Source organism: Anolis sagrei, chromosome 1 (assembly GCF_037176765.1).
Source record: "Anolis sagrei isolate rAnoSag1 chromosome 1, rAnoSag1.mat, whole genome shotgun sequence".
Lineage (NCBI taxonomy): Eukaryota > Metazoa > Chordata > Lepidosauria > Squamata > Dactyloidae > Anolis > Anolis sagrei.
Window position 1 is genome coordinate 260,784,356 of NC_090021.1, and position 288,358 is coordinate 261,072,713.

Genomic DNA, 288,358 nt, shown 5'->3' on the forward strand with positions numbered 1-288,358 from the left:
GAAAGTACTTGTTGCACCCCAGAAACTTCATTTTTCTGCCACAAACTTCATTAAACAGGTGAAGGACAAAGTTCCTCTTCCCAGAACAAAGTTTTTGCCTTCTACGCAAGTGTCACCTTTTTAGGAACTGACCAATCAGGAACAAGCACCAAAAACCCTGGAACAAACCAAGATAAAAAAAATCCCCTGATATCCAATTGCAGGGACATACAAACATGCAAAGATCCGGATATTCGGCTAGAAACCCTGATATTCCCGCACCTGGAAATCATGGGGTTTTTTGCCTTTTGTTGCAATTACTTCTGGGTTTACAGAGAATGGCATCTGGTCACCCTCCTCATTTCTGCAGGAGCTCCTGGGATAAAGGTAGTCTGGATGGGACCACAGTTTTATAAAACAACAATAGGCAGAGATATCAAGATTTAGAGAAATTTTGAAGTGTGTATTTACAAATCGAGAGGAAATCAGGAATGAGTTTCTCAAATTGGAAGTGCAACTTAAAGAAAATGCTCTGGAAACCAATGATCAAAAACATTGCTATGAACAAATTGAAATTCTAAGCTCTCCAGAGAAATTGGAAAAGGCAACAGGGAAACATGATCACAGGATTGTATTACTCAAAACCTGTCACTTACGGAGAAGAAAAAAGATGTAGAGATTAAATGCTTCGAGGACAACACTTGTTGGTTGCACTGAGTGGAAAAGGAAATGCGCCTCCTGGATCACGATGGCCATTTTCCTCAGGAGCTTTCAAAATATCTGCATTACCACCATTTGAAGTTAGAAGTTAAAGACTTGAAAACTCAGATTGACTACCTGAGAACTCTAGCATAGATGCAAGAAAAGCGATATAAACAGACAGAAAAAATGCTAAGTACTGCACTGCCAATTTTAAGAAAGCAGTATGTTGCTTTGAGAAATACAGTATTAGCAAATGGTGTCATTGAGGATGACTTCAGGGCATGCAAACAGCTAATTCACAGAGAGAAAGCTGTAGTTTGGGTTGAGGAAGAATTAAAACAAAATGACCAGCCAATTATGACTGCTGTCATGACATTTCCAGAACTTGTGAGCTATCGGAATACTCCTTGCCATACACCATTGGCAACTTCATCAGACAAAATCATGTCACATATGCAATGTGGGGTGGAAAATGGAGTGCCTCCTAACAAAAGAATAAGGTGGAAACTAATAGAGTCTCCCCTGATAGCACCAAGTCTGAGCCGTTGCAGTCAGTTGAACTCTAATCACTTGAGGGATTCTGTCAGCAAAGCATTCCAGTTCATTGTGCATATGCCAGAGGCCTGCAAGAAGCCCATGAAGAGTGTGTGTTCGGAAACTGTGGTAAAGTCTGACCTGCTTACAGCAAGCCCTCAAGAGACAAACAGCTGTAGTGCACAGGCACAAGACAGTCTTCCGGTTCCGGGTATGGCACAAGAAGACTTCCGGTTCCGGGTATGGCTGGCTGGCAGCAAAAACGCTGAGCTGCTCAGCAAGATTTCTCAATCAGGAGAAATCCTGGGCCTCCCCCTCGCTTACCACCCTTAAAACGAGGGGTGAGAGGAACCCCAAGCTCAGGCCCCCGACAAGGGCGGGAAGCCGGGAAAGAGCCACGAAGAGCCAAAAAAGCGAGCGAGAAGCGGAGAGGGAGAAGGAACCACCCGCCGCCATCTGCCGCAGCCTACCTCGCAGCCTATTCAACATTGCAGCCCGTTCGACATCGCCGCCGGGACCCTGGGCCTGGCTGGCCGGACTACTGCTGTCGCTGCCGCTGGCCCCATCACCGGGCCGCCGCCGCCGGACCGACGGAACGCCTCCAGCGGCCGGAAGGTGAGACCGGGGGCTGACGAACTAGGCCGCCGCCCAACCAGGCCATCCAACTAGGCCGCCGCCCAACCAGCCCGGGAACCGGGGGGTGGGCCTGGCCGCCGCCAGACCGCCGCCGCCGCCGCCAAACCAACGCCACTGCAGGCGGCTGTGGGAAGGAGGCCTGGCGCTGCCGGAGACGCTGCCGAGAGGCCTAGCGAGGCCTAGCGCGGGCCTAGCGCTTAGCGCTGGCCTAGCGAGGCCTAGCGGGGCCTAGCGCGGCCTAGCGCGGCCTAGCCGCCGCCGGACTACCGCTGCTGCCAAATCATCATTATCGCTGGCAGCCGGGGGGAGAGGCCTGGCGCCGGCCGCCGCCGGACCGCCGCCAAACCAACGCTACCGCAGGCGGCTGTGGGAAGAGGCCAGCGCTGCCTAAGTCGCTGCCTGAGAGTCCTAGGGAGAACGAGCGCTGCCTGGCCGTCGCTGGTCCGTTGCTGCTGCCAAGCCATCGCTACCGCCTCTGCCAGCAGCCTGTGAGGCTTAGCGCTGCCTAGCCGTCGCCGGGCCGCCGCTGCCGCCATACCATCAACGCCGCTGGCAGCCGGGAAGAGAGTCCTGGCGCTACCTGGCCGCCGCCAGATCGCCGCCGCCGCCAAACCAACCATCTTCACCGCCGGCAGCCGGGGGGAGAGCCCTGGCGCTGTCGCCAGACCGCCGCCACCGCTGATTCACTACCATCATCGGCAGTTGGTGGGGGAGGCCTAGCGTGGTCTGGCCGCCGCCGGACCGCCGCCGCCGGGGGGCCGGGCGCTACTTGACTGTGGAGGGTTGGGTATGACCTTTTTGTGCAGACCGCGTTATAGATCTTAAGCTGACTTTATATTGACATATACTGAGCAAGTGTGATTGACCATCTGTGCTGCCCCACCCCCGAGCTACCATCTCCGGAAGCCCATCTGCTGGCATACCAACCGTCCAGAGACTTACTGGGGTCATAGTGATATTTTAGCCAACCACAACTAGGCCCACTCCCATAAGGGGGTGACCGCATATATTATCAGTTAGTTCATTCCTGGTTTCCATCTGTGAGTGTCGCCAATGTTATAAGAGCGAATTAGAGCACTTAGGCGCCCGTCATCTGCTGCTAGATTGCACCAGCACTTTGCCCCCTCCCCGCCCCTCTGTGCCGCACTTTAAGACTGCTAAATAGAGCACTTTAGATCTAGCACTTTACTAATGTGCCGTTAAGTGTGTGTTGCTGCTGATTGAATACTTCCACTGATAGGGTGCTTTCAAAATCTTTGCACTTTAAGAATTACAATTGCACTTTAAGAACTAGCTCATCAGAGCAATCCGGAACATCGACTACCACCGCGCCTCTGTTATCCATGTGGTCCCCCGCCCCTCTCTGTGTACTGTCTCTATTGCTCTTGTGTAGCGGAAGGGGCAGAGGAGGAAGTGGGCTGAAACCTGTGAATGAAGGTGTGGTGGGGAGGAGGGAGGAGGGAGAGAGGAGATGCTGGCAAGAACCAAAAAACCTAACCACGAGCGCAGTAGAACGTAATCGCTTGACTCTGGACAGCGGCATGGAGGGGGGGAGGTGTTCCACTAGCCGAGGGGCCCCCATAGAGGTCGTGGTGGGAAGGAGGAGATGCGGGAGAAGGAGACCTCGAATTCGGCTTAATTCGGACCATTTATCTAAATTGACTATTCCCAACCGGTCTCCTAAGGTAAATTGGTGTAACCAGGTGAGCGGGCCCTCTGGCTTGAAGGTGGTGTTGTTGAACGCCAGGTCTGTCAACGGAAAAACAACTTGGATCCAGGATTTAATCCTGGAGGAGCGGGCAGACCTGGCGTGCATCACGGAGACCTGGCTGGATGAAGCGGGGGGCGTAAACCTCTCCCAGCTCTGTCCTCCAGGTTTCTCCGTGCAACACCAACCAAGAGCCGGAGGACGGGGAGGCGGTGTCGCAGTGGTCTATAGAGATTCCATCCATCTAACCAGGAGCCCCATCCCGCAGACCACAAATTTTGAATGCGTCCACCTGAGGGTGGGTGACCGGGACAGAATAGGGATTCTGTTAGTGTACCGTCCACCTCGCTGCACTACAGTCTCCCTACCTGAGCTAGCGGGGGTGGTCTCGAGCCTGGCGGTGGAGTCCCAACGGCTTCTTGTGCTGGGGGACTTCAACATCCACGCCGAGGCAACCCTCACAGGTGCGGCTCAGGACTTCATGTCCGCCATGGCAACCATGGGGCTGTCCCAACGAATAACTGGCCCCACCCACTGTGCTGGACACACATTGGACTTGGTTTTCTGCCAGGGATGGGAGCAGGGTGGCGGTGTGGAGGAGTTGTCTATCTCTCCGTTGCCGTGGACCGACCACTTCCTGATTAGATTTGGGCTCACTGCGCCCCCTAACCTCCGCAAGGGTGGAGGACCCATTAGGATGGTCCGCCCCAGGAGGCTAATGGATCCGAGTGGATTCCTGACGGCTCTTGGGGAGTTTCCCGCCACCGCGGTAGGTGATCATGTCGAGGCCTTGGTCGCTCTCTGGAATGGGGAGATGACCAGGGCTATTGACACGATCGCTCCGGAACGTCCCCTCTCGAGTAACCGAGCTAAACCAGCCCCTTGGTTCACTGAGGAGCTGGCAGCGATGAAGCGAAAGAAGAGGGTTCTAGAGAGCGTGTGGCGCTCAGACCCAAGCGAGTCAAACCGAACACGGTTTGTGTCCTTTTTGAGGGCATATGCCGCGGCAATAAAAGCCGCAAAGAAAATTTTCTTTGCGGCCACTATTGCGTCTGCAAAAAACCGTCCGGCGGAGCTGTTCCGGGTTGTCAGAGGTCTTTTAACTCCCCCTATTCCAGGTGGGAGCCCTGACAATTCGGCAGCGCGCTGTGAAGCATTTGCTCGGTTCTTTGCAGACAAAGTCGCTTTGATCCGCGCTGGGCTGGACACCACATTGGATGCAGTCTCTGTGGATGTGACACAAGCACCTGCTTGTCCGATTTTGTTGGATTCTTTTCAGTTTGTGAAACCCGAGGATGTGGACAAGGTACTTGGAGGAATGAGACCCACCACGTCCATCCTAGACCCCTGCCCATCCTGGCTTCTGAAGGAGGCCAGAGGGGGATTGGCCGAGTGGGTAACGGTGGTGGTTAATGCCTCCCTTCGGGAAGGCAAGATTCCAGCGAGCCTCAAACAGGCTGTTATAAAGCCGCTGTTGAAGAAACCATCACTTGACCCCACTAAATTGGACAACTTTCGGCCTGTTTCCAATCTTCCCTTCTTGGGCAAAGTCATGGAAAGCGTGGTGGCCTCACAACTCCAGGTATTCTTGAGAGACACGGATTATCTGGATCCGGCACAGTCTGGTTTCAGACCGGGACATGGTACCGAGACGGTCTTGGTCGCCTTAGTGGATGATCTGCGCCGGGAGCTAGACAGGGGGAGTGTGTCCCTGTTGGTGCTCCTGGACCTCTCAGCGGCCTTCGATACCGTCGACCACGGTATTCTTCTGGGGCGCCTTGCAGAGATGGGTCTTGGGGGCACTGCTCTGCAGTGGCTCCGGTCATTTCTGGAGGGTCGTACTCAGAAGGTGTTGCTGGGGGACTCCTGTTCAACGCCACAGCCGTTGACCTGTGGCGTTCCTCAGGGTTCCATCTTGTCCCCCTTGCTGTTTAACATCTACATGAAGCCGCTGGGTGAGATCATCCGGAGTTTCGGGGTGCGGTGTCATCTGTACGCAGATGACGTCCAACTCTGTCACTCCTTCCCACCTGCTACTAAGGAGGCTGTCGAAGTCCTGAACCGGTGCCTGGCCGCTGTAACGGTCTGGATGAGGGCGAACAAACTGAAACTAAATCCAGACAAGACAGAGGTACTCCTGGTCAGTCGCAAGGCCGAACAGGGTATAGGGTTACAGCCTGTGCTGGACGGGGTCGCACTCCCCTTGAAGGCGCAGGTTCGCAGCTTGGGTGTGACCCTGGATTCATCGCTGAGCCTGGAACCTCAGGTTTCAGCGGTGACCAGGGGAGCATTTGCACAGCTCCGGCTCGTGCGCCAGCTGCGCCCGTATCTTGGGAAGTCTGACTTGGCCACGGTGGTACACGCTTTGGTCACATCCCGCCTCGACTACTGCAACGCTCTCTACGTGGGGCTGCCCTTGAAGACGGCCCGGAAGCTCCAGCTAGTCCAACGCGCGGCAGCCATGTTGTTAACGGGAGCTGGACGCAGAGAGCATACAACGCCCCTGCTGTCCCAGCTCCACTGGCTGCCGATCCGCTACCGGGCCCAATTTAAGGTGCTGGTGTTATCCTACAAAGCCCTAAACGGTTCCGGCCCAAAATACCTTGCAGACCGCATCTCGGCCTATGAGCCCACGAGGGCCTTGAGATCATCCGGGGAGGCCCTTCTCTCGGTCCCGCCTGCCTCACAGGCACGTCTGGCGGGGACGAGAGAACGGGCCTTCTCGGTGGTGGCTCCTCGGCTGTGGAACACTCTCCCTGTTGAAGTGAGACAGGCGCCCTCCTTGATGGCCTTTCGTAGGGGCCTAAAAACATGGCTCTTCGAGCAGGCCTTCAACTGAGTGTATCTTGGAACGACACTGGAATGAACTAGGACTATGAATTTTGGCTATGACCCCAGGACTTGGCGAAGCAGATTTTTAGTATAAGTATATGTTATGTCGTATTGTCTGGTTTGTATTGTCCTGATTTATTGTACACTGTCTTTTCTGTTGTTGTTCACCGCCCCGAGTCGCCCCCGGGCTGAGAGGGGCGGTCAATAAATGCAAAAAATAAATAAATAAATAAATAAATTGGGGATACTGAACACCACGTGAATCACGACACCCACTTGAATACAACAGTTACTTTTCATGAAAACAATCCTGATGGCACAGATCACCCTTCACACGTATCCAGTAATCAGCCTGATGTTCAACAGCCCTTGGGACATATATTTTTGCAAGACCTAGCAGCAGGTCCTCTGGATAGCACTCATGCTTTTATACAGCATGACTACACCAGAAAACATACAAACGTTGGCAATGGCCCCATCCTCTTCTGCCCAGCATGGCCAGACTTGCTTCACTGAAAGCCTGATTTTTGCCTCTTCTAATGGCCCCCGGTGGTGCAGTGGGTTAAAGCACTGAGCTGCTGAGCTTGTTGATCGAAAGGTCGCAGGTTCGATTCCGGGGAGCGGCGTGAGCTTCCGCTGTCAGCCCTAGCTTCTGCCAACCTAGCAGTTCGAAAACATGCAAATGTGAGTAGATCAATAGGTACCGCTCCGGCGGGAAGGTAACGGCGCTCCATGCAGTCATGCCGGCCACATGACCTTGGAGGTGTCTATGGACAACGCTGGCTCTTCGGCTTAGAAATGGAGATGAGCACCACACCCCAGAGTCAGACATGACTGGACTTAATGTCAGGGGACTACCTTTACCTTAATGGCCAGCAGGTGTTCCAGCACTGTTTACATATCTTACTTACTTACTTACTTACTTACTTAGGCAATCCCTCGCTTTCCGAGGATGATTGTCTTCCAATATTCTTGTGGGTCTGTATGTGGCTGTGGAGCCCTATTCTTGCTCTGCATCTTCTTCCGCAGTGAGGGCATTGGTTTCCAGGTGGAAGGCGGTCTCAGCCACGGTTGGCTTGACGCGCCTTCCTCTTGGCACGTTTCTCTTTTTCACCCTCCACTCATGCCTCCTCAAATTCTGCAGCACTGCTGGTCACAGCTGACCTCCTGTGACCTGACCTCAAGGGCCAGGGCTTCCCAGTTCTCAGTGTCTATGCCAGAGTTTTTAAGGTTGGCTTTGAGCCCATCTTTAAATCTCTTTTCCTGTCCTCCAAAATTCCGTTTTCCGTTCTTGAGTTCGGAGTAGAGCAATTGCTTTGGGAGACGGTGGTCGGGCATCCGGACAACATGGCCAGTCCAGCGGAGTTGGTGGCGGAGGACCATCGCTTCAATGCTGGTGGTCTTTGCTTCTTCCAGCACGCTGACGTTTGTCCGCTTGTCTTCCCAAGAGATTTGCAGGATTTTCCGGAGGCAGCGCTGATGGAATCGTTCCAGGAGTTGCATGTGACGTCTGTAGACAGTCCACGTCTCTCAGGCATAGAGCAGGGTTGGGAGGACAATAGCTTTATAAACAAGCACCTTGGTATCCCTACGGATGTCCCGGTCCTCAAACACTCTCTGCTTCATTCGGAAAAATGCTGCGCTTGCAGAGCTCAGGCGGTGTTGTATTTCGGTGTCGATGTTGACTTTGGTGGAGAGGTGACTGCCAAGGTAGCGGAAATGATCAACATTTTCTAATGTTACACCATTAAGCTGTATCACTGGCATTGGAGAGGGGTTGGCTGGTGCCTGCTGGAAAAGCACTTTGGTTTTTTCAATGTTCAATGACAAGCTGAGCTTCTTGTATGCTTCTGCAAAGGTGTTTAGAGTGGCTTGTAGATCTTCTTCTGAATGCGCACAGATGACGTTGTCATCAGCATACTGGAGTTCTATAACAGATGTTGTTGTAACCTTTGGCTGAAAGCCAAAACCAAGGTTACAACAACATATCTATAGAACACAACTTACTGGATCTCCTCACAGTGGTGTGGAAAACTCTAAGCAGGAGTTTGTGTTGATTAAAATCCTCACTCAGAATGACTAAAACTTAGCCACATATTTATATCAGTGATGGGAATCATGCAGGCCTCCAAATAGTATGTGTATATATGCCTTCTAGGCACCTGTCGACTCATGGCGATCTCATGAATGCCATAGAGTTGCTTAGGCAAGGAATACTCAGAGGTGGTTTGTCATTTATTTCCTCTGATAGATAAACTACAGCACCTGGTATTCATTGGCAGTCTCCCATTCAAGTAGAAATAAGAACTGCTCCTGTGTAGCTTCCAAGATCAATCTTTAAGTATCAGATCATGAGGGAGGAATACCAATAATAATTTAATATCATTCTGGAAATGGCCTATTGGATACAGAGTTGTTCCAAAAGAACCTATGGGGGTGGGTGAGTCTAACATGCACCCCTTTGAATCTGAGCCAGCTGCTCTCACTGCTGGAAGGGTGTTACTTTTCTCCTCTACACAAATGACCGGGATAGACTGTTTTGTGGAGTAACTTCTAATAACAACTGAAAAACTACTCCTTATTTAGGAATGGTTGGGAGCTGTTGCTATTCCTTGGTAGGAAACTGCATATGCGCTTGAGCAGGGTGGCATGTGAAGTCTGGAAGTACAAAGACTTGGAAGGCACACCCACCCGTAAACAAGGACTACTCCTGAGAGGTAGAATTGAGCTGCTCATGATCAGAGAGCAGCTCACAGTTGCTCACAGCTCACAGTTGCTCATAGAGGATAACTGGGGTTATCCTCTATGGGGGGGGGGATCCAGAACCCCAGTTTCTCTTAGTATTCCAGGCATTGCCTCATTCAAGTCTCCAATGTTGCTGGACAACAACTCTCAACATTCCACATCATAGTCTATGGCAGTTAGGGTTGCTAGGACTTAGAATAATGGAGTTGAACAAGACCACAAGGGCCATCCAATCCAACCCCCTGCCATGTAGGCAGTGGCACAGCTACAGTCAAACAACATTAAACAAGTCCCATGCCTAATTTAAGTGTTCTACTTGATTGTGGCTAATACTTGGTTGTGCCACTTAGTTAGGTTATTGTTCTGTAAGGCCTTGACATATCCAGCAAAAATTATCATTACTTCATCCTTCTATAAATGGTGATCATGAAAATCAGTCAGGAATTAATTTATTTGAATGTTATTATCATGACGTTTTCAGTCACCTGCCTAATAAAAAGAAAACATTTTAACCAATTTATGATCAACAACATAAAAAGGTGAGTATATTAGTTGGTGGCTGAAATTGCTTCTTTGTGATTAGCCATGAGATGTGAGGCTTTGTCATTACCAGACTGTCAGCTCCAACTCCCAATGCAGGGACATGAGAGAAGCCTCCCACAAGGATGGTAAAACATCCAGGTGTCCTCTGGGCAACGTCCTTGCAGATGGCCAATTCTCTCACACCAGAAGCAACTTGAAGTTTCTCAAGTTGCTCCTGACACGAAAAAAATTACCAGACACTATTGCAGACTATGAGCAAGATCCAGACTACTTTCTCCCTTTTTTAAAAACAGCAGTGGCAACCATGTCAGTGAAAGATGGTAAGTCCATTCTGGTTTTTAGTCTGAACATCAAATGAACAATTCTAGGTGGTACATACACTGTAGCATTAAAAAAGTTTCAGCATCCTGGGTAAATCTTCACCAAAAGAAAACTCATGGCAAATTCACTGTCTCACTTAGATGGAAGCATCAACTGCCACTGTTTCATGATGACCACTGTAAAAAAAGGCCACCTCCTAGCAGTATGTTGTTAGTATGCTATCTTCTTACAAAAGCAAATGTATGGCTAGCTTAGCTAGTTACCATCTGAAAAAGGTTTAATAATTTCCAGACTAAGCACCACTGGTGTACAAGGCCACCTGCCATTGCCACTTTCAAAGACATTGCAAGGTTGTATAAATATGCTCATAATTTGCGGGGTGAGCATGGTATCCATGCCCATTAGTTTTCTATCAAGTTATACAACCTCTCTTTAAAAGCTGAGAGCTAAAACAACAACATTTTCCCATTTTCCCATTTTTAAAGATGAATCACCACATTTGAGTGTTCAAAGAAAGTAACTTATTTCCCCTCTTCTAAAAATGAATATCCTAGAGGCACGGGTTGCAAAAACAGCCTTGGGAACTGAACACAGTTATCAGAACTGCTCTTTTTTTCCCCTTTCTCTTTCAGCAGTCTCAAAACCAGCCAAAAGTAATGTTTTCTAGTGGGATGGCTTTTTATTTTTGTTTTTTAAAGATCCATTTTCAAAAAGTGCTTTATATAACCCAACAAACATGCCAGGCACCTGAAACCAAGTCTGCCTGAAGAATGAGGAAAGAGGCAAAATCGTCATAGAATCAAATCCAAATCTATAAGTCTGAGGTAAAATGAGGTCAATGGAAAGCAGAAGTTATCTTGAGACAGAGAAACAACAACAACCCCACTCTGCTTCTTTCAGTTGGCTATATCTGTACACACCCAAATAGTTGTTTGTTAACAGATATAGGAATATAACCAGCCTGCTTAAAATGGATGCATTGATTCCACAGTGTTATGAATCATACGAATGTACAATAGAGAAAAAAGAACTGTATAATCTGAAGCATAAAAGGAGTGAACAGTCAAGACTCTTCACAGCTAGTAATGCAGTTGAATCAAATAGAGTTGTTCTTTGCAGGCAGAAAAGTTGGAGCTTTCCTAGGACTTCTATACAGAATTTACTTGTGTTTTGTCTGTTTGTGAGAAAATGGCCAAATTAGTCAGACAGACCCCTGGCCTTTCCCACTTTGCTGTAGATCAGTGATTCCCAACCTGTGGTCCATGGATCACCAGTGGTCCGCAAGAAATAAAATATGGTCCACGGCTTCACCATTACTACACCATTGCAACAAGAGCGACTGGTTTTATAGTGCTGAGGCTTATTAAATATGATTTTCTGTTGGCAAGCAGATAGCGACTACTGGATGGCCTATGTTCTGTATCTATCCATTGCAGTTTTCTGAATCAGCCCCCCCAAATAACCAAACCAAATCGAAAGTTGACCAAAAACTGATCCGTAACCCTTTTGGTACTAATGTTGGAGCATTGTCCCTGGTCAAAGTGGTCTCTGGTCAAAAAAATGTTGGGAACTACTTCTGTAGATCCATCTAACCTGCACTGGAAACTGACCCATACTCTTAGGCCTACTCACTACATAGGTAGTGAAAGAGGTAATCATCTCTCTCTCCTTTAACTGGAGGGGGGTGCCCTTGCTCTCCCTCCTCCCTATTTTATTCCCATGAGTGGTTGTGAAGGCAGTGCTTTGCCTAGGGGCCTACATTGCTGTTAAGATAGCCCTGACCATCTTAACAGCACATAGTTCACATTCACTCCAGTTTTGAGTGAATGTGAACTACATTTTCTTAGACATGCCTGGCAAATTTCTCACAGCATGCAGCCAAGGTTTCCACTGCTATTTCCTCTGAGCTTGATCCTAACAAGGTCCTCACCGCTTACAACAATTCTGGTGGGTGACATGTTGAGAATATAATAGTGAAGACATAGTATGACATCTTTGTCAATTCACTGCCACATAATAGACATGTTGAAGAAATTCTTTGATCTTTAATAGTACATACTTGCCTCATGACCTAGGCCAGCTGCGGTATAACCATTGTGCAGCCTGTTTAATTTGTCATAGGTCTTCTCTACACCAAGGTAAATGATAGATTGGGTGCTTTTATATCTGAAAACAGAGGATAAGCCTGTGAAGAAGAACTACCTCATTGCTGATATTTACAAGTCACTCTAGAAGCCTTTTGAGGCGAAAAGCTGTGTAAAAAGTCTTTAAATAGATGTCAATGTTGCTATGTTTTCATTTGTAATTGTTTTTCATTTGCTTACATCTGTCCCCATGGAAGAGTTTCATGCCATTCCACCATCCAGAGGAATTCTGCTGTGATCTAGCAACTCAAATTTTGTAAAGCTTATTTTAATTAACACAGAGAACCTATCTGCAGTTTGAGCATAGTATACAAGTTTGTTCTCTCTATCTTGCCATGGTTTTTGTTAAACCAATTTGTCTGGTGATAATAGCCATACAGATTACTGACTGTGACAAATAACCAGTCGCCTTCCCTCTCCCTCATCCATTTCCAGAGGCAGTTTCAGAACTCTTTAAAACCTACAATAATAACAAGTACAAGTAGCTAGGGGGCCTTTCACACCTAACAGTTATAGTGCTGTGACTCCACTTTGAGGTTGTCTAAACCATTAATAAATATATCCATACCCACCCTTATTCTGACAATGCAGGAGCAAAAAACGTGTTCGTTTTAGTAGTGAAAGCACTTCTTATAGGTTTTAATGCATTTTTAAAAAAAGAAATTGCTCCTTACTCCTTAGTTTCTAGAAAAACACATTATTAATCTACTCCTAAAGACAAAACTGTCCATCTTTGGTATGTGATCAATGTCTTCTTGGACTTCATCATACAATCTTTCAATTTATTTATTTTTTTGCCTCTGAAATTAGAACAAAGATTTGGATTAAAGATGTAGTGATGGGCTTTCCCCAGAGTCTTATTGACATGATTCTGTCAAATTCTGCATTATATCCTTTGACTGCTTTTGCGGCATTTCTTTTCACAATAAATGGCAGAGTTTTTTAGATTTCAATTTCCTGAGTAAAATTACATATTACCTGTGTCATTCCTGTCCACTTAAACTCAAGTATTGCCATGTTTATTCTGTGTTGTTGAAGGCTTCCATGGCCAGAATCACTGGGTTGCTGTGAGTTTTCTGGGCTGTATGGCCATGTCCCAGAAACATTATCTCCTGACGTTTTACCCACATCTATGGCAGGCATCCCCAGAGCTTGAGGGATCTGTTGGAAACTGGACAAGTGAGGTTTATATATTTGTGGAATGTCCAGGGTGGGAGAAAGATCTCTTGTCTGCTTGACATTCACACCTGCCTAGTTTCCAACAGATCCCTCAACCTCTAAGGATGCCTGCCATAGATATGAGCAAAACATCAGGAGAGAACGCTTCTGGAACATGGCCATACAGCCCGGAAAACTCACAGCAACCCATTGCATTTTTTGTTTGATTATATCTAGCTTCCTGTGATTCATGCATCTCACATGTTCCAACAATATGTATTGTGCAGCTTCAGACTTCCCTTTAGTTTCTGAACACTTCAATAGCTGAATGTCCTTTTGGCTTTAGTCCAGTTGTGTCATTCTGCTATTCATAGGTGCCTTCTGCTATATCCCAATAGTCCATTAAGCACTATCCAATCTGGAAATTTTATCTTCTAAACTACTTGTTGTTTCATTTCAGATTGTCTAATAATAGGGTTTTGTAAGAAAAGACTTCCAAAAGGAGGTTTACTATGCTTCTGTCTGCTCAGAACTAACAAGCATTAGATATAGTGTCATTACCACTGTTTTTGAGAGATCCTTTGCCTGTGTCACCCTCGCTAATGCTGCTGCCAAGTAGCCATTTGGCACATTTAGTCTGGATCTTCAGAAAAGCCAATCTGACATGGGAGACCCTGCCAGCAGTTCATCAGCCAGGAATTAAATTGTCATGGTCCAGAAGTCAAAGCCGGGACAGGGTCCAAAGCAAGAGTAAAGGAAACAAATTCATCCAAGCAGTAGTAAAGCCAAGATTTAGTACAAGGATAGAAACAAAATTATCAGCTCCCCGTGAGCTACTCTGCAGAGGCTTCTTTCTTTAGAGGTCTCAACTGAAGCTCATCTAATCCAGTCTCAGCATCTAATTACTGGATCCTGTGAACCTTTCCTTGTTCCAAAGGCTGATTAACTCTTTGCAAGCTTTTTGGAAATATTGGGAAGAGCACTCTTCTGTTGGAGACCTGCCTCCAGTGGTGTTGAGCCAGGCCAGACAAACTGCCGGCCATGGTGGTGCAATCCCACCACCATGGAAAGATAATACCATTGATGAACATTTAACAAAAATGGAAAGAGAAGGTGCCTGTCCTAAGTGAAAACTACTGCAATAGACAGAAGGTAGATCTGATACTGTTAGTTGATGTCTCGATGATTACATTTCAAGTAATTAAGCAAAGAGCTCTAAACTTCACTTGTTTTTTCTGCCTTGGATGCTACTGATGGCAGGAAGGCTAGATATAAATCCAACAAATACATTCAAACATTTGCAAAAAAAACTGCTTTTTCTTCCATGCTGATCCAAATTGTACAGCTGAAATTAGGAAAATACAGTAATTTGGGTAGATTTTAGTGTGGAAGGATTGTGTACTTATTTTTGCACTTAGAACAAATGCTTGAAATTTATGAAATTAATTCAGAAATCATGAAAACTTACTCTTCAAACACATTAGCAGGTGTGTGAGCATGCTCCATCTATGCATAACCTTTCATCCTGGTGGCTGAATGTATAGCACAAAAGGGCCTGCAGTGAAGAAATCATATAATACTTGGATGCACAGTTTCTAAAACCTTAATAGAACATAAGTGTCCACATTTAAGTAATGTAGATATCAAGGAGCCTCCGGTGGTGCAGCAGGTTAAACTGCTGAGCTGCTGAACTTGTTGACCAAAAGGTTGGTGGTTCGAATCCGAGGAGTAGGGTGAGCTCCCCCTGTTAGTCCCATCTTCTGCCAACCTAGCAGTTCAAAAACATGCAAATATGAGTAGATCAATAGGCACCAATCTGGCAGGAAGGTAACAGCATCCAGTCATGCCTTGACTCCAGTTGGATCCATTAGTTATGCAACAATTATCCTTAATTCCAACAGATTGAAACTATTACTAATCCAAGAGTCTAGAAATTTTATTTTTACATCTATGATCCTCAAAAGAGCCACGCTATCTGAAGAATTCAGGGAATTATAGTCCAAAAGTAACTTTCCCTACATCTGACTAATACTATCCAAGACACAGTCAAAAATGCTTGAACTCCATTAAATGATGCTCCTTCTCCCCACCTTTTCAGGCAACAACCTTTTGAAAGGGGGAAGAAGGAAAGAGAAAATGATCTCATCCCTGATTATATAAGCAAGACATACTTTTCAGTTAAAAGTAAGAGTAGGCTTCCTCTCAATCATTGAGTTGTAAAAGTTAAAAATTCCCTACATAGACATAACTTCATGGGGAAGCCATTTTACAAGATTACCTTATTTTTGGCGACCAATGCTTTTTAATATGAAAAAATTGGGAGGGGATCTTAAAGATAGCTATTCCTTTGAAATTCCCAGTTTTGAGGATAGAGGAATGAGAGAGCTGTTGTCTTCCAAGTAGGTTTAGTTATTGGACCTTGAATTTCCATTCCTTCGGGAAAGGGATTTGTCAGTACATTCTCCCTTGGCTTAAACAAAGCTAGAAGCAGGGCCAGCACTCCAATTAGGTAGAATGAGGCACATGCCACAAGCAACGAATGACAGGTGTGTGTCAGTGAATGAAAGTGAAATACATAACTGCATGTGTGTTACACAGCCAGCCCAAAAGTCCCCTAACCTATCCTGTGCCCTTGAGATCCAGGACAACGGGAAGTCCAATCAGTATTTAAAATAATACAGTACAACTTTCATATCTGTGGGAAATATGTTCCTGGATACTCGAAACCATGGGTAATAACAAGTGCTACTAAAATAAAGGACTTCTGGCCCAAGAATATCATAAAGTCACACTGGAGGATTAGAAGTGCATACTTTATCAGACATGGCTAAAAGAAATGGCAGATGCCAGTACTGTGGACAAAAAAAGTCAAATTGTAAAAGATTCAACTGCCAGTCTGTTTGGCTTCCATATGTAGTTCTGCAAAAGAAGCGACAACATCTTGTTCTTTGCCCCAAGCAACAAAATGCATCACAAGAACTTTCACTTATGAGAAGCCGCATCCACAATAGAGGATGAGGCTTCTCATAAGTGCAGTAAGGCAAAAGAACAAGAGGCATTGCAACATTGCAGTTATCTCTTAGGAATAATAATAATAATAATAATAATAATAATAATAATAATAATCTTATTCATCTCCCAGTTTTCACATATGTGTATGTAACTCAGAAATATGATGTATTCTTATGTTATCATTTACTTATATTGAGTTGTGAGTCTGCTCTTATTTCCTGCATGGAAATTTGTACTGATATTTCAAAATGTGTTGATTTGCGCACATACCAAATATATATTTGTGGTAAATATTTTCCTCATCAACAAAAGTCTTTAGATTATTTGAGTATTCCCATTTTGAGCCATTTGTATTGCACACATGATTTTTGTCTATCCCAAATGTACTCCAAGCCTCACAAATCTGCATATCTCGGAAGGAAAATGTGCTTTCTTTCACTATAAGTTCCAAGAGATGTGAAATGGAAAATTGCAATAAAAATGTGCAACTCAACCTCCCGCCCCATGCCCAGAAAGGAATTAAAGTTGAAGCTTGCTTTATCCAAAAGAATCACAAAACTACTGAACTATTTCCAAAAATAGTGTTAAATCTATGGAGGTGTTTTTACTTCTATCACTTCATACTATATGAATGTTTGCTACTACTACTACTACTACTACCTCCACCTCCTCCTCCTCCCCTTCTTCTTCTTCTTCTTCTTCTCTCTCACTCTCTCTCTCTTTGGCCACCACTCTTCCATGTCTGCTGCTTATCACTTGACATAAAATTCCACAATCACAAGATGATAAAACATTTCCAAACCCATGATCAACATCCAGAACGGAATCTGAACTTGGATAACTCACCCGTCCTAAATCCTGTTTAGACTCTCTGGCAAACAACTATAGCCTTGAAAATTTAGGGTACCTTGGATGCATTACACTATAGAATTAATGCTGTTTGAAATCACTTTCACTGTCGTGACTCAATGCTATGGAATAATGGGAATTGTAGCTTGGTGAGGCACCTGCGCTATTTGGTTTGTTGTTGTTGTTGTTTTTGTTGTTGTTGATTCGTTCAGTCGTTTCCGACTCTTTGTGCCCTCATTGGTAGAGAAGGCTAAACTATAGCTCCCAGGATTCCAAAGTATTAAACTATGCCAAATCTGAATTCTCACTAAAAGTCATATCAAGCTGCATTGGTTCTACAGTGTAGCTGCACTCAGAGTGGGCTTGATGGTTCCCTTTAAGTCCGAGGATATTAAAAACCCTTGAAAAATGAATAATCTAAATCAGGGCTAGGAAAAATGTGGGCTGTGGGCCATTTGTGGCAGCAGTATTTCCTTTCTAGCAATTCATTTTAACACAGTATTAAGAAAATATGACAAATAAAAATGGAATTTTCCAAACAAGCAGAAGACAGGGGTAACAAACAGTTACAAAACACTTTTATAACAAAAACATGTTTTCCAAATTGAACCTTATTGCAATGGCTTAAATATGCTGCTGTTTCTTTTCCAAAAATGTAATACAGTCACATACTCCCCCAGTGGTTAAATGTCATAAGCACTTGATAGAGATCCCATTAGTGCAAACTTCTGCAAAAGCAGGTGCCAGGAGTGATTCCACTTTAACTGCCATGGTTTTGGCCTAAGGAAATCTAGGATTTGCAGTATTCACATGCTTTCTAGGTTTGAAGGATGCAGCTACACTGTAGAAAGAATGCAGTTTGATACTATGCTAACTCATGACTCAATGTTATGAAATCATGAGAGTTGCAGTTTGATAAACCAGCAGCATCCTTGGCAGAGAAGGCTAGAGCAAATTCAAAGTGCTGGCTTTGGCCTATAAAGCTCTCAACAGTTCTGGCCTAGTTTACCTGTCCGAACGTATCTCCTGCTATGAGCCACCTAGGATCTTAAGATTATCAGGGGGGCTGCTCTCAGTCCCCCCACCATCACAATCGCACTTGGTAGGAACGAGAGAAAAAGTCTTCTCCGTGGTGGATCCTCGGCTATGGAATTCCCTCAAACGAAATCAGATCTGCTCCATCTCTCCTGTCCTTCCAAAAAAAAGTGAAATCCTGGGTCTGGGATCAGGTCTTTGTGGATTAGACTGATTTGCTGGCAAAGCTATTGTTTTAATGGACTATGATGAACTGCTTTTAGGATGACTGAATTCAGCAATGTGTTTTAATATTTTTATATTGTTTTTATACTGTAATAAAGTCCCTGCTAAACTACAACTCCCATATTTCCGTAGCATTGAAACATAACCGTTAAAGTGGTGTCAAATTGCAGTCTGCTAAAGTTAACTTTTGAAGCCTCTAATAGCATTACAGAAACATGGAAAATTGAGATGAAAGAAGCACAGCTGGCAAGCTCAATTTTAGGAACCAATATCCCCAAGCTACCCCTCAAGTTCAAAAATTAAATATAAATAAATAAATGTGGATTTTTTTGGAACTATATCACCCTAACCCATATGGGGATGAGGGGCAATTTTACTACGTTTCAGAGCTACATGACTCTTTGAAATCCAAGAGTGGCCAAGAAGTTGAGAAGATATCAGCTGGGGACATAAGGGACATTCTTGGGGGGGGGGGGGAGGTAAAACAAAAATGGGAGTTAAGTGTATGGTGTGGCATGGGGGAGCAATATTCCAAGGTCCCATGGAGAGCCAATGATGTTCCCCTCAACAACCTCTGGCAGTTACTCACCTCATGGACAAATCTAGCGTTTAAGAGGTCAAAATACCATAAAGTATCAAATATAATGTACAATTTTGAAGGTGTACATCACAAAAAGAGGATTTGCTGTCAAGTGTAATACATGGTGGAGGTGGCTGTGAAAAGGCTGGTGGGAAGTCATGCTCCTCCATCAGGCCTGGTGGGAAGCCTGCATTGGCCACAAGAAGGTGGTGAGAAGCCCTGTTCCTACATCTGGCCTTTCCACTAGCCTTGCAGCCACCAACTTCCCACCAGCCTTTTCATGGCCACTGCTGCCTCTCCTTCCTCTGTCCCCAGCTGGGATCTCTTGCCCAACAGCGTGATTCTAATGCACCATCAAATCTAATGCACACCTCAATTTTGGCAATGTAATTTAGTATAAAAAAGCAGGAGTTAAAACTCAATATGGTTTATGGCTCATGGGCCCTATTTGTTTTGTGATACCACATGCTATATAGATCTCCTTTAAATTGTAAATATAGCCTTGAATAACAATACCATAGGAGATGGCTAGCTAATTTTTAAAAATATTCTTTATGTGTGTGTTCATAGGTTTTTTCTTAGGCAATGAATATTTAGAAGTGGTTTTGCTACTTCCTTCAGCACCTGTTATTTATTGGCATTCAAGTAACCAATAAATAACAAAAACTTTATTTATATTCCGCCCTATCTTCCCAAGGGGGACTCAGAGCGGATTCCAACATACAACAGCAAATATTCAATGGCTCCATAAATAGACACATATCAATATAATAATTCCAGAGGAACCACACATATCAAAACAACATATCATAGTAATAAGAGCCTAACATCTATAAATTAAACCCATAAATAAATAATTTATTTATATATATATTTACTAACCAGGGCCGACCCTGCTTAGTTTCCAAGATAAGTCAGGATCTGGTGCCTTTCGGGTATATATGTACCCAGAAGTGTTTTTGAAAAAAGAACTGAAAACCTTGAGATTTTAGTTCTTTTGTTCATATTTAGGTGCCTCTCTTCAGCCTAGGATAAAATGCCACAATTCCCTCCCTCTTGCCCCAGCAAAAACAGAAAGTATTCTTCCTCAATTAAGAATGAATTTGAAACTAAATCCGTTTTTTAAATGAAAGTATAAATGAAAGCAAAATTGAATGAAGATATTCTTACTTCATTAGTGAAGTACAGTCTGGAAAGAAATTAGACGTGGAAGTGCTAATTGCTTTTGGCATTCTGAATGAGAAAACAGATAAAATGTCATAGTGGTCACAGCACTTGGTAGTGACTACTGTTACAGTTCTGCCATCAATATTAATATTGCAATCCTATACCCATTTCTGTGACTACTTCTGAGTAAATATATATATGATTGAACTAATGGGATGGGAACTGTATACTCTGTCAAGTAAGTGGAAGAAAAGCCAAATCAGAAATACTGGAGTAGAATAGGTGACACAAATGCAGCATTATTTTTTGCAGAAGGTGGGACAAGGGACTAATGCATTTCCATTCCTAAGGTCCGATTTATTTCCATTTATCTTCTGGTGCAGAGGCTAGCTTATTTGCCCAATGTAGAGTGCTGAAGGGCATTGCTGATAGAAGATGGCATATACTGTATTAGAGAATGAGCAAGTAAATGTACCTCTGATATTGCTGGCAACATGATCAGGCTGTGATGACATTTGCTAAGTAGATGTGTGGGCAGAGATGGCATATGGGTTTATGGCAAGGTCTTGTGCCCAATTCTTCTTCAAATATAAAGACCCTAATTTCTACTTGTGGTTCTATAGCTTTGGGCCCTTTTGACATTTTGCCCTGATTTTTCCACATTGATAAATCTCACTTTGCTCTCCTTGCCAACATGGCTGGTGTGTTCTGGGGTGGAAGAAAAAAAGCCCAAGACGTTATATGTTCACAGGTTCCTTAACTGCATCCTTCACTTATTTTTCTGGATCTCAGAAAAGATAAACACAATATGGCTACTTGACTACATGGAGAAAGAATTGGGAGGATGAGGTGAGTGGACCTGTGTGAAAGGATTTCTGAACCTGGTTCTGATATCTGCCACAGATTCATAGCCTCAATATTGTTCCTTAACTAGAAAATTCTGTCTACCTGAGACACTATTTGTACTTGGCTCCAAGCTTGAAGTCTTTGGACAGCTACTTTAATGAAATCATTACTCTAAAATGTTGCCATTAATGACAGATATGGTGCATTTTTGGAATATTCTGAGGAGTAATTCCAGATAATCATTTGTTTATTATACCTTCTTAATAACTGAACTTTACACAACACAATCCTAAGCATATTTACTTGGACATCATTCTGATTGTGTTAATTGGAGTGTATTCCTGAGGTAGGTATGCAAAGAATTGCATATATATGTAGACACAAGCAGGTCAAAATATACTTGAATAGAAATTTGGTGGGCCTTTCAGAAGCAGAGGTCAAATATAATTGCTTCTGGAGAGAACAGGTCTGGTCTACAGGCCAACCGTTAGTCATACTTGTTTCATCAAAATTACCTGAATAAACTGGAGAGCTGTTCATACAGTAATAAGGGACCTGGAAAGAACACCATCCTACAAGAATAAACAGCAGTGCTTTAGAAAAAGACCAGAGGTATTTACACAGTGGATAACAAGTTGCGTATGAATCAACAGTGAAAGGATAGTTCAAAAGGCCAATAATACCACTGTCTGGTTGTGTCAGGAAGTCCATCATTCTGGAAGCTCGGGAAATAATAACATCACCCTATTCAGAAAGACCTCTCTTGAAATGTTGTATTTAGTTCTTGGCCTGTAGTTCGTGACGGATGTCAACTCACTGGAAAAGATTCGGCGTATAACATTAAAGTTCTAGAAGGTGCTAGAGCAGTCGGAAGCCATCAGGTGCCCAAAGGCTAGGGGAAAAAAAAGATTAATAGATTGTGTGTTGCAGAATGAAAAATATATCCACTCTGTGTTAAAAAGGACAAGACAAAGCAAATGTTGCATGTGCTTACATACCCGTACAAAGGGAAGTGTGTGGGAGCCAGTTCATAGTAATACTGTTTCTTGAATTTATGGCACTTACATGCATATAGATCAATCTTCCATAACTTGGTGCCTTTTAAAATGATAGATTACCATTCCACTTACCCCAGGCAGAATAACTGGTAGTATAAAACTCTGCTACTAGCTGCCAGTTGGTTAGCAAAGGTTTGAGATGCTTATAGTCATCCCTTCACATTTGCGATTTTGACTGCTGTGAATGTGATGGTTCACAGATTTTATTAAAATGTTATTTCTAGGAATCTCTAGGTCCTCCAGTGTGATTCTATCGTCAATTTCCTTTAGTCTTCCTGGGGGAGCTAGCAATTTCTAGGGAGAATACTAGCAAAACCTAGATATGGGTTCCAGTCGAATTCAATCACATTGTCATGGCAAAAGACCTAGAATCATTTAGATAAAAAAAGTGATTTCTTTATTTGTAGTATTTCACTTCCATGAGGGTTCTGTAATGGTAGAAGAGGTCAGAATCGCTTTTGATAGAATGGTGGTCAAGCAGCAATTGTTGTGTACATAGGGGAAGATAGACACAAAATTGCCAATAGTCAGAACTCCATAACAGCAGTTCAGCGTTGGAACAATGCATGATCTCGACAATGAAAATTTCCCTGGTGGAAAGATTTGACGAAAAATTGGGCTCTAAATATGATGATTTAGATTTTCATCATCCTGGCACAGTGTCGATATGTAGCAGCATTGGCTAAGAGTATCCAATGGCAGACTTTCAATGCTAAGATACTATAAATAAAAGTTAACAAACTGCACAGTTGAAAGTGAAAGTTAATTGGCTTTACCACCCAAATGCTCTTGGAACCTACTCCAAGGGAAAAAGCAAGATCTTCTGTGTGAGTATTATCATACTAGTCACATTTATCATATCAATCACATTTTTCATGTGCACAGAAGGGAGAAGAGCATCATAATGACATAAATTCCAACAGCAGAAGCACAAAAAGGTCCTTCCATATGTTCGCTGTGCACTCCCACACTTGCCAGAAGTGAATGTGAAAACTCTTTAAATGAGCTTGCGCCAGTCAATCTTTGCAAAATTAATCAAGAGAAGCATTCTGTGACATATAGCAAAATGCTGGGTTTTTCTTACATGCAAATCAATTGGCGCATGAAATGAATCATAAGGCATTTTCTGTGATGCATACTTGTGTAGAAATCTGCCATGTGACGTGAGGCCAGGTGTCCTCATAAAACATGCATGACAAATCCTAGAACACTTCCCAAAGCATGCACAAAGCCGGGGTCTCTACCAAAGAGGTGCCAGCAATTCATCAGTGAGAAAGTACAATCCAAATGTTGAAACTTATCCTAGATTCAGCCAACAGATAAGGGTTAAAACAAAAGGCCAAATTCCTGCAACCCATGAATTTGGATATGCTGTTGTAATCACAAGTTGCTTTCTTTCCCAGTGGATGAACTGGGCTTGAAAGTGTGTTCCATATGGAGAGGGGAAAAATATCTATTCTGCCCATAACAAAAAGAGCTGAGCCAGAACAATAGGGAGTTGCAATCTGGTAACACACTGAGCCACAGACAGGTTTATTTAAAAAGTAAAAATGGTATCAACATGCAGACATAGTTAATTAAATATTTCCCAATCTGTTTCCAATGATATTCACCTTCCTGAATGAGTTAGATTATATTTTGGCAGAAATGAATACAACAGTAATATTTTTATCTAATTAATTCATATATTTATCACCTTTTGACTTCACATATTAAAGAATTCAAACTAATACGTTTATCAGTATCACAAACAACACATTACAGAAATTAAAGCAAGAGGGGAAAATACCTAAAGAATTGGAACAAAACAGTACTTAAAATCATACACATTTTAAAATATGTTTTAGCAACCTGCCTAAAACTATATTGAAGCAGTCAATATAACCTTCCTCAAGAAGAATCACCACAATCAGACTGCTGTTACAGATAAGGCCTTCTTTAATACCTTAATGAAGGGTCACCAAACAAGAAGTTTAAGTATTTGACTATGGCTCTAGAGACCTGGGTTCTATTTCCTGTTCAGCCATGGAAACAGGTTGGATGATCTTGAGCAAGTCACACACTCTCAGCCCCATGTAACAGGTTCACCTCAAAATCACTATAAATCAGAAATGACTTGAAGGCACACAACATCAACTACAACAACAAAAGCTTCCAAACTCTCAACAGTTCATCTATGTGGAACACACAGCAGTAGTCTAATGGGGAGAAATTAAGGAACTGATAACTATGGTCATATCTGCAGTTTCCAGGATGGTGTACAACCAGCAGATGAGCTGAAGCCATGAAAGGCACTCCCAGTCATAGCCACTATCTGAGCCTAGTTCAAGATCCCAACCCATAAATGTGAATACTATCCGCAATATTTAAATCAGTATGTACTTTTTGGGTATATGAAAAGTCCTCTTGTTCTGGGGATTGCAAATGATACTGTTTTAGTAGGGCCTGTTAGTAACACTGCAAGTGGTAGTATGGGTGTCAGAAGGGGGGAAAGGAGTACTCGTGAGCAAGAGCTAGATGAAGAACAGCAAAGGAAAAGGATCCGGGATATACTTATGTCACCTACCGACGAAGACTCCTTCGAAGGGTTTTCTGAGAGCGAAGGGTCAATGACTGAGGAGGAGGAGGAAGGAGATACAGTGGATGTGAATAGGGGAACTAAGAGGGTTACTGGGGAGCAGGAATTTGATGAGGAGCAACAAAGGAAGAAGACCCGGGATATACTTACTGCTCCCACAGATGAAGTCTTTCATGGGTTTCTCTCAGAGTGATGGGTCTGGGAGCGATGGGGATGACACACTGGATTGGACCAAGGTTCAAGAGGTTCGAGATGTATGTACTCAGCCAACGTCTAGTGACCCGTTTGTGGGGTTTTCTGGTGGTGGGGATTGGCAATCAGGAGATACTGCTGAATCTTGGAGAGATCTAAGTCTTGACAAAAGGTGGAAGAGTTGGAGGGCTGGGTGCCAGTGTGCAGGTGTGGAGGCAAGGACAGCTCTAAGGGATGACAGCGGGGCGGAGGTCAACTCATCATCGGATGATGAGGTGTAAGATAAAAGTAGGCACTGAAATAGAGAAGGCAAAGTGTTGGTTTCGTGCCTTGGGTGTTGTTGCTGCCGCTTTCGTGTTGGGCTTGGGTCCTGGATCTGCAGGTTGCAGCTTCCGTTCATGTTACAACTCGGCTTGGATTCTCATGATTGTGGATTTCCCCTTCTCTGACTTTGGACTGGTTTTTTTACTACGATGCTGCCTACGTGGACTTTGGAACCTCGCAACTTTGGACTTGACTTACTTTGACCTCAGACTTCGTTTGACTACATTTCCTGTTTTGCGGCTCTTTGTTTGTTCATCCTTTACTTGCTGTGTTACTTTGCATGACTTTTGAAGCAGTTTAGTTTAATCTGGATCTTTTCTCTGGATAATCCGGATTATTGTCTTACTTTGTTTTGGGAACTGGAACTTGCTGCTACTTTTAAGTTTTGACCAGGGACACTGAAGTAAGTGTCTCTGAGTCCCTGTTGCTTTGTGTTAATAAACTCTACTTTTGGACATACTCCTGAGTCTGGCTCTTTAAGGCGTCTGGGTTCCGACAGATACTGAAGATAAACCTATGGAGAAAATGAAATGAAGAGGCATCATTCTCTCCTCACAGTACTGGTTTGGAGTACTTTAGGCAAGAGCTCATACCAGATTTAGGTGTAACCAAGCAAGTGCCTACATTTCTTTACTCACACTATATGCTAGTTTACCGCTCAAACCCACATCCCTTATTCCACCCAAAAGTTGGCCCAGACAGTCTGAGACAATACATTAACTTCACTTGGAAGCTAAGATTGTGATAATGCAGCATAACTATAGTACTGCTACATCCTGTGTTCAGTTCTACATAGAAAAACTGTACACACTTTGTTCGTGGATTTCTTAAGTCATCAATTAGTTCTGCAATAGACTGCCACCTGTGGGAAAGTATTTTGATTTTGGTAGTTTGTGGCCCACATCTGAGGATGAACCTTTTCAGAGCTTCATTGTCAGCTAACTGTGTGTTCAAGCGTAGATTCCAGAAAATGATGTAGCAAGCCAAAATAGTAGTTATTTCATGCAACTTTTTTTTAAAAAAAGAGCAAAACACCTGAATTACATTATAGAGACATGTTATTTTATGTTTTCAAGCTATAGCATTTAATGACTCGGGATATGTTTGTGATTTGACTTCATTCACTGGCATACATTCTGGCACATTCTGGACATCTTATTAAGCCGAATCCCTCCTCATACAACTAAGGGAGCAACACGTTTAAAATGAATCCCAGAAGCAAGGAATTCTACTGTGTACAAGGCCTGGTAGTGGGCATCTTGGTCATGTCATTAAGCTGGATGATTTGCTTTAAAACAGAGTTCAAATACTCTGAGATGAAATTAAAAACATACAAGTATATGCCCTGCAGCTACCCCTATTCCACATCCTTTTCTACAAAAAGCAATGGCACGTAATGGGCTCATCTTGCTTGTACCCCACACTTGGATTGCTTTCACAACACAGAATGGACTCACCCCACACTTACATTAAATGGATGACAGATGACTTGAACACAAAAGAGCATATCACGCATAGAGCCAGCAGGCACATGGGGACAGGCTGCATGTACTAACAACATAGACATAATGTGCATTACAAAGGGATTGTTCTAGTACCAGAAGAAGACATCCCTTCCATGGACGAGCTGATCTTCATAAAATCCTATGCTTCTTTACTCAGAAGCATGTCCAACTGATTTTGACAGGCCTTACCCCTTTGTAAGCACATATAGGGTGGCTGTTTTAATTGTCTTTTCCCAAAAGAAAACTATGCTATGGTAGCTTTGGCTGCCTGGTTTATTGTGAACAGATGGGAGAAGAAGGCCGCAGGTGATTGCTATAACTGTGAGTCTGTTGGACTGTCTACAAGAACCCACCTATCCAGAGAATCAGAATATTTGATATACAGAACACTAGATATTCTGCTTGTATATAGTCTTCTTTCCTCAGTAGTTTCATTGTACAGAGGAATGCTTTTGGGTTTTTTAAAGTTTCCTCTACTTATACATGAGAGGGACTAGGAGTGCTCTACATGGATATTTTACCCTGAAGTCTATTATTATTATTATTATTATTATTATTATTATTATTATGTGTATTCTGCCCTATCTCCCTGAGGGGACTCAGGGCAGATTCCAGCATATGCAGACACAAGCCAAGCATTCGATGCCTAGAACAGTGGTTCTCAATCTGTGGGTCCCCAGATGTTTTCAACTCCCAGAAATTATAACAGCTGGTAAAGTGGCTGGGATTTCTGGGAGTTGTAGGCCAAAACACCTGGAGACACACAGATTGAGAACCATTAGCCTGGACTTGCTTCTAGATTGGCCCTGGGATGGTTATGACTGACAGTCTCCTTGCTACTGTGGAGCCAGGAAGTAGCCCTGACCATTTGCGGTGCCAACCCCAGTTCGACACCACTGGATGTTCATCCTTACCATGACCACCACCACTAGCTTGTCATAGTGGCAGCTAGTGGGCGTGACATGTCCATTGCTTGTCAAATGACGTGACCGGCTAGGGCATCAGAGCAACACAGGAGAGGATGAATGGCCCTTTCCTTTCCTCCTTCTTCAATCACTCTTACAATGTAACTCCAGATGAGCAATGGCTACCAGCTACATTGCACCTGCTGGCCACCGCTATGACTCAAATAGAAGGGAGATGGTGAGTGGATATATCTATAATTACAGGCATTTTCTCACCTGTCTTCACATCAGCTAAATATTCAGAATAGGCAATATCCTTATTTAAAAGGTTGGGGAAATTAGATTCAGAAATAAAAACTTACCCAAGGCCACTCAGGATACAGCCACATAGGTCACTTCTTAGGCCTCTGCAACAGTTTTAGAAAATAGGCTCAACAGAACAAATAATCAACACTCCACGAGATATGCGTGCTATGCATAATGCCCAGAAGTCCATGCATCTGAGACAAGAACAGCAAGAAAATCCAAGCAGACGATGGTTATGATTTGTGGCAAGAATAAGGAAAAAGCAATCGCAATTTAAGAAAGAACCAATTTGGGGGGGGGGGGGGGCTTTGAAACCCAGTCCAATGAGCAAAAGCTGAAGAAATTGCATATGGCTCATTTTTACCCAAATATATACAGATCCCTCACAGAGATAATGGAACAAGTTAGTTCTTTGGTGCTGCTAAGGGTAGGCCAAAACCAACAGGCCCAAATTCAAATAAAGCAGTAGTTGTCAACTTTTCTAATGTCGCAACCCCTTAATACAGTGCCTCATGTTGTGGTGACCCCCAACCTTAAAATTATTTTCATTGCTAATTCATAACTGTAATTTTGCTACTGTTACGGATCGTAATGTAAATATCTGATATGCAGGATGTATTTTCATTCGCTGGACGAAATTTGGCACAAAGACCCGATATGCTCAAATTTTAATACTGGTGGGGTTGAGGATTGAGTTTGTAATTTGGGAATTGTAGTTCTCAACCTTCCTAATGCTGCGACCCCTTAGTACAGTTCCTCACATCGTGGTGATCCCGAACCATAAAATTATTTTTGTTGCTCCTAGAATACTGGTGGAGATGGGGGTGATGGTGTTGATTTGTCATTTGGGAGTTGTAGTTGCTGGGATTTAAAGTACACCTACAATCAAAGAGCATTCTGAACTCCACCAATGATGGAATTGAACCAAACACACAGAAGTCCCATGACCAACAGAAAATACTGGAAGGGTTTGGTAGGCATTGACCTTAAGTTTTGGAGTTGTAGTTCACCTACATCCAGAGAGCACTGTGGACTCAAACAATGATAAATTAGGACTAAATTTGGTGTGGATATGCAATATGTCCAATTGTGAACACTGGTGGAGTCTGGGGTAAACAGACCTTGGCATTTGGGAGTTGTAGTTGCTGGGATTTATAGTTCGCCCACAATCAAAGAGCATTCTGAACTCCACCAATTATAGATTGGGCCAAACTTTCCACACAGAACCCCATGACCAACAGAAAATACTGTGTTTTCTGATGGTCTTTGGTGACCCCTCTGACACCCCCCTCACAATCCCCCAGGGGTCCCGACCCCCAGGTTGAGAAACGCTGCAATAAAGGCATTTCAATGAAATACTATTAGAATCTTACTGATGTACAAACTGTTAAAAAGTAGAACAGAAATCCCTTTAAGGTGGTTGATTCAGCTGCATCTGCATGGCCATGTATCAGGGAGGCATCTACTGAGGATTTTATGCATCAGGAGAAGTTAAGATTAAACTCTGAGTCTATGATCTCATACATTTTAATTATTTATCTACTGAAATTTTAATTCTCCATTCTTTATCCACGGCTCTCAGGATGACACATAGTAAAATCCATGTTGACAGTTTACAACATTTGAAAATAATAAAAGCAATTCGAATAGACCTAAAACACATTAAAGGATCTGACAAGTTAACACAAGTTTAAAACCAGTCAAAGCAGTTTAAGACCATTTAAACCATGCAAGTGCACAGGTATATCCATTTAATAAACTAGCCCCAAAGGCTCTGGCACAAATGTTTTCTCTTCGTATGGGAGTGCCACCACCACCAGTGCCAAATGGCTTCTAAGAAGGAGAGTACAATTAGCCCTTCACATCCACGCACATTAGGGATCCTTGCAAAAATGGAAAACCACTGCTAAGACTGCTAAACTCTTCCACAAACATGCATCCTTATGGAGCCACCAAGACACTGCTGCCAGATTTTTAATGCCCTTTCTCCAGTCTCCAGTGACTTTCTCTCTTTACTCCTCTTCCTCCCAGTTCTCCTCCCTGGATCACATGTCCTTCCAAAAGCACTGTCAGGTTTTAAACCCCTTGCAACCCCGCAACCCATTCAAGTATCAAGGTTTGTTTTATTACTAGCAACTTGAATTCAGAAAAAAACATACTGGCAGGCAATGCAATTCCTTTAGAAACAGTGTGAGCTGCAAGGCCATGCAAAGCTAATCTGGCATGGGCAAATCTTTTCAGGTGTTGTGGAATTCGGAACTAAAATTGGAAGTTTCCCACTTCCGACTTGGGTTCTGATGTACAATGGTGAGTTGGAAGACCCCTATAGATCCGAAGTGACCCGGGCTATTGATTTCAATGGTTCGGAAGTCAATTCGGATGTCTGACTAAGTTAGCCTGCTGGGAGGTGCAGCCTAAAGTGCTTGCCTCCTAGCCAATCAGGGATTACGTTTGAAAATAAGAGGGGTTATCAACATATGGCTTACTGGCTCATTGCAGGGCAGGGATGAGAGTGGTTGTTGGGTGTTTTTGCTGCTGCTGTTGACTGGGTGGATGGAAGGGGAGGCAAGGCGATAGGCACTGCAGCCCACACTTTGAAGGTTTGAACAAGAGAAGAAGGGAGAAGGGGGGAAGGAAGAAAAGTTTTGGAGAGAGAAAGAGGGAGAAAGAAGATTGAAGAAAACATTTGGGAAGGAGGGAGAAAAAATTAATCAAGCATGAGAAGACTTTGAGTGCTGGGTTTTTTCTTGGGGTTCAAACAGCCTGCCTTTTGCCTTTGCTTGTTGCTTGTGTTGGATAATATATCCCATTAGTCCTACTGCACCCTCGTGGTCTGCCTTCCTCATGCCTGAGGGAATGCATCCAAGTTATTTCTTTTGGGGGGTCCACCAGCCTGCCTTTCGCCTTTGCTTGTTGTGATCCCCTATTACCTTATGTCTTTTCTGAGAAAATTCAAGGAGGCAGCTCTTTTTTAAAAAAAGAAAATATTTTTGCAATTCTTTAAAAAAAACTCTTAAAAATCAGTGGATCATGTGAACATGTTCAAATTTGGTATGCTAACAGAGGAGGATGTGTTCTACCAGTATATCAATAGAATTGGTCTAAAAATGAGGGAGAGAGAAGCCCCTGAAGTTTCCCCAGTGCCAGTGCTGTTTTTCCCTCATTGCGCAATCATGTCCGCCATTAATGAATCAATTTGGAAGTTTCGGAAAGTTTCATTTTTTTAAAAAAAAAAAATTCAGAAGTGACTTTAGATTCAAACCACTAGTGTCCCCTACTTTTGAACACAGTTTAGAACCTTTTATTTTATTTTTTTTAGATGGCCCATGCCTATCAGGGTTGCTAATTGCAACATTCACATTTGCCTCAAACAGAGAGTTCTTTCTTGCACCCTGGACATTCCATCTATCTGTCTATACACATAATAAAAGTAAAAGTGAAAATGTGTCTGTGTGTATGTGGCAAAGATATCCACCTAAAAAAGATAACATCCTGCCTCCTGCAGTGCTAAGGAGCCACCAGAGCTCCTTAGCACTCCCTCCAGGGACATTGCAATGAGCACCATGAACGTGTCCAAAAGCCCTGCCAATGACCTCCACAAACACCATACTGCCCCCCGCTCAAGTGAAGGCTTTCATATTGGAACAATTTCATCCTGGATTTCATGTTTTTCCACCAGAATGGACATCCTAGGATTCCTTTCTCCCTCCATTGCTGTGTAATTTGCATGACCCCACCCACTGCCTCTCCCTTAACCCTTTCCTACCCTTTCGTATGGTTTGGAGAGTAGTTCACCCTGCACCCAGAACACTGAAACCCACCAATGACAGAGCTGGACCAAACATGGCATACAGTACCCTGGTGACCAACTGAATATATTGAAAGGGTTTGGTGGAGGACTATCCCACCTGCGTGGGAGCTGTAGTTCACCCTGCACCCAGAAAGCATCCTGAAGCCCCAATGGGAGATCTAGAACAGTCGCCTTCGGGCTGAGAGTGGCGGTTAACAAGTGCAAATAATAAATAATAAATAATAAATAAATAGAACAAACGTGGCACACAGAACCGTGATGAGCAACAGAACATACTGGAAGGGTTGGAGGGGGAATTACCCACCTGTGTGGGAATTGTAGTTAATCCTACATCCAGAACCCCATCTATGTCAGATCTTGACCAAACTTGGCACACAGATCCAACATGCCCAACGGTGAATAAAGGCAGAGGTTGTTTTTTGGGGGGGAGGGGATTGCCCTGGGAATCTGGGAGTTGTAGTTAACCCTACATCTAGAACCCCATCAATGACAGATCTTGACCAAGCTTGGCACACAGATCCAACATGCCCAACTGTGAATACAGGCGGAATTTGGGGGGGGGGGGGTGATTGCCCTGGGAATCTGGGAATTGTAGTACACCTGCATCCAAAGAAACGGTGACCCTTACTGACAATAAAGCGGAATCAAACTTGGCACAGAGAAGCCCAATGAGCAACCGAACATACTGCAGGCTTTGTGGGAATTGGCCTTGATTGTGGGAGTTGTAGTTCACCTACACCCAGAGAACTCTGTACCCAGCCTGGTGTAGATATACGCCTTGTAACACTTCTCCAGCTCCCAGGACTCCCTAGCATTGAAGCAGGACAGCTACAGTAGCGACAGTAATGTCAGACTGTGTCAATTGCACAGCGTAGCTGCCCCAGGTCCTCTCTTTGCGCGCAGCACGAGACTGAACAGGGGGGAAGCCCTTGGTCAGTTTGCAAAAGGCGCTAAGGCCGTGCAAAGGGCGTTTTGCAAAAGGAAGGGAGGCGGGCCGAGCCCATCCTCTTCCTCGCAGCAGCTCCGCCTCGCCCGGGCGTCACTTCCCCGGGAGGAGAGAGGAAGAGGAGGAGAAGATGGCGGCGCTGGGGGAGCCTGTACGCTTGGAGAGAGGTGAAAACCGAGGGGGGCGGGGGTTGGTGGGGTTTCCCAGCCAGATACTCAGTCAGTCAGTCCGGGGAGGATCCGCAGAGCAAGAGGGGCGCGCGCGCAGGGCGCAGAGCCAGAGCTCTTGTTTACAAGGCAGTCGTTTAAAGGACGGTCGCAGCGCGTGGGGCTGATCAGGAAGCAGCTCTTAGGACCCTTGTCTCCCAGCTAAAGACCCAGTGAAAGTGCAGCCAGTATAGCCCTGATCCTGGATGTTTGGGACCAGCAGTGTTTTGGATGTCTGATAGATAATTCCCCCTCCCCCGCCAGATTTTGGAATATTTGTTGTTAGAGGCAATGCCACTCTGGGTTTTTGTGAGTTTTCCAGGCCATGTTCCAGAAGCAGTCTCTCCTGACGTTTCGCCTGCATCTATGACAGGCATCCTCAGAGGTTGGGGAAGTCTGTTGGAAACTAGGAAAATGGGGTTTATATATCTGTGGAATGTCCAGGGTGAGAGAAAGAACTCTTGTCTGTTGGAGGCAGGTGAGACTGTTGCAATTGACAACCTTGATTAGCATTTAATAGCAGATAGGTAAACCCCAATTGCCTAGTTTCCAACAAACTTCACAACCACGGAGGATGCTTGCCACAGATGCAGGCAAAATGTCAGGAGACAATGCTTCTAGAACGTGGCCATACAGCCCAAAAAACCTACAACAACCCAGACCTCACAACCTCTGAGGATGTTTGCCAAAGATTGAGGTGAAACGTCAGGACAGAATGCTTCTGGAACATGGCCATACAGCCCAGAAAACTCACAACAATCCAGTGCCACTCTGTAAGTAGTTTATAGGCTTACCAGGAAAGGGGGGGGGGAGACTGTTGCCCTAAATTCCTCTATTCCAAGACCACCAGATTTCTGAGAACTCCTTGATTCATATTATTTAATAGTTGAAAACATGACTTCTCTCTGATTCTCTCCCTCGTCATAGTAAGTGCTACAGGTTGAGTATTATCCGAAATACTTGCCTTCAGCATTGGGTGCCTTTTTTTTCACTCTCCAGATTTTGCCATACCTGTTAGTAGCAGTGTCAATGGGGGCATCTACACCAGGAATCTACACTTGGGACCTTCAGGCGTTTTGGACTTCAACTCCCACAACTGGCTGTTTGGAATTGTGGGAGTTGAAATCCAAAACACCTGGAGGGCCCAAGTTTGCCCGTGTCTGATCTACACCATAGAATGTATGCAGTTTGGCACCAGTTTAACTGCTACAGCTCAATTCTATTGGAAGCATGGCAGATGTAGTTTTACAAGTTCTGTAGCCTTCTCTGCCAAAGTGCTGGTGACTCACCAAAATGCAAATCCCATGATTCCACAGCATACAGCCATAGCAGTTAAAAGTGGTATCAGACTGCATTAATTCTACAGTGTAAAAGCACCCGATATCACTCTGTCAGCAGTTTATAAGCTTATATATTAGGAAAGGAGCAGAAACAGACCATCAGATTTCTAAGAACTCATTCATAGAATCATAGAATCAAAGAGTTGGAAGAGACCTCCAGTCCAACCCCCTGCCAAGAAGCAGGAATATTGCATTCAAATCACCCCTGACAGATGGCCATCCAGCCTCTGTTTAAAAGCTTCCAAAGAAGGAGCCTCCACCACACTCCGGGGCAGAGAGTTCCACTGAGAGTTCATTGATTAGTATTATTTAATAGCGCAAACATTTCCACTCTCATATCTTCACTTTCATTGTGTGTATACTATTACAGTAAAAGTAAAGGTTTCCCCTAACATTAAATCCACTTGTGTCTGACTCAGGGGAGTGGTGCACATCTCCATTTCTAAGCCAAAGAGCCGACGTTGTTCATAGAGGCCTCCAAGGTCATGTGGCTAGCATGACTGCATGGAGTGCTGTTACCTTCCTGCCGAAGCGGTACCCATTGATCTACTCACATTTGCATGTTTTCAAACTGCTAGTTGGCAGAAGCTGGGGCTAATAACGGGAGCTCACCCCACTACCCAGATTTGAACCACTGACCTTTCAGTCAGCAAGTTCAGCATCTCGGCATTTAACCTGCTGCACCACTGTGGGTTTCATGTATACTACTACACATTGAGTATTCCTATTCACACATGTTCAAGATCAGAAATGTTTGGGATTTTGGAATAGTTGCATTTGCATGTACATACGTAAGAGGATATCCTGGAGATGGGACCCGTCTAAACATGAAAATCATGTTTAGACTTTACACATAGCTTGAGGATATTTTTTAATAATTTTATATATGAAACCCAATTTGTGTAGACTGAAACATCAATGTTTTTAATCATTTTATGCATGAAACAAATATTGTCCAGATTGATTGAATCGTCCGGAAGCAAAGGTCTCACTATCTCAACCAGATTATTCCAGAGATAAGTGAGGTCCAACCTGTCCTGTATTGGTTTAAGTTGAAGTAGCAAAGTGCTCTTCTATGAAATTAAAATCCATACATTACATGAAATACACAATAGCCCATATACAAATATAGGCCACCCCCCCCCCCCCAATGTATGTACTCTTTAACAGTTAATTGTAGCTATGGTGATTATGAGCTTCCAAATTGATCAAAGGTCTAGAAACGTAGCCCTATGAGGAGTGATTTAGGGAGTTAGGTATGTTTAGCTTGGAGAAAAGGCTGGCAGGGGACATGATAGCCATGTTTAAATATTAGAAAGAGTGTCACATGGAGGAGGGGGCAAGCTTTTTTTTCCTGCTGCTCTGGAGACTATACTATACTGATCACTTAAGTCAGTTTCAAATTGGTATTGAAGAAAATAGTTTTGCTGTGCAGATGATTACATAGGAATTCCTGTCTGAAGCCTAGATGGTGATGACACAAACCACAGAGCACTGATGTACATTAAGGACTTTCTTTTGCACAGTTTCGTGGGTGTTCATTTTCTAGCCACTGCTAGTTTGAAACTAGCTTTGAACTGCGTTAAATGGTCAGTGAAGTTGGGGCCTAGGAATGGAATAGTGGGTTCAACCCGCAGGAAAAGGGATTTCACCTAAACATTAGGAAGAACTTCCTTGCAATAAGAGATGGAATATGATGGTGGAGTCTCTTTCTCTGAAGGTTTTTAAACAGGCTGCTGGATGGCCATCTGCCAGAAGTATTTAGATCGCGTGTTTCTGCATGGCAGGGGGTTGGACTGGATGGCCCTTGGGGTATTTTCCAGCTCTCTGATTCTCCTTGCCTTGCACTCCACTTCTGACTCTCTGCCTGTCAAAACAAGCTGTTTGTGTTTCTTTGCTTTGCCAGAGGCCCCAAGCCAGCTGCTGATATAGCTGTGGTTCTTTCACTCCAGTTCCCCTGAATTTTCAAGGCAAGGTTAAAGCAAACTGGAATTCTTGATTAGTTAAGTCTACAGCCCCCATAGTCCCTGGCCATGCCGGATAGATGAATTTGAATTATAGTCCAAAACATTTGGTGAGCACCACTTTGACCACCAATCTCTGTCTCAGTGAGTGTTTGTGCAAGAGTGGGCTAAAGAGCAGACTTAAAGGCTTAGGAGGAAGAGCATAAATACTCTTGATGGGGCCAGGTGCCATCTGATCTTGGAAGCTAAGTGGGGTCAGCACTGTGAAGATTAGTACTTGGAAGGGAAGCTACCAAGGAATACCAGGTGTTGTAGGCTATATTCAGGGGAAGGCAGTGGCAAACACTAAATGCAGTCAGATGCAGTTTATATCAATGTATCTTTCTTATGCTTCATGGGGAGCCTAAATACCCTAAAGGCACCAGATCCCATCTGGTCTTGGGCACTAAGCAGGGTTAGACCTTGTTAGTACTTGGATGGAAGACGGCCAGAGAATACCAGATGCTGTAGGCTATATTTTAGGGGAAGGGACTAAAAAAACAAAAAACTTCTGAGTATTCCTTACCTAAAGAAACCCTATGAAGTTAATGGGGTCACCACAAGTCCAAATGCAACCTGAAGGCATATACACTCCCACGATTTATGAGGTATTATCTTGATCTTGGAAGAATGCAGAAGTTCTTTTGGAACCAAACTTCCCTTTAGATATCTCGATCACATAAACACACACACACACACACACACAAAGCTGCTACACAGATAAATAGGACTTACAGAATAGTGGAGAAAGAGAAGACTAAGCTTTGCCAGTTTTGATACTAGCAGGAGTCTTTTTTTTTTTTTTTGCCGTGTTATTTTTTCTCATGGCAACACATTGTAATATAGTCCCTATAAAAGCATTTCTCAACCTGGGGGTCAGGACCCCTGAGGGGGTCGCAAGGGGGTGTCAGAAGGGCTGCCAAAGACCATCAGAAAACACAGTATTTTCTGTTGGTCATAGGGGTTCTGTGTGAAATGTTTGGCCCAATTCTATCATTGATGGGGTTCAGAATGGTCTTTGATTGTAGATGAACTATAAATCCCAGCAACTACAACTCCCAAATGTCAAGGTCTATTTTTCCCAAACTCCACCAGTGTTCACATTTGGGCATTCATGCCAAGTTTGGTCTACATCCATCATGGTTTGAGTCTACAGTGCTCTCTTGATGTAGGTGAACTACAACTCAAAAACTCAAGGTCAGTGCTCGCCAAACCCTTCCAGTATTTTCAGAGACAAATCCACACCACCACCTCCCATCTCCACCAGTATTCCAGGAGCAACAAAAATAATTTTATGGTTCGGTGTCACCACAATATGAGGAACTGTATTAAGGGGTCAGAGCATTAGGAAGGTTGAGAACCTTCCCTATATTATTGGGGCTTTTTTCCGTGTCAGGAACAACTTGAGAAACTGCAAGTCACTTCTGGTGTGAGAGAATTAGCTTTCTGCAAGGACGTTGCCCAGGAGATGCCTGGAAGTTTTGATGTTTTACCATCCTTGTGGGAGGCTTCTCTCATGTCCCTGCAATGGGGAGCTGGAGCTTACAGAGGAAATTCATCTGTGCTCTCCCTGAATTCGAACCTCTGACCTGTTGGTCTTCAGTCTTGCCGGCACAAGTGTTTAACCCATTGCACCACCGGGGGCTCCTATTATTGGGGCTAATATTGAAGAATATACAAATAGTGTATAACAAAGCAACCAATCATAAATGTTTTGAAGGTATCTGTAAGATAAAGGAAATACATTTTTTGAAATACAATCATTGTATCACATTAAAATGTTGTTTCTGAAAGCCATTTTGTCTGGAAATGCATAGTCAATAGTATACATTTCTTAAAGCATATGCCAGTTGTCTACAAATGAAATTGTTGCATTGGAACAGCAGTGAAATATTAGAAATCGAAATACAGTTCTCTCTGTCGAGAATAACAACTTCAGTGAATGGTCAAGTAATATTACTTTCATGTACATAAGCTGGCCAACAGAGTAGTTAAGCTAAAGTACTTGGGTTTAAGACTTCTTAATTCTGCTGAAGTCACTGGAAGAAAATTGGCTTAAATTGAAGTCCTTACTGTGTGGCGATCCAGTAAGACACGCATTAAAATGAACTGCTGAGTTCACATTAGGCAAAGGCATTGGTGATTTTGCTTTAACCTTATTTTTTCCCCCTTGTTTTTGAATCATTCCTCAGTTGGCACGGTTGTCCCCATTCACAGTCTGGAAAGCGTATGCTGGTAACAGCCTCATTTCTTTGTTGTTAGATTTACATCTTGCCTTTCCTCCCAAGAGTCTATGATTCTCTGCACCCGTTTATCTTCACAACAGCTCTGCGAGGTAGGTTGAGCCAAGAGATCATACTGAGATCTTCAAGGCTAAGCAGGAATTTTAGCTCTGAAGCTCCCTTATAACAATTTCCACAAGTAAGAAATTTTCAGTGAGATACAATCTTCCTAAATAGAAACTTGTACCAAACAAAGCCTCCATCCTTTCTCTTTGTGCAATCCTCTCCACTGTGTGTTTTTTTTTTAATGAATTAGCCAGTGACACAGTGGGTTAAAGCGCTGAGCTGTTGAGCTTGTTGACCGAAAGGTCGCAGGTTTGAATCCGGGGAGCGGCGTAAGCTTCCGCTGTCAGCCCCAGCTTCTGCCAACCTAGCAGATCGAAAACATGCAAATGTGAGTAGATCAGTAGGTACCACTCCGGGGGGAAGGTAATGTGCTCCATGCAGTCATGCCAGCCACATGACCTTGGAGGTGTCTACGAACAACGCTGGCTCTTCAGCTTAGAAATGGAGATGAACACCACACCCCAGAGTTGGACATGACTGAACTTAATGTCAGGGGAAAACCCTTACCTATACTGCATAAGGTTCCATGGTCAGCAAGCACTTTAACATAACACTGCATGCATCACTCTCTTTACACTTCTTAGGGGAAACCAGACCTGTCCAGAATAATTCAGGTATGAGGGACTAAACAATTTCTGTCTGTTGCTTTCTTTATAGCTGAAAGATGAATCTATTTTTAGACAGGGAAACTTTAGCAGGGTTTTGATTCCATTCTGAACAGTTGAATGAGTTGTAACATTGACCAGGTTCAACAATAACAACAATGATTATGCATTTATTACCTCTTTCTCTTCATGGATAAAGGTAGGGAAGAGCAACATATTAAAGTACAACACATACCATCAGTTAAAAACACATAAGCCAGATAAAACACAATAATAATAATAATAATAATAATAATAATAATAATAATAGCTTTATTTTTACATCCTGCCACCATCTCCCTAAAGGGACTCGGGGCAATTTACTAGCGGGACCAAGCCCAGCAACAGAGTTAATCAAACTAAAAATATATTTAAAAACATAACAAACCTATAACAAGCTAATTAAACAATTAAAAACAGTCGAGTATAAAAACATCATTAAAATGAATAAAAGCAAACCTCAATAACCAGAACCAGGAATATGGTGGGCAGATCAGGAATTAGAGAGGGCTAAGCATGGGCCTGTGCAAAAAGCAAATTATAGGGCCAGGACTTGGGGTAAATTAAATCTAACGGTCAGTTAGAGCTGACATCAGTTTGAAATAACATATAACATCAATACATATTAAAACAATCAGTGTATAGTTTAAAATCTTTAATTGAGAGTTCACAATTTAAAAATCATCTGTATCCGTCTGCCAAAAGGGACTGCACTGTTTTAATACTGTTTTAAATTCAGACAGCATATTCAGCTATCACAGCTCTTCTGGCAGGTAATTCCATATTCTATGGGCAGCTGAAGAAAAAGTTGGTTGATCATTGCAAACCTAGTTCTGGTTGAGTGGAGTAGATGTCCCCTTGAAGGACCTGCATGTATGGGGAGGCTTAATGGGTTGGTGGGGAAAACAACCCTTCTATTCTGGTGGATGCTAGTATGTATTGAGATTTATGCCATTGTTACAAGTATTTTTCTTCAGTAGTCAAATATTTATTTGTTTATTTGCTTGGAATATTTCTACCTTGCCCTTCAAACAGAGAGGCCTCTAGAGAGGGTTCTGTTTTACAGATTGTTAATTTACCTGTTCTCTGCCTAAGACTTCCAGGAAAAACAAGGAAAGGGGGATGTTGGCACAGAAGGGGATTAAGTCTGCAGATGCTTGCTGCTCTTCTTCTCTTCCCTTGGAGACCAGAGTAGCGGCAGTTTTCACCATAGCCGTTCCCTTGCTGTCAAACAGTATTTTATTCATGGGTGATCAATGTAAAATCCATGCTTTCTTTTTCTTCCTTGGTCTTTAAAAGAAATCATTTGTAATTCCATTAATCAGTTACAAATGGTCAGCTTTCAAGAATCATAGAATCATAGAATTGTTCAATATTTCAACCTGCTTTTCATTTAATAGCTATAAATAATTCAGAGAATTAAAATGAATTGTTTTTATTGAACCATAAATATGATGATGTTTGGAAAACAGAGCTGCTATTTTGTAATAGCAAATTATTGTAACATGACATTTTAACAAGCTCTGGACGGAAAACATGCAGTAGTTCAAGCAGGCTATTCTGGGTCTCAATTTTCATAGGAAAGGCGTCTCAGCTCCTGAGAAATTCCATGTGTTTTACTAAAAAACAAACATACAAACCAGTTCCAGTAATAAACAGACAAGTTATTGATTGATATCTGATGGGTATTAAGCTGTGGCAGAGGATGAGATTTAGTAGCACTGATTGCTGACCTCTTTATTTGTTATGGAATGAGGTCAACAGCATCATTTTTGCTGTGTATCTGCATTCTTAATGCTGAAACTGCAGGAGATTGCTGGCTTGAGAGATGTCTAGAGAGAAAGGACTGTTGTAAAACATGCCATTCAAGCACACTCCAAAGTAGTGGTAGGCCACTGCTATTTATATTTATTCTCTAAATTTCTTGTGCAATATCTTAGGCATCTTTTTATAAAGGGTTTGTGGTTAGCAATACTGCTATGTAGCTTCATAAATTCCCACTGAATTCACAATCTCCAATTGAATTCTGGAGAAACTCAGCTAACCTTATTGAATGTTTAGTTTGATCTGCTTTGACAGAAAGAGAATAGTAACATAGGTTGTAGTATAGAGCAGAACTTCTTAAACTTTTTCCGATATGACCCCGGGTGTATAAAATAGTTGTACAAATGAAACATTTACTAAAAATAAATCAGCATTTGGAAAGGCTTGCTAAAAAGGCTGCTTTTTCTTTTTGTGGAGTACATCTGAAACAGTTTCTGCAGAGTCTACTGCAAACACAACATGTTATTGCCAACAGTTATGCGTAAATGGGTGGTGTTCAGAAACCTTTTACTGTTGCCCAATTTTTCGTGACCCCAACATTGAACTAAGGGGATCCCATTTGGACCCATGGTTTAGTAAACAGTGGTGTAGAGGATAATGGGGGGCTTAGAGGTTATCACAAGTCTAAACTCAATAGCAAGTAAGAACAACACAGAGTACACTAACTGTCACGTTCTAGTTTTACAAAACCACTACATTGTTGTTGTTTTTCATTTTGAACTTTTTGTAGTTGGGGTTTTTTTTCATTCTGAACTTGTAGTAATTGTTATAGTTGCTTATTTTAGCCTTTGTGTTTGTACTGGATGATGTTTCATCATTTGCTCTTAAGTCGCATGCAAAATTAAACAATATTTTTAAGAATATGATGCTTGGATTCAGCCTCTGGCTCTGCCTTTTGTCATGGAAAGCTTCTGTGTTTTTATTTCTCATCTTCAAAGACTGAGCTTTGAAAAAATATTATTCTTGCTCATTTGTTTTGATGGATAAAAGAAGCAGCACCAGAGGACTTAATGATTTCCATGCCTAGTGGAAAAGTTTTTGCATTGGCTTGCATAGTCATTTTGGTTCCTATCCTGACTCTGTGCATGACAGAAGGAAAGATAGAGCTCTAGTATAAAATTGGTTTTGCCCAATCCATTTTCAGTCTATAAACCAATGCATAGTTCTGGAAAATGGAAGCCATGACAATGAAAATGTGACCTTAATCTAAATGGCAAGAAGCCAGATAGTATTGTGTAAATTATTATTATTATTTACAAATATGCTGTTCTGTAACATGAAAAGGATGGCAAATTGTCTTATGCTGAAGAAATGAATTAAATGTTTAATACATTGCTGGGTGTCTGTATAAGCAAGAGCTTTATGGTTGAAGCAAATACTTGAGCTAATATGGAAGATGTTAGAACAAATGTTTCCCTACGTCTTTTCTCCATGGAAGTTTCCAAATTGGCCCCAATAATAATAATAATAATAATTATTATTATTATTATTATTATATTTCTTATCCACCTCTCCTCATGGGAGGTTACAACATAGTTAAACACATAATCATTGTAAACATTCTATATATAAAATGTATTCCTATAAAATACAAATAACAAAACGTATTTCTATACATATTAAAATACATAGAACAAAGATTAAAACACAGGATGTGAGTTTAAAATTCATGAGTAGAATTAACTGGGTAGGTCTGCCGGAAGACATAGATCTTTGGATGGGTTTGGGGTTTATGCTACAGTTTAGTAGGTGTGACAGTAATTTGTAGAGGAAAAAAATCTGTTAATTGTATCTCACTTGTCAAGAGGTCTTTCTTTGTACCTATATTGTATTAGATGTCAGGAGAGATTGATGCTGTTCTGTTTTTTTCAGAAACTCATTGGATAAGGACAGTTTTCAGATTTCCAGTAAGCTAAAATTCATGGAGGAAAAGTAAAAATCTAAACAGACTCTTACAGAGTTTATGAACCTTGATTAAATTAAAAGGTGCTATCCTCTGCCCTTCAAACCTTCATAAGAAAATCCAAAGGAACCTTAGGTTTTTTGTATTGTCGAAGGCTTTCATGGCCAGATTCACTGGGTTGTTGTAAGTTTTTTGGGCTGTATGGCCATGTTCCAGAAGCATTCTCTCCTGACATTTTGCCTGCATCTATGGCAGGCATCTTCAGAGGTTGTGAGGTCTGAAACCTTAAGTTTCTTATGTACTGGTACTCCAGCATATTATCCTTGGGATTTAGTTGGCAGGTTTCTTAGCGACATGCTCATCAGCTGTGAAACAAATTGTGAAGAACTAAAGTATGTATACTCTGCTCTTTAGCCACAAAAGCACCCAAAGAAGCTTGCAAAGTGTGAATTGAACAGTTCTCTACCCTCAGATTTATGATCTAAATAAGACAGAACACATAAGGAAAATGAAATGACAGTGTAGGAGGGGATTAAGACTAGCAGATATAGTCAGTTCCTCTCTCTCCAAGACCAAGGCAGTGACAGTTGGGATGGAAGGAAAGCCTTTCAACTGCTTCTGGGTCACAGCCTCTGATGGAGTTGTGTCAGATAAGTGTGTGTGTTCATACATACATACATACATTTTCCTTTGCCTGATAACTTGACAGCCCCATATCTCTTAACCCAGTTGTTTGGGAACCACATTACCAAGTTAAAGTATATGGTTGGTCTTTGATGCTTTGTTTTTGTGTTCAGAACCCACGTGACTAGCCCCACCCATTTAGAATATTTCAACATTACCTATGTTGTGTGGATGTGTATTTAGAAGAAGCAAGAAAGGCAAGTTTTTTAAAACACTGGGGAAGCTGGAGTCTGTGACAGAACAGTAATGAAAAATGTTGGAAAACAATATCCCTTTCTTGTGATAATATCTTCATTAGAATGTCTTACAAAGCAGTGCATTACTTGGAAACAGTTGTCACTGGTGTTCATTGGATTGCAATTTAAGTCTTACAAATCATCAGCACTTTTCAAATGTACACAAAAAATTAGCAAACTAATGGGCCTCATGCTGGAACTTATAAGAGCTGAATAAAGAAGTGAATGATAGGTGTGGTGTATCCACATCATGTAAGACAGTGGTTCTCAACCTGTGGGTCCCCTGGTGTTTTGGCTTATGGCTCCCAGAAATCCCAGTCAGTTTACCAGCTGTTAGGATTTCTGGGAGTTGAAGGCCAACACATCTGGGAACCCACAGGTTGAGAACCACTGATGAAAGAAAAACACCAGGAAAAAATGGCTGTGGGTTGTGTTAGTCACTTTGGTATGAAAGGGAAAGTACTGATGTGTCCTCAGTGGGGTAGTTCCAATTCTCAAGAGTAGTTCCAACTCTTGTGAATTGTGAGACTTGTCCTTCATTGCCATCTCAGTGTTAATAATTTCCTCTGTGTTGAATTGAATTATTCACACAATTTCCTTTAATGTCTTTCTCCAGACATCTGTCGGGCTATTGAGTTGCTAGAAAAGTTGCAGAGGACTGGAGAGGTTCCCCCACAAAAACTGCAGGCTTTGCAAAGAGTCCTTCAAAGTGAGTTCTGTAATGCAGTACGGGAGGTAAGTTTTGTTTTGGAATCCATATTGTGCATGACACAAAGGCATATTGCTAAAGTCAACTATACCATAAGCATGTTAGTTAGGTTTTCCTAAGCAGAGGAAATAGCAGCACTGCAAAATTTCAGTGCTGATTAGGATTCAGTTTGAAATACAAAATATTGGTCAATAAAGAATGTATTTGGAAATCATGTTCTTGTATAATTCACCTGATCAACCATGTATCTGAACAATGTTGTCTTCTTAAGGTATATGAGCATGTATATGAGACTGTGGACATCAGCAGTAGCCCAGAAGTGAGAGCTAATGCTACAGCCAAGGTAAGGGTCTCATTAGCATTACTTGGTAATAAAAAAGGACAATGTGGCAACAAAATGCACCCAAATATCCCAATTTATAAAATTGAGCTATTAAGATAATTAAAATATCACCATGAGTAGTGGTGTCTCTGTAGGGGTGCTGCTAGTCTTGAGCTTTGCTTCTTAATGGTATCACGGCCCATCTGTGTCAGTAGTGTTTTGTGAATATATCTCAGAGCTGTTAATGGAAGGTTTGGGGACTGATATAAACATTTTTGGGAGAATTAGAAATTTAATAGCCTGGGGAGAAAAGCAGGAAGGATTCCTAACCAAAAAAAGATTGTCTCCCAAAGCACACTCCTTTTACTTGCACTTTCAAATTAGTATTATAAAAATAAACTTAATAATAAACTTTATTTATATCCCGCCATCATCTCCCCAAAGGGACTCAGGGCAGCTTACAAACGCACTCCAGGGTGCATATATAACACACAACAGGTAAAATCAGTACAAAATATAAAACAAGTCACATAAACCATAACAACTGAGGTAGCTAAGGTTTATGAGTGCATCACATGTATATTGACCATTTTCTTATCTGTACATGTGAATGCTAAAACAATTTTTGCTTGTCACTGTTGATGTATTCGATTAACGTCTGGTGTTCCCACAGTGCAGGAATATAGAGCAAATGAGCTCTCGGCATGTGGCTTATATGAGAGTCTATTCCCAGGAGTTTCTTGGTGATCTTGAAAGAGATGTGGGTCAGGATATGCTTGTAGCATTTTGTTGTGCAGCGGGATCCTCATTTGAGGCAGTGGCTTCTTATGAAACACGTTATACATGGTTCCTGGAAACAAATTAAAAAGACATGGTAAAGTGTCTGCTGTAGGAACAGATTGCTCCATTATAACAAGAAAATTCACATTTGATAAGTTTGTTTGCTTTGTCTTAACATTCTTTAGTTTTCTTCAAGGTAGAGGCAGCCCCGAGACTGAGAATACTTTGAAAGTTATCTGAAGGAATTTTAACTAGGTTTCTGCTAGTGTTTAGCAGGATGTTATGAAATACTTGCTAGTAAGCTAGGAGAACTCCAAAACCTTACATTATATTGGGGAAAAATTGGTTTCTCTGTGTTTTACAGGCCACTGTTGCTGCCTTTGCTGCCAGTGAAGGCCATTCCCATCCCAGAGTTGTTGAACTACCAAAAACAGAAGAAGGGCTTGGATTCAACATCATGGGCGGCAAAGAGCAAAACTCTCCAATCTATATATCCCGAATTATCCCAGGTGGTATTGCTGATAGACACGGGGGATTGAAGCGTGGAGACCAGCTTCTTTCTGTAAACGGAGTGGTAGGGATGGAATTTAACTTCCACTTGTAGTAGCTACTTGTGACCGCTTGAGGGCCATGAGGGACACTGATTGTTTGATCTTTGTATGCTTTGGGAAGTATAGTTTCCCATGTATTTTTACCAGTGATTGTTAAGACTAAGGCATTATTATGGAGTCAGTTATCATTTCTAAATACTCTATTGTATGTGGGAACATATGATTAAATAATGAACTAGACACATCTAAAGGATCTCCCATTAATGCCATAGAGTCGAAGCATCAATTAGTGTCCTGTGCTATAGAATTTTAAATGAACATACTGAAGATTATTGTTTCTGTGTTTTACTTTCCCATTGTTATAATTGTCTGACTTATCCCCTAGGACTGTTATGAGCACAGAATAATACAATCTACTTATGCCAGCCAATCTAAGCTTGAAATCTAGGCAAGATGGAACTGTGATATTAAATAAATAATAAAGAGTTAAAACATAATTATTATTAAATAATAATTATTAATATATAAATAAATAATAAAGGGCTTAAAGGTTACAGTTGAGCTGTGAGGGGCACTTGAACAATTTGATCTTCACAGATCCAGATAAGAACTTAGCTTTAGTTGAGTGTAAACTCACTTAAAATGAACTTACTGTACTTGATGCACAGTTTCTAAACTAATCTGTAGATTTGAATTAGTTATTGGCTGACTTTCATATTTTTTGAGAGAAAATACATTTAATAATGCTTATTTGTGTACAGTGATTAGAGACAAGAATCCTTGCCATCAAATCAGAGTGAAAATTAAATATATTTGAATTTAAATGAATAATTAGTTCATTCAAATTTTCCCTGCTTTATTACTATGTCAAGTAACCCTAGAATACAGTAGGTTCATGTATTTTTGAGGGAGCCATCCATGTACCTTTTGTGTAAACCACATTGAGTCGCCTGCAGGCTGAGAAAGGCAGTATACAAATACATTAAATAAATAAATAAATACATACATACATACATAAATAACATGATTTTTGCACATAATCTGGAATTCCATTACATTATGTAACAAAATTTGAAAAAAAGTGTTCCTGGTTTGAAAGTTATTTCCTGTTTAATTGTGAGTACTTACTTTGAAAGTAGTTATTATACTCCAGCAATTTTGTTTTTGTAGCTGCCACGAACTGTGTTGAATTGGTTGAGACTCTTAGCAAATTGTGCAGCATGATGTCCTGCAAAACAAAGTTTTTGCAGTTTAATAAACTTTGTCCATGTTTTTATGATAGAACCTATTAGGAAATGATGTTTATAACCCAGGAACAAAAATTATGTTATAATAGTGTTATTCTTACTAGAAATTATTGCTAACTTGGATTTCCAGTTGAAGCATAGCAAATAATTGTATAGGAGGACCTAAAAATGGTTAGGGAAGGGTTCTCTCTAGGCCTCCAAGTACAATTTTGTGTTTAACCTCTGGTGGAACATCTGGAGGAAAATAACACAGAATTATTCTAGATGCCTATAGAGCAATGGTTCTCTATCTGTGGGTCCCCAGATGTTTTGGCCTTCAACTCCCAGAAATCCTAACAGCTGGTAAACTGGCTGGGATTTTTGGGAGTTGTAGGCCAAAACAACTGGGGACCCACAGGTTGAGAACCACTGCTGTAGAGAATACTTCTCTGGGCATCATTAGGTCATCCAGCACGATTCTATGGTATTCAGAACTTTTCACATATAACTGAACTACATTAAGTGATTTTACATAATAATTAAGTCTGCTGTACTTAGCTGAACCAGTTAATCCCACACTGTAGCACTTTACATGTATCTCTGTTTCAGTATAATTGTCCCTTCTGACTAAAGTACTCTTTAACATTAAGGTTCAACTGATTAGTGTCCACCCAACCTTCCAGGTGATAGGGAGACCTTTGAAACCCCTTGCAAATCTGCATTTTGAACACTTGTTTTTATCAAGAAAGCTCCCTGTGTATTGATGAAGCAGGGACATGTGCTCACATAGACACCAATCAAAAAGAGACCAGAAACAAAAAGTCAGGAAGTAGGAAGTCTGGAAATTTTAAGAGATAAGACACTAACTTATGAAGGATCCAGGCAAGGACCACAATCTAGTTTAATAATTACTGCATTAAATGAAATATACAGTTATTTATCTTAATTGTGTGCTTAATGTTAGAAACCATTAGTTTCTACTGATAATATCTTATAAAAACAAGCCAAAAAATCTACCAGTGATATCTTGAGCATAATCTCAGTTTTTAACTATAACCTTAAATTCACTCTTACATATATATTTTTCATGTCAGAAGCGACTTGGGAAACTGCATGTCTCTTCTAGTGTGAGAGTATTGGCTGTATGCAAGGGGGTTGCCCAGATGATTCTGTGGGAGGCTTTTCTCATGTCCCTACATGGGAAACTCGAGCTTGGCAGGCGGGAGCTTACCCCACTCCCCAGATTCGAACCGCCAACCTTTCGGTTGACTAGTCCTGCCAGCACAAGGGTCTCTAACCCATTGCGCCACCGGGGGCTCCTTCTTACATATTAATCTGCTGGAATCCTGGAGTAGATTTTCATGTTTACTAATGAGATGGTTGATATTCTTATTTGTTTCAGAGTGTTGAAGGGGAACATCATGAAAAAGCTGTAGAACTGCTGAAAGCAGCTCAAGGGAGAGTTAAGCTGGTTGTACGATACACACCCAAAGTCCTGGAAGAGATGGAGTCCCGATTTGAAAAAATGAGATCAGCAAAGCGCAGACAACAGAATTAATACTGTACATATAACTTATGGATAAGCATGACTTTGGTCTGCCCCAACCATGGAAGATGATCTTGTACTTTAAAAGGTGTTAATTTTGTTAATTCTTAAATCTTTTACAAATCTGTGTTGGACATCCTAATGCTTCCTCAGAAGAAACGTTTACATGGGCATTTTAAACTGTCGTTTTACAGATCTTTCTTTAAAGTTCAAACCTGTAATCATCAAAACCAATTTGTACACAGTTTTTTAAATACACACTTTAATACGCTGTTTTCAGCATTTGTAACATCTGTTTTTCTAGTACTTTTTCCCATTTGGTATTGTTTAAAACTGGAAATCTTTATTTTGAATACAGATATAAAGCAAGTCTTAATCTTCTTGGCTATTAAGCATGTGTCATCTCCTTGCAAGTAGCCATAATTGTATGGCTAAGTACAATTTGTACTTTTGATGAACAAGTTTCTATGCATATTCTAGATCATAACTTTATATTGTTAATGGCATCTTGAACACTTTCTTACCTCTTTTGTGAATAATTTGTAGCAGGCCTTTATTTAATGTTTCAATGACTGACATCTGAGCAGCTATCATTCCTGTTATTTATACATACTTTTATAGTAATCTTTCAACAATTGGAGAAACAACAAAGCTGTATATTTATATCTAGCAAGCTAAAGGTTGCATGCTGTGTAGGGAAACAAAACATATTCTTAACTTTCTCTTGTCTTGTAACTTACTTTAACCATGTCAACCTGTACTGTTCTCGGAGGATAAGGCCACCAAGAGCTAGTAATACATAGTAGAGGAGTTTGGGGAACATCAATCAAAGGATGATATTGTACTTAATGTCTTGTTTCTGGGTTTCCCTTGACTTCTTTGGGAACCGAATGCTGGAACAGGTGTTCTTTTGGTGAGATCCAGGGCTGCTCTCATTATGTTCCCAGTGATGGTGGATGACTTTTGTGGGTAACTTGTCCATTTCTTGTCAGAGCATAAGTTCTATGAATGTCTCCTTTTTGCTATGTTCATAACATAGAAACACTAACTGGTTTTAGGATTTCTTTTGTAAAAGTTCTAGGCAAGCAAATGAGGATATTCCTACGTAGTACACTTTAGCATGGATAGTTTTGGCCCCAAATTCTGGAAGACAGATTTTCCTCCAGACTGCTTCTCTTAGTTCTGTAAAGTATTTGGAGATTGGCTATAAATGTCCAGTAGACGCGGCTGTTCTTGGTAAGACATTGGCAGAAGGCAATGTCTTACACAATTGCTATCCAGTTTACTTCAAAAGACTTTTTGGGGGATTTTAAGATCCAGTGGACCTCTGAAGTATTTTTGCCTAATTATGGTATGGGTTTTGCTTTGTATCTTTAAACCCAAAAGATTTGTGTTTACTGACAGCTCAAATTCTTCGAATTACCCATATTGCTGTGGCTATTGAGAGCAGTATAGAAACAAGGGGCAGGACTATTTTGAACCGTGTAGACCAGGTAGACTGTTAGGAATTGTGGGGGTTGAAGTTCAAAATACCTGGAGGGCCGAAGTTTGTCCATGCCTGGTGTACTTACTTATTACTTTACTACTTTAAGTAAGTAACCTCTGGATTCTGTGTGAGCTTGCTTCTGCTTTTGTAGCTCATACTGCCAAGTGAAAGTTTTTGTATCATAGTTTGCAGCTGAGCCCTGGCCTATAGAAACACATTTGTGGATTATTAGAGCATCTGTCAGCAGCAGACAAAGTTCTATCTCCTGGCTGTTGCTACTAATCAGGTTACTACAATCTCAGCAAGTTTCTGCATGTTTTCTGCAGAATTCTGGATATGAGCTATCAGAAAAGTGTGGTGATACTGGTGAAGGCTAGAGTTAGGCAATCCCTCGTTGTCCGAGTAGGATAGTCTTCCAGATCAGTGTACTGGCGGTGTGTCCATAGGTGACTGTGGAGCCCTATTCTTGATCTGCATTGTTTCCCGCAGTGAGGGCATTGGTTTCCAGGTGGAAGGTGATCCCAGTCAGAGTTGGCTTGACGCGCCTTCCTCTTGGCATGTTTCTCTCTTTCGCCTTCCATTCGTGCCTCTTCAAATTCTGAAGCACTGCTGGTCACAGCTGACCTCCAACTGGAGCGCTCAAGGACCAGAGCTTCCCAGTTCTCTATCCATGCCAGAGTTTTTAAGGTTGGCTTTGAGCCCTTCTTTAAATCTTTTCCTGAAGGCTAGAGTCTTATGTCCCATTCTGAGCTGTATTACTGAAGTTCTCCTGTTTAAACATTTGGACATCATTTAAGCTGAATTTATTAAAACTTTTCCTTTCCTCAAAACCCATGTAAACAAGATTTCTATGATACAATAGAGTCCTGCTTCTGTCCTTTTCTAAAATATTCTGCCACTTGTGTCCCCCTGATGAAAGCTAAAGATATTTTAATCTAAAAACATGAGAATCCAAGCCTTACATCGCATTAACTTGATTGTCCACTGGGTGTCAGTATTCAGCCAGAAATTCATCCAGGATGGCGTGAGCTGGTTTCCTGGACTATACTTTCGAATGCTTAGAACTACAAGGCAGCACTCTTAAATCTGAGAAGATGTTAGTATGGGGAGATATTAGTAGATTTTTGCTGTCTAATGTCAGCATAAAATGTATTAGTCAGCATGATAATGTTTAAAAGAGAAGACAAGATCTAATAGCATTGGTACAAATCTTTTCTGAACATTTAGCCATTGTGAGCCTTCCTGTAACAACAGAATGTTAGTTTGGAATGTTAGTAACTCGACAACTGTGTGACTTTCTTTAGTCTTTGAAATAAGACTGAGCACTGAATTGCATGGGTTAATTATGTAGCCTGCTGTGGAAGAACCATGTAGTTGAACTGTATATTTTTATGGAGCAATTAATATTTAAAGTATTGAGACCAAAATAAATAGTTGGGCCAATCATGAAGTATTTTAATTGTATGATATTAGATTTCTGTTTGAGCTTCCTCTATTTTATATTTTTTTAAAAGAAAAAATAGGATCCATTAAATATTACTATAGAATTTGTTCACCTAATATTTACTGAATATAGCAATGTTTTTTATGGGTTGTTGTGAGTTTTCCAGGCTGTATGGCCATGTTCCCGAAGCATTATCTTTTGGTGTTTCACCTGCATCTATGGCAGTCATCATCAGAGGTTGTGAAGTCTGTTGTAAACTAGAAAAATTGGGTTTATATTTCTGTGGAACATCCAGGGTGGGAGAAAGAACTCTTGTCTATTTGAGGCAAGTGTGAATGTTTCAGTTGGCCACCTTTATTAGTATTTTATGGCCTAGCAGTTTCAAGGTCCGGTTTCTTACTGCCTGGGGGAATCCTTTGTTGGGAAGTTATTATCAAGCCCTGATTGTTTCTTGTCTGGAATTCTCCTGTTTTTGAGTGTTGTTCACCCCACAGCCTCTGAGGGCTCCCTGCCATAGATGTGGGCGAAACGTCAGGAGAGAATGCTTCTGGTACATGTCCATATAGCCCGGAAAACTCACAACAACCCTGTTCCCTTACTCTTTAAAGGTAATTGGGATAGCCGGGGCTGCTGTAGAAAAGTAATTTATGTAAAGTCTTAGAAAGAGTTACTTGGAGGAAAGGCCCACTGTATGCAGTGGGATTTTTTTTTTTCATCCAGGTACTTGTGCTTAGAATTGCAACCTGGAGGAAATCCCACTCAACTCCCCCATTCAGAACTGTACTTCTCAGTAGAAAAGTACAGATTTTTCAATTAGGGGTTTTCATTCTTACATTCACCTTTTGTGGTTTTATATTCTGTAAGTTCTGCCTCTAGAATGTATTGAATTAAAAGATATGATGAGGAGAAAAACAGATAGTGGGAAAGTATTTCTTGCCTCTGGTCTTACAAAACACTCAGAACCATTGTTTAGAGCTTGAGTGAGTTGGGGCTGAATTAATTGTGTTGCCATTAGATCACTAGAAACTCAAAATATTTTTAATCCATTTTTTTCTCAGTTGCTTCAATCCATAAAGTTTAAATGGATCTTGAGACCAAGTTGAAAACAAAATTTAAAATATTAGATTTATTCAAGAGTCAAGAAAATAAAGTAAAGAATACTACTGAGCGCGTGCAGTCACTACATTGTATTGGCATATGCACATATGCAATAACTTAATAACCAGCACAGATTAAAAATAAAGAATATTATGTAAGAAGTCTCTATGTACTTATTGCTGCTTCAGGGCCCTGTGATGATTTTTTTTTCTTTTTTGGAACATGAAAATAAAAAAAATGAATCTTCATAGTTCTTGGTGTTTCGAGTGTTATGTGTGTTGTAGTATCATTAACATTTTATCAGCAAATTTCCACATTGGAGTGTTTGGCAGACATCTCGATTGTTTGCATAGATATACTGTTTTCCCCACTATATGCAGTTTGGGCCTTGGGTGGGTTTTTATTTGTTTCTGAAACTTCTGTTGGGCTGTTAGTAGATCCATAATCCACTAAGATGTTCTCCAGTTGGAATTAATGTTCATACTCATATTCATTATGGTGCTTAAGTCTGGCAAAGACTGTAACAAAAAATTCACATATGAAGTCTTCATAACCACAAAGAATACACAAACACGGGGCTGGAAAGACCTGTACAATTACTAAAGGTGTGACCATGCTGCTCATTTGACAGCAATTCATGTTTTCTAAAAGTAATGCATGAGTAGGGCTACACAAATTACTGCACATGAACAATGGAGAGAAACCTGGAGGCATCTGCATCTGGGTAGGTTGAGAGATACAGATACTCAGATGGGTTATTTCTGATTAGAAATTGCTAGCATAAGACCATTAGAAGTTGACTAGTCTATGAAAGCTTATGCTAGTCACAGAGGTGCTACTTGATTCCTGTATAACCTTTTACAGAACTAGGAAAACAGGAAACTTCATATATCAAGGCATGCTATTGACAAGTATTGTTTACATATATTTATAAAACGTATTTAATTTATATCCCACTTGGGTTTGACGCGAATGTGTGGGACTGGGTCCCCCTGTTATGATCTGGTCATTGACCATAATAAAGTTTACTTACTAATATCCTGCTTTTCTCCCCAATATGGGGGGCAAGGGAGCTCAATACAAGTTGGAAACAAAATTCAGTAGAATGATTTAATTTGAAACTTGTGATGGGCACCTGAGGCCGTGATACCCAGAAAGGTTTTTATCTGCCAGTGAAGATTCTTAGAAACAGTTGGAGGAGGCCACAAGGGCCATCTGGTAGAATACACAACCAAAGCATCCTAATTAATGGCCATCCAGCCTCTGTGTATAAACCTCCAAGGAAGGAGACCACCACGGAGCCAACCCAGTCTACTATGGGAACAAATTCCACAAAACGGAGTAGCCACTGAGAAGTATGTGTTGAAAAGATCTTTGAGTCCCCATGGACAACAAGTTAAACAAGAGCCAACAATGTGATGGCAGCTAAAAAAGCCAATGGGATTTTGGCTTGCATAAATAGGAGTATAGTGTCTAGATCCAGGAAAGTCATGTTACCCCTCTATTCCACACCTGGAATACTGTGTCCAATTCTGGGCACCACAATTGAAGAGAGATATTGGCAAGCTGGAATGTGTCTAGAGAAGGGCGACTAAAATGATCAAGGGTCTGGAGAACAAGGCCTATGAGGAGTGGCTCAAAGAGCTGGGCATGTTTAGCATGTAGAAGAGAAGGCTGAGAGGAACATGATGGCCATGTATAAATATGTGAGGAGACGTCATGTGGAGGAGGGAGCAAGCCCTGGAGACTACGACACAATGGAACAATGGCTTCGAATTACAAGAAAAGAGATTTCACTTGAACATTAGGAAGAACTTCCTGATTGTGAGAGCTGTTCAGCAGTGGAACTCTCTGCCCCGGAGTGTGGTGGAGGTGCCTTCTTTGGAGGTTTTTAAGCAGAGGCTGGATGGGTGCTTTGAATGTGATTTCCCTGCTTCTTGGCAGGGGGTTGGACTGGATGGCCCACGAGGTCTCTTCTAAGTCTGTCTCCCATGCTCTCATCAAACATACCTATGGAGGTGATAAAATTGAGATAAAGCCTAGAAATTGACATTTTGGGAAATTGATATTTTGAACAAATTTGACTCTAGAATAACATAGAGCCTCGTGTTTTTGTATATACACATAACTCTATGAATGCAGACAAACACTACTTTCTGGGGTACTGTTTGAGGGACGGGGGCAGGTGCTTTTACTTATCTAATCACGACTCTGTTTCACTTTGGATGTGGAGACTGCATGTCTGAGGATTGGTAATAAATCACTTATTTGTTTTCCTGCCTTAATGTAGACTTAAAAGGTGCAGCTAATCATTTATCCGAATGGGGCCAAAATAGGTGAAGTTGCTTTTGTGCAGGTCATTATCTACCTATTTTGATGTGGCACTGGAAGCTGACTAGAATCCTGCTCTTTCCTTTCCTGATACTGTGCCGCTTCTTAAGAATACATTTCATTTAAGTGTGATCTCCAACACATGCCTGAGTGTTACTCTGTTTTATGACCCTCACTTTTACAGGCCTGTGTAATGCTTGCCAAAGTAGGAGGCAGCAGAGAATGAGGAAGAATGTATTTGAAGGGGCTAGATTCAACTGAAGAAGCCACACTCATGAATCTCCAGGACCTGAACATGTTGATGACAGAAGACCTTGGAGTGTATTATGCTAGAATGAATGCAGTTTGACATCACTTTAACTGCTATGGCTCAGTGTTATGGAATCATGGAAGTTGTAGTTTGTTGAGGCAGGTCTATTCAACCTTATTCTTCTTGGCCATTGGACAAGCTGGGTAGGGCTTCTGGGAGTTGGAGGCACAAATATCTGGAGGACCACAGGTTGTGCAGGCCTGATCTATATGATTATATAGATCTATATGGTTATATGATTCTAAATTCTGCTCAAGCTCAGTCACAGGACAAATATAAAGAAGTTTCTTTACTATCAAAAAACTAGCTAAACCTGACCACGCTTCACTGTGGCTCAGTCTGATATGGTATGAATGAGATAGTAAATAAAAGTATTGTTGAGAATATAGATTCACCAAGAAAACATATCTCTCAATTCAGTACCCTGCCTTGTGTTGCTGTGTCTATGTGGAATAATAGGAAAAGAAAGAAAAATACATTTTTAAAAGAAATCAGATTTTTAACAGAACTAGCAAACACAAGGGGTATTGGAAATTGAAGTCTTTAGTACTCGTGCACCATGTCGGCTGGTATGAGTGGTATCCTACGCATCTCCCTCTATGAACCGGTGCGAACTTTAAGATCTTCCGAGGAGATCCTCCTTTTGCTCCCACCACCGTCACAAGCACGGTTGGTGGGGATGAGAGAGAGGGCCTTCTCGGTGGTGGCCCCCTGCCCCTGGAACACCCTTTCTGGAGAAATAAGACAGGCCCCATCCCTCTCCTTTCATAAGAGCTTGAAGGCCTGATGGTTTAAACAAACCTTTGAGAACAACTAGTTCTAGCTTAGCCCCAGATAGTACTGTTGAAATTGGCCATATCTTTTTCTACCAATTACCCAGGTTACTTTCTTCTTTTAGACCCTGGAAATTTACAGCCATAAACTCTACCTAATTTCCCAGGCCCTCTAAAATCGCACTAGCCTCAGCCCAGCCTTTTAAATTGCCTTGAACAGGCAGGATTATTTTAAATATATATGTGCTATATGGTTTTTAATGCTTATATTGTCTTGTTAAGTTTATGTTTATGCTGTTTTCTTTGTATGTACTGATTATGTTACTAGGAAACCGCTCTGAGTCCCCTTGGGGAGATAGAGCGGTATATAAATAAAGTTTTGTTGTTGTTGTTGTTGTTGTTGTTGTTGTATGCCAAAAGCAACCAATCACAGCTCGGATTTCATTTCTTTTACTGCTGAGGTGAAATGACAGCTGCTCTGTGATTGCTTGGTTTTTCTTATACTGCTGAGGTAAAAGGAAAGCTGTGCTGTGATTGGTTGTTATTTCTTTTGCTGTGTTAAAGTGAAAGCTGCTCTGTAATTGGTTGTCATTTCTTTTACTGCTGAGGTAATAGAAAAGTGGTACGACAATTGGTTGCTTGAATTCAGTTTTCATTTCTTATACTGCTGAGGTAAAATGAAAGCTAGGCTGTGAGGGGTTGCTTTGGGCATCACAGATTCCACTTTGTCTATTCCAGGACTGCTTGTTTACTCTAAATACACGTGTGTATTTGTGTGCAACATTGTGTTAAAATTTCATTTTACTCTAAAAACACATGTGTATTGGAATGCAACATTGTGTTGAAATGTCAAGTCAATTGACTGACTATTTTTGAGTTTTGCAAGCAGAGACATAGGCAGACTGAGATTTTGTATATAAAGATTCGGGATCATGCCTACATAGTGCTGAACTGCTGCTGGAAAAAAGTTGATAGTATTTTGGAACTACCTAGGTGCCTCATGACCTTATGAAAAGAATATGTGGGTACAGTATATGCCATAAAGAATCCTCAAATGTAAAAGGTTTTCAGTGATTTGCTGTACTTCATGCAGGCTGAACAAGTTGTGCCACTCCTAATGCATCTTAATTGTTTTTCAAAATTGTTCAAAAATTATATTAGTCATAAAGGTATGCTGTTGTTTAAGCATGGTTTCTCATTCCATGGTTATTAAAAAGTCTCTATTTCCAAACCACCCATCCTTGAAGAAACCCAGGGCAGTTTCTTCATTTTCTCATCATTTCATTTCCCCATCGTTTTATCTTTACTGCAGCCTGTCAGAATAATTTGGATTGAAGAGTGAAAAGACACCTGACTGGACCAGCCCAAGTCATTTTGCTATCTGAGTCAGAGAAATAAATGTCTCATATTCGTCTCTCTTAAAGTGCATAACACCCAAAGCCAGCCAAGTTGCTTTGGCACACAAAGAAGAAAATTACACAAGCACCTCTTCCTGGCAGTAAAAATACAGGAGGAAATTAAATAAGTAACAATTGGTTACCTTTTTAGGACACCCATAGTTGCCTCAGTCTGTCTAATGGCAGGGCTGGCTGGGGCATCTAGTGAACTTAATACCTGAGAAGGAATCTAAACTTGGGTTTTCTTATTGTGGGAGTGGAAGTCCAAAACAACTGGAGGGCCCAGAGAAATGTAAAATGTAGCACTCTAGAAGTAGTTTCACTGTAATGTCTGCATTTCTCCTGGAGCGAAAAGAATGTATAACTCAACAATATACGTGTTAGTTTCCAGCAACATAATATATTGCGTTCCATAAGACTTATTTGTAAGTATGTGTAGGATGCAGCCAGCCAACTGATTGGGTTTAAGAAATTAAGTAAATTTGTATTTTTTCCTGCCAACACTCTGCAAATGCATTTTAGCTTGTACACCACTAGGTGCTGCTAAAGTGATTCTATTGCATTTTCAAATTTCATCCTCAACTAATATTTCTAACGTAGTGTACAAATCTGCAGCATTTCATTCCTCTGTACATGTGAATCTATGGCCTCCACTGAACTTCCTAAAGTACCACCAAATCTTGCTCCTGGTTTAATTTGTTGTTTCACTTCTTCCTCTGTGGATTGTTTTTCAGAACTTATGAGTCCGACTGCTGGGCCATCTAGTTCAGTAATGTTCTTCAAGAGGTCACTAAAGCTTCAGAGATTATTATTTTCCAGCCTTACTTGGAATTTCTATAACACCCAACACTCCAACAGATGAAACCCTGAGATATGTGTAGTTAAGTAATCTCAGAGTGGGGGCAAGATGGCAAAAGTTATTAAAAAGGGAGATCAGACAAGCAAGGAGAGGCTGCAGCAGTTTGCCTTTGCCTAAGCCTTCTTGGAAGGGTAACATTCTGCCTCCTTCCTTCCTTTCCCCCTCCCCCGGCCGCTCAGTTTATTGAGTGCAAAAAAGAGTGAAAGTGGGACTCTTTAAAGTAGCGGAAAAGTGAGATGACAGGGAATAAACCACAATTTGCACCTGCTAAATTGTGCTCTTATACATAAGGTGTACACTACCAAGCTATACAGATGTTCCAGATGTTCAGACATAGTATTTCCTTCTTGCATTTAAAAAAAATCTGTGCAGCTAAAGCATACTTTGCATATTACAGCAAAGGCAAAAAAAGGTGTGAAATGCTCATGTGGCTATTTGCGGGGGATAATTATGGATAACACATAGGATAATTATGGATATGGCATCCAGAAAATACAGGCTGGTGTATATATGTTTTTCCAAAGCAAGTCAATCCTGGTCAGTCATAGTAATAAAACAATTACAATGTATATAAATAAATTATCATTAGGAGAACCCACATAACTGGAAAGGCGTGAAATAATTGCATGTAAAGTGCTTCCATTCATTGAGCAACTATGTGCTAATGAGTGGGAGTAATAAATCAAAATGTTTTCTGTGAAAATTGCACTACTGCTGTGCTCTATGGGTCATTCCACTTTAACTTTCAAAACTACCTCCCTGGAAATGGTGGGATTTGTAGTTCAGTGAGGCACTTAAAGGAGATCACTAGCTGAGAATTCTAAATGAACTTCCCAAAACTACAAATTCTGGAATCCCATGGGATGTTTTCTTGGCAGTTAAAGTGTAAACATGATGCTATAGTTTTGTACTGTGAAAGCATTCTAAGTGACCATAGACAACCCAATCTCATCTCAGCCCCAGTCTTCCAAAAGAGGCACCACTCACTTTGCTTTTGATGTTCAAAAGTGAAAATTGTTCTTCAAGTAGCACACACAAGCAGAGAGGAATCAGTAGCTTTTTGAAAGCATTCCTATTTATTTATTTATTTATTTATTTATTTAGTCCTATGAGAACTAAACCTGCTCAGTAGCTACAAAATTATTGGAATCAAATAGACTTTGCTGGAGGATGTAATTGAAAACTGTGAAGAGCAATGAATGGAAGCACTCTATATTTTAATATGTTGTTGTATCTTCCATGTATCAGAGACATGAGTGAAATCATGAAACCTTCAAATATTGTCAGACTTGAAATCCTGGCAGCTCTAGCCAACATAGTCAAGGGTGAGAAATGTTGGGAATTGCAGACCAACAATATCTGGAGAGCTATACCATTTGCACACTTGCTTTAAGGACTGTTTAAGGCAGAAGTCCTCAAAATAAGGCCCGGGGGCTTGATACGTCCCTCCAAGGTCATTTACCAGGCCCTCGTTCAGGGTCAACCTAAGTCTGAAATGTCTTGTAAGCACACAACAACAACAACAACAACAATCCTATCTCATCAGCCAAAAGTAGGCCCACACTTTCCATTGAAATACCAAGTTTATATTTGTCTCAAATTGTTCTTAATTTTAATTATTGTATTGTTTTTAAGTGGGGTTTTTTTTTTTGCACTACAAATAAGATATGTGCAATGTGCATAGGAATTCATGTTTTTTTTAAAAAAATATATAATCTGGAACTCGAACAGCTTGAGGGACTGTGACCTGGCCCTCTGTTTAAAAAGTTTGAGGACCCCTGGTTTAAGGATTACTGAGATGATACATGTGATATGCTTTGAATACATTAAGTGTGGTACTTGAATGGGCACACTTCCTCTACATAAAGTATATTTCCTCCTTGCAGAGTGGAAGAACATAATGAATCAACCTTAATTACATTCCAATTTGGCAAATAGTATGGACTCCGTAGGACATCTCTGGGTTGAGTAACTTGTGTGCTTCCTCGTTCCAGTAATTCAGATTGATTTTACAGATCTGCATCGAATTGGTAGCTCCAATAAGAGAAGACAGGTTGAATCAATGGAATTTACACAATTAAATGATTCTGTTCTGGTTGTGACATGGGGTAGGATTGAGGCCAGTCTCTTTTTAAACCAGTCCAGCCACACTCTGTGTCTGCTGAGCGTAGGAAGTGAAAGGTGGGAGCTGCTGTGGAATGTTAGGGAGGCAAAGACAAGCTGAGTGATGAAATGCCAAGAAAAGGGTTTTCAGTAGAGGAAGAAATTTCCTGTGGATCACCTAAAAGCAAGATAGAAATCATGAGAGGGCTTACCCAGATGGAAACTTTTAGGAATGGGACAAAGTCCAGAAGCTAGACATGGTAGTCCGCTGTGACAAAATCACTACAGACACACAGTTTTGTGGTACCTAGAAGACTAAAAGAAGGAAAAATGTAGAATGAATGGAGTGGTGGAAAGAAAACCGGACTAGAGAGAGAGACAATGAAAGCAGTTATTTGCTTTCACTTTTAATTTCTCCCTGCTTATTTTACGTGCTGTGGGAGTAAATTGAACACTCCTACTTTCCAACTGTTCCCATGTTCAGCATTCTTTTAGATTTTTACAATAATACAGGTTAAAATACAGGTATTAAAGTAAAATCTTGCATTTAGAATTAAGGCCATTGCAGTGCTGGAACACAAATTTCACAAGATACTGTAAATGATGGGACTCTTTTCAGATTCTGAAGCAGAGTACTGTGTGAACATGTCTGGACTTTAAGGGTGCGGCTACATTGTAGAATTAATGCTGTTTGATACTACTTTAACTGCCATGGCTTAATGCTATGGAATCCTGGGAGTTGTACTTTGGTAAAGCAGAGGATATTCTAGACATTGTAAAACAACTCCCACGATTCCATCTAATTGAACCATGAGTTCAAAGTGGTGTCAACGTGAATTAATTCTACATTGCAGATATACCCTAAGATGACCTGAGGAGATCCTACCTTAGCTGCCCGTGTGAAGCTCAGTTAGGAGGTGACCAGACTGGACTTTTAAAGTTATGCATTTCTCCTTTTGCAATACTCTCTTTCATTTTGTAGACTTTGAGTTTTAGCTGACAGATAAAAGTGCTTTTATCTACCTAGAACTACACTGCAATTTGAGGTAGTGGTTAGAGTACTGGACCAGAAGTGATTAAGGTGTCTGTGTTGGTTCAACTCCCTGCTGTTTTAATTCTCCAAATTTCACAAAAATGCTTCCAAGTTATACAAACCTTTTTGCAAATCAATTCAATATATCAAAAATAGATGTTAAAATGTGTAGATATCCATGCACCAGAGCAACACAATGCAGATTTATATAACAACCAAAGCTGTGGAATTGTCAACTGTTCTTTACTGAACAAGCAATGGGAAGCCTCTGGTTTAACTTATCCACTCTATTTTTTGTACAATATTAGTAATGTAACACAATTCCAGAAAGAAATCTGGAAAGGCACAGGGCAATATTCTGTTTTTCCAGCAGCGATATTGTATACAGTATATGCTTTTGCAGACTGAAGTGCTTGAGTAAGGAATACATGTTCAAAGCAGCATTTTGCACTTTAAATTTGTACACCTAGGAAAACATTAAAAAGAGGTGACATTATCTCCAGTTTCTCACTTTACCTTCTTTTCTCCCACTGGAGTTGGTAGACTGCCTGTTTCCATTTCATAGATTTTGGGGACAGTGTTTCTCCTCATTCGGTAGATTTTAGGGAAATTATTGCTCCTTGAGCTATTATTCAGAAAAGAATAGCTTCACAACAATTTATTTGAAAATGCCTTGCAGTGGGCATGCACTTTTCGTGTAAACCGACTTCCACGCGACCACTAGGAATAAGCCACACAATCTGCAAAGGGTTTTCCGCAGTTCCTGCCTCTGGAATCGAACACTCTGTCCAGAAAGTATAGACTGTCTCTGTGACCTTCCTCCCTCTGCTACCATTTAAAGCCTTTTTAAAATTCAGTCAGATCTGACAATGGAGTGGTTGTTGAGGATGTGTTACCTGCTCTGTGCTATGCTTTTTAAAATTGTGTTTTCAATTGTTCTTTAAATGTTGTCAATATCTTCTCTTCTTTTGTATTTTAATTGGAACATCCTTTTTGAAACATTACTGCAAAGTGCTTTGAGGTTCATTTGGGGTGGCATATAAATCCATAACTGGAAAATAGAGGGAGAAAACGTGGAGGCCGTGACAGACTTTGTATTTCTAGGTGCAAAGATTACTGCAGATGCAGACTGTGGCCAGGAAATCAGAAGACCCTTACTTCTTGGGAGGAGAGCAATGTCCAGTCTCGATAAAATAGTAAAGAGTAGAGACATCACACTGGCAACGAAGATCCGCCTAGTCAAAGCCATGTTTTCCCTGTAGTAACCTACGGATGTGAGAGCTGGACCTTAGGGAAGGCTGAGCGAAGGAAGATCGATGCTTTTGAGCTGTGGTGTTGGAGGAAAGTGCTGAGAGTGCCTTGGACTGCAAGAAGATCCAACCAGTCCATCCTCCAGGAAATAAAGCCCGGCTGCTCACTGGAGGGAAGGATACTAGAGACAAAGTTGAAGTACTTTGGCCACATCATGAGGAGACAGCAAAGCCTAGAGAAGACAATTATGCTGGGGAAAGTGGAAGGCAAAAGGAAGAGGGGCCGACCAAGGGCAAGATGGATGGATGGCATCCTTGAAGCAACTGGACTGACCTTGAAGGAGCTGGGGGTGGTGACGGCCGACAGGGAGCTCTGGCGTGGGCTGGTCCATGAGGTCACGAAGAGTCGGAGACGACTGAACGAATGAACAACAATAAATCCATAATGTCTCTTCCAACTCTATGATTCTATGAATCCAGTTTGCAGAAATTGAAGCCAACTAGAACGAATGGGAAAATTGGGAGGGACACATTTTAAAAGCAGCTGAAAAAGTGAGACAAGAAACAATGAATTGAGACTGTCCCTACCAAACTGGGACAGTTGGAAAAAATATATAAATTAGGTATACTACGTTTCATTTACAACAACTAGTTTGGCCTCACCCTGCTGCCATCTGTGCTCCCCCTTTTTCAGATGCCACATTTCTGTTTCACATTGTTGGAAGGAACCCCAAATGCATCTGTTCCGACCCATTGCCATACAAGAAGAAATGGCTAAAGCGCTCCTGAGAGATGGCCATCCAACCTCTATTTAATGATTTCTAGTGAAGGAGTGTTTTTGTTTTCCTTCTGATAACAGAATCTAGGACTGGTTCCTCCAGTTCTTAGGCCACTGGCACAAGAACTATACATAGTGAATCTAATTGGGGGGGGGGGGGGAGGCTGAATTCGGGTAGGCTGAGGCCCTAAACTACATTAAGAGGTATCTTCGTATTATAAAAATGTATATCATGCTAATAATAATGTAAAAAATTCAATAACCTTCTGATATTTAGAATCTATGTGAAGCCCTAGATGAACTAATTCATTCATTTGGTATATAAAATATGGCTCTGTATATGCCACAAATAGCTGATGTGTTGAATACTTGGCCACTGTGTGAAACAGCCCACAAGGGGTTATGCTGTACTCCATTAAAAAGTAACTAGAATGAAGGTCAGAAGTTGAAGCCCGCATAACTAACAGATGTCGGGCAAGGAGAATTCCTGGTTTGTTCGTATTCTGGCTACTAACATCTCCACACCCATATAGGGTTCTGGAAGGAAGTGCTTGGTTACTTAAATGCGTGGTCTAGGAATAATATGTTTCTAGTTCTAACGGTGGGGTGCCCTGACACCGTTTCCTTCTTCCTGCCTTGTTCGTGCTCCAGGCATCACCTCTGAATTTGGCTCGGGCCTTTGGACTGTTGACATGACTTCCTGACCTGGTTTCTGGCTCATTTCTCTCCGTGATGATGCTCTCTCCCAACTCTTGCTGTGCTGTGACGCTAAAGGCATGGACCTCCGCCCGCCCGTGGCTCTCAGGCTGATCCAGATCTCCTGTTTACTAGCTTGGCGTCACCCCAACTTTGGCTGCAGACCTAGTTCAGGACCTTATTTTTAAATCCCTGTAATGTAATATGCTTCAGTACTGGACTCTCTGAACTTTCCTCTTTAGCCATGTTTGCACTTCCAGTAAGGTTAAATGGTTTTTAATCTTTTACTACCATTCAAATTAAATATTGATACTGCAATTTAATTTATGCCAAATGTTACTTTTTAAAAAATCTAAAATTCCAGGTTTGTCATTCTGTGTTCTCAGAATTAAGTTCTCTTTTAATAGATGCTGGGCATTTGCCATAGCTAGCAATGAAATCTATCTTATGCTGAACATGATACCGGGATAGGGTGCTTGGGTTTTTTTTACATAGCTAAAACAGCCAGGGAAGATTGTAGGGTATTCTGCATGGTAATCTAACCACTTACTTTCTTTTGGATTTTCAGAAGATGGCAACACCAAATAAAACAAATATTAGCATTACAAAGTCAGGACCATCCCAGGAACCTAAGAACAAACTAAGGCATTTGGAGATGTCATGGGGAAGGTGAGGCTTGGTAATGTCATTAGCATGATATATTATGCATCAACCACAGTTGCTCAGAGCCATGCCATTCAAATCATTAAAAAAATAGCCTAACTAACTTAATTTTTTTTTTTAAAAAAAAACAAAACTGGAAATTGGGTTTTTCAAGCTCTACATGGAATTTTAAACGGTTCCGGCCCAGTTTACCTGTCCGAACGCATCTCTCCCTATGAACCATCTAGGCCCGTGATGGTGAACCTATGACATGCGTGTCAGCACTGACACACATGGCTATTTTTGATGACACACAGGCACATGTGGCCGCATACAGAGAAGTACACCTTATGAGAGCCAATCTAACTCCATCCTTAAATTTGTAAAAGGCTCTACAAATTTAACATCTGCACATTTGAGCATTGTTCACTCCATAACTCAGCATGGAATATACATTTTTCTTATTTAAACTATAAATATTGCAAAATTATGTTTTTCTCTCTCGAAGTGACACCCCACCCAAGTTATGCTCAGGTTTTTGGCAAATTTTGACACACCAAGCTCAAAAGGTTGCGCTTAAGATCATCTGGTGAGGCCCTGCTCTCGGTCCCGCCCCCTTCACAGATGCGATTGGCGGAAACGAGAAGGGCCTTCTCAGCGGTGGCCCATTGGCTATGGAACGCCCTTCCTAGGGATATTAGATTGGCCCGCTCCCTCCTAACATTTCAAAAGAAAGTCAAAATCTGGCTGTTTGAGCAGGCATTTGCAGACGCAGTGTAACAGACTAACTGAGATCCACAGAACAATTGGACAATGTGATGGAAAAATAATTTTAGTGATGAGACGCTGAGGACTTATGTTTTATGGTTTTTATTGTTTTATTGCTTTTATATGGTTTATATTATATGTAATGTTTTTAACTGTATTTATGTTGTTTGGGGGCATTGACTGCCGACTGTCAACCACCTCAAGTCACATTTTTCTTATTTAAACTATTGGATATTAGCATTACATCCAAGGGGGGCAGTTGAGGGGGCAGTATATAAATAAGGTAAATAAATAAATAAATAAATTTACCTAGCTCTGTTTTTAACAATGTTGAAAGCACTGTTTGTAAGAACACATAGGAGATATAGCTGAACCAAAAAAAAAAATCTGAGCTCTGCTTTGAATAGAAAAATAAACTTTTTCCAGACCCGCTTTTAGCATTTTCCCAAGCACTGTTTTGAGTACATGGGTTTCATGTAACTTGAGAAACATTTTAAAGCAAAAAAAAAACCCAAAAAACGTTTTCTCCCCAATTCTAGTTGTAATTGATTTTTTCAATTAACTGGTCTTGATGACTCAACAATCTCTGTTTCAGTTCAGTGCTGGTATTTTTTCTCATTTACAATGTAGTAAAAAAAAAAATCTATTAATTTTGACCATATATTTTGAGAAGGGGAAGATGAGGGCAACAATGACAAAGAATAAATGAGATGCTGAGGTGGGAAGAGAAAGACAATTTTTGCATTTACATAAATACTGGTAACGTAAAACACATCTTATTTCACTTCCTTATCCCTTTCTGCTCAACCTCTCTTCCTCCACCTGTTGCCAGGATGTAGCATATAAGCAATATTCCTGTCTCTCTCTTGCCATCTTTCTCATCCTCACTCTCCAGTTCTCTTGGCTAAATTTGTCTCATTCACTTCTTTTTGATCAAGGAAGGAACCAGAGCTACCAGAGATTACCTCTTACCATTCCATGAGCCTGTGCATGTACATTAAACTGCAAATCCAATAGAGTTGAACTGGATATATTTTAAGAAAGTGTTTTTAGGATGAGAGGGAGAACCAAGTTCTATTTTGTTATGCCCATTGCTTAAATCCATTTTTGTTGTTTATTCGTTCAGTTGTTTCTGACTCTTCATCACCTCATGGACCAGCCCATGCCAGAGCTCCCTGTTGGCCATCACCACCACTCCCAGCTCCTTCAGAGTAAAGCCAGTCACTTCAAGGATACCAACCATCCATCCATCTTGCCCTTGGTCGGCCCCTCTTCCTTTTACCTTCTACTTTCCCCAGCATAATTGTCTTCTCTAGGCTTTGCTGTCTCCTCATGATGTGGCCAAAGTACTTCAACTTTGTCTCTAGTATCCTTCCCTCCAATGAGCAGTCGGGCTTTATTTCCCGGAGGATGGACTGGTTGGATCTTCTCGCGCTCCAAGGCACTCTCAGAATTTTCCTCCAGCAGCACAGTTCAAAAGCATCTATGCTTGAATCCATAGTACCCTGAATATGCCTAAAGCATGCTGTTAAAACAAATCTTTACATTAGGTCCTGAATGTAAAACCATTTATTTATTTATTTATTTATTTATTTATACTGTAAATAAATTTTACAGTATATATATTCTTTCCTTCTCACCCCACAGGGACTCAGGGTGGATTACAATGCACATATACATGGCAAACATTCAATGTCATTTAGACATACAACATATATAGACAGACACAGAGGCAATTTAACATTCTAGTGTTTCTGGCTTCATGAGAGTATGCTTGGTTCCGGCCACGGGGGGGGGGGGGGGGGGGAGGAGCTGCCGCTTGTGACACTGGGTCCTTTGATGGAGTACTTCCTCATTCTTCTGCATGCTGCTGTAAGGTTTTATGGCATTGTAAATTAGATAAATTAGCCTCCCCGCATAAAACAGTGCCTAAATTTCCTACTTGACAGATGCAACTGTCTTTCAGGCTGCAAGGGTCAACAGAAAGCTAGACTATTATAACAGTTGGGAGCATATTCCAACCCGGGCTGGTTTAGTACTCCAATCCGGGCTTGCTTAGAACTCATGGCCTCTCGGTCAGTAGTGATTTAATGCAGATAGCTACTAACTAGCTGTGCCACAGCATCCCTTATCTGGATTTTCAAAATCAGAAATTGTGCTTATGGATGGCTGAGATAGCGACAACTTTGCTTCTTGACAGTTCAATGCACACAAATTTGGTTTCATGTACAAAATTATTTCAAAAACTGGGTATAAAATTATCTTCAAACTTTAAGGTGCATATGAAACATAAATTAGTTTCATGTTTAGACCTAGGTTCCCATTTCTGTGATATCTTATTATGCATGTATATCCTAATACAGGTATTCCAAATGTCCCCAAAATCCAAAGCACTTGTGGTTCTAATCATTTCAGAAAAGAGATATTCAACCTCTAGTAATATGCACCCTACAAAGCCAAAGGAGAGCTACAAGAAGAAATTATGCTTTGAAACATTAATTGATGTTAATCCACCAGCATAACCAATCTCTTCTACTTTTATCAATGAGTTCTCAGAAATCTGGTGGTCGTTGATTTTGGTCCTTTTTGGATAAGCCTATAAACTGCTTACAGAGTGGCATTTGCGCCGCCACTAAATCCCATTGAATGAACTGTTTAAGTTAAGCTTTTACTTAGTCCAGGAAGTGGTTTGTTGCTGCAGAGTTTGTGGTAGTGGAGGATGACTCCCAGTTGCAGATTTTTCTAATGTTTTCCTTTATATTTTTCCTTTCCATGGTTTCCAAACTCAGCAAACTTTTAGTCTTCCCTTTTTTAAAAAAAGGTCTCCCTGTGCTGTGCTTAACATGCAATATTCAAAATCAAAGAAATGCCTTCTTTTGACAGGGACAATACTGTTTTTCAAATTTCAGAGAGTTATTAGGTAATATTCAAACATGCTCAGACATTTTTGATCCTGACAAATAATAACATGTAGTTGGCAGGCTTTTTCATCCTCTTACCTTATCGTCCTTTTGTTTCCTTGTGTGCTGCAGAAATGCACAATGGAATCTTTTAGGGAATAATGCAAGTAATAGCATTCTTTTCAGTGTCAATCATCCAGTCAAGTTCAGCTATTTCAGGTCAATAAGGCTTATTACGGAATTTATGTTAAGAGTCCAATTTCAACAGATTGGCTCAGCCTTCTATGAGAAAGGTGGAAAAAGCCAAAACATCACATCTTAGCCTGCTTTCTAATGGATAAAACCCAACCCTTCAAGCCAATGGTGATGATACAACCCAGGCAAAGTTAAGCAGGTCTGTCTTCCACCTGATTTAAATGGGAAGAAATGAAACATGAGTTGTTGGATGGTGTCTGTTTTTAAGAACATTTGGTAAAGTTACAGATAAATCATTAATAGGTGTCAGTCATTAAAATGAGGATTCAAATCCATACTCAGCCACAGAAACCCACTAAGCAACCTTGAGCAAGTGACACTCTCTCGGCCTTAGAGAGAAAAAAGAATAAATTATGCCAAGAAAACTGTGATAAGTTCAAAAACATGCAAATGTGAGTAGATCAATACGTACCTGTTTGGCGGGAAGGTAAAGGTGCCCCATGCAGTCATGCCGGCCACATGACCTTGGAGGTGTCTATGGACAACACTGGCTCTTTGGCTTAGAAATGGAGATGAGCACCACCCTCCAGAGTTGGAGATGACTAGACTTAATGTCAGGGGAAACATTTACCTTTACTTTTGTGCCTTTAAGTTGTTTCCAATGTTATTGCAACTGTATCATGGGGTTTTCTTGGCAAGTATTGTTCCAATTAAGTTTGACTTTGCCTTCCTCTAAGGCTGAGAGGATGTGACTCATTAACCTTTCTATAGTACTGCAAGTGATAGCTTCCAGGCAACTGGATCTAGGATACTTCCATTTGCTTTTGTCAAACTTTGGAGTGAATGTTTTGGCTGAAACCATGACCATCAGGGAAAAAGGTGTGGGGGCAGAAAACAACATCTGGAATGAGAAGCACAGATCCATAATACAGGTCATGTATCCCTTACTCCAAATTCTTAGGATCAGAAGTATTTTGGAATATTTTTCTTTCATATACATAATAATGTATTTTGGAGACGGGACCAAAATCTAAACATGAAATTAATTTATGTTTCATATACACCTTATTCACATGGTCTGATGATACTTTTATATCCAATATTTTAAATTTGTCCCTCAAAGTTTGCGCCAACTGTGCCCATTCCTTGAGAAGCCAGATCTGGCCACGATGGTCCATGCTTTAGTTACATCCTATCTGGATTACTGTAATGTCCTCTACATGGGGCTGCCTCTGAAGAGTGCTTTGAAGCTTCAGCTGGTCCAAAGAGTGGCAACCTTACTTACTGTCTTGATTTTAGTTTTAAACCCAGCCTTCGACAAAACACTCAAAAAGTAGGGAATTCCAGACATTAAACAATCAGGGCCAGCTAACACCTCCCAACAAAGATTCCCCAAGCAGGAATCAGCCAGGCCTTGAAGCTGTAAGGCTTTGCAATGCTAATCAAGGTGATTGATTGCAACATCCACACTTGCCTCCAACAGACAAGAGTTCTTTCTCCCACCCTGGACATACCACAGATATATAAACCTCCCTTGCTTAGTTTCCAACAGACCTCACAACCTCTGAGGATGCTTGTCATAAATGTGGCTGAAATGTTAAGAAGGAAATGCTTCTGGAACATGGCCATACAGACTGGAAAACTCAGAGCAAAACATTAATAATGCTTCTGACTTTATATTTCTTGTTTAAAGCGGAAAGTGTAGAAATAAGAATGGAAGTGATGAAAAGAAAAAAAGGGCTTTCTTCTGGAGAAACGGGAAGTTGGCTTTTAAAGTGGGGTATATATATGTGTGTATTTGTGTATGTATGGGTTAAAAGTGGAGAGGGGGGTTGGGTTTGGGCTACATACCACTATTTATTTATTTTTCTTATTTGTGTGTTGCTGTGCTTTGTCGTGTTGTTAGATGCTATCCATATTATTAGTGTGTGGTTATGTGTATATGTACTCAAAATATAAAAACAAAACAGAAAAAGCGAAAATCCACCAACAGCAGCATTTATTTATTTACGATATTTATATGCTGCCCTTCTCACCGCGAAGGGGACTCAGAGCGGCTTACAAGATATAGATACATACAATATATTATATTATTAGCATAGTACAATATCAATATTAAATATTACTATATTATACTATACCATTATATTGTAATATTATTAGTAATATTACATGTAATATAAATATATAATTATATCATATTATTATTATATTGCATTACATTATAAATATTATATGTCTATACAATATATTATATTACATTATATGATATTACTAGCATAGCACATAAATAATATAAATAAATAAATAAGAAAGGTGGGTTCAAGCATCTTTAACCCAGCTTGCAGCCCTTTTGGCCGAGAGGCTTATTGACACGTGCTGAGCTTTCTTCGCCCCAGATCTCCTGCTGGCGCTTTTAGTTGTGCTCCCCTTCACAGGAACAGCAGCAGGCCTCGTAAGCTGGATGAGCGCAAATCTTCTCGGTGGAAAACCCAGCAAGGAAAGAAGAAGAAAAAAAAGACTCGTCCAACAAAAGGCTCCATTTTCGAAAATGCATTTCCCCCTCCCACTCCCTAAATCCATCCTGTCATTCATCCCTTTAGCCCCGCCCACCCGCCGTCCCGTCTGCCAATGAGGGCCCGCTTTCTCTGCTCCTGCCGAGCTGCGTTGTGGCTTCTTTCACTCGCCGCCCTCTCTCTCTCTCTCTCTAGTGGACGTAATATTTGCATATTTATCAGGCTGAGATTCCTGACGGACCAATGCGAGCGGGCGGCACGGCCCCCTTCATTTGCATACACACCTCGTTTTTTCGCATAGCTCCGCACCCAGCCAAAGGGCGGGGGAGTGAGTGAGAGAGAGAGAGAGAGTGGGAGAGAGAGAGCGAGCGAGCGAGCGAGAGAGGCCTGAAAAAAAGAAGAAGGGAGGGGGTGAGTTCGGCGAGGCGGCGCAAAGGCAGCGCAGAGCCCTCGCGCGCCTTGCCTTGCGCGCGTGCGTGTGTTTGCGCGCGGAGGAAGGCGGTTGGTAGGGCAAGAGGGCCGCGCGCTGAAGCAGGGTGAACTTCCTCGAGGGACTGCGCTTCACGCGCTCACGTTACCTGCTCGCCTCAGAAGAGAGGACTTTTCCGCGAAGCGCTGCTGAAGGAGGGAGGCGGGGGCGCCGGCCTTTCGCTGAGGGGACCGGGAAGCGAGCTCGAGAGGAGAAGGGGGCCCCGAGGAGCGAGCCGGGCGGGCGGAGGGCTTTGTCCCGGACGGAGGCGCGGGACCCGGCCATGCGCTGCCCGCCGCCGCCGCCTCCTGCTCTCCTGGCCGCGCTGGCCTGGGGCTTGCTGAGCGCGGCTGGGCCCAGCGGGGGTGCCTCCTCGGGCCCGTGCCCGGCGCCCTGCAGCTGCGACGGGGACGGCGGGGCGGACTGCTCCGGGAGAGGCCTCACCGCCCTGCCCCACGGCCTCAGCGCCTTCACCCACTCCCTGTAAGTACAGGCCGCCTGGCCGCGCCTCCACCTTGGCAAACAGGTTGTGTGTGCGTGTGTGTGTTTGAGTGCGTGTTTCCCCGTCCTCCTCGTGGGATCCTGGAGCCAGGAAAGGACCCCAGCCGAACCCCATTCTGCCACGCAGAGTGGATTTTAACTCCTTGAGGTTTAATTCCTTTCCCAGGTGAATTTTAACTCCTAAAGCTGGAAGAGACCCCCCCCCCCGGGGTATCCAGCCCAACTCTGTTCTGCCCCGATCCAAACACTCCTGACAGATGGATATCCAGACAAGGAGACTCCACCGCACTCTGAGGCAGCGCATTTCACTGCACAACAGCTCTGACATTGGGTTGCTGTGAGTTTTCTGGGCAGTATGGCCATGTTCCATAACAGGCATGGGCAAACTTCGGCCCTCTAGGTGTTTTGGACTTAAACTCCCACCATTCCTGAGGCCTGAGGCTGTTAGGAATGGTGGGAGTTGAAGTCCCAAACTGGTTTGCCGTGCCAGTTTCAGAAGCATTCTCTCCTGACGTTTCGCCCACATCTATGGCAGGTATTCTCAAAGATTGTGAGGTCTGTTAGAAACTATGCAAGTGAGGTTTATATATCTGTGAAATGTCCACGGTGGGAGAAATAACTGTAGTCTGCTTGATGCAAGTGTGAATGTTGCCTTGGCCACCTTGATTAGCATTTATTAGATCTGACATTGGTTAGCTCTGATATTGGCACTTATAGCTCATGTTGAGGCCCACACCTAGCCTCTTCCCTCATCCAGAGAGCTGCCCTTACCTGACTGGAGGTGACCTCTCCCATCACCCCCCAAATCATCCTGTGTCCCCAGGGAAAGGCCCACACTTGACTCGAGCATGTTTCCCTGGCTGGAGGGTTTCATGCCTGCTTGCTTTCCTGTCCACCTGCTGGGTCCCTTTGAATCCTATTATTTGCTGGGGATTGACATGCATAAAGTCCCCCCCCCCCAAAAAAAAAAAAAATAAATCTGGGCACTTGTGCAAGCTGGTGTACTTCCATAAGACTATACAACACTTCTGTTCATGATCCTGATTCACTGTTTGGAACCACACATTTTAGAATCAAAAGTTTCTCATGGTTCCCTAATAAATGTTTATATATAATATAATATATTTTATATTTCATATAATGTGTATTATATATCGTGCAGTGGGTTAAACCACTGAGCTGCTGAATTTGCTGACTGAAAGGTTGGCGGTTCAAATCCGGGGAGCAGGGTGAGCTCCTGCTGTTAGCCCCAGTTTCTGCCAACCTAGTAGTTTGAAAACATGCAAATGTGAGTAGATCAATAGGTTTCACTCCACCAGGAAGGTAATGGCGTTCCATGCAGTCATGCCTGCCACATGACCTTGGAGGTGTCCATGGACAACGCCTGCTCTTTAGCTTAGAAACAGAGTTGAGCACCACCCCCAAGAGTCAGACACAAGTAAACTTAATGTCAGAGGAAACCTTTACCTTTACTTTATACACATTTTAACTGAGAAAGGTCAGACTGGATAGCCTTTGTGGTTTCTTCCAGCTCTATGATTCTATAAATTGAGGTACAGTGCTAATTTCTTGGTCCAGAAATTTGTCCATATGTTGGAATAGTGACACCTTTCAGAAGTTTCAGTGTATACATGCTGGGTGTATAAGGTATTAATGAAACAAAAGGGGAAATTCTTGTTCAGACTTGGGTCCCATCTTAAAGGTATCTCACTATGCACAAATCCCAAAAACTTCTGATCCCAAGCATTTGGGATAAGGCATAGCTTACCTGTAGAGCATCAAGCAGACATTTGGGATTTCAAATAGCTTGTGTGTCTGATGTTATGTATAGACTGTAACCCCATGCATTCTTACATGAAACCAAGCCCCAGTGAACTTAAATGATAATGCCCATAAGATTGGGCTGTTAAGTTCTTTTGCTTCACTGGTTCCCAAACCAAAAGGTACTTTAGTTCTTAATTGTATGGAATCTTGTCAGTTAACCTACATTTTCTGTTTTGAGTCATTGGTGCTTCTGGTCTCAGATTTTTTATGTTTCTTAATTAGTAGAGGTATCCCTTTTCGCTTTTCTTGTCAGCTTTACAGATACGATACATCATGCTACTGTGTGTTCACTAAATTGCCAACTTTCTCACCCACAAGTTTGTTGGAAGATCCAGTCTAAAGAGATTTATGAAGAGAGGCAAAAAGCAGGGCTTGAGTACTTGCTAGGCTCTGTATCTGGTGGACAAACCACAGTATGCTAAATGTACAGATTTCCTCCAAAGTTTGATGGAGTCGGTTAAAATATTTAGGTGCTTCAGTATGGGAACAAGTTGCATTCTTGTATACTCCTGCATTTTAGTATAAATCAGTTGATCCAGGCAGTATTGCTGGTACATGGTTGGAAAGAAATATATCTGAAAGCAGATTGAGAAAACTGGGATCCGGAAGAAGTAACCTCAGCCGTTCTGTCTAACAAAGCTATTATAATTAGGATAAAATACCACAGAAAACAATGTTAGGTGTGTGCTGCAACTAGGATTTCAAGGGTGTGGTGTTTTAATGTGTATGTGTGTTTGTGGTTTAATCATGCCTGGACTTAATGGGCAGACTTTATTAAAGCTCTGAGGAATTTCCAAAAAAACTGTGCTGTGTTCAGCACAAATAATGTCATGGGGGTTGGGTTGGATGTTCCTTGTCGTCTCTTCCAACTCCATGGTTTTATGATTCTATGCTTACATGAGGGTTCAAGATATTTAAAATAAACACTTAAGATATTTGAGGAACAGTGTTCTTTGGTGTAGTAGTTAGTTGAAAGATAAATGAGGAACATGTTAGCTGAGGAAATTTTGAAAAAGATTATGGATCAGACCTAGAAAAGGCAGAGAAAGATGTTGAAATAGTTAGGTGTGTGAAACCAAAGAAAAAGTGATAGGAGTGCATAAAAAACTTACTATGATTTTTAAAATAATAAACTTATTATAAAATACATTAATGTCTACATTACAGAATAAACACATTTTCTACCAGAAATGGGCAGGAAGTCAGGATAAAATGTATTGTATTGGGCATTTGCAATAGAAAGAAAAAACTTATTTTTGTTTACTGTTTAATGTGGATTTTTCCTTCTTTGACAGTGTCCACCAAAACACAATACTTATATTATACTAATATATCATATATTATGGTAATATTTTAATAATAAATGCATCTTTCATATGAATATTTAATTGATATAAATATCAGAACCTCATCAGTGGCATAACAAGTTAGCAGTATGCTGAAAAATAAATTTGTTAAAAGCCAACTAAATGGTTGGTTTTCAAGCCCATTTTTAATATTTCAGCTATCCAACTATATGTCAATACCATAAGTTGGGTCAATAATTGAGAAGTCCAAGTGCTTGTAAATCTGATAGATCGTAAAGGAGGACCAGTATGCTGGGACCAGGGTTTCTGATGCTCTCTTAATCTAGGGATAGGTTTGTAGACAAGACACCTTGAATTCACTTTTCAGTTCTACAGAGAATTCTTAAAGCATATAAGGATCTCATAATACGATATATCCCATTTAGAGGGATAGTGTCTTGAAAAGTTTGCATTCAAGAAATGACATGCCAAGCAAGACTTCCCACAAACCTTATTTTTTATAACAGTGCACGATGGGTGTGCCCATCTTCCAGCCAGCGTTTAATACTAAAAAAAACCCTATAATGAGACTTTATTTTGAGTTGCAACCAGATTTAAAGTCCTTATTATTCGTTGAAGCTTTTTATATACATTAGTACATTGATATTTGAATATTATATTTATTCCTGAAATAGTCACAATAAGTGCGATACCATGTTTTGAAATACTGTCTGCTTGGATGCATTTAGAATCTGTAGAATTCCAAACCAATACACTAAATTAATATTTTACTTTGTAACACTCTTTGTGCTGTGTTAGAACTGGAGCACAATTGTAACCACTCTGGCATCGAATTGTTGCCTATTGTTAACCGCTCCAAGTTGCCCTTGGGTTGAGAGGGGCAGTATATAAATGTAGTAAATAAATAAATAGTAGTCAACCCTCCATACCCATGGATTCTGCATCCATAGATTCAGTCATCTGTGGCTGAAAAATACCCTCTTCCCAATTCTCTCCCCCTCCCCCCAACCACCCAAATCAAATACTGATTTTTCTATTTTATAAGGAATACCATTTTACTATGTCATTGTATATAATGGGACCTGAACTTGGATTTTGGTATCCACTGCGGTCCTGGAATCAAAGCCCAGTGAATATCCGGGGTTCACTTTATAATAAAAATGTAAAGTATATTGTGTAGCAAACCTCATCACAGAATGGCAGTATCAAATATGTGAAGAGATTTGCTTATTAACAGGCAAGTGTCAATTTCCTAGGAGTAACAAGAAACAATATTCAGCTATTCCTGTTTACTAGTAGTGTTCCTTTGGTTGAGGAAGACTTGTTTCTAAACATTTTGTAAGTCCAATGCCTTAAGTTTATTAGTGGTTTCAATAAGATGGGCCTAAATACCCTTAAGATAGCATATCCTATCTGATGTTGGAAGCTAAGTCAGGTCAGCCCTGGTGATTACTAAGATGGGAGGCCACTATCAAATGCCAGGTGTTGTAAGCTATTTTTCAAGCAGGAACTGGCAAAGACCATCTCTGAGTATTACTTGCCTCAGAAAATCAAATTATAGTCATGGAGTTGAATTTCAAGGCGACTTGAGGACACATATACACATGTACAAGTATTTGTAAGGTCTGCAGTGTGACTTCTGAGGTGAGTATTCTAAAGCAAACCCCAGAAAATATGCATAGTATCAAGCTGTGAATCAAGGAGTGTACTTCTGCAGCAGGAACGTGCAAGTCCTTGCAGCACATTTGTTGTATTTCTGCTGCAAGCTAATTTGTTAGTGTGCTTCATCATGGATAAATTGTTATTTAGGAGTCTGGGCTGTAAGAGTGATATTTTTTAAAAAATCTTTCTTGTGTCTAAAACAACTTGGTAAAAGACTTGGGTATTTTTTCCCTACCTTCACACATTCTGGGAGAAATGCTTTAGTGTTGCTAATTGGCCTGATTAGTTTTGTGCCCACTTGCATTTATTTAATTAGGCTAATAGAAATGTTTTAAGTTCAAGCTTAATTTGATGGTTTGAAGACTCTGGAATGTGCTGAAGTACTGTCCTTTTTGTGTGTTGGTTCTCTCTTTCATTCTCTGTTTTTCCTACATACTGCTCCTTCTACCTCCTATGTCTTAGCCAACTGTTTTGTTTACCAGCTTGCCAGTAAAGTGTAGTTTGAGGTGGACTTGCAAAACATGGACCAAGGTCCTGCATTATGCTCATGCAGTGTAAATCTACAACTGCATAGCTACCCTACCCCTGCACACTACCTTTTCACTGAATGCCAATGTTGTGTAGCAGATTGTATGTCTTTCAATCTTCTTGCCCCACTGTACAGTAAGTAGGGAATGCTCTGCAGCAGTTTCTCAATTCCCAGGTGTAAAGAAGATTAAAGCCACCAAAATGAGACCACCAAAAACTGTAAGGAACCTCCGACAATGCTAATTAAACTGCCACCATAATGTATAGAGACGCTGGTATTAAAGTCTCTGTTAGTCTCTGTTTGCGTTGTGAGGTAATTTTGGTAGAGTGGAATGCACCGAACGTAAAATCAATGGAGATGAGGCAGTTTTTAAAATAACAAAGAGAACAAGTTTATTGTTGAACAAAGCTTGTGGTTGCAATATAAAGATGTTCAGCTTGGCATATACTTGATGGTTACAATATGGAGAGGTTATGCTTGGCATATACTTGATGGTTACAATATGACTTGGTAGAGATACAACTCAGCCTTTGATGTTACAACTTTTAAACTCTTGCTCTAGTGAAGGTGTCTATTATTCAGTGTTCCCTGCTGTGAATATTCTCACTGTTTGATCTATACTGGATCAAATAATAGAACTCCAGTCTTCCACCGACTGGCAATCGTACAAAGCCTCTGTTAGTTCTTTTTAACTAAAGAAATCTAACAAAGTTTTACCCTTCAGCTCCCTAGCTGAAGAAATATTCACGAACACTAACTAACACTACACTTCTTCACTCCTCAGAGTCTCTTCCCTGACTCTGCTACTCTCTCAGAGTCCTTATCTGACTCTACTACTCTCTCTCAGGGTCTCTTCCTCCTGACTGAAACTTAACTGTCACTTTCAAACCTTTTTCTCTCTAAGCTCCTCCCACCTCCTCTTCTGCCTTGTTTCCATGGCAACATATCTCTCACAGCTGGGCCGCTCCAGCCATAGGCAACCAATGTAAAACACAAATACAGATTTAAACACATTATAATAAACACTTCTGTACACCAGGAAATAAATTTGTATGGAAGACATTTACAAAAAGCTATGCACCATTTAAGAATGTGCAACTACATGGATTGCAGTTGTAGCTTAGTCCCAAATAAAGCAGACCCATTTATTCAGTTGCTGAATACTTTTCAACATACAGTACATGATTCCAGATCTGTTGGTATTTGATCTACAATACGAACAGTTTTTGAAAGTGAGCCAGTTCATACCATATGTATTTGTGTATTAGTATAAAATGTTTGACAAAAATCTGTTGGGAAATAGTTTCCAAGGATGTTTGTAGCCCTTCTTGGGAAAAATAAGAAAGCTAACACTGTTAGAAGTCAGGTTTCTTTTTAGCAGATTAGCAGTCAGGGATGCTTCAATTTTATTTTGCTTCTCTGAAATGATAGTGACTCAAAATGAACAAAGAAGGAAGCTTCAGGATACAAATTCAGAAAAGTTTACTAATGGTTTTTACATTTGTTTGGAGGGTATATGTCTTAGCCAACCAATGAAAAGATTAAGTAAAAGGTAATAGTCCAATTCTTAACTCATCATCTTGTTGATGGAGAAGCAAAGCATGGCTGAAAGAAGAAGAGAGAGCTGAAAATGGTGATGAAGGAGTAATGAGAATCAAAGACTGAGAAGCAGGAGCCTTTACAGAACTGATGACCCTAAGAACTTTCTCAAGTCACATGTCTAGTTACTTGGATAAATAAAATATATTTGACACTTCCCTTCTGCAGCAAAGAGAGTAGAGAGGGACAGTGTATCTTTTAGATTCTCCTATGATAGACAAAGCTTTTTCCATTGTTGGCTGTACAGACTAGGGAGGAAGTTTATTTACAAATAAGCAAGTGGAAGGTCACATTTCCCCCTTTTTTAGGCTGCTTTTTGTCTCAGCCATTGCTGCTTCCACAATCCCCAACTCTTGGGCTGGTGAGGCCCTGCGCTCTTGGCCTGCTCCTTCTCTATAGGGTTGCTCTGGAAATGCCACCAGCTCTGGGCTTGCTGTCACTATCCTGGGAGTCTGAGTAAAGGAGTGCACCACCACCCTCAGAGCTGAAGAAAGAGTACATGTGTAAAAGCCTTTCCATCAAAGGAGCAGACAGTAGCAGCACCCACAGCAGGAACAACAGCTGAAATAGGAGGTGACATGGGTGAAAGGGAGAGGAAAAGTGATCTTCCATTTGCTTATTTGTGTATGTGAACTGCCCCATCTGTGCTCTGAGCAGCCCAGAAGGGAAGAAGTGTAGTCCACTGGAGGCGGGGGGATAGCAGTGATGACAAATGTTAAAACAACAGAAGAAATCAAGCATTATACCTGGCCTTTTTGAATGCCTTGGTGGGAAAATGGTAGCAGCCTGGGGAAAAAGGCATCACTGTCACTGTACCTTCCTCGGTTTATCTGTGGATCATATCAAAATCCATAATTTTGGCCCCAAACCTGCTCTTTACTCAAACACAAGGTTGAATTGTACATGTGTATATATGGTTGTTAAATCCTATTGATTCAGCCAGTTAATAGAATATCTCATGTAATTAGTTTTCCAGTTCCACCATATATGGACTTCCCATTGTTGTAAAGTAGCTGAGGTCAAATAAGCTGACTATGTGAACATAATAGTTCTATGTTGCACTTCTCTCCATTTGAACTCATGATGATGATCGTGATAGGTTGAATAAAATCTTTCTCCCAGTATTCCAGCATACTTTCTAAGATTGAAATTCTGCTGGACTCATTCACTATATTTTTCCTGGGCTATGTTTAGAATTTTGATTCATATGGAATGTCACAGTGTTTTGGAAGTTTTGTATGGGAATGAAGTTGCCCACTGCCTGAAATGTTTGCTTTTATAGGTGTGAATCCCATCACACCACTCCTTTGAGGCCCCCTTAATTATAAGATAGTTGTAGTGCATGTTTAGCCTTTATAATCTTTATCATAGGTACGTAACTTTAATTGTCCTGTTTTCTTTTGTTTTTAACAACCATGTCAAATAAATAATTCAATATGATATGTGTACAGGGTTTATCTGTGTTTATTTGTATTGGTTTACAGTCCCTCCCTCCATTCTTTTCTCCCTCTTTATCCTATCCATAGTAAAACCACAATTACTATTTGCTTTGCCTCTTTTGTAACATTGTCTTCATTTAGCTTTCCTAACTATTGAGTCCATAGTTTTCTTACCAAAAACTGTATAAGAAATTTATCTTCTAGTACAAGGAAATCCAAAGTTCAATTAAACTGGTTAAATGACAATTGGAAATCTTTGCTGCTGTTTAATGCAAAATTTAGCAACCAAGCAACAAAACTTATGTGGAAAGAAAAATCAATGACTTAAGATTAACTATTTAAAAAGCACTGATCTTAAACTGAGACAGAAGTGAAGCTGCAGTTAGTTCTATTTCTACTTAAATTGGTTTCATAATGTATAGCTTATTTGTCTTATATGTATACTGGGTATATGGTAATCCAGAAAAGTTAGATGCCCCTTTATTGTGCAGTCATCAGCATGTCTAATCAGAAGAAAGTCCTGTTGAATTTAATGGAACTTAATTCTACATATGTGGAGATAGGACTGCAATTTTAGAGATGTATTTTTATATACACTTGTAAGATTATAAGATGTGTAGGTGTAGAAGAGGACTGCAAATATTTTAAACATATGCTGTGTAAAATTGTAAAACTACATCATGCTGCACAAAAACATAATTAAAATGTCTGGTAAGGTATACACTAAGATGATAATAGTAGTAGTAGCAATAATAATAATAATAATAATAATAATAATAATAATAGGTCATACCCGCCTCTCTTTGTGGTTCAAGGTGTGTTACAATATTACTAAAACATATAATCATCTTATCTAAAACATTTTATAAAATACACATATTAAAACATGTTTCTGCAAAATCATATCAAAATACACAGAACAAATATTAAAAAACAGGATATTAGTTTAAATTTCATGATTAAAACTGGCTGGGTAGGCCTGCTGGAGGAGGTAGATCTTTAGATGGGTTTTTAATTCTATCAGCTCATTTAGCTGTTGGAGCTCTTCTGGCAGGTCGTTCCACAGTTTTGGTGCGGCCAATGAAAAGGTCCTCTGAGTGATGGTCACAAGTTAGGTTCTGCCTGATTAGAGTAGCTGCCCCGCAGAGGGCTTAAGTGTTCAGGGCGGATTGTACAGGAGAAGGTAATCCTATAGGTAATCTAGACCCAAACCAAGATCTTCTAGTAGGGGTAATATATTGCAGTATAAAACTATCCTACTCTAGCCTTGATTTCTGGAATAGGCAGAATAATTATAGTCATTTTCTGTACTCACTATAAACTTTGCATGTTTTTTAAATAAATACTTTTTTAAGTACTGGGAAATTTGGAGATAAATTGTAAGTAGGAGAAAAATATGCCATCAGTGAGAACTTTCCAGGTAAGGATGACAACCTGGAATTTGTTGGAGTATAACCAGTAAATACACATGACATTGTTTTATTTCATTATAGCTTAAAATGCATGGTTTTGTGTACATTAAAATACTGCTTGTAATGTAATGTGCAAAGGGTTTTGAGCCACTTTCTGGTGTTTATTTGATATATATCCTGTTTTTCTCAGTACATAATATTGTCTCCATCCAGTGTAATGAAGTGTTGAATTGTGGAATTCTATAGGCATGTCCCCTGGCTTTTTATCAGATGTACATCTTTGGAGATATAGTTACTGATTTGGTGCAATTAAATCTTGTCACCATAGCAACATATTCCTGAAGGTTCTTTTCTGCATCATATATATTATATATATTATCTTTAATTCTTCCAGATGGTTTTCTTTAGGTATTTAGAGCCTGCTTTTCTACTACCAAACATGGAATAACTTGGGGTGGCTTACATGAGGAACTAATAAAAACAATAAAACAATGATGTTTGTTAGCTTGAAACAAATCTACAAAAGCAGCAATTTAGAAAGCAAAGAGCAAGTTTTCTTGTACTGGGCAATAGTTAATTGAGTTGAATAGTTAGACTTTCCTGTCATTTGCTTTTAAGATGCTTCCAACTTAGGGTGACTCTAAGGCAGGGTTGGGGAACCGAGATAATTTGGTCTAGACCTTGGTATCCCACCTAACTGCTAACCAAGTACAGACTTGGCTCTGGTGCTTTTAATAATCCTCACAAAAATTGAATCTCAGATGAAGATTGTGGAAATTACAGTACACAGAAGAGACCTCAAGAGTCAATGATATGAATGTTGGATATGTTGCAAATCCAAGATGCAGTATTAGAACATCAGTCAAAGCAAAATAATTTGCATCCAAGTCTGCATAGCTACTGTGGACAAGGGAGCACTTTTGATGGCCTCCCTGGATAGATACTAGAATTAAACTGCCTCATATGTGTGTCTGTTGAGGCTGGTCACATGGAGAGGGTGGGGATGCCAGGGCCAGAGGTTTGTAATGCTCTGGCTGCCCTCCCCTGGCCCTCTTTCCACTCTTTTTACAGCTGGATTGGCAAGAGTGCTGCAACGCACCACAGGATCCTTGATCATGATTTGTGTGGTTGCTTTTTGCCTGGCTTGTTGTCGTTGCAGGGTTGGCATAGGGATGAAGGTGGACTGTTGAATTGGCAGCCCTCTAGGAGGTGGGAGGTTGCTTGCTATTTTTAAACCAGGCCCCCTTGCTCCTTCTCTTTCCCTGTCTCAGTGGATAATAGGGTTCTAAATACTATGTCTTTGTCTCTCAGGCATTTACCCTACAATGTAAACTGTTTCTGCTTGTGACAAGTTTGGTATGAATTTCCCAGCAGGGCATAATGCATGGGTGGGAAATATCTGTCCTGCAAAATCATTTTGTCTGGCCCGGTGCAAGAAAGGATGCCTGCCCCAGTCCATCCACTTAACGCAGCTCCTGTTGCTTCTTCAAGTCGCCATGCTGAGTCTTTTGTGGGCCGGGTGCCACTTAGTGTTCAGACCGGAGCCACTTCCAAGATCCTCTCCTTGCGCAGGGGTATTATGCTTCTTCAGCTCTTGTTTTGCTGGGCAAGTTGAAGTCAGTAAGCATGTGTGCATACAGTCAGCTGCCTATGCTGCATGGCCTTTTGGAACTTTCATTTAATTTTTAATATGTAATGTTATAATTTATAATAATAATATAATATAATAATTATTTATAATATCTAAATAAAACAAATAAATAAGGATATGGCCCATGAACAAAGTTATATATATCCATATAGCCCTTGGCAGAAAAAAGGTGTCCCACCCAAGTCCTAAGGTTAACTTTATTCTGAGGCTGATAGTGTATGACTTGCACAAAGTGGGCTTTCACAGCCAGGTGGGGATTTGAATCCAGAGTTGTAATTCAATGCTTAAACCTCTAGTGGTTCTCAACCTGTGGTTCTCAACCTGTGGGTCACCAGATGTTTTGGCCTTCAACTCCCAGAAATCCTAACAGTTGGTAAACTGGCTGGGATTTCTGGGAGTTGTAGGCCAAAACCCTTGGGGACCACTGCTCTATACCATGTTGACTCAAGTCTTGTATTCTTTATGAAAATCTTCATCCCAATAGCAGGGGTTGGACTTGGTATTTTAGGTTTAAATAGCGAAATATCTTAAATTCTCAGGATGTTTTAGGTCACAAAGAATCATAGAATCATAGAATCAAAGAGTTGGAAGAGACCTCATGGGCCATCCAGTCCAACCCCCTGCCAAGAAGCAGGAATATTGCATTCAAATCACCCCTGACAGATGGCCATCCAGCCTCTGCTTAAAAGCTTCCAAAGAAGGAGCCTCCACCACACTCCGGGGCAGAGAGTTCCACTGCTGAACGGCTCTCACAGTCAGGAAGTTCTTCCTAATGTTCAGATGGAATCTCCTCTCTTGTAGTTTGAAGCCATTGTTCCGCGTCCTAGTCTCCAAGGAAGCAGAAAACAAGCTTGCTCCCTCCTCCCTGTGGCTTCCTCTCACATATTTATACATGGCTATCATATCTCCTCTCAGCCTTTTTACAAGACAGATTTGCTGTCTTGTAAAAACTAATTATTTTTATACACAAAGTAGCTATGTAATAATAAGAATCTGTTTAGGGATTTCCAATTCAAAATTATCTCATGATGATCATTGCACTTATTGCAGTCCAATTTATATTGACCAGTATTTTAGGTAGTTAAGACTAACAAGTCAAGATGACGTCTGTGTTACAGCTAAAATACATAGACACATACTTTAATTGCTTCAATTGCATGCAAATGGAAGTATTCCTGGTAGGCTGCCTTGGTATTTTTTACTGATTTGTCATGTTGGTGGAGGTAATGATTTTTGACTTGCTCAATATTTAGTATTCATTGACATGCATAATTCAGATTAACTCTTGCCTTTGTGCAAAAGGGGTAGTCATGAATAACAAATCACAGGATCACAGTGTTCAGGATGAATAAAAGTTGGTGGTGTCTTGTAAATGAGATAAAGAAGAGATCTGTTTTTGAAACAGCTAGGCGAAGGTAGTAGTGAATAAAGGGCAGAGGTTGATGGTCCATGACAAGCCCCCCCTTACTAAAATTGTTCTCATTATGAAAATGTGTCAAACTGCCTGTTTGCAGAGCCTGGTGCATTTCTTATTGGGGTCATTGACCAAACATCTGAATCATCCCTATGTGGCTTATGTTACGGTTCATTAAGTGTATTACTGTCTGTCTGGAATAATTAAGACATGCTGTGATAGCCTGTGGTGTACATGGTAAATCAGCTGATGTGATATTTCACTTGTTCTTAGATCCTGTAACGGATGATAATCTTGGTGAAAGTGACACATAACTTAGTACTTATGTCCAAAAAAAGAATGACGCTATTTACCAACACAAGATTAATTGTACTAGCATATTCATACTTTTTTAAATGGAGTGTTCTTTGCTTTTCTTGTTATGTAATGGCTGATTGATTAGCGGAAAACACCTTTGAGAATGTGCTGCACTCCCCCCTTTTTTAATGGTCTCAATGTTAACTGCTTTTATTTGTGTTGTTCGCTTAAATATATTTGTACATTTTTGTATGACATGAATTTTAAGTTGTGCCTATTTTAACCTTTCTAAACTGTCTTGAGTTCTACCCAGCCAGGAAAATTAAGAGGAGGAGAAAGTGGGTTGTATAAACTTAGCAGAATGATCCACACAATTTGTATTATAGACAAAGTACAAACTGAGTAACCCTTATCTGAAATTCCAAAATCTCAACTATTCCAAATTGTTCACATGGGTTGTTGAGATAGTAACACTTTTGCATTCTGATGGTTCAGTGTACATATACTTGATTTCAGGCACAAAATTATTAAAAATATTGTATAAAGTTACCTTCAGGCTGTATGTATACGAAACATAAACAGATTTCATATTTGTTTTATCTATGAATTAGTTAGAAGCCAATCTTTCCATTGCTTCTTCAAAGGTGTTTAAAGTGGCTTGTAGGTCTTCCTCTGAATAAGCATAGACTACATTATCATCAGCGTATTGGAGTTCTGTAACAAAACTTTTTGTGACCTTAATTTTGGCTTTCAGCCTGCTGATGTAAAAGAGCTTAACATCTGTCCAATATGTAATTTCCACATTGGTGGGAAGCTTCACATCAACAATGTGTAGAATCATAGCAATGAAGATAGAAAATAATGTTGGGGCAATAATGCATCCCTGTTTGACACCTGATCTTATCTTAAATGGGTAACCTTAGGAGCCACAGCTGTCCAAGACTATTGCCATCATGTCATCATGGAGGAGCCACAGGACGTATACAAATTTATTAGGACATCCAATTTTCAATAGGATGGTCCAGAGAACATTATGATTCACTGTGTTCAAGGCCTTTGCAAGGTTGATCAATGCCATGTACAAAGGTTCCCTGCATTTTTCTTGTAGCTGTCATACAGTGAAGATCATATCCACTGTTCCTCTCGATGGGTGGAAGGAATTCTGGGTTTCAGGGAGGATGTTGTCTGAAATAGGTAGAAGGCAGTTTGTGAGGATTTTTCTGGCAGATGTTAAAAGAGAGATACCTTGATCATTTCTTCTTTTGTTCTTTTTTTTTGTAATATATTTTAGTAAAGTTTTCGGATAACAATAAAAAGTGGGGGAACATTACTAAGGTATAGGAAAGTAGGAAATTTTTGATAGTATAGGGAAAGTGAAGAAGGTATGTGGGATTGGGTAAGGAAGAGGTAGGGAAGTGTGGATAGTAGGGGGGGGGGGAAGAGGCGTATGATAAAGTAGAATATATATGTTGACTTCCAATAATCTTCACTCCAGGTGTATCTTTCTTTCTTCTTAATGCCTCTCACGGTGGTTAGGCTAGCTTCTTTTTGTTGTCTCGCATTAGAGTATTTTATGTTGTTTTATATCTATTAACCATTTCAGGTTTTCTTGTATTATAAAGTTTTTATTAATGTCCAGTCTGTTTATGGTGGTGTCAAGTTCTGTTTTATACTTATCAGTTGAGTTAATTTATCCATGTTCATAATGTCCACAATTTTCATTAACCATTGTTCTTGATTCGGAATCTCTTTCGTTCTTCACAATCTTGCGTAATTTATTTTTGCTGCTGTCACCAAGTAATTGAAAAGTTTATCTTTGTTTAATTCCACTTAAAAATCAATTATTCCTAAAAGGAGGTATTCTGGTTTTAATTCTATCTTTATATCTAATATCTTTTCTATTTTTTCGTGAATATTCTTCCAGTATGATTTGGCAATTTTACATGTCCACCAAATGTGGTAAAATGAACCAGTTTGTTCTTCACACTTCCAATATTTGTCATTGGTATTTACATAACATTTAGCCAATTTCTGGGGTGTGATGTACCACCTGTACATCATTTTTAGTTTCTTCATTTTTTTCTTTTTCCTTTTTTGAAAAGAGTGGTGATAATGGAGTTCTAGAAATCTGGAGGGATTTTCTCGGTTGCCCACATTTTTCAGTAAGCTTGTGGCAGTTGTGTCAGCTTGGGCCCACATCCTTTGAAGATTTCAACAGGGATCCCATCTGATCTGTTGGCTTTGTCATTTTTAGTTGTTTGATGGCTTTACTCACTTCCTCCAAACTAGACAGTGCTGTAAACCCATCCCTGGTTGGTTGAGAGATTTGCAAGAAAACCTCTTCAGTTACATTGGAACTGCAGTTAAGGAGGTTATGACCATGCTCTTTCCAACACAATGCAGTGGAGTTTGGTACCATTTGATGAACGCAGTGGGTGTATGCCAGGATTTGTTGGGCTGTAAATGACATTTCTGGCTTTAAAAATCCCACTGTGTTGTGGACATCTGCAAGGTGTTGGATTTCTTGAATCTTTTTTGTCCACCAGATTATGATATTATAATGAAGTTTATTTATACCCTGCTTTTTTCTACACAAAGGAGATACAGAGCATCAAATTATCTTGAGTTCTCTGGTATTTCTTTGGGCTTCAGTTTCTGCACTAGCATACTTTTTTTTTCTTGGCGGCATAGGCGATGTCTCTTTGCCATATTTGGAAGGCTTTTCTTTTCTTACATATTGTATTTGGATCTTGTTATCATGCTCATCAAACCAGTCTTGATGTTTCTTTGTTTGATATCAAATGGTTTGTTCACAGGCTGTAATGATAGAGGTCTTAAGTTTACTCCATTGTTCCTCAACTTTTTCAGGGTGTTCCATGGGTAGAAGATCCTAAAGTGTTGTTTGGAGAATGGCCCATTTAGAGGACTCTTGAAGAGCTTGAGTGTTCATTTTACAATTTATCTTTCTTCCTTGGAATCTATATTTGGGAGAGATCTTGATAACATCCTGAATCAAATGGCCATATAGGTGTGTAGGCGCTACTAGCTGGAGTGTATGTTTTCTGACATTAAAGATCCCCTTATTTTTGCACCTTTCTTTATGTATCTCCAGCTCTTACAAAAGCCTGTCAGAATAAAAATGTCTTTGCCATATGGCAGAAAAATAGCAAGTGGTAAGGTGTTATAACTCCTATAGCAAGAACCTGTCTTGATTCTCTACAAAGGAAGTTGGTGAGTCTGAGAGATGACTCTCACAGGGATCTTGGAGCCTAGGCAGATTCATATAGGGCAGTGGCTCTCAACCTGTGGGTCCCCATATATTTTGGCCTTCAATTCCCAGAAATCTGAACAGCTGCTAAACTGGCTGGGATTTCTGGGAGTTGTAGGATAAAACACTTGGGTAGCCACAGGTTGGGAACCACTGATACAGAGGAATACAATATGTCAGATAGTCTGAGCCTAAGCCACATATGTCATAGCCAGCACTTTGAAAAGTGCCTGGAGACAAACTAGCAGCTGCTGGACTTGTAGGTAGAGTGTTGAATATTCTTGGTAACTAGCTTTGGTTAATTATATGTTAAGAAAGCAGATATGAGGAAAACAAATAAAGCAGCAAATAAAATACTACCGTTGCTCTTGTTACTATGTGCCTTCAACTTGACTTTGACTTCTGGAATCCTTGGCGTACTTAAAACTGTTTTTAAAATTCATGCAGATTTTTAAAAAGCAGACCACTAATCAATGGTTTTCTTTTATAAAGGGTTTTCATGACTTCATTTATAAAGCTAGTCATAACTTCCAAAAAACTTCTCTCCCTAAGAGTTTGTGTAGTGTTGCTGAGACACGCAAGAGGATCTGCAAAGATTATCTCAGTAGATGTGGTCATACGTCATTGAGAGCTTTTAAAGTTGACAACCAGAACTTTTAATTATTCAGAAACTAATTGAAAATCAGTATCTTTTCCCCAAAACGCTCAGCATCTCTAATGTATGTGGTCACTGTTAACAACAGAACTGCCAAATTTTGAAACACTGAGAGTTTTTAAATTTGTTTCAGAGTTGGGTATATGTAACGTACATAGTAATAATCCCCATATAATGAAAATAAAGCCATGATAATTTCTCCATTTTTGGGAATAGTTATAAGTTGTTGCCTCCCATGACCACAGCCAAACCTTGGTATTCAAAAGCAAAGCAAAGATTTCTGAAGAAATCTTGAATCATTCACACATCTCTGTGTTATTGTAGACAAAGAAGAATGACTGTATATGTCATGTCTTTGCAAACAGAAAATAGAAGTATAATAGCATAGGATTGTAGGCTTCCTGTTTGACTGTATTGACAAAACCTTTCCAAAGCTGTTCATTCAAGTTATCTTTCTCCTCCCCCAGTTGTCACTGTTAATACTAGTGAATATGATTGCTAAAACTTGATTAGGCTCAGTTACAACAAGCAATGCATGCTTCCAGCTGTCAGTCTTTTTCAGTTATTTGGCCACTATTCTTATCAATCATTTAAAATATGATATTTACTTTGCAGATAAAGAAGTTTACTAACAAGTGAAAAAAATCCACTGAAGCACAGCATGAAACAATTGAAATAGGAATGTGTTAATGCACTAATTTTAAAATCTTTTAAAATTTATGAGATCCTAATTGCTTCTTCATATTTGGCAATTTCATCATGGTGAATTTTTGCACTTGCCAATAAATTATGTAACTCAGTTTCATCCTCCAACCGAACCATCTTTCAGAAATGTTGTTTAACAGTGAACTTCTGTGGTCATATTATGATGGCTATGGTTTAAAAGAATAAATGCAACCTCAGATAGCCAAATGAAGACTCACCCACTAGTGATAGAATGTCTGTTGTTGGTGGGTGGATATAAAACCTGGGAGGAGGAAATTGAAGTAAGTACCCACTGGCTGGAAAACTGGAGGAGAGTATTGTGTGACCCAACATTTTGGGAAGAAACCAAGACGCAAATTAGTTTTTTAAAATTTGACAGATGAGCCGGGCCAGTGGTAGATGGCTTTAGAGTGTTTGTGCGAACTAATTGAAAAAAATATGAACAAATTCCTGTGCACAGTACACACATCTTGTTTGTAACTTAGGGACTGCCTGTACACTGAGCAAAAATAAAAAGGATTTTGGTTAGATCATCATCTCATCTTCAGATATTATAACTTACAATTGTGAACATGATTGTGGCAGGAAATGGTGACAGCTGATAGTTTATAAGGAAAAACCACTTTTCTCTCTCTACTTGCTCATTCCTGTTGGTGTTAACAAGTTTGCTCTCTCTCGCTCTTTTTTTGACAATTGAACAGTATGTTAATATTTTACAAAACTAGAGTTACAAGAGTCATGTTTGTACTCAGATTTAACTGCTGATGTAACAGTGTTGAATGTTCAGTGGAATTGGGGATACTGTGTATGTACAAATATTTGGTCCACAAAAGTCACTCAAAATGGCTTTCAAAATTTAAATTTTGCATCTTTTGTATCTGTGAATCTGAAATGATAGCTGTCTGCCACATCTAAAAGTGCTGCTGGTTTGTTGTGACAGATGAAATGCACCCCCTTCTCACTGCTATTCTGTTTTTCCCTTCTTCCTGTTAACTGCAATAAGAAGAGTGTTTGGTGAGTCCTAGGTATCCACTGGAATTTTGTTTTTTGGCTTTAATTTTTTTCATGAATGAAATGTTGAATCCATGAATACAGAATCTGTAGGAGTGTTTCTGTTAGCAGTCACATGTATGTAGTGTATTTCTTAATTTCAGCAACATTAAAGCATTGTGCTTTTTCTTGTATTGCCAAACAGTTATGGCAATACAAGAAATATACAAAGATTTTAAAGTAAAACGTATTTCTACCCCTTTTGAGTGCAAGTCATATTTACCTACAGAAGGGAGCTATTTATTATTATATGCTTTTGGTGACCCTTGTTCCACTTGCCTTCTCAGAATTATTATAAAGATACATTATCTGCTGGTAGTTTTTGAAAGCTAACATGTAACAGCATTGGAGTTGTAAAGACACAGAAATCACCTTCAAAAACCTACCTCTTTCTCCCCCTTTTAAATACAAGAAACAGGCATGTAATGCCTCATTGAAAAGATCTAGGGTAGGGTGTAGAGGGGGGTGTTTTGTAGGTCTTAATTGAGGGCTTTGAACGTTTGAACAAAGAAAAAAGAAAATGCTGAAGGTTTTTGTTGTTCCACCCAGTTGGCTTAGCTAGCTGAGTATCCATTGGTGTGTTTTGTGTATTTTTAAACCGAATAACACTTTTGCTCAAGTTTGACAGAGGTGAAAAAAGCCAATTATTGGCAGTGTTTTCCAAAGAGTAACTGCAGACTGATTTAACCAAAGGCAAGTATGAATTTTTCTATCATAACATTGGCTTTTTGTCACTGTAAGAACAAAGTTTTCCCTTATTTTCAGAGGAGTCAGATAGAATTGTTTTTGTATTTCTGGTAGGCAATCAAGCATATGAACAGAAGTTATTTCATTATAGCCTATTTCAGTTGTTTGAATGACCTGTAGCTGATTTTTCACCTTCACATAAATACAAGACATTTAAAAAACTATGGAATTGTAGAATTGGAATATATCTAAGGATTATCGGATTTAACCCACAGTTGGTGATGAAAAAAAAACTTTGTCAGTGCAGGAAGTTCTGGCCTGTAAATTCCACTGCTTCATACTGTCCTGATGAGTTACAGCTGGCCTTGAGAGGTTGACATGAGTACAGTGCGTATACCTGTTTTGGGAGGTAGAGTTTATGTTAATCATCTTGTTTGATCTTTAATGAAGATAGCTACCTGAATATCTATCAGTCTTGGTAACTACTACCCAATGTCAGATGTACAATTTTTAGTGAGATGAACAGATTAATTAAGATGTAGAGTTACGATCCAGTTTGGAATAACCTTCGATGATGATTTATACTGGGCAAGAGCCAAGGAATATTACCTTCTTGATGTGTTCAGACTATGGGATTGTTCGCTATGGTGTCTCTCAGAATTGTCTTTCTTGGTTGGGAGTACAATGCCACCATTTTGTAAAGAGTTTGTAAAGGAGCCACCACTTTGTAAAGGTTTATTAATTTGATAGCGTAGCTAATAGCTAGTGATATTGACTTGGTCTTTCTTTAATGTGCAGCGTGACTTAACTTGGAAAGGAATTGTAACAGAGACAGAGCTTTAGGAAAAACAGTAATAAGTTTATTGAAATGTAGAAGGAGCGTGATGGTTTCAATGTTTCTTACTCTTAGAGGCACATATCTACATAGGTTACATTTATAACGTTTCTTAAACAACTCTGAAAAGGACTCTTCCTTCCACTAAACAGGTTTCAAACTTATTTTTCTTCAAACTGTGTTTATTTCCTTAATAGATTACTTCAGTTACAAGCTTATTCTTTCTTTGTGATGTTTCTGTTGCAATAGAGATCATCACTGTGTTTCTCTCACCCTTTCTGTCATACACTAACTTAATATAAATAAGCCAAAACCTTCCTGATTCTCACTGCTATAGAATTCAGCCACTCCTACAGTTCACAGACTGTAGACTAACCCACTGGTTCTCAACACCCAATAGAACCAGCCTCTCCTGTAGTTCGCTGACTACAGACTGACTGTTTTAAAATGGCTGCCCTGCCAAGTGGCAGTTGGCTCCGCCCCTGTTTCCATGGTAACCCAACTCAACATGAGCTGAGCTGGCCACCATTCCCTTTAGTTATGCAACTTTAAATACTTACCCTTTAAAACATCTATTTATAATTATACATAACTCCCAAGTTAAAAATTTACACTTCACCACACTTTCTAATACAGGATAGGAAGCTACTAGAGGTGTGTGAAATGGCAGAAATGAGTTTTGGTTTTGTTTAGAATTCAGGTGCCCTGGCCATTTTATTTTGGGAAGATTCAGGAAGATTAAAAAGTGGGGGCGTTTCGATTCGTAATTCAAAATCCGGAGTTTGTTATTGTTTCAGTAAGATTTGGTCCATTAGTGCCGATGGGAAAATTTGCAAGACTCATCTTTATGTCATTTTTATGGCTATCAGGATGAAACTTGCCCTACTTGTACAATACATTTATGACACTAAGCCTGCCAAGTTTCAGAACATTTCAGTTACCCACTGATGTCTAGGAATTTTTTAAGTTTCTACAAATAAAATTTCTTTTTTAAAAACCAAAAGAGATATCCCTTTGAATTTCTCCACAGCAACAGAACATGAATAGGGCATCATTCCTGCCAAGTTTCAGAATGTTTCATTCATTGACTGATTTTTAAAAGGATTTTTTTTCAGCTGTAACAGGTTGCTCTAGCTACATTCCCGACAGGGTGTTGCCTTTTCATATACCAAAAGCATGTATGAAATTCTGTGGATTAAAATCCATTTTGATATTAGTATGTTCAGTAGCTTGTACTTATTGTGTGTTTCTTTTATCGCCACTGAAGCAGCACCTTATTCAATAATACATTACCAATTTTTCCAAAAATTAATTAGCACACAGAAGTACATGAGCTATTTTTATCTGGAAGTAAGCAGCTTTAAACATGTTATTCTTGTTGGCTCAGTTACAACTAAGGCTATATTTATATTCCAGTTTTCCTGTGCTTTTATTGCACTTTTTAAATATTAGCTTTCCAAATGTCAGGCTTACTCTGACTTGTAAGGCTCATGTTGCTTTCTAAATATTGGGTGTGGCTAAAAAGAGGACCAAAATGAGTTGGAAGAAGCTGAAGGAAATCTAAAATACTTGCAGTTACTAAAATAGCCAATAAATGGAATTGAAATGTAGTTTTTAAGAAACCCTCCAGCCTTTCCTGTCCTTTGGAACAGAATGAAAACATCAAAAAAGATAATACACACATTTGTATAATGGGCCCATTGCAAAATTTAAGCTTCATTTCTGTATATACTTACTTAGGAGTAAGCCCCATTGAATGTAATAAGACGTTGATGCAGCTGTTGATGAATATGATTTGCCCATGAATTTAATGACCCCGATATGAAATTCTTTCACTTCCCTTATATGTTCTCTTGATGCTGGTGAGTCTGAAAGAAGGGCCTCTACAATATGTGAAAACTTAAATGAACTCAAAACGGAGAATACCATATTTATAACTACTGTCTAGAATCGCTGAATAGTCATCAGTGCTGACCCTTCTTTTCTGCATTTCATTTGAGGATCATTTGAAGAAGCTTTAATAGGTCTGTGTGTATATTCAAGCAGCACTGTAAGTCTCAAAATGCAAAGTTAGCATGAGAAGAAAGACTGCTTTCGTTGCAGAATTTTCATAGAAATATTGGCACAGATTCCAAACCTCAAATATATAAATACTACTGATTTCCATCCCTAATAATGTGGCTTAATTTAAAGATTTTTCCATCCATTATCAGTGGAGAAATATTTCTTTTAGTTTTGGCGCTTTTTGAGAGAGAAAAAACATAGTTATTTACGGATATAAGTGATAATAGATATAATGGCACACAAATATGCTATCAGTTAATAATTTGCTAGAACCGTCTCAAATTTTCAGCACTTCTCTTAGGGAGCTGGTGTCTTAGCCAATATTTTGTTACCTTTAGGCCATAGGCATTAGGCTAAAAGAAGAATTGTGTTCAGATATATGGTTTAATCATAATGTGATGCAAGTTAGGTAGGTAAAGGTAAAGTTTTCCCCCTGACATTAAGTCCAGTCGTGTCCATAGATACCTCCAAAGTCATGTGGCCGGCATGACTGCATGGATTGCCATTACCTTCCTGCCGGAGCAGTATCTATTGATCAACTCACATTTGCATGTTTTGGAACTGCTAGTTTGGCAGAAGCTGGGGCTAACAGCGGGAGCTCACGCTGCTCCCCAGATTTGAACCTGCGACCTTTCAGTTAGCAAGTTCGGCAGCTCAGTGGTTTAACCCACTGCACCACCGGGAGCAAAGTTACAGTGGAGTAAATATAAGGTCTGCAGCCTAAATTTTTCTGCAGCAGACTCCAGTTGAAGCAGTCACAGTGATTTCAGGATGCATGCATCAAAATCCCTTAGTGGATTTGTGAAGATTTTTGATGTTATGGCTTGATTATATTAAAATTCAGTGGCAGATACTTAGATGGGGCATAATAAATATCCAGGTGAAACAAAAAATTAATTACCAATGAAAGAGGAAAATTCTAAGTTCGAGGCTTTTGTAATTATTCTCCCTGTGTGTGTTTGAAGGAGTTTCCTTAACCACTGTATAATAACTAAATAATCTTGAGGTCAAATGAGGCCTTTGTGTCTATGTGTTTTCCCAAAAATGTCAGTAAACATCTGGTACGAATTGTTTGGAACTGTGGGGTGGGTGGTGTTATCCTGTGCAACTTGATGTGATGGATGGGATCATGTATCTATGCCAGACCTCCATACATATTCACACACATTAAAAATATATATAAAATAATTTTTAAAAACCCATTTGGCTCTTTTATGGGTTTAAAGAGTGCAAAATGGCCAGGGATGAGATTGTTATTGTTATTATATTTATTTATATCCCATCTTTTCTCTCCATATGGAGATTCTAAGTGGCTCACAACTTAAAAGCATTATATTACAACTTAAAATGTACAAATATTCAAGTATTAAAACAATATAAAACATGATTAAAAGCATACAAAATCACAGCAGCCCTGATGATCTTAAAAACCTTATTCTTTAAAAGAATGCATTATATCAGTTGAGAATATCTTATTGAGTGAAGTTACAGAAAGTGTAGCCTTAATTTCCTCCTTATTTTATTGGATGTTACCATGATGCTGGTGTTCATTTCATGATACTATGGCATATCTGTCTAATACAGAAAAAGGGGAGCCATCAGTCTTATTTGGCAATCAACACATCATTTAAAGAGATCTTTTTAGAAAGTTTTGAATTCTGATAGCTTTTAGTTTTGAGGAAATGTGATTTCAGTGGTAACAAATAAATGTTACTAAAAGCAAATGAACTTGTTTTCCAAAATGCTAGTTGTGAATATTAATGCAATTTGAGTACCTCACAGAGATGCTGTCAAATTTTATCAAAGTTCTGAATTGACTAGATTCAGAGCAGTCAGGATGTGTGTATGAGGCTCTCTGTATCCAGAGAGCCTTTATGGGGCTTTAGTTTGTATGGGGCTTTAGTTTGAGGATCCACTACAGATATGAAAGAACGCTAATTATCACACCTAATATTGTTAAATGGTGGCAATAAGGATGTGCATGCTTCAGTGTGTCTGTGTTTACTTCACCACCATTTATTAATATGAGCGTGACTATCTGTGATGACTGTAAATTGTGAGTCTGGGAGACTGTAATGATTTGGCAGACAGTATTTGATTATTTGTATCGTTAGAGCTTTGTAGTCAGAGCTTTGATTCACTTACGACTGGTGCAAGACAATAAAAGATTTAGCTCATTGCACAGTAGTGGAGTTGGGTAAGACTCCCAAGTCTCTCATTTTGTATGAGATGACTCTAGGTCATCTGTAGAAAGTGTATTCACTAGTAGGTTTTTTGCATTTTAAAAACCTTTTCTGTGATTTCACTTCAAAATGCCTTTGTTTTCATTTTTAAAAATTATTTCATGCTTCAAAATGCTATATTTTCAGGTATAGCTCTGGAAATCTAAACAGAAATAGTACTATCGTATATCACCTTGCCATGTATATAAATGGGTGCATTGATTTCTGAGGTTATACAAATGATCTTTCTCTCCTGTGCCATTCCAACCATGTTATGTATGCTATGCCAAGTGTCAGTGGAACATTAACAGTAAATGGGATTGCTTAATGGTAGGCAATGCATGCAGTAATACAAATACTGATGCCAAATAAAACCTTTCACTAAAGTATTGTTTCTGAAAGCTTGGTGACGTTTTGACTGACACATGAATAGGGTACATTAAAGCTAGTTACTGTGTCCAAAAGCAAGCTAAGACATTATGCTAGGGAGTAAAGAAGAATGACTTGACATGTAAGCGAAGCAAGGCTGACAAGTACTGAGGAATTTACTTCCCTTTGCAGGAACAGACCTGAATTAACCCCCACCCTGTGCACTCATGTGGACCTGATCCAATAGAATTTGAAAAGAAGGATTTAATAGCTTTGAAGTAATTATAAATCTACAAAGTGCGTGATTCAGGACCTTGCTGAAATATTTTAATATACAAAGACATTTGTCTTGTTTGTTCAATAACACATTTTACACTGGTTTGGCCTATGTTTGCTCCTCTGAGATCATGGCCACAATCCAATTAGCAAGTGCAAATGAGGATTCTCCCATTGTTTGTTTGTAGACCACCAACTTATTTGCACAGCTGTTTGCCTTAATTGTTGGCAGTGGGCTCTGGTTTCTCCCATAATCAGTGAAGGAACAATTTGTTTTCTATTTCTATTGCATTCATTTATCTTTCCTCAATCTGAATGATAGACATAGATGATGGTAGTTTTCACACCAAACAAAATTTGCACACTAAAATAAAAACCTGTTTATTGCAAAGAAACCTGATTAAAACGGTTTGGAAGTATTCCCAAGACATCCCAGTGCATAATAGCATCTCTTCTGGCTCAGCATATAGTCTGTTTGTCCAAGAGAGAATTCTGTTGTCGGGATCTTTAAATATTACATTTAATTAATCTCATGGCTTACTTGGGGAATCAATAAAGCCAAGCATCTGAATATTAAGCTAGCTTTCAATTTACAGAGTGGTAAGAACTGAAAATGGCTAATATGAGTGCAGTTGTACCACTAGACATGCCCCTTGGACAAGCCAGTATATGTATCACATCCCAAACCAGTTGCAAAATCTCAGGCACATTAAAACTAAAGCGGAATTTATAAGGTATAATGTAAAAGAAAAAGAAATATCAGAAACAAGGCTGTAGATACTCTCAAGTACCCTAGTGTCTGTAAAACAAAATAGGAATGCGTTCTCATGTTTAAAAATTAATCTGGTTAACCCCCACCACCACCACCTTTACTATTTTGGATTTGCCCTAGATTCTAATTTGTGATTAGGGTTGGCGTCCTTCTGTTGGAACACACCCTGTGTTTTTTTGTAATATAAGTTGCTTCATAGCCAGGACAATTATGGCATAAAACAGTAGCTTTAGAAATGAAGTAATGTGTCTCTTAAAGGATAATGACTTTGTATTATCCAAAACACAGTTTATAACTTCTGCCACTCCTTTTTCTTTTTTGTTGTTAGCTTTGTTAGCAATATGCATTGCAAACTAGAAGTTTGCTGGGAAAACTTGGTTGAAATGTCACAAAATACGTTTTGGGATGGTAAGCCTTGAAATAGAGATTTTGTAGTGAGTAGGCTAAGGAAACTGTGTATTATAAGCATCTTTTAACCAAATAATTTTAATATTTATTTAAGCAATGATTTTATTTACATGACACAATCTTTTAAAAATAAAATGATAAAATGCAATAGTGTGGCTAGCTTTAGAATTGTTTTTTTTTTAACCCAAAATAACTACTCTCCAGGAATTTCTAGGTCTTCCAGCATGGCTCTACAGTCAACTTCCATTGGAAGCTAAACATAGAATCATAGTTGACATTCTAGAGATTCCTAGAGAGGTGTTCTCTAGAAATGTCAAGGTTGTTTGGCATGGAGGAAGTTGACTTATACAGCCACACTGAAATAGAGTTTCTCAAACTGCTCCTTTAGATGTTTTGAACTTCATTTCCCACAATTCCTAACAGCTGGAAAGCTGGTTGGGATTTCTGGGAGCTGAAGTCCAAAACACCTGGAGGAGATTAGTTTGAGAAACATTGATCTAGAGATTACTAGAAAGAATTTAAAAAATCAAATCCATGAATAATAAAACGAAATGTAGAGGGATAACTGTAATCTGACTATATTCAATTTTTCCCATTCTGGTTGGTTGGTAGAAAAATAAACCAGTGAGGGGAAAGTGTCTATATTCAAATGATAGACATCATAAATAACGTGAACTATTTAACTGATCCCATCTTGCCCAATAATCCATGACTGTATTACAGTTACATTCAGGTAAGTACCAGGTTTTGTTTCTGGCTTACTATGTCATGTGACTGTAGACATTGTGTATGCTTCATGGGTAGAACAGAGCTCCACAGGTGAGACATTGGTGTTCTTGCATCATTGATATCATTACTTGCAGAGCAAGGGCAGGCAGTTCAAATTGAATCCCCCCCCCAAAAAAATTGGTGAACTGGGATGACCAGTACTTTGTCTTAACCTGATACTTAACTTCATTATATAGCATATTCTCTTGGGCTTCTCCTCAAAAGCTCTGGACAGTTATTTACTCCTTTAGTGCTATAATTGGTTATATCAGCACTCCAACCTAGACACCTGGTTGTGGTTGTGAAGATAAAAGGATATTTAGCTGGTAACCTTTCTTCTTCTGTAGCTATTAGAATAGTCCACAACTAGACCAAAGCTTTTTAAGCTGTGGGTCACAATCCTGCCTAGTGGCTGTTTTATGTCATCACTTGCATTTAGATGTTCTTCATAAAATGATTCAGATGTTCTTCATAAAAATGGAAAATCAGTCTTCCTTGTGTAGCAAGACTTGCAAATGCTGATTTTGCTTGGTAGCTATCTTTTTAGTTTAAGAAATGTTTCCTTTCAAATTTTGATTCAAATTTTGATTCAAATAAAAGACTAAGTTGAGTTCATAACTATACTCAATTGAAATTAAAACTGTCAATCATCTGCCATTAAAAGTTCAAGAAGAATTTGCCTGCAACCTATGCAGGGAGGGAAAAGTTAACACCACCTATTTGTTTTTGGAAGGGGGAAAGGATATGGATTGCATGTATTTGAACAAATCTTAATGGGAACAAGTTGGAGGTGGGTATGTGTCCGTTTCAGGCACATGACCCATTCTGCAACCTGGGACCTTTAAAGCTGGAGGTATGGACCCCTAAAACGCCTCATTGTGTTCCTCTAATTCAGGAGGAAAAAGGAGAGCTAACAGAGTATATTATGCCATTTGAGGATGCAAACTTGAGACTGCACTCCAATATGCAAGCACAGCATGAAATATTCTGAAAATGTTTTACATCCTGTAGTATCAAATATTCAGCCAAGATTTAATTCTTTATGTAAAAATAAGCAAGCACATTCATCTCATTAGTATGCAGATTTGCTTTAATCTTTAATAATAAAATTACATGTATATTAAATAATTGTTTTAAAATCAATTCCATTATGATTTATTACCAGTAAATGCTTGACATGTATATCTATTTTATAGACTGATATACCCGGGATCACATAAACATTTATCAGATGAAAAAAGTCATAGTTCGAAAAGTTTAAGAAGCCCTGCTCTAGACAATACTAAAGTGGCATAGAATTAAGCTTTGCTGTAGTGTGTTTATTCAGAAAAACTTCACTACTATCTTTCATTTGATCTCTATCTTATTGCCATTAACCAGTCTAGACAGAAAAGGCATAGAAAAAGATTGCCTTTGAGATGATACTGGAATGGCTAATGTGGTTAACAGTGTTACTTGAAAGTCCTGTATTTCTTTCAAAAAGCAATGGGCTAACACTCATTAAGATCTGGTGTCCATACACAGAAATATCATGATTTGTCAAATTAAGTGAAATGTATCATATGCCACTCAGAAAGCACCTTGGATGGATCTCTTCCATTCAGCTCTGTTGCATGCTACCATCTGTTAACTTAACTAAAATAATAATCGCTTATATCCAGACTTGTTCTTGGTATTCAAGGGATGTTGCTTGTCCAGTGTTCTTTAGTAATATTAGAGAATGCCATTTAAATGTGGACAAGTCCATTTTGTAAAAAGTTACAATGAAATAATTTGATGGCAGAGACCTTAGATATTGAATGAGAGCTCCCAGGATTACATTCAACTCTCAGGTCGTAAACAGGTCAAGCTTGCTTAATAAAACATTTAACAGGTTTTTTAAGGCAAGTTTTTGAAACACCTTTTTCTTCTTTAAAAAATCAGATAAGCAGGAAAGAAAGGAAAGGAAACATGTAGTGATTTTAAAACTTAAATCTGCTTACATAGGCTTCTTGTTAATATCACTTTTACCATCATGTGCACATAATGTTTGGAAGCACCTGACTTTCTTGTTTTGAAAGCTTACAAATTAGTCTTGAGGGGGTTTTAAGTAGAATTTAGCATAGTTATTTAATAACTAGTGTTCTTTCCCCACTGTTTTTCAGTCTGGATGTTATTTGTTTTCAATCTAGAGTGTGGCATCTTTAGGTATAGGAATAATCCATATGTCTACACACATTTATCCAGAAATGTGTTCAGAAATTGGACACTTTCTTCTCTCACTTTCTTCAAATTTAATTATGGCTATTCGTGGAAAAGACAAACATGTCTAGGAAGTGAAACAGCTGGCAATGAGGTATCAAGAAGATGGGAGGAAATAGACTATTGTTCCACTTCCATTAACAACCTACCCTAATGCCTCCACCTTCAAAACTATCTGAGAAAAATGTAAGGGCCTTTTTTGGATAGCCGATGTTGTTCTTAACAATAAGAATTAACAATAACAGTAGTCAGTCAACAAGATAAACATTCTTGATTTAGCCTGCAGTTTAAATACATTCTTGTCATTGTTTTCATTGTAAGTATATACACTAGTAAAAATAAGATGTTTTTAAAAGTTTAGATTATGCTGTTAGCATCCTTCACTACAACCTAGTTTTCACTTTGAAAAACTGCAGTTAATACTTGATTCTCACCTCCAGTTCTTCTACATTTCAGTTCCTGAAATAAATTGTTTCATTTTTAAATTTCCTGCAAATGGAAAAAAGTGATGGCATTTATTAGATTATTTTAGCTTAAATATACAACATTTTTGTGAAAGTACAGGCAGTCCCCAAGTTACAAGCAAATATAAGTTATCTAGGTTTGTTTTTAAGTTGAATTTATATGTAAGTCAGAAAAAGAAACATTTTAAAGTGTAACTCCAGCCCAAAAATATAATTTTTAGCTTTGGATAACCTAGGGAAGGGTTAACACCCTGTGTGTGTGTGGGAGGGTGTGTGTGTGTTTATTTTTTATTTTTGTTTTTTTGCTGTTTGTGCCCCTGTTCAGAAGATTTCACCTCACTTTCTGTCCCTGTGATAATTGCAATTTGGAAAGTTTGGCTTGTAGAAACAAGAATTGGTGATACAGCTTCAGTGAAGACCTATTTTCCCCATGATAACCCTTCCAGGAATGAAGTTACTTCCCAAGGGGTAGATTTCTCTCATTTCCTGTTGTCTCATCCCTGTTCTTAACTACGAGTCACTTGTAGGTTGGATGCTTGTAACTCGGGGACTGCCTTTACACACTTTTTGAAGTCCCTCACCATTGAAAGTTAATTACAATGACTCTCGTTCCATTTCATAATCTAATTGATTTGTGTGTGTGTGTCACCTGTTGACTCCATTAATTTCATAGGATTTTCTTAGGCAAAAAATCTTCAGAAATGTTTTTCCAGTTTCTTTCTCATTGCTCCATTTAAATTGGGGGGTTTAATACTTGCATGTACTTTAGTTACTGAATACACCAGAGATCTTGGAAGCCTCAATGTGGAGGTTTGTTACTAATTTATTGTATCCATTTATTGCTGATGTGCCCTCACTAAGAGAGTGAAGGGTGAAAATTGGCTTCTTCCTTCACTGCAGTTGTCAATCCCCGATTCAGGTTGTAAGCTGCCCTGAGTCCTGCAATGGAATACGAGAATATAAACTAACTAAGTAAATAAATAAATTCTTATGTTCAATTTGGTTTACTCTAAGGAAATAATTCATTTTGCTTGTTATGTTGTGTTTCTATTCACAGGATGACAGATAATAATATAAAACGTATTAATAAATAATAATTAGAACACTTGTGTCAAAATAATTTGAAAGTGTTTACTGATTTTTCAGAGCTGCTATAGAATATGAAGTATTTATTTGTTGTGTCAGATCAACTAGTCAATTATATTACATTTCTAACAGAACAAAGCAAACAAACAGACAAAATACAACATTTGTGAGTTTGTTAGTTGATTAAATGTCCTTTGACCAGTATCTGGCCACTTGGAGTGCTTCTGGTGTTGCTGCAAGAAGGTCCTCCATTGTGCATGTGGCAGGGCTCAGGTTGCATTGCAGCAGGTGGTCAGTGGTTTGCTCCTCTCCACATTCGCATATCGAGGATTCCACTTTGTAGCCCCATTTCTTACGGTTGGCTCTGCATCTTGTGGTGCCAGAACGCAGTCTGTTCAGCGCCTTCCAAGTTGCCCAGTCCTCTGTGTGCCCAGGGAGGAGTCTCTCATTTGGTATCAACCATTGGTTGAGGTTCTGGGTTTGAGCCTGCCACTTTTAGACTCTCGCTTGCTGAGGTGTTCCAGCGAGTGTCTCTGTAGATCTTAGAAAACTATTTCTAGATTTAAGTCGTTGACGTGCTGGCTGATACTCAGAGGATGAGCTGGAGATGTCTCTGTCTTGGTCCTTTCACTATTGGCTGCTACTTCCCGGCGGATGTCAGGTGGTGCAATACCGGCTAAGCAGTGTAATTTCTCCAGTGGTGTAGGGCACAGACACCCCGTGATAATGCGGCATGTCTCATTAAGAGCCACATCCACTATTTTAGTGTGGTGAGATGTGTTCCACACTGGGCATGCATACTCAGCAGCAGAGTAGCACAGCGCAAGTGCGGATGTCTTCACTGTATCTGGTTGTGATCCCCAGGTTGTGCCAGTCAGCTTTCGTATGATATTGTTTCTAGCACCCACTTTTTGCTTGATGTTCAGGCAGTGCTTCTTGTAGGTAAGAGCACGATCCAGAGTGACTCCCAGGTATTTGGGTGCACTGCAATGCTCTAGTGGGATTCCTTCCCAGGTGATCTTCAGAGCTCGGGATGCTTCTCTGTTCTTGAGATGAAAGGCACATGTCTGTGTTTTAGATGGGTTGGGGATCAGCTGGTTTTCCCTGTAATAGGCAGTAAGAGCACCTAGAGCTTCGGAAAGCTTCTGTTCTACCATCTCAAAGCTCCCTGCTCTCAAATAAAATGCTGTGTCCAGGTTGGTTCATCAGGTGCTCTGCTATGGCTGATTTCTCTGGTTGGAGTAGTCTGTATTTTATTTGAGACAGCATTTTATTTGAGAACACAAAAATGCTGGACCACTCTCACAACCACCATGTCAGACTACACAGAGAAGCCATTGAAATCCACAAACATGTGGACAATTTCAACAGAAAGGAAGAAACCATGAAAATGAACAAAATCTGGCTACCAGTATTAAAAAAATTCTAAAATTAAAACAGCAGAGAGAAAAACAGGCAGGGACATTTAATCACCTTTCAAGAAGAGTCTGCTCCAGGCACAGTCAGCCCATTGTATGCTAATCAGGGTGGTCAGCTGAAAAGATTCACACCTAGCCCACTTACAAAAGCCTTTTGTCTCACCCTGGTCATTCCACAGATATATAAACCCCCTTTTTTTCCCAGCTCCAGCAGACCTCACCTCTGAGGAAGCTTGCCATAGATGCAGGCGAAACGTCAGGAGAAACGCCTCTAGAACATGGCCATATAGCCCGAAAAAACCCACAAGAACTGAGTGTAAATACTTTGATTCGAAAGCTTTGAAAAGGCAGAGCTATGATGTATTATACAGAATGCTGTGAATTGGTAGTATTTAATTCTACACAATGACACATGGGCTAGTTATTACATTCAGTGGGCATCTGCTGCCTTTATAGTAAATCACAGGAAGTAAATCGATCTGACTTCATCCCTGGCAAAATGCAAATTGCCATTAATTACTCACATATGAACACTGCATATATAGGTTTCTGTCCTACTTTTAGTAACAAGCCAAAGTGGAACACCTCATACTTGCAGTATAAAATAGGCCAAGCATTATTATTATTATTATTATTATTATTATTATATTTTATTTTATTTGTTTATATCCTGTCTTTCTCCCCATGGGTACTCAAGGCTGCTAACATCTCTCCGCACTAAACAGTTTAAAAAGAGCAATACAAAAATTAAAACCAAAAACAAATAATAACAGTGTGGTACCATTAGAAAGTACCATCAGCTCTATGGCTTGTACCATTTTAGGAAAGATACACACATGGTATTTTCACCTCCCATGCACAAAAGAAAGCAGTCAGTGCCCTTCTCTAACCTTTTTTTTAGAATAACTTTTTGAAATACTGAGAAGGAGGCACACCATCTGTTGGGATCCTGTAGACCAGTTTGTTCTAGGGATGGATTCTGAGTCATACACAAAACACATACTTGTAGAAAGTTACTGCTTACCGAACATTGTTTTCAAAACTATATCGATACTATGCCGCAAATGAAACTCTTCCTGCCCCATAGAAACACTCTCGACTAGGTTACCACTCTTCAAATTAGAAGAGTCCTGTTAGATTGATATGAATGGTGAGGCAAATGGAGAATTTATTTTAGTTGTATTTTTTCATTTGGGCAGTAGTCTATAGAGTTTATAGTTGCTGTTGTGTGCCTTCGAGTTGTTTCCAATTTATGGCAACTCTAAGGCAAATTTGTTGCTAATTTTCTTGGTAATATTTGTTCAGAGGGGGTTGCCTTTGATTTCCTCTGAGGCTGAACATGGATGATTTGCTTAAGGAAATTCAAACCCTAGTCTACAGAGTCTTAGTCCAATTTCAAACCTTTATTCCATACAGGCTTCAAGTTCTGAACTCGTGTAACTTGATGTTATTCCTCCAAAACAACCACACAAAGGACATACAGTGAAATCAGGAGGGAATGATTTGTGCAAGCCTAAATATGTTATTCATAAATCCATCCTGGTGATAGTTCTGTTTCAGTTTAGGCTCCTGTGTTGGATGGACACCAATGTCTGTAAGCTAGTTTTGAATAAACATAATTCACTATCTGAGGCTGCTTCTCTCTGCTCATAATAATGTTAGCTCTAAAAGTCACGTGTCTTTGGAAATGTAGAGTGCCTTGGCTGTATCTGGACTACTCATAGACATAGCCTTCTTTTCAAGAAAAGTGTTTATAGTTGGTTTGAATCTCTACGTATTATTTTTACACATCAGTCTTTGCTTTTTCTCATGCTACGGTGTTAATATGAGAGCTTCTTTTTCTAGTTGTTGTCTATACTCTTCCTTCCGGGGAGCCTTTAGTTCACGTCTAAATTAATTTTGAGACCATTCTCTTAACATTTTGCTTTAGATAGCTGATGATATCGTTAATTGTTCTTGGTTTAATAAAAGCAACAAGTAATTTAGGAGATAAGATTTTTATGCTTTTGGTGTGCCTAGTTCAGCAAGTAGTTTATATCAAAGCTTCTTCCTTGTGGTCTCTGTGACAGGTCAAGTACTTTGAACTGCATTATAAGAATTTGCACTGCCATATAATCCAGTTCAGTGCAGTGAATCTGCATTCAGAACTGAATTATATAGCAGTGTAGATGGGACTTTTGACTCACACAAGTGGGTTATTCCTGCTCCTTCTGCAGCTGGTATTTGTAAACTCTGTAGCAGTGTTACCCTCCCCCCAGTGCACATGCTGGGAACCTCTTCGATATACCCCTTGGAGCACTTCAGCTGTTCTAATATCTCTCAAAAATCCAAACCTATAAGGTAGATTCTATAAGGTAGAGGACAACCAGCTCAGAAGAGAGGGGTACCAGATTTCAAGATTTCTTAGGTAAATCCTCCAATTTGGAAACTGTGTCCTAATTGTTCATCCACATTAGAGTAGTTCCATGGAATTAGGTGTTGAATAGTCAATAAATAAAGTTCAGTGATCCAACTTATCTACTTTATTTGGGACTGCCAGCAGAATTCCATCCTTTGCTTCCAAATTTCATCTTGAGAGGCACCTGCTGAACTTAAAGTGAAAAAAATGCACTTGGATGTTCCCAGGGAGTAGCTTTTTCTCTCTCTCTCTCATCCAGTCAAGGCTGTTTTAGGGCATGTGCCAAGTTCCATTCTAGCACTGGATAGGATAATGGATTGTCTTTATGTAAGTGGTTTAACTATCTGGTGACATTGATAGGTTCTGGAAGCATAGACTGTGGTTATTTATTTATGATGCAATGTGCATTGTCATTAGTGCCAGTTCTTATGGGCGCTACAGTGGCAGTTTTGTACTTATAGACACTGTTCATGTTTATACCAGGTGGGACACATTCAGGTTTCTCTGATCTCTCCTACATAATGCATCATCCCTGTGCCAATTGTCAATTCTGTTTTGAAGGATACTCAAACATCCAGACATAAATGTGGGCTCTTTGAATTCATGGCAGATTTTAGAGTGTTTGGAGGAAGATTTATTTAAAAATAGTTTCACTGTGCAGTAGAAGTACATATCAATAATGGAAAACCCTCTTTAGATAAAACCTATTGCTACCTTTGGAAGAGATGTTAGTTCTGGATCTCTCCACATTCACCCCCAAAATGTTGTTGGTGTAGGGTGTGATGCCATCTACGTACTCATTTAACATATGATTAGCTGCTTTGTAAAGTTTGTTAAAATGAGACAGTGCTTCCACTTAAAATCACTTTCAGCTATTGGTGGTATTACTTGAACGCGGATAAATGATCAGGACTGTTTGCTTGTGGATGACTGATACATAGCAAGATAAATAATGCCTTAGCAGAAAAGTGATATGTGTGTGTGTGTGTGTGTGTGTGTGTGTGTGTATGAACAAAAATAAATAAAATATTGATGTGCATATGAGCATAGGTGCATGCTAATGGAAAGCTAATGTGATAGATTGCCCTGACTGAACACTATTTCCTCATTCACCCTTGATGTTCCTTTGCAGCCTTCAGCATAATTCCTCTTGTGTGTATTCTTACACACATATACTCCCCAATATGTTTCAGAGCTCATTCCATAATTCCCACACATGGCAAAGCAGTTCCTGTCTATTCAACCAATCTAAATATTCCTGTCAATTGTTCAGTTTCACTTAATACAGTAGATTCTTTGTGGTATTTGAGATACATGCATATACATACATACATATTGATTGGAACTTTAATAGTGGCAACACTGCTGTAAAGACATCACACAACGAAACCAAAGAATGTCGCATATACCACATGTTAGTTACATATCTACCTTACCTCTGAGCAAAAAGACTCGTCCTTCCTACCTTACAGAACAGTGGCATGGTGGGAAAAAGCCTTCAACGTAGGACGCCAAAATGTAGCAGAAGGGCATCAGCCAGGCCGTCCTAGTGTCAGCAAAGTGGAAGTTGCTGTTGTAGACAGTGATGGACGTCATACGATTTGTGAGCTGGCCACTGTTCTGTAAGGCAATGCAGATTCCCTGCAAGCCTCTTGAAGACCTTGTTGACACTGTCGTGCTGTACGACCTCTAGCACTTTTAATCTTTATCCACCACTGTTCTTGTTTTGAAAACATCGTGACAACACTTACTTTAGACAGTAAGCTAATATGAGGCTCAGTTCTTCACGTCACTCTGCATGTGTGTGATGTAGGAAGGATGAGTCTTTTCGCTCAGAGATAAGGTAGGTATGTAACTAATGTGTGTGTGGTATACGCGACATTCTTTGGTTTCGTTGTGTGGCGTCTTTACAGCAGTGTTGCCACTATTATAGTTCCAACCCTCGTGCATGTGTGTGTGTGTGTGTGTGTAGATATATGTGTGTGTGTTTTCTGTTCTCTTGAAGGGTTTTTAATTAGTTCTCTCCTCCTTGTGCTGTGTGTCGACCTAATATGTATTGACTTAAATCAATATAGGAGTATAACAGCTTCTAAGTTTATTACTGAATTTTCATGGTGTGCTGGCTGTGTGGTATATATTGACAAAAATACCTTTTTACAATAATACTCCCAAACAGTTCTGTTACTGTGAAAGAACGGTTTCTTTTGCATTCAAACAGATGCTGCATTCCAGTCATGAATGAAGTGATTCCTGTGTGAGACATAAAATACTGTGGGTATTTTAAAGTGCTCTTTTGAGATGTATGTAAAATGTTTTTCTTAGAGCTCAGTTCATAAAATGGTGTTTCAAACTGTTTGTGTTTGGGTGTGTGTTTCTGAGAGAGTGGGAGCATGCGTCTACTGAAATATGGGTTTCTCACACACCTATTTCTTTGTGATTGTTAAAGTACCTCCATATTTTCTTTTGCCCAGTTGAATGACTGCATATGCTCTCCAAAACTGGAAGGGGCTTATAGAGCCATCTATTTGAGGGAACAATATGACTTGGTTAAATTAAGGTGGACATTTATGACAAATTAAAAAATGTGGAAGTCAAAGAAGGAAATGAGTTGTGAACCCACATTTTTTCTGTCTGATACCTTATCCTGCATTGTGGTGTGAATCATATAATGGAATATGTTGGATGATAACCAGGCATTGATTATGCTGCCCAAGGTTGCTAGGGGTTGCAGTTTAACAACATCTGTAGGATCACAGTTTCTACAATAAGGCATTTTCTTTTCTCTCCCTTTGCCGTTATTGTCAAGAATGCTTGTGTTTGGGCTGTTTCAGACAGAAATAACCCAAACAATCAATTTTTCAAAACTCTACTGTACATGCCAGCTGTTCATTCTTGTATTAAAATAGTGCCAAATCAGCAACTTTCACAGTAGCTGTTTTCTAGTGTTTTGCTAAAATATCTTCCATTCATTTCAGTCCTTGAAGCTCACTCATCTCAGCAACAGCAACAAAAATCTGTTTAGCACAAACAAATCGTTGGCAGAGGAGTTGTCATACAACTTCATTGCCTTTATATTTAATTGGATGAAATCGTAAACCAGGACATTGATAATAAACTTCTAGCTATGAACTACACTTCATTTATGGTATTTCATCCAGACAGCTTGATTATTGTGTTCCCTGTATGTAATTAGAAATTTACTTTCTAAATTTATAATTTGTATTAACAAGTTCTGTTTAAGTGACAGAATTTTACAGCAAAATTGATACCTGCAAGACCAGTACAAACTCAATTTCTCATGGTAGCAGTTATGTTTTCTACCATTTGTAAATATATCTGTTAATCTTAACAGGGTTTAAGTTGATGATGAATGTTTTATATCTATCATTGTCTTGGGGAAGGGCAAGAGTAATATGATGCATTAAGAGCTAAGAAACTGATGTGTTAGTTTCTTAAAATAATAATGAATACCAGATACTCAGAAGAGTTAAACTTAAATTGTGGTGTGGTGGAGTTTGATTCCCAAAAACTTGTGTTCTTATTTTTTAACATTAAAGCTAAGCAAGGCTGCGATTTTATTTTTATTTTGGAGAAGCACTTCACCCTAACAAATAAATATTTCAGTAGTATTCTAACCTCTTGTGCTCCCCTTAGTAAGCCTCTGGTACAATTAGCAATGGTTCACATAAGGAAAAATATTATCCAAAGTTTGGCATGCTGTAAGAGGAAACAAACAAATTGCTTTGCATACCTATCAAGTAAGCACTTGTCCAAGTTTGTTAATGCACTAAAATTGAAATCTGCTTAAAACTGTTACCTTGGGGACTTTCACATACATTCTGTAGAAAAGTATGAATGTGGTAGAGCTGAGGCATGTTCCTGCTATTCTTGTCAGCTATCCCAGAAGCTTCACTTGCCTCAGGGGTTTTATTTTATCAGGTCTGAATGCATTCATTTATATACCTTTGCTTAAAAAAACAGGCTACATTATGAGTGGCTGAATGCTGGGTGGTCGCGTTTCTTTTAAGTTATTTAACTACTATTACTACACTTACTTACTTACTTAGGCGATCCCTCGTTGGACGAGTAAGATGGTCTTCCATTATGGATTTCCTTGTGGGTCCGTAGGTGGCTGTGGAGCCCTATTCTTGCTCTGCATCTTCTTCCGCAGTGAGGGCATTGGTTTCCAGGTGGAAGGCGTTCCCGGTCGGGGTTGGCTTGACGCGCCTTCCTCCTGGCACGTTTCTCTCTTTCACCCTCCACTCGTGCCTCCTCGAATTCTGCAGCACTGCTGGTCACAGCTGTCCTCCAGCTGGAGCGCTCAAGGGCCAGGGCTTCCCAGTTCTCGGTGTCTATGCCAGAGTTTTTAAGGTTGGCTTTCAGCCCATCTTTAAATCTCTTTTCCTGTCCACCAACGTTCCGTTTTCCGTTCTTAAGTTCGGAGTAGAGCAACTGCTTTGGGAGACGGTGGTCAGGCATCCGGACAACGTGGCCGGCCCAGCGGAGTTGATGTTGGAGGACCATCGCTTCAATGCTGGTGGTCTTTGCTTCTTCCAGCACGCTGACGTTTGTCCGCTTGTCTTCCCAGGAGATTTGCAGGATTTTCCGGAGGCAGCGCTGATGGAATCGTTCCAGGAGTTGCATATGACGTCTGTAGACTGTCCACGTCTCACAGGCATATAGCAGGGTTGGGAGGACAATGGCTTTATAGACAAGCACCTTGGTCTCCCTACGGATGTCCCGGTCCTCAAACACTCTTTGCTTCATTCTGGAAAATGCTGCACTTGCAGAGCTCAGGCGGTGTTGTATTTCGGCGTCGATGTTGACTTTGGTGGAGAGGTGGCTGCCAAGGTAGCGGAAATGGTCCACATTTTCTAATGTGACACCATTAAGCTGTATTACTGGCATTGGAGAGGGATTGGCTGGCGACTGCTGGAACAGCACCTTGGTTTTCTCAATGTTCAGTGACAGGCCGAGCTTCTTGTATGCTTCTGCGAAGGTGTTTAGAGTGGCTTGTAGATCTTCTTCTGAATGCGCACAGACGACATTGTCATCAGCATACTGGAGTTCTATAACAGATGTTGTTGTAACCTTGGTTTTGGCTTTCAGTCTGCTGAGGTTGAATAGCTTGCCATCTGTCCGATAGATTATTTCCACTCCGGTGGGAAGCATCCCATCAACAAGGTGAAGTATCATAGCGATGAAGATGGAGAATAGAGTTGGGGCGATAACACATCCCTGTTTGACACCGGATTCCACTTTAAATGGGTCACTTTGGGAGCCACTGCTGTCCAAGACTGTTGCCATCATGTCATCATGGAGGAGCCGCAGGATGTTCACAAATTTGTTAGGGCACCCGATTTTGTGGAGGATGGTCCAGAGAGCGCTGCGATTCACTGTGTCAAATGCCTTTGCAAGGTCGATGAATGCCATGTACAGGGGTTGGTTTTGTTCCCTGCATTTTTCTTGGAGTTGTCGTGCAGTGAAGATCATGTCCACGGTTCCTCTGGAGGGGCGGAAGCCGTTCTGGGATTCTGGGAGGGTGTCTTCTGAGAGGGGCAGAAGGCGGTTTGCAAGGATTCTTGCGAGGATTTTCCCAGCGGAGGTTAGAAGGGAGATACCTCGATAGTTTCCGCAGTCTGTTCTTTCCCCTTTTTTGAAGAGGGTGATGATGGTGGCGTCCTTGAAATCTGCTGGGATTTTCTCGGTCACCCACACTTTTTCTATGAGCTGGTGGAGTTGGTGTGTTAGCTCAGGTCCTCCCTCTTTAAAGATTTCAGCAGGGATCCCATCTGGTCCACTGGCTTTGTTATTCTTCTGTTGGCTGATGGCATTGCTGACTTCTTCCAAACTAGGCAGTGCTGCAAGCTCATCCCTGGTTTGTTGTTGTGGGATTTGTGAGAGGACCTCGTCGGCCACATTGGAGCTGCGGTTCAGGAGGCTTTGGTAGTGTTCTTTCCAACGTAGTGCAATTGAGTTTTGGTCCTTCAGGAGTTTGGTTCCATCTGATGAGCGTAGAGGCTGTATGCCATGGTTTCTTGGTCCATAGATGACCTTTGTGGCTTTGAAGAATCCCTGAGCATTATGGGTATCTGCCAGGTGTTGGATTTCTTCGGCCTTCTTTGTCCACCAGATGTTCTTGAGTTCTCTTGTCCTTCTTTGGACCTCAGCTTTTGCACTGGCATAGATCTTTTTCTTAGCAGCACAGTTGATGTCTCTCTGCCATGCTTGGAAGGCTTTCCTTTTCTTGTCAATTAGCTGTTGGATCTCGATGTCATTTTCGTCAAACCAGTCTTGATGTTTCTTGGCTTGGTATCCAATAGTTTCTTCGCAGGCTTGGATGATGGAGGTCTTCAGTTTGTTCCAATGTTCCTCAACATTTTCGGGGTGTTCTGTGGGTAGATGGTCCTTGAGTGCTGTTTGGAGATGGGCTCGCCTGGAGGGCTCCTGAAGGGCTTGGGTGTTCATTTTGCGCCTTGTCTTCCTTCCTTGGAGTCTGCGCTTGGGGGCGATCTTGATAGCCATCGAGGATCGAATTAGCCTGTGGTCAGTCCAGCAGTCGTCAGCACCTATCATGGCTCTTGTGAGGAGCACGTCACGGCAGTCTCTGGCGCGTGTGATTACATAGTCTAAGAGGTGCCAATGCTTTGACCGGGGGTGCTTCCATGATGTCTTGAACTTGTTTTTCTGGCGGAAGAGCGTGTTGGTGATGACAAGGTTGTGCTCCGCACATTTGGTGAGAAGCAGGATGCCATTTGAGTTGCTGTTTCCAACCCCGTCTTTTCCTATGGTGCCTGGCCACAGGTCGAAGTCTCGCCCGACCCTTGCATTGAAGTCCCCCAGGAGAATGATTTTGTCCTCCTTAGGTATCCCCGATAGGACGGTGTCCAGCTGACAGTAGAATTTCTCCTTGATGTCTTCATCAGCGTCTAGTGTTGGTGCATAGGCACTTATGATGGTTGCCCGTTGGTTTTTGGCAAGATCAACTCGGAGGGTGGAGAGACGTTCGTTGATACCAGTGGGTGCTTCGGACAGATGTTTCATCAGATCATTTCTTATAGCGAAGCCAACTCCGTGCATTCTTTGGTCTTCTTTGGGCAGTCCCTTCCAGAAGAAGGTGTAGCCTCCTTTTTCTTCTTTCAGCTGTCCCTCTCCTGCTCTCCGGGTCTCCTGAAGGGCTGCTATGTCGATGTTGAAGCGTCCCAGCTCCCTTGCGATGATGGCAGTTCTGCGTTCGGGGCGTTCACTGCCACTGTTGTCCATCAGAGTCCGTACGTTCCACGTACCGAAGTTCATTTTTCTTTTTTGGCCGCAGGGTGGTGACCCCACTGGACGCGGCAGTCCAGTCAGGGATGAGTGAGGCAGACTATGTTTGGGGCACCTTTTCTAGCCCCCTCCCCATGTGGGGTGAGCAGAGTGGGTCCTCAATAGGGCTGCTCAGTCGTGGATACAGCTGCCGAACTACTCAACTGCCTCGGACCTTGAGGTAGAACGACTGAGTCCGTACCCACCGCCCATGTGCCAGTCTGTGACTAGGGGCTTCCAGATTTCACAGTCCTGCCCCCGTCGCCACTCGCTGATCGCCATGGGACTTTGGTTGGTTGGTTTTTATTTTCTTTGGAAGACGCCTGTGCGTGGATTTTTTTAATGTGTGGAGGTCAGTGCACAACTGATCAACACACAGACTTCACAGAGTGAGGTTCCACTGGTGATGTAGTTTAACACAATGACCGTGGCTTCTCAGTCTGTTGCAGCCTTCTTCCGCCTTCGCAGCCGTTGTAACATGTGCCATGTTATCCTCCGCCTGCTCCGCCGTTGAGGTCTTTGGGTCTTCGGACTGTGCTTGGTCTGGGACCTCCCCCGCGGCCACTCCTGGGAGTGCACGACTCCAGTTGTTGACTATTACTACAGGAGTGGCTTTAGGGGTATGCTAGAGTTTGTGTGCACATCTCTCATGTTTATTGACCAAAGAACACAGAGATGCTGTAACTCTATGAAAACATAGAAAGCCCACTTAGGCAACCATCTTGGGAGATTTGGCTGAGAATTAAGTTACACATTCAGGAAGCCTGAAAATTATTTAATCACACGTTATATTTTGCGTCTCATATGTGCAAACACTTTCTCACAATTTGATAGAATGACACAGAAAAGCAACTCAATCGATAAAGAGGCTTGGCTCAAGCCCATTGAGATCCTCAGTACCTCTGTTATGTTCAGCTCTTAATTTTATATTTCTGTATCATGTTTTAAAGCATCTTATACAAAGCGTGCCATATAAAAATTTAGCTTGCTTTTTTATTCCTGTTTAATATGGTGCCCAATTTTCCAAGAAAGAGTAAATGAAATGAGCCTTAAGGGACAATGTTTCAGGATGGAATGCTCCTTGCAAAATTTCAGCCGTAAATATTCTTTTTCTAGGATAATTGTATGGTACATGGCCAATGCTATTTTAATTGTACAAGGAATGGCCTTCTGAAAATGAGTTCACTTTTTACCCTAATTGGAACTCCAAATAAAGTAGACCCAGTGAATCAGTAGAATTTAGATAAGTGTTGACTTTAATCATTCAAGATTTGATCCAGAGGACCTGCTGTAGCTAGGTTTGGAAGCTATATTGACTGCTTTATGTGTGTGTGTGTGTGTACACACTTTTATGGGCAGTATCTGGTGCCTTTATGGTCATTACAGATATCGCTTATAACAAAAAATATCAGTTTAAATATTCGTTTTGTGTCATCAGAATTGTGGAAATAGCCTATTAGAAATTGTTTTTGCCAGAGTGCATTTTCCATTATCACATTTGCCATTATTACAGAACTAGCTGTTTGGATAGAAGGCAGCCAATAAATATCTGGTGCTGTAGGTTATATTGCAGAGGAAGAAACTGGCAGAACCACTTTTCTGTATTTCTAGTCTAAGAAAACACTGTGAAATTCATGGAGTCAGCATATGTTAAGAAGTAACTTGAAAACACACAGCTACTTCAGATTTGTCTTCAGATGTAACAGCAAGTTTGCTTGATCAATACATTTTAACTATACAACTGTGTTTTTATTTCTTTCTGACTTTTTAGGGATATCAGTATGAACAATATAACAAGATTACCTGAGGATGCATTCAAGAACTTTCCTTATCTTGAAGAGCTGTAAGTATTACATCTTAAGATCTTTTAATAGTGAGAAGTCTGAATGAAGGTTGACTGAAAAATGCATATAAAATAAAAAAAATGGTTGAGAATTTACTGCGAACAAAGAAGGCATTGTACTTACTGGTTAAAAAAATCTTTTCACTTCAAAGCCAAATTGCCAGCTACATAGGATCATTTTAATAGTAATTATTTTAATTGTGATTGTGTAGTGATGACATAGTCTAATTATGGTGTTATCCAAAGATAACAGAGATCCCATGCAATTACAACTGTTTTAAATGGAGCAGTGTAGACTGATTTTATAGCTTCTATAAAATGTATTGCAGCACTGTGCTTCCCATCAGCCAAATTTAGGACAGATATAGCTGTTCTGTCGCCACTGGGTCCAAACAAAATGTCTTTATTCTATAGAACGCACACTTTAAACCCAGTGGGAAGCTGGGGTGCCCGAAGAGAGATTGTTAGAGACTTCCAAAAGTAATGGGCCTTAGAGTCTTTAAAAGTACAACAAAGTCTTTATTAAGGAACAAATCTTCAAACAAAACTTCACGGCTTTACTATTCAAGTCTTTAAGAGACTGGCACTAACTTGGTTTGACTGTACTATCTCATAAGGAAGAACTCTTTATAATCCCTCCCAGGCCGTCCATCACCTAGGCCTTGCTGGTCTGGGTAATACTGCCGATCCCCAAATGCATCTGGAAACCGAGTAACCCACCAGACGAAGCTAGAAGATGTTTAGCTGGTATTCTGTGGTTCTGCAGTGATGTCCTGTGGAAACTTCAGGGCTGTTTTCCCCTCTGGTGCTGTGAGGCTGAGAGGCTGTGAGCTCTCAGCCAGAGCGTTTGGGACCTTTTCCTTCTGTTTCCCTGGAACTGGATGGTCACTGGATGACCCCTGGATGGTCACTGGATGGACCCAGGATCACCTTTGGATGATCCCCGGATGGCTATTTCTATTTCCCCGGAAGGTTTTGAGGAATGAAGCCTTTCCTACGGGACTAGCTGATCTGCGTCCTATAGACTGGCTTCCTTGTGTGACTGAAAATAGGCCCCTTCCCTCCAAAAGGCAAAAAGGGGGCGGGACCAGGGATCCTAACTATAACTGGCAGGTGGCTTACCCTATAAATGCAAATTATAACAGGAAACCCCCTGCTGCAAAATCCCAAGCATGGGTTTGCACACAAACATGTACACGCAGTAAATAAATCTGGAGCTCCTGGAACAGCTGTTCCAGAACAATAGCTGTTGTGAATAGGTGGAAGAGAAAGGTCAGGATGTTTTGAGACAGAAGGTAAGGCTTTATGGGAAAATGCATTACCTTTCTCCTCCTCTCACCATGTGAGCATTAGGCCTTGTTTAGAGAAGGTCATGTAAGAGGATGAGGAAGAAAAATTTATACTATCTCATTGTGTTTTCCACTTCTTGACATAAAGCTTCCCATCTGTTTTTTGATGCAGAAAATGAAATATTTTACAATATCAGCCAATTTCTCTCTGTGTTACATCTTTCCTAACCCAGACCCACCCACCTGTTTTTTTTAAAAACATACAGACAGACAGACAGACAATTTTTATTTTTACATTCTTAAGCTTTGATCTAAACAGTAATATTGGAATGAAGTCTCTGTCTTTGAATAGCAGTGCTTTGACTGATGTTAGACTTCATCTCCCATTAGCCTTAGCCTTCATAACCTATAGTGAAAAATGATCAAAACTGCAGTACAGCAATTTCAGGGTCACATTTTCTCTCATCCTTCAACTAAGATGTTATTTCCAAATGGTGTGTAATTACTCAGAACAGAGAAAAGGTACTTTTTTGGAATGCAATTCTCATTGTACCCTGGATAGCATAGTCAGGGGCCATGCGTTCTAGAGAATTCCGTGGGTTATAGTCTACAAAACAGTAGATGGAATCAGCCAAATTTTTGCTAGTTTGCCTTCTGTCACATACCTATGTCAATAATTTTGTGTTTTATTGGCCTTAAAGGAGAGGGTGTAGTGGAAATGTTTTACAAAGGTTTGCCATTCTGGTCACCCAAAAGTGTTTCCTATTCATCACATATGATTATGCAAATGTCAGGATCCTGTTCAAAGTTAGTACTAACTAATGCACTAATGATAATATTAAGTTGAAAACAAAGGGACAAAGAATAATGCAAACTGTTATTCTTTTAAAATATTTGTTCAAACATAACATTCCAGTAAGGCAGATGTGAGATGTGGATATATTTATAGAAGTCTTTTGTAAATAGCACAACAAGGTGGTTCAGAATAATGAACAATACCGTAGTATATCATTTCAATACAAACATCATAAATTTGGGTTGCAGCTGCTTCTGATTAATTGTCAGAATCTTCAAAAAGACATACAAGGAACTGAATTTTTAAAAATGTATTGTATTTTATGGCATTGAAAGTTTGCCTTTTATGTTGTGAGCCGCCCTGCGTCCCCTCAGGGAGACAGGACAGATAGAAGTAAAGTTTTATTTACTTACTTATTGAATTGGGTATAGTCTGTATGAGAATATAAGCTGTAGGGCTTTTGATTCAAATGTTACTTTTGTTTGGTTGTTTTTATCCTGTCCAAGATGACATACAGCATGGGTTCAAACACAACACAGCTCAAGCCATTTATTGAAGAACAAACAAAAAAATAAGTCATCACATAAAAACGAAAAAATGAATTTAAAAGCTTTTGAAGCATAATGTAAGAGGTAGAATGCCACCTAGACTACAATACTTTTTTGCAATAATCAATTTACGACCAAAAGCCTGTCCAACTAAAAAAAAAGTTTTGCTACCAGCAGAAGGAAAATGGAAAGAGTGCAGTTGTTCCTTTTGGGGAAAGTAGTTCCATAGCCTTGAAGAAGCCACAAAGAAGGTTGTCTCTCATATCCTTATTTAATATTGCTGTGAGAGTGGTGGGAAAAAGAGAAAGTCTCCCCGCAAAGATTTCAGAGCTTGCCAGTCCTCATATTGGGAGATCACAGAATCATAGGATTGGAATAGACCAGATAATCTCCTATATAGAGTTTTGTAGGTCATAACTAGTATTTTTAATTGGACCCAGAAACAGAGTGTAACCAGTCAAGAGATTGTAACATGTTTCTGAGAACAATTTCTATTAGATATGATTATATACAGTTTCTTTCTGGCTGGAAGAATTGTTGTGGTATGATTTTTTTTTTTCGTGTCAGGAGCGACTTGAGAAACTGCAAGTCACTTCTGCTGTGAGAGAATTGTCGGTCAGCAGTCCTACCTGCACAAGGGTTTAACCCATTGCGCCACCAGGGGCTCTATTTCTTGTGATATAATGGCAATATTTGCAAATATTGAAAGTGTTTTTGCAAAGATAATATATGATAATGTTTTTAATATGATGAAAATAATATAAGAAACAACTCTAATAAGCTCTTTCATAAGTGAAAAGGATGCTTACAGCAGGTATATAGCGAGTACAGCTACAGTTGTGTTATCGGCATCATTGTTACCTTATTTATTTGCTTTTATTTTTATCCCACCTTTTTCTATAGCAAATTCAGGCAGCTTAATTACTAGGAAGCACTGGACAGTGTTCTTGTCTAAGTGGAATCAGAGGAGATCTTACTGAGGAGATACAAAAATCTTGCTTGACGTGATTTGCACTCTGATCTTTCTGTGACAATATTTTATTTTATTTCCAGTAAGCTATGTTTTTCTGGGATGGGAATTGTGGAGGGAGTAATCTGAAATCCCCAGAAACACAGAAACGTTAAAAAAGCTTCACCAACCTGCTTAGGCCAAACTGCATCTGATACAAAATGGCTCCACCGAAGGACATTAGCCTCAACCAAAGCAACACAAATAGCCTCAAGCCTGTAGCCAAAGGGGTGTGTTAGGGGTTCAATCCCCCCCCCACTAAATTTTTCAGTTTTTACAAAAAACTGGTTTACTTATTAATTTTAACTGGTTAACAAAATCCCCATGCTAAGTCTATGAGAAGCAAAAATTAAGAGTGCCACCACAACTGCGAGCACTATCTTAATCAAATTTCGACAATTTATTCACATTGTCATTACCTACCTTTCCACCAGTTTACATAGCATTAGCAGCAATAGCCGATATAGTGGAAGCAACCAAGTTGGCCCACTCACAACTTACAGGTAAAGCCTAAGGTGCAGGGGAGAATTTGAAGACCCTCATGAAGGAGCGGGCTATTAAAGGCTGCTCCGCTCCTCTCCTGTGCTCTTTGCTTCAGCTTGGGGTAGGAGGCATGGTCCTAATGGGGAATTAGGCCTTTTCTTACTTGCTCCCCTCCCCTTTTCCAGAGGAAAAGGCACATCTGTAGCAGAGTCCCCCCCCCCCCTCTTTAGAATATACACTTAATAAATAGTTGCCTGGATGAGTTACACTCTCTCAGCCTCAAGTCATGATTGCTAGGCCACAGAAGAAGGTTGCAAAGAATTCCTTCCTTCAAAATAATGCTTAATGAATTGTTGTCTGGCGGGAGTCACACTTTCAGCCCCAGGAAGGCACAGGCAATTCTGTCATTAACTGTATCATTGCATAGTGAGGCGTACATTTTATTGTATGCTCCATGTTAGGAGTTAAGCTTTGGCCTCATGTTAGCCTTAGTTCTTGCGATTATATTAGAAGGAGGGGTCTCTTTTGTTTCAGGCCTTAAATTTTGCCATTATATTGGGAATCTCCATCTTGTTCTAGGCCACGTGTTCAGCTTTACAGCCTTTGCCAATATATTAGGTAACCTTCATTTTGAGGTCTCTAGTTCAGACCTCATGTCGGGCTTCATGCCTTTGTGCTGTTGTTCCTTAGGCTGGGGCCATTTTGCAGGAGGCCATGTGGTCTTCCCCTGTATCTAAAAGGCACTCCAGTTTCTGCCTGGTCAGGCGAATGACCTAACAAACTAGAAGGCATCAGATCTGGTCTGTTCTGGAATCTGTGCAGTCATACTCTCTTGGCCTCAGAGCAAGTCACGGACACACTATTGCAGTGTTTCTCAACCTTCGTAATACCACGACCCCTTAATACAGCTCCTCATGTTGTGGTGACTCCCAACCATAAAATTATTTTCGTTGCTACTTCATAACTGTAATACCCAGGAGGTATTCCATACCCCTTCTTTATACAAGTATTTCCAGAAAGTGTCTTTGGAGCTTAAGATGGAATGCTGCCATGTATTGGTCATGGTTTCTTTACCCATATCTTTTCTAGATAGGGGACAAACTTCTAGCGATTTGAATCATAAGAACTGTACCTAGCAAATATAACTACAGCTGAGGTTTATAAGATGGAAATATAATTTATGTTTTCAAACATAATCAAAAATTCTAACCACAAAGGCTTGAAGACAGTCACTTGACTATGAGAAGCTCTGTAATTTTCAGTTTCTTGACAGTCCTTGTTTAAAATCATCCTAGTGTTAATATTTGTTGTTCCTTGGAATCATTTCCCACTCCTCCGATAATATTTTTTTTAAGTTCATGAATGAAGGTATAAAAAATTAAGGGTTTTTTTTTTTTGCTGTTCAGTGACACATTTTAATTTGTGTGTGTTCTGGGAATTGTTTGCTGTTTATAGTATTTTCCACCACCATTTAGGTATCCCTTCAGCATATTTTGTAGTTAAAACAGTTTTTTCAAGTTTCTGTAAATTGGCATTGTAATGTTAAATGCAATTCTAGTTTCTTAAAATCTTAGGTCTCTTATCCGATTGTTAGTCCTAACTAAGGTAGACTCATTAAAATCAATTGAATTTACACATACATTGATGTATCAAGCACACAATACTTCAGTGGGTCTGCTCTAGTTGGGACTAATAAATAATTAGTCTTAGAATGGTTTGAGCTTAAGTTCCAAACTTAGACATTGATGAAGTGAGGGCCCCAACAATCACAAATGAATCTGGTTTGCAAACCTAGGTGAAGAGACGTATTGCAAAGAGAAACTGTATGCTCCAATGTATTTAGACGCTTCATACTTCTCTGACTAGTGTCACATCCATTTGTCTTCTCCTGAATTCCACAGAGAACTTATTCAATCCTGGATATTATAATAAACAGTGTTTGTGTTCACCATTTTAGTTTATATTTAGAAGCTCCCATTGTCCTGAGTCCAGAAATGCAATTAGTTTAATGGTTAATCTAGAGTGTAGTGGAGTGTGGTGGAGGCTCCTTCTTTGGAGGCTTTTAAACAGAGGCTGGATGGCCATCTGTCAGGGGTGCTTTGTTGTGATTTACCTGCTGCTTGGCAGGAGGTTGGACTGGATGGCCTATGAAGTCTCTTCCAACTCTGTGATTCTCCATGCCACATTTGTATAATCAGCTTGTTTTCTCCTCTCCTCTCTGTTCATGGCTCTTTGAAGAGGTGGTTGTTTACTTAATGTAACTGCTAATTACTGGAAGGGTGGGCATAAATAGAGTCATAGTTTTAACACAGATGAAAATCAGGAAAGGTATAAGCATTATTTACATCTGTTTTATGGTTAGTAAGTTAAAACTATCTGTAACATATCCCCAGGAACCTTGTAATATTTATGAATATAGTGGAAGTCTTCTCTCTGTCAGTAACAGAAACTCGTCTGGAAGTAATTAAGAAATGACTGAAATGGCATTGGTCAAAGTCTGTTAGAAACAGCAGACCACCAAGGACTTCGTCATAGTATTTAATGAAGTGTGTTCTCTTCAGAATGTTCACATGGATATGAAAGATCTGGAATATGATATGGAAATTAGAAATGCAGGGAGGGTTTGGCTTCAATTTCCTGACCTCTTTTACAAAGTCTTTATAGCCCTGTACAGGTTACTCTATTTGTTTTTTGGGTTTTTTTTAATTGATCCAGGTTTGTTGATATAAATGGCTTAAGTTGCCAAGAGTCTGAATTTTGTAAGTTCCATACATTTTATTTACATATGGTAGCTCCAAAATGATAGCACCACTTATAAACAAGACACACAATCATTTGTGTTTTTTAAAATTGCAAATGGATGAATTTGTCTTTTGAAACACGGTATTTTGGTAAGTTCTAAAATGAGTACTTTATCCATTTTCAATATGATTTCATTAGAGGCGGGAAATTTGTGGCCCTCCCCTTCATTGGCTATATGTATACTCAGTGTGATTGAAGTTACAGATCAACATGATCAGAGGTATCACATTTTCCCTATTTGGATATGAAATTGAAGTGACAATTGCAGCTTCATTTAGTTGTAAATAAGGTATATGTCACACAAATGTGTGTGTCTCTGTCTTTCCTCTTTCTATGAGCCATTGTTCGTGGTATAAAAATGGGAAGCTTATAAAGAATCTGACACCAATTTCTTATATTTGGTTTTGATTAAAGAAACTATTTGTGCTGAGTCATTAGACTTTTATGTGGTTATAGCTGGCCCTTCAAATCCATTCCTATATTTATGTGTTCAACCACCACTGGCATTAAAATATCACCGTCGGAATCACTGGGATGCTGTGAGTTTTCTGGGCTGTATGGCCATGTTCCAGAGACATTCTTTCCTGGCGTTTTGCCCACATCTATGGCAGGTAACCTCAGAGGTTGAGGGGTCTGTTGGAAACTAGGCAAGTGAGGTTTATATATCTGTGGAATGTCCAGGGTGGAAGAAAGAACTTGAGGCAAATGTGAATGTTGCAAATGCTTGAGGGAAGTGTGAATGTTGCAAATGGCCACCATGATTAGCATTTAATGGCCTTTCAGCTTCAAAGTCTGGCTGGTTGCTGCATGGGGGATCCTTTGTTAGGAGGTATTAGTTGGCCCTGTTTTAATCTTGTCTGGCATTCTCCTGCTTTTTGAGTGTTGCTCTTTATGTACTGTCCTGATTTTAGAGGTTTTTAAAAATATTTGTAGCCAGATTTTGTTCATTTTCATGGTTTCCGCCTTTCTGTTGAAATTGTCCACATGCTTGTGGATTTCAATGGCTTCTCTGCAGTGGTCCAGCATTTCTGTGTTTTCAAATAATATGCTGTGTCCAGGTTGGTTCATCAGGTGCCTGCTATGCCTGACTTCAGGAAACGTGAGGAGAGAATGCTTCAGGAACATGGCCATACAGACTGGAAAACTCCCAGCAACCCTATGCTCTTCTTGTTTGAGCACACTGGAAGACTGTGACTCCTTTGTTACAATAGCTCCTCTGGATAGTGTTTTGTTTCTGGGCACAATTCAAAATGGTGTTTGAACTTATGGCTTGTTGAAGGCCCCTATGAGCATGGCTGGATTTATTTTTATATTGGGAAGAGTTCTCCATCTCACTATATAGACATGCCTGGTGGGAATGTCCTGGAGTCCTAGTGCTCTAGGACTCTCCACTTGGGGAAGTTAGATTGCCTGTCTCCTTGTCATTCTGCCAGCATGTGAATATATTTTTATTCAAGTAGGCTTTTGGAACTTGCTGTTTTATAAGGAATGACTTTTGTTAGTATTCTGTACTGCTTATTTGTTTTGCAGATAGCATATAAATGTTTTTGGTCAAATAGATAGCAGAAACCGAGTCGAAACCTCCAAGATGCTGAAGATGGGAAAGCCTATATATCCCTATGTACAGTTGTCTGTCTTGTCAGTGTATAACGACATTTAATGTTTGCCGTATATGTGTTCTGTGATCCGCCCCGAGTCCCCTTTGTGGTGAGAAGGGTGAAATATAAATAATGTAAACAAACAAACAAATATTCATGTTCTGTAAGTTTCAGACTTGGATTACAATCCTGATTACATGTGGTACACATCAGTCCAAACATTACCAATGCATCAATTATAAGTGCTTTAGTTAGGAATCAACTGTTAATTGTAACTGGGTAGTTGGCTGCTTTGTCAGCTGTTCTGGTTTCCATACTGTTTCTTAGGTTGATTTCAGCATGTTCATCTTAACTTTTTAAATCCTTTAATGGCTTGTGACCATATTATCCAATGGGTCCCCTTTAAAATATTAAACCAGAGAATTTTTCTACTTGTTTGTCCAGTAGAAATCATACTACTGGAGAAACCACACAAAATCAATTTATGAGTTGGCGTTAATATAAGGCATCCTATGCAGAGGATCTCCCCAAATTAAGCTCAGTCAGTGGGCAGTTTGACATGTGCAGGATGAAAATCAACATTTACGTTTGCCTTGCTCTTAAAATATTTTGTAAGTATTCACTGTAGTTTTAAATATGTGGTAGCCTTTCGAGAAGGTATTTTCAGTGGATATGCATCTTTGTATTGTTTTCACATGGTTGAGCAATTTTGTCCATAAAATGCACAATATATAAGCTTATGAGACAATTCCAGGTCAGCAGTTCTGCCTCTGTTTTTTGATGGACACTAAAAGGATTGAGAACTTCTTCTAACAAATTGATAATAATGTGTCAAAGATTCCCCTCTTGCTTTAATTTCTTCTTTAAGATTGGCCAATCACTGTACTCTGAAATGAATAATATTATTTTGCTGTGGAAAATGCACAGTGAACCCACTTAAATATCAGCTGCAGTAAACGTTTTTGCAAACTTTCCTTGAACTTAATGTGATGTTTGTACAGCTGCATAGCTGATGCGTGCTTATAATAGATATGGAAGAAGGCCATTTTATCCATATGGTAGAGTAAGGGGTCACCATACTATCTGGAACAGAGAAAGGGGCTTTTAGGGATTTCACAAAGGGGTGAAATGGAGGAATGAAAAGAAGGGAGTCTTTTGTGTAGAGCCAAAGATTTTCACCAGTGTTTCTATGTCATTTCCTTTTCTCTGTTGTGCAGTAATCGCAGCAAGTGAAACATCTGAATGTTGAGTATTATAAATCAACTAAAACTAAATCAAACATTTCACTGATAATGTGTGTTCCAAAACAGTAATATTTTAATAAAGCAATGTTAAAAACAACTTGAGAACATATCCTGGTGTGTCCGGGAAACTCTTTTAAATACTAAAACATGTTAATCTTCCTTGTCCGAAGACTCCATGCCACTGTCATTGCTGGCATTATCTGATGCACTGTCCTCAGCACTTCTCACAGAAGATGTTTGTATTTTTTTTTGAAATGGCATTTAAAAATATTTAACATGGTTGAAAATATTTAGCCCTAGGACCTGCTGCAATAGTCTACTCTAATTTTTGCTCTACCGCCTCCTTCTTTTTCATCTTTAGGATATGTTTCAAAATATGTCAGAACTAAAAGCAATTTAAACCTTTCTGGAACAGCCATCATACTCTGATGAGTCACTTCTTCCCCATTTATTAACTCTTGATTAATTAAATTTGGTTTCATCTTCTCCATTTTGTGATTTTTTTTTATCCTCATCTGTTATATTTGCCTAATTGCAATGCCACTAAGCTGCTTCCTTCCTTCCAAAGAATAATGATTGCCTAAGTTTCTATACACAACACCGAGTTTGTTCTCACCTTCACCAAATGTTTTTGAATCAATAGTTTGATCAACTTCAGACTTGATTGGTGATCTGTAGAGAAAGAAAATTGGGTTCTTATTTGATCATAGAAGTATTGGCCTTAACATAGTTCAGATTTGAGGTTAACATAGAGCAAAACTTATTGTAAATTAATACAACAGAAATTCTGTAAGCTGTTAAACTATTTACTGTCTCCTCCCGCCCACCTTTGAAATGTGCATGGTGTGTTCTGTTGATGTATCAATTCATATGTCTCTGAAATATGATTCGAGTGTATTGTTTACAGTGTATGTGTGAAATAAAACTTCTTGTACAAACACTCCCATTGTATTTTCCTGAGTTTCATAACACTAAGTAACATGGTTTTTGTTCTTGGGTTATAAAACTCATTTCCTAATTAGTTATATCATAAAAACATAGAAAAAAGTTTAAGTAAACTGGAAAAACTTTGTTTTTGTGTGAAACTCTGCAGCACATTTTGCTATAATTTTTTCATTGAATAACTCGTAGAGTCTCAACCAATTCATCATAGTTTGTGGCAGCCACAAAAACAAAGTTTCTGGAGTATGACAACTACTTTCAAAGTAAGTGCCGTACAATTAAACAAGAAATAAGACTTTCAAACCAGAAACAAAAATTACTTCAAATTTTGTTACATGAGTTACAGTGTAATCTGTACCGGCATCTTCAGATCTCAGCCGAGACATAAAAACAAACAAGGAAACAATTAATTTGCCTGAAAATGATCTCTTATTTTGGCTGGCAACAAGGCAGTAGCAGATGTTCAGCTTGCTCTTATCTCTTGCCTAAATAGTGCCATAAGTATTTCCAGTTGAAGAAATTGAACCATATAACAACAAAGACTTACTACAGAATAAATATTTAAAGAGAGTACACAGAAAAAGATAAATGAGTTATTTCATTTCAAAGCTGTTTCTCAGCTGATGCTGAGGGCTTCAGTATTTTGGAGGGTATTTTCCTTCTATCAGGAATACAATGAAGAAATGTTACTTTTACGTAACCCATTTTAATGTGCTTCGTGAACAAGGTCTAGTGAACCTTATGCCCGAAGTTTCCCTCTACCCTTTTTCATGGCTGTAAGGAGGAAATCAGATGTTTCTACTTAAGTTCTAAACTAACCACCATTCCCCGTGATTCTGAAATGTGGATAATTTGACTTGTGACTAAGATTCTGGATTGTTCTGAAACTATTAAATCAGGGGTTGGGAAAATTTCGACCTCCAAGTATAGTTGGGCTGTAGCTTTGAACAACTTACACTATTGGATGTCCTGACTTTGGATAAACTATTGGCTAAATTAACATCCAGAGGGCCAAACATTGTACACTGTTGGTTTCAAGACACTACTGTACCCTGAGTGTAGATTTCAGCCCTCATTGTATCACAGGATATCATGGTTTCTCATGATGGCTCAGTTGATCCATGACATTAATCATAAGTGGTGTCTTTAAAAAAAAATGTGTTGGGAATTCAAGTACTGTAATGTGAAGCAGAAACACTTTATATAGAGAGAGGGTGGGGAAGGGAGAGAGAGGGCACGAGCTACATCTACTGATGACAAAGAAAAAGTATGAAACAGTAGGGCTAAACTGCAGTGAGAGCTGAGATGTGTACTATATAATTTTGGGAAAGTCAGTAGAATATCACATTCTGCTATGGCTATTTTTACAGCAGTCTTGGTAGACTTTTTTTTTTAAGAGGTGACATTTTTGGGCACAAAATGCCTTTACGTTATGCAGAAATAAACATGATCGTCTTGGCTTGAGAGGTTTATCTTACTACTCAGATTCCTTGTGTAGGCTACCTTGTGTAATGTGGGATTATTGTAGCAGAATGTCATTCACAAGGTGGTGGTTGTGGCTTGATGCTTGTGGTTTAAATATGGCTTGCATATACAGATTGTGATAATCCCATTAATTAAGGTTTCTTAAAACACATAAATTGGGTGAATTCTAGTGAATACAAAGCCAAAGCAAAAATGTGCCATCATTTAATTTGGCGCACATCAGCTGCTGGAACATTTTGATGCACTGATAATTTAATCTGTTAGGCAAATATAAGTATGCTGCATTTTCATCCTCTGTTATTATTACTACAATCTTTTCCAGACGACTGGCTGGCAATGACCTTGCTTTTATTCATCCAAAGGCCTTGTCTGGGTTGAAGGAACTCAAAGTTCTGTAAGTAATCAAATTTCAGAGGTTCATGGGGAAGTTCTCTACTTTTTTCTTGTCCTCTCAGCAGATTTGCTGATAGAATTAACAGAATTGAGTGTCTTGCTGTAGCTTTCAGAACTGCAGAGTCCCAATAATGTGAAAAACTGTTTATTTAGTCACTTCATAATTTGAATGCAGAATTAACCTTTCAGGTGCTGGGGAAATAAAAGATGTTTGTAGATTTAATTAAATGTGCTCATTGTTATTTTAATTGCAGGTTGCATATTTGATTTGAAGGGCAGTGTGCATCTTGAATTAGAAGTGCATGGAAGCTGCTCTGTAAGCTAGCAGGAAGCTAGTGTGACCTTTTAAAAAACAACACCAGAATTAAAACACATCCAAAGATTTGTGATAGCAAGTTTTTAAAAACTTGCTATATAAGTTAACCTATACCTGATTGTACCCTGGGTGATCACCATGTATTAAACCAGAATTCTGTTTATGATGTAAAGTTCTTCTTGCATGCCTCATAATTTCTGATTATGTGGCAGAGAAAAATGTTTTAAGTTGTAGGTATAATTACTAAACTACAAAAGACATCTCTCACCCCAGCAGTCTTTTTTTTTTTATTGCTTTCTGCAAAAAGAGAACTGGAACTATAAGACCTTGTATGATTCAAGAAAAACCAGCGTGTTGTAGTGGTTTAACTTTGGATTATGACTCTGGAGATTAGGGTACACATTTCCAGTCAGCCTTGGAAACCCAGTGGGTGACCCAAACAAGTCAGACTTAGAGGAAGGCAAACCCAATTCACTTCTGAACAAATTTTGCCAAGAAAACCCTCTAATAAGGTCAATTTAGGGTTGTCATAAGTAGGAAATGTCTTGAGGGCACATAGCAGCAATAGTCATTTAAGAAGGATATGAAAACTTCCCTTACTCTCACACAGGGCACAAGTTATATTAGTGCCCTGTGTGGGCACTAACTCAGAACTAATGGGATAGAAGACATACAGATTAGCATAGGAAGGATCAATGAAAGTTGGTGAAAATGCTTATTCAAATCTATTTATATTATTAATGCTCATTTTTGCAGCACTCTGCAGAACAATCAGTTGAAAACCGTTCCCAATGGGGCCATCAGAGGACTCGGTGGGCTGCAATCCTTGTAAGTTTTCAAGTGAATGATTGTCTGTTTCTGTATCAAGTTTTATTTCTTTTCAGTTTTATTTTTCTTTGAACATCTTTTGCATTCTAGATATCACTGAAATCGTAATTTTAAGACTGTACATGTGGTGCTGTTGATTATTTTAATACATTGATTTTAAATATATCTGGAAATTGCCTGCATGGGTTTGCAAATGACAGACTTCCCTAAACTGAAATATACAGGTTGAGAATCCCTTGTATAAATGTTTTGAACTGGAAGTATTTTGAAATTCAGAGTTTTTTTATTTTAGAATAATTTGCATATATAATGTGGTATCTTGGAGATGAGACCCAAGTGTAAATATGAAATTTATTTATGTTTACACCTTAAACACACAGCCTTAACGTAATTTATACAAAATTAGCATATATACCCGGTGTTGCCTAGGGATCAGAGGGACTGCTGCCTCCCTGCTTTCATCCCTTGTCTTTTATAGAATCGTAGAATAATAGAGTTGGACAAGACCATTAGGGCCATCTAGTCCAACCCCCTGCCACGCAGGAATAACACAAAGTACCCCTGACAGATGGCTATCCAGCTTCTGTTTAAAAGCTTCCAAGGAAGGAGCTTCTACCATACTCCAAGACAGAGAGTTCCACTGCTGAACAGTTCTTACAGCCAGGAAGTTCTTCCTAATGTTCAGTTGGAATCTCCTTTCCTGTAGTTTGAACCCATTGTTCTGAGTCCTAGTTTCCAGGGCAGCAGAAAACAAGCCTGCTTCTTTTTCCTTTGACATCCTTTCACATATTCATACATGGCTATCATGTCTCCTCTCAGCCTTCTCTTCTGCAGGCTAAACATACCCAGCTCTTTAAGACACTTCTCATAGGGCATGGTCTCCAGACCTTTGGTCATGTACTTGCCCTCTTGTAGATGCCTTCCAGTTTGTCAATATCGCTTTTAAACTGTAGTGCCTAGAATTGGACACAGTATTCTAGGTGAGAGCTAACCAAAGCAGAATAGAAAGGCACCATGACTTCCCTCGATCTAGAAATTATACCCCTTTTGATGCAGCCCAAAATTCCATTGGCATTTTAGCTGTTGTATCATACTGTTGGCTCACGTTCAGCTTGTTGTCCACAGACTCCCAAAATCTTTTTCACATGTACTGTTGTTGAGTTATGCATCACCCATTCTATTCTGTATCTTTGCATTTCATTTCTTTCTTCCTAAGTGTAGTATCTTGCATTTGTCCTTGTTGAAATTCATGTTGTTAGTTTTGGCCCATCTCTCTAATTTTTTAAGGTCATTTTGAATTCTGGTCCTGTCCTCGGGATCAGAATTGCTCCTGATTTGGTGTCATCTGCAAACTTGATAAGCATGCCCTCTAAACCCTCGCTTCTTCTTTCCTTTCTTACTCTTTTTTCTCTTTTTTCCCTCTCTCCCTCCCTCTCATCCCATCTCCATGCTTCAGAGGGAGATGGGTAATACTACTACTACTACTAATAATAATAATGATGATAAATAATAAACCTCTCCTTATGGCAGGAAACAATATATCGTATATACTTGGGTATAAGCTGACTGAATATAAGCTGAGGCAACTAATTTTATCACAAAAAACAGGGAAAAATTATTGACTTGAGTATAAGCCGAGGGTGGGAAGTGCAGCAGCTACCAGTAAATTTCAGAAATAAAAAAAGATACCAATAAAATCACATTAATTGAGGAATTGGTAGGTTAAATGTTTTTGAATATTTACCATATTTCAAAGAAAAACAGTAAACTAGATCTGTAAGTGGAAAAGGAGCATCAACAAAAACAATATGGTATCAACAACAATAACAACAACAACAATTTATTTGTACCTCTCTCTGTCTCCCCATGAGGACTCAGAGTGGCTTCCACAGGCAAACATTCAATGCCTATATAAACAGAAAACCATAACAATGTTAATCAAAAGACAATACTAAATATTGTACAATAAGTTAAACAGTTGCATTAAATAATTATCATTAAAAGCAATTTAAAAACCAGCCGAGGTCAAGTGCCGTATCAGTTCCCTTTCGCCTTTTCTTAGATGTCTCTTATTGATGCAGCCTAGAACAGAATTGGCCTTTTCAGCTGCAGCATCACACTGTTGGTTTGGGTTCAGCTAAGACTCCTTTCATAGAATCCTAGAGTTGGAAGGGACCTCTAAAGCCAATCTAGTCCAACCCCCTTCATTCTGCCTTCATGCAGGGAAAGCATAATCAAAGCACCCCCAACAGATGGCCACCATGCCTTAATAACAATAATTGTATTAGACAATTTTTTCTAAATTAGTTTATTTATTTCTTACTGTAAATTTGTTTTTATAGGTTATTGTTTTACACTTGCATATTGTTTTGTATGGTCTTTTATATAATGTTGTAAGCTGCTTTGGGTCCCGTTTAGGGAGAAAAGCAGGATATAAATAAATTATTATTATTATTATTATTATTATTATTATTACTATTACTATTATTATTGATAATTCAGGCAGGCAAATCAATTGTCTCCCTACCCTGCAAAACATCACTTTCTCTTTTGTGTGGCACCAAAGTGAAGGGATGCAGAAATTAAAGCAGAAGTTCTAAAAGATTTTCTTTAAATTCAGTAACCTGAATTTTACTGCAGCACGTGTTTTCTGTCTCTTTTCTCCCTCCCCCCTTTTTTCTAGTGGTCCTCATTAGCTGAACAATATCCCACTAACTAACAGCACAAGACAGCCATCCATGGGAGCCTTCCTTCTCCCCTTTCTATTGCTCACGCAGAGCCAAAACACACCTAATAATGAGTAACTGGCAGAAACTCCATTATGCTCTACTGAAAAGTAGTTAATTGTCTGTTATAGGCAAAAGAGCAGCACCATTTCAGGTCATTACTGCAAAACTAGCTGTGAAGCTAAGTAAATGTACTATTTCCTAGCTCTGTTTAAATGTAGACATCGGCTTTTCAACAGAGGCCTTGGAAACCTGCTTTGGCATGTTGAACCCAAAGAGACGAGGCCTGAAAATAATTCCCTGTATGTGTTCCTGTTGCTATTCAATCTTGGCACATCATTAATAAAGATTAGGGACTTTTGCTATGGCTCTGAAATAACAAGATAGTGAAAGCAAAGGAGTCAGTTTTTGTTTAGCTGGACAACAGACGTTTAAAAAATAAATGTAGCATGACAACTAGCAACAGAAAATGATGATACAGTATTGATCCTACAGTTAGAGTGGGGTTTTTTTCTGTACTGGTCGAAACTGATTAACCAAAAAGGGTAATTTCATGTGGAGCATATAAATAGCTGTTGAACCTCAACCACAAATTCAGAAAGCCATGAGTAGTTTCCATTAGAAAACTAATGTTATCTGCACTTTGTTCCTATTTGTTTTCTGTTTAAAGAACATGTCAAGATTGGCCAGTGTCGGGACTATAGGACTAACCTAATAAAAAACCAACACAAAAGTAGTTTTATGTCACTGTACTTTGGCATGAATAGAACTTGACCTTTTCTGTATAGATTCGTTTTCAAGAAAAATGCTTTGAAAGGCTTTGAGGTGTGTAATCTTAAAGCAAATAACACTTGGTATGCAAAATACTAGAAAATTGCTGTGTGCGTCTCACCCCTTCCTCACTCTTGCTCCAAAAAGATTTATGCAGTTGTTATCTCAATTCAAAACTTTCAAGTTTTAACACCACTTAGCTGGTTCTTTGGCACTATTCCCAATTATATTGGAAGTGTGCTTTAGGGAGATTTTTTTCTTGGTGACAAAACATTTTTCTTGTACTCAGTGCTTTGTTGCCATTTTACTAGCTCATGATAATTTATTGATATACATTGATGAACAGACAGTCCCCAAGTTACAAATAACAGGTTATGTCGTTTTTTTCTTAAGGTGAATTTATTTGTAAGCTGGAACATGTACATTTTTAAGCCCCAATAAGATAGTTAACAAAAGCATTAGATGTGTTGTCGAAGGCTTTAATGGCCAGAATCGTTGGGTTGCTTTAAGTTTTTTGGGCTGTATGGCCATGTTCCAGATAAGCATTCTCTCCTGCTGTTTCATCTGCATCTATGGCAGGCATCCTCAGAGGTTGCGAGTATGTCTACCATAGATGCAGGTGAAATGTCAGGAGAGAGTACTTCTAGAACATGGACATACAGCCAGAAAAACTTACATCCAACCCCAAAGCATTAGCGATCTCAGTACTAATACCATTTCTAGTCAGTAATTCATTGTATGTGTGGCATGTCAGTTTTTTTCTTGCAAACCAATGTATCAATGAACCATCATTGTAATTGTAACACACTATTTTCCCCCATAACTGTTTTCAAAACTGAAAAAAACCCACCAAAGCAAGATAGAGAAACTGAAGCAGACTTGGAAGAATTATGAGTTAAAGAAATACAAACTGCGTAATTGTAACTGGGGGTCTTTGCACTCACAGATGTGGATAGTCTGTTGGTCTACCACCAAAAATCATTTAAAGCGATGGATCATTCCTGAAAAATCTCTGTGTAAGCACAGACCACCAATGTATGCGAGCCACAGATATTGCAAATAAGTACAACACTTGGGGAATTATGTCAGTTATTAACAATGTTGCATGTGGTCTAAATTTGATGTGATTAATTTGATGTGATGGGATTTTTAATAAAGTATTAATATACAAAGTGATCAATTTATTTATATACAAAGTGATCACAGAGTGTTAAATCTACATCAGATAGATCTTTCTTACTTTCTTTAGAAAGTGTAAACTAAGTACCTTCCCTTTGCATAGCCTTTCTGAATTAAGTGACAAATGAATAATCAACCTTCGTCCTAAATACTTAATTTGCCATTATAGCAAAATTAAATATTTAATATTAGTCATTATACAAATATCATAGTCACTAAATTAGAAGTATTTACAGAAGTAATTATTGCAGGCATATCTTCTTTGGTGCAAAACATATCTCAAATGCCAAATGGACTACAGGTACAGATGTGTCTTCTCTCATGTTTGTGATCCACTGCTAGAAACCGTAGTGTTTGCATTTATGAAATTAAATAAGTTTTACTCTGAAATGGCAAGGCATGCAGTACTACAAGTAGCATACAAGTTGGGAAAGTGCTTGTTCACTCATAATGGATTGGCTGCTCTTGTCATAATGTGATTTCTGTTGTATCCAACCTTATCAGTGTTTCCCTCTCACATCTAATAGCTACTTCACAGTTATTGGAGTGATTTTCTTGTGGTTTCTGAAGTAGCACTTAAAAAGAACAAAGTTCATGCCAGACATCAGTTGTCTTAAAGCAGTTTATCTCCACTGTACACTCTGAGGTGACTGCTTGTGTCAATACCAGGGTTTTTACCTCTATAATGATGTGCTTGAGTTTTATGAGTCATGTAGATACAGTGGTGGTGAAGCTACAGAAGAGAATATGAAGAGTCATGTAAAAATATAGACCCAGATAAAACATACTAACTTTAAAGAGTATAAAATAGATTGCACTGAAGCTCCATCAGACCAGGTTTAACAAAACTCAGTGACCAGGATTACTAACATGGGCATGACCAAACTATAAAGGACCGGGCAGGGGATAGTGCAGAGTATGTAAGACATACCTGTTTTGATGGGCCTTTGATCTCTTATATTGCTGTTTTTAAATTGTTTTAAATTGTTTTTAAATTGTGTTCGATTTTAGCCTGTTCTTGTAAGCCGCTCCGAGCCCCAGGGGAGTGGCGGCATATAAGTTCAAATAAATAAATAAATAAATAAATAAATAGTGCAAACAGCATACATAGGGCCAGGGGTTGAAGTGCAAAACAGTACTATCTGGCGACCTAGGGATTGGGCTGAAATCACTAGGGACTAATCATTCCCGAATGATCACTGGAACATCCAGGTTTTCAGATCCCTGCAAAATAAGGACAGTGTGGGGACTTGCCTAATCTCCCTGGGGAGGGTGTTCCAAAATCAGAGGGCCACCACCAAGAAGGCCCTCTCTCTTGTCCCTACCAGCTGTGCTTGCGACAGTGGTAAAAGTGAGAGGAGGACCTCCCCAGGAAGATGTGATCATGAAGCTAGACAGGGCCTGAACCATTTAGGGCTTTGTAGGTTGTAATCTGCATATTGAATTGGGACCAGAAACCTATCAGCAACCAGTGGAGCTGCTTTAATAGGGGCATCATACTCTCCTTATAATTATCATTCTTAACTATCTTTTATTGCAACATGGTAAAGAGGCTCAGAACCCTTACTAGGCAGTGATTCCATTGTCCTCTAACTCTCAATTAAACCACTTCTTATTATTTAAAGTTTTGGGGATTTCAATTTAATATTACTTTCATAATTTGTGCATTCAGATTATATGTACTCGTATAATATGGTCCATTGTCTTTCTCATTTTTGTATGAATTGCTTTCCTTCCATATATTCTTTTTTCAAAATTAGGTTGTACATATTTGACAGGGTGATTTGTTTTACTATTTTATTTTTATAAAGTACCATATGCATTAATGGTGCTGTATAAATTATGATGGTGTTGATGAAAGTAGCAAGGTGGGTAAAGAGTAAATACTTAACAATACTACCATTTCTCTTTTGCCTCACCCTGCTGCTTTGGAGTTCCAGGTTAACAGACCCAGGTGTGTTGTTTACTGAACATGTGTCAGAATTAGGTAAAAGTAACATACTGGTAACTGCTTAGATGCTTAATAATATTTTCTTGAACATTTGAATAATATCCCACACTAAGGTTCTCTCTCTCTCTCTCTCTCTCTCTATATATATATATATATATCATGTCAGAAGCGACTTGAGAAACTGCATGTTGCTTCTGGTGTGAGAGAATTGGCCGTCTGCAAGTACAGTGCCCAGGGGACACCCAGATGTTTTGATGTTTTACCATCCTTGTGGGAATCTTCTCTCATGTCCCCCCATGGGGAGCTATCTGTGAGAATGAGATACAGATATAGAAAAAGTGTATGCAGTTGTTTGATATTGATTTCATAATAATTCATTAGTGTGGCTTGATGATTAGAATGTGTAGTGAGAATATTTTAGGTGAGAAAACCGGTATATAAAAGTTCTAAATAAATAAATAAATAAATAATAGGGTAACAATGTACAGCATGAAGAGAGAAGGTTCTCATTATTTTGGTTAAAAATGAATATATACAGTTTACTTGGAATATTACATGGAAGATTGCTATTTAAAAAATTACTAACCATATTCACCCATGCATAAGTTGATCTCATGTATAAGCTGAGGGCAGGTTTGGAGGCCAAACTTAATGGATTTTTCTATGACCTGTTGAGGGTAAAAATTTGGGCCATATAACAACCCAATCTTTTCTTCCCTTTTCAAAAATGCATACAAGAGTGAACATATTTAGGAAACTTGAACAAGAAAGAGAGGTTTATTTAAGTGGTTGCAATTTGGGGTAGAATGTAAGTTGGATTGCTGATCTTAAAATGTCTATACAAATAAATATAAGGAAATGAATATAAATGAGGAAAAAGAATGAGAATGCAACCTGGAAAAAAAGGAGAGAAGAACAAAGAAAGCAGCCTTCCTCTGTGAAGGACCCAGCACAAAGTCAATGACAAGAGGTGGAGACGGGAAGCCCCGTTTGGCTGGGTAGGCATGGAAGCAGTGCTCCTGCCATATTACCTTTTTTTTGGCCAAACTGGAGTAAGAAAGGCAGTCCTTCTTCCTTCCTCACTATTTATTCCGCCTGAGCAGCATTCCGCAGCAGCGTAGGAAAGCTTGAAAAATGCAGCACATAAGCCTCATCTGTCAAGCTGCCTTATTAAAAATGTCTGCCATGATTCTACCTCAAGCATCCCAATTGGTGGGGAGCACAGTATTATTGTCATCTGTTTCTAGCATTGACCTGTGGATAAGTCAACCCATGTGTTTTAAGTAGACTTCTCAATTTTTTCCAACTTATATATAAATATATACAGTAATTAAAAGATAACAGTAAACTCTTAACCTTATAAACATATTTTACAACTATGTCTTTTCATAGGAGATAGTTCAAATCCTTGTTAATTAAATATATTTTCAGCTTAAATTTAGAGAGTACCTATATTGAGGTTTCTGGTCAGTTTTATATGCATTGAGGATATTATTACTTGTGGTGGGCTTGCAGCTGCATATATACATTCTTCAGTTCTCAGTGGTCGAGTACATGAACTGATATTTAACATCTGCTGTGTGCATAATCTATTGCTTTTCGTCTGCATGGTGATGGAGTGCATGTGTGTTTCAGCTCATCATGAGGTATATTTAGTTTTAGTTTTAAAACTCATGTTGTTCCAGTCTTCGGAGCTTTTTGTTTAAAGTCTGTTTCTCATACTTTTGTATGATCTGTTATATATTCATATCATTTCTCTGCAGGCGTTTAGATGCTAACCACATTACTGCAGTGCCAGAAGATAGTTTTGAAGGCCTGGTTCAACTGCGTCACCTGTGGTTGGATGATAACAACTTGACTGAAGTCCCTGTTATTCCACTCAGCAATCTTCCCTCCCTACAAGCCTTAACCTTGGCACTCAATAAAATAACTGACATCCCTGACTTTGCATTTACAAATCTATCAAGCCTTGTTGTTCTGTAAGTGTTTAGTTTGTCATCAGAGTAGGAATCTACTCTGTATGTAATACAAATGTATGTAAAATGTAATACAAATGTCTGGTTTTTCCTGACACGATAAATAAATAAATAGAGTAGGAATCTGATTTATATGGAAATTCAATTAATCTGTTGCTTAACACTAACTTGTATATAAAAGTACTGTATTGTCAAATAAAAGGTGCGATTCTGCTAGCCTAAAGCAATCACTTAGTGAACCTTACTGTATATGAGAATAATCTTGCCTAATGAAGGACTCATGGGAATTGGCTTTGAAAATTTGGTTACCTGTTGAAAAGAGAGGATGCACTTTTAAATATTTGTTTGCATCCTTTTCCTACAGTTGATAATTTGCCCATGTTTGCAGTTGACAAATAATACTTCTAAATAATATATTTGAAGCAGTAGTCCTCTATAACAGTCACTGGGGAATATAATGTGAGTAGGAGGGTGTTATTGCTGTCATGTTCTGATTCAAAGAACACAATGTTGGCCAGTGTGTGAAAAGAGTGTTGGGACTAGAAAGGCCATTCATGTGAGATATCAGCACTCTTTGGCAGACAAGGATCACAATCTTGTAAAACTACAACTTCCATGATTCCACAGCGTTGTTATGGTAGTTACTTTGTCCCTCTACTCCTTTACTGGCACAATGTAATTTCCATATTTTTAACTTCCATGGGATCTCTAGATTTTGATATTTGAGATTGCTCATCTGATCATCCAAACCTTGTTTATGTCACACCTCAATTATTGTAGTATCCTACTGGTAGGTTTGTCGTCTGGTTCTCATCTACTTCTGGTTTTAATCTAGAACAGTGCTATCTGGGGTTTAAATCCCCCTAAATATTCACCATTTCTTCTCCTTCTACAGTCCTTCGCTGGCTACCAAGTTCAGATCAGGGCCTGTTTTGGATTTTTGGTTCTGATATTTAAGGCTCTGCCCTTTAATCTTCCCTAATATTTGGCAACTTGGCTTGCATGGTATGGAACACCTAGGAATTTCAGATTCACAGCCAAAACATTATTGTCTGATGTACACAGCTCTGTGAAGGTTGCAAGCCTTTCAAGACCTGGTTCTGCACCTATGGAATTATCTTCCTTTGGATCTCCAGCTGGAGAAGGATCTCACTTGTCAATCTTCCTCTTGGATTCACCAATTAGCTGCTGACCTGTGTTTGAAATTGCTGAGATGGGTAGTGATAGGTGCTGGGGATTTTATTTCATGTATATTTATGAAATGTTTTATTCTTGTTCCTTATTTTACATGTTGATTTTCTACCCTATGGTAAAACAGGTGTTATAAATGATGATAACAATTGGCTTATTATTATTAGCATTAGTATAAGAAATCCACCTACTCCTTTTTTTGCAGGGGAGTTAGCCTGTGCATTTTGTTATGAATGAAAATTATTATTAAAAGCGTAATTTGTGTGACATGCCTCACTGAGTCAATAGATTTCTCCTTTTCCTTTGTTTTCCTTTAGGCATCTCCATAACAATAAAATAAAAACATTGGGACATCACTGTTTTGATGGATTAAACAATCTAGAAACTTTGTAAGTATTGTTCCTGCCCGTGGGTTTTGTAATTGAATAAAACACATTACAAAGACTAATGCTGTCAAACTTTGAGACAATCCTTTAAAGTTGTTGGCTTAGTTTTATAATTACGTTGTGGTAGTTGTATTATAGAAATATTTATATTGCTTTGTTGCAAAACACTGAACTGGTCACAGCATAGCTTATTTTTCTTTCCTAAGTTATTCAGCATGGGCAGAACGTTTGGCAGCAGAGGTAGAAGAAGTTTCTGTGTCCACTTGACAGGCCTATTGGCTAGTAGCCATGGCCATGATGACTAGGAATTCGTGAAAGTTTTGTTTTAAAGAAATCCCATAACTATTCCAACTTCCAAGTGTGATGACTGCAGAACCTTAGTAGCAGTTAAAACTACTCACGAGGAAGGCTTGGAAATTTCTTTAATGTCTTCAACACACCAGATATGAGTCCATGACACCAAGATTGGTTTTGGTTCACTTTAGCCCATTTTCTTCTACTACAAAAGAGAATGATAGGTGGAAATATTAGGTCAGAAAATTCAGAGAAATAAGGCAAAAATGAAGCAGAGGTATAGAAGGGGCAAGAACACTGCCCCCCTTGTAGTGGAAGAGCAGAATCTACTGAGAGATTTGTTTATGCAATACTTTGGAATCCCATAGGTGGGGTCTAGCTCACTGAACAAATAATGCAAAAAAAAGAAGGGCGTAAGGTCACTAGAGAAAGATAAAAATGGAATGTTAAGACTGCAGGAAAAGTGGGGCTTACTTAAATGTTTTCATTTGGTCCAGAAGCTTGTTGGTTAAGCATTGCCACCTGAGAAGCACTGTCGTTGCGATCACTCCAGTTCCTAGAAAATAACTTGTACCTCCACCTTCTTCCAGCTTTTGCACATATCCATTTTAGCCATTTTCCTTCGGCCAATCTAGCTTCTTCGGGTGGCCATAATGGCAAGGGCCCAGCCGTCACGGTTTCCCATCCGTAACAGGCAGCCAATCACAGCTCCTTCTCCCCTTTTCGGGAGCATGTGGTGTGCAAAGAGACTGCCCTGTGCTGCTCATATGGGGTTTCTCTGTGAGCCCTGCCTGTTGGGTCAATTGGAATAGAAGAACGCTGTGATGTGTCTTACGCAAGCTGTGTCTGCTTCCATAACCCCGTTGCTTCAGGCTCCCTTGAAGAGAAAACAGAAAAGGGTCCCAGGAAGGGTGCTGCCTTAACCCCATTGCTGAAACCCATTCTCCCTTGAAGGGAAGAATGGAAAGGGTCTCAGGAACAGAAAGGGGAGCCTCGTAAGTTCCCTATTGCCGCCAGTGGGACAGATTTAGCTGTATATTTCAGCTGGAAACCCAAAACAGCTATCTGGCTTCCTACCCATTTTTGGGAGGTGCACAAAAACAGATTTGAGGGTATCGGAATCTGGTCAGTCAAAGCTGGTTGAGATTCAGCCAAAATGCGCAAGCCTATTTTTTTTTAACTCAACACCAAGTAACAGCTATTGAAATTTATACATCAGATTGGTCAGTGAACAAAGAGGCATGATCATTAAGTTTGCAGATGACACCAAATTGGGAGGGATAGCCAATACTCCAAAAGACAGGAGCAGAATTCAAAATGATCTTAACAGATTAGAGAGATGGGCCAAAACTAACAAAATGAAGTTCAACAGTGACAAACGCAAGATATACCACTTAGGCAGAAAAAAGGAAATGCAGAGATACAGAATGAGTGACAACTGTCTCGAGAGCAGTACGTGGGAAAAAGATCTTGGAGTCCTCATGGACAACAAGTTAAACATGAACCAACAGGAGTCTTGGGGTGTTGACAGCCATAGGGAGTTCTGAAGTGTCAACAACGTGATGCGGCAGAAAAAAAAGCCAATGGGATTTTGGCCAGTATCATTAGGAGTATAGTGTCTAGATTCAGAAAAGTCATGCTACCCCTCTATTCTGCCTTGCTTAGACCACATCTGGAATACTGTGTCCAATTCTGGGCACCACGATTGAAGGGAGATGTTGAAAAGCTGGAATGTGTCCAGAGGAGAGCAACTAAAACGATCAAAGTTCTGGAGAACAAGCCCTATGAGTAGCGGCTTAAAGAGCTGGGCATGTTTAGCTTGAAGAAGTGAAGGCTGAGAGGAGACATTATAGCCATGTATAAGTATGTGAGAGGTAGCCACAGGGAGGAGGGAGCAAGCTTGTTCTTCTGCCCTAGAGACTAGAACGTGGAACAATGGCTTCAAACTACAGGAAAGGAGATTCCATCTAAAAATTAGAAAGAACTTCCTGACTGTGAGAGCTGTTCAGCAGTGAAATTCTCTGCTCTGGAGTGTGGTCGAGGCTTCTTTGGAGGCTTTTAAACAGAGGCTGGATAGCCATCTGTCAGGGGTGCTTTGAATGCAATTTTCCTGCTTCTTAGCAGGGAGTTGGACTGGATGGCCCATGAGGCCTCTTCCAACTCTATGATTCTATGAAACATGCGGGTAAATTGAGGACAGTGGCTAGTGCTTACGTGTAATCATGAAATTAGGGTACTACATGACTTGAAGATCTATGATATCTGTGGCTTTTTATCAGCTATGTGTCTTTTCATGTGTGTAGTTCTGACTTAAATTTTGGATTTTGGAAGACCATATTGCATAATGCTACCAATGTTTTTTTTTTCCAGGGATTTAAATTATAACAACATGGTTGAATTCCCTGAAGCAGTTAAAATGCTTCCAAGTCTGAAGGAATTGTGAGTGCTACTGAAATTATTATTACTTTTACTGACACAAAAACATAGTATGTCACAGCAAACAAGATTTATATGCTGGATTTCATATCACAAGTCGAACACTGAAATTATTATTATTATTATTATTATTATTATTACTATTATTGTTTTGTCAGTCAAACTAAAAATCAAAGTGGAACTGGATTTTGGATTATAATAATTGTATCATAATAGTTTTTTATTGCCCCCCCCCCCCCCCCCCCCGGGTAGCTAAACCAACTAGCTGGAACACTTTTCGTTATTTCCTTCCCTTTTCGTTAATCTTGACTAGGTTGCCGAGAAAGTTCTTGAGAAACAGATTTTGCAATTGCTTTTTGTAAAAGTCCATTTACATTCTATAGCTTGACAGATTTACCTATAAATGGAATACACATAGATTTTAGCTTTGGTGCTTTTTTTCTTCAATAGAATGTAAATCTACTCTTTCAAAAATCAAATCTCAGCTTGTTTAATAGTGTTTGTAGGTTATCACCTGTCTTAATTTATACTATAATATTTTAATGTAAAGAGTGTAAAACAATATTTGTTCAGAGCTATATCTATTGACAGGGGAGATGGAAAGTAGCACATTCAGGGGTATTCTAGGACACTGATGCACAACCTGTGACCCACCAGGTGTTTGGGACTTCAACTTCCAGAAGCCCTAGGCAGCTTGTCCAGTGGTGAGAAATTCTGGGCTATGAAGTCTAAAACACCCAGAAGGTCACAGTTTGTGCACCACTGCTCTAGGAATTCCCTGAATAATCAGATTACATTTTAAAATCAATACAGTGTTCCCTCGCTACTTCGCAGTTCGTTTTCCACGGACTCGCTGTTTTGCGGGTTTTTGCCTCCTGACAACGATGGAATGTGGAAGGGGTTTCACTCTCCCCCTCGGGAGAGAGGCAGCCAGTCATAAAAAAGAGAGAGGAGATACAAAGTAGTATGTACATCATGGCCTTATAGCCCCTTCCTTATAGCTAGCAAAAAAAGAAGTGCGTGTTGCCTTTAAATCTCTCCTAGCTTCTGCCTCACCCTCGGAACACGATATACATATATAGCGTCCCCACTTCGTGGATTTTCACTTTTCACGGGTGGTCCTGGAACATAATACCTGCGATAAGTGAGGGAACACTGTACCTCTAGTTTACTTACACATTGAGATTTGTTGAAAAATATCCTGGTACTATTCTGTTCAGTAAGAAATTATAATTCAGTATCTTGGTCTGTTCAGTCTCTGCCATAATGAGGTCAATCTTTGGACCTCCTGATACTATGAATTGTAGTTTCCATTGGACTTAGCTTGCACGACCAATGATGAGGAATGATGGAATTTGCAGTTCATAATTAACACGAGCACACACAAACACATTCACATATAAACTCTACATGCATTTTCTACATGAAAGAAAGTTATTTTATTGACCTGTAGTTCCTCTGGTTATTCTAGTATGGGAAATTTGGGAGTTCTAATCCCCACCCCCCAAAAAAGTTATTTCTAGGTTTTGACCATGAAGAACGTACAGGGTCCCACCACGCTTGTGTGGAAGATACTTTTTGTTTGAGCTGTCATCCCTATGTGCTTAGTAGGTGATTTAACCCTAGGTTTGTTTTGACATGTTGCAACTTGTTATCAGATTTTGATTGTTTGTGTATGTGTTTCCCCTCTCTAATATTTGTTTTTCAGGGGGTTTCACAGTAATTCCATTTCCATGATTCCTGATAGTGCATTTATAGGGAATCCACTTCTAAGAACGATGTAAGTTTTTATCACAAATAACTATATTTTCCCTTTAATGGATAAAAAACAACTCTTTGGATTAACACACATATGTATATATTTCTTTTTAACCCAGACACCTGTATGATAACCCATTATCCTTTGTTGGGAACTCAGCTTTTCAAAACTTGTCAGATTTGCATTCCTTGTAAGTACTCTTTCGGTTGATTCTACAATATTCTTACCTCTTTTATTTATCTATGAAAAATTAAAGACCTATTTTTCAGACTCCAGTCCTAAATGCATATGCAGGGTGCCCTGGGTTACGAACAGGATATGTTCTGTAGGAGTATTCTTATGTTGAATTTGTATGTAAGTTAGAACAAGTACATTTTAAGTGTAACTCCAGTCAGATTTTTGTTTGTTTGTTTTGGATAGCACAGAGAAGGGTTTACGCTCCCATATCATTTGTTTTGCTGTCTCTGTCACTGTTTAGAAGATTTCACCTTACTTCCTTTTCTTGTGACAATTGAATTTTGAAAATTTTGGGTTGTTGTGGAAACAAGGACTGATGATAAAGTTTCACTGAAGGCACCTTTTTCCTGTGATAACACTCACAGGAGTGAATTTCCTTTCCTAGAGGTAGATTCCCCTACATTTCCTGTTATCTCTGGGACCAGAAGTGAGATTAAATCTTTCTAATGAGTATACAGACAGCAGTAAGAATCTCACGGTAGAGCTCTAACTCCCACACCATACTAACCAAAACAAACAAACAAAATTGCATGGTGTTTTACTTTAAATGCTGTTTGGACAGATACTTGTCCTAATGTAGTATTTATTTTTACCTGTGCATGTAAATGTTTAAAGATTTTCAAATACTCCAAAAGGCCTGGCACACACTGCTGGCTGGCACGCCTGCTCTTACACCCACCTAATGCCACTATTCCCCTCCATGTTTGTAACTAGAAGTCATGCATAAGTTGGATATTTGTAAATCAGGGGCTGCCTACATTTTAAAAAAATCCTGTTGATTTTATTGGAATTGCTGGCATTTCATCTTTTGGAATATTCTATCACTGTGGCTAGTTATTTCTTGAAAATAATAAACCTACAGCAAGATTACAATAAGCATAATTCATATTGTTATAGCTGGCTGTCATTCTGTTGGCCTAGTTAGTAGTCATAATGAAGCTATTATGGGAATGTTGGTAATGGCTTTGCTTAATATTGCAAAACCAGAAACAACAGGAGCACTCTCAACCTCATAATTATAATAGATGTGGCTGATAAAATCTGTTCCACAGGCATGATTGTAATGATGCCTTAACAATGGAATTATGATTGTGACGTTATGCAGTAAAGTGAATACCATTACAAACAAATGGTGTTGCACCTTGGTAATTATGAAAGATCAGTGAAGTAACTCTGTCCTCTATTTTGCCCAATATAAATTAGACAGTCAACTTGTTCTCTGAAGACCAAGTATTGATATATACATGGTTTGAAAGGACTCTGCTGTATAGTGACTATAGAAGCAGTTATATTGTTTCCTCAGTAGATCCTGTATGCCAAGAATGGGCAGCTTAATTTTCATAGACTACTGTTTGTATCATGTCTTTCCATTGGCTATGCTTGCTGTTCGTTGCTACAACATCTAGAAAACTCCAGTTTGCTCACCTCTGAGATTGTTAATATGTTTTGCCTTCCATGTCCCATATTATCCTTGTTGTCTTTCTCTGAATATATTCAAACTTCTCTTTCTCTCTATCCTTCTTAAAGTAAGAGGCCCAGAATGGAACACAGTGCTTCAGATGAGTTTTGACCAGCATAGAATATAGAGGAACTATTACTTTTATTGACATGGAAACTTTGTATATCAAGACTCTGTTAAGACTTCTTAGATTCATGACTAAGTCTTAATCAAGCAGAACATGTAGTTTACCTTTCCTTGAACCTTGTATTGTATAGCCGGGTTACAGAACTGTTATTCACAGATCCCTTGTAATTACATATATTTTTCCATTTTGTGTCTCATTATGTACAGATGCTATTCCTGTTAGGTTACATTATAGTATTCTTACCATACTGCCTTTGACGCATGCATTCACTGCTCCATTGTTAATTCATACCATTATAACTTTGGTGTGCTAACTTTTACTGACCTTTACTTACTCTTATGAATTTAGATGGATAAATTATTTGTTGTTTTACTGTGCCTCCTTGCGAGCATTCCTTCCTCTCTTATTGTTTTTCCTTTTCTTTTTAACATTTTAACATTTTGTAGAGGATGGTAGATCATATATTTTGGCATGTTTGCATAAGCTCATTTGAGTACCCACACCCTTTAAAAATGTACACCCTTTAATAACATGAAGCTGACAAGCTTGATCAAGCAAACTGAAACTGAAAAGTGTGTTTGAAAAGGGTTTTTTTGGTACTACCACCTCCAGCTTGAAGTAAAATAAGGATTTGGTTTAGATCATTTCATCTTGAAGTAAAACAGGGATGTTGTTTAGATTACTCTTTTATCTTCACTTTAGAACTAAGATCTAATTCGTTTTAGCATGCCCTTGACAACCAATATTATTGAAATGTGATGGATCTTTTTTAGAAGCACCATACTTCCTTCATATTTTTCTCCCTGCCACATACATTTATGAGTAGGTAATAAGATTGTGTTCTTTATTCCACTCTGAACTTTCCAGAAGGGCTGCAGGAGGACCTATGGAAAATTAAATTAATGGTTCAACAGCTTTGCATTTTGGAATACTTAATGCTTGTAACAATATTTTACAAACCAGACCATCTCATAGAATAATAGAGTTGGAAGAGACCATGTGCACCATCCAGTCCAACCTCCTGCCATACAGGAAAATGATAATCAAAGTACCCCTGATATATGGATATTTTTATAATATTATTCATTAAAATATGTGTTCATCAGGCTGTGGTCCAAATGTCTGTGTTCTTGTGACACTAGCTGTCTTTCAAGCTAGTGATTCAGCCATGAGTAATGTATAATGTTTCTGCTTCTTCTTCAGAGTAATCCGTGGAGCCAGCATGGTACAATCATTTCCTAACTTGACAGGAACAAGCAATCTGGAGAGTCTGTAAGTGCTTTACACGAGAGTCTAATGAAATTAAACTAAACTAAAACATGTTTCCTCTTTGGAATGTCTTAAGAAAAGTATTACTGACTAGAAAACCTTATTTCTTATCAACAGCTTACGGCTTCTTTTGATTTTAAGGAGTTCAGTAATGTGAACATAAAGCTGAGGAAGTGTAGGTTTTTTCCCTAATGCTAAAAGTTGTGCAAATCAGAATTTCTAAATTTATTTTGCTGGTAAAGAGTAAGCATGCTGGGGCTTATTGCCTCATTGTTCCCACTTGGTTTCCCTTGAAAATGGAATTTACTTTGATAATTAGAAATGCATCACTCATGTTGGTGAGTAAACTGAGGCTTAATCTAGGTAAGACAGACATGGTGTTGGTCAGAAGGAAAGTTTATCTGCGATTGCAGCCTGTTCCTGATGGAATTGCACACACTTTGAAAGAACAAGTTCCTGGTTTGTGGGTTCTCTTATGATTGCTTCTGATGGGTCAGACAGCACTGATTTCAACAGGTTTGTCAACTGTAGCCTTTGCGGCAAAGAATTGATCTGCTAGTGTTAGTCATGGATGTAATCTTTTTCTATGGAGCTGCCTTTGAAAAAAATATCCAGAAGTTGCAAATAATAACAAGGACAACAAGTAGACTGGTATTTAGTATGCATTTTAGAGACTATTATACCAGTTACAGGAGAACTGCACTGCCTTCCAATTTGGTTCCAAGGTCAATTCAAGATTGCTGATTTTAGGCTTAGAATATCCTGAATGTCTTAAGAGTCAGAATTTCCCAAAGATCACCTCCTTTTTTATGGGCCTATCCAAAATTTGAGGTCTTCAACAGAGGCCTTGTTGTGTGTATGAGTAACTCACAAGCCTTGGCCAGCATGCACACTGTTTTTGGGAATCTGTGACCAAAGAAGTTAAGATGGCTCCATCTGTTTTGAGTCTCTGGCAGGCAGCAGAAACAATGTTGTACTTTGTGGCCTTTGGTGTTTGAAACCACACCGTCTGTTTTATTTCCAATTATTTAAAAAAACATGTTTAGTTTAGTTTAAAACGTTTTTCTGTTCTTTCTAAAATGTTTATTTCTAAAATGTTTATTTCTAAAATGTTTATGTTTATTAATTATTTTTATCTTTCGTACATCAACTGGTGGGCTGGGAGACAATATATATTAATTGCCAGGTCCAGGAATGTGGGTTTGTTTCTCCAACAAAATTGAGTTTTAAAGCAGAGTTTGCCATTACCTTTGGGAGCATGACTTAGCAAAGAGAAAAGCCAGGACAAAGCATTGAGTTTTCTGTGCCTGGCTTGTTCCAGGTTACAGTGAACACTCCAACTTTCAGAAATACCCAAGAGTAGGCACCAGCATTGTTGCTCACTGCCAACAAGACATAATTTTCAGCAGTTCTAGTATGCATGTGACTACTGTTATGCCTAATAATATTTTTAATTTTTTAAACTGAGCTTTTAAGAAATTGATATGGAAGATGTGTTTAGACTGGTCAGTTTTTGATTAACCAAATCAGTTCTACAAAAGCATTTGTTCAAAGGCACACTTAGATTAGAAATATTTTATAGTGTTTAGATATCCTTAATCTTCTCAAAAGGTTGCTGCTTTTAAAATAGCACTAATATAGACCTTTCAAAGTTTACTCAAATGTTTGTGCTTTATTAAACAGGACTTTTACAGGCACTAAAATAAGCACTATTCCCATTGATTTGTGTCAAGACCAAAAGATACTACGAACTTTGTAAGTAGATGCTTACTCATTTTTATTTCAGAGGAAAATCAATTTACATGAAGTGAATTTGCCTCTCATTATGAATGCAATCCAATACATTAATTCTTGCCATAACCCTAGACGTTGGTCATCTTTTATGTTGTAGATTTCAGTTGGAATATAAACAGCACCGTGTGCTAAGGAAAAATGAATTGTTGGCAAAAATAAAAGATATGTCAGGCCAAATTTTGGTATTAGGAGCGTTTTATTGCACAAGTCTTCTTGAAATGTTGTACGATTGCAAGAAATTCCATTCTATTCCATTAGCTTAAGCATTAAATGGGATAACCTGATTAATCAATATTTAGGGAAGCATGTGGTTTATCCATTGTGCACCCATTTATTTCCTTGGTTTCTGAAAAAAATATAAAATGTATAGAACTTTGCAAACACGGATGTTTTGGAAAACAACCAGTAGTATAATGTTTTCTCTTTCTTTTAACCTCTTCATTTAGCAGATGAAGCTGCTATTTTTAAGCTGTCTCTTTTTAATTTATAGTACATATTTTAATTTTACAATTCAACCTCATTTTAATCAAATTCGTACATATGTTTATTTAGAAATAGCCCCATTGTGCTTTACTGTAAGGTTAATATGAAAAAGAATCCAGTCTAGGTGGCTAATTTAAATTGTGCACTTCGTGATATTGAATCCCTTTGGAGTGGCAAGAGATGACTAAGGATTTTTTTTTATAACAATAGATTGGTTTTTATTAGTTGTATTGTATAACTGGATTGTTTTAATTATTTTATAATTGTTATTGCTTTGTATTTTATCTTACTGTTGCTGGCATCAAATTGTGCCTTTTGTAAGCGGCCCTGAGTCCCCCTTCGAGGGTTGAGAAGGGCAGGGTAGAAATAAAATAAAATAAAATAAAATAAAATAAAATAAATAAATAAATAAATAAATACTATGAAGTGGGATGGTGCTCTGTCTTAGAAACTGGAATCTTCCCATTAAATCTTAAAATTAAGTATGTTCTTTCTTTCTTTCTTTCCCCCCCCCTTGTCAAGGGATTTGTCCTATAACAATATAAAACAAATTCCAAGTTTTAAAGGCTGCACTTCCCTGGAAGAAATGTAAGTAACACCCACAACAGAATAAATCTCATTCCACCCTGGTATATGTGCCACAAATCATGAATAATCAAGTCAGGATAACTTTTGTTGCAAGAAGATAGCATTTTAAAATGTTTTGTGATTGTAATGGAAAACTGACAGTAAACACTAAATGGCAATATGTTGAATCTTTCACTATCTTTTCCCCAGAGTTCGGATTCTAATTTAAACTTTGTCTAGCCTTCTTTGTTATCTCCTTTTGCTTCCTCATGTCATTTTCTTTCTTTCTTCTGGTATAGAAGAGATGTCAACTGTGCACTTGTCTCAGAAATTTAATAGCATATGATATAGTACAATTATCCATGGTTTCCAATGGTTCTAATATGAATCACGAATCCTATGGACTAAAAGCATCAGACCCTAGACAGAACCATGTATTCCTCACCACACACACACACACACACACACACACACATCCTTCCAGTAGTTTTGTTGATTTGTAGCTTTGACATCTGTTTTCCAACAAATTCTAAATCCACTGATGGTGTTATCATCTGCACCACAATATAACATAAAACAGTGCTGTCTCACTCCTGTTTTGACTTATATTTTCTTCCTTGAACATGGTCTCTCATCCCCTACCTCTTCTACAATGGAAGAATTTTCTTGAGTCTTCATTCAAAAGCTGAATTTTTATTTCTAATTGAATGAAATTGGATATAATTCATTGTGCCTTCTCTTAATGAGACTCCTCCTTGATTAAGATAATTTCTGAATTTCAGATATTTACAGCATAATCAGATAGAGGAAATCAGAGAAGATACTTTCCAGGGACTAGCGTCTCTACGTACCCTGTAAGTATATTCACCTTAAAAGAAATGACATGAGCTAAAAGATATGCTTAGTCTTAGTAAATCTTGGCATGCTTAAGTAAAAGAATTATCTGTAAAATATGTATCCGTCTACAACTGTGTCCAGACCAGCACTCTTCAAAATGTTTCATTTTATTTTATCATTTTGTGTCCAGTTTGTCCATATTTCATTCATATGCACTTCTCTATTCCTCCAGTTTAAAACAATACCACATAAAAAAGCAGAAATTATAATACTAGAGGAGCTTTCTAAGATGTATAAGGGAATCTCTAATAGTTGTAGTAGTAGTAGTAATAATAATAACAATAACAGCATTCTTATTTGAAACACCAAGATAAAACAAAACCATTAAAATACATATATCAATATACATAATACAAAGATTAAAACACAATATTAAACACAATGCAAATTTAAAATCCATAGTTTAAAATTGACTGGCATGTGTGCCAGAAAAGATAGATCTTCAGTTCTATCTTAAGTTCCGATAACTTAAGTGTCTTAAGTTCTGATAACTCAGTTAGCTGTCGGATCTCTTCTGGCAAACAACTATGGAAAATATGAGCACAGTGTTTACAACATGTGATAGTCTTGTGGAAAAGCCCAGAAAATTTGGGAGAATGTTACAATATATATGTAACTACAACAACACTTGATTATATATGAAAGGAATTAGGTATCCCAACACAGGAAGAGTGTCTGATGAAGATCTGTTAAATAGCAGAAATTGACAAATTTACTATATTTATTACCATTCTAACCTTTAGAAGTTTAATTTCTGACTAGCATTAAGAAGGACTGGGAACTGTCCATTTCCCTTTCACAACAACGATAGAGGTAATTAGTAATTTTGGGTTTCATTAATTAGTAAGGTTTGGTTTTTAAGTAGATGTGTAATTAAATTATTATTGAAAAGAAATAATAAGGCTTAAAAACCATCAGATACAGAGGGAGAAGTTTGTGGTTTTTTATATACAGGAATTTCCCAAGTTAAGAACAAGATAGGTTCTATAGGTTTGTTCTTAAGTTAAATTTTTATGTAAGTCAGAACAGGTACATTATTAAGTGTAGCTCCAGCCATACACACACACACACTCATACATATACATAGCACTTTGGATAGCATAGGGAAGAGGTAACACCTCTATGGTATTTGTTTTGCTGTCTGTGCCCTTGTTCAGAAGATTTCACTTCACTTTCTGTCCCTATGGTAATTGTATTTTGAAAAAATTGGGCTTGTTGTGGAAACAAGTATTGGTGATAACTCTTCCGGGAGTGAATTTCCCTTCTAAGGGACAGATATCTCTCATTTCCCATTATTTTACCCCGTTCCTAACTAAACGTCATTTGTAAGTCGGATGTTTGTAAAATTGGGGACTGCCTGTAATTGTTTAGTTGTAGTGTTCAGTAAGTAGTTGTGTAATCTTGGTAGTGTTATATATCTAAAATAGTTTGGGTTTTTCTTGTTAAAAAATTAAAATTAAGGCAGAAATCAAGAAATTCAGTACAGTTAGGAAGTGTTATCATAAGAGAGAACCATAAGGTAGAATTTAGGATTTATTAGTTTCTGGGGCGATGTAATGTCATGGTTTAGTTTCTATTTTAAATATTATGAAGAAAATTTTATTTTGTGAGTCACGTTCATCACTTACTAGCTATGTGTAAGTATAGTATAATAATGGATGAATTAGTAGGTTGATTGATAAAAAAAAAGTACCAGCTTCCTCTCTCGTAGCTAAATTTGGAGAAAAGTAATGCAGATGAGCTGATGCTCTTTTTTTAAAAAAAAGGAATAAATTGACCTTTCTATTTTCAAACAAGATAACTTTAGAGCTATGTCAATAGCCCCAAACCAGAGGCATTGTTTCTCAGTTTTCTAGTATATGAGAGGTACTTGAATTGTATAGAAAAAAAGTCACAATGACCTTGTAAAATACAGTTGAGCTGCAGTTACTTATTTGCTAGAAACCTACTGTGACATGAACATAATATAATCTTGGAAGTCCAAAAATAGACATTTGGATGTGTCAATGTAAAGCACCAATACAACTGTATTCTTTCAAATTGCAGTGATCTCAGCAGAAATTTGATCCACCAGGTTCATAAAGAAGCTTTTACTACACTTGGTGCTCTTACCAACCTGTAAGTATGTCATATAGCATAGTCCAAGTTGCAATCATAAAACAGTATAATTTCTTTATTGTCAAAGGTTTTCATGGCCAGCATCACTGGATTGTTGTGTGTTTTCCGGACTGTATGGCCAAGTTCCAGAAACATTTTTGGAACATGGCCATACTGCCCAGAAAACAGTATAATTTCTCTTTCTCAAAAAAACATGCTCCTATTTTAATAGCACCATTAGACTGCCATTCAGGCTGTATGTAGCAAAATTAAAAATGATAGATTCTTTTCACACACAAGAAAACTAATGCATGTCACTAAAAATAATGTTGTTCAGAAAGTTTGTAAAAGCCTGGGAAAGCTATAGAAGTAAATCGTCACCTCCATATCATGTTACAGCAGTTTTGTATATTAATTATGTGCTGTGAATTGTCATTTCTTTTTATCTTTTTAATACAAGCATTTTAATTAGATTACCCAATGTCTAGCATCGTCATAGTACACCCCTATAACTTATATCATACTCTTTTTCATAATTCTATTAACTAAGTGTCTCCTACAACTAGTTTACCAGATGCATTCAGCAGCTGGTTTTCCAGACAGGCTACTTGCTTTGAGATGAAACCACTGTGATCTTTGGAAAAATCAGCAATTGATAGCAAAGGAAAACCAAGGACAGTCAAAGCCATTTTCTAGATTTAACAGTCAGAGGAGATGGTTGGTCCTAAAATTGGCCATCTCCCAAAACAGCAAGAGAACCTAAAACCCCAATGTAGAAAAGTGAATCTGGAGCCAAGGATATCCTTTCTGAATTGCACAGCTCACTAGATAACTTTGGGAAATCATCATGTCTCAGAGTTCCTGCTTCTGGGAAAAAAGAGATGTTATGAACAATAAAAGTTGTTTGTCCAGTGTTGCCTTCAGGATTATTCACAAAGCCTTACACTCAGTCAACCTTGCTATATAATTAAAGTTTGTTTATTCAGATATTTTGGATCTTGTCTTTTTCCTCACATTTGATTTTTGCCAATATCTTTTTAGGGATTTAAGTTTCAATGCATTGACTTCTTTTCCAACTGGAAGCTTGAGTGGGCTAAACCAGCTTAAACTAGTAGGTAATACTGAACTGAAAGACGCACTCTCTGCTAAGGACTTCATGAAACTCAGGTGGGTCCATCACTGAATCTAGGATCATGAATGTGTTGTACAGTTGTTAATGAGCTAACTTGCTATGTTGGATCTATTATCTGTGATAATGTGTTTAGTGGTGGCGTTTAATGCAAGCTTTTATGGTCATTCAACATTGTTACAGTTGTACGCCAGAAGCAGGCAATAGGAAATACAGAAGTGGCCCACTCACTCAATTTTGCATTTCTCATGTTGATGAAATTTGGCTGTGTCAGAAAAATTGCAGTTTTTTTAAAAATCAAGGAGTGTAGAGAGTACGATCTTATTTTAAAGCAGACTCATGTTTCCAGAAGACATGGGGAAGTGTGATTTTACTTTAAAACAAGATTTGTATTGTCTGTATGACTTGTTTTTTAAAAAATAGTTTTTTCCTGCTTTCACATACAGCTGGAATCCAGTGACACATCAAAATGGGGGTATAGTCTCCTGGGAAAGTTGCTCTCACTGGCTGTAAGCCATATGATGGAATATAAATAAAATAATAACTAGCCTTTTTCTGTGGATGTGTGTGAGAGAGAGGGGTGGGGTGGGGGATTGGCATTTGTCAAGAAAAGGATACAGAAAAGGAACCTCACAGGCGTGCGTTGAAGGATTTTGTACAAATAAAAACTGTGAGAATGACAGATACGTGCTTCGATCTATGCTCACCTGGAAATTCAGTTACACAACAGTACATGCAGGTTATATCACTTTCCTTAAAATGATGGTATTTTCCAGAATCACAGAATTGTAGAGTTTCAAAACTAGATTTGTAATAATGTCAGAACTTTCAGTTTGTCTTTTTCTTTCACTTATAAATTCACTTCTTTGGGCAATTCTATAATTATATTAAATCTAAAGCTTGCTTTCATTGAGAGGGATTTGGAGAAAATAATAATTTGAATTGCTGCTGGTTTAAAAATAAAGAAAAGCTGTCTATCATTCTTGTTTAACTGTCTAGATCCCTATCCGTTCCATATGCTTATCAGTGCTGTGCCTTCTGGTCTTGTGAGTCTTACCTGGATTCTAACACTGAAGGTTCCAGCCATCAGAGTCGGTCAGTTGCTCACGACCAAGGTAAGTGATCTGGTTTAGTAACAGTATGTTTAAGTGCTTGGAAATTTAGAGTGATCAGCTTGTTTGGAATCTGTAACAATGCTTAGTTCATTAGAATGAATGGGGAAAAATAGATGAGAGCTAGGAATTCTTAGTCAAAGAATAGTTCTTTTTTGAGTTGAAATTGACAAATTCATTATACCCTTCTATGTGCAACTGTTCAGCTGTCAAATTTCTGTGTGGCTAGTTTATTCATATGGAATAGATTAAAATAGTTTGCGGAGAGGAAATTTGTCAATCCTTTTTTTCTGAGGCTGCTAATGTGTATTGGAAGATTCAGACTCCCTCTTCCCCACTCTAAACCTGGAATTTGAGGTCATGTTTATTACTGCTCTGCTGTGATATGATTTATGATCTCTCATTCATTAAACTTGGGTAGGAGTTACATAGCATTACTTCACTTATTTGTAGCCTTGTACAGAAAATGGACTAGAAATTAAAAGTTTTGCCTAAGAGAACTTTGCAGACTTGCAATATCTTCAAGAATATAATCCCCTTAAAAGATTTTAATTTATTATGAAGAAAAAAACATCACATACTAAGCTTCAATTTTGGTTTTAAAATTTTAAAACTATCAAGTAGTTCCATATTTTAACATTTATCTGATTAATCTTCTTTAATTTAGGAACATCAGATACAGATGTTTTATTAAACAGTGATGAAAATGAAGAACTTGGACAAACCATAATTCACTGCACACCCACAACAGGTAAAGTACTGCTTCCTTTCTTACATTTATGCCTAGACATTTTGCTTTAATTAACAGATGTTTGATTGAACAAGTGAGGGAGGGTCTGCCAACTGCCAAAACAGTTGAACAGACCTGAAATCTGATCATCTTCAATTCACTTGTTGGATCTAGACATGCCTTCTGCAACCATAGAGGGCAGGCCTTCCATTATTTGAAAGTGTTCGCATTGTGGTTTCTTAATCTTTGCTTTTCTGGGCCAAACAAACTTTTCTCTTTTATCCACTCTTCATGAGACTTAGCGGTTCAGATCATGCATCTTTCTGGTTGCCCTTCTGTAGAAGTGCTCCAATTTGTCAGTTTTCTTCTTTTAAAATGTGGTTCCAGAATTATATACAGTAATAGGGTAAAATAGAACTTTACTTCTGTTGATGTTTGAATTCACTTTTTAAAAAGTCTTCTTTAGACAATTGTCTCAGATTTAATTTTACAACAAAGCTGAACATCTCACCTGCAGAAGGATCAAAGACTGAGCCCCTCCCCCTCTCCCTGAGGGCAGCGTTGGCATTGTCACCTGAAAATTGTCATATCACAATTTGTTTTGTTTTGCACCAATTTGTCAGGGAAAGTTAGTGGACTAAGCACTGTTGTGGACTTGTGGAGACAAGACATCCATTTTTCCAGCTATTTTGAGCCACTTTTGGTTGATAGCTATATATGTTCATTTCAGTGGGGCTTTGTGAGGCTTTCAGAGCCATGTAGCCTCAGGTTGCACTTTCCCCATCTCTGGTTTACAATTAACTAGGACTTCAGTATCATCTCTATACATACTCCTGTGAAGCCAGATCTTCTTCATGCTATATGTATGCCTTCATATTTCAATATAGTACTTTACTTGTATCTCTATTGAACTTCATCTTGTTGGTTCAGTCCATTAGTCTATCAAGATCATTTTGGATTTTGTTTTATTTTTACCAGTTTGTTATCTTTATAAGCAGCTTGGTAAGCAAGGCCTTTACTCCTTTTCAAAGTATTTTACAAAATGTTTGACCCCACAAGAGACCTGAGGAATTCCACTTGGCCCTCCTGGTACAAACAAAGCTATTAATGGTTTTGGTTCTTCAACCAGTAATTGAGCCCCCCCCCCTCCCCAACAGATGGTAGCATTCAGCCCACAATTGGACAAAGATATTATGGCACTTGGTGAAATGATTTGCTGAAATTAATATATATTATTTGCATGATCCACAAAACTTGGTAGTTCTGTTACAGAAAGTTGTGAAATTGGTCAGGCATGATTTGTGTTTGATTAACACATCTTGATTCCTGATTTTCAACACTTTCAAGATCTAGGAATCATGTCTTTTCTAACATCCATTTGAAGTAGCTAGGCTTCTTTAAAAAGTGCCTCACCTATCCTCAACTGTAAATTCTTTCTAATATTTTTAATGGGCTGAACACCGTTCTCTTTGTCACTATCCACTTAACTGCAGTTTCTTTTCATTTTCTCTCAAACATTTAGTGCAAGTTCTACATTACCAGCTGTACACAGGGACTGATTACATCACATCTAACTATTGTACTTTCAACCATATTAGCAGCTGCTTGCATGCTTTTCCCTCAAGCCATGCAGTTAATCTTTCACATTGCTGTCAAGTGTAAACATCCCCATTATTTCTCCCTCTGTAAATTCCAGCTGAAGGCCATGGCCTCATCTTAGTAAAAGGTGCAAGGTGCAAAGTGGCTTATCTGAGCTATATCACCCTGATATATCTACAAAGTGAAGAATTAAACATTTAGGTGCTAAGATTTAGCAAGTAAATTATCTTTTGATTTCCAAACTGAGCTGCCATTTCCAAGGAAAGAAGGAAGGAAGGAAGAATAGCTCATCCTAGTAGATTCAAAACTGTTGCCCTTATTTTTTCACCAAATCCTTGCTGTGTTTAATCACAGTGTCTAATTTTTGGACAGCTTCTCATAGCCATAACATCAACTAGCTAAATTATTGGAATTTGATCACTGGAAATGAATTTTCAGCCAAAGGCACACAGTAATAGAATGAGTGAATCTTCTAACACAGCCTAGTTCTTTGGACCTCTGGAAATGTAAGCTTTGCCTTACATTTTAATTTACAGTGACAAGCTTCCCCTAAAGTAAATTGTGTGTGTTTTCCAATAATGTCCTTTCTGGTAGTAATAAAACTTATGTGATTCTGTAAAATAACACTTCTTTGTATTGTAACCTTCCTTGAAAATTATTTTATAACTGTTAAGACAGTCTGTGGGGTTTTAAAAAATAAAATGTACATAATAAACCCTTGAGACTTCTCCAAAATAGTTATAGTGAAGGTTTTGTAATGCTTTTACTACTCTTTAGTATTTTTATGAGGAATATTTTAATTATAACCCTATATGTTTTAATGATGTTTATACTATCATGCACTAACCTTGATTTCAGTGGAAGAAGGATTATTTAGGAATATAAATAATAAATGATGTCTTAAAAGTAAAATCTAGAGCATGGACTCCTTTTTTAAAAGGGAGGTGGGAGAAATAGTGATAGAGAGCCTCATGGGTTCAGTTATGCCTATGCTCTGTAAATGTACAATTAGCAGAAGCCTCACTGAAATCTGAAACATCCCTGTCTTGCTTGAGAGATATTTTCAAATGGTTCTTCTTCATTTCAATTATTATAACTTCAAGGGCATTTTATTAATAGTGATATATCTGCATTTCTTTAGGGTCATCTAACTCTACGTAGGGTTTTAAATGCTGTTTCCAGAAGTTATGCATGGCCCTAACAGTGTTGAGAAAGCATATAGATAACTGGCTTGTTGTTTGTTTGTTTTTTTTACTTTGTTAAATTATTCCTTTATTTTTCTTTTCTTTTTTAAGGTGCTTTCAAACCCTGTGAATATTTACTTGGAAGCTGGATGATTCGTCTTACCGTCTGGTTTATTTTTCTGGTTGCTTTGTTCTTCAACATGCTTGTCATATTGACCATATTTGCTTCTTGTACTTCACTGCCTTCATCCAAACTATTCATAGGCTTGATTTCTGTATCTAACTTGCTTATGGGGATCTACACTGGTATATTAACTTTCCTGGATGCAGTCTCCTGGGGGAGGTTTGCGGAATATGGTATCTGGTGGGAGACAGGAAGTGGTTGTAAAGTTGCTGGTTTTCTGGCGATCTTCTCTTCAGAAAGTGCCATTTTGTTTCTAATGCTAGCTGCTATTGAGCGGAGCTTATCTGCAAAGGTTATCCTTAAAAAAGGTAAAAGCAATCATCAGAAGCAGTTTAGAATTGCAGCCACTCTTGCTTTCCTCTGTGCATTGGTAGCAGGTTGTTTGCCACTTTTCCATAAGGGCGAGTATTCTGCATCACCTCTTTGCCTGCCCTTTCCCACTGGAGAAACACCTTCCTTGGGCTTTACAGTGACTTTAGTGCTCCTAAATTCCTTAGCCTTTTTGCTAATGGCTATTATTTATACCAAACTTTATTGCAACTTGGAAAAAGAAGACTTGTCTGAGAACACACAAGCCAGCATGATTAAACATGTTGCTTGGCTAATCTTCACCAACTGCATATTTTTTTGCCCTGTGGCATTTTTCTCCTTCGCACCACTCATCACTGCAATCTCTATTAGCCCTGAAATCATGAAATCCGTTACTCTGATCTTTTTCCCATTGCCCGCTTGTTTGAATCCAGTCTTATATGTGTTCTTCAACCCTAAATTCAAAGAAGATTGGAAGTTGTTAATATGGCACATCACCAAGAAGAATGGTACCGGAACAGTTGCTGTCAATACACAAGGTGGCTGTGGGACACAGGATTTCTATTACGATTGTGGCATGTACACGCACCTGCAGGGCAACCTTACCGTGTGTGAGTGCTGTGAGTCATTGCTTATATCCAAGCCTGTACCATGTAAACACTTAATAAAATCTCACAGTTGTCCTGCTCTGACAGTAGTCCCTTGTCAAAGGCCAGATGGCTACTGGTCAGATTGTGGTACCCAGTCTGCCCATTCGGATTATGCTGATGAAGAGGACTCTTTTGTCTCAGACAGTTCAGATCAAGTACAGGCCTGTGGGCGTGCCTGTTTTTATCAAACCAGAGGTTTCCCGTTGGTTCGTTATGCCTACAACATCCCAAGGATTAAAGACTGAAAGACTTTACTGCATACCATGTGCTAAAAAGGACATGATGGCTCATATAGACATTGGCTTTTTTCAACTTTTTTTTTTTACCTAGAAGCACTTTTAAAAAATAATTGTTTGATGCTAGATATAAAAAAGGGATATAAAGCAGTAAATGTGTTGGGCTATCACTTAAAAAAAAGAGCTGTTGCTCTTAGTGTAAATAATTGGAAAACCAAAATTTATATAATCTTTTTAACTCCCTTTTCCCCTTGACAACCAGTTATATATTGTGTTTATGTTCTTACAATATCCTTTAAGATGAGTATGCAATTGTAACTTACTGCTTCTGTTGTAATGTGAATTCTGTCATGTTTTACTATCAAACAAAATACAACAAAGCTGTAAATGAGGGAGGTGGGTGGGGGAAGGAGAACTGTTGCTAACTTTTGTATAGCATTTCTGACTCAATCTCAGGACAATTTACTGCAGGGCCAAAATCTGGGAGTGTTCTTCCCATGTGCAACTGTGAGACAAATACAGAAAAAACCTATTTTTATTCAATCAACGGCTTAACTGGTCTGGAATATGGTTTTATTTCAATATGTTGTACAGAATTTACCAAATTATTATTATAGAAAATTCCAGCCCTTGTGATGAATTCTGGATACAGTATGCTCTATCTTCAGAATTCTAGCAATTGACAAGTTGGGGATTTCACTTGCTAGCCAAGTATCAAAACATGTTTGCCAAATTCATGTGTTACTCTGTGCCCTCAGTTTGCTTTTTCTCTTGCTCTCCAAATCTGTGTTTGGTTTCTGTTATTATGGTGATTTCCCCAGCCACCACTGTGCATATGGAGCAGTCCACAAATGGGAGCATGTCGTTACCTGCACATTGAGAAAAATACAGGGGACATGGATCCCCAGAGCATTTTAACTTAGAGGAGAATAGGCTACATCCTGGTCACCAAGATGGAACTGCATGTGTGTAGTGGAAGGCCTGTGAATATTTGGGTTGTGCTGTTTGTCTTGGGAAAATGGAATGGGCCATGGAAATCTACACTGAGTAACATCATAAACAGCTGTCATGGGGCAAAATGTTATTTAGCAATGGAAATACATTTTATATACTCCTGTATAAGTCAACCTCGTGTACAAGTCAAAGGCAGGTTTGGTGGCCAAAGTTATGGATTTTGCTATGACCCATGGATAGAGAGTAATTATTAGGAATATGTAACAAACAATGTTTTCCCTCTTTTTTCAAAAATGCATATTGCCACCAAGCCTAAGAGCTAAAGAGAAGAATAATATTTTGTTTATTTGAGGAGCCACATGGGGAATAGTGGTAAATTGCATTACTGATCTGAAAATGTCTACATCTATACAAATACGGATAAGGAAAGGAATATAAACGATGAAAAGGCTGAAAATGCGGCCTGAAAAAGTGAAGGGGGTAGAGAGAGGAAAAGAGAAAAGTAAGCAACCTGACTCTATTAAAGACAAGAGGCAGAAGCAAGAAGCTCCTATCCCATAAGCACCCCTCTTACCCAAACTAGAGAAAAAACATCAGCCTTCCCTCCCTTCTCCTTCAACCTGAGCACAGTAGCAAGTGAGGGAGCCATTTTAGGTGCTTGATAGAGGTTGTCCCTATTAAAAATAGCGACCACAGTGTCTCTGCATAGAAGCTTGTACAAAAAGCCCCTACTAAAAATGGCTATGGCTACTATGCTCCACCTTTGGTGCCCCAAATGGCCCCCCACGGTGCTACCAAATTCTGCTGAGGTCGAAGTGAGGAAGGAGAAAAGGCCTATTATACCGAGTGCAACGTACTATGTGCTGCAGTTATAATTCATATTACACATTTACTCATGTATAAATCTTTCTTTCTCTGGTTTGGGCCCATTATAGGGCTGGGAACGTTTCACCTCTGCCTCTTCTCACTGCTTTCACACTGGAACCCTATTTTTGTCTGCAAAAAATAGATTTATGCATGAGTATATGTGTAATTTGAGTTACAACTGCAGTACATAGCATTTTGCACTCAGTATAACAGTCCTGAACATTGCACCTTTATTTGGAATACAAAGCATTGGAATCCTTCTAAACCTAGAAGTAAAACATGTAAGCTGCCCTCCCACATAGAAATATTTTGCTGCTACATTACAGTAGTGTGTAAATGGGCTTCAATTAAAATCAAAGCTTGGATAAAGTTAATTCTTGCATTTTAAGGCCTTCTTGATTTATATTTACCAAGTCTGATCCTTGTTCTTCTTACTTTGAAGTTTGCATAGCATAAAATTTAGAATTCATGATCAAACTAAATCATAGCATTTTCAAAACAAATGTTAACATTTTTTGTAATTCCACTGCCATACCAGAAATTCTGGCTCAATTTTTTGCAAAATGATTTAATATAGCTTGCTTTCAGGAGAACTAAATTGTATATAGTGTGTATAAAAAGATTTTTTTCCTCTGTATTGTAAATTATTGGATAAAATACATGACAGGAAATGTGGCTTCAGTGCATTTTGTTAATTAAAGCTACCTCCTGAAATGAGCAGCTGCCAGTAGCAGAATGTTTAAATTGTGGTTTATATACTTTTTGCAATGTAAATAAACATTGGTTGTACATTGTTGTTATAATAAAACCAGAAGCTTTGTATATCAAAAATTATTTAGCTTGTACAAAATATGGGATGCTATCATTCTTGTATACTGTAATTTTTGTAAGCTTGAATCATTCATAGTAAAATCTACAGAAACTGAGAACAAGGGTAGATGTGAAGTGTTGTGTTTGTATACTTCTGTCGCTGAAATGGGCTTATAGATTCAATATAAATTTTTCTGCTGGTATAGAATAGAATCATAGAATCAAAGAGTTGGAAGAGACCTCATGGGCCATCCAGTCCAACCCCCTGCCAAGAAGCAGGAATATTGCATTCAAATCACCCCTGACAAATGGCCATCCAGCCTCTAGGTTGTAAGGTGACTTTTTACTGTATATATACTGTACTATTCAAAACAAAACTTGCCCATATGAAATGTGCTTTCAGAGCTAAAAGCTGCAAGTGTCATAATACTCATAACTATTCACTTAAATCCAGAATGCTACCTTTTCTCAGATGTGCACACTCAGCATTTTTTCTTTTTTGTTCATTACTATGTAGCAGGCAGTAGGCGGCTAGTGTGCCCTTCTCTGTGTGCATGCTTCTGAGTGAGAAAGTGTGACTTACCCAATGTTACCCAGTTAGTTTCCATGTCAAATCGGTGATTCGAACCCTAGTCTTCCAGAGGCTTATTCCAACGCCCAGACCGCTTCACCGCACTGGCTGCCATAATTATTCTGACAATAAAATTAAATGTAGAACTCAGTAATGTTTACAGAAGGCTGAAATTTAGTCTGTGTGTATATATGTGTGTGTGTTCCAGCCTCACTCTGAGAGATGGACAGTGCTTGTGTGTAATTTACCAAGTGAAGTTTTGCACTCATTCCTGTGTTTGACTTTGATGCAAAATGAAAACAATTTCTTCAGCTTTATTTGTAAACTATTTTTGGAATTTAGGTGATATTGGATTCTTGGGGAAAAAAATATCAAGTTGTTACAGATGTGTAGAAACTGCCATGTAAAACAAGAATTTCTGGAAATGTTAATCATTAGTAGACTGTTGAAAAAAACTATTGTTCAAAATAGAATTCTCTTAGCTGATAACTGAATTTTAAAAGAAGGCCTGCAACCTATATATAGCTAATATTACAGTGAGAAAAATGTATGTATGTATGTATCTTATTCAAATTCTCTTACTCCCCACTTGAGTTCTTAGGATTTCAAAATCTTCTTTTGCTTGCACACAGAGGATTTCGTTGACTACTGTTGAAAAGCTAAGACTGCAAGTTTGTCTCGTGCAGTTGAAGCATTAAGGCAAGCCAGTCATTTACTGCTTTATTCTCCCCTTCCTGCACTGCTGCACTAGGAGCCCTCAGTGGTGCAATGGGTTAAACCCTTGTGCCGGCAGGACTGCTGAACAAAATGTCAGCAGTTTGAATCCAGAGAGTGGAGTGAGCTCCCATCTTTCAGCTCCAGCTTCTCATGTGGGGACATAAAAGAAGCCTCCCACAGGATGGTAAAACATCTGGGCGTCCCTGGGCAACGTCCTTCTCTCTCACCAGAAGTGTCTTGCAGTTTCTCAAGTTGCTCCTCACACACACACACACAAACCTGTTGCACTTAACCTAGTGGGTTATAATATTAGTGCATGATGAATGACTAAATGATTTGTAAGTTAAATCTTTAACGACAGCCTTCTTAATGCGTTGAAGCATTTCAATTATTGTGCTGATAAGCTGTAATTTATATGGACTAAAATGTAGCAGTACTCCAACACTCCAGTAACAGAAGTGTTGGATAGCTATAGTCTAACCAGAAACACCTATTACAAACATCTGATTTCAATTTTAATTAGGAAGTTATGTGTCTTGGTAATATAGCCCATTTGCTTTATAGATCTTAAAGTCAAATATAGTTTAAAAGCACATTAAATTCTACTTATCATTACAATAGAATGGGAAGGTCATCAAGAAAGTACACTTGTAGAAGATAAGATGCTTCATGTTACTGTGCCATAAATTAAAATTGTAATCTCAGATATCAACTCCAGTTTTTAAATGCATTAGTTCTTTTCAGATTACCCTTATATTGCCATATGATCTGTCTCTTCAAATATATTTTAAATATAATGTGAACAGTATAAGAAAAGTTTGCTGATGGACATTCTAAACAGATAACATCTATAAGATCACCTCCTCCAGGCAATTGTAGCCTAGACAGGTGTCATCTTATGCAAATAATGTTAAAGCCATGGTATCTGAGGATACCCTAGATTAACAAGATCCTGCAGAAGAGGTTTTCTTCTACCATATGTCTATTTTCAATTGAATCCACTAAAAATATATTGCTTGCACTAGCTCTAAAGTGAGTAGCACTCTGGGCATTAGAGTCTCATTGTAAGTGCACATTAAGATGAGGTGGTACAAATAAGTCCCTAAAGTGAGAAAATTACATATTCTTGTTTTAAAACACAAAGTCTGCTTATTGATGTCAGGGCTACTGTATGAAATATAACAACAATCTTTAATTCCCCAGGTGGTTTGGATTCCAGTCCCCAGAAACTAGCCAGCATGCCCACCAATGATAAAAGATTCAGAGAACTGGGACAACTGGAGAGCCAGAGGTTGAGAATCATTGAAAAAGAATTAGGAACTTTGAAGGCACTTCATTTTCATAGCCTAAAGAAAATACTCATTTTAGATCCATATGGCATTGCCAATTGACCAAACATGACGCAGTTCTGCTGTAAAATACATTTAGACACAATGATCTAAAAGCCTCCATCTCCACACTATTAATTTTACAAAAACAACAAATTCTGCCCCTGTGGATCTTTAAGATTATTTCCTTCTCTATAAAATTCAAAGTATGCATATATATTTGTTTGTCTGTTTGTTGGTGGGTGAAGTGGTCCTCTGTTGTCACTGGATTGCCTGTTGGTGGGTGAAGTGGCCCTCTGTGATGTCACTGAGGAAGAAAAGGGACAGGGGAAGGGGGAAAGGAAAGAACTGCAAAGAGAGGCATGTTGCCATTGTGAGACCCTCTCGGAGCTGGAAAGAGGAAAAGGGAGAGGGGTGAGGGAGAAGCGGGGAAAGGTGGAAGAAAGAAAAAAGGGATAAGATATGAGGGGATAGAAAGAGAAAGAATGGATAAATGAAGGGGGCAGCAGTCCCAATGACACCTGGTTATTACCAGGTGTATATTCTAGTAGGTTATATAGGCTAATTCCATCCCAATAATTCTTTCCATGTTTGAGTGGAAGAATAGTGTTTGCTTCTGCTTCCCTGATACATGTTTATGGTTAGATACGGCTTTTGTTTTAGAAACGTGATACGAATTTTTAAAAAAATGCACCTATAAATGTATATATTCCCTCAATTGCCCAATTTTTTAAAGAAAGGAAAAGTACATTGTGACAAGCAATGCCATTCCATTTAAGTAAAGGTACACCTGTGCGAAGATGGGTCCAGTTTGTTCATTTCAGGCTTGCAGGACCATTGGTGAAGCACTGGGGAGGAGTTTAAGTTTCTCCACCAGACTGGTCAAGAAAGTCAGGAATTCTATGTATCTCACCAAACTGCACATCCCAGCATCCCATCAGAGGGAATCAAGGCAGTTAAAGAGGTGTCAAATGACTTTAATTACATAGTGCGTACCCACTGCCTCAGCAATTTGCACCAACTCTTTCTTACTCGTCTTCCAAAGAGCATTGGGGTGACAATTAGTTCATCAGTAGTCGTGTGCGACTCTGTAGATGTATTTGAATTGGAGCCGCAGGAAAAGGCAGGTATAAATTTCTCCTCCTCCTCCTTATATTAATTTCACTTGAATCAACCTAAGGGTGCATCTGTTCTACGCTTTAGAATGAATGCCGTGACACCAGTTTACGTGCCATGGCTCAATTCTGTGGAATCCTGGCATTTATATATAGTTTGTTGAGGCACCAGAAGTCTTTGGCTGAGCTAGCTTATTTATTTATCATGTCGGAAGAGAATTGAGAATACAGTTATAATGTATTTAAAAAACCTGTTGCACTTACGTAATGGGTTGTTACATATTGGTGCTAGTCAGTCAGTCAGTAGCCTTTATTTCGGTCAACCAGCCATTGGCTAAGTCAAGTGAAAGTAGAATGATGGAATACAACATTTAAGTAATAACATCACATTTGGCTTATGATTAATGAAAACAAGTATCACCATTCACTATCGGTTGAATGGCTGTTTTTATAATCTAAAGCAGGAACTAATTGCCAATTAATAATAAAAAAATATTTTTTTTAAATGGCAATATTGATGCATGATGAATGACTGAATTATTTGTAAGTTAAATCTTTAACGACAGTCTTAATGCATTGAAGCATTTCAATTGTGTTGATAATCTGTAACTTAAAATGTAGCACATCCTTCCAACATTTGAATAACAAAAATGTTGGATATATAGTCTAACCAAAAACACCTATTACAAACAACTGATTTCCTGAAGTCACAGGTCTGCAGCTTGGGGGTCCTCCTGGACTCAGCGCTGACGCTTGATGCGCAGGTGTTGGCGGTGGCCGGGGAGGGCCTTTGCACAATTAAAACTTGTGCGCCAGCTGCGACCATACCTTGTGAAGTCTGACTTGACCATGATGGTCCACGCCTTAGTTACCTCTAAACTGGACTGCTGCAATGCACTCTACGTGGGGCTACCCTTGAAGACGGCCCGGAAATTACAACTTGTCCAAGGTTCAGCAGACAGATTAATAACGGGCTAGTTATAGGGAGCGGCCAACTCCCATGTTTAAGGAGCTCCACTGGCTGCCGTTTATTTTCCGGTCTCAATTCAAGGTACAGGTTATCGCCTACAAAGCCCCAAATGGTTTGAAACCTGCCTACCTTCGTGACCGTATCTCTACGGGCCCTTAGATCTTCGGGGGAGGCCCTCCTTTCACCCCTACCAATCTCACAAGCTCCTCTTGTGGGCACAAGGGAGAGAGGCTTCTCCTCTGTGGCTCCTCGACTTTGGAACTCATTACCTGGAGAGATCAGGAAAGCCCCTTCTCTAGAAACGTTCAAAAAGAACCTGAAAACCTGGCTCTTCCGCTGTGCCTTTGGCGAGTAGGTGCACAGTATGACACCATTGCACCCCTCAATGCTCTTCCCACTAGAATACACGCCCTCCAAATGGGAAGTTTAGCTTCACAACTATTTGTGTTTTTATGAGTTCCCTGCAGATAACTTGCTCCTATTTTTATCTCATTAGAGTCTTTGAATCATTTTATCCTGTACATGTAGCCTGCCCATTGTTATTGGGATTGTGCTTATTGGAATGTTATTTTATGACTGTGGTTATATATTTTTTCTTGATGTAATTTGATGATGTTGTTTATTGTTTATGCTCTGGTTTTATCTTCTTGTAATATGTTGTCCGGGCTTGGTCCCATGTAAGCCTCTCCGAGTCCCCATTGAGGAGATGGTGGCGGGGTATAAATAAAGTTTATTTATATATTTATTTATAAGTTATATGTCTTGATAACACAAAGTTAAAAACCTGGCATTATACTAATTTTCCTTTGACCAGAAGCTGGCCACTTGAAGTGCCTCTGGTGTTGCTGTAAGGAGGTCCATTGTGCATGTGGCGGGGCTCAGACTGCATTGCAGTAAGTAGTCTGTGGTTTGCTCTTATCCACACTCACATGCTGTGGACTCTATTTCTTAAAGTTAGATCTGTATCTCGTGGTAGCCTAGTTAGCTGAAAATCTTATGAAACTACAACTCCTACGATTCCTATGACCAAGCCTATGCGGTCAGTGGTTCCCTTGATGTATGGCAAGAACACTTTTCCTCTGGGTGGATCTTCATCTTTACTCTCGTAGCTTGTTCTCGGTCTTGCAGCTCTTTTGATGTCTGAGGTGGAGTATCCATTGGCCTGTAGAGCCCAGTTTAGGTGGTTCCTCAGAGGAAAACTGATGAGGAAACACAACATACAAAGCACTTACAGACCCACCAAGAAAATCCAACAAATGCTACATTCAGCAAAGGACAAGAGGGATCTTCTCACCTCTGCAGGAGTCTACCGTATACCATGCAGCTGTGGACAAGTCTACATAGGGACCACCAAACGCAGCGCCCAGACACGCATCAAGGAACATGAAAGGCACTGCAGACTACTCCAACTAGAGAAATCAGCCATAGCAGAGCGCCTGATGAACCAACCTGGACACAGCATATTATTTGAGAACACAGACGTGCTGGACCACTCTCACAGCCACCATGTCAGGCTACACAGAGAAGCCATTGAAATCCACAAGCATGTGGACAATTTCAACAGAAAGGAGGAAACCATGAAAATGAACAAAATCTGGCTACCAGTATTAAAGGACTCAAAAATCACAACAACAAAATAACAGAGGGGAAACAATCAGGCACATAAAATCACTCTCAACAAGGGATTCTCCCCCGGGCACTTCCAAGCCATTGAATGCTAATCAAGGTGATCAGTTGAAACATTCACACCTAGCTCCAGCAGAGAAAAGCTCTTTGCCCCACCCCAGCCATTCCACAGATATATAAACCCATTTTTCCTAGTTCCAACAGACCTCACTACCTCTGAGGATGCTTGCCATAGATGCAGGCGAAACGTCAGGAGAAAAATTGCCTCCAGACCATGGCCATATAGCCCGGAAAAACTTACAACAACCCAGTATTATTATTATTATCCTGATGGAAGAAAGACGTGGCTGTAGGGAGTGACGGAAACAGAGGCATTGTTGAGGTAATCCACTCAAGAGATGAGGCGAAAGCGGCGGGGGCGACTCCAAACGTAAGGATATTGTTTTATTATTATTATGTTATTATCTTGAGGAGGAACGCAAGGCAGGAACGAGTTTAGGCCCGAAAGGGAGGGGCGGGGGCGGGAGGGTGGAAGGCCTCGAGGCGGGCAAAAAGGCGCCGAAAGGGAGGGAGGGAGAGCGGGGCGAGCAGGCCGCAAGCGTCCCCCGCGTTGCCATGGCGCCCGCGGCTTTGTGGCGATTGGCGGAGCCGCCTGCGCCGCGGGGGCCGCTGGGAGGGCTTCAAAGCGCCGGCGTGGGGTCGAACGGCTTCCCCCCGCAGCTGAGGCGGAGGCGGCGGCGAGGGAGGTTGAGGTAACCCCTCAAGGGGGCGGGGCAGGGGCAGGGTCAGGGTCACGGGAAGCCGGGCAGGGGCTGACTGTGCCGCCGTCTCCCCCGCAGGTCCCTCACACCACCACCACCACCACCATGCCCACTTCCACGCCTCCGAGGCCCACGCGGGGGGCAGCCCACTCCACCCCGCCCTCGAGCTCCGACGCCGACCTCGAGGGGGGCCGCCCTCGGCCTTCACTCTTCGCCCTGGCCTCGCCAAGCTTCCAGGGCTGCAGCCGCAAGGAGCAGGAGGAGGGGGCCGGCAGCAGGACAGGCTGCATCCCTCAGAGGATGAGGCACCATAGGTAAGGCCCCGCCAGGGTTGGCCACGGTCACAATGGGGATATTGTTCTTCTTACAGTAAGCCAGGCATGGGCAAACTTGGGCCCTCCCGCCCTCCAGGTGTTTTGGATTTCGACTCCCATAATTCCTAACAGCCTCAGGCCCCTTCCGACTCTTCCTGACCTCATGGACCAGCACACATAAAATCATAGAGTTGGAAGAGACCTCATGGGCCATCCAGTCCAACCCCCTGCCAAGAAGCAGGAAACTTACATTCAAAGCACCCTTGACAGATGGCCATCTAGCCTCTGGGTTGTAGGTTTTTTCGGGCTATATGGCCATGTTCTATAGAGGCATTCTCTCCTGACGTTTCGCCTGCATCTATGGCAAGCGGAGTATTCATTAGTAGATGGCTAGCTAAACAGCCACCAGACGGGCAATAGCTAATCAGAGTGTAAGTATACTGTTTTAATCTTTATTTATTAATGTTCATATTAATTGTTATATTTGTTATTCTGTATTCTGTATTTTATGATGCGTCATTGAATTATTGCCAATTGTAAGCCACCCTGAGTCCCCCCCAGGGGTTGAGAAGGGCGGGGTAGAAATGCTCGAAATAAATAAATAAATAAATAAGCATCCGCAGAGGTAGTGAGGTCTGAGGAAAAGTGTTCTTGCCATACATCAAGGGAACCACTGACCACATAGGGAAGCTGATGAGGAAACACAACATACAAACTATCTACAGACCCACCAAGAAAATCCAACAAATGCTACGTTCAGCAAAGGACAAGAGGGATCCTCTCACCCCTGCAGGAGTCTACCGTATACCGTGCAGCTGTGGACAAGTCTACATAGGGACCACCAAACGCAGCATTGCCCAAACATGAATCAAGGAACATGAAAGGCACTGCAGACTACTTCAACCAGAGAAGTCAGCTATAGTAGAGCACCTGATGAACCAACCTGGACACAGCATATTATTTGAGAACACAGAAATGCTGGACCACTCGCACAACCACCATGTCAGACTACACAGAGAAGCCATTGAAATCCACTTTCAGCAGAAAGGAGGAAACCATGAAAATGAACAAAATCTGGCTACCAGTATTAAAGGACTCAAAAATCACAACAGCAAAACAACAGAGAGGAAATAATCAAGGACATCTAATCACCTCTCAACAAAAGATTGCTTCAGGCACTGCCAGGCCATCAAATGCTTATCAAGGTGGTCAGTTGAAACATTCACACCTAGCTCCAACAGACAAGAGTTCTTTGTCCCATCCTGGTCATTCCACAGATATATAAACCCATTTTCCTAGTTCCAACAGACCTCACTACCTCTGAGGATGCTTGCCATAGATGCAGGCGAAACGTCAGGAGAGAATGCCTCTAGAACATGGCCATATAGCCCAAAAAAAAAAACATACAACAACCCAGTGATTCCGGCCATGAAAGCCTTAGACAATACATTTAGCCTCCTTCCAAAGAAGGAGCCTCCACTACACTCCAGGGCAGAGAGTTCCACTGCTGAATGGCTCTCACAGTCAGTAAGTTCTTCCTAATGCTCAGGTGGAATCTCCTTTCTTGTAGTTTGAAGTCATTGTTCCGTGTCCTAGTCTCCAGGGCATCAGAACACAAGCTTGCTCCCTCCTCCCTATGACTTCTTTTCACATATTTATACACGGCTATCATGTCTCCTCTCAACCCTCTCTTCAGGCTAAACATGCCCAGCTCTTTAAGCCGCTCCTCATAGGGCTTGTTCTCCAGATCCTTGATCATTTTAGTCACCCTCCTCTGGACACATTCCAGCTTATCAATATCTCTTCTGTTGTAGTGTCCAGAATTGGACACAATATTCCAGGTGTGGTCTAACCAAGGCAGAAAAGGGGGTAGCATGACTTCCCTGGATCTAGACACTATACTCCTATTGATGCAGGCCAAAATCCCATTGGCTATTTTTGCTGCCGCATCACGTTGTTGACACTTCAGAACTCCCTGTGGCTGTCAACACCCCCAGACTCCTTCAGAGTCAAGCCAGTCACTTCAAGGATGCCATCCATCCATCTTGCCCTTGGTCGGCCCCTCTTCCTTTTTTCCTTCCATTTCCCCCAGCATCATTGTCTTCTCTAAGCTTTCCTGTCCTCTCATGATGTGGCCAAAGTACTTCAACTTGGTCTCTAATATACTTCCCTCCAATGAGCAGTCGGGCTTTCTTTCCTGAAGTATGGACTGGTTGGATCTTCTTGCGGTCCAAGGAATTATGAGAGTCAAAGTCCAAAACATCTGGAGGGAGGGCCCAAGTGTGCCCATGCCTGCAGTAGACTCAACTAAAGCAAAGTCGTGGGAATTTGTTAAGGTTAATGATAGTTTATGGTTGCTTAATGTTTGCAATTAAAAAGAGGCAAACTCCTATACCTCATCCAATCCCATACCCCCTGTATTGACTTGATATTGGAGATATTTCTTTATAGCAAAATAATATGGTTGCACTCTTGACAAGAATAACATTTCCATGACACAAATAAAGTTCAACCTTCACACTGGAACGTCACACATGACACCTTCGTATACTAAGGCTTACCTAACAGACTAAGGCCTAACTCACACAGAGGCTTCTCTCACAGCCTAAAGCCTACCTTACACTATGAGGCTTTTCTCACAGACTACGACCTTTCTCTCACTGAGACAAACTAACACAGAGGCCTACTAAGCTACAGGCACACCTGCTTATATCGAACTACAGCTTTTGCCAACTTATTGCATCCATTTAATCCTTTCGGTGTTTGAGTCACATTTTTCTAATTAAAAATACCTAGTTAATTAATATTTCTGACATAATGTTCAGGTGGAATCTCCTTTCCTGTAATCCAGTGGTTCACAACCTGTGGTCCATGGACCACTAGTAGTCCCCCAAAATTAAAATATGGTCCGTGGCCTCACCATTTCTACATCGTTGCCTCGAAATCACACAGCAATGAGAGTGACTGGTCTCGCGAAACACACTTATAGTGCCAAGACAACAGGGATGTCAGGAGGGGAGAGGCTGACTACCCACGAAAGATTACTACTACCGCATCAGTTCTTGATTATTAAATATGGTTTTCTGTGGGCAAGCAGATGGTGACTACTGGATGGAATATGTGCGGTATAAGAAACTATAGCTGATGTGGTCTATCCAATGCAATTTTCTGAATCAGCATCCCAAACCAAATCTAAAGATGACCACAAACTGATCATAACCCTTTTGGTACTGATGTTGGAGAGTGGTCAAAAAAAGGTTGGGAACCACGACTGTAGTCTGAACCTGGTGCTCCGAGTCCTAGTTTCAAGGGCAGCAGAAAACAAGCCTGCTCCTTACAACATCCTTTCACATATTTATACATGGCTGTCGTGTCTCCTCTCAGCCTTCTTTTTGGCAGGCTAAACACACCCAGTTCTTCAAGACACTCCTCATAGGGCCCTTCCACACAGCCATATAACCCAGAATATCTGCTTTGAACTGCGTTATCTGAATCCACACTGCCATATATCCAGTTCAAAGCAGATATTGTGGGATTTTATTCAGCTGTGTGTGGAAGGGCCCATAGAGCATGGTCTCCAGACCTTTGATAATTTTAGTTGCTCTCCTCTGGATACCTTCCAGCTTGTCAATATCTCTTTTAAACTGTTGTACTCAGAATTGGACACAGTAATCCAGGTGAGGCCCATGACTTTCCTCAATCTAAATGCTCTACTCCTTTTGATGCAGCCCAAAATCCCATAGGCCTTTTTAGCTGCGGCATCACATTGTTTGTTTGCTGATGTTCAACTTGTTGTCCACAAAGACTCCCAAGATCTTTTTCACATGGACTGTTGTCGAGCCAGGCATTACCCATTCTGTGTCGGGGACTGCCTGTATACTGTTTCAGAGCAGTATACATGCGGTCCCCGAGTTACAAACATCTGACTTACAGACGTCTCACAGTTAAGAATGGGGCTGAGACAACAGGAAGTGTGAGAAATCTACCCCTAGGAAGGGAAATTTACTCCTGGAAGAGTCATCATGGGGAAAAGGTGTATTGTGATATTTTCTGAAAACACAAGTTATGGGTATTGCCCTTCCACACAGCCATATAACCTAGATTGTGGAAGCTTCTTTTGCCAGAAAAACGGTGTCACAAGGATTTGCAAGTAGTTAGAGCTGATTTTAAAGCAATTCATTTTACTATTTCATGTGGTTTAAAACTATTTAATAAAAGATTTAATGTAATGCTAACAAGTGATTTTTTCAAAATCTGACTTTATTTTTCAGTTTTGGTCAGGAAAGAGAAGGAAGTTGTTCAGGATAATGGGCAATACAATGTTAGTGTCAAAAAAGATGGGTTCTGTAACCTGTATAAACTGGGAAATAGGTTCCATTTTAAATGAGGGTATTTATTGGCATTATGTACTTTAAACTAAAGAGTTCATTCATCATCATGTGAATGCATTTACATTAATGCGATATGGCTCCCAAATCTTCTTAGATGGGGGATGATACAGCAAAAAGTATTTTTTACCAGTGATTTCTACTTCCCTTGTGGATAAGTACATTGTTTATAATGTCATATGATATCAGTGTCATAAAGATGCTAGAAGTGTCTCTGTTGTGGGAACTCCTTAGCTTGAAGAAGCCATTCCTGGGCTCATGTAAAACAGCTTTCTCCTGCATTTCTCTCATTTTGTGCTCTGAATTCATAGCTAAGGGGCTTTTAATATGGTATTAAGACACAGGGTTTTTTTGACCTCTTGACATGAGAAGAGGGGTGAAGAGTGGTCCAGATCTTTCAAGATGCATTTTATTTATTTATTTTAGTATAGTCTAGCTTTCTCCCACTGTAATCCAATGTTACAATGTTTCCATAATGATGTTCACCTAAGTTATTGCATCTGACTTATAAAGTATTGCTTCACAGTGCTGAACACAGTAATGATACAGACACGGACGATCTGTCATCTTTGGAAAATTCCCTCTCAGCATGGGAAGAGTGGTTCATTTGCAAAGAAAAAGAGCTGCGTGCTCGTTTTCAAGCACAAGCTTTGGAGGTAAATATTTTGAATATGTTCTTTACATCTGGCACTGACTGTAAAACACATTCCCCCATTAAAAATTACTTTGTTCATGGTATCGTAATGACTCTATAGATGCTTTTTCACTTGCCCATTCTTTGATGAGTCCTGTATTATTTGCAAGTGTATGTCTTGTACTATATGTTCTGCTTCATTGGTAACTACATTTTTCTTACCTAGCTGTAATAATTACTTAAACATGAACATTCTTTGATTGAAACCTTTATTTTTTTCATGGTGTATGTATGTCTGCATTTAAGGATTTAGGACACAATGGTTTCTGCTGTGCCCAGGTAAGCCAAGGTATGTGATAAGTCATAAAACATCTGAGCACAGTACAGTGTATTTGATTTATTGTGCTTTGACAGGAGTAGACAAAGTGTGGCCCTGGAGCAAGATGTTTTTATGGCAGTTGACCCCTCCCTAACTGCTAGAGTGATCTTTTTGTGGTCCTCCAAAAATATGAATTGATTTATTAGAAATGTCCAAGAGTGTGACTTCACCTTTCTTATGCTTCTGCCCACCTCTTTTCTCCTCCCTCCCTCTGTTTTGGTGTATTTTTGGCAATTCATCTGCCCTTTGAAGGATCTCCAGAGCAGAAACTTGACCCCGTCCCACCACAGTTTCTCTATGAGGTATATTGTTATAATCAAGGCTGGGAAATGATAGACATAGTCTTCTTAACATTGCCTGACATGTAAAGGCAGTCGACATAGACAGGCCATCAGACATTTGGACCCTCTCTTTTTTTCAATGCCATATATCTCTGTACTGGAATATTTCAACTCAACAATTAATTCAGTGCCTATCCATACCCAGGTGTGCCATACCCTACAACTTGCTTTCCTTGTGCTAATCTTGTTTAAACTGGCTATGTTACTTATCCAGGGTTTCCAGTTATTGGAACAAGCTGGGATATTAAAGCATGGCTTGAAGTTGAGGTTTAATGATGCACTTGCTTGAAGTGTGGCTGTCTGTATGTATGTGAAGGAGCTATATGCCCAGACAACAGGATCCACCACCCCCTGTCTCATTATATTTAATTGGGGAGATTTGTCCAGATTTGTTAAAAAGCATAGAACAGAAAACTGCATTTTATTACTAACTTGTAGTTGTAAATACCATTCCTGTGCATAGGCAGATGAACATACATAAGGCTGAGGCATGCCACATTCATGTGATGACACAGTGATTTGTTACATCTGAATTAGAAACCTACCAGTCCTTGGATTTCACATATTTTTCATTTTCTCCTGTTTTACTTCATACTGATCTGAGGAGTTTTTATAGTTTCTCTCATCCCAAGAGCGTATATGCAGACAGTTCACAAGAGCAGGTGTAATTTCTGCCATCCAATCACTCCTCTAGAAACAACAGAAAGTAAGGTAGTATTTTCCCTCCCTATCAAACCCATCCTAATCACAGCAAAATAGTTTGGAAATGTGTATAAATATATATTTACTGTTTCAGGTTACATTTGTCTGTCAACCTGTGTGAAGGGGCGGGGTGTGTGTGTGTTTCTTATCCAAACACCCACACTAGCTCCTCAGCATTCCTTTTTAGTCACAGAATGGCATAGAACATTGTCCCATGCGTTACATTACAAAAAGGCATGCAACTGGCAAGATGCAATAGATTTGTTGGGGCAAGTTATGTCTTTCAGCTGTTTAGATTTATATATATATATAAAAAGCCTGGCTGAAACTCAGGGTCATTGCTTTAGTCATTGTATGTGACATTGTCATAAAGTGTAACATTGTAGGTCTTGGTATGCATGAATTCAATAATAAAATGTGACCCTGGAATGTCTTGTTTGCCAAACAGTGGTTCCCAACCTGTGGGTCCCTAGGTGTTTTGGCTTATAACTCCCAGAAATCCCAGCCAGTTTATCAGCTGTTAGGATTTTTGGGAGTTGAAGCCTAAAGCATCTGAGGACTCACAGGTTGAGAACTACTGCAGTATGAGGTATAAATACTGTTTTAGCAACATAGTGAAAATACCTTCCTTGTCACTGTACTTGGTTACATTCAAATATTTCACCTTCATGTTAAAACAATATTGAAGATTACATTTGAAAAAATGCATCACCACAGACATTTTGATTTTCACTTCATCTGTAGCCTTAAGAAAGTCTCTAACCTAATTCTTCCTGCAATTCAGTCTGTTGTATTGAGTAAATTGAGCATATGGGCCCCTCCTTTGACCACTTACATATCCTTCCTACCCTGTGCAACATCTCTGTTGGACCATAATGTTACACAGCCTAAACTTGTGCAGTTGATGTCTTAGGAAAAGTATGTTAATTGCACAATTTTTGGCTTACCTGTGTTGACTTTTACACATGTAGGAAACATCCATCCCCATATAACTGTGAATGGATATCTGGGAAGGAGCAGACACTCCATATTGAAGGAAAGGGCAAGCCCAGTCTTGCGTCTTTTTGCACAAAGGGAAAAAAAAATCATAGTTCTTCATGGAAAATACTATAGAAATGTTGAAAAATAACAATGGTAAGAATTACTGAAATTATATTGACTTATTTTTAAAAAATGTAACTCAGGCAATGCAAATAATGGTTTGTGTGAGAGAGTTCTGTAGTCCACTCCTGCCATGCACCCTGTGCATGTTATGTCCCACCCTTAGAATTAATATGAGAATCACTAGAGATGCATCCTAGTCTGTTGCTTATATGATTCAGATTTTGTGAATATTACCAGTGTCTTTCTGATATGTAAAAGTATATTTAGGAGAAGAAAAACCTGGAAATTATTGTATCTTTGTTGCTTTAAAATACATTTTGCCCAGTACTTGCAGTGAGAAAGCATTGAGTCTAAACTTACTGAACTGTGTGCAAAGCAATCAGAATGGTTTTTGCCCTTCTCTATAGGCAATGCATAAAGAAATGGAAAAAATGAAAGAAAATGAAGAACGTGAAAAGAAAAAAATAATTGCTGCAGAGAAACACAGAGAATGGGTCCAACGAAAGAATGAAGAGGTGAAACGGGTGATTAATTTATGTTCTATGTTTCATTTAACATGTGTTTGACATATTGAATTGTTTCTACTTTATAGTAGTTAATCTGGGTTGTTAATAGGATTATTTATCAGCCTATGAAATTGGGTTTTTATTCTAATGAAATTATTTTTCCTACTTCACCAGAAATGATTCTCTTACATAGTTTGTTGTTGTGTGCCTTTAAGTCACTTCAGGACTATGGTGGCCCTAGGGCAATCCTACTGTGGAGTTTTCTTGGCAAGATTTATTCAAAGGAGATTTACCATTGCCTTTTTCTGAGACTTAGCAGAGTATTACTTGCCCAAGGTCACCAATTGGGTTTCCATTTCTTGAGGATCTTAATCCAACACTCAAAAGTGCTTCATCATGTTAACTCTCTTACATGGGGAGAACATGGATAAGATTTTTTTCCTACAATCACTTACATCGTCCTTCTAGGAAATGTTCTGGCTCTTTTTCTCAGTAATTAACACCAATTTATGATTGAACAGACTTATTAGACCAATCCTGTTTATGTCTACTTACAAATACATTCAGCTGTATTCACTTTTAGAAAATGGCTATTCATAACCAGGAATCTCCAAAAACCAGGAATCTCCAAAAGCTTTTGAAAGTGTGATCCTTTTGGAGATTAATTGGCATTCACACTATTTGGAATAATCATAACCCTTGGAAAGGCATGACCTTGTTCGAAAACATAACCTTTTGTAAAATACGATCTTCCTGAGAAGAGTTAAAAACTTGCTTGTGTCAAGTGGTAAATATCCACTAGTATTCTTCTCTTCAGTGTTAAATATCCACTAGTATTCATGCAAGGCAATTAGGTTTCTCAGCTCTTAAACTGATATACTTAGATATCTCACTGGACTGTTAGGAATGAAGAATTGCCAATGCACAAATAGCAGATTTGAGAATTGTTATTTAAGTTGCCCAGAAACATCTACTGTCCCTTAAAACATCTTGGTTTTAATCATGCTCTCAAGGGACCAAAAATGAGCAGTCTTCATTAAAAGAAACACAGTTGTATTGTCGAAGGCTTTCATGGCCGGAATCACTGGGTTGTTGTAGGTTTTTTCAGACTATATGGCCATGGTCTAGAGGCATTCTCTCCTGACGTTTCGCCTGCATCTATGGCAAGCATCCTCAGAGGTCACTACCTCTGAGGATGCTTGCCATAGATGCAGGCGAAACATCAGGAGATAATGCCTCTAGACCATGGTCATATAGCCCGAAAAAACCTACAACGACCCAGAAACACAGTTGGTTTACTTACACACTTCATGTATTCAGCATACAGGCAAATTTCTTATCAATCCAGTTACTGATAGATTTGAAGTAGTTTCTCTGTGCAGATAACACAGGGCATCTTTCTGATAATCAACAGTTCAAAGTCTAAAGCACCTCTCCAGTCTGAGAGTCTAATGGAGTCTCTGACGTTTAAAATGGAGTTAGAGTCTGAACAGTCCCAGATCACAGTCCCAGATCACCACAACATAGAATTAAGGGAAACTGAATACTAATACACACATGTACAATATAGTAAGCAATCTGAATTATATACATAACAAATAACTAGTGGAGACTTGAAGAATGTTGCTATTGCCAATATTCACTAGGACCTACTCCTGGATTAGTCTTAGTTCTTTTCTTACCAGTTCAGATACTTTTTTTAATAATGTAAAGAATAATAGAAATACTTTTGCTTAATTAAGAGTTTAGTTCCCTTGCTTGGTAGTATCAAAGTCAAAATGAGATAAAATACATAGGCCACATGTACCTGACTGCTTGGATTGCTACCAAAATTCCCATTGGGCCTCCAGTTTTGGCAGTGTCAAAAAATAAAAGCGACCCTGCATTTTTCTTTGAAAACAAGGTGCCTGCAGAGCTGGACCTCTTAAAATACAGCAGAATCACACTCCCAGAAAAAGAAAAATCCAGAGACGTGCAGCTATGTGTGGACTTTCTTTCTTTCTTTCTTTCTTTCTTTCTTTTAAAGAATTTTATTAGATTTTATAAAGAATACAACGAAAGAGTGAGAACAATAAAATTATAGAATAGTGAGGGGAAAAAAGAAGAGATAAAGATAAAACACATTCTACAAAAATACTCACACAAAAAGCAAAATGGGGAAAAAGGCAAAAACACAAAACACACACACACACACACACACACACACACAAAAGAGGTGACTTCCATTCCATCTTCTTGGTTATTATTTTCTTATTACTCAAAAATATTTTCCTTACTAAAAAGAGAAAAAAGATAGTAAAATTGTCTCTCTTGTTTTTTATTTTCTCACGTTGTCCAGATAGTCTTGAAGATTGTCCCAATTCGTTCTTCTCATTATCTTACCTGTGTTTTTCTTCAACAAAAAAAGTCAATTCGTCCATATCCTTTATTTCTCTAATTTTCTCCACCCACTCCTGTATGGATGGGACTGAATCTTGTTTCCATTCTCTAGCAAAAACAATTCTAGCGACGGTCGTAATATAAGTAAAAAGTTTATCTTCTTGTTCCGTCAATTGAAAATCTAAATCTGTAAATCCTAACAGATAATACTCCGGGTTTTTTTTATAAAGATCCTTTTTAAAATCTTTTGTGTTTCTTCATGAATTTTCGTCCAGAACTTTACTGTTTCTTTACATGTCCACCACATATGGTAAAAGGAGCCAACTTGATCTGAACATTTCCAACATTTATCAGAGACTGTTTTATACATTTTAGCTAATTGTTTTGGTGTGGTATACCATCTGTGGAACATTTTTATCCAATTCTCTTTTAGATCCGTTGCGTATGTATTTTTTAATTTTTTGTTCCACATTTGCTCGCTATGTGGGGACTTTCTAGATACCCTTATGGTTCCTATGAAACACATATGCATGTAATCTCTCCAGTGGACACCAAAACCATTGATTACTCACTACCTCTGAGGATGCTTGCCATAGATGCAGGCGAAACGTCAGGAGAAATGCCTCTAGAACATGCCTCTATAGCCCGAAAAAACCCAGAAGAACCATTGATTAATTGTTCCCACCACAGACATGTGTCTGAACTCAAGCTTCTCAATATTCCTTATGTGGCATTCTCAGAGGCGCATGTGTATAATAGAAAAAATATTTATGAAACAGAAACTGAGCATAACATTGGACATTACTTATTGAAATTTGCATATTATTCACTGGTAATAGCTCTTACATTTCCCACTCAGATCCTAATTCTAACTTTGTCTAACTACTAAAATCTCTAACTCCTAATCCTAAATAACTTCTAACATTGGTACATTGAACTTTCCTTGACTCACCAGTCTTTTAAAAATCCCCTCAGACATGCCTAGATTTCTTTAGGGTAAATAAGTTGGAAATAACTTAAAGCTACACAACAGCATATTTAATGTATATGCCACATTTTCAGACACTGAATATGTAAAGCCTTAGTGACATGCTACAGGCGTTGCCTGTAGACACCTCCAAGATCATGTGGCCAGCATGACTGCATGAAGTACCATTACCTTCTCGCTGGAGCAGTACCTATTGATCTACTCACATTTGCATGTTTTCAAAGTGCATGGTTATCATGGTGTTCTGTTCTGATAATTTAATAATTTATCATTACTAAACTAAATTAATGAGAAGATATGATAGTTATAATAGGCTAAAATTGCAGATGGTATCAAGATTTAACTAATTTGAAGGTGGTGCACTTATTGGCAGTAGAAGTAGACCGCTTTTCCTTCATTCCTAGTAAGAGATATAAAGGCCAGTCATTTCAATGATAGTAAATATAAAGCGTTGGGAGTAGAAATGAGAGCAAGCCTGCTTCCAGTGCCAGCAAAAGTACTCTGTGCCTGAACAGAGGCAGACAGGAGATAACAATCCCCCAAGATAAAAGGCAGGCAGTCTGAGTCAAAACATTGTCTGAGACCCTTTAGAAGTGGAGACCTAACTCAAGATAACCTCCTGTCTTTCACTGAAAGGTAGCAGATGGGCACGGGTAAATTATTAAGGCATTACAGCACTAGTAGCATAATTATTATCCTATAGCACCAGATCCTGTCTGATCTTGGAAGCTTTCCAGGGCCAGCCATAGTTATTACTTGAAAGGGAGGGTGCCAAAGCTGTAGACTATATTTCAGAGGAAAGAACTGGCAAAACCACCTCTAATCCTTGTCTACGAAAGCTATGAAATTCATGGGATTGGTATAAATCAACAGGTAACTTGAAGGCATGTGCCTTCATAGCTTCCCCCTGCACCTTGAGAGGAAGCACCAGGCAGTTCAGAACATAGGCAAATCAATCCCAGCATACAGGCGTCAAGGGGAAGAGCCACAGGACAGGAACAAGATATGCTGAATCCCTGAGCAGCAGCAGCAGTTCTCAGCTTTCAGATATGATTGCAGTCAAGCTACTAATTGGCAAATGCTTATTTAACAAAACAGACATGCATACTATCAGTGCTAATGTCTTGTGAATCATTGTTGACAAGAGACATGAGAGCTGGGTCAATCATATTGTGGCAGATGGTAGTCGGGAAAGACAAAATAGAAACACGGAATCATAGATTTAGAAGAGACAGCTCTATAACACTGCTCAAGCTAGAAGTTCTTCATAAAGGTCCATTTGAGTCAATTCTATTCACTTTGTGTACATCAAAGACTAATGTGCTGATTCAACCCTCAAAGAGTTTTGGTCTTTTTAATATGCGCTCAAGCACACCAGCTATTAATTGTAGCCAAACTGTAGCTTCTGTCATTGGTTATTGTATCATCTTCTTCCTCTTCCCCTCCCCTCTTCTTATTCTTACTATATTTCTAGTTTGTACATCTGTTTTCTCTAAAATACTCAATATCCTCTATAGGAAAAGAGGGAAAGGGAACGTAAGCTCAGCAAAGAGATGGCAGAAAAAGCAGCCAAAGAACTTAAGAAAGCACAGTCAAGGGAAAAAGCAAGAGAAGTGTATCTGGAATGGCTGAAGAAAAAGAACACAGAAGAGGTTCAGAAGAAGAAGGACGAGAAGGTATATCTTATCCCATGTTGTCATTTCTAATAATAATAATAATAATAGGGGACTTTAGCATCCATTTTGGGATGTAATTCATCAGCTTTTTCGTGACCTGCCTTGAGTTTTTTTTGCTGTTCAGCTTGACTTGTGATCATTGAGTCTTTTTACCACGTGGCTTGGCTTATTTTTTGGCTTTATTTTTTTAGTTTTATTATTGAATCTTTCAGACACCAGTGACACAGTGTGTGGTCTCTGCTTCTGATTGTGTAACACTGTGATGTGGACTGTTGCCTTTGAATGCATCAGTGGGGTGAACATGTATGCTGTGTGTGGAAGACCCAACATTTCTTTCTCAAATAGGGATATTCATAAAATAAGGCTGATTGAGGGAAATATAATATCTATATTGAATAGCTTGCACACCTATTTCATAATGTGTAGATTTTAAAAAATGCTTACAGTTTCTAAAAATCGTTTGTTTTTCTCTGTGGTCAATAAACTGTAGCTCTTACAAAATAAGGAGATAAGCATTCTCAAAAACAGTGGTTGGCATTCTGTTCAGTTGTTTTGAGATTGTAAACTAGATTTATGGTCTTGTAAGCAATGGAAATTCATGTCACTAACAACCCAGTGCGATTGGTAAAACCCAGCTTCTTAGTATGGCAGCACCAAATCTGAAGGGTTTGGTGCTGGAAAATGGCATCTATGTACAATTGTTTTGTGGATTCTCAACACACTCCACAACAAGGAGAGCACTTTAAGAATCATTTCCCAGCACCCTAATCTGCAGCACTTTAGAAACTTTTCAGATGGGGCAGTTCCAGGCTGAAAAGATGTGCATTGGAAGGGGGGGGGTAGCTTCATTTTACATAGCTAAAATGGAAAGGCTCTGTCAAAGTTAAATCTGATGAAGCAGGACCTTGGCTAGCATTTTTAATTTGGAATCCATGTCTTGTCACAACCCAAACATTTTTTAACAAAAATGTCAGATCAAAATGAATATACTTTTAGCATTCATTTTATTTTGCTTCGAGGTTCTTTCCAGATTCAGATCTATTTCGTAAGAATATTTACTCAAATGTTTGGCTTTTGTTCTTTTGTAGGAGAAAGAAAAGCAGCTAGAAGCTGAATTGCAGGAGAAAAAACAAAAATCAGAAAAGATGTTCAAAGAATGGCTGCAAAACACGAAACAGAAGGCCCGTCCAGAATCAGCTGTTTGTGTTGACGAAAATGGGAAACTTCCTGGTTTGTATCTATAGTAGACATAATGCCTCCATAACTTGCATAGTAGTATCTATTTTCTGATATCTGTTTATTTTCAAAGTTTTTTGTTCAAAAGTGTTCAAGTGTTAGCAACTTTTGTTTATAGTTGATGAAAAAAACACCTAAAAACTAAAAAAAAATGTGGTGGGAATGCGAAAGAAAATCCAAAAGTTCCAAGAAATAATCAGGAAGGAAATGGAGGAGCTATTAGGGATAAATATAGAATGGAACAAGACCCATTTTTTCACCCAGAAATTGGAAAGTAAAGGGGAATATAAAGTAAGTGAGGAAATAATAAATCACATGATAGAGGCAATCAAAGCCTCAGTGGCCCTAAGCTGGAAGGACCACAAGAAATGGGATATAAAAACTTGGTATAAATATCTAGCCAATTACCTTCTCCAAGATTATATTAGCGAAAGGAAAAGTTACTATATGACGGGTCAAAGCAGAAGGACATGGGAAGCAAAATGTACAGAATAAAGGGGAAAGATAAATATATTCTCATTATTGAACAATTACTGGGGGGGGGGGGTTGTGGTGGTGGTGAGAATGGGGAAAATACTGGTATTTTGAATGTTAATTTCAAAGATGGTATGTTTCTATGTATTATACAGTTAAAAAAAACTTTAATTTTTTTAAAGTTGATAAAAAAAAACATACCAGAAAAGGCAGATATTGCCCCACATTGAGGAGTGTAGTCTAAATCTAGTTGTTAATACAGACTGTAATTGAATCAGTGGGACAGTTGAATCAATGGAACTTATTAAAAATCAACATCAAGTTCCCATTTACCATTGAGCCAGCTGTATTCGGGACTACAAAATGGATTAAAGTATATGTATTTGGTAAATTGTAAAATAATTTAGCATTGAGCTACGGAAAACTAATTAGCTCAATGTAAAATCATTCTCCTAGGTTCAGTGTCTTCTATGCTTGTGTTTTTATTTTTCTTTCTTTGATTTCAGCAGTTAATAAAATCATCCTTTTATTTAGTTTAGTCTAAAGCTAAATTTTGAGCAATGTAGGAGTCAGTTCTGACTGACTGTGACCAAAATTAAACTATATAGGCCTTAAGTCATGTTGAAATCAATTGCTCTTCAGGACATGGCACTACATATGTGATTCATTATTTCTGTCCTTACTCTATTTTTATAATAATAATAATAATAATAATAATAATAATTATTATTATTATTATTATTATTATTAATCAGGGCTATTTCTAGCAAAAGTTACAGGGAAAGAAACATTCAGAGGAGTGTGACTGCCTTGTTTCCCTTTAAAAAGCCTATAATTTCTATAAATATACTCAGTTAAACTGCATTCCCTTTTCATTTTTTCTCATTTGCCAAATACGTTGCTGTTATAGATATGTTAACACAAAGATTTGGACAGAGTTGTTGCTCTTGGGAAACACAAACACCAGTGGCACTTCTGTATTACTCTGATTGCAAATTGTGACGCATATTTCTTTCATGCCTTGTGTTGAGACATAGTCACTTGCTGACAGCTGTCATCACTTTCTAAATGATACATTAAAAATATTCCCCTCCAGTTTTATTCACACAATGGAAAATATTCCAAACTTTGTTTTGACCGCCTCAATAAAATGTGTGTTGAAATTTCTTTTCAGATGAAGAGGATTGTCATGGCAAAGGATCACATTCTTGCTTTCATAGTTTAGATATAGCCCATAAGGAATGCTTCTCCTTTTGGGGAAATGTAGTTAAAAATTAAGCCATAATGAAAATAAACTAGCTTTCAACTTGCCATTTCACTTAGCTATTCCAATAATATTGGTTGGATGCTGAAAACTATAAGTGTGGAAAAACTTCAGAACGGACTTCTTTCCTTGCCCCATTTACCCAGTGCTAACAAAAAAAAAAGGTTTTTTTTTCTCCATAGAGTTGGGAAATCCTGCTGGATATGATCTTAGAAGCTGTTAGGGAATGGAGGGCTTACTTCAAATCAGGCAAGAACCTCGCAAACACAAAATGCCTTGACACCAGTTTCCATGCCTCATCCCACTTAATTGAAAGAATAATCATGATACTCCAAGAAGTTTAAGCATAAAGGATGATATCTTTGCATGAACTATCATTTCCGGATACAGGGTTTTGTAATTACACTGCTGAGCTGCCGGGGAGGAAAACTAGGTAACTTTCATATAGCTCTGTTTTTAGCTCTATCCATCACATTTTGTGTATTTGATTAATGTAGTCTAGGCATTTCTAGCTCCTCCAGTGCAACTCTGTGGTCCATGTCTGCTGGAAGCTGACCATAGAGTCATATTGGAGGATGTAGTGATATTTTTTATTCACTATTTTCCCATTTTCACAGGAGGGCTGCTCCCACTTAGCCCTCTAAAAGTGGAAGGTGTACCGTATAAGTAGATACTACATGATATCTGACAGTACATCTACATAGCGAATTAGAGTGCCATCCAAATAAAATATTTGTACTTCTAACTGTTCTAAAAGGTTTTCACTGAATCCTGGAGGCCATTCCAGATGAAGCTATTAATATGGCAAAAACTTGAGGTTCTGGACTAACCCATCTAGTACATACCTGGCTCTAGTTCAACCATACTGAACAATACAAAGAGTTAATTTGAGTATTACAGGGAATATGTTAGAGGAGGCAAGTCAAAACCAGGACTTCAGCAATACATTTATCTCCCCCTCCTCGAAAATTGCATTTTTTTCCGTTTGTTGTTACAATGTGCAATACCTTTGTTTATCATATTGTGAGATGACATTTCAGTTCTACATCTGTCAGGGAAAACAGAGGCCATCAGTATATGTGGGCAGTGAGTACATACAGGATATGTTTACTGTAAGCACTGTGAACAGTGAAAGTCAAGCTTGATTGATAATGCAGGAAAGGAAATTAGGCAGTTTGTGGACCATGGTTGGAAGAATGATTGTAGTCTTGTATGGTCACAGTTTTTTTAAAAAACAAAACAAAACTGTAGTATTGGGTATAATATTCCATTGTTACAAAGTTCCTCAACTTTTCAAATTACAAGAAAGGAATGTTAATACTAACAACTATTATTAATCCAGGTATTAAAAGTTTTTAATTTTGTATGGTTTCTGACACGTTTCAGGATTCCCAGATGGAAGTGTCTATCCAGCTCCATCTTTTTGCAACCCCATACCTTGGAAACCAATCCATGTGCCTCCTCCTAAGGAAGAGAAGTATGTTTCAGTGAAGAAAAATAAGAGGCCTATACCCAGTCATTCACATAGACATTCTTCAATGCTTTTTCATAAATCCAAGAATGATCTTTATATTGGACCTTTGTGCAGGATTAAGAGATAACCCTGGGCATTTTATTCATTTTTTTAATGTTTAATTAATGTTGTAAGATGTTACATTAAGACCAAAATATTGTAAGTGCCTGTGATTTCTTAACACTTCTTGCAAATGTTTTTGTATGTACAAAAGGAATCTGAAAGACAATAAATGGCATATGAATGTTAATATCTTTTCTATACAATGTATTCTGAGTTTCATCCTAACAATAAAAAGTAATTTTTTCCAGTCTTTCCCCAATAATTTGTGGACTTCAGGTACTGTGTTTCCAGATGTAACTTTCCAATGCTTGATGATTAGGCAGCTGTTGCTTCAAAATATTGTCACAGAGCAGTAGAAAAGGAAAGCAGCTTCACCGAGAGTGAGCTTTTGACCTTTTGGTCCTACTAATATCAACATTTGGCTCGAATCCTTCTATGCTTGCATAACATATTTACAGAGTGTGATGCTGGAGAACTTCCTAATAACACGTTTGATAAATGTTTTGTAATATGGCTTCTTTTAACGTACTATGACGTATTACAGAATAAACCACGGGGTCATTTAATGTAGTGTAATTTAGCTACTCTACATTTTCATTTTAGTATACTACATCTTCAGCTCGCTTCATCTCTTCTTATTGAATGCTATATGTATCAATAGTTATTCATGCTTGATGTGTTCTTAATGTAGTGTATGTACAGTAATAGTATTTGTCTACAAATTTTATAATGAATTTTGCATTATGAAGATGTTGTGACTTGTAAATAGACTCAAAAGATTTTGCTTTGTGGCAAAGTCTTTAAAAATAACTCTTTGTAAAATCAATTGTCAGCAAGACAACACAATCTTACAGCTCTGATAACAGATGGCGTAATGAAATGTATTTGAGGGCATGGAGATGTTGCTGCCATTAACAAAGTACATTTAAACAAGTAACTTGATCTCTTTTGTTTAAAATTCACTTTCTTTTGAAGCTGGTCTTTAGAAAAGGGGTCTATAAAGAGTACAGTACTTCCCCTGTATCCATGGAGAATATGTTCCTAGACTTCATGCGGATATGTGTAACCATAGATAATATTGAACCCTATTGAAATAAAGAGTTCTGCTTGAGGACCTAGAAAAATTATAGAAAAGACTTTTGTTTGATATGGATAAGTGAAACTATCGATACAAATCCTATAGATACAGGGGCCATCCTGTACACACACATACATGTTGTGGTTGTTGTTGCTAACCGCCTTCAAGTCAATTTTGACTTACGGTGACACTATGAATGAGAGATCGCAAACTCACCCAGTCCTCAACAACTCTGCATTAGAGGAGTGATTAAGAGGAGCAACCCTTGGGATGAGGTATAATAGCAAAATGTTGTTGCTACTTTGTCCTCCGTTTGAGTATTGTGCTGCAGAATATTTTATGACCAAATACCTGTGTGTGATAAGTGTTGCCAGGCCGAATACTAGTCAGGTCTCCTGTATCTTTGTTATTTCAAAGAGAAAATTGTTATATAATCGGGGAGAGAGCAACCCTTCTTTAATGCAGTCATTAAATGTTTTGGTTCCTTCTTCAATTTGTACTCTGGCAGCCCTGATATGAACATAAGAATATGTATCAAAGTTTCAGAGGCAAACAGGAGCTATTGGTAAAATAGTGATTCCACAAGTATAACTAATGAGTTATAAGTCATTCAGTGGAATTGATAGAAGTTTGTCTTAATGTTCACATTTATGCACAGAGTTTTCCTTTTGCACACATGAGCATTTAGACACTTACAAGAGTGGGCAAAGTTATCTCCCGGGGCCATACTGTAGGCTTCATTCGCACCTATGATTTAAATGCAGCACATGTGATCATAACTTGTGGTTGTGAAGGAACATGCTACCTGACCTTGTACTGCTTTGCAGTTTTGTTCTGTTTTTCAATTCTGGGAGAGATGTGCATTTGTGCACCAGAGGCACATAGGTAGGAAAAAAGGGGTAAGTGACAGCAGCGGAGGTAATCAATTACCCTTCCTTGGGGGCCCATTAGCCCCATGCTGCCCAGCCATGCCCTTGGGGCTTTTTCGGCAGAAACCATTTATTTAGTGTGTGTCAGCAGAGAAATGTATCTACAATGCACTCCACATTTTGTGGAATCGATTTCGCCCTCTATCTGGGACACAGTGACATCTGCTGCAGCATTTTTTGACTGAACTCAGACTTTCTTGAGACTTTAAAAATGAATTGTGTCTCTAATGCATGCTGCAGCACACAATGATGGTGTGTGTTTTGTGGCCACCGCAGATCGAGTGCTTCAAACTACATTATTGGAGAATTTCTCTTCCTAGAGACTTACAGAATTGGAAAAAAAGACATTTTTACCAACAATATTTAGGGGCTGGAGTTCCATAGAAAGAGTTGTAAGCCAGTTAGGTGTGGCCCATTGGCCTGCAGTTGTGTGTTTCCTCTTTCTGGTATTAATGCAGACTTAGTGAAATACCTAGCAAAGGCGTTCAATCATTTAAAATGTTTCTCAGTGTTCCAGTGTTATGTAGTTTTGTAAGATTAAAAATTTGAGTAACAGTGATGCAGTGAAACTATAATTCTACTTTGCCTACAAGTCTTTGGCTATTGTCTTTACTGGAGAGATTTGGACAATCATCTACAGATGGAACCAGTATAGAAAACAGTCTTTGAAATAGGTGACATTAGTGTTCAATTCCCAGTTGCATCACATGCATACCTACTTTTTGAATAGTTTCCGTCACTTGCAGATTTCATCAGTGCAGTGCATGATAAATCTGTAGGCATGCTTGCAATCCCAAGGCATATGGTATGTTTTCATTTTTAAAGGACTAGGCTAGAAAAAGTTTCACCAATGAACCTTACTGTTCCCCAAGATGTCTAGCACTGCCAATATCAATATTACCTCTATATGTATCTACTGAATTTACAGAAGTGCTATACATGTCTTCCCCTGAAAATACCTGAAAGTTAATATGTTATATTTGAATGTGTTAATAATTATTTCCACAACCATAGTTGAAAGAGATTACTCTTGTTGAATGTTCTATGTAGTCTTATTTCAATGTTAGCAGAGGTTTGTTGATGCCTCCATTTAGATCAGAGGTGAAGAAGGTATAGTCCACAGGCTTCATGCAGGCCCTAATCTAACTTTGGTGACTTTCAAAGTCCCCAAACATACCATATTTATTTTTGCCCGTTTTTTTTTCCTAAAAGGCACAAAATGCCTTCTCCAACCACTTGAACCCCCTCATTCTCAATACTTACATTTTCTTCCATTTCCTCTTCCAAAAGCCAACAGGAAATTATGTGGCACCTCTTCCAATTGCCTTTTGGGAAGTAAAACTGTATTTTGGTGTGGTGCAGGGTGCAGGAGGAGATGAAAAATTGTTCCCCGGGTCCTTTAGAATTGTCCACTCCTGATTTAGCCAGGGATCAAGTAAAATCCATTTTAAAATGGATTCTATATATTAAATAATTACAACCATAATGGTTCTTCTGGTTCACTGTTTGTCTGGTCTTTGTAATTGCAGAGCTCCAGTGTCAACCCAGATGCGGCTATTTGGGGAGTGAAGTGAAACAACGGGATACTCCTCTGCTTTTCATACTGTAGCATGCAGTAAAATAAATGGAAGGCAGAGTACAACATACAGTGAGTGGTAGTATTGCTGGAGTGTAGTAAAATAGTAATAATGGTATTTTTTCATTATACTTAAACTTTAAGTACTACTTGGTAAAAACTTTCATTTTAGGTCTAGGGATCAAGCGACTGTAGGCTTAGCACTTTCTCTGTCGTGCAGGACATCTGCAAAAAGTGGAGAAACTGAATTAAAAAAATGTTTTTTAACCTCAAAGAACATTTCTCTAGGACTCCTGTGTCCTCCAGTGCAACACTCTGGTCACCTTTCACTGAAAGTTGATCATAAAATCATGCTGAAGGACTTCCAAATGCCCAGAGAAGTGTTTTTCTTTAGGAATCTCTGAGTTCTGCAGTGTAACTCTTGTCAGCTTTCAACAGGCATTGACCATCAATCATGCTGGAGGATCTAGAGATTTCTAGAGAGAGCATATTAATTAAATTAATCCATAAATAGTAAAACCCACAAAAGTTAAGCCCGCAAATGAGGAAGGCCAGCTGCACATGTATTTAAAAGATGTGGTTTCCTGAAGAAGGAAAATGGTTTTTGTTCTTGACCAGCAACATCCCAAGTGCACAGAATACCTCATGCTAGCTTTCAAGGCTCCACTGGCTTCTTTGTCAGGCAAAGCTGTTAAAAGAAAGAAGAAAGGGAATATTAATGGCTTACCTTTTGTCAATATAATGTTTTTGATATCAAGTTAGAATGGTTGGGAGGGTTATCAATGCAGGCAGAGATCACTCTCCCCATTGGGCACTGGGGCATAAACATGGGCTTAAAATTTACAATTCCGATTGGCGAGGCACTTGCTAATTTTGGAGGAAAGACGTTAATTGATAGAAACACACATTTCCCTTAAGATCTAGCTGGATTTTAATTATTCACTCCCCTTGTATATTACATTCTGTATAACGAAAACTTGTGTCACCTTGCTGTCTGACCCAATCAAGATAGATGGATGGAAAGATCAATGCTCCTCGATTGAATGGAGATTATTAATGATGAGATGTATTTCTTGCTTTGCACTAAATCCAGCCTGCACAGTTTGTGGCCCTCCAGGTATTTTGGATTTCATCTCCCAGAATTCCTGACCTTTGAACAAGCTGTCTAGGACTTCTGGGAATTTGAGCCCTAGACACTTGGGAGGGCCACAGGTCGTGCAGATCTGCATTTAATGCCTTTTACAGTTGTGCTGGTCAAGTTTCATTCAAATGGCTAGATAGTAAACTCAGGGCTTATTCTCTTGGACCAAGAACAAAAAAGAAACCTTGTATTAAAAAAATTAAGACCCCTTCTTCACTGTCATATAAAATCCAGATTATCTGCTTCGAACTGGATTATATAGTAGTGTGCACCCATACAAATTGGCAGTATTTAGATGTCCCTCTCCAAAATCATTTTAGTTGTTGTTGTTTTTAAGTATTTTTATTTTTTTATCATAGTTATTACATTTGTTAAACATTTGTTTATACCAATTACATATTATTCAACACACTCTTTAACATATAGTCTTATCATTTTAGTTGTAATGGTGCTCTTTTCTTACGTTACACCATGAACATACATGCATTCTGGGGTACTTATCTTTTGTTTTTGAAGGTAATTGACATCTACCCATACTTGCAATGTCTTTTCATTTAAAGATGTATGTTTACTAAAATAGTATAGGCAGTCCCCGAGTTACAAACATTTGACTACTAATGACTCATTGTTAAGAATGGAGGTGAGACAACAGGAAGTGAGAGAAATCTACCTCTAGGAAGGGAAATTCACGCCTGAAATAGTTATCATGGGGAAAACATTGTCTCAATTGAAGCTTTCTCAGCAATCCTTGTTCCCACAACAAGCCAAATTTTTCAAAATCCAGTTGTCACCGGGAGAGAAAATGAGGTGAAACGGGCACAGACTGAAAACAAACATCACAGGGGTGTTAGCCCTTCTCTATGCTATCCAAAGCTTATATGGGTGTAGTTATACTTTAAAAATGTTCCTTTTACGACTTACATACAAATTCAACTTAAGAACAAACCTAGAGAGCCTATCTTGTTCATAATATGGGGACTGCCTGTACAATAGATCAGAGCTCAAAGATTAAAACAGAAACCATCAATCACTTACAATAAAGGTCACTATAAGCTCAAATAGCAACATATTTAATAGTATCTACAAGTCAACAAAATAGGACTGTTGCACAAAGGAGATGTCACCACCAAGAAGGCACTATTGCTGATAGTCATCCACCTTACTTCAAATGGTGGGAAAACCCAGAACCAGACCCTCAGAAAAGATTTTAAAGACTTGGTTCACTGCAGAATTTCTAGGTATCGTGATGTTATGGTGTTCTATATTTACACACACGATCGACATTCAGTGAGGTGGAGTTGGTAGTGAACTATGGAAGAAAATGTCATTGGAGTCTTATTTGAAAAAGCGAATGTGTTCCCATTATGTTATAAAGAAAGTAGCGCATTACCTGTTGCTTTGTTAGCATGTTACTTTTTAGTGGATATTAAATATTAGACCTACATATCACCCGGTGCATAAACAGATTGTCGGGCGGGGGTGGGGAGGATACACTGAGTTAAAATGGGGGGATAACTAACCTTTGTTCAAAGGGGCACACCACCCCACCCCACCTAAATAACAAGCAGTCCAGTTGTTTCTTGATGAAGACAAGAGGAACAGTTTATTGGGGAACATGAGTTTTTAAAGAGTTCAAAGTACAGTGACTTCATAAAATGTTCAGTGTGAATAAAGATTAGTTCTCACAGTAAATGTTATAGTGTCATCAAAGGGGGAAAAAACATGGTTCAGTCCTACAGTCGTTAGTTGCAATGCAGGGTGGGTGGTTCAACTCTGTCCTTGAATAGCTACTTTATGTGTGTAAAGGTGGATGGGAATGGAGGTAGGGTGCTAACCTCAGCACAATCATTTTCTTTTGTACTTCATCTAAAAGGACTGGGGTCTTTCAAACTCTATATCCCAGAGAACACAGTTCTAAGTTCAAATCTGTGTCGCTTCTCTAAATCATTTGGGCACTATTTATGGTAACTTAACTAGTGCTAGGAAAGTTGATTCTCCAGGGCATCCTTTATCCTTCCCACTCCCTTTTACAGGGAGGAATTTGGATGTATGACAGCCTTTTTTATTACTTTCAGTGAAGCTATATTTTTACTTGGCTCACTGAACCACTGAATCCATCATAGGAATTGAACTACACAGTCCAAAATGTGTCCAGAAATGAATGTGCAGTGTGAAGTGTTTAGAGATGAGTCAGATCTATCTTGAATAATAGAGATCACTGTTGGACTTAGGGCGTTTTATCTGGAAATGGATATTGCTGCTGAGAAAATTGAACAGTTCAGAATTGTCATCCTTTTAAAATGCAATGCTGAAAAAATGGGATAGTCATGCACTATTCCAAAGAATATTTTTTTAAACATGGTCCTTACAGCTTAATTTATTTTGATGAGTACTTCATAGGGTGCATCTACACTGTAGAATTAATGCAGTTTGATACCATTATAAACGGTTCTGGCCCAACTTACCTGTCCGAACGAATCTCCCCTTATGAACCTGCAAGGACTTTAAGATCATCTGGAGAGGCCCCGCTCTCGGTCCCACCATCATCACAAGTATGGTTGGTGGGAATGAGAGACGGGGCCTTCTCAGTGGTGACCCCTCGGCTATGGAACACCCTTCCTAGGGAGATTGGATCGGCTTCCTTGCTCCTATCATTCCGGAAGAATCTTAAGACATGGCTATTTGAGCGGGCATTTGAAAATATGGAATAACAGATATAATAATGGAATAACTATATGGCGGAACTGGACATTGTTTTAATGATTATCGATTGAAGTATGTTTCATTATAATGTTTGATTTTATTGTTGCTGATGTTTTTATATTGTATATTGTAATTGTGTGCTTCGTGGCAGTGAATTCTTGCCTTGTAAACCGCCTCGAGTCGCCGGCAGGCTGAGAGGGGTGGTATAGAAATGTACTAAATAAATAAATTTTAACTGTCATGGCTCAATACTATGGAAGCATGGGAGTTATAGTTTCACAAAATCTTTAGCTTTCTCAGCTGAAGAGTGCTGGTGCCTTACCAGGGATTTCATAGCACTGAGCCATAGAAGTTAAACTGGTGTCAAACTACATTAGCTCTATAGTGTAGATGCATATACTCACATATTCTTACACTGATGGGGGCCTACCTTTGTTGATGCAACCAGACTTCAAAATGATAGATACTATCATCTGGGATCTCTATTCCCCCTTATAATACTTGAAAGTAGAAGGTGAGATATAGAATTGTTTTCTTCCAAAAGGTTTGCGTTAATGATATCTTCCTCAAATTTCTAAGGGTGGATGGGCATTTTGTCTTATATTTAGGATACCTTGCATCTGGAAAGCAGCCTGGAGTAATCTCCAAAAACAGCAACTTCAATATGAAAGCCCTTACACAATCTTATCTATGGTATCACAAATGCAATTTTGTTCCCTCCCGAGTTAGATTTTAGGCAAGGTTGGTCATGTACATGTTGGCGGATGTTCAATCAACATAATGGTTTTGCTGAGCAGAGAAGAAGGAAAGTATTGCTTGGCTGGCTTCCAGAAGGATATAAAGCAGGGAGAAAAAATATTATGGTTTTTAAGGCTAGTTTAAGATTGAAAGCTGAAGAAAGTCTTGATTTGTGCGGCTTTGGATTAAAAAAGCAACAACCCCAGCATAATTCACTTTTATTCAAATCTAGAAAGGTAGCTCTAAAGAAGCCTAAGAAAGTTATGTTTGTATGCCAAGCAAAAAGGATTGCATAGTTAGCACTTTGGGAAGTGTGATATATTAACATATGTGTTGTGATAAAATCTGTTTTTTGTTTTGTTTTGTTTTGTTTTATTATTTTTTGTCTGGAAATGCAAATCTTAAGAATGAATTATTTGAACCCCTAGAAAAAGGATGTAGTATGAAAGAGAGATCAACATTTGGAAGAAACACATTACAAGAAATGTAGTCAACTGTAGCTTGACATTTTATTGTCTTATAAGGCTTTAAGATGTTTCAAATGTGGTGTACTATGAAATAATATTTATTTATTTATTTACCATATTTGTGCCCCGCCCTTCTCTACCCCGAGGGGGACTCAGAGCGGCTTAATAGTTACTTTATTGTTGCAACGGAGCTCCCGGTGGCGCAGTGGGTTAAACCCTTATCTCAGCAGGACTGCAGACCAAAAAGTTGACAGTTTGAATCCGGGGAGCGGGGTGAATTCCTGTCTGTTAGCTCCAGCTTCTCATTCGGGGACATGAGAGAAGCCTTCCACAGGATGGTAAAACATCCAGGTGTCCCCTTAGCAACATCCTTGCAGATGGCCAGTTCTCTCTCACCAGAAGCGAATTGTAGTTTCTCAAGTTGCTGCTGGCATGAATTTTTTTTGCAACAATTAACTTTCTAGCTTTTTCACAATTTACTTTTAAGAGACATTTTGATGTTATATTTTCATACTTTTTTTTACATTTAATCCCATTCTCTTGAATATTTTATTTAAAAAACAGCAACAAGTAACAGGAAGACAACCAGTAACACAAGTAGCACAATAAGTTGCTTTCTCAATAATTTAGGAAGTAAGCTTTTAAATAATGTATTGCTTTTTAAAAATTAAATTCCAAGCTCTGGAAGAAAGATAAAATAATCCAACCCATTTGGAAAATCAGATAATATATTGAAAAATGATGGTTTATTTGTTGTCGAGACACTGAAAGACAATAAGCTTGAATGAGCAGAAAACAAAAGAGAATGCATTCTGAATATAATAATTTAACTGGCATACACAATACCTTGCTGAAATATCCACCACCTGTTAGTTGTGTTCGTTTGTAAGAAAAACAGTGCAGAGTTTTGCAGTACCTCCAAGATTAATACATTGATTATGTTGTTAGCTCTTTGTGATCTATTTTACCACACAAATGAAGTGGTTTCCTGATCTCAAGTATACATCATGTGTATATAGGGGTGGGGGATATGAAGTCTGAGGATGCAAACATAGCATTTAGAAGAAAATTAAATAGAGACAATACAAAACAATAGTGACCCATTTCATAAAATGACAATTCATTAAACAATTGTTGGAGATCCTAGCGTGAAGTCATATCACATACTTTTAAAATGGGTGGGGCCTTCCTTATAGTTTCTGTTCCTTACATAGAGGGAGGGGTCTGTTCATACACAGAAAATGCTTTGGGCAGTTCAAGATAGATTTTGTTTGAGTCCCACTTATGCACATAGTCATTTTCATGCCATGCTACCTCCTATTTTGTCTATGTGGGCTTCATGGGACAAGTGTGATAAACCAGTTTTACTATGTCTCTGAATATTATATTAATTTATTGTTGAAGGCTTTCATGGCCAGAATCACTGGGTTGTTGTAGGTTTTTCGGGCTGTATGGCCATGTTCTGGAAGCATTCTCTCCTGACTTTCGCCTTCATCTATGGCAGGCATCCTCAGAGGTTGTGAGGTAGAATATTAATTCTATTTTAATATTAATTTATTTTAATATTTTTGGTATGTTCTTGATTGAATATCTTTTTTACATTATGTCTAGTTTTGAGCCACAACCTTGGGGGGATAGCAGGATATAAATAAATGCAATAAAAGAGGAAGAGATAATGATGAGGAGGAGGAAAACAATGAAGGAGAAGATAATAAAGAGGAGAGAATGGAAAAGGAGGGGGGCAACAACAATGAACCTGAAATATGCCAGACTGGCCTGCAAATGCCCAAGATTTACCATATTGTACATCTTTCAGATCAGTGTCAAGGAAGTGAGGATTCAGATTTCCTTTTAGTCATGATGCTAAATAAATGATAGTGACTAATCTGCAGTCTTTTGGTTTAGCTTGCTTCAAAGGATGGCTGAGAGGATAGGTGGGGACAAAAAGAAAAGAGAAATGGTTAGCCATCATCTAATAAAATAGATTTATTGAGTAACAGCTAACTACTCAGTTCTTTTTTATTAACAATGAATTTATTAACATATTTTAAATTATATTAAAGAGGTGATTTTCATAAAAATGTAGTAACTTCATGCTTCATAGTACTGGGCACAAATCCAGACAGTTATTTATTTATTTTATTTATTTGCAGTTCTTATATTCCGCCCTTCTCACCCCGCAGGGGACTCAGGGCGGATTACAGTCAACACATATATGGCAAACATTCAATGCCAGTTTGACAAACCACGTTTAACACACAAATACAGCCTTAAGGAAGAAAAATTACTAGCACTTGAGGGCCACGATTTAATGCAAGGCTGGCATAAATATCTATGGAGAGGATCAGCAAAGAAAGAAAGAAATTTTAAAGATCACTTCGTTAGAGCTCCCCTTATTCAAATCTGGGAAAAATATAAAGATAAATTCCACACCAAAGTCCCGAGGTGGTTCTCTCCGAACAAAGCTAGCCAAATTAGAGGGGCCGGTAGAGAGAAGTGGCTGACTTATAAGGAAATCTTAAAAGGCAATACGAGGAACCCAATACTTAAAACCCAGGAGGAGCTAAGGAGCCATGACCCAACGCTTTCATGGTTCCAATATCATCAGATTAAAGAGTGCTTCTTCTTAGATAGAAAGACAGGGTTCGAAATGGAAGAATCATTCTGGGACAGAATTATACAATCTGAGAATAAACATATAAGGAAACTATATCAGCAGTTATTAAAATGGGAAACAGAAAAAGAGCTAGTCAAAAACAATATGGTGAAATGGGCAAAAGACCTGGGCCGCCCAATACATCTCTCGGAATGGGAAGAAATCTGGTCCAGAAAAATAAAATGTGTATATTCAAATGATTATAGGGAGAACTGGTACAAATTATTTTTCAGATGGTACCTAACTCCAACACAATTGGCCAGAATTAGTAAAGGAAAGTTGGGGAGCAGATGCTGGAAATGTAAAAGAACTAGTGGAACTTTCTGGCACATGTGGTGGGGGTGTAAAAAGGTGAACACTTTTTGGCGAGCAATTCACAAAGAATGTGAAAAGATATTAAAAAAGAAATTCCCTTTAAAACCTGAGCTTTTTCTGTTGGGAATAACTAAATCTGACATGGACAGCAATGATAGTAAGATCCTTTTCCACCTCTCGACAGCGGCCAGAATCCAACTGGCCCGTTACTGGAAATCTCGAGAAATCCCTACAATTGAACAGTGGACTTTAAAGATATATGATGTTATGAATATGGACCTCTTGACCCGGAGACTATCAGATAATGAAGAGAAGAAGAAACATACCGATTGGGGAAAAGTGTTGGAGTACCTGGACATAGAGAGATAAATTTTAGAAGATAAATTTAAGCGGTAGCCTGGCAATGTATTAGAATAGAATCTGATAGGTATGTTATCAGTCACAATATGTGTTTAAATGAAAACTGATCTGTCTGCTCAACCTGGAAGTACTTGTAAACTCATACATCCCTAGTATGTCTGATTTTAACCGTCCTTTTCCCCCCCTACCCTATTCCCCCCCACCCTCGTCGTCCCAACCCTCATCTCCCCCCTTCTTCCTTCTTTCTCTCCCCCTCCTTTCCTAGATACTCCTCCCCACACACACCCTCTCCCCTATTCCTTGACCCTTGTGTTTTCCAGTGTTTTCTATTGTTCTTATATATGTATTGAAACCGAAAATAAAGTTTATAAAAAAAACACACAAATACACCAAGGCTATTTAACTTTTTTCTGGCCGCCGGGGGAGCTGCTGCTTTCCATCGTCCATCAACGACACCGATGAAGTTCTTCCGCATTTCACATTCCCCGGAGTCTTTTTTCTTTATTGCCTCATAAATTAGTTAAATTTAGCCTCCCACAAAAGGTGGTACCTTATTTTCCTACTTGACAGATGCAACTGTCTTTCGGGTTGCAAAGGTCGACAATGGGCTACACAATGGCTGGACACCCACTCCAGCCCGGGCTGGCTTTGAACTCATGACCTTTTGGTCAGAGTGATCTTAATGCAGCTGACACTCAGCCAGCTGCGCCACAATCCCGGTGTGGCGCAGCTGGCTGAGCCTGCGCAGGTTTCTAAAAAGCCTAAAATTAAGGGAATGAGATTTTGCACCTTCCCATCCATGCATTATTGAGTTCAGTCTTTCCCAACTTGCAAAGGTGATGGAACAAAAACTCATAATTGCCAGTCAGCATGGTTATTAGTCTTGCTGGCTGGGAATGGTGAAAATTTAGTGCAACACATCTAGAGAAGTTTAGGTTACTGTGGTCAACTGAAGCCACTGAAAAAAGTAGAGCCATAATATTTCTTTTTTTAAACACTAAGAATGGTCATGGTACTAGAGAGAATTTATAGAATCATAGTCCTCTCATGCCAAGTAGACTGAACCAGGAGTGGAGTTCCTGCAGTAGTCTCATGATGAAAGAGTTGTGTGCTCCATTCCACAACATGTGGAAATTACATCAGCTCTACTGATGGATTGACATGTGACAAAGAGATGTTTCCCAAAATTGTTGCCAAAGTTGCCAAAGTCAAGGGATCTACAATGAGCTTAGGATGGTCCTGTTTCCCCAGTGTTGTATATTTGCAACATTCTGAGCAAATACTGGAATGGAGGATGAGTGTTAAGCAATTCTGCAGTCCACGAATGAAGAACATGTTGCCTTACAAATGTGGACCTGCGACTCCTATAAGCACTAGTTAGATTTAGGTAATGCTGACAAATGACGGGAGTTGTACTACAGTGTTTGGAGGACTACACTGCACAACTGCTATATTCACCATAATCTTTCTCATTTTATGCACATTGCTTGGGCTTTGCAATTCATGCATAGCAGAGAAAAACAGAATATGGAGACCAGGGATAGGTAGATTTTATTTTCAAAGGAGGTTTGTGAATGTTACAAAATGGTACTAAAGGATAAAATGGGGGACTGGACATACCTTTAACTGTCAGCCTCACACATCATGCATAGAGGATAAATGTTATTTTTTCCTCTTGCTTTGTGTTGGAACATAATCCCTCTAATTCATTACAATGGAATGTATGAGTTACCTGTCACATCTTACCACACCTTTCACTACCTATGTAGTGCTAGTTTGGGAAAACTCTTTTTTCCCATTTCTAGTGTTGTGGCTTCCCTCTTTGAATCAATGGATCTTTTCGATCATACAGTTTTAGTGGCCCTTAGTGTCACCAACTGTAAATATAATTTGTTGTGTCTTTAAATTAGAGGGAGAATGATGGTTCATTTTGTCATCATAGTCATAGAGAAATCACTGTAGTTATTCTGTTTACAGCACTAGTTAGATGCACTGATTTCTCACTATGGTTTGGGTGATAGATAGAGAATTAAAGCAATGGATTGGTATCTTCATAATCTATACCTGGGAAGTAAAAATGGGAGAACTTGAATTGACAAGTGAATTTGCCTTTTCTTCTCTTCAAACTCTCAACTCTGTGCAAAATTTGGGTGTTTGCCATGTGTTTTTACATCAATCCAGTGAAGGGAAACACCTCTTTTCTTTGAGGAATGAAAGCCTCAGGGCTCAATGCATAACACATGGCCACCCACCCCGACTGTTCATTCTTTGCATTTTAATTCAAACAACTCTTACCTATTAAAAGGACCCTCGAGTTCTCTTTTTAGTAATTCCATCACAAACCATTAGGACCATGAATGATACAGCTTCTTGTTTCATTGTTTCATCAAAGGTTTGCTGAAGATAGAAATTAGCTAAGAAATATGAGAAACCCAAAAGGGAAAGATAGTCTATTTGATGAAATGAGGAAATACATAATTTAGGTCTTAATGGATTCCTTGCAGAGAGTTAAGTAGGAGATGATTGTCTATCAGAAACAAAAAGGGGAAGGTAATGGTTCTCCACACAACTTGTGTTTTCAGATGAATTGGATAATTCAACATCAATGAAGAGACAGCATGGGAATAACCTCACTTTTCTGGAGGGAGCACAGATGCGTATCCAACAGCTGCAGTCTGCTGCATGAACACGTTAGCTTCCCACTGCTCCTTTGTACATTGAACCACATTTATTTAACATTCATTAAATGATGTAACATCCACTGGATGTTTGAATTACTGAATGAATTACATGTATTGCATAGGCACACTGCATTTTCAGAGAAAAATAAAGTAGTACTAATGACAAAGTTTAATATAATTTATTTAGACTGACAAGAAGCAATCATTTCTTGACATAAGTATTTAGTTAGCAATGCTGACGATGCCTGCTGTATCACCAATAACATTATGACCTCATATCCGCAGAACTGATACATGCACTTTGACTTATCCAGAGTTTCACATATTTATTTAGGGCCTCCTATAGAAGCTATGCCCACTTTTCAATACCTCCATAATTTGTTGTATTGAAAATAATATTGTTCGCTATAATCCATTATTTTATAAATCCATGCAAAGTCTATGGATGCATGCCCCATGGATAAAAAAAGTTGTGAATTGTCAGTGCTTGGTTTGCATGCATTACAGTTTTAATAGAATGAGTATATGCTGTACTTTTTGCACGTGTTCTTTACTTAAACCTTGCTGTTGACATTTCCCCCACTCCACACCCACAAGCTGAGAAGCCCAGTTCACATATCTGAAGTGAATGTTTGTGCCACAATAAATGTCTTGGATGCAATAAGTTTCTTTAGGTATTTTTATTGTACAATCCAGGCAATGGGGAGGTCCTCTAACCACTACAGTCCACGCACATTCCTATACCATTCACATTGTTATTCCTCTACTATTTCCTGCAAGAAACAACAGTTTTAACATCTGCACAAGCTATGTAGTTTGTATAGCAGGAAGTTTTTTCATTAACATGTTTCTCAATGCTACTTTTAAAAAATGTTTTCTCATTAAGTGATCTTGTTACAAAGTCATAAAAACCCACCCTTTACCAGTACTGATGATAATGAGAACAGCATGGCTCATAAAAAGACCACATTAAATAACCCTTTTATTGAGGTAAATAAGGTTCTGTGATAGATTTTTTTTAGACTGAGAAGTGTATGGTGTTAAATGAAGGCCAGTTTAGGGGAAAATAAAACAATTTGTTAACTGTTTTACCTTGTCAACCCAATCTAAGAATTTGAAAGTGAAATTTAAAGTGCACAACAGAGTTTGAAATATAGTATACATTGTTTTACCATGTATATATTCCTTTGCAAACTGCATGATTGGAAAGCAGATATTGTTTTCTCGGGCGGAGTCAACTCCTGTCTCTGGTTTATCCTGTCAAGGTTGATTTATGTGTTGAACCCCACCCCCCTTTCATGCTTGTTAGTTTGAATTTGTTCCAAAGCCTCTTCAGGCAAGCTTCCAGTCTTCATTACATTCAAGCCACATTTCTTATCTTGTAAGATATTCAGCATCAGATCATTAATCTGGTGATGTCAAAATCTATTGTTAAACTACCAGAAAAAGGCACTCCGTACATGTCCAAATCTAGAACGAAATTGCTTATTGCTGGCAATTGCGTTCCATTTGGGAACTTTCAAAGAGTAAATAGTTTACACTGATACTGCAAAGGGGACCTGCTCTCTGAGGGCCAAATCCTGTATTGATAACTGGATCTCAAAATGAGTTCCCAGACTTTGGGCCACGCTTGAAATGTTTGGTTTTTGAACCCTACCTTTGATTGCACTCACCAAGTTGCCCAAATTCTGGGAGATGGCAAAAAGAAGAAGACAGGAAGGGAGGGGGGAGGGATGGAGTGACTTTAACAAGAACAGACACACAAAAAAAGGCACAATAGAAAATGTTTATCAAAAAATAAAGCATCTATAAGCCAGACCCCCTCTACTCAACCAACCCTACCCCTATAACAGCAGTGGGGAATTTCAATTCATTACAGAATACAACCAAAGTCTAATCAAGTACAAAATAAAACAAAGGTTATTATATTCCTTGGCTCATATTACAGCCCTTGATGTTGAAAATTGCACATCCACACTCATATGTATGCTTTTTAAAGTGGATCATGCATCCCCCTATTTCTACAGAGAGATACACTTGTAATACTCAATATGGCACCAAACACCCTTTTAATCCTCTCCAATTTGCTTATTTAATATTTCCAAATTTGATATGTCTATATGCAACTGGGGAAAAAATCGAATGTAATAATAGAGTCCAACTCAGCCCCTCTGACATTATAGAAATTAATTACTTATTATCACAAAAAGTTTGTGATTTTATAAATCCCTATTCTGTCCTGTCCTACATCCCCCCCCCCCACACACACACATTTCCACTTACAAGCATTTCCCATTATAAAATTCAATACCATGTAAGCAAGCATGCATAGAATAAGAACACGAGAGCGGGTATCTTTGGTTAGTGCTCTATGATCATATAATGACATATCCTTTGGGAACTTTTTTTGGACCTGAATTAGTTTGTGGTTTTAAATTATAGCTTTAAAAACTAACTCCCTTCCAAACCTAAAAAATATTCCTAGTAACAAAAAGGGCTTCTAAAATCATGCCATCCACATGTCCACACTTCAAGAATGCATTGTTACTTTCAGTGCTGCTGTTGTTTACTTACTTAGGCAATCCCTTGTAGCCCGAGGATGATGGCCCTCCCAGTAGGGTGTCTTGGGGGTGGGTTTGTAGGTGGCTGTGGAGCCCTATTCTTGATCCGCATGTTCTCCTGCAATGAAAACATCAGTTTCTAGGTGGAAGGCGGCCCCGGTCAGGATTGGCATGATGCACCTTCCTCTTGGTATGTTTTCCCTTTCACCCTCCATTTATGCCTCTTTGGATTCTGCAGCACTGCTGGTCATAGCTGACCTCCAGTTTGAGTGTTCAAGGGCCAGGGCTTCCAGTTCTCAGTGTGTATGCCACAGTTGATTTTAAGCCCATCTTTAAATCTTTTTCTGTCCAACATTACGTTTTCCATTCTTGAGTTGGGAGTATAGTAACTGCTTTGGGAGACGGTGATCAGGCATTCAGACAACGTGGCCAGTCCAGTGGAGTTGATGGTATAGGAGCATTGCTACAAAAATCCTGCAAATCTCTTGGGAAGACAAATGTCAGAGTGCTGGAAGAAACGAAGACCACCAGCATGGAAGCTGTTGTTTAAGCCACATTAGTTGCAATGCTGCTGAAAATATTTGCTTTTTAAAAATATGTGTACATAGAGTTCAACTGAGATCCTGTTTTACGCTGATCCATATGACATGATTTCAGGCATCTTCTACAAAAAAGTGATGTTTTGAAACTGTGGCTTTATAAATCGATTTTATGTTCAGTCCAAAGAAATCTTTAAGCCAATTTCACAAGTAAAGCTTCCATCAATTTTAGGTGCATCCTTCATTAGTTCTGTTTAAATCTCAATTGCAAAACTGCGCATGTTTTATGAAAAGGGGGATGTGAGATTTTCCTTTCTTCTACCCTTTCTTCTTAGCCCTGACTTATACATTTTGCAGATAGTCATAGTTCCATTTTTGTGACGACTATACTATTTCAGGTAGTGGTAGGAAAATTTAAAAAATGCTTTCACTCCAAAAACCGGTTGCCATGCTAGAGAAGCAGAATTTGCTATTTCCATTAGGCATCCCAGCATATCACCCTTCCTTGCAGCTCAAAGTGGAATAAAGCAGGGCAAAACCTTACCAATTAATTCTCCTGAATGAATAATAAATGGGCTGTTTGAGTCACTTGTGAGAATAAGTGCATCAGTTTAAAGTGACTGTGGGCCGCCTGTTTTGTTGCATCCATATGCCTGGTTCGGAAGGTCAAGCATTACCACAATCTCTCTCCTGTTATTTTAGGAGCTCCATGTGTTATGGTTGGCCTCAGTGACATGGCATTTGGTTTCAGTTATTTTCTCTCTCTCTCAGGCTTTAGCTTTTCAGAATAGAAAGGTACATTTCAAGCAGAATCCAACAAGCTGCAGCATTCACAGCAATTCACGACTGAGATCAGATTCAGGCTGGAAACGTTTAGGAAGAGCCAACCCTCCCTCTCTTTAAAAGATGGTGTCAATTTATTCTAAAAAAGAATGATTCTAAATTATTACACAGGGGGAGAAACAATAACAGAACTTATGTTTACAGCAGCATACTTTGAGTATTATAAGAACTCTGTTTTTTGATAAGGACAGCCAACTGTTTTTCAAAACATCCCACTTTATCCTGGTTGAGATTGATTACCCAAGCAGAATGGAGTGTTTAAAATGAAGTCGAAAGATCATCAGCTAAAGGAAGAGTGTATTATCAAAGGCTTTCATGGCCGTCATCACTGGGTTGTTGTAGGTTTTTTGGGCTGTATGGCCATGTTCTAGAAGCATTCTCTCCTCACATTTTGCCTGCATCTATGGCAGGCATCCTCAGAGGTTGTAAGGTCAAACAAAATAGATGCAGGCAAAACGTCAGGAGAGAATGCTTCTAGAAAATGGCCACACAGCCCAAAAAACCTATAACAACCCATAACGGAAGAGTCATGGAAAAGGGCCTTATTTTGTTTTAAATACTGAGTGGTTTTGGTTTGGCGACTGATCTGAAATACTCCATTATCATTATAGAATCACATCTAAGAATGATATATTGGAGAATGTTTTACATAAGACCAACTACTATAACAACATCAACATTTTCATGACCTACTTCAAAAAAAATCATGTCCTCAGAGGCAACTCTACTTGCTACAGAGCTACTGAGCAGAAGAACGTGGAAGCAACTATAGCATGACTAACTATCTCTTCTGCCCAAACACATCAAAATGTGTTTCAGGAGTAAAAGGTATCCATCAGAATTAAAAGCTACAACAACAATACTGCTTTTGCTTTCCATTTTGTCTCCAGCATTGTATCTTGAAAAAAACACGAGGGGGGGGGGTGTGCACAAAGTAATAGGATTCAGCAGTTTAGCAATAAAATCCTGAATTGTTTTTGAGGATATCAGGTGCTATGAATGTTTATCCATAGTGTTAAGTCTTTTCTAGGTCATATACACATGTGACTTCTCACTTGCTGCTGGTACAAACAGGTTCATCCTCACCACTCTAACCCAAGCAATTTTATAATTTTGCTGAAATTCTTTGGCTTCATTGTATTGTCAAAGGCATTCATGGTCGGAATCACTGGGTTGTTGTGAGTTTTCCAGGCTATATAGCCATGTTCCAGAAGCATTCTCTCCTGAAGTTTCGCTCACATCTACGGCAGGCATCATCAGAGGTTGTGAGGTCTTTGGCTTCGCTTACATTTTCTTGGTCCGTTTGCCAAAGCAAATTCATTTTAAATGTTGGTGTAATATGGCAGTAGCTCAGGGATGCAGGAAATTCTTCTAACAAACCATGGTGGTCTCCCTGAAGCTCTTGGCTTCCTTCATCCAAGTTCATCCAAGCAGGAAACTAAATTTTTATCGTTATCCGATAATGTATTTGTATACATTTGAGATCCCTCTGATATGAGTGTTAAGCTATCTCTTCCATTGACATTAGCAGGCCTTAAAGTATTTTATTTCACTAGTGCTGTGCCACATATTATCGACTGGATGCCGGCCATTCCAGTGGAGTAATATTTGGCCAGTTCTCATTTTAAGTGCAGATTAGAGGTGATAAAAAATTACTTCCTCTCTCCAGTGGCCTAAGAAGGATAACATTTGACTCTGAACTCTAAGGAGGAAACAATATATGTGTGTGTGTTTCTTTTTTTAAAAAAAAAAACACCCCAAAACCTTCTGCATTCTGCTGCCTGGTTAAACAAAGGCTCAGTTGACTTGTTTAACTAGGGCCCCATTAAAACAGATTTCATTGTGGGTCACCTGGAGTTTAAAAAGTCCAGGAAGAGTGCAGAGGAAATATTTTGTTATGCGCTGCTAGCAGACCTCTGCAGGGGCTCAGGAGTAAATGAGCTATTGTCCACAAAGGGCCAGGCCTCTTGGATGCAACCCACTGACAGAAGGGAAACGTCGAACTTAATTGGAAGGAACAAATCTGTTCCTCATTGTCTCACTCAGACAAGGCTACAAAGAATGTGCAAGCCTCTTGGGGAAAGCAGGATGCAGAAGTAGCGATTTCATTTTATTGTGCTCATATTATGCTATAGTTTGAGCAGCTCAAGTATACAAAAAACCTGGCCTCCCTCACCCCTGCACTTTCAAAAAATGTTATCCAAATATCTTTCAGGGGATAAGATCCATTACCAATGAGAATCAGAAAGTACATTATCTGTCAATGGCAAAGGAACTCTGTAGAGTGAGAAGGCTGAGAAATGGCAGCAAAGTATGTTTCTGTGTCAAAGTGGTGAATTTGTGTGTCCACCACCCCAAGTATTACAGTACTCTGGTCTCCAATTTAATATTTCTATCTGAGGGAAAATGGTGATTTCTAGAGTGGACTTTCAATTTGAAGCTCCTTGCAATTGTCCCTCCATCAAGTGGGCATTTTAAAACAATGTGGACCACTTTTTAAGATTCTACCACTAAAATTCTAGGCTCTCACTATTCCTGTTCAAAAGCACAAAATGTGTTAGTGCTGGCCATCCAACTGATCACATCTTTCATTTTCCCTCAGTCTCTTCTGTAGCCAATGGATTGATGAGTATTAATTGTGGGCATAGGGACTGGTGTGCTGACTTTGTATCTCTATAATAGTTATAGGCTGAGATCCTATATCAGGTTTGTTTATTAGATATCTTTTTATGTCAATTTATATGTTAATTGTGTTGTGTAATATTTTGCTGAATGCTGTGCAAATGAAACAAGATGCCAAATGTGCATATGAATCCATGGATAAAGTACATGCACATTCACATGTGGATACGTCTTCAAAAAACAATCTGCCTGCAATGTGCATGTGAAACCACAACCATAGGGTTGCAAGTTTAGCATCATTCCAGATCCAGAAGTTTGCAGGCCAAAATCTGAGACCAACGACCTCATCAGATGAGCTGATTTACCCCTTATATACCACTCACTCTCCACTTTTGACATGGAGTCCATTATATTTTGCATGTGTGCTTCTGTCCGGGCTCCATGCCGAAAGAGGAGAGCAAACGGTGTATGCTGCCACAGCGGCAACACGGGAGGCTTCCTGTGTTGCCTTAGGAGAAATGGGGGAAGCCAGGCGACGATGCTTCCTCTCGGATGTGGGTAAAGGTAAAGCGAGTGATGCAGAGCATGGAGCAATGAGTTCTCCACACACCCCACCAGGACCCCATGGATTTGCGGCAATGTGTCCATGGGCCTTTCTGATGAGGTCCCCAGTGATTAACTGCTATGCATTAAAGCCAACAAAAGTTCTTGCAGGTTGTGATTTGAATACATGCTGGGATTTGTGATTTGAATACATACACACACGCACACAGCATATTTGCCTTTTTGTCACAGCTAAAGGGACTGTTCTTACAGTAGATGAGATCAGGATCATTTAATTTAGCCTATTAACTTCTAGCTAGAAGGTCAATACAGAGTAGAGCACAGAATGAGGTTTGGTGTCAGAGGGAAGGAGGACTGGTATCTGCGATTTAATTTATTAACTCAGACAAAATAATAATATAATATAGGCATTTTTCTAGGTTCTTGAGCATGACTATGGTATTATTGGGTAGGAAATCTTTCCTTTTAAAAGTGTTTATGATTATAGGTCGGCTCCTCTTCCTTATGATAAGGAAGAGGGGGCGACCAAGGGCAAGATGGATGGATGGTATAAAGGCTCCTTTATGCTATTTTGGGCAAGGGGGTCACACAATCCCACCGCTGCCCCAGCAATTATAATAACCGGTCAGATGGCAATACGATCAATCCCACCATCTACCCCTAATTATAAAGGCAGGCTTTATGGCCAAACAATAGCTGGACAGGGGGCAAACAGATCCCACCAACTGTCCCTCCTTTAATAAGGAATTCACACCACTCTGGCACTTAGATAACACTTGAGGGGATGTCCCTTTATTTAATCCTTCGCTGCCACCATAAGAATAAATGAACAGGAACCCTCTAGCTATTTAAGATGTTAAAAGGTTGTTTAAAACACCACCAAGTACGGTCTATTAAAAGGGCTTCTTTGTAGGAAAACAGATGAGGTTGATTTTAAAAGAAAAGGGACTAAATCCACAAATGGCACTTGACTCAGGCTTAAGTTTTAAAAATAACAAGAAAGGTTTATTGAATAAAAGTTACAGAATGAAGAGAATGCGGTTTCATAAGCTTGGCTGTTACAATTAAAGTGTTCTTGTTCTTAAAAGCGTAACGGTTGCATGAGAGAATGGTTCTATCTTTGTTACAGTTCCTAAACAAAACCCAGCTATTTCTTCTCTAAAATAGCTGTAACCAGTCTGCCACAGCCTACTTCACTGTGCAAACTTCAGGCAAACTGCCTATTCTAATCAGGAACTCCTAATAGCTTCTCTAACCCTGCTCTGTCTCTAACAACAACCAGAACTGAACTCCACTGACTAAAAGCAGCTTCTTACTTTCCCTCCAACAGTCTAACTCCGCCCCCTTTTACAAACCAATCCTGGCTGTTTCAAGGCTGGCCCAGGCCTAGGCCACTCCCCCTCTCTGAACTGGAGCCTTTCCCTCAACCAAAATGGCTCCTGCCGCTCCCTGCCAGGCCTTCTAAGCTGAAACTACCTAGCCTGTCTCTCCTAGGCCCTGCCACCCCGGCTGGCAAGGTAAGGGATCTTCACAGATGGCATCCTTGAAGTGACTGGACTGACCTTGAAGGAGCTGGGGGTGGTGACGGCTGACAGGGAGCTCTGGCGTGGGCTGGTCCATGAGGTCACGAAGAGTCGGAGACGACTGAACGAATGAACAACAACAATGATTATCTGTAGTATAGGGTATCCATGCAAAGTCCTGGAATGTATCCTTTATGGGTATAGGGGTCATACTGTCAATGCATAGACACCCTTTGTAAATGGATAGACACCCCTGCATGTTACAGCAACCAATCAATGAAGGCTTGCAAACTGTAGTAGGTTGCTGCTCTACTCTGGAGATATACACAAGGCCCTTTCCTCTTGCCTAGAGCAGAGAACACCAACATTGGAGGATTTGCACCTGGAGACATCTCAGAAAAACCAGATTGTCAGAGCCAGACCCTGAGATCTGACAACCCTAAGTTGCCATGACATCTCAACTAGATCTTAGAAACATGGCAAAGAGGTAGATCCTTTGTCCTTAGGCGCTAGCATCAACTTCAGATTTATTTTTTCAGGACCACATTTTGAGCTCAATCTTTCCTCATTAACCAGGAATATAAAAATGAAACAAACACGTCTTTATAAACTCAGTTTGGAGGCCGACTAACTCTCGGCAAGTGAACTTGGAGGTCCATGAAAAACCAGCAAACCTTTGAATAGAAGGAGAACTTGTTCATTCCCTTTCTGGAGCAACCTGAGTATATCCTGTTTTCCAAAAACTGCTGGTCACCTACAGCCAACACCCATGTCATTTTTTTCCATAGTTAGCACAAGCCTTAGTTAATTCAGTATCCTGGATAAATATAGGCAACATACAAAATTGCTAGGCAAACATCTACTGCTTTCTCAGCAAGCCAATATAACCAGGCTCTGGAACATTGCACGCTAGCATTTAAGGGACATAATTATTTTGTCGTCATACCCCCTTCCACTGAGGTAATTGGAAAAGATGGGGAACACTTTAGATTAAAAACAAACAACATACCAGCAGTTGCTCTGACCCTGGCAATAAGTTATTGCCATTTGTCAGTGTGTAGCTCAAAAATTATTTATTCCAGGAAGAGAATGTGGAGAGAAAAACAAATCCTCAGCCATAACTATTGTAAATCTACATCACTCTGCCTATCTAACAAAGAAATTCCAGTACATCACCACTTAATTCCTTCTTATATTCTTGTTAGATATTGAAAAAGCTGCTATTCTTCAAGGAACAATGTGCTCCTCTACGATATCAAGTTTGGGAATTGCAAAAGGATGTGCTGAAAAAAACAACATCTTTCATGTGACCTTCAGCACAAGTCTTTGTGCTGTGGTGGCCAACTATGCAATGGCTGGAACAGCTGCACCATATGTGATGGAGTCATAGTCAGACTGGGGCCAGCCTAGTTACTGTGGTTCCTGTGGGGAGGAAATAGAAATGGGGTGTGGTGACCAGGTTGAAGCCAAGAGTCACTCTCTGTGTCCCAGAATGCATGACAGCAGACGTAAGAAAAATGTTCCTTCCAACCCAATATTCCTGCGTACGACAGGAGCCACACGCTGTTACTGAGATGGTCTCTAGGGTCTGAGTTAACCACCCGATCATGTCTTGTAACTGAATCGCATACAATGCCATAGGTCCCAGCTGTGCATGAATTTCCCATGAGCCATGTGTCATAATTTGCAAGCTAATAAGTAATGAAACTGTCTCACATTTGTTCAAGGGAAATTTCTGCGCAACACATTATATAACGCCTTTGCCTGGCTATCCGCAGAATACAGACCCCAGCAAAGGGACGGCAACAGCTGTTTTAGCACTGCATAGCACCAGCTTCCAATAGGAAATGGAGATACACATCGCTTCCAGTGAGAGAGGAAACGAGGCAGAACAGTTTTGATTAGAGTTAGCTGGAAGCTGAGCTCAACAGCTGACAGAAAAGGCTTGCATTTGTGCGAGGTCCTTTGGAAGCTCTGTGAAAAGAAGAAACTTTCATCTCATAATTTTCTCTAGTATTCCACTTTAGGGGTGCATACGAGCAAATTTAGAGTTGTACCATTTCTACAATAAAGAAAAGCCCATAAGTGGTGCATATGCCTAGTAGTGAATAAATATAACAGGAAGTAGCATTATGCTTAGCTTTACTCTGCTAAGTAGTATTAGATACATCTGGTTTTGATCAAATGTGAATGTTCCATTTACTCCTTAAGTGAAATTGTTTATGGGAATCTATTGGATTCACAATGTTGTTTCTATTGGATTCACTATATTGGATCATTATCATCCATGTCCAGAATTAGTCAAACACTAGGTAATTTCAAGTTCCTAGGATTTCAGGAGCCACTTAATGGTCTACTACAGAGGAGGATGGCGGCTTCCATGGTACTGGTGATGAATTTGTTCCAATATACAATTTGAATGTTTAAAGGAGCTATCCAAGGGGTGTATGTATGCAGCTTCAAGTTGCCTGTCAATTTATGGGGACTGTGGATTTTATAGGGCTTTCTTAGACAAGGGAAAATGAGAGAGGGGGTGGGTGGTGGCTCTGAAATATAGCCTACAACACGTCGTATTCATTAGTGATCACCCATCCAAATACTAACCAGAGATAACTTGGTACCTTCAGGATTATTAGTTTTAGAGATAGGGCTATATACTTCAGATAGTAATGTATAGAAAGTGATTGAATTGCATCCTTATTTCACCAGAAAGGCATGCATCTGGCATGGCTTTGCCACAGCATACGTGAAATGCAAGGCCTTTTCCCAGGCCCTACACTGTTACTGCTAGGGCTTGCAAAAGGCTTCTTGCAAACCTTTCCGGGTAGGATTTTCTTACCCCAGGAGCCTATGTCACTCTTGCCAGGGGTTATATAACAAGAAGGCTTATGCATTGCAGACTACTTTCTGCTATGGTTCAAAGGCGTGAGGAGTCCAAGTTCATTCCTTGCCATCTATCTTTACTTTCATCTCCTTTGTTTTTTGGTTTTGCATAAGTCCAACATAGGAAATAAAGCCCGACTGCTCACTGGAGGGAAAGATACTAGAAACAAAGTTGAAGTACTTTGGCCACATCATGAGGAGACAGGAAAGCCTAGAGAAGACAATTATGCTGGGGAAAGTGGAAGGCAAAAGGAAGAGGGGCCGACCAAGGGCAAGATGGATGGATGGCATCCTTGAAGTGACTGGACTGACCTTGAGGGAGTTGGGGGTGGTAACGGCCGACAGGGAGCTCTGGCGTGGGCTGGTCCATGAGGTCACGAAGAGTCGGAGACGACTGAACGAATGAACAACAACAACAAGTCCAACATGTGTACAAACACATTCACATTGAGCCAGTGAACCTCGGTGCCAGCAGAAATGGATGATGATGTGTTGTTCATTCGTTCAGTCGCTTCCGACTCTTCGTGACCTCATGGACCAGCCCACGCCAGAGCTTCCTGTCAGCCGTCACCACCCCCAGTTCCTTCAAGGTCAAGCCAGTCACTTCAAGGATACCTTTATTTATTTATTTATTTATTTACCTTACTTATATACCGCTGTTCTCAGCCCGAAGGCGACTCACAGCAGTTCACAACAAATACGAACAGCAAAAATTCAGTGCTACAGTATAGAAACAGTTAACAACCTAACACATTACACAATTAATAAACAGTTACTACAATACCCATTCACTGTTGCTTCGTCATCAAAAACATGTTCCAGATTCGTCATCCATTGTTCCATTCCAGTGTTCATTAACCAATCATTGCACTAATTATTGGAATGCCTGCTCAAACAGCCAGGTCTTCACTTTTTTGCGGAATACCATTAGAGATGGTGCTAGTCTAATGTCCGTAGGAAGGGCGTTCCACAGCCGAGGAGCCACCACTGAGAAGGCCCTATCTCTCGTCCCCGCCAGCCGAGCTTGAGAAGCAGGCGGGATCGAGAGCAGGGTCTCCCTGGAAGATCTCAAAGTCCTGGTGGGTTCATAGGCAGAGATGCGGTCGGATAGGTAGCTTGGGCCCGAACCGTTTAGGGCTTTAAAGGCCAACGCCAGCACTTTGAATTCAGTCCGGTAGCAGATCGGTAGCCAGTGGAGTTGGCGCAACAGGGGGGTTGTATGCTCCCTGCGCTCCGCTCCTGTTAAAATCATGGCTGCCGAGCGTTGGACTAGTTGGAGCTTCCGAGCTGTCTTCAAAGGCAACCCCACGTAGAGAGCGTTGCAGTAGTCTAAACGGGATGTAACCAGAGCGTGGACTACCGTGGCCAAGTCAGACTTCCCAAGGTACGGGCGCAGCTGGCGCACAAGCTTTAGCTGTGCAAATGCTCCCCTGGTGACCGCCGAAACCTGGGGTTCCAGGCTCAGCGATGAGTCCAGGGTCACACCCAAGCTGCGAACCCTCGTCTTCAGGGGGAGTGCGGCTGTAACCCTATGCCCTGTTCGGCCTTGCGACTGACCAGGAGTACCTCTGTCTTGTCTGGATTCAATTTCAATTTGTTCGCCCTCATCCAGACCGTCACAGCGGCCAAGCACCGGTTCAGGACCTGGACAGCCTCCTTAGTAGCAGGTGGAAAGGAGTGACAGATTTGGACATCATCCGCGTACAGATGACACCGTACCCCATCCATCCATCTTGCCCTTGGTTGGCCCCTCTTCCTTTTTCCTTTCATTTTCCCCAGCATAATTGTCTTCTCTAAGCTTTCCTGTCTTCTCATGATGTGGCCAAAATACTTCATCTTTGCCTCTAATATCCTTCCCTCCAACGAGCAGTTGGGCTTTATTTCCTGAAGTATGGACTAGTTGGATCTTTGCAGCCACATCCACCATGGCACACAGAACCCCCATGACCAACAGAAAATACTGGAGAGGATTGAGGGGAATTAACCTGGCATGATGTGGATTGTAGTCCACCTACATTCTTATACATTTTCTTAACGGGACCACATTTATATCATCCCAAAACAATGACTCTTAGAAATAAACAGTGTTTCAAATTACCAAAAATTTAACCTGGGCATCACTGGATTGACCCTGGAATTGGGGAGCCATTGTTCACCAACATCCAGAGATGACTCTGAACCCAGCCGACAATGGATCTGCACCAAACTTGCACACCAAGCCCCCGTGACCCACTTTAAGAACACTGTGAACCTAACCACCGATGGATCTGGATCAAATATGGCAAAATTGGAATACTAGTGGTGATGCGGGGGACAGGGGATGGACTGACACCCAATTTTAGGAATTGTTCACTCTCAAAGAACACTGTGACCCCAACCAATGATGGATCTGGATCAAACTTGGCACACATACACAACATGGCCAACTTTGAATACTGTTGGGGTATGGGGATGGTTGACCCACAAATCTGGAAATTGTAGTTCACCCTCAATCAAAGAACACTGTAAACCCAACCAACTATGCATTTGGACTATAAGTGGCATACATACGATGTTGGAAGTTGTAGTTCACTCACATCTTTACACATTTTCTGATGGGTGCATTCATAAAAAACAAAAGCAAAGACTGACTTTTTCTAATAAATAGCATTACAAATTACCTAACCTGGGCATCACCAGGTACCTAAACTAGTCTATAATAAAAGTGAAAATATATTTGTATGTTTGTGTGTGAATATGTATGTATCTATGTGGGTTATTTCCAAGGTGGTTACCACTTCCAGAGTCACTGGGGGTGGGGGTGGGATGGATCCTTGATGTTGGGAGCTGCAGTTCACCCACATCCAGAGACCACTGTGAACCCCACCAATGATGGATCTGGACCAAACTTGGCACACATACCCATCATGACCAACTTTAAATACTGGCAGAGTTTATGGGGCAATGACAGCAGATGATGGGAGTTATAGTTTACCCAAATCCTTACTCATTTTCCAACAGGATTAATTATACAGTACAATCCAAAACAAGCAATGGCTATTTCTAATAAATAGCACCATAAATGGCCTAACCTGGGCATCTCCGAGTACCTGGGCTTGTCATATACAAAAATAAAGCCTCATCCATCCCAGTACTGCTCTGTCCAGAGATCAAGAGAAACATAGAACTTCCCTGAAATTCAGCTGGTAGCCTGAGACCTAGCCTGGAAGCCTTCTTGTTGGACATAAAGGGCACAGTCATTTTAGTTAGGTGTTAACCGATATGCCCATCAGGCCCTCCACTAATTCATTAACGAAATCAGTTCCCAGGGTGAGAAATTATATTCTTAGAAGACTCTGGGGGAGCAATTTCTCATTTAATTGGAGGCAGGCTTGTTTAATTCTTAAAATCTGGGTAAAACCCAGCTAAATCAGGTGTATGGTACATATAATTCAAGGCAAGCTGTTTAAGGACAGGAAACAACCCAACAATAACAAAAACAAAACAGAAAGTGACCAGAAATGCCTTTTCTGGGCTAAAACAAGCTTGGTGAAGGAATTATAGTTAATTGGCAAATTATAATCACCACCAACAGTCAATTCTAGTTTCCACAATTTTCTCCCTGTCCCAAATGGGTTTGTTCTTCATTATAAATAGTTACTTCCTGTTTCTAAAGAGGCCTTTCCTAGACTAAATGAAGCTGGTGATGGGGAAAGTACATTTAAAAGAGAAGTGGGCTGCCTCAGAGACTCCTGTCAGTTCAGTTTTCTACATTGAGAACATTTTCTCCCTGGGGAGAGTTATTAAGGGGGGCTGCAATCTATTAAGGTCTAGGAAAAGGCAAACATGTCTCTGGATCCCCAAAAGTAGCTCACTCATGTAACAGCTCATCATTCCCCAATCTATTGGGCTCTAGAAGTGTTGCATTAGATTCACCTCCAACACCTCCAGCCAGCAGGACCATAGGAAATTCTTGGAGTTGTAATGCAACACCCTTGGAGGGCCGCAGGTTGGTGATGCTGCCCTGATTCATCTACAAACCTTATGCTAACATTTCATAGCACAACAACTAGGTTTGGACTATTGCAAGAGTTTTGCTCACTAACAGATTGAGTCAATCCCTAAACCAGTACAAATCTATCTTACTTGATTGGCTGAAAGGTGCTGGCCACCAAGAAAAAGTTCTCTTTCTAGGATCTGGAACATCCATTGATGATGTTAAAGATAATAAGACATAGTCCAGTTGTCCCAACCAAGGGGCAATCCTAGAGTCCAAAACTAAAACCTTAAATTTTGTGCAGATTTAAATAGGGTGTTGATTAGAAGGGGAAAACACTATTGCAGATCTATACACTTTAGTTGCAAGATGAATTGCCACAGTGGAAGCTAAACCAGAGAACTTGTTATTTCATAAGGTGAGTCATCTCCAAGATCTTATGTCTCAAGAGACTCATAACTGCCTACTTTATTACCCCTTTGTCTTCACATTACCCTTTTGTCTTCTTTGGAAGCCATTTCTTAAAGCTTTTTTTTTTTTTAAATCCAGTTATATTGTTTCTGTCATAAATTTTTAGAAACAGAAAATTCTTTTCTTTTTCAAAATGCCAAGCCTATGACGTTGGAATTGAAAATCAGATATATGTTTGGATAGCAGTTGATTTTATTTCCTAAAATCTCTTGTGTAATAAAGATCACTTTTCAACTGAAAGCAGTCCTCCAGCAGCAGAATGAAAAACATACAGCTTGAGACAGCAATATGTGTCATTTCTGGAAATCATGTGACTCAATAGTGCAAAGTGAATTCACTTTGTGCTTTTCTGGATAAAATGTGTTTCTTATTGCATTCATTACAACATGCAATTCCTTTTAAGGAATATTTCATTTATAAATAAGGGTCTGCAACAATGGGAGATGTCAAGAATTGGCAGATAAGGAGCAGAAGAAAACTGTAGCCTTTCTGTTGTTGAAGACTTTCATGGCTGGAATCACTAGGTTTCGGTGAGTTTTCTGGGCTGTATGTTCCAGAAGCATTCTCTCCTGATGTTTCGACCACATCTATGGCAGGCATCCTCAGAAGTTGTGAGGTATATTGGTAACTAGGCAAGTGGGGTTTATATATCTGTGGCATGTCCAGGGTAGTGGGAAGCATTCTTGTCTAGTTGAGGCAAGTGTGAATGTTTCAATTGGCCACCTTGATTAGCATTTAATGGCCTTGCAACTTCAAAGACTGGTTGATTTCTGCCTGGGGGAATCCTTTGTTGGGAGGTGTTAGCTAGCCCTGATAGTTTCATGTCAGGAATTCGCCTGTTGTTTGTGCGTTCTTCTTTATTTCCTGTCCTATCTCTCACCCTGAACATTCCACAGATATATAAACCTCACTTGCCTAGTTTCCAACAGAGCTCACAAATCTCTGAGGATGCCTGCCATAGATGTGGGTGAAACATTAGGAAAGAATGCTTCTGGAACATGGCCGTTCAGCCCGGAAAACTCGCAGCAACCCACCCGCAGCAAGCCTTTCTCCAGGTGCCCAGTACTGGGCACCTGGACTGTGAGGGGCCTTCACACCAGTTGAACCATAATGTTGGCCTTGCATAGGAGAAAGACTGGATCTACAATTTCATATCTTCCAACTGCCCAAATTTGGCAGGGACAGGCCTAGGTTGCATCTACACCATAGAATGAATGCAGTTTGATACCACATTAATGAAACTGCATTCATGGCTTCATGATATGGAATCCTGGGAGTTGTGCTTAGCTTTCTCTGACAAAGAGTGTTGGTGCTTCATCAAACTATAACTTCCAGGATTCCATAGCATTGAGCCATGACAGTTAAAATAGTGTCAAATTGCATACATTCCAGTGTACATTCTCTTTGTCATCCACTTTTTCTTGTAAAATGTCACAATTTTTCTGTCGTGCTCCTGCTTTTCCCCTTTTGGTTCCTTTCGGTTCCTGCAAATTAAGTTAAAAACTATTTGCACACAATTAATTCAGCAGAAGGGAGAACAAAAGGGAAGGGAATCCGGTCCTTTTCAGTGGGCTCAGACAAAAGCAAACTCCTGTAGTTTCTTGTAGCTTGTTCTTCCTCATTAATATCTTTTGCCATCTTGTCCACAAGGGTCCTAATTTTCTTCTGTGAAATGTTGGGGAGCATGTGATTCCATGTTAAGTTTTAAAAAATCAGCCACAGCTCAGTTCTGAAAAAAAAATACAAAAGAATTTTTCTTACATTGCTGCAATGGAACACAAATCACAACAATGTGTTACAGCTCTTAAGACAATTTATTTATCGTGTCATCAGCAACCACTGTTTTACAATTCTAACAGAGCAAAACAAACACAGAGATTAAAATGAAAAAGAAAAAAAAAGAAAAAAAAACCACACAGATTTTGTAAATTTGGTATTTGGTTAAATGTTCTTTGACCAGTATCTGGCCACTTGGAGTGCCTCTGGGGTTGCCGCAAGAAGGTCCTCCATCGTGCATGTGGCAGGGCTCAGGGTGCATTGCAGCAGGTGGTCAGTGGTTTGTTCTTCTCCGCACTCGCATGCCAAGGATTCCACCCTGTAGCCCCATTTCTTAAGATTGGCTCTGCATCTCGTGGTGCCAGAGCGCAATCTGTTCAGCGCCTTCCAAGTCGCCCAGTCTTCTGAGTGCCCAGGGGGGAGTCTCTCATCTGGTATCACCCATGAATTGAGGTGCTGGGTTTGGGCCTGCCACTTTTGGACTCTCGCTTGCTGGGGTGTTCCAGCGAGTGTCTCTGTAGTTCTAAGAAAACTATGTCTTGATTTAAGTCGTTGACGTGCTGGCTGATACCCAAACAGGGGATGAGCTGGAGATGTCTCTGCCTTGGTCCTTTCACTATTGGCTGCTACTTCCCGGCGGATGTCAGGTGGTGCAATACCGGCTAAGCAGTGTAATTTCTCCAGTGGTGTGGGTCGCAGACACCCCGTGATAATGCGGCATGTCTCATTAAGAGCCACATCCACTGTTTTAGTGTGATGAGATGTGTTCCACACTGGGCATGCATACTCAGCAGCAGAGTAGCATAGTGCAAGGGCAGATGTCTTCACTGTGTCTGGTTGTGATCCCCAGGTTGTGCCAGTCAGCTTTCGTATGATGTTGTTTCTAGCGCCCACTTTTTGTTTGATGTTCAGGCAGTGCTTCTTGTAGGTCAGAGCACGGTCCAAAGTGACTCCCAGGTATTTGGGTGCGCTGCAATGCTCCAGTGGGATTCCTTCCCAGGTAATCCTCAGAGCTCGGGATGCTTGTCTGTTCTTAAGGTGAAAGGCGCATGTCTGTGTTTTAGATGGATTAGGGATCAGATGGTTTTCCCTGTAATAGGCAGTAAGAGCACCTAGAGCTTCGGAGAGCTTCTGTTCTACCATCTCAAAGCTCCCTGCTTGAGCAGTAATGGCACGATCGTCAGCACACGGGATCGTCAGCACATTGTCTTAAGACAATGAATGGATGCAAGATGGGAATTTATGACGAAACAGAATGCATGGCCACTCACCAGCCCTTGTCTGAGGAAAGGAGCAGCACCTACTCTTCAGGTTCCGGCTCCCAGCTGGAAACCATACAACAGTCCCAACAGCTGTGGAAAAATGCTAAAGGAAATAGCAACAGGACCAGCTGCACAGACAAAACAGCATCTTTAACTCCCAATGCATTACGGATATTTTCTCAAGAGAGGAAAGGAAATTGCTTTACAGCAAGTGAGGCAGCTGGAACTGCTCACCAATTCCAGAAACTTCAATCTTCATTATATTTCTCAAATGTTTATCTGTTAAGGCAGAATAACTTTTCAAAGGCTTGCAGAGATTCTACAAGCACTCTCAGATTAAGATATGTGATACTTTAAAACATATTGGAAATTACAGATTCATTGCTTTGTGGCTATACAGCTAGTACGACTGTATTTTTTCTAGCTCACAGACTGAGCCAGCATGGAGTAGTGGTTTGAGCATCAGACTACAACTCTGGAGACCATGGTTCAAATCTTCATTTAACCATTAAATGCACTGGGGGAATGACAACCCTCTTCTAAACAAATCTTACACAGAAAGCCCTCTGATAGGTTTACCTTAGGCTCTCCATAGTTCAGAAACAACATGAAAGGCAAACAACAACTGCAGCAACAGCAGATCCTATTCCTTCTCCACATCTCTGAGATTCTGAACTGAAGAACATACAAACCAAATTTCAGATTGGCCATGGCTGTTTATAACAGTCCAGGCCTAGTCATAAAACTGGCTCTTGGCAGGATGTGACAGCTGGGCCATCTGATCTTTAGCAGATGGTCATAGAGAAATGTTTATAGCACCTTTGTTCTCATACCAAAGGTCATGACCTGAATCCTTGTCTAAGGCTCTCCTCTGCCTACATTTACTATGCCACCAACTAATGAAGGCTAAGGGGATGGGCACCATTGTCTCTACTCTCCCTCTGACTCCTTAAATAAGGATATAACTGACAGGCAATATGCTATTATGAGGCAGCCTTATTGTTGTGAAAATGAGAATAAGGCGAATGTATTACCAAATAAGGAAGGTGAGGGGGGGGGGGGTCCCGTGTGCAAAGGTTGAGTGCGGGTCCCGTGTGCAAAAGTTGAGTGCAGAGTGCAGCCCCTATAGGGAACCATGTGATTTCCCGGAAAACACCTGATTTCAGGGAAATGAAAACTTTCGTTTCTCCAAACTGTATATAAGGGGTTTAGCCCACTAGAGGGGGTCGCTTCCTTAGAGACGCCTCGTTGCGTTTGGAAGAGACCTCTTGCAGCTGCTTGAAATTCAGTAAACTGCTTTTCTTTTGGATGAACCACGTTGTCCGTCCTCTTGATTCCTGCCTGCGCTCGCTCACCGGTTGCAAGCCAAGCTTTGGCTGAGGGCCCAATTGGGCAAAAGGGTCTGCTACATTTCTAGTTCAAACTGTACCTTGTCATTGGTAGACTATGACACAGCACAGGCTGAGCATTGCCTGCTGTCTTTAGCATTCATAAGTGGATACTCTATGCGAATGCACTGAAAATAAGATACAGTCACTGCAACACTTATAGATTATGTATGGTTACAATTTATAGATTGAAAGGATAAGGTGGCTAGGTCTAAAAAAATAAAAAACAACATGAGATAAAATCAAACTCAAAATACCAGCAAGACACATTTCAAAGACAAAAGCACAGACAAAAGAGGGACTTTAATTTGTTCAGGACCAACCTCCCCCTCCAGCTCCAAGTATCTTTCCCCACAAAGAAGAAATATCATAATTTCTTATGAGACATAATTTAGCCCTCTGCATTTCCAGATAATATTATTTGATAGCAATCTTTTGTGAATTTTGGTGAAGTGCTACCTACCACCTCATCACACTGGGACTTGTAACTTTGCAGCACTTTGGGGAGGGGGGCTGCTGATTGTCATCACATGACACTCAGCAGGCCCTGCCCCATTGATGCTCAAAGTCCCGAGGAAGCATTGCAAGATACTTCCTTGGCCATGACTAAAGGTAAGGTGTGTTTTGGATAGCTCCAACAGAGCTACCTGCTTTTTTTTGCCCTTTCCCCCATCTGATGGGGGAAAGGGCAATGAGGCAACACTCGTTGCCACCCTTTCTCCCCTCTGATGGGAACAGGGCCAGGGTGCCAACACACCTTGTCCTGTTTCCCCTGTCTGATAGGGGAAGAAGGGTGGGGGATTAGGGTGCCGCAAGGCACCTCGTACGCCTGCCATTTTGCTGAAGACTGCAAAACGGTACGGGGGGGGGGGATGTGTGAAGAGGTCCTTAGTGTGTTTACTTAGTGTGTAAGTAAAGCCTTCATCTTCTTTAAAGACAGAATCTCATGCAAAGAAGAAGATTCAGCACGCAAAGAAGACAATTTTCCCCGGCTCCATCTGATGAAGTCCTGAGTCTCCATCTGTGTCATTAGTGAGACAATAGCAATTACTTTCCTCTTGAAATGGGATTCCCATGAACCACTGCTTTTACCTTTTAACCTCTCTATGTGTTTTTTCTCCTTTAAGAAGAAACACATAGTCTTTTTTATGGGACTCTAGTCATTTAGCACCAGATTAGTGGTAATTTTATTAACTGCAAAACCATCCAGTTTTATTTGGATGAATCTGCCTCATTTTTCATCCTCACATCTGCTCAGCAGCTGCAGACACACCATTCCCAAGGGCTTGGCCTAATTTGTAGAATTACAGGGGTTGTGCCTGGCAATAGGAAAGGTCTGTTAGTGCTGCTCATGTTAAAAATTGTGAACTTGATGCCTTCCACATGCTTCCGATTTTTTTTAGCCTGTTCAGGCCAGACCCATAATTAACCTTTCAGAACAATTTCTCAAAGCACATAACTTAGTTATTCATAAACCAGTGCCAGTTCTTTCTAATTTTAAAAAATTGCTCATGCAAATATGATGCGATGAATCTTCAGTGCCAAATGTCCACAGTTCTTTGAATTGCAAGCCAACCTCAATTTATGAATTGTGTTCAGTAGATGCATGTAGAAGGGGGGCATTGACTGAATGTCTCTACAGAGACAACCCACCCCCACCAGCAATACTTGTATAGGGCTCCCTCTGTTTGCATTTAGGTCAAAACATGTATGACGGAGAGTGAAACTTGTCATTCTATCCAACCCACCCCACTTATCTCTTCATTTCTAAAACACGTATATTTGAAAATGAACTACAGGTGAGCACAATGTGAGCTCTAAATGCTGAACCTAAGGCCCCCAAAGTGAAGAAATTAAAGTCAGTATCATCAACCTTATCACCCTTCTTCCCTTGTCATCCTGTTTAGTTACATCTTCTAAAGAAGGACATTCTCATAATTCCAACTAATGATCTCATCACATTGAGGTCCTTAAGCCAGGGGAGAGCAGGGACATATGTGGGGCAGTGTGGCGAATCATATAATTTCATTTCTTTTTGTTATGATGTCCTTGGTGAATACCAACTATAAGAAGTTATATAGTTGGGGTGGGTAGGTGCCATGTTCAACAACTATCCCATGCCAAAATCTGGCCCTGGCTTGCTCCTGTGCTGTTTCCAACTTGTCCTATGAGAACACAGGTAGTCACCCATGTTTTCAAGACTGGCATTTAGCATGTTGCCAAGATGCAGCATGCATGGAGCCCTGCAGGAAGTAGCCCTGCATCATGTGATGGGCTCCGGTGGGCTCCATCCTAGGATGTGATGAGGTTGTTAGTCAGATGAGTCTGTTCACAGTACATAGTTAAAACATGATGATTCTGCTTTAACTGACATGGTTTTATCCTATGGAATCCTGGGATTTGTAGTTTACTGAAAGACATTTAGAGTTCTCAACCAGTAAGGTCTAGATCTCACCAAACTCCAGAATGACACAGGAAACAGTAATGACTGTTAAAGTGGTGACAAAGTGTGTACAGGCACGAAACTTTCCCTGGGGTTAGGGGGTGCAAGATCTCCACAAAAGTGGGAAATCTACCCATCCCCCCATATTTAACATATGGCACTCTGGGGAAAACCTAAATTCTGTGCTAATCAGCTTGCCACCAGAACAAAGATGGGCCAAACAATTGAACAATTTTATATTTCTTAGCAAAATCAGAGAGATAGCTTCCATTTTCAGATTTCCGCAGAATAAACCACCTTCTCATTGAGCTAACCTGGACTCTGATTGGTTGGCCAACCAAGGGATCCAGAAGAATTACCCCTTGCTCTATTTTTCAAACTGAAAGCAGCATTCCTATCTGGCTCTGCACAAACATGGGAGCCAGGAAAGGTGGCACACAGCTTGCAAACAGGTGTCAAAATCTTTTAACCACCTAATATCGGTAACAATCTAATGAATACAGGGTAAATTTCCATTTCTTCTTTTGGTATTGAACATTATCAGGGCGGAGGCCACTGGGAGCGCTAGACAGAAAAGGATGGTCCATTTTACTGGGGGAAGGGGTTGAAGGAGTTAAACCATTTTCCCTGTTTTCCTGTTATTCCCCCCACCCATGTCCTCCTTGTGGAAACAATTTGTTTATAATATGGGGAAAAATGGGGGAGGGGAGAAATAATCAGAGAAAATATGGAAAATGGGTTTCCTCCTTCAACTCCCCCCTCCCCAATAAAATGAACTATCCTTCTCTGTCCAGGCCCTATTTGGAGTCCACCAAAACTCATTTTTAACTTATTTTAATTTATTTTATCCAAAGAAAAATGATTTATTCTCAATCATAGGGAAAAAGTGGAATCATCACCATCAACAACAGAACAGGAGTTATTTCATGTTTAAAATTGGTGAGAGAATTAAACTACCTTTCTCTTCTCTGGAAGTGGTGTTGCTGGGTTTCATATGTGCAAAATTCAAATAGATGAGGTTGGAAACAGCTTATATGCCTTTGATATGGCACTGGTATTGTTTTACCTTTCTTCACCCTGTCTAAGTGGTGATTTACTCCTTTCTGTCTCATTTATAAAATATTTATTGATGAAACTGAATTGATTACGGAGGAGGAAACGTCAATCAATTTGTGGTGTCAATTGCGGTTATAAATGGATATTATTAAACAGCCTGTATCTAGATAGCTATTGTCCGTGTATTTGTCAACCACAGCTGGTTGGTTATCATCCCCTTTTTGTTCCTTATCAGTTGTATATCAAGCCAACTACCTGGATTTAAACCAGCAGACTGCCTATTTATAGACAGAGCTTTGAGAAAACAAAAGAAATGAAATGATTAATGATTTGTAATAACTTGCAAGCAGCACTCTTAGCCTTGGATGTCAACTTTGTTTAATCAAGCTGATGTATTATTATAGTAGGAACAAGCCCAAACCAGTCACAAGTCATTTTAAAAAGTAAGTGCATTTTCGTTTAGATAAAGCCTGAAAAAATAGCTGCTATAAGAAATGTCAGAAATGCATAGGGATGGGTGGGGTGGGGACTGAAGAAATAACCCTTGACCCCAGTCATTTTCATTCCTCGGTTGCAAACATTGACTATAAAATACTGAAGAAATTAAATTTTCATTCATAACCTTCTTAGCACTGGGCAGAAGTGGATGGGCAGAAGGTTGGATAAAACTCTCCTTCTTTATTTCTTGAGTTTATGAGACACCCATGACATTGTCCGAAAACACTAAAATTCAGTGAATCAGGTAGGATTATGTTGTGATAAAAGACCCATCCAAAATGTCTTTGTTTTGAAAAGCAGACGAAATGTCATAATTGTTTTTTAATCTTCATTTTTGTTGTTGCTATTAGGGTGTGAGTTTTTTTTGTGTGTGCATCCTAGAATGAAATAATGGTAGCATCCTTACTTTTGATGTATCTTTTGTGTGTGGATCTTTCTCTCCATTCTGTGAATGGTATATAAAACTATCTCTGCTACAACGTCTTTGTTTCCCATATACTAAGAATTGTTTTAAAACGAGAAGGCTGAGAGGAGATATGATAGCCATGTATAAATATGTGAGAGGAAGCCACAGGGAGGAGGGAGCAAGCTTGTTTTCTGCTTCCTTGGAGACTAGGACGTGGAACAATGGCTTCAAACTACAAGAGAGGAGATTCCATCTGAACATTAGGAAGAACTTCCTGACTGTGAGAGCCATTCAGCAGTGGAACTCTCTGCCCCGGAGTGTGGTGGAGGCTCCTTCTTTGGAAGCTTTTAAGCAGAGGCTGGATGGCCATTTGTCAGGGGTGATTTGAATGCAATATTCCTGCTTCTTGGCAGGGGGTTGGACTGGATGGCCCATGAGGTCTCTTCCAACTCTTTGATTCTATGATTCCAAAACATGGTTGGAATTTTCCAACCATTAGGGAAGTCAAAGCAATGCTATTGACTTCAGTTGTGTTTTACTCTAGAAGTCATGATTGATAGCACAACTGAGTGATGGTAGGTAATCCAATCCATAGAGAAATAACATGGAAAACAGAAATATTTGACATTTGGCAATATGCTGAGCCAGTAGTCTTTTGTGCTTAACGATTCTTCTTTTTCTTTCTGTCTTTGAAAGAAAACTGTTAACCAGAATAATCAAATGTTGAAAGAAAATCTGGTCTTTATTGTATTTAGTTATTGTAAGCTGGTTTGTGAGTATTACACCCCACAAAGAAAGAACAAACACAAATACACATGTATAGGCACGTACACACAGGTTTAAATAATTTTGTGCTGGAGAATGAATTCAATCCTGGTACAGATCAGGGGACATCTGCTCAAACACAATGGATGCTTACAGTTGTTATATATTATTAAGTTGACTCCAGTTTCTAGTGACTTCTTATAGGGTTTTCTTTGAAAGATTTATTGAGAGGAGGTTTACTCCTGCATTCGTCTGTGGCTGAAAGCTATGGCTTACCCAATGTTATCCAGTGGGTTTCCATGGCTGAAAGAGGAGTTTTCCAGAGCCCTAGTCTAACAATACATTTTACTGGTTCTTGTTGTATATCAGCCTGTGATTGTGTCTTATGTTCATGTTGATATTCCTGATGGTTATGGGGATGATGTTCCTGATGATGGGCTTAGGGATGAAGGTTTGCTTGGGCCTGAGTTAAGTGCTGAGTTAAGTTCAAAAGAAAGGCTTGAGCTGCCTCAGGAAGATTCACCAGGCCACATTCCTGGGAGAGACCTTTCACCGCTTTTCTCAGAGCAACTATCTGAAGATGATGCTGAGATTGATTTGCTAGGTGCAGAAGTTAATGAGGGAGAGGACAGTGAAACCTTGGACAAAAAGCAAAGTTTTAGTAAACTGGGACCCCTTCCACATACCTGAATAAAATCCCACATTTTCTGCTTTGAACTGGAATATATGGCAGTGTGGACTCAGATATCTCAGCTCAAAGCTGATCTTGTGGCATTTTCTGCCTTTATCTTCTGGGTTATATGGCTGTCTGGTAGCACTCAGAGGCAGAACTTACAGAGACTGAAGTGATCATTTGGTCTACAGAAGAAGAAAGATAGCAAACAGTTATCTGGTGGGAAAGTCAAGAGAAATGCTTTCTTTTCAGTTTTGGGATCTGGAAAAGGTTTATAATGATTCATGGGAGAGAGTTGCCTCAGTCGAGTCAATGTTTTTATTTTATCATGGTCTTGCTTTCAAGGGTTCTGAGTTTCATGTACCAAGCTTTTGCCAATCCTAAGTTTTGCCTATGGGATTTTCCTGCAGTTTTGTTTCTTGGTTTCAAGTTCCTTGTTTCAAGGATTTCTATGTACTCATGGATCTTGTTTCCCTTTGAAGCTCATGGACTATTTTGGATTTTGGACCTTTACTATTTTGCAATTTTTTTTTACTGCTTTGCCTACATATATTCTACAATAAACCGCTTGCTGATTTTACCAAGCTGGTGTGCTGCTTAAAGTCAGAGGTGTTCCTGCTCTGGTGTACAACAGTGCTTATCTTAACAGTACAAGGGTGTAAAAATACTGTATGAGAAATGTGAGGATGTTAATAAAAATAAAATCTCCTTGGAAGAGTTCTTCTCCACTTTGTGTTCACTAGTAAAACACTGATTGTATCCTGATGTCAGCACACCATGGTTTTCTGTACTCCCATTCAGCACCAGGATGAGAACATCAAGAGGTAAAGTGATGTGTAACAAAGTTACTACAAAGGTGAAACTGCCACTTTTCCAGCCCTGTCCCTTCTTTCATACAACATGTTACTTCAACTCTAATGGGGGAATAGGTCCTGGTTAGGAATGCAATGGGGTTTTTCTGTGTGCTGGAGTTTGGTTCCAGAACACAGTATGTCTGCCAGTATCTAGGAATGCTCAAGTCCCATTATAGACAAAGGTGTAATAAAATGGGGTCCCCTATATAAAATGGCAAAATAAAATTGCTTTTTCCAGTTTTGGGGGAAAATATTTTTAAGTTGTGGATGGTTGAATTCATGGATGCATAATCTGTGCATATGGAGAGCCAACTATAAATTTCTGTACATCAAGTACCACCATGACCTTGTATGCTTGCTATACAAATTATTAGAACTTTACTTTCTATGAATATGAATGGTTATATGCTCACTACAAAGCAGAAATTCTGATGTAGTTAAAACAAGAAAATAAATCGTGCAAATACTGGAATATAAATGTGACCATGATATGAACGATGCCAAAAACAACCGGGCAGACAGGAAAAGCAGAAAAGATGTGGGTTTCTGAAAAGGAGATAGAGAAAACAGCAGGAAAGTAAGTTTAGTTCATGCTCAGTTGAGTATGGAAATAATGTATGTTTATAAATACTCTGTTTCATCATATGTACTTCATTTCTGAATTTAGGAGAAGTCAGGAAGTAGAGGAAGCATTCTGTAAACTAGATTGGAATTCAGTTTCTGTGTGTTAACTAACAATCTTCACTGAAAACAAGGTAGACTACTTAAAACACTATCGATTAAATTTTTTTAAATTTAAAACCCTGTAAGTTGATACAAGAATACTACAGCTGAACATACTGAGGTATAAATATTCAATAGTATTCCTGTATCTTTGTATTATGTCATGAGAAGTCAAGGGTGGAGGTTTTTGGGAGGGAATGGGAAGGTATTGGGATTGGGAAAAAGACTTGTATTTTGATTGTTGAATGCTATTACAATATCAGTGTATGCATTCCGAGATCTGTGGTTTGGTGTGCAGAGAGATCTAAAGCTAGCTAATGTGAAATTAGGTCCCAACAACTCATACAGTAGAAACATTTTTTGGGTTGCTGTAATTTTTTTGGGCTGTATGGTCATGTTCCAGAAGCATTATCTCCTGAAGTTTCCCCTGCATCTATGGCATGTCAGGATAATTGCAGTTATTTCATATATGTTTTTCAATGTGTTAATAATGTAATTCAAGATGGTTTCAGTCATGTTAATTTTTGTTCATTCGTGTAGTAGATTATTATTGTTATAGGCCAGAGAGATAACAGCCCTGAGAACAAAAGGGAGTTAACCGGCTAGTAGACAGATAAGTCAGGAGGGCAGGATGTTTCTTTGTTTGTGTGTTTAGTCCTGTACTTTGTCAGTCGCCATTTTCAGCCTCAAGATGTGGTAATTGAGTCTGTGTGTTTTGGAAACTTCAAGTCCGCTGTGCCAGACCGGAGGGTCTCACTATGACATGGCAGACATCCTCAGAGGTTGTGAGGTCTGCTGGAAACTAGGAAAATGGGGTTTTTATCAGGTGAGCATGCTTCTGGAACTTGGCCATACAGCCCAAAAAACTTACAGCAACCCAATGATTCCAGCCACGAAAGCCTCTGACAGCACATTAAACATTTTGTGTTACTGAAACATTGCCTCTTTATGTCTTCCTTTCCCTGCAAAACTAAAGCAGGCTTTGAGGAGGCATGGTGAGGTTGCTGATAGGAAGTAAGGTTAATCCATTTCTTGATGAAAACAGTCCCATCGGCAGATTCTAACTAGATTTACTGAAAGGAAGCAACATCTAGCTTTAGTGGAACTTCACTGATTTGAGCATGGAAGGAACAAAAGTGGGAGATAGACTTCTAAGTTGATCCTTCCCAGAATGATTGTTCTATGTCAAACAGCACCTCCACTGTACTGTGTGTTGTACTGTCCCTGTCCAAAGAAGAATAATTGCATATGTCAATTTGTTAAGAAGAGATACACAGTGCAAGATTGTAGCTGTATCCAGTCATGTGTCCCCACTACGACAAACATATTGAACTATATGGCACAACCTTTGCATTTGCAAGGGATATGTACCTGAACTGAGCAAGCAAACAAGAAAATACAGATAAGATTGAACCCTAATGAAATGAATGACTTCAGTCAGAAGTTACAATAGAGTCACCCTAGAACAGGGGTCCTCAAACTTTTTAAACATAGGACCAGGTCACAATCTTTCAAACTGTTGAAGGGCCAGATTATAATTTGAAAAAAATATGAATGATTCCGTATGCACACTGCACATATCTTATTTGTAGTGCAAAAAACACTTTAAACAATACAATAATTAAAATGAAGAACAATTTTAACAAATATAAACTTATTATTAGTATTTCAATGGGAAATGTGGACCTGCTTTTGCTGATGAGATAGGGTTGTTGTGTGCTTTCAAGTAGTTTCAGACTTAGGTTGACCCTGAGCGAGGGCCGGGTAAATGACCTTGGAGGGCCGCACCCGGCCCCCGGGCCTTAATTTGAGGACCCCTGCCCTAGAAGATCTAGAAAATTAATTGAGATGACATATTTTGTGGGTAGGTAAACTGAGTGTACTGGTTACGCTACATATTTGTAATTGTAATACTATATATCTGGCATGAGGGCACACTGCCACACATTATATGAATGGTTTATTGGTATATAAATATTGGTGATTGCCATATTTGTGTGTTTATTATACCTATAGTTGGGATGGCATCTAGTTGTGCCATCCATTTTTGGCTGAAGTTACATGGTGATCATTCTCCTGGAGTCACTTAACAGAAATAATATGGTGCTTGGGCAAGCTTGGTGTAGGAAAATTCCTTTGAATCTCGTTATTTTCTTTGGTCTTCCTGTTTTCATTGTTTTTCAAAGTTTAAGGATTTAATTTTATGTAGTACTTGATGGTGTGGTGTAAGTTTTATGGAATATAAACATAATTAGATCCAATGTTATTTCTTCACTGAAGCCCACCCTTGGGTAAATTTAAACATCACTGTAAGCAATTACAAATTTTGGACTCCACTGTAGGAGAAAAAAGCCAGCAAGAGCGGGACGAATTTCTTCCCAGTGAATGTTTTTTTCCAAGTTAATGATGTCTTGGAAACTGCTTTTGGGGTAACAACAAAGAACACACCCTTCCACTTCATGATAGGATTGATTGAGTCTGATTTTGTTATTGCGTTAAAATTCTACACCATTTATTTCAAGGAGATTTGTTCTGATTAGAACTGATAAGGTCAGCTTCATCAGGATAACAATGACCGTGTATGGAGTAGGAGTAACTAGCCTGGCCCCTGGGGTAGCCATGTATCGAACTGAATTAAGCAAATGCATTGTTTTCCTTCCCTTTAGAGGAAATTTATTATTTGCACCATGTTTGAGGCCTTATTTTTTCAAGATGAAATGCAGAACATTTTATTTCTTGATTGTACTCAAAGCCCCCTTTCCCTCCAAAGAATTTGGAATGGGTGGCCGTGCATTTTCTGGGCTGTATGGGCATGTTCCAGAAGCATTCTCTCCTGCCATTTTGCCCACATTTATAACAGGCATACTCAGAGGTTGTGAGGTCTGTTGGAAACTAGGAAAATTGGGTTACATATCTGTGGAATGTCCAGGGTGGGAGAAAGAACTCTTGTCTGCTTGCGACAGGTGTGAATGTTGCAAATGGCCACCTTGATTAGCATTAAATGGCCTTGCAGCATCAGCGCCTGGCTGGTTGCTGTCTGGGGGGTCCTTTGTTGGGAGGTGTTAGCTAGCCCTGGTTGATTTTTATGGATTCCTCTGCTTCATGGAATGGCACAAATGGACTTGCTTTACAGCAACTTTGCAGTTAAGATAGGTTGTGAAGTAGTGATTTGTCCAAAGTTGCCCAGCAAACATCATGTGTGAGTGTTCGTTTAAACCTGGATCTCCAATCTAGTCTGACACATTAGCTCAAAGGTGAAAAAGTTATTGTTTCCTTGGCCCAACCCATCTGAAAATAATTCCTCCTCAGGGAAATTGTGGAACACAGCATGTTGTACATTCTATTCCCAAAAGTCACATTAGCTAGAACTTAAAATTAATTTTCAAGTTAATTTATTATGTTATATCCTCACAAACTGAAGGTCAACATATGCTTTAATGAATTAGCTTGTTAGAATTCATGAGAATTAATTGGGGTGGGTGCATTTTCATAAGTGACATTCATTAAAACTGGAAATATTACTGCCAGAGTTGGAAGAAACGTATCACCTGGCTCTATTTTTAGCTGGGCTAACCTGTGTGATTTCTTTGGAAAAAGAGTAAGTTTGGGGAGAGAATGTTTTAGGGCCCAGAATAAAGAGTTTGGAAAGAAAGGGGAGGTGGTGGTGGTGTGGAACATGTTGGTGTGAAGTCATATGATTCTTTAGGAGAGTAGGGAGGATGGGATCCCTGGGGAAAGGTTTACAGTATGATAGCAGAAGAAGAATGTGAAGGTTCTCATTCCTTGGAAAAAGGGTTTTATATCTGACACTAGAAGGAGAGTGGGATGAATGCCATTTGTTGGGAATGAAATATAAGGTCTCACAGCAGAAATGAGTTACGAGGAGAATATTGTTTATCAGGAAAGGGATATGAAATCTGACAACCGAAGAAGTGATGTTGGAAAAGCCACCTCCCCCCATGGAATGACATTCTCTCCACTCTCCTTCTAGTGTTAGATTTTAAATTCCCAATAATTGACATCCCCCCTCACTCCTTCCACTGACATACGAGCAACCCCACTCTTAAGAATTCTATTCTCCCTAAGCACCTAAAAAAAATTACATGTAACCCAATTGAAGTTAAAATTTAAAATCTACAGACTAGGAGGATCCATGCCCGGTGAACCCAGCTAACCACCAGTATTCCCGGCAAAATATGACTCACCTGTGATGGACAAGTGACACTTTTATGATCTGCAGAAAGGATGCAATGTATAGCACAGATACTATAAATGTACAAGCATAACCATATTGTAGCGTGTAGGCATTTTATACATTAAAAAACCTCCATCCACTAAGATTTTCTGTGTTTAGCTTTCTCACCCCGGTCCATGGTTGGCTGAGCATGGGGGCTGGCTGGCTGCACCTCTGCTTTTGATTGGTCACTGGAAGGGACTAGATCACCTCGCCTTTGAAGTAGTGAGTGCTCTGATGATGTGACTGGGAATCTCCTCTTTGCTGGGCAGGGAAGTCCTGGATGACCCAGTCAACTGCCTGGAGGTGCAAAAAGGGACACAAATAGAGACATTAGGGAGAAAAAGGATACATTTTATCAAAGGGGAAATCAGGGCTTTCCTGTGTGAGAGATCTGCTGCTGCAGACTTGGTTTGCATGTGTGCTAGTACGAATCAGTACATATCTGCAGGTTATTAATAAAATGGAAAAAAAGGTATATAAAGTGGGGATTGACTTTTGGTGGGATCGGCTGCTGCTGGGCTGCAGAGGCTTTGTGGAAAGTTGGGAAAGGAAACAATTTCATCCATTTTGCCATGAGTGTCCTTAGTGGACTATAAATCATTGGGATGAGGATGCCATGTTCAACAACACAATAACCTCCAATTTTCCTCCCCATCATGCAACATATTTTATTTAATAAGATGTCTGTATGTACTGCTTAACTAGCTTGACCTCCTCCACCTCTCCTTCCATGTCCTGCCTGAAGTGCCAGCCACTCACTCCATTTACAGCCTTTGCACCACAAAGACTCGCTCCATCTACTGCCTGACAAACAGTCCAAGGTCAAGAAACCATAAATCAGAACAGAGTCCAAGTAAAGAAGTCAGTAAACAGTCTGAGGGTCATAAATCCAAGACATGGAACAGCAGGGGCAGGCCATCAAGTGCTTCTTTCAGTGGCAATGCAGAAGGAAACTTGACTGCTTTTAATAATATTCATTTAGACCTTACATGCATGTCCATTAGTATTTAAAGAGACCATCTCACAGTTGTGGGAAGTAATTTTCCTTGCATCTGAAGGTCTGCACGATGGGTCTCAGTCATTTTCTTTCATGAGGTTTGGAGGTCATTTCCTCCAGCTTCCTTTCTTGTTGAATCAGAGGAGAGCTTAGTTGTTTATTACTGAACTGCTGAATGAAGACATGTGCCCCTTCTACACTGCTATATAATCCAGATTATCAAAGCAGATAATCCACATGATCTGCTTTGAACTCATTTATATGAGTCTACACTGTCATATAACCCAGTTCAAAGTAGATAATCTGGATTTTATATGGCAGCATAGAAGGGGCGTTGGTTGCTAAGTGTTCATTTTCGAAGAACTTTGAAGTGTGGGGAGAATGGCAACAATCATGAATCCATTTGAAGAAATGAGATGTAGATTTAGAATACAATAATACTCAAACACCCACCATACTTGCAGCCAGTCCCAAATGTATGATAACTATGACATGCAAATGAGTTTCCTTTCACAGCTTCTTTACCTGTCAGCTAGTATTTTGCTTTAGGATAAAATGCTTGAGTATCGCATGATACTCCATGATGCACACAGTCTCCATCATATTTTCTTACAGGGATGGAAAATTCTATGAAACCTTGACTTTGAATAATTTCATAATTCCAATTTGTATTTTTGCATTACAATGTTGGGTTTTCTTTTATAAAAATCTATGACTGATGGCTTTTTTAATAGAAGAGAGACGGTATGGTGTGATGTTTTGAACTACAACACTGGAAACCAAATCTCTGCTCAGTCATGGAAACCTACTGGGTGAGTTTGGGGAAATCACATTGACTTAGCCTCAGAGGAAGGCATAGACGAATTGCTTCTGAACACATCTTCCTATTAAAAGTTCATGACAAGTTCTTATTCGGATTGCCATAAAAATCACTTTAAGGCACACAGCAAGAACTATGTCATATAAACAAATAAACAAATAAATCTTGCCAAGGAAACCCTGTGATTTCGGGTTGCCATAACCCTGAAATAACTTGAAGGCACAGAACAACAGTGACTGATGGAGAAGTTAGTAGAGCAGTATGAGGTTCTCTAGGAATAGACTTGGTTTCTGAGATATCAAAATGCTACAGTTCCCACTAGTCACCTTCTGAATAAAGGTCTATTGATTGAAATACTTAAGAGAGAGTTACAAGTTTAAGAGAGAGTTAAAAGCTGAGTCCTCCCTGTTTCTGTGCCATGACACCAACTTGGCAGGGCTTGGCTCTGTTGGCAGAAGGTTCACTTACAGTGGCATGCTAGCAGCTGCGTTAGTCTGAGCTCTATTTTTGTTATGTTATGATTGATGACTTGAATGAGGGATGTGAAGAGTGAATTAAACAGCTTTAGTAAAAACACATGGGATTGCCTCTGTTTGCTATTTTAACAGAGAGGCCCATCTTGCTGTGATGCCTTTGACGAGAGTGGAAACATTTTTTAAGAATATGCTACCTAAGTCAAACTTGGTATTATTTTTTGGCTTTACTATTTAATAAGGGACTTAACAAAGTTTCAGAATTCTTCTCTTTGTTTTAAAAGATTAAAAAAACCCCAAGCCCCTGCTTGTGTGGAATAACCATGGCTACCTCAATGCAGGGTTGGAGAGTTCTCAGTAAAGCTGGACCAGATGGAACAGGAAGAAAAACAACAGAGAAACTGTGAGAAGAAAGTTTCTAGTTACTGTATACAATCTTGAATAAATAAATGCCATGTATAAGTTGAGGGAGCCCCCAGTGGTGCAGTGGGTTAAACTGCTGAGCTGCTGAACTTGCTGACCGAAAAGTCACCGGTTCAAATCTGGGGAGCAGGGTAAGCTCCCGCTGTTAGCCCCAGCTTCTGCCAACCTAGCAGTTCAAAGACATGCTAATATGAGTAGATCAATAGGTAACAGGGCTCCATGCAGTCATGCCAGCCACATGACTTTGGAGATGTCTAGGGACAATGCTGACTCTTTGGCTTAGAAATGGAGATGAGCACCAACCCCCAGAGTTGGACACAACCAGACTTAATGTCAAGGGGAAAACTTATACCTTTTAACCCTATAAGTTGAGGACAAGTTTCAATGAAAAAATTATGGATTTGGATGTCTCCTGTGGATGAGCTGAAAGTCATGCAGTGGTAATGGGTAACACCAGGGGACCAGTTGCACAACAGGGGACCAGTTGCCCTTATTTGGCACCATTTTCCTGCCAAGGCATTTCAAAAGGTCAGAATCGGCAAAATGGCAGATAGATTAGAGTAGATGAATGTTTTTAAAGGTTCTCCTGGGATGGACTAAACTCTCACCTTTTGCTATACTACTCAGATAAGGGGGTGGTTCTTTTTTAAAATAAGAATTAAGGTACAGTACTTACATTGACCCATGTATAAGTTAACCCAGATTTTGGGAATTTATTTTTTAACTAAAATTTCTAGACACATACATCATTACGTACAGTAAAGCAGAGCAGCATCAACCACATAGTGCATCTACATTGTAGGTTTACTTCAGTTGACACCACTTAAACTGCTATAGATATATGCATGGAATCACTGGAGTTTTAGTTTTACAAGGTCTTTAGCCTTCTATGCAAAATAGTGCTGGTGCCTCACCAACTACTGCCCAGAATTTCATAGCATTGAGCCAGGACAGTTAAAGTGCTATGAAATTGCATTAATTCTATTGTGTAGATATCCTCAGCTGTGCCTTGCTATGTACAGTGAACAAGTTAGTGCTAAAACTTGAAGTAGAAAAAAAAACAGGTTTGAAAAGAGAAGGCGTATCAGAAATCAGGGTTACTAGTTCAGGATTTTCGCAGGCCTAGAGGTTTTGAGGCCAAAACCTGCACTCTGGGAACATTCTCTGGTGATGCCATCAAGTGTTATACATTCAGTATCGATCATAGTTGTTCACAGTTTGTCATTCAAACTAATACATGGAAAACATGCTTTCCTTTTTGAAAATTAAGATGTATCTAAGGTACCTTAGTAACCACATTCAAGGTCTAAGCCAAACTTGGCTCTGCCAGGTGTTTTGGAATTCAACTCCCACTGGCTTTTAGAAATTGTGGGAGTTGAAGTCCAAAACACCTGGAGGGCCAAAGTTTGCTCAAGATTCATCTAAGCCTACCTCATATGGTTGTTGGGAGGAGAAACCATTCCTTAACAAAGGCTTGAACTCTTTAGAGCAAGACTGGAGCATCTGGGATCTTCCAGATGCTGGCCTCCAAGCTCTATCAGATTGAGACAACTTGTCCAGTGGTGAGTGGTAATGGGAGTTATAGTCCAACAATTTGTGGAGAGAGACAGATTCTATTCCTGCCTGGTTTCTGCTCAACCATAGAGAATAGACAAAGTTTAAGAGATATAAAAATCTCTATGAAATTTGTGGGGTTGCTATAAATTGACAGACAACTGGAAGGTGCACACACATAGACACACACACACACAGACACAGTCTCTTGATGTTTTCCTCTTTATTTTAAAGCTGCCATAAGAGATCTAATTTGTACAGATTCCTCAGGAAGAAGCAGAGATTCCAAACAAGACATTTCCATGGTATAAACCGCCTTTCACCGAAGTTGCTACTAGCTGGGGAGGACAAAAAACTCCCCTTATATTATGTCCCCTAATAGCACCTTTGGGGAAGGGGTGCATAAGAAACAAAATAGTAAAAAAATCCCCCAAATAGCTTTCACCTCTGGGAGATGTCATTTTAAGCAAAGCAAATGTGCTGGAAGATTTAGTCACAGATTTCTCATATCACATCTTGTGTGGTCCTTAGTACTAATTTGGAATCATGGAAAGAAGGAACCGCATGTCAAAACAGTTTTTGAGGAAGTAGGAAATGCAGTTTGTACCCTTAGGGTTGAACCTACAGTTGTCTTTGTAGGAAAGGGAATTAATGCTCTTCCTTCATCTTACTAGTTATGTCCCCAAGCTAGTCTTGAACCCAGACTGAAATAGGTTAAGGTAATCGGTTTCATCCAAAATTCCTGTAACCAGGGCACCTGCTGATGTTTGTTAATTTGTATAAATGCTGTTGTTTCCCATCTCTTTTACCTTGGGTATTTCAGGATGTTAGAATGGCAGCATTTTAAAACTGCATGGTAGAATAGCATTGTGAGGTAAACAGTGTCTCATTCCATACAATCATAGTGCCAAACCCTGAGACTTGGGATGGACATTTGCTATATAGCCAACAGTTGCCAGGCAGGATGGAACAACTTCTGGGAGCTTGTCTACATAAACCAAAAAAACTGTACTTACTGTGAATGCTCTGCTGGTAGTCTTTATAAGGCATACCAGATTCCAATTAGTATGCCATGTTTTTGGGCTTTGAACCAACTTTGTTCCACTTTATTTGAAGTAAAGGAATGTCCCAGAGTTTGCTTGAAATTCCAGAGTATTCCAGAGCTTTGGGGCAGTCTGTTCAGATGATTACAAAGCCCTGTTACACTTCAAAATTTCCTGCAAACTCTGGAGTATGCCTAGAGCAGAGCAAAGTTTGGTTAAGGGTAGAAAACCCAGGATACTTACTGGAAGTCATGGGCATCATGAAGGCAGCTGGTACTGGATTTGAGAAGGGTCCACATTTTTAATTCATTTAGACAAGCTCAAATTTTCTTGATGCAGGATCTTAGCCAAGATATGTTTTTCTTCTTCTTTTGCCTCCTGCTGTTATCATTATCACCATAGTTTGTCAACTACTATAAAACTGTATTTCATAATTCTGGAGCTATTTCACTCAATGGGGGAGACAGGGGAGGTGCTGGAAGCCAAGCTAAGATAGAATGGTTTGCATTTTGACCTTTAAATCTTGAGACCTTGGTGGTTTCAATTAGAGCTTAGGAATGTTGCTTTTTGGAATGCTAACTCCTAGAATTTTCCAGCTAAGAGATCTCATTCAAAAAAGTAACTTTTCAAAGTTCTGGTTTCAATTGGAAAAGTGGCACCGCTGAAAAAGAAGCCTTCCCAAGCACCATGGCTCCTCCAAACAAGTATACTTCCAAACCCTGTGGCTGTATTTTATTAAATTAAAACAAAACATCAGGAGATCTAATTACAGATCCTGTGCAAAGTGTGCTTAAATGAACAATTTCATTGTTTATATGTTGCATGTGCTTGTTTATTTCTGCTTGTTTTGTTTCAAGGGAATGCCTATCATTTTAATTATTGTAAACCTATCAAACTGTTCTGACAAATTATCAATACTGTCTTCATGTACTGCTATAGATTTGGAGAAATTGCAAGGTGAAATAATTGTTGTTATTGTTTATTCGTTCAGTCGCTTCCGACTCTTTGTGACCTCATGGACCAGTCCAAGCCAGAGCTCGCTGTCAGCTTTGGTCACCCCCAGCTCCTTCAAAGTCAAGTCAGTCGCTTCAAGGATACCATCCATTCATCTTGCCCTTGGTCAGCCCCTCTTCCTTTTCCTTCCATTTTCCCCAGCATCATTGTCTTTTCCAAGCTTTCCTGTCTTCTCATTATGTGGCCAAATACTTCATCTTAGCCTCTAATATCTTTCCCTCCAGTGAGTAGCCGGGCTTTATTTCCTGGAGTATGGACTGGTTTGATCTTCTTGTGGTCCAAGACACTCCAGCTCAACAGTTCAGAAGCATCTATCTTCCTTTGCTCTGCCTTCCTTATGGTCCAGCTCTCACATTCATAGGTTGCTACGGGCATACCATTGCTTTAACTATGCAGATCTTCGTTGCCAGTGTGATGTCTATAGTCTTCACTATTTTATCGAGATTGATCATTACTCTCCTTCCAAGAAGTAAATGGTGAAATAATGTGAACCACTTTTCCAGCTGAATTTCATTATTAGATGGTTCCATTTTCAGTGAGGAGTTGTTGCTGTGCAGGTACAGCTGTACCAGGAGCTCCAATTTTGTTTGCTTTGCATTTAATGTTTGTTATAGTCCTAAGTTTCAGGGACTCTGCAGATAGGTGGCTTCTTTTGGCTGCAATCATAGGGCACGCCACCTGTCAATTATAGTTAGGTCCCCTGGTTCCGCCCCCTTTTGGGTTTTTGGAGGGAATAGGAGCCTTTTTGAGTTCAGTCCACACAGAGCAGCTTTCCATGCAGGACATAATACCAAGAGCTCCTGTAGAAAGATTCGTCTTCTACAGCTTGGCTGGGGTTATACAGCCCACGGCTTGGCCAGGGAGATATACACACGGAATTTATGTCCTGTCTACAGTTTTATGCATAGACCCAGCATGTGACAGCACAGTTGCATAGTGTGTCATGGAATAATTAAGGGTACATCAACACTGTAGAACTAATGCAAGTTTGACACAACTTTAACTGTTATGGTTTGATGCTTTCAGCTCATGGGAACTGTAGTTTGTTGAGGGATCAACACTGTTTGATAGAAAAGGCTAAAGACTTTATAAAACTACAGCTCCCAGGATTCCATAGAATTGAGCCATGGCCATTAAAGTGGTATCTACTTGCATTAATTCTACAGTGTAGATGCAATTTTAGTGATAACTGCTGCATCTAGCCTAACTGGTACAATCAGCCCTCCATATTCATATATTCAAGCATTCACAGCGTGAAAATATTTAAAAAGGAAATCTAAAGGCAAACCTTGATCTTGCCATTATATATAAGGCATACAATTTATCAATGCCATATATAATAGAATATATCGGTTTTGATATTCATGAGGGCGTGGTCCTGGAACCAAACCCAATACATATGAACGAGCAATCACAGAACAAATACTTCCAGATAGAAATGTCATAACAGCCTAAACACAGATCTTCACATTTGAGCTGCTTCATGCATTCACTGACTGTCTCATTTACAATTAAATTACCAAGTAGTGAGCAGTAAACCCCCCCCCCCAAAAGATAGACCATGTTTCATTGAATTTAAGGTACAATGTTTAAGGGTCTTTAAAAATCAGGTGCTCCTTATATTCAATTGTTCCTTAGATTTGCCAGGGTTATTTTCCTTGCAAAGCTGTCTTTCCTTCGAGAGAGAAGGGAGAAGGAGGAAGGACCTCCACTCCCAACAGTGCTGCCAAGCCCCCACCATGCTGTCTTTAGTCAGATGGCTGTTTGCTACTATTTTTCCTGACTGCGCTTCCTGCTTTTCCTGCCTCCCCAACTGGCCCATAGTCCTAATATTTTATAGCAGGCCTACACAACTTGTTAGTAGTAAGGGACCAAAATGATATAGGTCAAGCCTATCTCCTCCCTCCCGTCCATCCCATGGGTGAGTGAGTGGGTGGTGGGGGCATGGGAAAGTGGTGGCAGAGGGCGGGAGGTGGTGAGTGGAGGAAAGTGGTGGTGGTGGCAATGCTTGGCGGACTGCAGCAATAGTTGGTGTGGGCTGCATGCAGGTCTTGGGCCACATGTTGTGCAGATCTGCTTTATACATTCATGCAGACAGATGACTTGCAGATTTATTCATGCACTCCCCTCATCTCATATGAAAGATTGTACATTGTTCCCTTGCTACTTCAAGGTTCACTTATTGCAAACATGCTGTTCTGTGGCTTTCTCTCCCCCCCCCCCCCCCGGGGAGCTGGAGGGGAAGGGAGGAGGAGGAGGAGGAGGGGAAGCAGGCCCTGGGTCTTACCCTGGGGCTTGTCTCTGACCTCTTTGGTGGCAGCCTCCTCATCTTTGCCACCTCTGCTGCTCCTTGCCTTGGAGGTCCCTTGGGCTCCATTGAAGGCATTGCCAGGAAGGGCTGAGGCCTCAGACCTCAGCCCTGCCCAGTCTGAGGACTCAGAGGTGGCAAGAAGGAGGAGGCCACCACCGAGTGGGCGGAGCATCCCTACGTCGCAGATTTTCACTTATCGCAGGTGGTCCAGGAATGCAACACCCATGATAAGTGAGGGAACACTGTACTACAAAACTGCATTGAAACAAACAAACACAAAACGTATTGTGCATATAGAGGAAATTATAAAAAAATATTCTTACCCCCTCCTTTTTTCCAAATTTAGAAGCTTAAAAAATGAGGTGTGCTTTATATTCAATGGCATTTTAGATTCAGTGAATTATAATGATAATAAAAACAATAATGATAGTTTTATTTCTTGCCTGCCTCTCCTCATGACTCGAGGTGGGTTATAGCATTACTAAAACATAAACAAACACATAATTATTTTAATACACTCCATAAAATACATATATTAAAACATACTTCCATAAAATGCATATTAAAATACACAAAACAAAAATGAGGCATACAATAGAAGTTTAAAATTCATCATTAAAACTATCTTGGTAGGTTTGCCTGAAGCAATAGGTCTTCACTTGTATCTTAAATTCCGACAGCCGATCTAACTGTCGGAGTTCTACTGGCAGGTCATTCCACAGTCATGGAGCAGCTGATTAAAAGGTCATCTGGGTGGTGGTTGCCAGTTGGGTTTTGACTAGTTGTCGTAATTGTCCCACAGAGAGCCTAAGTGTGTGGGGTGGATTGTATGGGAGAAGGTGATCCTTTAGTTAACCTGGACCAAAACCATGTAGGACTTTAAAGGTCAACTCAACACCAATATGGTATCTTCAGTTTGAATAAATCTGAAAGCACTTGCAAATATTGGTTTGGAGATAGGAACCAAAGTGTAATTTGCATCACAATTGTTTGAGTACCCTGGCCATAAGGCTGTCTTGTGGTCAGGTATTAAACTTTCATTTTTGAAAAAGGAGAATATTTATTTGACAGCTGTGCTTGAGAATCTAGGCTCTTCATGCCAGCAAAATAATGGAATCAGGGAGAGCTGGCAAAGAATGCCCTGCACACTTCCCGCAGTCCTTTCTGGAATGGAGATGGAGTAAAAACTTCTCTATTCCTGGAAGAAAACATGTTTCAAATCAAGGTTCAGCTCTCTGGTTACTCCCTGTATGTTGAAAATTTTAGTTCCAAATGTGTGTTTAACTGATCCTATCTCCCCCCATTGCTCCTTGGCACCAGTCGAGGCACATAGTGACTTGTCCCAAATCATGACATAGTACTCCTTGTAAACCACCTGATGGAGAAAGAATGTTCTCATACAATGAGGAGCCAGGCTGTCTGGGTGGTAGTCATGATGGTGGTGTTGGATAAAGGAGAGTTGAACTTGATGACTCAAATCTAAAGAGCAGAAAGGAGAATGTCAGGGTATTGGGAAAGGAGAAAGCCTGTTGTTCCAGCATGATTTCAGCAGGTGCCAAAACACAAAAGCACACAGCCTTTGTGGTTACGGGTGAGATTGCCTGGAGACTGTTTATTTTCCATCTGTCTTTGAGAAGAACTTCTGCTAAACATCAATTTATCATATGCAATTTATCACAGATAGATTTTGTCTGAGCTAGAAAAGCAGCCTGTATGCAGAAATTGTCTTTTATGCATATGCAACATTTGAATTTATATCCAAACTATACAATAGGGTATGTGGAATAAACATCATAGTCAAAGCTTATGATTCTATACGTAAACCACAAAGAAATAATTTGCTTTCTTAGCATTGGCCACTACTACATACTGATCAATTCTCGAGGTTTTAGAAACTAAACCTGAGATAATAGGGATAATTTCTGGTAACGTCTTTAAGCCTAACACCAAACACAGTTTGGTGTCATTTACAAATTTTATAAGTATGCCCTCTATTCCATGATCCAAGTCATTTATGGAGATGTTAAATAGAACCGGACCAGGATAGAACCATGTGGCACCCCATTTGTCTCTACTTTCCAAGATGAAGAGGAACCATTTGTGAGCCAACCCCTTCGTTGTTTCTTCTACCTTCTACACATGAAACTGTCTGCAAGGCAAATGAGGAATTTGCTGGATCTGATATTCTTGGCAAAGTTTGATGTACTGCAAATATCAGGATAGTTGAATTCTGCCATGACTACAACATCTCTCTTTTCTGAACGTGTGGTCATCTGTTCCAAGAAGGAATCATCCAAGTTCTCAGTCTGGCTTGGAAGGCCGATGTAGACCCCTGCAATGATGCCACTTCTTGTTTTGTCAAATGATCTCATCAGATGAGCTGATTTGTCTGTTATATGCTACTTCCCCATTCATTTGCAGCATGGATCCCTTTACACGACATACAGGCACTTCCAGTCAGGCTTTGTGCCAAAAAGGAGAGGAAGCCGCACATGTTGCTGCTGCAGCAACATAGGAGCCTTCCCATGTTGACTTCCTAGCAATGGGGTGGTAGGGTGGGGGAAGCCGGGTGGTGATGCTTCGCTCCTTGGGATGAGGGGCAAGGAAAGGAGGGTGATGTGGGGCATGGAGTGGCAGCTTCTCCATGTTCCCTGCTGGGAAGAAATCAAAAGATGAAGGTATGGAATGTTAGAAATGAGCATGGACAAAAAAAGATACAGGAAGTGACAATATACTGAACTCTGACATAATTCACACATACAGAATTCTTAATATCATGTCTCAGCCTTTTTTCTCATTGTCTATGCTTTTCCTTTCCTTTCCTTTCTTTCCTTTTAAATTAGATTATTCACTGCATAGATTAGTACAGTCAGACAGAAAATAGACATTGAAGGTTGTGGAAGGTTGTCTCAGAATCATAAAAAAATCATTAGCATAAATATTGATTTTCAATTAAAGCAAACAAGACCCTTGGGGTCCAGTTCCTACAGGATTGCAGTGGAGCATTTCCACTCTACCTTCTATTGTCCAGTTCTGATTCCGTAAAGCAGATAGGTAACTTTAGGAATTCTGGGATCTACTCCCCAGACACGCCGTGAATCTCACAAATCCCTCCCAGGTGGTCACTTCCTGGTTTTCTTAAAATACCTGCTTTATTTGAATGGTACATATGTGAGGACCCTATTTGCAGGAACAAATGTATGCCTTCCCAAAGTTTCTGGAGGACCAGTTCAAAAGCCCAGGAAAACACCCCTGGAAGGCACTTACAGGCCAGAGGCTGTGTGATTCCAACCCCTGACAAAAAGAAACGAAAAAGAAAATTGGCTTTAGCCAATCTTACTCTGTGTTGTCTGGTAGCAGTGCAAACTCTGAGAGACAAACATTTCTCTGCTTCCTTGTGTTCTTTTGGATGACAGTATTAGGGCTTGGATGTTGGGTCTAATGCAAACACAACTTAGAAGATGAACTTTCTCTACTTGCTTCATTAATGACTATGCCATGAGCTTAAACTTTCTAGCATTCATTCCAGAACTTGCTCTTCACAATTGTTCATTCTTTAATAAATTTGGCTCATTAATTTGAAAAACAAATGCTGGGATGATAAAAGCATTTTTCTTTTCTTTTGGTTGGTTATCATTCTATCCATGCAATGTTCTGTTTTCTCTGAAAGCCCTCATTAACACAATTCAACAAGACGGCTTTTCATCTGCCAGACAGCTGAATGTATTGCACATGTACGCAGTACCACACATGGTATTGTTTATCATAACTTCATATTAACATTAAAAAGCTACACAACTAATACAGTAAAGCTTTAAGCCTACATAAGTCAGCAGTCCTTCACTGGGCAGACAGACATGCAGTTTGGGGCTGTATGCCACTTGTATTATATGTATTGTTCAAATTTATGGAGTTGGATACAGTATATTTTTCACATAAAGCAGAAATCTTGCAAAAGTAAAGAACCAGAAATGGTTAATGTATTTTTGTGTGTTTTAATACACTTAATAGACAAGGGCTGGAACTACGGAGCCAGCCTGATAAGGGGATTTGTCATAAGGATCATGTGAACTGTAGGGCTGTATCTTTGGCTCCAAGATTCAGTCCTCACTTGAAAGGAGATTGGAGTGAGGAAACTGGAATCTAACTCTATCTCTTTCTACACTGCCATATCATCCAGATTATTCAAGCAGATAATACACATTATCTGCTTTAACTGGATTATATGGGTCTACATTGCCATATAATCTAGTTCAAAGCAGATAATCTGGATTTTATATGACAGTGTAGAAGGGACCTCAGGATTTTCCCAAAAGAATGACAGCTCTTTCAGTAATGGCCAACTTGTGTGAATGTGTTTGTGTTTTCTGTCCAGGGGTAACATCTGGACAATTTAAAGTACAACATGCAGGTTTTTCACATCACATCCTTCCTATTACTTTTTCCACACACACAGGACAGTACTTCTGCATGCAAATTCCCCATACTTTGGTGGGGCCAGTCCCATGTATATATTTTCTCTGTAATGAGTACTCTTTGTTTTTTGTGTGATGCTCGGCCATTTAAAAGAGAGAGTTGATGTATTTCCTAATGTTCTGGTGGATTTAAAAGGGAAATTCCCTACTTTACTCCTACAATCTGGAAGATTGGGTCTTAACACTACACTGAAGAACTTTTGGTTGAGGTTCTCAATTCCTTGATGATAATCTGTCAAGGTATGCATGACACCAATGACATAATTAGCTTTTGACAGATCTCCCCCTCCCGCCCCTCGGCTGTGTTTGAGTGAGGAAGGACAGATGGCTTTTGCCAAAGGTCTGAATGGAACACGTTCAAGAGGCTTTTGTAATTAACTGATGCATGATTTTGGGGAGCTTTTAGGTATGGTTACTTAGAATCTTCAACCAGAGAGCTCTTGGGTCTGACAGTGTCAAAGAGCCCTCAGAGACAGATGCAAAACTAGCAACTGCACACAGACGTTGGTTGCTATGTCTAACAGTAGTAGCTCTTAGTCATTGCACCAGAGATAGGATGAATGAGTCAGCTGAATAGCTTACTTGGCTTATGTTGTACGAATCTATATGACTGTTTTTTCATGGAGTAAACGTTTCTGATAGGTATCCATTATATGTAACTCCCAGTGCTGGCTTCCAATACATAAATCTGGACTATTTGAAGTTCTTGTGTCCCTAGCTGTCCAACAAGGCACACAAATGTAAGTCCAGGACAATGTTTGCTGGCAGGCCAGGTATCAAGGTAACACATCTACTGTGGTCCTAGTCTCTTGATTGTATCTATCCATCATGTCAATGCTCGCTTTGAGAGCCTTTTCCAGATCCATCCTTGCAGGTTGTTGCTACTGCTGTTGGAGGTGGGCTCTTTTCCCAATGCATTCCTTAAACCTGGAGCCAGTCTTGTTCTAGATATTTTTTTTTCTTGCCTGAATAGTTCGCATTTAGAGATTTAGAGTGGCAACTGGACCATGCTCATGTGCTGAATCACTTTTACCATTGCATGGGTTACGTAGTTACATATAAGCCACTTGGATGTTCAAATGAACTGCATTCATTATAATTGAATTCAATTAGGAAACACCACTAATTATGTGTGAACTAGCTCTCAGTCCCAAGCTCAAAGCTTGAAAAGCATTCCTGCATGAAAGAAGCTGCCTGTTCTCTTTAGGAGAGGATGTAACTCTTTTCATGCATCCCTTGATACAATCCATGGCACTGAAATTAATGGATGAACTCACACCTGCAAGGGTGCATGTCTGGGTCATGATATATGCCTTTATTTATATTTATCTATTAATTATGAAAAGTATTTATTTGTAATTTTTTATGTCCAGCAGGGCAGAAAATTGTAAACAATAAAAAGGATAAAATCTTTTTAAAGACTCCTATTTCCATAATGCTGAGGTTGTGATATTCCATTTTGCATTGGTCTCTCATGGCAGTTCACATCACACGGCTGAATGAGTTGGTTTATGTTGTGCAAATCTGTACAACCAGCTTTTTAAAGAAAATGAATGTTATGGCGAGGGAGAAGGAGAATAACCACATTTATAAAGCATACACCAGACAATCACATTATGCACTAGATACAGCTTCCGGCTTCTTAAAACCCAATTTAACAACCAGTTTTAAAGATAAAGGCATTTCCAGATTATATAATTTTATCAACTTGCCAACACTTCAAGAGAATTGAAGCAAGCCTGTCTTTCCTTGAGAAGGATGTCCGAAATCTAAATGGCTTCACAGAGGAAATGGTGCTACATAGGCTTCACCACAGCATGATGTGACACATTACAAGTCCTGTGTTGAAGAGCTCAAATTTCAGATAACACATTTTGCAATGTCTGTATCACTAGACACTTTTCTTAAGAGTATATTACAGAAGTCTAATCAGAAGGTATTTAAGCTGACCCACTGAAACCAAATCTGGAAAGGAGTACAGCTTGACATATCAGCTGAAGCTGGGTAAATTTACTTCTCTCTGGGTTCCTTATTCACCACTAAATTCACCACTGGTGCAATGAACTTTAGATATATGCCAGTATGTTCTTAGTTTTCATTGTATTATCTCCAGTGTCTGCGTCATGAGAACACAGAGAGACTGTGCCTGTGATAGGATTGACACAGAAGCATTCCAATCTTCGTCATAATAAAGTTGGAGCTCTTTGTTGTGGGCATAGTTCTAACAGGCCTTAGTGGAAGATGCTATATTCTCTTCTGTTTTGAATGAAAGAAGCAGCTGATGATGATGATACCAATACAGCTGCTTCTTAAATTTTGCAGCTTAAAGAAGACAGATCAATGGCTGAATGATTCATGGTTTTCTTTTTTCACATGCTGGGGAGTATTGACACCCCTTAAAAGAGCACATGCATTGCATTGCCCTCATAATGAAAAAGGACTTCTTTCAACATTTTGCTCCTCATATGATACTTCATGAGTTCAGATTGCCATGGAGATAGAGCCAGTCCACTCTCTTGCTGACTATGACCAACAACTAAAAGGTAAAGGTTGCCCCCTGACATTAAGTCCAGTAGTGTCCGACTCTGGGAGTTGGTGCTCATCTCCATTTCTAAGCTGAAGAGCCAGTGTTGTCTGTAGACACCTCCAAGGTCATGTGGCCAGCATGACATTAAGTCTAGTCATGTCCAACTCTGGGGAGTGGTGCTCATCTCCATTTAAGCCGAAGAGCTGGCGTTGTCCATAGACACCTCCAAGGTCATGTGACCAGCATGACTGCATGGAGTGCCATTACTTTCTCACAGAAGAGGTAACTATTGATCTACTCACATTTTGCATGTTTTCGAACAACTAGGTTGGCAGAAGCTGGGCCTAACAGAGGAGCTCACCTCAGTCCCTGGATTCAAACTGCCAACCTTTTGGTCAGCAAGTTCAGCAGCTCAATGGTTTAACCCGCTGTGCCACCAGTTAATGTCCAGTTTGCATATTGAAATGTTTAATAACAGGGATGATTATAACTGCATAGATGAAGAGAGATGGGCATGCCACGGGGCATTTTAAAAAGTAAATGTTACTTGGGTGCCCATTTCAAATTAAAATGGTTCATAAGCACAAGCTTCTCTGTTACACACACACATGATCCAGACATTGGGAGTGAGTGAAAATGGTTTTGAAAACTCCCAAATGCTTTTGCACACAGAACGATGCTTGCACTAAGTGGTGTAGCTTCCAATTTTAATAGCTTGTATTGGTTCATTGATAAAAATGGTGTGTGTCCATTTGTCTTCACTAAGTATCCATTTGGATGCACAAAATGTATTTGCATATCAGGAATCCAAATTTGGTTTCTACCTACTTTGCACTCAGAAGAATGCAAATTCTTGCAGAATGAAAATTAGTTTTAAATGATAAATATACTTAGACAAAACACTCTTCAAATATGACCTCAGCCAAATAATCAGACACACCTTCTAGAAATTAGGAGTACTAGTGCAGTGAGGGAAAAAAGCAATAAAAACAAGAGGTTGCAATGCACTCTGCACATTAAAAGGAAAATAAAGAGTAATTATTATTGGAGATAATTTGCAATTAAATTTTATCTTCTTTGGAAAGGCAGCGGTAGAAGATCACCCTCATTAAAACATTGGCTGAGCCATAAAAAAACACATAATTTATGAAATGTCAGAATGATCTCATTTTTATGCATGTTAGGGTGACAACATTAATATATTATCTTCCTGGTTCAAGTAAAAATCATTGCGAGGAAATGAAGGAACATCTCACATCTTCTCTTTGATTCTATTCCTATAGCAATTTCACACAAGTAGTACTTTTTAATCTGTCATAGCACTATTCTTCTGTGGAGGAGGGACTGCCTGCTGTACAGCACAATTACTTTGCTGTATCCATCTGCTCCAGTTCTGTAGATCCAAGCACCATAGTTTGACAAAATAAAATTTAAAAAAATCACAAAAGAAAATCTTGAATTTGTCATGTGGCAAGCATTTCAGTAATGCATAGGCTAAAGCCTCGAGCCATTTCACAGACTCTCTCTGGCACTCATTTATATAATTTACTATTTTATTTCAGGGAGGCCATTCTACTATGAGCATCCATGGATTTTAGCATCTGCACTGGATCCCAGAACAATTCCTTATGGATAGAGCAAGCAGATTGTAGATGATGAAGACACTGAAATAGTCAAAGACATTCTATATTGTGGCTCAATCATAAATCAAAATGGAAACTTAGAAAAAAGTTATCAAATGTAAATCAATTTCTTTGAATATCAAATTGATACCATTGAATACCAGATATTCCATTGAATCGTCCATACCATATAGGTGCTATGTACAGTTGTGAAAGCTAGAGAGTGGAGATAGTCGACAGGAAGATACTTTCATTTGAATTACAGCACTGTATGGAAGTTCTACACATACGATTGACAGCCTAAAAGATAAAAGATATTGAGAATACCCAAGCAGAAGTCTTCTACTGGAGGTGTTGAACTGAGGGTTAAATTTGAACTGAGAGACCACCTCCATAAATTTTATTCATTCATTAATTCATTCATTTATTATGTTTGTATCCTGCCTTTCTCTACCCCCAAGGGGACTCAAGGTGGTTTTACAAATGGCAACTATTCAATGCCAGGAAGCATGAGGAGGAACATAATGGTGCCCGGGTAAGTTTTATTTATTTTTTACTGGGAAATTTGGGGTTTGGGGGGAGCGGGTGAGTGCTCTCTTAGTTTTTTAAACTCTGGAACCCAAAAAACCCCAAGATAGCTGTGTGGATTGGGCCCAGGAATCATGTGGTGCCATCCCCGGGTCCAATCCACAGAAGGCCCATGCTGTGTAAAACCTGGATTTTACCATATGATCTGGATCTTACCAGGTGTTCAATTAATTCAGAACAAAGCTGGGAAACCCTGCTTTGTTCTGAATTAATTTGGTTTTACCGGAGGCATTGTTTGGACGTCTCTGGTAAAACCAAGACAGGTCCCGGTTTTTGTGCCTGTCTGGATGGGCCCTTACTCTAATATTTCAATTTAGCCAATCTAGAAGTCAAGTTAAAAATCATTTTCTAATTTTGTCTTGTGTCTTTATCTTTTATGCTTTCAAGATTAATCAGTTTCTGTAGTTTGAATATTCTACTGAGATATTTCCAGATACTTTTGGATATGGGATTGCATGGAAACATGCAGTGGCAGCCTGTGGATCGAGCAGTGTGGAGCTGCTTACCCTGAAACAATGGGAAAAGCTTTTTTCTTCTCAGCCTACAAGTCTTCCCTGGAAATATGTGAAACAAACTTGAGCTGTTTACACAGTTTTCACAATCCAATAACATAGACATTGCTGAAGAATGACTTTTTATTATCTGTAATCTGAACTTGTTTGCACATGTGCTTTTGAAAAAAAGGTACTGTAAATTTCACATGTGTAGAAATTACCTGGTTAGGTCACATTCCTTTGATGCCTTTCCTGCTACAAAACTGATGAGAGAGAGAGCTGGGTGGAGGTGGAGTAAGACATGCTTAAATCAAATCTACCATACTCATCATAGAAAGTCCCTCTTTTTAAACATAGACATGTTCTGGCAAAAGTAATCTTAAATTCAGTTGAAGTTTAATTTGCGTACAGACAATGGAAGCAGAAAGTCAAAGCTAAAAGTTTGAGTTGGTTTATGCATGTTTACATGTAACGTATCAAGGAAACAACTGAGCTATGGAAATTGATGTGTCAGGTCTGCTGTGGTAAAATGATATTAATTTAAAATTTTCCATCAATGCATTAGGCATATTGCCATCAAAATGAGACTCCATCTGGGTCATATGAGACTCCATCTGGGTCATAATTAGCTTTTAAGTTAACTGATCATCACCTCAACCCCATCGGAGGGTGACTATATACCAGCTTATACATCCCGGGCTTATATCGGTTGAGATATAGCACTTTATGTTGAGAGCACTTTAAGGCGCCTGCCTGTGCCGCCAACCGCACCAGCACTTTCGCCCCTTCCTAGCCCTCCGTGCCGCACCTTAGCTATTGCACTTTAGCTACTGCACTTTAGCTATTATAGCTATTGCACTTTAGATCTAGCTCCCTATTGTGCACTTTATGAACTAGTCTAGTGGTGTGGCCAGATCATCCAACACCACCCTGAATCGTTGTTATCTATGTGGTCCCCCATCCCCCTTTGCGTGTTATCCTTATTACTATTGTATAGTGTGACGGACAGGGGGGGAGGTGAGTTGGACCCTATAAATAAAAATGAGGTGGGGAGGGGGGTAGGGGGGAGGACAGTAAATTGGCTAAGACCGGAAAGTCAAACAACGAACAAAGCTGGAAGTAAGACCTTGACATTAGACTGCGGCATGGAGGAGGGGAGGTGTTCCATGAGCCGAGGGGCCCCCATAGAGGTCGTGGTGGGAAGGAGGAGATGCGGGAAAAGGAGACCTCGAATTCGGCCTAATTCGGACCGCTCTTCCATATTAACAACCCCCAACCGGTCTCCTAAGGTAAATTGGTGTAACCAGATGAGCGGGCCCTCTGGCTTGAAGGTGGTGTTGTTGAACGCCAGATCTGTCAATGGAAAAACAACTTGGATCCAGGATTTAATCCTGGAGGAGCGGGCAGATCTGGCGTGCATCACGGAGACCTGGCTGGATGAAGCGGGGGGCGTAAATCTCTCCCAGCTTTGTCCTCCAGGTTTCTCCGTGCAACACCAACCTAGAGCCGGAGGACGGGGAGGCGGGGTCGCAGTAGTCTATAGAGATTCCATCCATCTGACCAGGAGCCCCATCCCGCAGACCACAAATTTCGAATGCGTCCACCTGAGGGTGGGTGACCGGGACAGAATAGGGATTCTTGTAGTGTACCGTCCACCTCGCTGCACTACAGTCTCCCTGCCTGAGCTAGCGGGGGTGGTCTCGAGCCTGGTGGTGGAGTCCCAACGGCTCCTTGTGCTGGGGGACTTCAACATCCACGCCGAGACGTCCCTCTCAGGAGCGGCTCAGGACTTCATGTCTGCCATGGCAACCATGGGGCTGTCCCAACAAATAACTGGCCCCACCCACTGTGCTGGACACACATTGGACTTGGTTTTCTGCCAGGGATGGGAGCAAGGTGGCGGTGTGGAGGAGTTGTCCATCTCTCCGTTGCCATGGACTGACCACTTCCTGATCAGATTTAGGCTTACTGCGCCCCCTAACCTCCGCAAAGGTGGAGGACCCATTAAGATGGTCCGCCCCAGGAGGCTTATGGATCCGAACGGATTCCTGACGGCTCTTGGGGATTTCCCCGCCACCTCGGTAGGTGACCATGTCGAGGCCTTGGTCGCTCTCTGGAATGGGGAGATGACCAGGGCAATTGACAGGATCGCTCCGGAACGTCCCCTCTCAAGTAACCGAGCTAAACCGGCTCCTTGGTTCACTGAGGAGCTGGCAGCGATGAAGCGAAGGAAGAGGGAACTAGAGAGCGTGTGGCGCTCGGACCCAAGCGAGTCAAATCGAGCACGGTTTGTGTCCTTTCTAAGGGCATACGCCGCGGCAATAAAAGCTGCAAAGAAAACTTTCTTTGCGGCCACTATTGCGTCTGCGAAAAACCGTCCGGCGGAGCTGTTTCGGATTGTCAGAGGTCTCTTAACTCCCCCTACCTCAGGTGGGAGCCCTGACAACTCGGACACGCGCTGTGAAGCATTTGCTCGGTTCTTCGCAGACAAAGTCGCTTTGATCCGTTCTGGGCTGGACGCCACATTAAATGCAGTCTCTGTGGATGTGACACAAGCACCTGCTTGTCCTGTTTTGATGGATTCTTTTCAGTTTGTGAAACCCGAGGATGTGGACAAGATACTTGGAGGAATGAGGCCCACCACGTCCATCCTAGACCCCTGCCCATCCTGGCTTCTGAAAGAGGCCAGAGGGGGATTGGCTGAGTGGGTAACGGTGGTGGTTAATGCCTCCCTTCGGGAAGGCACGATTCCAGCGAGCCTAAAACAGGCTATTATAAAGCCGCTGTTGAAGAAACCATCACTGGACCCCACTAAATTTGACAACTTTCGGCCTGTTTCCAATCTTCCCTTCTTGGGCAAAGTCATGGAAAGCGTGGTGGCCTCACAACTCCAGGTATTCTTGAGAGACACGGATTATCTGGACCCGGCACAGTCTGGCTTCAGACCGGGACATGGTACCGAGACGGTCTTGGTCGCCTTAGTGGATGATCTCCGCCGGGAGCTAGACAGGGGGAGTGTGTCCCTGTTGGTGCTTCTGGACCTCTCAGCGGCCTTCGATACCGTCGACCACGGTATTCTTCTGGGACGCCTTGCAGAGATGGGTCTTGGGGGCACCGCTTTGCGGTGGCTCCAGTCATTTCTGGAGGGTCGCACCCAGAAGGTGTTATTGGGGGACTCCTGTTCAACGCCACAGCCTTTGACCTGTGGTGTTCCTCAGGGCTCCATACTGTCCCCCATGCTGTTTAACATCTACATGAAGCCGCTGGGTGAGATCATCCGGAGTTTCGGGGTGCGGTGTCACCTGTACGCAGATGACGTCCAACTCTGTCACTCCTTCCCACCTGCTACTAAGGAGGCTGTCGAAGTCCTGAACCGGTGCCTGGCCGCTGTGACGGTCTGGATGAGGGCGAACAAACTGAAATTAAATCCAGACAAGACAGAGGTACTCCTGGTCAGTCGCAAGGCCGAACAGGGTATAGGGTTACAGCCTGTGCTGGACGGGGTCGCACTCCCCTTGAAGGCGCAGGTTCGCAGCTTGGGTGTGACCCTGGACTCATCGCTGAGCCTGGATCCCCAGGTTTCAGCGGTGGCCAGGGGAGCATTTGCACAGCTTCGGCTCGTGCGCCAGTTGCGCCCGTATCTTGGGAAGTCTGACTTGGCCACGGTGGTACACGCTTTGGTCACATCCCGCCTCGACTACTGCAACGCTCTCTACGTGGGGCTGCCCTTGAAAACGGCCCGGAAGCTTCAGCTAGTCCAGCGCGCGGCAGCCATGTTGTTAACCGGAGCGGGACGCAGGGAGCGCACAACGCCCTTGCTGTCCCAGCTCCACTGGCTGCCGATCAGCTACCGGGCCCAATTCAAGGTGCTGGTGCTAACCTACAAAGCCCTAAACGGTTCCGGCCCAAAATACCTTGAGTACCGCATCTCGGCCTACGAGCCCACGAGGACCTTGAGATCATCCGGGGAGGCCCTTCTCTCGGTCCCGCCTGCCTCACAGGCACGCTTGGCGGGGACCAGAGAGCGGGCCTTCTCGGTGGTGGCCCCCCGGCTGTGGAACTCCCTCCCTGCTGAAGTTAGACAGGCGCCCTCCCTCATGGCCTTTCGTAGGGGCCTAAAAACCTGGCTCTTTGAAAAGGCCTTTAATTAAGTGCTATGTTTTGGAATGACCACCGGAATGAACTACGACGATGAGATTGATTATGACTCAAACAAGATGAAGCGGATTTTTAGCTTAAGTGGATGTGTGTTAGTAATACGTGTGTTTTGATTTACTGTAACTGTTGTCTTTATGTTCTATGTTCTGTACACCGCCACGAGTCGCCTCCGGGCTGAGAGTGGCGGTAAATAAGTGCAAATAATAAATAATAAATAAATAAATAAATAAAATGGATGGAAAGATTGGACTGTATCTCAGAATTTAGATGCAGGCAGTAAGTATAAATGTTCATAGAATTATAGAGTTGGAAGATACCACAAGGGCCATCCAGTGCAACCCCCTGCCATGCAGGAACACACAATCAAAGCAGCCCTGACAGATGGGCATCCAGGCTCTACTTAAAAACCTTCCAAGAAGGAGGCTTCATCACACTCCAAGGCAGCATATTCCACTGTCAAACAGTTCTTATGGTCAGGAAGTGCTTCCTAATGTTTAGGTGGAATCTCTTCTCTTAAAATTTGAATCCTCTAGAACAGCAGAAAACAAGCTTGGCTCCTCCTCAATGTGACATTCTTTCTAACATGGCTATCAATCATGCCATCTCTTTATCTCCTCTTTGCCCCACAAAACATACCTAGCTCTCCAAGACCCTTCTCATAGGACATGACTTCCACAGCTTTGATCCTTTTGGTTGTCCCCCCACCCCCCTGGATATGAAATATACATAGAATGGGGGATTTATGCATTGCAATTACTTACGTCCTACTGACAAGCGTTTCCATACCTCTCTTTCCCTCTTGCTTTGCATGATTTCTTCTAAACACCACAGTCATCACTACCTTTAGCTATAATACATTTAGAAATGGATCTTTATGTTATATTCAACCTTTATCCATTAAAACAGTGGTTCTCAACCTGTGGGTTCCCAGGTGTTTTGGCCTACAACTCCCAGAAATCCTAGCCAGTTTACCAGCTGTTAGGATGTCTAGGAGTTGAAGGTCTAAACATCTGGGAGCTCTGCAGGCAAATGTTAACTGCTATTATGTGTCAGAATCTTACACAAGTCCCTTCCCTCTCTATCACCACAAATATTTTTAGGTTGAGCAAATGCTAACCTTATCATGTGGTTGTACTTGGAAGGCTTACCAGGAGCATCAATCTTACTGTTCTGAGACAGCTTGCCTTATATGCAGTTCTGTGCAGTAGTTTTCTATCTTACCCAGACACCAAGGATGTGCTGAATAATCACTTTTCCAGTCACATATTTGTTTATATCTGGAAGTTTGCTGCATTTATTTGTCTTTCAGTTGCACCAACTTTGCAGTACTTCATCCAAAAATTCTTATTCAAACAAGGAACAAGAGGGAGCACAGTACATTTTGGTGCCCTTACAAAGGGCACAGTTTTGGGTTTTGACCCATTATCTCTTAGGGAATCTCAAACTTTTTAGGCAAGAAGGCATATTTGGTGTGTTGTGCCATGAATGGCCTCACAAAATGACTGCTAGGGTAGGAGTAGTCACAGCAACTATTTGAATTTGTGTCAGACTCAAATATCCATTTTGTTAAATTGGTGAATCAGAAAGAAAAATATTTAATCAAGGAACAATAATAAAGAGCTCTTTCACACTATACAATATCGTACTGTGTTTTAACTGATACGTAGATTGGTGAGCCACTAGAGCCCTTCTGTCTCTGAATCCTCAGTACCCTCCCTAAACTACAAATCCCGAAATTCCATAACATGTTGCCAAGGTAATTAAAATAGAGCCATAGCACTATAATTGTGTAGTATGAAAGGCAACACATCTGCAGCTTCTAAGATTTGTGTAAATCCTAGTTCTAACTCTGAAGATATCGAGAATGCTGAATACAAATGTGAAAATTTCTCCAAGTTTTAATATGAAGCAGCAAGAGTGAGGTCATTGGATGAAGATTTCCTTAGCCCTGAAATGATTTTCACTACAAAGGGATGAAGATAGCCATTCCTTTGGAGTATGTCAGAAATATTTGCACACACATGTTGTATCTTTGGGAGGAGAAGGGAGAGGTACTGGAATTCAGCAAAAGCATTTTTAAAAAAACCTCATTTCCACCAGATGTTATTGAGAGAAATGAGGGACAATGAATGGCATGGAAAGGTTTATACGATCTGAAGAGAAACCAGAGGGTAGTTGATGCATATATCTACAGCTAAGCTACATTGGTTTTGAGTTGATAAATACCTATATATTTGTATTATATTTTAAGAGGACCAGACGTATGTTGTATGTTGTGTTTGCACTGTCTGTTTTTGATAAGGTCAACTGGCTAATCAATAAAATTGTTGTTGTTGTTGAATGGCATGAAAGGAATAAAAAAAGTCTGACCCTACACTAAGCCAATTCTTGCACTCCCTGACTTTGTAAGGCCTTGGTTTAAGTCTTCTTGTTGAGGTATAATTACCCTACTGATAACAAAAGGAGGTGTGAGCACACTTAATCCTGTAACCTGGCTTGGCATTTCATCACCTCATTTGCCTCAGGTGTATTTTGAGGCTCATGAATCAGGTGTTGACAAGAAAAGCCAATAGACATTTTTCAGTCTCCCAAGAAAAGCTTGATTGCAGAGAAAGTGGAACCAGAATAAATCTTGTATGAGGAAACATTATAAATCATGTATGACAGAGGCTATGATTGATGAGACAATAACTGAAGCCATTTTGGAATGTTATATATGAAAAAACTGTAAATATGTCCAGGCAGGTAGATTTCTGTTCCCAGTGAATCCTTTCTGGAGATATATTCTAAGATTAGTCTGTTCAAGGAGAAGACAACCCAATGCTCACATAATCTTGATAGTTCATGTGCTTCTCTCTCTCTCTGCGCAGTGTATATACTTCATGTGCACTAGTTTCCCTTCTAAATTTCTTCTCTTCATACATATACACATGTGTGAGTATGTGTCTTTGTATATATAGGATAGAAATTTAGAGGGAAGACAAACATAAAGCTAGAAGTTCCAAAATTGTGCCAACCAGCCTTGCTTTTTCTCACATTTGTTACATTGCCCCTATTCCCACAACAAAATGGCATATAGCAGAGAAGTTTGAGGTTGATGTTACAAGTGACATATAAGAGGTATTTCAAACCACAATAACATTTTACCCTGAAGAGACAAAACCCTTTGTGGCAGCTATTTCATGATTACAATAGGACCATTTGTGAGTTGGGAGTGGATTTGTCAAGGACAAAGCCTACATGTGGCACAACTCTCTGTTTATGTTTGGCAGGACCATCCATCTCTGATTGAACTGCAAGGTTTAGATGATCCTGATAGTTTAAATTGGTGAAAACAAAGGTAGTTCTGCCCCAGACTTGTGTGTTCCATCTCCTTCCCTTTGTCTGCTGTAATAATATAATATAATATAATATAATAATAAAACTTTATTTATGGACTGCCTCTCTCCCCAGGGTACTTGGGAGATCAGGAGGGGATCAAAAATTTCCACTTCCAACTTAGCTTAACTGAAATGTAGGTGGAACATGAAGCCATGATCAAACCATGATTTGAGATTAGTTTGTTCAAGCATGCCATAGTTAGATTTAATCACAACTTGTCATGTTTGGGTGATGTGGCAAGTTGTGTCTTTGTCAAAAACAAATGCTTCAGAACTTTCCTTTCTCCTGTCCTCTTACACAGAAGAGGAGGAGGACGAGGAGGAGGAGGAGGAGACAGGGCTAAACAGGCCTGAAAGACAGGCTAAGCCCCCTTCCAAACAGTTACATAAAATCCCATATTATCTGATTTGAACTGGGTTATATGGCAGTGTGAATTCAGATAATCCAGTTCAAAGCAGATATTGTGGATTATCTGCCTTGATATTCTGGGTTATATGGCTGTATGGAAGGGCCCTAGGTCCATGGTTTATTGTGATATTCAGATGAAGTTTTTGGATGTTGGGGTGCAGAATGTGATTCATTTTATTTACAGATAAATACCAGATCCCAATATAATTTACATTTGCGATATGTTTGGAAATGTCTTTCTGTGAAGGGAGAACACCCAATGAATAACTGAAGTTACTGTGCACAGTCATTTCTTCTTTTAGAAAACATACAAATGCAACAATGCTTGTGTCTAGAAAATGAATGCTATGCCATCTTTTGCAAGTCATTCATTTTCCATGTGGAGGAATTTTAAAGTAGAGTGCTTATCTTATCTTTTGTTTTCCTTCTCCTCTTGTATTTATTATGTCAACTAGCACCTCTCTGTGGGCCCTTCCACAAAGCCCTATATCCCAGAATATCAAGGCAAATAAATCCTACAATATCTGCTTTGAACTGGGTTATCTGAATCTATACTCAGATAATGTGGGATTTTCTGCCTTGATATTCTGGGATATAGGGCTGTGTGGAAGGGCCCTGTGACTCTGTTTTGTGAACTGCCTTTAATTTATTTTAAACAACATAGTAGCAAAAATAATCATACTGTAGTTTGACAGTACATTCACTGTGATGAGTTTGTTTGTTACTACAAACCAGAATTCAGTGTAAATGTTATATTAACAACAGTTTTACACATTTTAATACTTCTAATCATATCAGAACTGTAGTAATAATGTCCATTGTGATGCCATGTATCTGCGTATAAAGGGATCTTATAGAATCTTTGAAACCAAGGATTTTGTAGTTTGAGCTTTTCAAAATAATAACACCATCTGGAAACACCTTGAATATATGTTCAAAATGATTTCAGCTGCCTAAAAAAGGGAGTTCTTCCCTTTTTAAAAAGTCCTTCTTCAACATGAATGGAAAACTGGTTTCGAATGACTTTACAATGCTGCTGTGTGATGGTAAACACTTCTGTTTATGGCTAAGGAGCTTCAAAGATATGCTACAAAGCCTTTTGTGATAATGTCTGTTATGATTTCACTTTGACTGCAATTGGCTGCTATTATTTATTTATTATTTATTTACAACATTTATATGCTGCCCTTCTCACCCCGAAGGGGACTCAGAGCGGCTTACAAGATATATATACATACAATATATTATATTATTAGCATAGTACAATATCAGTATTATATATTACTATATTGTACTATATCATTATATTGTAATATTATTAGTAATATTACATTTAATATAAAATATATAATTATAATATTGTATTATTATTATTAGAATTATATTGTATTACATTATAATATTATAATTATATGTATATACAATATATTATATTATATTATATTATTAGTAAAGCACAAGAGACAAGAGGGAACTGTCTTCTGTCCCCCCTCTTCACTCTGGCCCAGAGCAGCAGTTATGCCGGGGGGGGGGGGGGAGTCCCAACTGATGACATAGGCAGGAGACAAGATGGAACTGTCATCTGCTCCCTTCTCTCTTCACTCTGGCCCAGAGCAGCAGTTGGTGTCAACATACTTGACAGAATCACAAAGAATTGGTGATTTCTTGTTTCCATAGATTGGGATAACACTAACTGGCACATTTCAGCACAACTAGATAAACTGGCAAACTACACAATAAAAGGATTGGAATCCCTCCAAATAAGACACCCGAATGCAACACAGATTGGCAGTAGACCACCTGTTCAGAGAAGGAGGTCTATGCAGTTTGTTGCAAAATGAAAATGTTTACAAGACACACCAAATAGTCAACACAATCAGTTTCACATACACTGAAGACTCATATTGGCAGGAGTGGCTCACATCATGGGTGCTTGACTTGCAATGGTTAAAAGATTTAGTCATGTCTGAAATTGCAATTATGATTATGCTGTTGATATTATTGTGTTGCCTCACTTTGATAACATGTGCTTGTAGAGTTGCGCTGCCCTCAGCCTTGGCCCCTAAAAAGATTGAACAGATAGAACTCTTGGATGTCAACTCAGTTAGGATGACAACAGAATATACGTCCTTAGGGTGAAAGAAACATCCCGAAGTGGACACAAATGATTGGTCAAAAATAAGGGGTCATTGTGCAGCAATAAGATTAACTGCTTCTTTGCTCTGCTTTTGTAAAACTTGCTTGATTTGCTTCGCTGAAAAGATTTCATCTCAGCAAAAAAGAAAAAGTGTGGAATGGAGGGGACGTGGTTTTTAAAAGGGAATTTTCATATATTTCCCCAATGCCCATATGTCATGATTTACTGCCATATTGGCCTATTTCTGCAGTAGGCCTTTGTTCACAGAAAATGCTGATTGTTTGAGAAATCAGTGCTCCAAATAAGAAGTTACTATTCAAGGGTAACAACATATCCGGACAAAACCAGCTAGCTGTTTGCTAGATAGAACCCTCAAGTTTCCCAGTCGCTCTGAAGCCATGTTTGCAACAGACTAACAGATAAGATACAGTCATGGTCAGAGAACAATGGACTATAGTTATGTTATAGTTGTGCCATTGTTAGGATCCCACGTGTGCTATAATGTCAATCAAAATCATAAACAACTAATGAACAACTGCATAGCTAGCTTAGACCAATGAAGTGATTTGTCTTTGGGAACCAATGAAAATGTATATTCCATTTACTATAATTGCTTTGCAGCCCCCTTGGAGGGGGCGACAAACCCTTTGATTGCATTCCTGTATGCTTGTTTGTCGTTATTGCTATGGCCACGCAATAATAAATAGTTTTTTTTGCAGTTTAAAGGATTCAACTTTCGTGGTGTCCATCCTTGCCCTCCCTATTGGAAAGGGGGCTTCTGCCTTTTGGGAAATATTTTGGTTTTGTTGCCCCTACAATATTATATTATATTATTAGTAAAGCACAAGAGACAAGAGGGAACTGTCTTCTGTCCCCCCTCTTCACTCTGGCCCAGAGCAGCATTTATGCCGGGGGGGGGGGGGAGTCCCAACTGATGACATAGGCAGGAGACAAGATGGAACTGTCATCTGCTCCCTTCTCTCTTCACTCTGGCCCAGAGCAGCAGTTGGTGCCGGGGGGTGTGTGTGCTCCCAACTGATGACATAGGCAGGAGACAAGATGGAACTGTCTTCTGCCCCCCCCCCTTCACTCTGGCCGAGAGCAGCAGTTGGTGCTGGGGGGGGGGGAGGGCTCCCAACTGATGACATAGGCAGGAGACAAGATGGATGCTATGGCAATATCCTATGAAATCCTGGGATTAGCAGTTTAGGATTCTCAGCCAAAGAACTCTGGCACCTCACTAAACTGTGAACCCCAGCAGGCCACATGGCACCTGTAGACAAGGTTGATAAAATGCTGTTGATTCTTTAGTGTGAAAGGGCTCATTAATTAAACTGGACTAAAATGTTCCTCATTAGTGCTTGTAGGCATCTCTCTTAAAAGATATGCATTTCTACATAACTGCAAACTATTCCAAAGACATTGAGACTTCAGCTATAGTATAAACCAAGGTTATAAGAAGCAAACTGTTAACGATCTCTTTCCTCTTGTAAGTATTAATCAGACCACTGCTTCATAAACAGTGGGTCCTGATCCCAAATGGGGTCCCCTTAGCTCAGTGATTCCCAACTTGTGGTCTGTGGACCACCAGTGGTCTGCAAGAACTAAAATATGGTCAGCGGCCTCACCGTTGTGACACTATTGCAATAAGAGCGACTGGTCTCGCGAAACCCTCTTATAGTGCCGAGACTTATTAAATATGGTTTTCTGTGGGTGAGAAGATAGAGACTACTGGATGGCATATGTTTTGTATCAGAAACTAGAGCTGATGTGATGTATGCAATGCCATTTTCTGAATCAGCACCTCATATAACCAAACTGAACCTAAAGTTGATCAAAAACTGATTTGTAACAATTTTTGTACTAATTTTGGAGAGTGGTCCCTGTTCAAAAAAAGGTTGGGAACCACTGCCTTAGCTCAATGCTGGGATCCCCCAAAATTTGGCAATAGTAAAAGATTCCTGAATGCCATCTAGTGGCTATTTTAGATATTGATGTTAATTAATTAATTAATTAACTAAGGGCATTTATATCCCATCCTATCTCACCTCCGCAGAGGAACTCAGGGTGGCTAACAACCGGTACAGCACAGTGTCCTCAATAAGGAAAGCATAAATATACACAATATAATAAAAAGTAGAAAAAATAAAAACATTAAACACAACACTGAATTCTGTTGTGCAGTGTTTACAGAAGACATTTCAGCTATATTTTATAAAAAGGAAAACCGACTTATTTAGCAGATGCTACATGCTGATTTATTATCAGCAAATATTTGATTTTTGTAACTTTTTATGTATCTATATACTTGGGGTCATGTAAACATTTCTTGGGCTGAAAATGGTTTAAGAAACCTGAACTAGACCATGGACTTGGGAGAGTAGTAAGAGTTAAACTTTAATAAAATATTATTACTCCTGCTTTTTGATTTGATCTTATTTCTGTTGCTTATTTATTTGACCAGGATCAGAAGCTTTTTAATAAGTTTAAAAATATATACTTTAACATAATCAGAATCTAGTGTGTGTCTGTGCAGTCAAGACAGATGAAAGTGAACACATCCATTATTCATTGCTTAGGAAAACATATTAAGTAGCACACTTAATATTAAAATTAGATATTGGTCTAGGATGATGAAACAAACCAAGTTCTGCACATTTATTTATTTATTTATTTATTTATTTATTTATTTATTTACTGTCCTTGTATACCGCCGTTTCTCAGCCTAATTGGCGACTCAACGCGGTTTACAACAAAATATACAGATACACATGAGTGTATCTGTGCCCAGTGATGTGGAGCAGAACATTTTCCACTACCACACTTACAGTATTGGAGAATCCCTGGGGTTTTTTTTTAATGCTAGTAACATAATAAATAGATACTGGGCAATTTAATATTTAAAAATTACTGTTCAATTTTAATAGCCAAGGCTACACAATAAACTGATGCATTTTCTGTGCACACTTGCATGCAATTTGAGGTCTTGAAATGAGGGGAAGATACCTATTTCCATACACTCACTGAAAGGCTGATAAATTTGCACTCCACCAGCCAACCTTAATTGAAACCTGACTTGTAGCCTAGCTACTGTTTTGTGTCTCACAGACTTATCTTCCATATGCATTCCACCCATTTGGCATAGCAGCCATATCCCATCCAGCCCATCCATTGTCATGAGTTAAGCCGGACAACTCACTTTGTGACACACATGGTAGGTTTTTACTGAATAGTTAATTTAAATAGTGACTGGTATGGTCTATCAACAATGCACAGAACTCACTGCTACTTTGCTGTGAAAATTCTTCATAGATAAAATAATTGTAACTATTCATTAACAAGTGGACTCTCAAAGATTTGAGCTTTGCTTCATGTTATTTTCTATTTGTGTGTGTGTGTGTGTGTGTGTGTGTGAGAGAGAGAGAGAGAGAGAGAGAGATTAAGGACTTCGTTTACCTCTGTTGACACTTTGCAACAAAGAGCAATATAGAAAGGAAAATAAATAACAACATAAATTAAAAACACTCACAATAAACTACTTCTATTACCACTACAGGCCTGTTCCTTTCCTACTGTGATCTTGTTTGGAGACCCATATTGCCATATAATCCAGATTATCACATCAGATAATTCACATTATCCTCTTTGAACTTTGAACTATGAGTCTACATTGCCATATATTCCAGTTCAAAGCTGATAATCTGGATTTTATATGGCAGTGTAGAAGAGGTCTTAATGAAGTTAAAAAGCAATAGAGGTTGAAGGCAAATACCTGTTCTTTATCTGTTGGATTTTGGAGACGTGAGAATATCATACAAGCAACTGTTGAAGGTTCATTGTTGGAAATGTTTCCACATTTTCTTCACTGAAAATGAAAAAAAAGCTATTTTTCTTTCCTATAAAATTGCTATTGTTATTATTATGTTTATTTATACCCCACTTTTTCCCCACAAGATTAGGGAGCATGATTGTTTGAGTATTTTAAATCCAAACCAGTTCAACCAGTTTCTACTTACCCTGCCTGCTTCCTTTACCAAAATATTTTTTAAGTGAGAGGGTGATTTTTGTCCAGTAGATAGTGTCATTTGATGACTGTGAGATTTTTGACTTGTGGTTCCTAAACCAAAAGCTCCACACCATCCTGTGATGTAATATCTAACTCAGTGTTTGCTCTGTTCACACAGATGTTGGGATTTTGCTTGAAAAACATTTCAGTCTGACATTGTTCTTTGTTTGGGGATGTTTTTCCCTCCTTGAGGTAATGATATTTAATGCTGGAGAGCCTAAAACTTTCAATAACTCCCCATACTTGCCACAGAAGTCAGGATTTCTTGAAGCAATCAAGTAATTTTTCCTGATTTTATGCAGTTTGCATTACATGTATATATGCTAACATTAAGGGGAAGGACTGTAATTAAATGGTACATCCTTTTTATATAGAAAGCCCCAAATTCAGTTTCAGATGTCTCCAAGTAAAACTGGAAAATACTTCTGACTGAAATCCTGGGATGCACTCTCCCCCAATGCAGAGCATACAGTGCTGAACTGGGGGCCCATTCTCACTATATAGGTATAGCATTGTAAACCCACTTTAACTATACTAATGTATCAATCTAGAAATTTAGAAAAAAAATCAACCTAAAAACTAGAGTCAACTTATTCATGGGTCAATGTAAGTAATGTATCCTAATTCTTATTAAAAAGGGAATCATCAATCCTTCTTTGAGTTGGTTGGTAAAAACAAGAGCTTAGGACCTCATCCCATGAGATAATTAAATTGTTTTGCCTTAAGCTTCGCCATACTCCATTTTGAAATTAAACAGAAGATTTTCCTACCTCATCACACCTAATCCTTCTCTCCACTTTAAGATTTAGCCATTTGATTAGCCATCACATGGTAAAGACTTGTTTTCCCCCACTGCCCCTCCCTCATTTTCTTTTTCTTTTAATTTAAAAATCTTCACTTTTTATAATCTCAGAAGTTCAACTTACAGCCCGAAAAACTCACAACAACATATATAGAGGGGTTATTCTTACATTGCAGAATGAGAACAGGAGGAAGGGGGGAAATGAAGCTTTATCTCTCTTATATATATATATCTCTGCTAGCCTTTTGATAGGCAAAACAAAAGGCTGTCAGCACAGCAGGGGTTTCAGAGAGGCAATTGAAAAAATAGTAGATAAGAGTTCAAAAGGACTTTTATGAGAAGGGAGATAATACAGGAAGAGGGGGGAATGTTGAAAGAGGGAGCTCAGAGACAAGTACAGGATTTGCATGTTTTGCTATGCTTTCCTCCTGAATGTTTTGCTATGCCTCCTCAGTCCTAAAATAGTAATGGCAGAATAAAGGAATCACTACTGCCCATCTCAGATCCTCCCTCCATAGGGACATCATCATTATATTTACAAATGGATGAGGGGGAATTCCCATCACATGTTGAATGGGCATATTTACACATCTCTATTCAGGGAATTGAAGGATAAGTCACTTGCCAACCAGCTTAAGAATCATCAGGGAAAACCCACACTTTAAAAATGGCAAGATAACTCTACCCCACATTTGAAGTTTTCATCATGTGAAGGCCATCATTGGTTGAAGTTTCATGATTTTATTGCATGTGATGAAGTCATTAGTCTGCTTCTGGGGAACCTAAAATAAGCACTACCCCCTCTAATTCTGCCTGCCATGGTGCTACTTCTGACCTTTTTTAATGCCGTGGTGGGGAAGGCAAGGACAGTGGCCCCACAAGGCAGCATTGGTGCTTTCCCCTCTCTGTGAAATGATCATTGGCTTATCCAAATCAAACTCCACAATTTTGGCACCAACACCTGCCCCTGACTTACACATGAGTCAACTTACATATGAGTTTATAAGGTGCCATTGTTCCATTTTATGGAATCCTGGGATTTAGTGTTTAGGGAGAGGCATTTACAATTCTCAGTCAGAGAGCTGTAGTGCCTTTTCAAACTACAGGCTTTAGCATTCCATAGGATGACACTCAATTTGACATCTATTAGATACTGAAAAAGTAGATATGTAACTACTATTCTTTGTCATATTTCACGTTTATGAGGCCAGCCCTCTACATTTGCAGCGATAGGGGGTAGGGATGCAGGGACCCTTCATAATTAATATATAGTAAGCTCCCCACACCAGCATGTACACTACAGACATTTTTCCCACTAATAGCTGGAGCGCATACCTACCTTTCTCTTGCCACTATGAGTCCCCAGCCACAATCTGAACCCTTTCACAATGGTGCTGGTCCACCCTCTCACCACATTAGTTCTGCTCTACTTTCTGCTATGTATCATCTAATTTCAAATGGATTGAAAGGATTGGCAAGGTTGGCAGAATTGCAGGAAAGGGATTTAAAAATCTGGCAGGCACTGTGGACAGAAAGAAATGGGACAGAAGGACTGATGCTGTTGGCCAGGCATTGGTGGAGAGGCATAGGGGCAATAGAAGAAGTGAGATGAGAAAGTCAAGCTAGGTAAGTAGAAGCTACAAACTTGTTAAAAATTTAGAAAGGTGAACCATGAATGTGGGGGACCAAGTGTACTGATTTTGCACTAAATGGAAAAATAAAATTGCATTGTTCTTGGGAGAAAACACACCCAAATTATTTTGTCCATTTTCTAGATGAAGTTGTGGTTCATTTTATTACCACCTGATAAATAAAAATGAATGAGAAGTCACAATTTGTATCATTTGGGGTTCGTGGGCTAGACTGAGGTTTAAGCCTCAGATGAATGGAGGTGTGAAGAAATGTGTTTATCTCTCACCCTTGACTCTTGACTCTTGGCAGTCTCCCCACAGCTCCACATAGGAATTGCATGGTCTCATGAGAGCATTCTGGCAAGAGTTCCAGGGGTGATAGGGAAGCTATACATGCCAGTGTTTGCTGTAGAAACTGCACTGAATGTAACAGCCCTACTTTAGAAGGATAACATAATTTTAGATATTTTAGATGTTATGAGCCTGAAAAGAACAAGCATAATCTTAGGAATTTAAGGCTGCAATCCTGTATAAATGTGCATTGGTATTGACCCCAGCGAATGCAATGGGAGTAAACATACATAGGATTCAGCTTTGCCACTGTTTGGAACAGCTGTGGATTTATGGGCTCCCACAATATGAGAAAATCGATATCCAGACCAATGTCTGAAAAGGAAACATGGGCAAATTGGTAATTTGCCTATGTGGAGAACCGTGCACTGTTTAGAGTTTGGAAAGTTGTTTTTAAAATGTAATTTGCTTTGTTACTGGATAACATTTTAAACAATATGATGATCCTTAGGCATTGGGTTTTCATGACATTACATGTTACATGTGATGAGAATAAATAATTTGTTCAATTACTTACTGGATTATTCTGCATACTTTCCCATTACTTTCCCATTCCTCCAAAGCCCCCTTAAGATTGATATTTGGCATTTGCCATCAAGTTGACTCTGCCTTTTGGTGACTCTATAAATGAGGGATCTTCAAGAGTCCTGCCATCGGTTGTCCTGCTCAGATTTTGCAGGCTTAGGACCTTGACTTATTTGGTCGAATCAGTTCACTTCAAATGCTGTGCCTACTTCTTTCCCTGTTGCCTTGCACTTTGCTGAGCATCACTGTCTTTTCCACTGAACCATGCAATCTCAGGTTAGTCCAAAGTATGGCAACCTCAGGCTCCTTCTACACTGCCATATAAAAACCAGGTTATCTGGTTACATAAGGACTGCAAGTACAAAGATTTTGGAAGTCACTTTTTAAAAGATTATAGCTCCCAGAATCCTCCAGCTAACAAGGTCAGTGTCTGGCTGGAGATTCTGGCAACTATACTGAAGAAAAACAACTCCTCCAAGATCCAGCAATATATTTCCTTCCACTATATCCTTGTCTCATGGGTAATTTGTATTCATTTATCTTCATATAAATTTATAAATATGAGGACTGTGTGTGATTTTTATTAGGGCCACTACATAGTGGGTGAAGGGTAAGACCTTCTCGTGCTAAAGGCACAATATGATTCCTTCTCCTGTCTGTGGCACCTTTTTGGAATAGGATTTACAGTTTTGGAAGTAGCCACAAGAGCTTTCAAAAGACTGAATGTCCACAAGCATTATGTCCTGTGGCCATTCCTCGTGGTCATTATATGTCCCACTGTACTAAAAGTAATTTAGGGGGTGTTGTAAATGATGTGATCTAGCTACCTGAAAAACAACAACAAAAAATTTTATGCTGTAGTATTGCCGAAGGCTTTCATGGCTGGAATCACTGGGTTGTTGTAGGTTTTTCAGGCTGTATGGCGATGTTTTAGAAGCATTCTTTCCTGATGTTTCGCCTGCATCTGTGGCAAGCATCCTCAGAGGTTGTGAGGTTTGTCGGAAACTTGGAAAATTGGGTTTATATATCTGTAGAAAGTCCAGGGTGGGAGAATGAATTCTAGGTGTGAATGTTTCAATTGACCACATTGATTAGCATTTGATGGCCTAACAGTTTTTAGGTGTGGCTTGTTACTGCCTGGAAAATTCCTTTGTTGAGTGGTGATTAGGTGTTCCTGATTGTTTCTTGTCTGGAGTTCCCCCGTGTTTGAGTTTTGTTTTATATTTACTGTTATAATTTTAGAGGGTTTTTTTTAGCACTGGTAGCCAGATATTGTTCATTTTCATGGTTTCTTTCTTTCTGTTGAAATTGCCCACATGCTTGTGGATTTCAATAGCTTCTCTGTGTAGCCTGACATAGTAGTTGTTAGAGTGGTCCAGCATTTCTGTGTTCTCAAATAATATGCTATGTCCAGGTTGGTTCATCAGGTGCTTTGCTGTGGCTGACCTTTCTGGTTAAAGTAGTTTACAGTGCCTTTCTTTTCCTTGATTTGTGTTTGGGCGCTGCGTTTGGTGGTCCCTATGTAGACTTGTCCAGACCACAGCTTCATGGTATACAGTAGACTCCTGCAGAAGTGAGAGGATCCCTTTTTGCTGAATGTAGCATTTATTGGATTTTCTTATTGGGTCTGTAGATAGTTTGTATGTTGTGTTTCCTCATCAGCTTCCCTATGCAGTCAGTGGTTCCATACATCAAGGCTGATAAATACACCTTTCCTCAACTATTTATTGATGCCATTGTTGTTGTTAAGTGCCTTTAAGTCATTTCCAACTTATGGTACCCATCAGGCAGCCCTTTAATGGAGTTCAGGGCAGAGGTTGCCTTTGCCTTCCACTGAGGCTGAGAAAGTGTGACTTTTATCCTGTATTTAACTATGGATCCAATGAAGGCTTGTGCTGTACATCTTGCTAGGTTATAATTGCTGTGGCAGTAACAAGATGGATGAAAGGAGAGCATGATGAGTACATCAGGTTGTACCATTTGGATTGCCTTTTAAAATGTTGCCAAAATGAACTATTTATTTGCTTTTTTTAAGAAATGGGAAAGTAAAGAACTTTTAAAAAGTAATTAGTTAAAATAACTAACCATTCAATTTGAATAGCTGGCAGTATTTTCTTGTTTGAGCAATCTTCACAATGAATGAAATATGCATGACCAAATGTACACCTTTAAGTAAGTACATGAATGCCCTCCAGTGGTGAAAATGAGAGAAATTCTCCTTTTTTGTCTCTCATCTCCCCCATCTACATATGCTGTCTAGAGATTAATAAGACCAGCTGTTTGATGTATAGATGCTGAAAGACTTCTTTCTAATTTTGATTGCTGTCATTGGCTACAGTCCAAAGGCTGTGTTTTGACTTGCATTTCTTGCAGCTGAAGTGTTCACAGACAAAGGGAATTTTTCCTTGGCATAAGAAATATTCGTGAGAAGTTGGGGGAAAAACTGTTTTGCTTTTAAATCAGGGAGGGAAACTAACCAAGAAACAACATGCAAATAGCACTCAAAGATTTTAGTTAAAAGTATTTCTACAGCTGTTGGATTACTGTATTATACTTGAGAGATTATTAACCAAGTGCTGAGGTTGGGTTGGTACAGTGGGTTAGGAGATCATTCTCTCAGGACTTCATCATATGAGGCTAATAAATTGCAATGAAAACATGATAAGTATGCCTTTGGATGGAACCACCCACATGATATAATGTCTCCCCTATTTATTGGATAGTCTTTTTTCACTGGTGGGAAAATGCTATCAATGAATCTAATATTGCTGTTCTTCTGTCACCTTCCTTGCACAATAATGTCCTTCCATTGCAGTCCCGATTTTGCAGAGTAGAGGAAGGTCTTGCAAAAATGTTAAAGTTGCACAACTAGTCAGTTTTGGCAACTAGGAGAGGGAAAAAACAGAGTGCGTGTCCTGGGTAGTTCAAGCAGAAGTAGGAAGTGAGGCTGTTTGGAAGATGGCTCATGGGAATTTGCATCAACAAAGTGACAGCAATTGTAGTGAAATGTGAAAGTGACCATTCAGTTTGCTTAAAAAATGTGATTGTGATAAGACAGCAGGCTGATGTGATACAGCCCGAAGACATGGAGTTGGGCAGATTAACATAATGTGTGAACCCCCAAATGTTATCACTCTGCAGCTCCTAATATTCCAGAGCATTGCCTATAGCACTATTATTCCATTTCAACTGCCATGGCAAAATCATATGGAATCCTGTGATTTGCTGTTTAGAGAGGGACATTTAGAATTTTTAGAGACCTCTAGTACTTCATCAGACTTCAAACTCAAGGATTCCATAGGATGCAGCCATGCCATCTAAAGTAGAATAGACTGTATTTATTCAAATCTAATGCTCACCTTTTTTTGGTTAAATTACCTTCCCAAAATTAGGGCGTGCATTAGATTAACGTAATATGGTAATGTAGTACTGAGCCCAAGCCAAAGGGAAAGCTACTTCAGGAGCACCTGAGCTTCTGTTAGAAGGATATCATCTCTAATTTAATTGTCATGGCTCAATGCTATGTGATGCTGGGATTAATAGTTTGGTGATGCATTAGCATTCTTTGATCCCAAACTACAGCCCTCATGACCCCATAGTATTGAACAAGGCAGTTAGAGTGGTATTGTACCACTCATGACCCCATAGTATTGAACAAGGCAGTTAGAGTTAAAGAAAAAAGACTCCGGGGAATGTGGAATGCGGAAGAACTTCGGTGTCGTTGATGGACGATGAAAAGCAGCAGCTCCCCCGGCGGCCAGAAAAAAGTTAAATAGCCTTGGTGTATTTGTCTGTTAAATGTTGTTTGTCAAACTGGCATTGAATGTTTGCCATATATGTGTTTACTGTAATCCGCCCTGAGTCCCCTGCGGGGTGAGAAGGGCGGAATATAAGAACTGTAAATAAATAATAAATAAATTTCTCTTAACTCCAGCTATGATGAAAGAGTGTAAATGAAGAGGGAAGGAAGGAAGCAGAGACAGGATAGTGGCTGAATTCATCTTGTTAGTGTAGGTCTCTTTGTCTTTCTAAATGACTTCTGACATAGCAAATAAGAGATATATTGTTTTGATGTCTTTATATAAGTTTGACTTGTCCTTTGAAAAAGAACAAAGAAACATTAATAAGATACCAGATTCCCTGTGCTCCTTCCTCCAAAGAAAGAAAAAAACCAAGTGTTGCTGCCATTTGTTCCTCCTCCTCCTCCTCCTTCCCTTTCCAAATTTGCTACTCCTTCCACAATATATCTTAAATTATTAGCTATATAATATAGCTTTATATCTGGGAGGCCTAAGCCACCCTTTTTGTGGTCTATACCATTTATTTTTGTGTATTCTGGATTTTTTATTTATGTTACAATACAAATTCAACATTTTTGCCAATTTTTAAAACTCTAATTCAGAATTTTTTATTAATGTAATCCTAACAAACCATAATACTTTTATCTTACTTCTTAATTAAGTTAAATTGTTTTCCTCTAACTTCTCTAATTCCTTGGAGATATTTAATCCTAAATACTTAACTCCCTAATCCTTATTTCATATTTCCCTCTTCTTTTATTTTTTCTTCTTCATTCTGTGGAACACCCTCCCCACATACATCAGACAGGCGCCCTCCCTCATGTCCTTTCGAAAAAGCCTTAAGACATGGCTGTTCGAGAGGACATTTAACTAAGTGCTAAACACAAAGCTATATGGTAATGAGAACTGGAATGGAACAAGGAATATGAGACTGGCTACGATTCTACTAAGAGACGAAGCGGATTTTTAGTGTAGTTTGTAAATTGTTGTGTTGTTATATGTCATTGAAACTGCCTTTTGTAATTGTCTGTTATGTGTACTGTACACCGCCATGAGTCGCCCTTATGGGCTGAGAATGGCGGTTAATAAGTGCATCAAATAAATAAATAAATAAATAATTCTCATAACTGAATAATAACATTTCTGATTTGTTCCAATTAATTTGTAAACCAGTTGTTATACCAAATTCTACTAAGTGAGCTTCTATTTTTCCCCATTGTTCTATTGGGTTTTAAATCGTTAAAAGTGTATCGTTTGCAAATAGGTTAATTTTGTATTTCCTTTACTTTCTATTCCTCTTATGTGTGTATATCTTCTAATTGTGTTGGCTAAAATTTCTATTACTATTGCGAATAATACTGGTTAAAGGGAACATCCTTGCCTAGTGCCTTGAGTTAATCTTATTTTCTCTGTTGAGCCATAATTTACCAATACTGAAGCATAATTTTCTGAATATAACTTATTAATTAATTCTCTGAATCTCTCCCCAAAACCAAATTTCTATAAATTAGTTTTAAGGCAGGCCATTATATGCTATCAAAGGCTTTAAATATATCTAGGGTTATTTTTTCATGTCAGGAGCGACTTGAGAAACTGCAAGTCACTTCTGGTGTGAGAGAATTGGCCATCTGGAAGGACTTTGCCCAGGGGATGCCAAGATGTTTTTGATGTTTTACTATCCTTGTGGGAGGCTTCTCTCATGTCCTCGCATGGGGAGCCAGAGCTGACAGAGGGAGCTCATTTACGCTCTCCCTGGATTTGAACCTGCAACCTGTCGGTTTTCAGTCCTGCCGATACAGGGGTTTAACCCACTGCGCCACCGGGGATTCCTATCTAGGGCTAATACCCCTCCTTTTATATTACTTAATTATATGAATTATATTTAGTACTCAGCCCATAAATTTGGCATTTGGCTTCCTGCAATAAATCTACATTGATCTTTATTGATATATTTATATATGAACTTATTCATTCTTTTTGCCATTATTGCATCTTGGTTTATCAGTGATAAATTTTTGCATCTTGGTTTATCAGTGATATGGGTCTATATGGACCAGGATCCATAGGATCAATAGATTGTTCCCATGGTGAAGGGATCTTTTCTTCTTTTATTATTTTGTTGTATAATTCTTTCAATTTTGGTACTAATCATGTTTTAAACTTATAATATTTTGCTCCTAGACTGCCTATTCCCACAGTTTTCCCCACTTTTAAATTGTCTATGATCTCCAGGGTAACCCTAATAATAATAATAATAATAATAATAATAATAATAATAATAATTCTTACTTGCCTTTCATTGTGGCTCAAGGTGGGTTACTCTGGTGGAAATCGTTGCTGTCTCCACAGTAAGTGCAGGAACAGATCTCGATGAATAAGGGGTTGTACTGTACATCTGTACAACATTTATGTGGAACCTTTGAAGGAATCCTTCTCTATTCCAACAAAATGTGGGGATACAAGAATAAAAATGGGTTTAGATGTCTCTTGTGTGTGAGTATAGTAGTTAAAAAATGATTATACTTCATGTGTTCCTAAAAATATGTTTAATCCCAGAACATATATATTTAAAAGTGTCAAATATTATGTGTGTGGGTTTGGTTGCGGGTTTTGTTCATTTGTTTTTGTTTCACTGCAGCAAAAGGATATGACTGTTCTTTGGGAACTTGTGAAATTTTCTTTACTCCAGTGGTGGTAGGCCCCAGTTTCCAAGTGTAAAATCATGTCCCAAATGGTAACAGATTTCAGTCTGCTGTGTCACAAACATCCCTTTCCTCTTTGCAATAGTGTACGTCTTTGCCTGAATGTCAGGGCTGAATTATAATTGCACAGATCCATTCTTGTCTCAAAGAGCACATGGCACTGTAAGTGTATTCACAGGGTGATCAATGGGCCGTGCATTAATTAGAATGAGGAGGGTGGACTCTCTGGATGTAAACACAGCTGTTCTTTTCTGGGTATGAATGCAATCAGTGACTGAACAAACTTGCAGGCAAATAGACTACACTCATTGTTTCCGTGCTGCCTTAATTTGACTTGACAGCAAATCATCTGGAGTGTGAGCCAAGGTCAATATTGCCAAGCTTCCTGGAAAGCAACACCAAGGATGGCTTTCTCAGTCTGCTTTTCCCCAGGATGGGCCTTCATCACCTTGTGCACAGGAGTCTCCACATGAACCAGACTTGGTGGCATATTTTACTCCCTAGTGGCTCTTAAGGCCAGCAAGTTTTCAAATGACGACCATTGTGTGCAATCTTTTTTCCAATTAAAATACCTCTTCCTGTAGTGTTTTCCTGGCACCCTATGTTAGTAAATACCTAGTTTAGATTGCGGCCTAATCACAACATCATCTTGTCACAGCTGAGGTCCTTGGCAGCTGGAATATTTAAAAATATCATCCCCTTTGGAGTACACTCTGAAGCTAAACACATTTTGCTTTCGGCAAAGGCAGCGTGTGTATGTGTGTGACTTTTTTGGATACATGGGCCAGCCAGTCCAAACCCTTGCCATGCAGGAATACTTAACCAAGGCATTCCAGACAGACAGTTATCTAGGTTCTGTTTAAAAATCTCTAATGATATTCCAAGGCAACATATTCCACTGTTATCATTAGGAAGCTCTGCCTAACATTTTGATGGAACCTCTTTTTTCTGTAGTTGCACCCATCGCTCAATGTCCTGGGTCATGTCTATATAAGCCAGATAAAATGGACTCATCTTGTAACTGCTGTGAGCAGTCCACGCAATGAATGGCTGGTTTTGCAGTAGAAATGAGGCTTCTAATTGTTAATTTGGCAGAAGGGGAACCACAATTCACTCTTGAGTGTCCTGGAAAATCTGGAATGAACCCAGTGTTTTGAAGTATGGACAGCTGGGTTGGACTGCTCTGATCTTGTGTCCATATGTCAAACATACCCACCCTTTTGTTGCCAGCTGGAAGCAACTCCAGAGCAGAATCTTGCTGGCCGCAAGGCTGGACAAAGTTGCCACACAAGGCTCTGCTGGGGAACTGTTTTTGGTAGGCGAAACAGAAGCAATGGCCCCAAATGCAGTGCTGTGCTGCATTTGGGGAAGCTCCAGAGCACAATACTCCAGATTATTTCAGTAGGTGTAGCTGCAACCTGAGTCTTTGGATTTTATTCCAATCTTTGGGCACAAGTATTGCTGGAAGGGGAAACCGTGTACTCGATGCTCTTCATGGTACATGGAGCATCCACAATATTTTTAGTTAGGGTTTTTCTCCTGAACAGCTTGTGAGCACAAAGGTGATGGCTATGAGACAGCATCTGGATATTCTGGGGAGTGAATTCCATTGAATATTCACAGGCATTTTGGTCATGCAAATAGTACCATTATTAATTTCACCAAAAATACAATGAGTCTTTTGATACCTGTCCAGAAAATATTAATGTGGTTTGTAGTTTGTCTGGGACATGTAAAGGCTGGAAGGCATAGCTGCTTGACAGAATGAAGGCATAAGAGCCCAGTGGCATAAATAGGCACTTAGCACAGCCTGGAATCATTCCCAAAATGGTGACAACCCTGGCACAAGAAACAACATGTTGGCGGCCTTCTGACACACTGAATGGTCTCTGTGTCGTCTAGCAAAGGTGTCAGAAACTTCCAATTAAGTGACATATTATATCACTGGAAATTATCCTCTACAGAATAATACTTTCCAGACTCAAATTATTTTTGTGGCTCCAGCTACAGAAAAGATGACAAACTGTACATGAATATCAAGGCCCCAAATAGTTTTCTTTAACCTATAGGATCTCAGCTCATATAATTTACTTCAACTTTAGTAGCTATTTGGTGGAAAAGGGGGAAAATGCCAGGACAAAAGCAGCATGAACTGGCGAGGCTGTATAATCAACAGATGTAACGTGTTTTTTTTGTTTTCAGAATAATAGCAGACATTATTGATAGCAGGCATTACTGATACCTATCAAATACACATACTGGAGCCACCCAGTCTGCAATTTGGCTACAGTATTCCCTCCTTTGTGATCTACTATGTCTCCAAATTTTATGCAGATTTGTCAAAAAATAATGTTTTGGCTTTGTGGTATAATGCCTACCTAGCTACAAATGCATAAGTAGGTAATATCGCCTAGTCTGACTCTTGCACAAACCTACTTTAAGAGACAGCAGCCAAACCGAGAGGTGGAGATCTGCTTTGCTCCTGATTGTAGTACAGAAGGATAATGTTTGTATCCCTTGCCCATCTGTGACAATTCCTAATCACACTGCAGATCTCTGGTGTGAGAGAGCTGGAAATGTCATCCTTCTGACCTCCATTACTTGACATAGCTACTAGCTGTTAAAAGGGGGAGGAGTGAGAGATTTAAAATTTTGAGAATCATGATGGTGATGATGATGATGATGATGCTCAGTGTGAGTTTCCATAGCTGAGCAGGGAATCGAACCCTCGTCTCCAGAATCATAGTCCAATGCTGAAACCAGCTCTCTCACTTACTTATATAGTATTAGTGACTATGGAACAGATACAGATCCATAACTCTATGAATCCATAAGTGCAATACTAGATGCCAGTTATAATTATTTCTAGTTTCCTGAAGCAAGCCAGTGCAGAAGGATGTGTAATCTGGATTTCCAAATATTGATATGAATTCTGGATTAGATTGGATTGCATCCAGATTTTTCTGAATCAAATTGACCAAAATCAAAATTCAGATTGTGAACTCAATTGCAACCCATCTGCCTAGTTCCAGTGGCAACAATAGTGCTGTTCACTTGAGTCATCAGCTTCTGCCAATGTGGTACTTTACTAGAATCCTGTTTGGTTTAAAATGAGTTGTGCAAAATGGAAACTACTTAACAGCAGGGCTGTTGGATAATGTTTTGCTTTCCTTCCATATTATATCAAAGTAATATTATAGGTATAAAAGCCCAGTTTTTCACAGGAGCTGGTAATTCTACTCATTCAAATTACTCACTTGCCTATGATTAATGTAGATGATATCAGTCTGACTTCTTTGTGACACTATCCATTTACAAGTGACAACACTGTTAAATATTGACTTTCCAGGCTTTGGTTTAACATCTTGTTCTTCTCACAAAGCTCAAACATTGTTAGGTGGGGTAGAAGGGTAAATTCTGTTGACTTTCTAGCTAAAGATCCATGTTTTTAAAGTGCAACAGTCAACATTTCTTTGTGTGTGCAAATATCTCCATTTGTTGACATAGTGTTAGTCTAGGCAGCAGTGAGGAAAATGGTGGCTGGTGTTGACACAGTTTCATTTGCATGAAAAGTGCCAATCTACAGGGATAATATTTAACATGAACAATCCACCATGGCTGAGTGAAAAGACAGAAGAGCAAATGGAGCCAAGTTTAAAAATGGGATAATCACAACATGATGTGTGTGTGTGTTCTATTTTTGTATTCAGAAATTAGAATAGGAGCCAACTTGTGTTCTGTGGGTGAGAGCCAATGTATAGTCAACACTCCATATTAGCATATTTAATTTTTGTAGGCTCGTTCTTCCCACCACTGAGCTGAGATTCATTGCTTCTCTATGGTCTAAATCTCCTTTCTTCTCCTTTCCTTCCCCAGTAGGATGTGACAGAAACAGGGACTCCTTCTGGGCTTGACAGTTCCTGGCTGACGGTGGGATACATGGAGCTGTGTGTATGGAGTGAGGCACACATGTAAGATCTTGACTCTGATGTGTCAGTCAAGCACCTGGCCCATGTAGCCTCCCATTCCCTCACACATTATTTCGGGAGTTTGTCTGATTTCTCTCTTTCAGCAGCATATATGACAAGTCTAAGCATTCAAGAATGAAGGAGATTATCTGGTTCTTGTACATGAGGCAGAGATTTCTCCCTGAAATTCATTGGCTAATCTTGTGAGTGTGCAAGAGAAATATGGGGTTGTAGTTTAACCTGTGTGAAAAATGGGGCAGATAAAACTCTTCCATAATTATAACTCATTTTGTGGGGTGGGTAGTAGACACTAAGTCTTATACCTAGAAAAAGGAACACCTGAGAGTCTTGGGAATTTTGGCCCTATCTTACTGATGTACTGGAGCTTAAGTGAACATGGAAGCAGCTCCCACCACAGAATGTTAATTTGAAAGGAGATTTGATGATTATGAAGATTCAGTTCTTGCCAGGAGAATTAAACAGTATTTGCAATCCAGTCTCACAGAGACAATCTCACACTCAGATAAACTGAGTACTCAGGAGAGGTCCTAGGAGGGATAGGGAAGGGGGCTAAAAGAATTTTAGTGTAAACAGTAAAAAAAGAAGGGAGGACATTTAGACAATGATGCTTGAGAAGTGCAAATTAGACAAGAAACAGACATTGATAGTGTACTAAGACATCTCACTGCATTTAAGATCAAGAGAACTGTATTTTATGCAATGGCAGCACTAGAAATGACATTTGGGAAAGGCATTGCAAATTTCTGGTGTATGATGTTATATTTTGGCATCATATACACAGTGAAATTTCCTTCCAGTGTTGTTTATACTTTTTAGGATGTTTTGCAATTGACATATTCAGCTCATAGTTTCATGCAAAATATCACATTCTTGGGTGGTGCCTAACTATTGTTTAGGGCCTTTAATATACCACATGATTCTCTGTGGAGTTATCTGCACAGTGGGCTAATAAGCCATCACAGTGGCAGATCTGCAATCTGTTGCACAGTGTCAATATTCAACAAAAGGGTGGTGTCATAGGGTAACAACAACCAGTTTAATTATGGTAATGTAATTTCTCAGCCAGTCTTTCATATTAATACTCCTACTCCAACCATATTGTCTGTACAATAATTCCAGACTTTTCAAACAAGTGTTCTTAGATCAACCTTAATTTCTATTCGTTTATTATTTCAGTAATCATTTGTATACAGAAAGGTTTCCTTCCTCTCTCTCCATCCCTATCGCATCTTACCTAATCTTACCTAATCTATCTGACCTCTCTTTCTTTTTCATTTAATATCCAGCTCTTCTACCAGCAAAGAAATTGATGTTCCTTTAAAGACGAAGTACACACTGAGTTTATATTGCCATATTATGGACATAAGGGTGCTAAATTGGCAGGGCATTTAAGAGAGTAGTATAATATTGTATGTCATTTGAAAACCACAGATCTTGCTTATACACACACACACACACACACATATTCTTTAAGTGGTCAAATAGGTGCGTGAATGTATTTGTGTGATATACATTAGTTTCTTGAAGGAAAGACTGTTAGCATGCAGCCCAATTTCATTGTCCCAGTGCAAAATATTTTCCTTGGCAGCTACTTAAATACAAAACAGATTTTATCCATGTTAAGCATTTGTACTTAATGGACAAACAACATTCTTTGCTGGCTATGTACAATTTCTCCATTAGCCCACTAGATGGAATCCCTTCCCTTTTTTCACTCAAAGACTTTGTATTCAGACAGGCTTATGGCAACCAACTGGAACCAACTGGAACCTGACTGAGGGGATTTAATGAGATGTATTGTCGAAGGCTTTCATGGCCTGAATAACTGGGTTGTTCTAGGTTTTTCTTGCTTTATGGCCATGCTCTAGAAGCATTCTCCCTTGACATTTTGCCTGCCTCTGTGGCAAGCATTCCTGAGGCGAAACATCAGTATAGAATGCTTCTAGAACATGGCCATACAGCATGAAAAACCTATAACAACCCTTTTAATAAGATGTAAGTAAGTATTCTGAATACCTGCATAAAAGCTTGAATATTACATTCTCTCTCTCTTTCTCTCAATACTTGGCTGGGATTCCTCTTACATTTCTAGGAAAGCCAGTGAGGCTCCTGCTTTCTTCTGACATGATACACTGTGTTGACTGGATTGCCCTTTACCGATATCATTTTAAACTGTACCTTTAAGGCAAGTGCTTCCCTCTTTCCAGGGGTGCCTCCACACAAACACTCACAATTGAAACAGCTCAATGTCCAAACAATTGAAACGCATTGTGACTCAAGTTTGCCATCTCCCAAGAAGAAAGCAAATTGAAGACAGAACAAAGAAATGGTTAGGTTATAAGAGTGCCAAGAAGAGTCATCATAAGTAGACAGGGTATGGATTTCCTGAATGTGACACTTGCTAGCAGGATTACTAACAAATCCAACCTCAGGATCCCAATGCATCAAGCATAACAAGTGGCAACAATTCCAGAAATAAATTTATTAAAGAAAGAGACATCATGACAAAAAAGAAGAAATAAGAACCAGGCAAGTCCATTGAACGGCAATGAGGACAACCCCAGGCCAGCCAGCATGCAGCATTCTCCCAATCTCAGCCTGCATCGAGGTTCAGCATTAGGTTGAGATGTAAAGATTCTTCTGTCTTACTCAAGCCAAGAGGCATTCCCCTTGTCTATTCAGAGAATAAGAATTTCTGGATCTTAACTGAGGTCTTTAATGGCTTTTCTTTCTCTTCTGTAGCTGGAGGGAAGTTTTGCTTTCTCAGGATCCTTACTGTTACCCTCTAACTTCTGCTGCTTCTTTCCACAGGGGACGATCGACCACTGATTCAACATTGGCAATGGGATTATGCTGGTGGTAACAGCAAAATCGTCTCCTTTTGCTAAGATGGATTCTTCATCACCTGAGAGTTGTCTATTGGTCAGATTGATTATGTTCTGCGCTGTATCCAGTTTGGGTAAGCTTTGCAAACAGCAAGGCTGGGGCCCTGGCCTGGCAGGAGGGCAAGTCAAGAAAGCTTTAGAGGGCTGAGGCTGTGGACCTGCTTGAGGCAGGGGTATGATCTTTGGTGAGCTCCATGGCTCTGCACTCAGAGGCACCCTGATGTCCTGAGGCAACTTGGGCAGGAAGGATTGTCACCTAGTAATTTCTGCCTCTCCCACCTCAGCCAGCTGGCATGCACACCCAGGACAGAGCTCCTTTTTATTGATAGAATGGGGCTATGGGGTTGGTGAGTTTCGGTTTTTCTCATTGTGCTCTTCCTTCGAGAAAATCCCCTTCTGCTTTTTCTCAACAATGGAGGGCAAGAGCCCATGGGGATGCCTTGGGAGGTCGGGGGGCTCCTGCCATTGTTGTCTGCAGATCTCCTTTTCCTGCCACTGGAGTTGGACCTTTGTCCTAAGAATTTCAGCTTTATGGGGAGCTAGGTCCCACAAGGGGCACTTCTGCCTCCTTGGTTGTTGTTGCCAGTGCTGATTGAGGGCCACTGGCCAGGAGATGGGGGCTTCTTCTGAATCAAGGCCCCTTAAATTAATGATCTGAATAGAAGCAGGCTAGTATTCTCCATGCCAAATACTTCCATGGCAAAAAAACAAAAACAAAAAAAAACACAACAAACACCCCACCCCCCCCCCCAGCCAAAAAATAAATAATAAGAAGCAAATAGTGCAAACAAAATAAATGGAATAAAAATAATGCATGCTGTATTTCAGAAACAAAACAAAATAATGAATATTCAAAACTCTAATAAATACTACTACCTTTACTTAAAAAGACAAACTTGATAATAAGAACAAACAAGAAACACTACCAATAAATATATTCAAAAATACAACACATTCAATAAAAACAAATAACAGTATAAAAAGATACAAGCCAATTATAAAAAATACTACTACTACTACTAATAACAAATACTATTACTACAAGAAAAAGCAAACCAATAAACAAGAATCAAATACAAATACCAGGAAATACAAGAGAAGTGGCAAAGGGCAGGGCAGAGCAGAGAAGCAATGAGGTAGAGGCTGAGAGTGGAAGGAGGCAAGAGAAAGCACTGAAGGGGCTGAGAGGCAGCAACAGTTCAGTCGCTTGGGGAGACGTTCTGATATCAGAGGCATCCTTGTGACATCAGAGGAAGGAAGAGGAGAGGGAGGGGCTCCTGAGAAGGAGGAATTGTGACATCAGAGTGGGAGGGGGTCTTTGGAGAGGGGTGGCCCTGGGGACATAACTGTGGAAATGGAGAAGAATGGGGCGCCCATGCTGGGAGGCTTCTTAAGAGGGAGGCTGTCATCTTTGCCTTCCTCTGAATCTGAGAGTGGGACTTTGCCCTGGTGGCTTCCAATGGTAGAATGTCACATCCCAGACCTTTTTTAGTTTCCAAAATTGAATGTTTGTAACTATTCAATAAGCCCATAGCTGCATCACCCCCCCCCCCCCCCCGCCAAAAGGATACAGATAGAAGCACAGGACCAGTACGGCTCCCTCATCCAGAAATCTAAAGTGGTCCAAAATTCAAAATGGTACATGTTGCCGGCTGAGAGAGTGGCACCTTTGCTTTCTTGGGGTTCACAAACTTTGTTTTTTGGGTGTTTTCTTGGGCGGCTTTATTCTGAGGGCATTTGTTTTTGCTTCCCTCTGGGGCTGAGAGAGTATGACTTGTCCAAGGCCACCCTGTGGGTTTTCATGTTTACCTGGACTCCCCTTTCTTATTCTTTGACTCCATTGCTCCAGTTCAAAAGAAATCCTAGAGTATCTTCAAAGGATACAAAAAGTCATTCTGAGAAAAAGTGGAGATGAAAATGTCTTGATAAAATATTTTCTTTATGATATTATTATTCCTGACACTGAATAGCTCTGATCTTGGGGTGACAAGTTGCTCTCCTTGACCGAGATTGTTCTGGTGAGGTCCTTTCAGAGACTTGATCCATTTGAAACTCTCACCCAAGTGTTTCTGAGTTTTTTTTTAAGAAGCATAAAAACCTTATTTGGAAAGACAATGATTCTGTTTCCATTCCCTGAAGATTTGCATAGGTTTCCACACCTGGCACTTCATAAAGCCTCTTTTACCCTCCACATAGTAAAGAGAGGCAGCCTTTTAAGGTTTTCTGAGATATTGGAGAAATTGTCAAATTAGCAGCAGCATCATCATCATGTTATCAATGTATTTGATATATCTTGTCTGGAGTATCTTTAAAGGTAGGTTGACGTGAGTCAGTTCCTTCTCAAATTCCAGGCAAAACTTAACGTTTGGTTCACCTGCTCCATTTTTCTCCTTCTAGAGTCAAGTGGGCAAATTGTGTTCACCCAGACCCTTGCCTCTTTGCAGAAAAATCGAGTTGACATTCAATGCAAAACTTCTTCTTACATCAATGGTTACAGTCGATATCAGGACAAAAACCCAAGCTACTGATTTATAGCACTAGCTATTGGGAGAACTAGGAATCTCCTCAGGCTTTTGGAAGCGTGATCCTTTTGGAGATTAATTGGCATTCACACACGTCTCTCTCAACACTATGTGTAAATATCATAACCTTTGAAAAAACATCTTAACTTTTTGTAAAGTATGATCTTCCTGAGAAGAGTCTTCGTTAAAAGATTTACTTAGAAACTTCACGTATTTAACATACAGGTACGTTGCTTATTGGTTTCATGTTAACTGAATAATACTTAAACTGTACTATACTGTACTATATATCTGCTGCAAACAGACTCCTATATTAGCTGAGCATCTCACTGCAGCAAACTGATTATATTCCTGCTCTAACTGACCTCAAACCTCAACGGACTTCTGACTCAAACTGACTCAAGCCTCAACTGATTTAACTGACTCCACTGACTTCTGATTCAAGCGCATTCCAAAGTGGAGTCTCGCTCTGAACATCCCATGATCAGAGTCACATGGTCTGTAGTCCCTCCCACAACCTCTAACGACAAAGTTAAGGGAAAATGCACACCAATATACATACATTACAGTAAGGCATCACAATTATATAGAATTACAGAGTTGGAAGAGACCTCGTGGGCCATCCAGTCCAACCCCCTGACAAGAAGTAGGAAAACCGCAAGCACTCCCGACAGATGGCCATCCAGCCTCTGTGTAAAAGCTTCCACAGAAGTAGCCTCCACCACATTCCGGAGCAGAGAGTTCCACTGCTGAACAGCTCTCACAGTCAGGAAGTTTTCCTCGTGTTCAGGTGGAATCTCCTTTCTTGTAGTTTGAAGCCATTCTTCACATCCTAGTCTCCAGGGCAGCAGAAAACAAAGTCTGCTCCCTTCTTCTAATGATTTCTCTTCAAATATTTATACATGGCTATCATGTCTCCTCTCAGCCTTCTCTTCTTCAGGCTAAACATGCTCAGCTCTTTAAGCCGCACCTCATAGGGCTTGTTCTCCTGACCCTTGATCATTTTAGTCGCTCTTCTCTGGACACATTCTAGCTTGTCAATATCTCCCTTAAATTGCGGTGCCCAGAATTAGACACAGTATTCCCAACCCATCTAGCTCCTGCACTTTAGCATGATCCCTTTCTAGCACTTCTATCACTTTTAATAGTCTAAGGGCATTCGCCTCCTAGCCCAGCCCTCCAACTGTCGCACTTTCCCCTGGCACTACGTAGGAATCATTGCACTTAGTAATTATGAGCCAATGGGATTTTGGCCTGCATAAAGTCCCTTCACGGAGATGGAGGCGGGGTATAAAAATAAAGTTATTGTATTATATTATTATTATTCC

The 288,358-nt window shown here is 39.8% G+C and overlaps 3 protein-coding genes, 2 long non-coding RNA genes and 1 pseudogene across 6 annotated transcripts; 4 read left to right on the top strand and 2 right to left on the bottom strand.

Annotated features, from left to right (window-relative positions):
- LOC132760834 (kinesin-like protein KIF18A) overlaps window positions 1-2,360 on the top strand; it is a 4,998-nt pseudogene extending 2,638 nt beyond the window's left edge.
- Window positions 2,361-21,280: 18,920 nt separating this feature from the next.
- LOC137095810 (uncharacterized) lies at window positions 21,281-28,166 on the bottom strand. Its single transcript, XR_010908936.1, has 3 exons — window positions 27,941-28,166; window positions 24,803-25,682; window positions 21,281-21,908 (listed from the first exon to the last, which is right to left on the bottom strand). It is a non-coding gene; the product is annotated as an uncharacterized lncRNA (long non-coding RNA).
- A 4,537-nt stretch (window positions 28,167-32,703) lies between these two features.
- Window positions 32,704-53,241, top strand: LIN7C (lin-7 homolog C, crumbs cell polarity complex component). The gene is made up of 5 exons (XM_060766025.2): window positions 32,704-32,808; window positions 44,446-44,564; window positions 44,810-44,881; window positions 46,005-46,214; window positions 48,820-53,241. The coding sequence occupies exons 1-5, from the start codon at window positions 32,772-32,774 to the stop codon at window positions 48,973-48,975; spliced, it is 594 nt and encodes a 197-aa protein (XP_060622008.1). The 5' UTR covers window positions 32,704-32,771; the 3' UTR covers window positions 48,976-53,241.
- Window positions 53,242-71,785: 18,544 nt separating this feature from the next.
- On the top strand, window positions 71,786-163,698 carry LGR4 (leucine rich repeat containing G protein-coupled receptor 4). Of its 2 annotated transcripts, XM_060765994.2 has the most exons (18): window positions 71,788-72,494; window positions 116,409-116,480; window positions 128,999-129,070; window positions 130,142-130,213; window positions 138,604-138,819; window positions 140,325-140,396; window positions 143,058-143,126; window positions 144,832-144,903; window positions 145,001-145,072; window positions 147,909-147,977; window positions 149,658-149,729; window positions 150,774-150,839; window positions 151,601-151,672; window positions 153,762-153,833; window positions 154,854-154,979; window positions 155,941-156,056; window positions 156,721-156,804; window positions 159,678-163,698. In XM_060765994.2, the coding sequence occupies exons 1-18, from the start codon at window positions 72,295-72,297 to the stop codon at window positions 160,952-160,954; spliced, it is 2,871 nt and encodes a 956-aa protein (XP_060621977.2). In that variant the 5' UTR covers window positions 71,788-72,294; the 3' UTR covers window positions 160,955-163,698. The 2 variants fall into 2 exon arrangements, with proteins under 2 accessions (XP_060621994.2, XP_060621977.2); XM_060766011.2 differs by lacking the exons at window positions 128,999-129,070; window positions 130,142-130,213 and having other exon boundaries at window positions 71,786-72,494.
- A 6,981-nt stretch (window positions 163,699-170,679) lies between these two features.
- CCDC34 (coiled-coil domain containing 34) lies at window positions 170,680-188,872 on the top strand. The gene is made up of 6 exons (XM_060765980.2): window positions 170,680-170,978; window positions 175,893-176,022; window positions 178,934-179,041; window positions 183,917-184,075; window positions 185,164-185,305; window positions 188,436-188,872. Exons 1-6 carry the CDS (start codon window positions 170,770-170,772, stop codon window positions 188,648-188,650), a joined length of 963 nt encoding a protein of 320 aa, XP_060621963.2. The 5' UTR covers window positions 170,680-170,769; the 3' UTR covers window positions 188,651-188,872.
- Window positions 188,873-220,213: 31,341 nt separating this feature from the next.
- On the bottom strand, window positions 220,214-270,056 carry LOC137095811 (uncharacterized). Its single transcript, XR_010908937.1, has 4 exons — window positions 269,965-270,056; window positions 267,530-267,622; window positions 235,459-235,629; window positions 220,214-220,980 (listed from the first exon to the last, which is right to left on the bottom strand). It is a non-coding gene; the product is annotated as an uncharacterized lncRNA (long non-coding RNA).
- Between the last annotated feature and the right edge of the window lie 18,302 nt (window positions 270,057-288,358).

Excerpts from the sequence above, each read along its gene's own strand:
- LIN7C (XM_060766025.2), top strand. The coding sequence starts at position 32,772 with ATGGCGGCGCTGGGGGAGCCTGTACGCTTGGAGAGAG. Across the intron at positions 32,809-44,445 it reads GCCTGTACGCTTGGAGAGAG|ACATCTGTCGGGCTATTGAG; the intron begins GTGAAAACCGAG and ends GTCTTTCTCCAG. Across the intron at positions 44,882-46,004 it reads GAGCTAATGCTACAGCCAAG|GCCACTGTTGCTGCCTTTGC; the intron begins GTAAGGGTCTCA and ends TGTGTTTTACAG.
- CCDC34 (XM_060765980.2), top strand. The coding sequence starts at position 170,770 with ATGCCCACTTCCACGCCTCCGAGGCCCACGCGGGGGGCAGCCCACTCC. Across the intron at positions 170,979-175,892 it reads CAGAGGATGAGGCACCATAG|TGCTGAACACAGTAATGATA; the intron begins GTAAGGCCCCGC and ends ATTGCTTCACAG. Across the intron at positions 179,042-183,916 it reads TCCAACGAAAGAATGAAGAG|GAAAAGAGGGAAAGGGAACG; the intron begins GTGAAACGGGTG and ends TATCCTCTATAG.
- LGR4 (XM_060765994.2), top strand. The coding sequence starts at position 72,295 with ATGCGCTGCCCGCCGCCGCCGCCTCCTGCTCTCCTGGCCGCGCTGGCC. Across the intron at positions 130,214-138,603 it reads CTCGGTGGGCTGCAATCCTT|GCGTTTAGATGCTAACCACA; the intron begins GTAAGTTTTCAA and ends ATTTCTCTGCAG. Across the intron at positions 151,673-153,761 it reads CTAGCGTCTCTACGTACCCT|TGATCTCAGCAGAAATTTGA; the intron begins GTAAGTATATTC and ends TTCAAATTGCAG.